Source organism: Dreissena polymorpha, chromosome 8, assembly GCF_020536995.1.
Source record: "Dreissena polymorpha isolate Duluth1 chromosome 8, UMN_Dpol_1.0, whole genome shotgun sequence".
Classification (NCBI taxonomy): Eukaryota; Metazoa; Mollusca; class Bivalvia; order Myida; family Dreissenidae; genus Dreissena; species Dreissena polymorpha.
In genome coordinates this window covers 17,241,692-17,530,049 of record NC_068362.1, presented here as the reverse complement: position 1 = coordinate 17,530,049, position 288,358 = coordinate 17,241,692, and the positions used below count along the sequence as shown (strand labels likewise).

The window sequence follows — 288,358 nt, the reverse complement described above, 5'->3', positions numbered from 1 at the left end:
AGGAACATGTGGATCACTTAGCATAACAAGGGTGAAATGAATTTCTAGACTTTGTGGTTATTACATATTGTAAGTCTCAATTTAACTGCTTGCGAAAGAAGTTTGGTCGAAAAACATTGTATGCATAAAAATGGCTGAGTTTAAGGGCAAATAACTAAAATGCAGATGGATTAGTATGAGTGTAAATTGTGTCTTGCCATGAACTCTTAGTCAAAGAAACGTGTGTATCCGTTGGTTGTTTGTCTTTTCCTGAATGGTTGGTAGGTCTCAACAAGCCAAAATCACATAAAACATACATTCAAATTTGAATAGAAGTGTAATAGCCCTTATTTACACGAATAGTATAGCGAGCACCTACCATTTGTTTGAGTCTGTTCAGCATTGGTCCCAGAGTTGGGCTGATGGGCATGAAGGTGCCAAGAAGGCGGTAGTAGAAGTAGATCAGAGCATAACAGTTCATCTCTCTGGCCTGTAGATAAACAATATGACATATCAGAGCATAACAGTGCATCTCTCTACCCTGTAGATAAACAATATGGCACATCAGAGCATAACAGTTCATCTCTCTGGCCTGTAGATCAACAACATGCCATATCAGAGCATAACAGTTCATCTCTCTGCCCTGTAGATAAACAACATGACATATCAGAGCATAACAGTTAATCTCTCTGGCATGTAGATAAACAATATGACATATCAGAGCATAACAGTTCATCTCTCTGGCCTGTTGATCAACAATATGACATATCAGAGCATAACAGTTCATCACTTGGGCCTGTAGATATACAATATGGCATATCAGAACATAACAGTTCATCTATCTGGCCTGAAGCTAAACAGCATGACATATCAGAGCATAACAGTTCATCTCTCTGGCCTGTAGATAAACAATATGACATATCATAGCATAACAGTTCATCTCTCTTGCTTGTAGATAAACAATATGGAATATCAGAACATAACAGTTCATCTCTCTGGCCTGTAGATAAACAACATGACATATCAGAACATAACAGTTCATCTCTATGGCCTGCAGATAAACAATGTGGATATCAGATCATAACAGTTCATCTCTCTGGCCTGTAGATAAACAATATGGCATATCAGAACATAACATTTCATCTCTCTGGCCTGTAGATAAACAATATGGCACATGAGAGCATAACAGTTCATCGCTCTGGCTTGTAGATAAAAAACAATGTGGCATATCACAGAATAACAGTTCATCGCTCTGGCCAGTAGATAAACATTATGACATATCAGAGCATAACAGTTCATCGCTCTGGCATGTAGATAAACAACATGACATATTAGAGAATAACAGTTCATCGCTCTGGCATGTAGATAAACAACATGACATATCAGAGCATAACAGTTCATCTCTCTGGCCAGTTGATTAACAATATGGCATAACAGAGCATAACAGTTCATCTCTCTGGCCTGTAGATAAGCAATATGGCATATCAGAGCTTAACAGTTCATCTCTCTGGCCTGTAGAAAAACAATATGGCATATCAGAGCATAAGAGTTCATCGCTCTGGCATGTAGATAAACAACATGACACATCAGAGCATAACAGTTCATCTCTCTGGCATGTAGATTAACAATTGCATATCAGTGCATAACAGTTCATCACTCTGGCCTGTAGATAAAAAATATGGCATATCAGAGCATAACAGTTCATCTCTCTGGCGAGTAGATAAACAACATGACATATCAGAGCATAACAGTTAATCTCTCTGGTCTGTAGATAAACAAGGTGGCATATCAGAGCATAACAGTTCATCTCTCTGGCCTGTAGATAAACTATATGACATATCAGAGCATAACAGGTTATCTCTATGGCCTGTAGATAAACAATATGACATATCAGAGCATAACAGTTCATCTCTCTGGCGTGTAGATAAACAATGTGGCATATCAGAGCATAACAGTTCATCTCTCTGGCCTGTAGATAAAAAAACATGACATATCAGAGCATAACAGTTCATCGCTCTGGCATGTAGATAAACAGCACGACATATTAGAGCATAAATGTTAATCTCACCGGCAAGTAGATAAACAATGTGGCATATGAAAGCATAACAGTTCATCTCTCTGGCTTGTAGATAAACAATGTGGCATATCAGAGCATAACAGTTCATCTCTCTGGCCTGTAGATAAACAACACTCCATATCAGAGTATAACAGTTGATCTCTCTGGCCTCTAGATAAACAGCATGACATATCAGAGCATAACAGTTCATCTCTCTGGCCTGTAGATAAACAACATGGCATATCGTAGCATAACAGTTCATCTCTCTGGCCTGTAGATAAACAATATGACATATCAGGGTATAACAGCTGATCTCTCTGGCCTGTAGATAAACAGCATGACATATCAGAGCATAACAGTTCATCTCTCTGGTCTGTAGATAAACAATATGACATACATGTATCATAGCATAACAGCTCATGTCTCTGGCCTGTAGAGAAACAATTTGACATATCAGAAAATAACAGTTCATCACTCGGGCCTGTAGATAAACAACATGACATATCAGAGCAAAACAGTTAATCTCTCTGGCCTGAAGATAAACAATGTGGATATCAGAGCAAAACAGTTCATCTCTCTGGCCTGTAGATAAACAATGTGGCATATCAGAGCATAACAGTTGATCGCTCTGGCCTGTAGATAAACAATATGGCATATCAGAGCATAACAGTTCATCTCTCTGGTCTGTAGATAAACACTGAGGCATATCAGAGCATAACAGTTCATATCAGAGCATAACAGTTCATCATTCGGGCCTGTAGATAAACAACATGACATAATAATTAGAGCCTAACAGTTCATCTACCTGGCCTGTAGATAAACACTGTGGCATATCAGAGCATAACAGTTCATATCATAGCATAACAGTTCATCACTCGGGCCTGTAGATAAACAACATGGCATATCAGAGCAAAACAGTTCATCACTCGGGCCTGTAGAAAAACAACATAACATATCATAGCATAACAGTTCATCTCTATGGCATGTAGATAAACAATGTGGTATATCAGAGCAAAACAGTTAATCTCTCTGGCTTGTAGATAAACAACATGACATATCAGAGCAAAACAGTTCATCACTCGGGCCTGTAGAAAAACAACATGACATATCAGAGCATAACAGTTCATCTCTATGGCATGTAGATAAACAATGTGGTATATCAGAGCAAAACAGTTCATCTCTCTGCCCTGTAGATAAACAACATGACATATCAGAGCATAACAGTTAATCTCTCTGGCATGTAGATAAACAATATGACATATCAGAGCATAACAGTTCATCTCTCTGGCCTGTTGATCAACAATATGACATATCAGAGCATAACAGTTCATCACTTGGGCCTGTAGATATACAATATGGCATATCAGAACATAACAGTTCATCTATCTGGCCTGAAGATAAACAGCATGACATATCAGAGCATAACAGTTCATCTCTCTGGTCTGTAGATAAACAATATGACATATCAGAGCATAACAGTTCATCTCTCTTGCTTGTAGATAAACAATATGGAATATCAGAACATAACAGTTCATCTCTCTGGCCTGTAGATAAACAACATGACATATCAGAACATAACAGTTCATCTCTATGGCCTGCAGATAAACAATGTGGATATCAGATCATAACAGTTCATCTCTCTGGCCTGTAGATAAACAATATGGCATATCAGAACATAACATTTCATCTCTCTGGCCTGTAGATAAACAATTTGGCATATGAGAGCATAACAGTTCATCGCTCTGGCTTGTAGATAAAAAACAATGTGGCATATCACAGAATAACAGTTCATCGCTCTGGCCAGTAGATAAACATTATGACATATCAGAGCATAACAGTTCATCGCTCTGGCATGTAGATAAACAACATGACATATTAGAGAATTACAGTTCATCGCTCTGGCATGTAGATAAACAACATGACATATCAGAGCATAACAGTTCATCTCTATGGCATGTAGATAAACAATGTGGTATATCAGAGCATAACAGTTAATCTCTCTGGCTTGTAGATAAACAATGTGGCATATCAGAGCATAACAGTTCATCTCTCAGGCCTGTGGATAAACAACATGAAATATCAGAGCATAACAGTTCATCTCTATGGCATGTAGATAAACAATGTGGTATATCAGAGCAAAACAGTTCATCACTCGGGCCTGTAGAAAAACAACATGACATATCAGAGCATAACAGTTCATCTCTATGGCATGTAGATAAACAATGTGGTATATCAGAGCATAACAGTTAATCTCTCTAGCTTGTAGATAAACAATGTGGCATATCAGAGCATAACAGTTCATCTCTCAGGCCTGTGGATAAACAACATGACATATCAGAGCATAACAGTTCATCTTTCTGGCCTGTAGAGAAACAACATGGCATATCCGAGCATAACAGTTCATCTCTCTCGTCTGTAGATAAACAATGAGGCATATCAGTGCAAAACTAGTCTTAATCCTGCTAGATATAACTCTAGCTGTCTGCTAATATTTAAGATAGCACAATATATTTGCTGAGCGATCCATTTCTGCAAATGTCAAACCTAAAGAGAGTCAATTGATAACTTGGACATTCAAGGTTTTAGCATATTTATTCAGTTGTGTTGGAAGACAATGTTTTATGGATGAAGTAAAATGAAGTGAATCTACATACAATGAACATGTTGATAGATTTTTTAAATGGCAGGTAAGAGTGTTTATAAAAAAATGAGCCATAATTTATCTCAATACAACATTGATAAAAATAATTCTGGCTGGAATGTCTTATATTCTGATATTCTGTTGCTTGTCCTTATAACATAATACTTTTTAAGTAATCATAATGTAAAATAGAAACAAATAAAAACACCCGATGACTGTCATCGAAATTTACAATAGAGAAATATACTGTTATATATCCCTCGCTTCTGCGGTTATCCACCTAGCGTAGTCTGAGATTCCGTGCCAGATTTCCAGCAGTCGTATCAACATGGTCACCTACCCTATTGTAGTCTGAGGATCCGTGTCAGATGTCCAGAAGTCGTATCTACATGGTCAACTACCATAGTGTAGGAAGTCTGAGATTCCATGCCAGATATCCGGAAGTCGTATCATCATGGCCACCTACCCTAGTGTAGTCTGAGATTCCATGCCAGATGTCCAGCAGTCGTATGAACATGGTCGCCTACCCTAGTGTTGTCTGAGATTCCATGACAGATGTCCAGCAGGCATATCAACATCGTCGCCTACCCTAATGTAATCTGAGATTCCGCGCTAGATGTCCAGGAGTCGTATAAGCATGGTCACTTTCCATAGTGTAGTCTGAGATTCCGTGCTAGATGTCCAGCAGTCATATCAACATGGCCACCTACCCTAATGTAGTCTGAGATTCCGTGACAGATGTCCAGCAGTCATATCAACATGGTCGCCTACCCTAGTGTAATCTGAGATTCCGTGCCAAGTGTCCAGAAGTCGTATTAACATTGTCACCTATCCTAGTGTAGTCTGAGATTCCGTGCCAGATGTCTAGCAGTCATATCAACACGGTCAACTTACCTAGTGTAGTCTGATATTCCATGAAAGATGTCCAGCAATCGTATCAACATGGTCGCCTACCCTAGTGTAATCTGAGATTCCGTGCCAGATGTCCAGAAGCCGTATCAACATGGTCACCTACCCTAGTGTAGTATGAGATTCCGTGCCAGATATCCAGGAGTCATATCAGCATGGTCACTTTCCATAGTGTAGTCTGAGATTCCTAGCCAGATGTCCAGCAGTAGTATCAACATGTTCACCTACCCTAGTGTAGTCTTAGATTCCGCGCCAGATGTCCAGCAGTAGTATCAACATGTTCACCTACGCTCATGTAATATGAGATTCCGAGCCAGATGTCCAGCAGTCGTATCAGCATGGTCTCCTACCCTAGTGTAGACTGAGATTCCATGCCAGATGTACAGCAGTGATATCAACATGGCCACCTACCCTAATGTAGTCTGAGATTCCGTGCCAGATGTCCAGCAGTCGTATCAACATGGTCACCTACCCTAATGTAGTCTGAGATTCCATGCCAGATGTCCAGCATTCGTATCAACATGGTCTCCTTCCCTAGTGTAGTCTGAGATTCCATGCCAGATGTCCGGCATTAGTATCAGCATTTTCACCTAACCTAGTGTAGTCAGAGATTCCATGCAAGATGTCCAGCATTCGTATCAGCATTTTCACCTTCCCTAGTGTAGTGTGAGATTCTGTGCCAGATGTCGAGCAGTCGAATAAACATGGTAACCTACCCTAGTGTAGTCTGAGATTCCATGCCAGCAGTCCAGCAGTCGTATCAGCATTGTCACCTACCCTAGTGTAGTCAGAAATTCTATGCCAGATGTCCAGCAATTGTATCAACATGGTCACCTATCTTAGTGTAGTCTTAAATTCCATGCCAGATGCCCAACAATCGTATAAACATGTTCACCTACCCTACTGCAGTCTGGGATTCCATGCCAGATGTTCAGCAGTCGTATCAACATGATCACCTACCTAAGTGTAATATGAGATTTCATGCCAGATGTTTAGCAGTCGTATCAACATGGTCACCTACCCTAGTGTAGTCTGACTTTTCATGCCAGATGCCTAGCAGTCGTATCAACATGGTCTCCCCTCCTTCTGTAATCAGAAACTCAATATTAAATGTCCAGCAGTCGTAAAAGCATGGTCACCTACCCCAGTGTAGTGTGAAATACCATACCAGATGTCCAGCTATTGTATCAACATGGTCACCTACAATAGTGTAGTCTGAGAATCCATGCCAGATGTCCAACAGTCGTATCAACATGGTCACCTCCCTTAGTGTAGTCTGAGATTCCATGCCAGATATCCAGCGGTCATTTCAAAGTGGTCACCTACCCTAGTGTAGTCTGAGATTCCATGTAATATGTTCAGCAGTCGTATCAGAATTGTCACCTACACTAGTGTAGAAAGAGATTTTATGCCAGATGTCTAGTAGTCGTTTCAACATGATAACTTACCCTAGTGTAGTCAGAGATTCCATGCCAGATGTCCAGCAGTCGTATCAACATCTTCCCTAGAGTAGTCAGAGATTCGGTGCCATATGTCTAGCAGTCTTATCAACATGGTCACCTACCCTAGTGTAGTCAGAGATTTCATGCCAGATGTCAAGCAGTCGTATCAATATGGCCACCTTTTCAAGTGTAGTCAGACATTCAATGCCAGATTTCCAGTAGTCGTATCAGCATGGACATCTACCCTAGTGTAGTCTGAGATTCCATGCAAGATGTCCAGCAGTCGTATCAACATGGTCACATACAATAGTGTAGTCAGAGATTCCATGCCAGATGACCAACAGTCGTATCAACATGGTCACATACCTTAGTGTAGTCTGAGATTCCATGTCAGATGTCCAGCAGTCGTATCATCATGGATACCTACCCTAGTGTAGTCAGAGATCCCTTGCCAGATGTCCAGAAGTCGTATCAACATTGTAATCTACCTTAGAGAAGTCAGAGATTCCATGCCAGATGTCCAACAGTCGTATCAACATGGTCACCTACTATTGTGTAGTCAGAGATTTCATGCTAGATGTCCAGCAGTCGTATCAGCATTGTCATCTACCCTAGTGTAGTCAGAGATTCCGTGCCAGATGTCTTGCAGTCGTTTCAACATGGTCACCTACCATTGTGTAGTCAGATATTCCGTGGCAGATGTCCAACAGTCGAATCAACATTGGCACCCACCATGGTGTAGTCAGAGATACCATGCCTTATGTCCAACAGTCGTATCAACATGGTCATCTACCCTAGTGTAGTCAGAGATTCCATGCCAGATGTCCAACAGTGGTATCAACATGGTCACCTACCATTGTGTAGTCAGAGATTCTGTGCCAGATGTCTTGCAGTCGTATCAGCAATGCTACCTACACAAGTGTAGTGAGAGATTCCATGCAAGATGTCCAGCAGTCGTATCAACATGGTCACCTACCCTAGTGTCGTCTGAGATTACGTGCCAGATGTCTAGCATTCGTATCAGCAATGCCAGCTTCCATAGTGTAGTCAGATATTCTATGCCAGATATACAGCAGTCGTATCAGCATGGTCAACTACCCTAGTGTAGTCTGAGATTCCATGCCAGATGACCAACAGTCGTATCAACATTGTCATCTATTGTAGTGTAGTCAGAGATTCCATGCAAGATGTCCAGCAGTAGTATCAACATGGTCACCTACCCTAGTGTAGTTTGAGTTCCGTGACAGAAGTCCAGCAGTCGTATCAGCATGGTCCACTACCCCAGTACAGTCTAAGATTCCATGCCAGATGTCCAGCAGTCGTATCAACATGGCCACATACCCTAGTGCAGTCTGATATTCCATGCCAGATGTCCAGAAGTCGTATCAACATGGTCACCTACCCTAGTGTAGTCTGAGATTCCATGCAAGATGTCTTGCAGTCGTATCAACAAAACGGCATTGATCCAAGAGAATAACCAACAAACTTAGTGGCCTCGTCCGTGGTTAAGTCAGTCAACGGAGCAGCTTCGCCCGTGGTTCAGTCAGTCAACTTCCGCTGGGACTCAGATCAACGTGAACGCTCTTCCGGCAACAAGCAGTATCGTAAGTAATGACCAGATGTCCAGAAGCCGTATCAATATGGTCACCTACCCTAGTGTAGTATGAGATTCCGTGCCAGATGTCCAGCAGTCATATCAGCATGGTCACTTTCCATAGTGTAGTCTGAGATTCCGTGGCAGATGTCAAGCAGTAGTATCAACATGTTCACCTACCCTAATGTAGTCTGAGATTCCGTGCCAGATGTCCAGAAGTAGTATCAACATGTTCATCTACCCTAATGTAATATGAGATTCCGAGCCAGATGTCCAGCAGTCGTATCAGCATGGTCTCCTACCCTAGTGTAGTCTGCGATTCCATGCCAGATGTACAGCAGTCATATCAACATGGCCACATACCCTAGTGTAGTCTGAGATTCCCTGCCAGATGTCCAGCAGTCGTATCAACATGGTCACCTACCCTAATGTAGTCTGAGATTTCATGCCAGATGTCCAACATTCGTATCGACATGGTCTCCTACCCTTCAGTAGTCTGAGATTCCATGCCAGATGTCCGGCATTAGTATCAGCATTTTCACCTACCGTATTGTAGTCAGAGATTCCAAGTCAGATGTCCAGCATTCGTATCAGTATTTTCACCTACCCTAGTGTAGTGTGAGATTCCGTGCAAGATGTCCAGCAATCGAATAAACATGGTGACCTACCCTAGTGTAGTCAGAGATTCCATGCCAGCAGTCCAGCAGTCGTATCAGCATTGTAACCTACCCTAGTGTAGTCAGAAATTCTATGCCAGATGTCCAGCAATTGTATCAACATGGTCACCTATCAAAGTGTAGTCTTAGATTCCATACCAGATGCCCAACAGTCGTATCCACATGGTCACCTACCCTACTGCAGTGTGGGATTCCATGCCAGATGTCCAGCAGTCGTATCAACATGATCACCTACCTAAGTGTAATATGAGATTTCATGCCAGATGTTTAGCAGTCGTATCAATATGGTCACCTACCCTAGTGTAGTCTGAGTTTTCATGCCAGGTGCCAACAGTCGTATCAACATGGTCTCCCCTCCTACTGTAATCAGAAACTCAATGCTAAATGTCCATCAGTCGTATAAGCATGGTCACCTACCCCAGTGTAGTGTGGAATATCATACCAGATGTCCAGCTATTGTATCAATATGGTCACTTACAATAGTGTAGTCTGAGAATCAATGCCAGATATCCAACAGTCGTATCAACATGGTCACCTCCCCTAGTGAAGTCTGAGATTCCATGCCAGATATCCAGCAGTCATTTAAAAGTGGTCACCTACCCTAGTGTAATCTGAGATTCCATGTCAGATGTTCAACAGTCGTATCAGAATTGTCACCTACCCAAGTATAGTAAGAGATTTTATGCCAGATGTCTAGTAGTCGTATCAACATGATAACTTACCCTAGTGTAGTCAGAGATTCCATGCCAGATGTCCAGCAGTCGTATCAACATCTACCATAGAGTAGTCAGAGATTCGATGCCATATGTCTAGCAGTCGTATCAACATGGTCACCTACCCTAGTGTAGTCAGAGATAACATGCCAGATGTCAAGCAGTCGTATCAACATGGTCACCTTTCCAAGTGTAGTCAGAGATTAAATGCCAGATGTCCAGCAGTCGTATTAGAATGGAAACCTACCCTAGTGTAGTCTGAGATTCCATGCCAGATGTCCAGCAGTCGTATCAACATGGTCACCTACAATAGTGTAGTCAGAGATTCCATGCCAGATGTCCAACAGTCGTATCAACATGGTCACCTACCCTAGTGTAGTCTGAGATTCCATGTCAGATGTCCAGCAGTTGTATCATCATGGTCACCTACCCTAGTGTAGTCAGAGATTCCATGCCAGATGTCCAGAAGTCGTATCAACATTGTAATCTACCCTAGAGAAGTCAGAGATTCCATGCCAGATGTCCAACAGTCGTATCAACATGGTCACCTACTATTGTGTAGTCAGAGAATTTATGCTTGATGTCCAGCAGTCGTATCAGCATTGTCATATACCCTAGTGTAGTGAGAGATTCCGTGCCAGATGTCTAGCAGTCGTATTAACATGGTCACCTACCATTGTGTAGTCAGAGATTCCATGCCAGATGTCCAACAGTCGAATCAACATGGTCACCCACCATGGTGTAGTCAGAGATACAATGCCAGATATCCAACAGTCGTATAAACATGGTCATCTTCCCTAGTGTAGTCCGAGATTCCATGCCTGATGTCCAACAGTGGTATCAACATGGTCACCTACCATTGTGTAGTCAGAGATTCCGTGCCAGATGTCTAGCAGTCGTATCAGCAATGCCACCTACCCAAGTGAAGTGAGAGATTCCATGCCAGATGTCCAGCAGTCGTATCAACATGGCCACCTACCCTAGTGTCGTCTGAGATTCCGTGCCAGATGTCTATCAGTCGTATCAGCAATGCCACCTTCCCTAGTGTAGTCAGATATTCCATGCCAGATATTCAGCAGTCGTATCAGTATTGTCAACTACCCTAGCGTAGTCTGTGATTCCATGCCAGATGTCCAGCAGTCGTATCAACATGGTCACCTACCATAGTTTAGTATGAGATTCCATTCTAGTTGTCAAGCAGTCGTATCAACATTGTCATCTACCGTAGTGTAGTCAGAGATTCCAGGCCAGATGTTCAGCAGTAGTATCAACATGGTCACCTACCCTGAGTTCTTTGACAGTAGTCCAGCAGTCGTATCAACATGGTAACCTACCCTAGTGTGGTCTGAGATTCATTGCCAGATGCCCAGCAGTCTTATAAACATAGTCACCTACCCTAGTGTAGTCTGAGATTCCATGCCAGATGTCCAGCAGTCGTATCAACATGGTCATCTAACCTAGTGTGGTCTAAGATTCCATGCCAGATGTCCAGCATTCGTATCAACATGGTCACATACCCTATTGCAGTCTGAGATTCGAAGCGAGATGTCCAACAGTGGTATCAACATGGCCACCTACCCTAGTGTAGTCTGAGATTCCATGCCAGATGTCCAGAAGTCGTATCAACATGGTCACCTACCCTAGTGTAGTCAGAGATTCCATGCAAGATGTCTTGCAGTCAAATCAACATGGTCACCTACCCTAGTGTAGTCTGAGATTCCACGCCAGCTGTCCAGAAGTCGTATCAACATGTCCACTTACCGTAGTGTAATCTGATATTCTGTGCCAGATGTCCACGGTCATATCAACATGGTAACCTACCTTAGTGTAGTCAGAGATTCCATGCCAGATGTCCAGCAGTCGTATCAACATGTTCACCTACCGTAGTGTAGTGTGAGATTCCATGCCAGATGTCCAGCAGTCGTATCAACATGGTGATGAGGAAGATACCGATCAGAGTGAGGTCCATGTAGCTACTCATCATCGTCATTGTTTTGAACCTCTGAAACAGGAAAGGAAAACAAACCAATGAAAATAAATTGATATTCTTCATATATGGAATTTCAAAGGCTTTATGCATAGCATTTATCACCCATTGTGTTATTTACAAGCATGCATGACACCAAAACAATATCCCTGTTGTCTTCTATTTGCTCCAAGAAAGCATTACATTTTTATTACACCATTAAAAATGGGTAAAACATATAAAGCCATATGAAAATACTGGTTTCAGGATTGGCTGAAAGATATGACCTCTACATTCCTATCGGTCTGCACATTTTGTACCACTTAACTGCTTTAATGCCCCAAAAACTATGAGTAGGTTAAAAGGTGTGAGTAGGTTAAGCGATACCCATTTTAAAAAAGTGAAACAAGTGTTCCGCGGTCGGAGACATATGCCCCTCCAAACAGAGCTTTGAACTAATGAGATCTTTTCTCAAACATAAGTCGACGGTATTCAAGAAGAGATGCTAACGACGGAACAATACACGATTGACATGGAAATCAAATTTCGGAAATTAAACGCCTTCCTGGAACAACAGACTCAGTCAAAAGTACAAGCACCACCGCCGTTATCGCTACGAGAAACGGCATTGATTCAAGAGAATAACCAACAAGCTTAGCAGCCTCGTCCATGGTTAAGTCAGTCAACGGAGTAGCTTCGTCCCTGGTTCAGTCAGTCAACTTCCGCTGGGACTCAGATCAACGTGAACGCTCTTCCGGCAACCAGCAGTATCGTAAATAATAACTTACATTCCCATAGACTTCCTAAACTAACATTGCCTTCATTTGACGGAGACATACTGAAATGGCAGACGTTTTGGGATTGCTTTGAACTGACAATACATTTGAACAGTTATCTTATGGACGTTTCAAAGTTTGCATATCTTCAATCTTAACTTGAAGGAGCTGCTGCACGTACAAGTGAAGGATTTGCGTCGACGAACGTCAACTATTCACGCTTTATAAGCCTGCTACAGGAGCGATTTGGTCGTCCGCACCGCATAGTACACGCCACCATGTAAGCTCTGATACAGTTACCGGCTCCGTGCAACACGTTGAATAGCATGCGCAATTTTCACGACACAATGGAAACTTATATAAGAGGCCTCGAGTCACTAGGCCGGCTTGACGGAAACGGAAGTTTATTGGTACAAGTCATTTTAGATAACATGCCGTCGGAAGTAAGAAAGAGTCTTGCTAGATAACATGGAGTTTTAAACTGGCAACTTGGAGATCTACGACACGCATTGAATCGAGAACTATCATGGAGGCTGGAAGTGCGTGTAATATACCGGAAATGAAGGAGTTTGTCAGCACAGCATCATTCTACGCTGGGTTAAACCCGAATGATCAACGCCAAGGACATTGCGGTGGAATTGTAAACATAAGGAATGTGTGAGTGTTCCTGACATGAAATCAAGATAAGAACAAGTGAAACAGAAGCGACTCTGTTTTAACTGTCTCGCACTACATCAAGCTTCAAAGTGCACATCTCGAAAACGTTGTCTAGTGTGTAAGAAACACACCAAACGAGTATATGCAATACCCTGAATACCAAGAAACACAGGCAAGAACCGGAAGTGTTGCCAATCAGACCGGAAACAACTGTTCTTCATTCATCATCACAGAGACATAAACAGGGCGTTCTTTTGAAGACAGCCATTAGTTCTGTGTACTCTGGTCTGACGCAAACGCATGCATACTGTTCGATGAAGGAGCACACTGTTCGTTCATCACCGAAGCGCATGCGCGTCAACTTGAAGTGAAGCGAAATGGAACAGAGATAATTCAAATGGCAGTAATCGGCGACAAGAAAGATCGGAATCTGCACTTGGAGACGGCTACCATCATTCTGATCTTTACCGGAAGGGGCGTAAACCGATCAATGTGCTGATTGTTCCAGCCATAGCTACCCCGATCAGCACCCGTCTCCAACACACTGCTGCACGTTTGTCCCATCTTAGCAACCTGAAGTTGAAACTTTCCCATCTAGTAACTGAACGTGAAGATTTTCACATTTCATTGCTGATCACTACCGGGCCATTATCGAAGACGAGCTAAGTCGCGGAAAGGGACATACGGCAGTGAAGTCGAACATAGGATACCTGTTAACTGGACCAGTCGGAGCAGACGAAAAAGTTCGAATCACGTTCTCAACGTAATTACTTCGCGTTCAAACCAAGCAAGTACACTTTAACGATTATGGTTCTTATAAAGCCTTGGGGATTATTCCACCATTAGATGAGCCAAAGGAACGAGACCGCTTGAATACATATCAACAGACGTTCATCGAATACTCTGATAACCAATATACGGCGTCTCTACCGTGGAAAAACGACCATTAGCCGTTACCATCCTACTACTACGTAGCTAAAGGAAGAACGAAGAGCACGATTCGAAGGTTAAGCCGAAAGCCAGATATGCTTTAGAAATATAGCGACATCATTGCCGAACAAGACGAAAGAGGATTTATTGAACGAATAAACGAAAGCGCGCCATCTTCTTCGATCGTACATTACAATCCTCACCGTCCAGTCATGAAAGAGTCTTCTACAACGACCATTGTATACGACTGAAACTGTAAACTGTCCCCCGACCAACCGAACCTTAATGACTGCCTAGAGTCAACACCTCCTGTACTCAGCAACTTGACATCAATTTTACTGCGATTTCACCTACATAGATATGTAGTCAGCACAGATATCGAGAAGGCTTTTTTACATGTGGGCTTAAATGAAAAGGATCGCTATGCTACACGATTCCTGTGTTTGAGTGACCCAAACGATCCAGAGTCCCCTTTACGCAGCTACCGTACTGTATTATTTGGCGCGACGTGCTCAACCTTCATATTGGATGCGACACTTCTCAAACATCTAGACGAGAACAAAACCAATACTGCATCACAAACTCACTGGGACGACGTTGCAGAGTATTGCTGAGGGAGATTTGGTGCAGATACACGACGAATATCCACGCAGTCAGTGGAAACTGGAAATCGTACGGGAGCTCATTACCGGAAGAGACGGTCTAACACGAGCTGCACATGTCAGAACCATCCGGATAGTCACGGCAAGGCCTATAGTGAAGCTCTATCCATTGGAGGTAACTAGTGACAATGAACATTAAATATACATCGAGTGACAGACAGACTATGTGTATTAGTGACATTATATCATTTTGGTTGAATTCTTTTCGCGGCCCCCGAATATTAAGTATTTGTGACGTCAACGCCATTTGACGCAAGTATGTATGTTTTACGTTGACGTCATCATCATTATTGTTGTTTACTTTTATAAGACGTTATTAAAGGATCGAACAGACGTGTTTTAGTACATAAGCGAAGTACCACTACCACAATAACAAGGGGCATAAAAATAACACCCATTCAGTCCATCTACAGCATGAAACAATACAGTAATAGTTCTCTCATTTTGGCAAGATTTGAGCACGTAGAGGGACTAAAACTGCAAAGTGACCTGTTTCTTCTTGTATGTTGTCCAGACTAGCTCCATTTCTATCATTAGGGCAGAGAGGAAGACGACGCAGTCCAGTGTCCAGTTGCCACATGTCGGCCACAGGGTAGCCAGGGAAAACACGCCCAGGAACATGAAGTAGAACAACTGAAATACCAGTATGTGATATTTTATATCATACATTTTGATTTACATCAGATTTTGCAATTAAAACATAGATATAGTTGGTATCTGTAAATGCATTAACAATTAATGTCAAATACTTACTAAAGCTGTCAGACACACAAACAAAGCTAAAGCCAAAGACAATAATAGTGAACTACATGAATGCTAATAATGTGTAACATCCTAAATCTTGAGTGTGAAAACCACAACATATATTAAACAACCTTAAAATATTACTTCTTTGTGCAAACATTGACATCCTATGCTGAAATCTAGGACATTCCTTGCTGTATGAATTGTCGCGAATCGCGATTATCTCTGTTAAGAAAAATTGTAAATTAGTATAAAATATAAACATTGATAATACTGTTTAACTTTAACTTTCATGAACCGTTCTTTGTTAGTCAACGCCATTATCAACAGTGCACTGTCTTATATATATATATATATATATATATATATATATATATATATATATATATATATATATATATATATATACTGCGATCATTTTCATATGTATAAAAGGTTTATTCGATAATATTAATAGTGTTATAATGCAATTGTGATGATACAATAAAGGAACAAAAATAAAGTAAAACAAAAGTTGAAACAGCTTGTTTTTATGAATAAAGAATAAATTTCTCAATGTGATGGAGAAAAGGAAAAAAAAGAAATCTCTGCCACATAGAAAAGATCCCGTGAACCGGATACAACATCAATGTGTTTAAATTGTAAAGATTTGTAACGTGAACATATATGTAAGTTTGAGAGTTGTCGTATAAAAATGTTTATTGATCACAATAAAACATGTGAATATTTAAAAAGGTGTCAAAATTTAAATAGTTCATGTTAAAAGGAGAACCTGATTCTAACATGAAGGCAAACATATCTTGCATCAAAGGAGTAAGATCAATATTCCGCAATGTATTAACAGAAGAAATAAGCATCGTTGAAAGTCTTCTGAGCAAGGAAAAAATATACGTGACATCTTTAGAAGAAGAAGAAGATAATACGTCAAAATGTTAAGAAAAAATAAAGACATATATTTCAAAAATTGACACACAAAGGCAAAAGTTAGCTATGGCTATCACAGACAGTGATGGTGAACTTACAGAGATTATAGTTGAAGAAGATTACAAGCTTTCTACAGAAGCTATGGGTTATTATTTAGAGTTGAAACAACATAACGAAAAACTCTTACATCAACGAGAAATATCAGTTTCTGTGAAGAGTGAACAAGCTGAAAATTCAGCTACTGTACGATTGATCGAATTGCAAACAACATCTTTTGGAACTCCAAGTGAAACAACATGAGAACATTGAACCAAAACAAAAACCATGTTTCATCAGTAAATTTACCTTAGATAGATATCATTATATTAAGTGGGGATACAACTAAATGGTAAGAGTTTCGGGATGCAGTTCATGATAATAAAGTGATATCCAATGTAGATAAATTTAACTACCTAAAGGTAAACTGGTTGGTGAGGCTAAAAGGTCGCTTCAAGGACTAGCTTTATCAAATGAAAATTATCCAGTTACAATTGATATTTTGTACAAACGATATGGAAATACACAAGAAATAATTGATCTCCATTATAACATCTTTTACGAATGGTGAAGGTATTGAAACAAGACGTTACTCAAGAAGTGTATGTGTCCATCATAAGACCAAAGATACCCGAAGAGGTGTTGATTCCCTTAGAGATCATGAACAGCGTATAAAACAGTGGTCCGTGAAAAAATCTTACTGAGCGTTTACGTGATTATATTGTTGTACGTGAACAAATAACTACAGATAATAACAGTAATAATAACAAATCAAAGCAATCTTCATCTGGTTTGAATCCAAGTGCAATAACATGAAAGGATGATCGTGTTAATAAAAATACAACACAAGTGCTTGCAGCTACAAGTGATAATACAAGGAATTTTTACAGGAAAACGAGAAAAAGGAAACTGTCGATAGTGTCAGAAAAAACATTAGAGTGATCAATATGACCCATATAAAACTATAACCGAGAGAAAGAATCGAATAAAAGGAAGTTGTTTCAAATGCTAAAAACAAAAAACCAACCATTTAAAGAGTGTAAAATAAATAGACCATGCGTCTATTGTAGAGAAATGAATGTTCACTTTCGCAGTTTGTGCCCCAAGAAATTTGATATTAAAAGAAGATTAGCACACTCAGCTAATGAAGTTAAAGAAATTAATGTAACAGAAAAACATGAGAGTGGTCTTTTTCAACTAATGAAACAGTTCAAACAGCCAAAACATTCGTCAACAATCATGAAACTTTTGAATCTGCCAATGTGAAAATTCTATTTGATTCTGGATCGCATCGAAGTTATATCAGTGAAGATTTGTCGAAAAAATTGTGTCTTCAAGAAGAAAGTGAAACAGACATTCATCTGCTAACTTTTGGAGCTAACAGAGCTCAAAAAGTGACAACAGAGTATGCACAATTTAAACTAAAGCTTAAAAGTGGTAAAAAGATGACCATATAAGTAAACAGTGTTACTTTTATAAGTTGTGCGCTACAAATGCGTCCAATAAAAGACCTTTCGTCAGAACACTTACAGGATAAAGAGAGCAGTGTTGATTTAGCATATATTCTTCCAAATGAAACTGAAGATTCACCAATTGATCTTCTTATAGGAAATGACTACTATTTAGATATAGTATAAGAAGAGAAAATTGAAATAAAGCCTTGTTAGCTTCCACATTAGGCTGGATGTTTAGTAGAAGTACCAAGAACACAGAAAATCAAGATGAAGAAACAAATATGATTATACTGACACATTTTTCAGTTCTAACTAAGTCGTGTGTTTTCTCAGCGGCTGAACAATCACTTCCATCAAATGAGATTGAAGAATTTTGGAAAAAGAATCAATTTAAAGTCTTATTCAAAGACAAAAGATATGAGGTACATTTGCCATGGAAACAAGATGACTCAGAAATACCTGAAAATCGTGAATTGGCAATCGGAAGATTGAAAACACATATAAATCTTATGAAAAACAAACCTGAATTGTTGAAGAAGCATGACAGCGTGATCAGTGATTAATTGAATAAAGGTGTAATTGAGAAAGTAGATCGACATAAATCTGATGGATTAATACATTATTTACCCCACCATGCCGTTGTTACACCCCCAAAAAACACGACGAAACTTCGAGTGGTATATGATGCGTCAGCTAAAGCAAAACGGAAAAAAAAACAGTCTAAATGACTGCATATACAGAGGAACAGTGATGCTTCAAGATTTATGTGGAATGTTGATCAGATTTCGACTCAATCCAATAGCACTTGTAGCAGACATTGAGAAGGCTTTTTTACCTGTCGGAATACAAAAATAATCGGAGAGATGTAACATTTGTTATGGCGTTAAAACATAGAAGACCCAACTACAGATAGACACCATATTCAGGAGTATATATTTTGTAGAATTCCATTTGAGATAATCTCAAGTCCTTTCCTGCTAAGGGCTACCATCAACAAACATTTAGAATCATACAATTCTGATTTGGCAAACGATCAGGGATGATATATATGTAGACAATATGATATCGAGAGTGCTAAAACTATTTACAAAACAGCTTAACAATTGTTCAATGATTGTTCTATGAACTTACTTGAATGGTGTACGAATAGTAAAGAAGTCGGTGATTGTTTTGATATTACAGATCGAATTGATACAGATGTCGTATAAGTTTTATGTCATGAATGGAATGTTAAAGATGATACAGTAACAAAACGTCTACTTTTAAAAACAGTTGCATCTATTTTTGATCCCATGGGATTAATGTGTCCAGTTCTACTACGCAGTAAAGTCTTCATTCAGGAATTTTGGCGAAACGGTATCAATCGGGACGAACCGTTAAACAAGGCTGATAAACAAAAATGGGCAATAATTGAAAGAGACATGGATCAAATCACAATTCACCTTATTCCAAGATGTATAGTAGATACGAACTTGCAAATGCCTACACTAAGACTAATGTGTTTTATGATGCGTCACAAAATGCGTACACTGCTGTAAATTACTTACAGCAAAAAACTGAAATTGACACTCGAACAAATTTCGTGTTTGCAAAAAGTCGATTGGCACCGGTTAAAAAACTATTCATTCCAAGATTAGAACTGTTGTCTGTAGTTATTGGAGTGAGATGTTTGACCTATGTGAAAATGCAAATAAAAAGGCCAGTATGCCATGAATATCTTTGGACGGATTGACAATGCGTTATTTACTGGATAAACTCGAATAAAAAGCTTTCATTTTTTATAAGAAAAGAGTTGACAAAATCAAACATACCAGAGATAAAAATAATCTATGTTTCTACCGAAGATAACCCTGCCGATGTGTCATCGCGTGGCACATCTACATCAAACATTTGCAAAAATGAACATTGGTGGTACGTACCATCGTGGATAAATAATTTAGAAAAGACGTCGCAAAAATCTAACAAGAGCACCGCATAACAGGTTTTAACGATCGGCTGCGGGTGCATTTTTTAATAAATGAAAGAATGCAAGAATATTTTTTAGATGTCATAGTGACCTTGACCTTTGACCGAGCGACCCAAAAATGGGTGTGGCGTATAAAACTCATCAAGGTGCAGCTACATATGAAGTTTCAATGTTGTTGGTGGAAGCACTTTCATTTTAGAACCAATGTTCAAAAGGTTAACACAATTTTAAGGTGTTAGCATGGCGGACGGCGGACGCCGGACGACGAGCTGGCTATGACAATACCTCGGGTTTTCTCCGAAAACAGCCGAGCTAAAAAACTAATTGTCAATAAAACAAAGAACATTATTGACGCTGAAATTGTAGAAAAAACTACAAACGCAGAATCAGTGTTTATCTAGTTACAAAAAAAATCTTAAGAAATAGGACAAACCTCACCCATCTGTAGCTCTCTTGGTATCTTTCTCGACCGGTTTTCGTCAATAACCAAGTTACTTAGAGTAACTATTTTATCAATAAGGTTTATAAGAAAACTACAAATAAGGGTTTGTCACACAAGCCATATCAACGCGGATGAAATCAGTTATGTGAACACATGGGGATACAACATGCACAAATGAATTGCTTTAGTGATGTGTTTGAAGCAGTAAAATTAAACAAAAAGAACAATTTGCAACAACAATTTGCTTGTATAAAGACGATTGTGGTATATTACGCTGTAAAGGTCGTCCTGAAAACGCATGTCTTAGTGAAGGTGCAAAACATCCTACCGTTTTAATTTAACAACATCAATTTACACGTATTGTGATTGAAAAGACTCATCCGCAAACACCTTCTGCAATAACATTAAGGTTTTGGATTCCACACGGCCGATCAATTGTCAAAGCTGTAATAAAATCATGCTTTGTGGGTCGTCGTTTTGAAGGTTGTGCCAACAAAATGCCACCTATGTGTCCCCTACCAAAAAGCAGAGTAACAGAGGCTTGTCCGTTTTATCGTTTAGACTTGCCTATTTAGGGCCACTCTATATAAAAATACAAATGGCGATTACAAAATGCGGATTAGTTTATTCGCATGTCTTGTTACACGTGCAATTCATCTCGAACTAGTATGTGACATGACTACAACGGAATTTCTTCTATGTTTAGACGATTTGTTACACAAAGAGAAACACCTTGTGATATAATAAGCGACAAAGTAATGTATTAGAACTTGTTTGGAAACTAATACATGAAAGTAACGATGTACACAGTTATATTTTAAATGCTGGAAAACGTTGGAAATTTAACTTCGAACTTGCTCCGTGGATGTGAGGTTTCGGCGAAAGACTTGTGGGTTTAGTTAAAAGGTCAACTAACTAGCAAAACAATTGGGAGAAAGTTGCTAACAATTATACAAATGCAAACGCTATTAAGAGAAATTAAATCAATAATTAACGCAAGACCTCTTGTGTATGTTTGTGACGATGTTAATTCAAATATTCCATTGACATCATCGCATTTTTAACATTAAATCCTAAAACAGGTATACCAGTTACATACGTCACAGATGACGCTGGATTTAAAGCAGTTGAAAGCACAGCGGATAAAGTCCTCCAAATGTGGAAAAAAAAAAATAATTGTAGATCCTTTTTGGCTAATTTTGTGAAATGAATATATTTCTAGTTTACGAGAAAGGTATCAACCAAATCTTAAAACTGGACGAGCACAATCTTCGTTTATACCAAATGTAAGCGATGTAATTTTAATTAACGACGACACAACGAGAGGAAGTTGGAAGTTTGGGAAAATTACTAAATTGAACCACAGTTCAGATAATAAAATACGTTCAGCAAAGTCATAACATCAAGAGGGAGATAAATAAAACGTCCACTTAATGTTCAGTGTTTCTTATGTAAACCAAATAAATAGAAGTGAAATGTATGTGGATTATGTTTTTTAAAAAGTTCGTGTGTGAAATATAATTACAAAAAGAGCTTATTGAGGCACATTAAAGATAGACACATTAACGGCAAAAAACACTACACATGTGCAATTTCGAACTGTACCAAAAAATCATAAGAAAAAACTATGTGTTTGCCCACTTGACACAAAATCAGAAATTAACCAAAGAAATTGCAAAAGGCTATGACGAACACTATACAACTAACATCAAACAGTCGAATGGAGTTTGAAAACTTAGTGATGATGAAATATTCTTCGACACATACAAAGATAACCATATCAACCCGTACTTGAAGATGTGTCAAGTGATGATGATTTGTACGACTTAATTGATAGTTGTCCATTAGTTTCTTTGGAACAAAACAATGATTTGTGTGAGAAACATATTTATAATTTAGATGCTACAATCAACGACGATATTGACTCAGCTCAAATCATTAAAATTGACCGTGATGGAGATACCAGCGTTAATATATTGAAGGATAACGGTTGTCTCTTTGTTACTGAGAGTAGATCCGACATTTATGGCAAAACTTCCGCTGTTAGTTGTAATGTGGGTTTGTCCGGTGGACCGAATGTTTTTCGGTGTTGTGTCCGACGTTGGTGGCGGCGTCTCGGTTCGCGATGTCGGCGACGTCGAGATCTGTCGGACTGAGGGCGTTGACGGTGGCGTCGCGGTGCCCGTTTTCGGCGGTGTATTGGACTTTGGTTGTCTCGTCGGTGCTCTGTCCGACGTTGGTGACAAAGTCGCTGTTCACGACGTCGAGATCGATCAAATTGAGAACGTTATAAAAAAATAATGACGATGACGTCATTAACATTTCATCTGATGAAGATGTTTTCGATCGAATTTAAAACTACTTTTGTAAATTTATCACTGACAAACACTGAGAAATTAAAAAATGGTGTAACAGAAAGTGTCAAACGAAGTGCATCAATAGGTTATTCGGAAAACTTTGCTCAAGATAGTGTAAATTTTGGAGATATTTTCAATTATTTTCAATCGGATTTCCAAAACTATGCTGACTATTATCATTATTCTTAAGTTTAATATATTTGACTTGTTTTTGTATTTACATTTGATATGTATATTTACTGTATGATATATTTGTATGTTTAATCATATATTACGTTAAACAATATAATCAAACAACAATATAAAATAATAAAAATATCATCACAAAATAATTTTTGCAATTATGTTTATACATATATTTATTAAATTTGCCTGTGGGAGTGTCGCGAATCGCGATTATCTCTGTTGAGAAACAGTGTAAAAAAGTTAAAAAGAAGGAAATAATTGGCTTCTTCTTAAAAATGAAATGAGACCCTCGTGGTGATGAATTCCATCAGGAATGATGTGTCGAGTGTGACTAATAAGTTGCCAAAACTTGTTTGTTTCAGAATCGACCATAAATAAATTTCTATAATCTAACCATCACATATAATTAAAACAATATATCACACAGATGCCAAACAGCCTGTTTTAGGAAATAAATATTGAAAAGGGGATCAATACATGATTCCTCTTTGAACTTATGTATCACACAAAATCTCTGTCATGTGGTCCCTTGTACTCCCATACACTATGAAAGCCCTGTCTCCATTGTACGTCTTTGGTAAGAGAGAACACAATTGAACCAGGTTACATGGTGAAAATACATAGGACATGACTATCCCATTAAATTGGAATGTCACTCCACCACTAATTAGTTGAACGTAACCAGGCTGAGTCTGGTCTGTGTTCAATAGATAATGGGGACAGACTTTCATGTCAAATCAGAATTAATGTTTAAACCTAAAACGTTAAAGAAAACAATCTAAATTTATAAAAGCCATGTGAATTGTGCATTTACATTTTGTTAACCAATAAATTGTTTACAAATTACAGCGAGCAGGTGGTCGAGAACCACTAATTGTGTGATCCAATGTGCCTAACACCAATCTGCATCCATGAATATAACAATAATGATGATGATATATTGAAATCTTAACAAATCCTTACCTTGGACCTACCACGACTATGAAGTTAAGCTGAACATTAGTTCTTCCACGATAACAGAAGGTAAGCTACTACTAACTACAATTTGTATCCTGCACCGTGTGACTTTGCGGTTCACTGCTTAATATGGAAAAGCGTTGTAAAATGTTGAATTGTGATTCATCAACTTGTATTCTGTACAATTGTATAGTGTACACTTGAAAGATGCTGACTTGTGGCAGATTACTAAAACCGATTGTACAACTTAAAAAATATTCAAGATGCTAATGTAGTTTTTCATCGACTTCCTTATTTCATTTTCTGATCTGTAGTTTTAGAAGTTACATGTTTGTTTTTTAACATTTTATCATGTTGAAGTACGTCTACCCATGTGTACTGTTGACATCGAGCGAATTAAAATAAACATATCTCTATATTAATAATTGATGTATTTGAATATCAATTTTGTAGAATCGGAACATAAAATATTTTACTCTTTACAATTGTACAGAGCAAATACTAAAATGTTTCATTTAAGCATTTGAAAAGTGCTCTGTTTAACAAAATGAACTAAATATTTAACACGTGCAACAATTCATATGATGAATATTTTTGGCGGGCTTTCCTTTCCATAACCGAAGAGACCAAGTTCACAACTGGCTATATTGTTTGTACAGTTTCGGACTTTAACCAGCATACTTGTTGAGTTATGTACAACACAAATAATATCATTTTTATGAAAAAGGGGACATACATCCACTTATGACAAGAAAAAACACACACCAAATTAAGAAGGTGCACAAGTTCACATGCCCGTTAATCTGTCTGTAATGCTTCATCTCTCTTACAGAAATACGGTTTGCCTTGCGCACCACACACAAATTCGACAAAAATGACATTACGACATGCAGCATGACTATCAGAAAATATTTCCCAAATTGCTTTAAGTGGGGACATAAAAATGTATACATTTTATCACACCTGTGTGTTCCAAAACTTGGTGACAGGTGCTGTCCAGAGAAGGTAGTATTTCAGGTAGAATGGGACATTTGTCTTGCCTGTGAGCAAGATCTGACCGAATGACGCCTGAAAAACATTGACATTTCTATGTTTAAGCAAGAAATATTTTGTATCATACAAAAAATGTAAAACAGATATAAGAGGGTCATGATGGCCTTAAATCGCTCGTCTGAGTTAAAAGTATACCAATTATCAAAGACTTTATGTAGTTACCTAGTTTTTGACCCCACCTGAGCCAGATAAAAACTGTGTCTGGCTATTGTAATGATTAACATTAAAAAGAAGTTTCTGCAAGATTGGATGACAAATATGGTCTCTAGAGTGGTTTTGAGCTTAAACATGACAAGAAGACAACTTACAACTCGAAAGTCAGACATAAACTGACCACAATAGCTCACAATGAGGACTTAATTCTTTGGTGAGCTAACAATAAAAATGGACGATTCTACTTCTTAGTTTTTGAGACAATAAAAAATAGTTATATAAAAGTTTAAAACAAGGTTGTTCTACGTTGTATAAATACATGGTATAGTAACAACATGTACGGCTGTATGCGATTATATTACACAAGTAAATGATGTTGATATAAAGGTTCGCAAACACTGTTTTACAGATTGAAAAAGTAATGAACTGTGCAAAAATATACTTTTAATGAACATTAATTTCAAAAATATTAAGAAATCATAAATAATATATATATTCACCCTCCAAAAAATGTCATTAAAAAACTACTTAGGTCTAAATGTTCAAACCTTTCAACTGTACCTTTTTCCTCCGATAGGATGTGTTGGCTTCATCCGTACAATCATCATCATCTTCATCCTCCTCTTCTCCTGTCACAGCTACCTCATACTCTTATTGAAACAAACATGGTAACGAAAGATTATAACTGACACAACTGACCGGTCATCTCGGAGATTTCATTAAAATAAACAGGTACATACTAATCAAAAGATAAGAGGACCAATTACTGGTTTATTTTTCACTAGTAAATACCAAATCATAGTTGTCTCTTGGTTTATTAAAGAACTTGCATTACTTTTCAACAGAGTAGTTCTTAATATTGTCATTTTTTCTTCAGTCTATTACTAGTATCATGATTTTTTTAAGCATCACATCGCCCTTAGAAGCAATTCTAGGCATAAATAGCCTTAAATAACAATCCCATTCAAACTGATTTACATATCTGGGAACACATTCATATAGATTGGTCTTTATCTTTATCTAATACACATATCACCAACCAAATCATAAATACAATGCCATCATATTTTCAAGTCATGCATACTGGCACACCTATTGCTTCCATCTTGGCAGGAGGAGTGAAGCGAATCCAGAGGTACATGGGAAATATCAGCCAGACACTTGTCAGAATCTAAAAAACGTTATCAAAACCCTTATCAATATACTAAATGTGACTATGTTTCTACAGGTAGCAGATAGAAGAACTACACTTGAAAGACTTGTTATTACGAATATATGATAATTTATTTGTTTCACCAACAATGTGGGTGAGCTCTAAATATATATTATGTATCAAACATGTGAAGGGGTTTATTGTCTCTCAATTTAACTGTTGGGAATTTCTCAGATTCTATTTAGCCCACCAAAAGACACAAGGACAATATAACTTGTAAATATGAGGACTTCAACCGATTGAAAGAATAAAGAGTATACACCATTAAGAGGATATTTGTTGACTGTGTTTTGATATCTACGATCATGAGTGTAATCTATTTGTGATTAGGATATCACACCGAAATCAACCTAATCTATGCTCTTTATTGTAATAATTACATTAACCTGAACTCACCTTGAACCAGTATGGCAGCCTGAAAAAGCCCCATTCCAGCTCTTTGACATGCAAGTTTCCCTTGAAAAGTTGTGTCAACCACTTTTGGACGCAAGGGTGGGCCATGAAGTGAATGGCGCGGGCGTCGTGTGCGATCTCCACCACTGTCTTGTCGTTATAGTCAGGCATTTGTTTTCCAAGCATGTATAACGCTTGGGCGCTCGCATCCTTGAAGCAGATATTCAGTGCACCCAGGGCCATGCCCGCAAATTCTCTGCAATTGTTTGATAGTGTTAAATAATAACGTTTATCTAGATGAAACGTTTGCAATTACGCTGTGGAAATGGTGTCCCCCTAACAACTTGGTGGTTACTGGTTCGATCCCCATAGTTGGAGCGTTCTTTAGTTCTTGGTGTCTTACGAGTATTGGTTCTACCCAGGAAACAAATGTGATAATGGTTAAATAAGCCTTCGGCTTTCAATGCAATTAAACTCTACTAAATAGGTTTAAACTAACATCACAACTAAACACAATTATTTCCTAAACGATTTCAAAATAATTATAATGATCAATTGAAATCTGATTGGATGTTGATGCTTAAAATTGGGAATTGATTATTCTTTTTTAAACTGACAGAAGAGGTAACTCCTGAAATTTGATCAATGACATGTATCAGTGGTAAATGCAAGACAGAGCATGATTTTGAACATAGGAAGAAAAATGCCCCGCTTTCTCTAATAACTAGGTACACTAAAATACTTTGTTTTTTTATAAGATTCATTTCAGAACAGTTTGTACAACTATTTTGGAAAGGAAAAGGGAGTAGAGACCCCTGACAATGTATGCTTACTTGGATAGGTTCTCCAGCTCTGTCTTCTGGTACTGCTCCCGGTGGTATCGTATCATCTTCTTATAGATACGGGAGCACAGCAGGGCCATGGCTATCGGTTCGTTACAGTGGCTCCATAAGGTCTTGGCCAGCTTGTGTCGGTGCATCAGCACTGCCCACACCATCAGACAGTTGAGGGCCTTTAAACATAGCCGAGGATAATGTCATTAATGCCCAGTTACGCTTCACCAATATTGAGTTACACATGTGGCCTTTAGATTGGTAGTAATTTTTTTTTTATACAATATAAACTAATTACCTATTTTTTATGTACATCACCCAAATTGTTTGCTGCTATATAAAGTAAAAATGAATATTGTAAGTTTTATCAAGATTTATAAATGTGGTCCCTAGAGTAGTTACACAGTTTTCCTAAGATTTGACCTGGTGACCAAGTTTTTGAAACATGAGACGGATTAAAACTCCGCCTAGATAAACATTTAGACCAAGTTACATCAAGATTGGTTGAAACATGTGGTTAAAAGATAGGATTCCCTCTACAAACTTCAAACCATTTATACAATCATACAAATAGACCGAGTGACTCAAATGACCACCCTCTTTTACATTGTTTGAAAGTCTAAAACGAAAGACTTTCATCATGATACCAACCTTTCTCTCAGCCACATTAGCATCCTCCGTGTTCTTGTAGTTTCCAACTGCATTCTGGGTGAGCTCCCCGGGCACAATGAACCTGTCGAGCAGTGTCAGTCTCTTCAGCATACGGTTCAACTGCTTGGACATGAAATGGGTGCCCAGGACTTTATCTGTAGTCTGAAAGACATTTTATCGTACTACAACAGGTCAAGGAATAAACTTGGTTTTATCAGCTTTCCAGCTTTAAATGAAGATATTAAATGTGTACACGCATGTTAACAATATTGAATGATCAATAAACTAATTGTTACAAAGAAAACCTGTTGTATTGTAATGTTATTCCTACCACTTTGGTTCCCAACATTCCCTTAAGACACACGGTTATGAAGAATTCTCTGTCCTCAGCTTTCTCAAACAGCAATTTGAGCTTCTCGCGGTTCAGGTACCGGTGAACTCTCACCCCCTGCGTGATGAAGAGGTCAATGAACTTCTCCCGTTCTTTTTGGAGTAGGGCCTTCTCAAACATCTTCCTGTCAATCTACATTATATATGGATCGCGTGTCGAGAAAACTGGGCTTAATACATGTGCATTAACTGTCGCCTCGGATAAGCCTGTGCAGTACACACTGGTTAATCAGGAATAACACTTTCTTTTGAGGCATAAAGTTTGTCTCAAACATGCGTTCTTAAGTGTTTTGTTGCAGCTAAAAACTACAACCATGTACAGGCAAATAGTGTTTGTTCTTTTTAGTAAACATTATTTCTAAGATATTTCTTGGAAACAATTAACACTTGAATTCCATTTATTTTCATACAGAAAAGAAACAACATTTTATTTCAAGTAAAACAAAACAATAATATTGAGCAAAATAATAATTTTAAAAAATGTTTTCTTTAAGCACTATATAAACACTATGCCTATAGCACCAATTTATGTCTAGCTTCAGTTGCAGAAAATCAGCCTACCCGGACTTTAACAGTTTCAAGCTGGAATATTTCTGCTGCCAGATCCGGCCGGTTCCAGTCAATCATCAGCTGAAGATCATTCTGCAGCTGCTCTTGTCTGTTCACACCCTCCGTTTTTTTACCTGTCAATGAAAGGTGGCCCAATAACAAAATCAAAAACAAATGCTGGCAGCATGGAAAGTCTGTGACAATAAATACCATTAAACAATTACCATGACAATGATGAGATAGGAATCAAAAAAATATTTTACAGTAACATTGCTTTACCTTGTCTTATTTAAAAAATTGTTAAAAATGTATTATATTGATAACATGTACCAATGGGTTGTTTAAATTTCAAGCTTAATGCACATAAATAAAGTGTTGGGCGGGTAATTGTTTCATCTGACTCAACTCTTCTCTATAAGACGTGGTAGTTTCATATAACAACTCACAACATTCAAAATTCAACAAAACTAACAGTTTAATTCCCATGCACATGGGCTCACATACTGTTCATACAGAATGGACATCCTTAATAGACTGAGAGAAACCTTATTAAACCCTTCGCAACTCATATACGCATTTAAAACGGCTATTGTCACTTAAAAACCAAATTAAATTAAAACACCATCATACATTCAAGTGTTGAAGGTTTTTCTTAAATAAGCAAACAACACAAAACCTGAAAAGACTGGAAGTAACTTGCTGGCTGTTCTGGTTTTATGCTGGACGTCTATAGTCACTTAAAAAATCAAATTAAATTGAAACTTCTTCATACATTCAAGTTGTGAGGGCTTTATTTCAAAACATAAGATAATGATTACCAGCAAATAGCACAAACCTGAACAGACTGGGGGTTACTCGAAGGCTATTCTAGTTTTATGCTAGACGCATATAACCACTTTTCTTCTGATTGGGACAAGGTGAACTGACTTACTCTTTAAGAGCGCCTTTAGAAGGAACTTATCGAGATCCTTCAGGTTGTTTCCGCCCACTGTGTTTGCAGTCACAACTGTGATATATGAGGCTTCACCCTTCAATGGAAAAAGAAAAGCTACAATAACACAACTGAAACATGAAATGGTAGCTACAATAACACAGTTGGAACATGATATTGTTTTGAAAAAAGCAAAAACGAAAATGATGTAGAGCGATAATGACAAAGTTATTAAATAAGAAAACTTCTTGCCAATTATGACTTACATGTTGTCAAACTGTATAAATAAGCCATTACCATTAATATTGTATGGAATATATGTTGTAAAACAATAAATAAGCAATAGTTAGATAACTTTATCAATAAGCCTGTCCTTGTTATAAAACCCTCACTACACATGAAATGTAAGATTACGCCATGAGGAACAACACACTAATCTCAATATACAGTGTTTGTATTGAAAGGTCTGCAAAAACTCCAACATATATCTCAAAGATCATTATTTCCACAATGCAGGACTTTTCATTGATAAAAACCAGAATGAACTCACATCATGTGCCATTTTCACACACTGGATTATCTTATCTCTGAGTTGCAGCTTCTCCACTTCATTGTCCTCGTACTTGGAGCCGAAGATACGCACAATCATCTTGATCAGCTCTGGCTTCAGTGTATTCTGTTCAAAGTCTGGATCTAAATCTGCCCTGGATTGAGTAAATGATTATAGGTTTTAAAATGTTAAAACAGGGCCTGTGATTTTGGACACATCAAAAGAAGAAAATACCATGGTTCTTGAACAGTCTATATTATTTGGCAGAACCCTTCATGTTAAGAACAGGAGCCAATATTTGCCAACATATTCTTTGACTTAAGTCAAAATTTAATGAATATTTTTAAAACTGTTACGTATAAAAACAAATTGAAAGTCAAATCTAACAAAGCAATTTACACCTATAATTTGTATAAGATTATGTTTCAAACATTATGTTAATGATGTTAGCTCCAATGTCAGTCTGTATACATACAAAGGCTGGATTATTTTGTATTAAGTCTCAGACTATTCTTTATTCTTAGGTTGGTGAATACATGCCCAGACGGTGAAGCAATCCAGACTCTCCAAATGAGAAAATCAGCTGAAAGTTTCAGCAATCTCACACCTGTTAAAGCTACATATTTATATTTGATTCTATGAAACATTTAGAATGTTGAAAAACGCTCAGTCTTGTTTTGTGGGAAGAGCCGGTACACGAGGTCAATGAAAACAAATTAAGACTGGAGCCAGAGACCTCCTGGTTATATGATGTACAATATGCACTGCACAATAGCTACCCTCAATTGATGTTGCTTTGTATCCTTTCAAACTGTAATGTGTAGTGCATATTATGATAACATGTTTAATAAGAGGCCTAAACACAAAACTATACATCTTTTTACGTATGTATTTTTTAAATAACCCAAGATAAATCCCATAAAAACAAAGAGTGCCAACATGCCTCAAATAACACTCATTTGCAGTTTATTTCATAATTCAATGCCCATGATTCAGAAGTGCTTTAAGCCATCTCGCTTGTTATCAAAACTGGCCCAGATATAATGCCCAAAAACATCATCACCAATTGTCATGATGATCAGATTTAAAATAAATGAATTAAAGAGCAGACAAGGTAAATTTGACCAAATGTATATAAATTTTAAGAATGGCAATAATTCAGAAATGCTTCAAATATCTGGCTGGTTAAGATACTTTGCCCATGGACATCATTACAAAGTTTCATGATGATTTGATTTTGTAAGTCTTTGAGCTAAGGAGCTGACAAAGTATATTTTGCCATTTGGTATCATTTAAGGACCACAATTCAGAAGGGCTTCACACAATCTGGCTGGATAGCAAACGTGGGTGAGATATTATGCTCCAAAACATAATTACCATAACATAATGATCCTATTTAAAATAACAAAAGTTATTGAGCAGACATCGTTGTCGTGGACACTGGCTGGCGCCCATCACTTACATGGTGTGATAACATAATTTTCAAACGGGTGTATAAGAAGCAGTCTCATCAACTTTCAAAGTACTTAAATGCAAAAAATCACACAAAAATGAACAGTTTGTTTACAATTAAGGTATCAAATAAATAATAATGACCCACTTTTCATGCAGCTCATGATGTACATATCCTAGAACAGCAGCCAAACCACCACTGTCCTGCAAGCACAAGAAACAGTGTACGTTAATCATGTTTTGTTTTATTTTTATTTGACCCGAATTTCTTGTGTTAAGTTTACAATATTTTATTATGTTGTAACTTCATAAAAAAAAATTAATTGTCCTGTGGGCCGAACAGCAAAAATAGTCAACTGTTTTTGGAACAAAACTACTTGTCGGGACCAGCACACGAATGGAATTCATGTGGCCTGTTCTACTTTGAGAACATCATCAAACGACATTTAAAAGGGCATATAATTTTCAAAAAGAGTCTAACACATGCTGGGTTACACTGCACCATCAGTAGTTTGATATGTTACAAGGTACCTTCAGTATGACAATAGGCATCTTGTTTTCCAGAAAGTACATCACGTGATCAAGGTTGTGTGGGTGACCTTGAACAAGGAGTCCCAACACTGGAATGGCATGCTTCATCACCTCACCCACATACTGCGCTTCTATGGTCTGCGTATCACTGACATCAGTCGGGCATTGGCCGTCCTCTGGTTTTAACATGTGAATACCAGGTTAGTGTTGATAAAGGATATTTAGTTTGTTTGTTTTTGTTGTTGGTGATAAGTTGCTGTTTTAAACAGCATTTCAGTCATACCACACTGGAATGCAAAACCTTCTGATACTTTCCTGTGTAAGATGGTTAACCTGTACTGAGTGAACACAAAAGGTCAGTTATTGACAAATATACTTATAGAATTAAAGCTAAGCCAAGAATAAAGAATGGTTATTAAAGTAATTTCATAACCACAAATGTCATGAAGACGGGCAAGGCATCAATCCCGAAATCCTAAAATAATCCTAAGATTTAAAGTCCATGATTCTACCATGTGAGCAAGCCTACCCTGTTAAACTCAGATGTTTGTCCTTACCTCCCATGCTCATCGTTTGGATCAATCTCTTCTTAGTGCCAAACTGCTTGCGGAAATGGGCCTCTATTCTGCATCTCAGACTGCCTACAAGTCCCTCCCTTTCGTCATCATCAACAATGATGAAATGCGAGTGGTCCAGGTTCAACCAAGGAACATCAGGGATCACTGTGGTTTTCATTGCAGTAACACTCGTCTGTGAATATAAGGACATAAATGTATGTACTTCAACATGATTGGTGGTCCAAGAAAATGGCTTTATTTTTTTATTAGTGCAAAATTAAATCTACCCACAAATTCAACTACCCACACCTTGTCACAATTCAGCTTATGTCAATAAAATCTGCACTATAAAGACCATAACACCAACAAAATCTTCTTACCATTTCATCCAAATGTGCACCTGACAGCACCTTGTCTTTTGGCACGATGCCAATGACTGGTAGACGTCTTTTCATCCTCTCGGCTAAACTAAGATACTGGTTGCTGACGATCCGAGAGTTTTGCTGCTTAATGTTGTACTCCTTCACTGCCTCTCCAATCAACTTGGCGACACCATTATTAAAGCCATGGGTGATGATCCACATGTTGGTTGTGTTCAATGCCTGTATATAGAATTTATTCTCTATTTAGCTGGATTACATTGAAAGCCTAAGGCTTATAGAAACGCTTTCAAGTCTGTTTCCTGGGTTAGTGTCTTTGTGGGAGAACTAAAGAATGATTCCACAATGGGAATCAAACCTGTGCCCTCCCAATCACAAGGCGGACACATATCCACTACACGATGGCCACCTATCAATTCATACAAAAGATGATTGCTATGGTCCAAACATGTATGATATTCAGATTATAACAAACAACAGAAGTGTTTGTTTGATAGATTTAATTAAACTTAGACAACTTAAAAGCCATGAAAGGAGAGATAAATAAATCTTGCATATCATAAAACACAAATTTATAGAAATATTATTGATATCTAATTCACGTGTCCCTATTGTCTTTTCATATAATTAACATTATTAAATGATGTTTACATATGTTGCATATAATCATGCCCAAAACTTTTGGAATCATAATTCAAATCTAGCAAGAGCTGTCCAACATCGCCTTATGAAAGTTTGCATTGGTACACTGTTATTTAAATCCATCAATAAATGACAACGTAATGGCTGTGACAGGAATTTCAAGATATTCTATGCCCCAAATTTTACATTTGACCTCTTAGTGCGACCTTGACCTTAAAGGTATGGAGACGTGTTACATATACATGCAGCACATCATTTTATGATGGTTTACATTTGTGCCAAATTAATTAGAATTAAATCAATATATGACAATGTTATGGCTGGGACAGAAATGTTCAAACGGACATCAGCAAACGGGATTATATAACGTTTCTTAAAAGGAGAGCATAAAAGGGAAATGTAATCGTTTTAAAAGGAGAGAAATTTTTGTCTAAAACAAACTTTTTGACTGGTTTAATTAAGTCCAGTTTAAAAATGCAGTTTTTTTTAAAGAAACATTACTTCAAACCACAATCTTTGATAATGTCCATTTAACAAGTTTACAACTGAAATTATTCAAAAACCTTTATAATCCCTTTTTGAAGGTCATCTCGTAACTTCTGATTTTTCAAGGATTTGAAGTGGTCTTCATTAGAAATCACAGAGAGAACGATATTTGGATTGCGCAATCCCCAGAAGTTTGCCATGAATTCTGTCACAGAGGGTAGGCTCACATCATTGTCCACACATAAATAGAGCTTATTGGGCTAAATGAAACAGAAAGGAACATTTTATTAGTCACTTGATTCCTAACCATACTATATATATATATATATATATATATACATTTAAAAAAATATGTTTTGTGTTTGTATGTTGCTTATTGTCACTTAATTGTTACAAGCTTTAAACGCTAAATATATGTCATTCTTATTTTAGAATAGTTATAGGTACTAAGTTTTAATGTTTTAATACTGAATAATCTCAAACTAGGTGAAATATAGATGTTTAGCGTTATTTATAGCTGTCTTTCTTAAAGGTGACGGAAAATGTGTTGAAATTTGTTATATATATTTCGATCTAATTATGTCTTCCTGTGTCACACAACACTATATCTCAAGGACCACAATGGAAATAAGTGTTTTTTTTTTTCAAATTGTCTAACGCTTTTTTGTGCCATCCTTGATATACAATGATGGTTGTCATGGCTTCACATATGTATTCGTTTAATTCATGCATGTTTCTTTCTTAAGTACATGTGTGTGTTATACTTGTTTTGCAATAAATTCTGCAATTATATATTGAAATCAAACAATCAATCAATCAAAAAGATGTTTTAAATGAAAGTGAATGAATATAGTATTCAAACATTTTTCAATTTTTACCGTACATAAGATCCTTTGATCCTCAATTTATTAGCAAGTAATTATTAAAAATCAGTTGTAGCAAAATCCGTATCTATCAATTGGATAAAACAAACACAATCTATTAGGTTCGGTCCAGACCTTGTTCCTCATATCTATCGGGTCTTGTTCAATCTCGAAGCTGCCACACTTGATTGGGGCATTCGCAAAGATCCCGCTATCCTGGGTGTTCAACGAGAACCTGCGTAGATCGGCAAGATCAGGAGTGTCCACAAGGCCTGGCTCCAACTCAGCAGATTCTTGAGATTCCTCCTCTGTACGGAGTAAGCAAAGATCAATCATTTGGGCTCTCCTCTGTGAAAAGGGGGTTTAATTCATGTGCTTAAAGTGTCGTCGCAGATTAACCAGTGTTGTCCGCACAGGCTAATTAGGGACGACACTTTCATCTTTTATGGTATTTTTCGTTACAGAAAGTCTCTCCTAAGCTAACATCCAGTTTATGCGGAAAGTGTTGTCCCTGATTAGAATGTGCGGACTACACAGGCTAATCTGAAATGAAAATTTACGCACATGCATTTAACCCCCTTTTCTCAGAGCACAGCTCATTTCGATTTCACAAAACAGACCCATTATCTACATGTCAAGACTCGGTGCTTATACTATGTTTCAGTGTAACATTTCTATATCAGATACTACAACAGTTTTTATATATAAACCCCTGATCTACATAAGTTGGTATAACCTCACTACCATTTTGAACACATATTTTCGTGTAAATGTGACTTAAAAAACACTCTTGCACATACATATAAGAATTTGTTTTAAATGTCGCATATAATGTCACCTTCAAATGGAGCTAATATGGAACAAAAGAAAAATAGAATTGAGCAAGTATGAAACATTAAATTTAACTTAAGCATCCAAAGATGCTAAGGTAGATATGCTGTTGTTTTTTTCAAATTACATAGAAAATCCACTGAGAAACATGTGCAATTATATTTGCATTTAAAGGGGCCTTTTAACATATTCATTAAATGCTTTATATCGATAAATGTAAACATTGGATCGTAAAAGCTCCAGTAAAAAATCAAGAATAAAATTTAAAAAAGGAAAAGAACATTGCCCGGACCAGGTTTCGAACCAGTGACCCCTGGAGTCCTACCAGAGTCCTGAAGTAAAAACGCTTTAGCCTACTGAGCTATTCCGCCGAGTACATATACATGAAGTATTTTATACTTTATATAAGCAATCTTCGTAGTTTCACAAGATTTAACGAAAAAAACAGAACTCTCCAAATTATTCAATCGTTTCGCGTTGCAACGCTTTATAATTTTTAGGTTTTAAAATCGTCAAAAGATGCATATAATGGCTATATTAGACCATGGTAAATGTTCAGTATTACTGTTTCCTCACAAATATCATAACTAAAACGAAAATTTGCGAATCTGAAACAACTTTTTTCAATTTTGTCAATTTACTAAAGCGTGAAAAGATCCCTTTAAAATAAACAGTTTTGTTTATGTAAATTGTTCTAACCAGAAATAAAATGTGTTCTCAAAATCACAATGACTGATCATAATGAGTCATTCAATGTGTATTTATTCTTAAAACATCAACATTGCTTTCCAAAGTGATTTCAGATGCCCCTGATGAAAATTGTGTTACAGGTGCTTAACAACAAACTAACATGACACACAAACAATCCTCTGTTACGATGCCAATAAAGTGCAAAGTGCAAATAAATTTGTCTCCACAGCTTGATTTGGGAGAGCAAGTTTTACATCACAATCTTTGTTCTAAATATATATTGCATATATTATTTTATTCAATCGATACTTTTCTTCATCAATTAATTTGCTTGTTTATAACAGATTTACTATTGAAACTACATATTTATCAAGAATTGAAAAGTATGAAGGCCGAATCTATCTTCCGTGTTAAAATGAGAGTAAACAAAATTACAGTGTGTTTATTTGCTATAATGAAGTAAACATCACACCCCATAGAGGGTGATACAACATATAGTAAACACTCTAATTTCAATGTTAACATTAACCTCCTCTATTGGCTGTGAAATTTGATCGAGATGTGAGAGGTAAGATCCTGAGAAATACGCCTGAAGCGCAACGAAGACTTCAGCGAAGTTGGGATAGGGAGGGAGCTTACGATCAAACAAAGAGAATTGAACCCAGCATTAAGGCAAGAGCTGATGAATAGGAGGAAGGATGACCCTAGTAAAAACTGGGGAATACAGAGGGGACAAACTGAGGCTGTGGAGGACTAAAATGCCCACTGAATGAATTATCGTTCAATACAGTCAATGTTACACAATGAAGCAGTTCTACAGTTTGTTTGTTTTACGTACCCTTTGATTTCTCAATATTATCTGCAAAGACAGATTCAAGTACATAAAGAAGAGGAAGAACATTTGTGAATTCGTTCAAAATTTGTTATTCTAACATTGACAGCTTATCAAAAAAGGTTGTTGAGTTGGAAGCATTTCTAGCGAATGAAAATCAAGACATTTAATGCATATGTTAAGTTCATCCAATGTTTGCGCATGAGCAGCTGAGTTTAAATGATATTAAGTTCCCGGGCTATGATTTTATTTATTTATCTACAGATGAACATACAACAATCGTTTTGTTATTTATTAAGAAAATATTTAAAGCTTCAAGGATTGTTGCATTAGATTTAATAGAATTTGCTATATATGTCTGGTGTGATTTGAAACTGAAAGGGAAATACAATACAAATAGAATGATCTACAGGATTCCCACCACTTATCACACCAACATTTTAGGATTGTTTAAAATGAAAAAAATTAAGTCGGAAATTTAAATTATTCAAATTATATTATAAAGGGAAATTTTAATTTCTCAGTGTAACTATGCCTTTAACTGGTACGGTCATCATTTCTTTGATACAGTGTTGTAATTTTTTGTCTGAATCTTGTATCTGAAGCTACAGTACTGCACAACTCAGCTTTAGTGAAGTCGCTTGTTGGTAAAAAGCGCTCATTCTGCTGTGAGTTGCAAACTGAGCTTAAATACAGATATCATTACATTAAGCATCAATATTTCAAGGGTAAATTTGAAAGTATAAGACTGCCGACTGAGACATATTATCCAGTAAAAGCAATACGAACAGTGCATGATGGACATACTTTTACCCCTTACCACTTAGATACGTATTTTGATGCATTTGTCGTCCCTTTGAAAGATACATGTAATTTAAGACCTTTCTTACTCGAGTCAAGTTTAAAGGCTTCATTTCCAAACCTAAGATACTGATGAGCAGCTAACAACATAAAATCTGAACAGACATGCTGTTTGCACATCTCCATTTTAGCTTCGATTCTGAGTGGGAAAGGGTAAAAGTTATTATTGAAGAAGCAACACTCGTACATATTCCACTTCAGTCAAATTGTAACAGTGATAATAATCCTTATGACATTTCATCATTGTGATTGGATAAAGATAATAGATTGGTTATAAGAAGAAGAACAAGTATTTGGAAAAGTACAAATACTCCAGATCACCTTTAGCTGATTAAAATTTTGCAAGAAGTAGATACAAGTGTGCAAGAAGAAGATACAAGTGTGCAATAAGTAGATACAAGTGTGCAATAAGTAGATACAAGTGTGAAAGAAGTAGATACAAGTGTGTGAAAGAAGTAGATACAAGTATGTGAAAGAAGTAGATAAAGGTGTGCAAATGCTTTAAAAAATTATTAAATATCTTAAGACAAGAAAGTAGCTTCGGAAGTTACTATAACAATAAGTCGTTCGTTCTGGAGGTATGTCAACTCCAAACGAAAAACAAAAGACTCCTTGGTAAATTGATCAAGTCTTACGATTTTGAGACGGAAACGTCTGTAGAGAAGGCCAATTTACTCAACAGATTTTTCAGAAGACTGACCAGAGAAAACTGGAACAAAGTAAAATTTGTACCATTATGTTATGTGCACTATGAAATTAATTAGTGGCATATAAGTTTTAAGAAAACCTGCTGGGCCACGATAGCTTTACCGCAAAACATTAAACCCAGATATTCAAGTATAATGTTATGTACCATATATGACACATCTGGATGTTATAGTTTCACATATGTGTATCTTTTCTAACAAAGTCTTTAGTGGTAAGTATAGGTTTATTACACTGTAATAAAAGCTTACCCAACATATCCGAACCAGCCAACAATGGACTCTCTGACCCATCATGGTGGTGAGATGCTCTGCGAAGTAAGGACTGCGACCGTAACAGCTTTGAAGTTGAAGCCCCACTAGCACTTGGTCGCGAGTCTGCGACAAGGTCTTGGGCAATTACTGTGCAAGAGGGCTGGTGAAAGCAGTCATCATCGTCCACTGGCACCTTTTTAAATGAGATTATGGAAGTTCTATTCATCGAGACCCTGGAGCCCTCTAGAGTGGTGCCTGAGGTCTGTGAGATCTTCGGTCTCAAGGAAGGGGAGGGGGCAGGACTTGTTGTGGACTTGAGCTTTGAATGCTTTTCAGATGGAGCTGCAAACACAATGTAGAACAGCAAAAGTGATATTTAGTTATGTGAAAACTGGGCAAAATGAATGCACGTAAAGATTCGTTCCAGATTGGTTTGTGCAGTCCGCAAAGGCTAATCAGGGAAGAAACTTTCTGCTATTATGGACTTATGAATGCTCTTCTAAACAAAAATGCACTTTATTCGGACAGTGTCGTTTCTTATTAGCCCTTGCAGATTGCGCATTAGGCTTAATTAATGATTGAAAATTATTGATCGCCCGCATACAGATTGTCTGATAAGTTTTTTCTATTTTGGCTACTGAAACTTAATTTGCATTTTATGGGCCTATTGTCTGTACTGAGCGATTTCATGCTTTTAATTCATTAACATGTACAAACAATCTTTCTTTTCTTGACCTCTTTAAAAACAAATCTAAAAATGGAGTAAAGATTACCTTCCTCTTCAGCTATAAATTCTATTAATTCTGACCCAAAGAGTTCTTTTGGCTGTTGCACTTGTCCACTCTATAAAAATGAAACACAACAATTAATTTAACAATTTAAAATGTCCATACTACAAAAGATGATTATTTGCATAGAAGGATAATAGTTAATCCAGACCAAAACGCTTACATCTCTGAGTCGGCCAGATATTGTGTTACTTTTTTCTTTATGATTACTGTTTCTCTATTATAGAAAAAATGTATGCAATGTTTTGTTGCCATTAAGCTTAATGATGAAAATTGTTTGTTTCAAATCCAAAATAAAATATGTGCCTAGCAAACAACAGCATAACATGTAAATGAATAAAACCAAGGTGAAATAAAGCTAGGTTTAGTCTAAAATGTCTTTTTCTGCACATACAGAACCAAATTGCACTACACATTTTTAGACACAAAAAAGCCAAAGACATGCTATTTTTTGGACTATTGTACCAAATTTTGGGAGAAACTTTTAGGTCTTGGGGCAAAAAAATCAAAAGATCTGCTTTAAGAACAAAAAAGACTGTACACTAGGTCAAGGGTTGCATTCATTCAAAAAAGTAAAAATAAAAGATTTCAGAATCATAGAACATGCTATGGCAATTTTAACATATTTTGATAAAAGTAACTTATCAAAAAGCTGTAAATATCATTGACTGCATGGCTTTTACTCTATTTAAGACTGTATACAGGTGTATACAAAGCTTGTTCTTTACCATTCCAGGAATTTTTCTTGGTTGCATAGACTAAAACATGTTTAAGTTTTATGTATAATATAATAAAGTGGATTTTTGAAGAGTGATTGCAGAGTAATTTCGCATAACATTAAATGGAGGTTGTCCCCAATATGAGAAATAAATGTAAACGTAAATATGAGACTTGTTCTGGGAAAACTGAATGCATGTGGGTAAAGTGTTGACCCAGGTTAACCCATGCAGTCCGCACAGGCTAATCAGGACCAACACCTTCCGCCTTAACTGGTTTTTTCTTCTGAAGAGACCACCTTTAAACAAAGTCCAATTGAAGTTGAAATTAATGTTCCTGACATGCCGGTGCGGCACAAGCTTATCAGTGTTGTTTTTGTGCAATTGTGGGTCCTGTAGGGGGACCCACTCCCAATGAATAAAGTATATATTTTTCCTAAATGGGACTTGAAAATACCCAATTGAAAATTTTCAAAACAATCTATTTTTGTTTTAATAAGTCTCAACATTTAATTAATCTCAAATCCAGCTCTGTAAGTTACACCTTAGTAAATATGATATTAATATAACTTTTATTTTCAATCTACAGCATGTGTTAGCGAAAAATGTACAATACTATTTTCCCAAATTATATCAAAATGACGGGAATTTTCCCATTGCGAAGGGACCCGGACCCATTCCCAAAATGGTTAAAAAAACACTGATAATCTGGGCATACACTTTTCATACATGAATTAGCTTTTATGCTTTCTTTTGTTTTAAAAATGAATACAATACAGCCTATGCAGCTGGATTAAAGTATTACCTCCTCTTCTTCGCGATCAGACATATCGGCAGGAATGTCAATTTTATATTTTCATCGGAAATTTAATCTTTCTCTGAAAATATAAAACAAATTATTAATGCACAACTACTAACTCCGTTGTTGGAAAAATACTAGGATGAAATAAAAGGTAAGATTGGGTATTGATCTGGAATTCAATCTTTATCTGAAATATAAGCAAATTATTCACGCACAACTTATAACTTCATTGTCGAACAAATTATGAGGATTTAAATACATGCAAGATTTGGTCCATTTACATGTACACGAGCTTGACTCCCGTATTTCACTGATTTGTGAAAATCAGCCAAGATTTGTGTCTTTTGGGACTGTCTTAACCTGGACCATCCCTGACAAGTTGAAACACAATTGGTGGGGCAGTTTGTTCTGGCTTTAATTTTAGATGTCAGTTTTATACACATCAGAGCTTGTGCAAGTTTTAGATATGTGGTGTCGGCCTAAACTCAAAATTTGATGATAAGTCACTTCTCTCTTTACTGGCATTTAAGGAAAAGTGAGCAGAACTCAAGGAGAAGTCATGTTTTTGGTTATATCTTATGTATATGTTACAGTTAATCTGCGAAACTAGGAATTTCATGCAATTCCAAAACAATTCAGAATATTTATGAAATGACTGTTTCACTTAGGGACTTCGCAAAATGCCTAATTTTTTCATGAATTTCTCGAAATGACTGAAAATGGTGACACATTTTTACCCAGTTTAACTATAGGCCTTTAAAAGTCAGGATTCAGGAAATGTGATAAATGTATTTGTTGTATTTAAATGAATACATATGTTTGAAATGTCTTTGTTGTAGTATTTTAATGAATAAATAATTACATTGCTTTCTGTTCCACAGTGTAGTTAGTAGTTAAAAGATCACCAAAGAAGAAAATGATTCCGAGAAATTTATAGTTCAAAATATTAAAATACTTTATGAAACATACATATTTCGTGTCTAGGAACCATCTTCATGATCATGATCATCATTATTTGGGGTTGATATATCTAAAGCTTAAGTTAAGAATGTGTGTGTGTGGTTAATACATCTAACACAAATAACATTTTATTGCTTTGCTCAATTAAATATTGTTATGGAAAGCCTTACAATTATTTGTTCCATGATTATTTGCAGATGTGTATTACTCATGTTATCTTAAACAGACATCAAATAAGCGTTTGCTGGTAAATTTTATAACATAGCACCAATTTTCATCTGATTTCTTCCTCTTCAAATGCCGTTTCTTCCTTTTGAGAGATTTATTCAATAGTTGTTTTTAATTTAATAAGTGTAAACTTAAATAACATCCAACGAAGCACATTTGATACAGTCTACACTTCTTAACCTAAAGCCACAAACTGTTACATTGAGAAGGAGCGCAGTATTTGATGATAAAAAATTATAATACTAATTTAACATTTTCCCACTCAAAATTAATGTGCAAACAGCATAAAACCATGTTTTATGCTGTTTGCTGCTTATCAGTATGTAAGGGTTGGAAATAAAGCCTTTAAAACTAGAATCTAGTAAGAAAGGTATTTAATTTAATTTTGTAAGGGTCTACAAATGTGTCAAAATACATATCCAAGTGGTAAAGGGTTAATAGGGAACACAAATCAAACTTATAATAAACATTTTAGGGTTTACTATAACTAAAGCCTAATTACCTATGTTAGCGGTTTCAAATGCCATTACTGCCAATGACAATTGAATCTTAAATCTGGCAATAAAAGTTTATATTATGTAAGAAAATGATGATTGTCAAAAAAATCAAGGTTTCTTTATTAATGTGTCAGTATTTCCTATTTCAAGAGCATTCGGTTCCTACTTAAGCGCGTAATCTCCATAAACACCACATGGGGTAATAGATAATCCACTGATAAGAGAAATCACGAGGGCATATAAAATATTCAAGCCAGTAAATACACATTTAACGGTCAGGTATGCTGAAGAAAGCATGATTGATTGATGGACCGGAGATTGATTTACAAAGTATCACAGTTTTACAAATTATGTAAAATGGTAATTAATACAGTACATAAAAGACACTGTGTCACGTCATCATTACACATTTTAACTGTAAACAAATACCGGTAGTGTATACATACTATAAATAATTATTACTTATATAAAGTTAAATTCAAACGGTGGTCAATAAATTACTTAATGCAAGCAAGTTTTGAAAACAATAAATATGAACAATTTTACGCCGTTGCGAGTTAATTTCATTACATGTATATTCCATCATGTCCATTTATAGAACTGATCTACAACGTTTTTCTTCAGCAGCTACGCGATATTATTTGCTTGTATGCATCTACGACATACACAATTCACTATACGTCACATGTACGCCATGTAAAACCTGTGTTATAATAAGAGCGTGAAATTGTTGGTGTCGTCTTTCAATGTCCACGCATGTCAAGTGTGTGTGTTGCAACAGGCCATGTGATGTAACTGTATAAAATTCTTTAAGAAAACAGATCATGCTCATAATATTTGTTGATAATGAAATTCAAAAATACATGCATATAAACACTACGGTACCATACCAATAACTAGATTCTAATACCGCTTGTCTCGATCATAACGTATACGCATCATTTAATCCCATATAATGGTAACTTCAATTTAAAACGATTTAGTCAGTATTTACGATAAATGTGTTAAAAAATTTAATAAACACAAACTTGCGCCATTATCCGGACGTATTAGTGTGCAATAAATAATCGGATTTGTTTTCCCATCTGGTGCGCGCATCGGCATTATAACAACCAATCGACAAGTAAATCTTAATTAAGATATAATGCAACATATGTGTACACATTATTTTCTGAAAACCGGGCCCTGGTATAATACACCTGCGTCTCAATGTATTAAAATGGTCTAGATTACTTATTTATTTTTTTGCTTGGAACGTCGTAAATTGCATTTTAGCAGAAATATTACTGCAGTAAACAAATATCGTCAACAAATAAAAATTATATGAAATATGCATTGATAAAATATTCGAACTTGTCAACGATTCAAAAGATCAATAACGCATAAAAAGTAGCAACAGACACTATTCACTTTAAATGGTTCACAGATAAGACGAAAAACAATGCTCTTGTCATAACAGACCAACACAGTAAGAGCACGCATTCGCACGTGATTGTTTTAAATTACGAACTTGGCAATTACATCAGGACAATTTAGAGCATGGAAAATGTTCAGTCTTACTGTTTTCTTGCAAAAAACATAACTACAAACAAAACAAGAGCTGTCAGAGGACAGCGCGCTCGACTATTCGAGTGCTTGACAGTATAACATAAGCCATCATGAGGAAAGTGTTCATATGCAATAAGGTCAAGGTAATAAAGTCACATTCTAAGTGGAAGAGGACCATAATTGAAATATATTGATCGCTTATGTTTTAAAGAAGTTGTACTTTATACACGATTCTGAGTTCAGGTATATTTTCCACAATATATTGAACATTTGTAAAGACATAAAACAAACTAATAAGATTGTTTTTCAAGTTTGATCGCAATGGCTTGGGTGGGATGATTGGACGGTCCTTCAAAAATAAAATAAATAAATGTTTGTGTTCTTTTTTTAACCATGTTTTAAAAAATATTTAGGGTGTGGGGGTTGGTAGGGGGATGGAGAGGGGGGTATAATATGGGAGTGGCGTAATTTATTATATGGTCTTTCAAAAATAAGAAAAAGAAGGAAAAATAAATAGTTTTTTTTTAGATTTATCAACAATATGCATATTCTAATTGGAAATGGGCAACAATTCTTACAAAATGCTTGTTAGAGCTTTCTGATTTTGTTTATAGATTGGGGTCATGTTGGTTAAGAAGTATGCAAAATATAAAGCAATATGTCAAGGGACATAGAAAATATTTGAGGTGGTACGCAAACTTTAACATTCCAACGCTCACGCGCACGCTCACGCTCACGCCGACACCGGGATGAGTAGGATAGCTCCACTATATATATTTCATATTTAATAGTCGAGCTTAAAATGCAAATCTGAAACATTGTTTTCAATGTTGTCAATTTATCAAACTGTGAACAGGTCCTTTTAAATTCCGCACCAAATTCAGGTGTGTACCAAAAACATTGGTACAATGACCTTTGGGCCATAAATATTGACTTGCATTAGTGACCTATGTATTACCTGTTTCATATAAGCAAACTCAGCACACCACTATTTCACTAAATTTGACATCAGGTATGGTATTCATCCGTAATAATAGTTGCAATAAAGTTGTGTCTCCCATTATTTATGTTGAAGCCCCAGGCCATACATGTATCTGGACAAAATGTTAGACCATCACACTGAAGAGGTTTTCTACATGACAATCACTAAAGAATGCTTGATAATGGTCAACTTTAAATATTTAACACCTAAAGTTGATCTAATATAAGTATGTATAAACAATTGCACTGATATTTTTTAAGTTAAAAGAGACTCGTTTACATTTTGCAAAGTGACAATTTAAACAAAAAAGTCATTTTTTTTCAAAAGACTTGATGTATTATATTCAAACAAGCAAAATCACATTATTCACTATGAAAAATATTTAACATAAATGTTAGTCCATTAATAAATATAAATAGAAATAAAATTGAAACACTTTTCATTGATAATTAAGCAAAAGTGTGTATTACCATCATAGGGTTTTAAATTCATTTCAAATGTGTTATCCCTCTGGACAGGCACATTTACTTTTTTTCTCTTGTACATGTCACTAAAAGTATTTGAAACTTTTCCAACCAGTACAGTTTTGTAAGTATATTAAGTCAATAATATATGTATTAAACTGTGAACAAGTCCCTTTTCACCCAACATTAAATGGTCACATAAAAACAGAAACATTTATATAGGTACACTTGCATGGCCAGTCCACCCAACAGAATTCATGCACTTTTTAAAGATCAAGATAGGACGTGACCATAATATTTTATAAAGGAATACCATATAATAACATTGAAATTAAAACAAAAAAAGAAGAAATTATTTAGAGGTAAAAAACGATGATTTTGATGATCGGTGATTTTCGTAATTCCTTCGGCAATTTACGCCGCTATTTCCCCCCGATGACGTAGTCGAACACCACTGCGCATGACCCAGCACAGTGTTATTTACAGAAACGCAAATTTCACAAAAACGTTTTTTTGAATTTTCAATCTACTTTGAGTTGATTACGATTCGAATTGCTACGTGACATTGTGGATCTACAGATAATACGATGTTGCTGTGTGCAGCATTAGGATGCAATGCTCGTCTTGAAAATGAGACGAACAGATTCTTCTGCTTCCCAAAGGACGATAGTATCGGGCGCAAATGGATTCTAGCCGTGAATTTACGACGGATAATCGACGGAACGGTGGTTGACATTACGCCCAGCAAATATTCAAAGCTTTGCATAAAACATTTTAAATAACACGCCTTATTTTATAACAAATTGTTTTCAATAAAACTTCCATTAATAATGTGTTGCTTACCTTTTTATTTTGTCAAATTTGAAAAAGGGTTCTTCACTGTTTAATATGCTGCTATTGCTGATATTGCCTTAATGAAAACAAGTTCATATTAAGAACCGCAAAAAGTATCTTTTAACAAAATCCATTCAGACGATTTCAAATTGCTTGTTTAGAAATGGCGATGGCAAGTTAGAAATAGTGTGTCATTTTACTGATTTCTTTATGTGGTGGATTTTCTTTTATATGATAGATGTATGATTAGCCATGCGATATGTATGAGCCAAACAAAAATGCTCTTTCACTGTTAACAGAATAATTCAGCTAAAATTTACAATTTCACTAGTAAGTGCCATGTTCGAAAAATAGTTCCTCAAAAGTCCATGAGCTTGATTCAATAAATATGAATTAGTAGCCGACATGTGTCATTTACCAATTATTTCTCAAATAGTGTAAATGTATCTTGATTGTATTACATTCCATTGTGTTTTCATAAATGAAATAGCCATTGTTCAATATTAGTTATCAATTATACTGACTCTAGTTGTCAATAGCTATTAAGGCAAAACAAAAAACACAGGTGGGCCGGTCAACTTATACTTAAGTCAACTCGAACGTGTTTTTGGTCAACTCGCTCTTTTTGAAGTCAACTCGCCCCCCCCCCCCCCTCCCCAAAAAATATAAATAAATAAATATTCAGAAATAGTTGTAGGATTTAATATGATCAGTCGTTTATAAGTATCAATCATAGATATGACGTCTTGTTTAATTATCTGAATATACGGTTGTCACAATAAACGTCTCTTTTACACCTTTGGTCGGTGTTTTTACGGGTTATATATGTCTGTGTGTATAGGTGTGAAATGTTTTGTATAAAACGAACACTAATTAAAATGGACAAACATTAATCAATAAAAATTAATTGGTATCATAATTAATCAGTTGTTGTTAAATGTGTGTCACAACACGGATAAAGGTGCTGTGTTACGCGTGGATCAAAAGAAAAACATGTGTTTTTTGCAATATGACTACAAAGTTATATTTATCATACACGTTGGTGATGCAATTTTTATAAAAGTAGACAATACATGGATGTTAACTGTCATCTTATGACAGCATTATAATGAGATCAAAATTGAATAAGCCAATTTCATTTATTAAGATCATTCAATTTGGTGGTTTCTTGACAAAATACGTAGGTCACTATAGTGCCTGTACCGGTGCAAATCACCATGCCAACAGTATTTGTTTTGACTACGTTGTTGAAGTGTTAAATTTGAATGGTTAGTTTGACTTTCAATCGAACATCGATCAATTTCTGGTAATAATTGTATCTGTTCATTATGTGTCATTTATAATTGTCTGATAAAATCATAATTAAATACTTAAAACAATTAAGATGCTTGTGTGTGAACAAAGAAAACCTTCGATACATATGTCGAACTTTACAATGAAAGCAGCTTATATCGATTCTTTTGTTATGAACTCAAGCAAGTGGTGTTTGAATACGTCATTTCCGGTCAGAACAAAAAAGTCGACTCGATCGCGAAGTGCGAACATTCGGCATAGTTATAGGCTGTATTCACGCTGAATACGTTGGTTTTAATCGAATAATGGCATGGATATGCATTAAAACATTATAATCTCACATAAAATTGGTAAATTTAAGTTTCTTAAACCCTTTCATGTGCTCTTTAAGCATCTTTCAAGGTCAAAACCCGAAATTCAAGCACTATTTCTGTAGCAACTCATTTTGTTTGGCAAACATCTAGGGAGAAATTGCACCATCATCAATTCTATTGTTCATAAGATAAATATTTCATAAGAGATAAGGCAAATGCATACATAAAACCAGTTTACAGTATGACTTACAGGTTTTAAGTTTCCAGATATGTGCTTGGACTTATGCTTACATTGCAACAGTTTTTCAGCATAACTAATCCTTTATTTTCAAGCATTGTAAAATGTCTGCGCAACCCCTGATACAGTCATTAATAACAATAGAAAGCGTCATAATGTGTGTGATACCTTACTCAAAATAATAGCTTTAAAAAATATAAAAAAACGTATGTAAAAAGATTTAATTTCCGAACACATACTTTTAAGAAAGATCAAGCATTTGATGTCCATACAACATCTAAATCAAACATTATGATCAACATCAGACAAAATTACACAGTTATAAATACAATTAACCAAACAGTTCTGAAATAATTTTCAGTTATTATGACTCTTACCTAACTCATCTTAATTGAAATGGTTATATATCCATCACAAAACAAATGTTCACATCATTGTTCCCAGAGTTTAAATATAACAAAACCACGTTTCATGTAATAATATGTTCACAACGATCTATGTAAATAATAATTTAAATCACACCTAAAATAGGTCCACATAATCCACCCTATAGCATGGCTATCCAACTTCATCTTTGCCTGTGAAGATTCCCACTACTTTAGTTATACTGCATACGGTGACCGGCCAGTCTTGATAAGAGCAATTATGTTAGCCAGGTTTACGCAGAGTTCACGCAAATCCTCTACGGTCAGTTTTATCACTAGGATGGGAGAATGTCAGCCCAACTTTGGAGGTAGATTGCTTAGCCCAAATAGCCAGTTGTAAGATGATATACTTCAAGGGTAAAGTGTTTAATCAGCTATACATAGGGCAAGTTTATTCAACTGGTGTGTCTAATGGTATGGTGGTCCACATAAGTCAGGTGTTCAGTGCAGAGAAATAATTAGCACATTTACCTAAATAGTGTACTTTAGTGTACTTATGTTTTTTTGACACTACATTATTCAACCAAATAGATTATTATCAAATCTGTTAGGGTGCATTACATTTTTAACAGCAGAATAAAGAATTTTTATTACGAAGTTAAAAGACATCATGATACTGAAAAATGTCTGTATAATGTATGTAAATGTAAACAATTGTGTAATATTAGAGTATTTAACAGATATGTGTACAGTACCGTGATATATTTGTAATAGTACATACAGCTATGTGTACAATACCGTGACACTCGTTCACAGCTGGCATACCATAGTGGACAGGCTGATAAGTGACAGAGAGGGTACAATCACGTGACAAACAAGACGACGATGTCCATGCCAAGACAGGTATTTTGGCCACTATGTACCCTTCAATTAATGTATTAATTGTTTAAATGCTGCTTTCTTTCCAGCCATATCAGCAAGAAAGTGATAAGCGTCTTTTTAGTATAAATATTCGCTATTTATCTCGACTTTACTTACATGATTTCCAAGTTTTAGTGAGACTATAAAACTAACACAAGCAAAGAGTGTTCAAAGGCTATTGTTTTTACAGAAATAAACACATTGTTTAAAGACACGTGACTTTGACTAGGTTAGATTCAGATCTCGAGTAACACATTCTGCTTAAGGCTCCTTATTAATGTCTTCCTTGCTGCTGCAAATAAAATGTGCCTTGCTCTAAGAACACTGGTTTTAATGCATGTGCGTAAATGGTTGTCCCCGATTAGCCTGTACAGTCCGCACAGGCTGATCAGGGACGACACTTTTCGTCCGAACTGATATTTTGCTAAGGAGAGACTACCTTTAAACAAAACAAGCTTTACAGGCGGAGAGTCTCGTACCTGATAAGCATGTACGGATGGCACAGGCTTATCTGGGACGACAGTTAACGCACAATCGTTAAGCCCCGTTTTCAAAGAGCGCTAGTCATATGTTAGCGGTTTAATTTTGCTTTTACTGCAATACTATCTAAAGCTATCACAAACTTTACAAAAACATCTCATTAGCCACCAAGCGCGCATTAGGATTTATTTCCTGTACAAAAACCAGAATATACAGCAAACAATGTTAGATACTTTTTAATTGTATACTATAATGTTATTAATTAATTGAATTCGTATTGGCTTTGTTATTGAGCTAAAGACAGCCGTAATGGCCTGAGGTCGCAGTCCGAAGGACAATACGGCTGTCTTCAGCTTAATAACAAAGCCAATATGAATTCAACTAATTGATGACAATTTTATTAATTGATTGTATAATATTATTCAGCATGAAAAGCTTGAATTTCACTTTCGAATTACAGGTTTTTGCTATTAAATGAGGTTTTGAAAAATAGCAAAATAGCAACATTTCTGTTCTATACAACTTTTTCCCTGTTTAAATTCCCATGCAAAATGCCTTGAAAATGTAATGTACACCAAACTACCTTTTAAGAGATATCTTGTTAATTTAAAACGAAAATTGAATATTGTTGCAAGAGGAAATAACTGTCTCATGCATTTAATTTCAGAAGAATAATTATTATTTCATTAATAGCGAGTTCGAAGAGCAGCCGCAGGCTGCTCTTAAGCGAGCTATATGGTAACACGTGTATTTGACTGTAGATCTACAGGTTGTTGTTTTGAAAAGTTTGGTATCTGCGCGCGCAATATCCGAACCGGAAACCGGAACTGGAAACTTTCAAAGTAAATAACCGTCGTCTCCTGATTGATCAGAATGATACAATAGATAAAAATTATCAAATTTACGGCTTTTAAATATTCTAAAATTCTTTTCTGTATTTATTGAGACTATATTTCGCATAACGCATCGGCATTCTTCGTGTAAAACAGTTGTCTTCATTTCGGGAATTCCCCGTTCGATGACGTCATCGCCAAATTTAGCACTGGAATTTTCTTGTTTTTAACAAAAAAGATTTCAATTTTTGTTAATTATCTCAAGAAAAAAAGTAAATGAACTGGTGGGCGGAGTCTATAGAGGCTATGTTACAGTATGCATGTCAGGCTCATTCTCCTAGCAGAGTTGTCGTTCATGCTTCAACATACATCTCTGCAACGGGCTCATTGCCAAGAATCTTGGCAAAACTTTAAGAAATAATTTTTCTTTCACTTAAGTATATCTATATTATCCCTGCATAAAGTTATATGCATATCTAACTTTAAAATCCTTTATATTGAAATTATATCAATGTGTTTCATTCAAAATATGGGAACCATTTCCCTGCCTTTTTACGCAGCTAAAATAATTCCGCCATATGTAAACAAAATGGAGAAATTGGATGCTATCGTGCGTTGCTACGACGAGAAACTATTTTGAAAGACAAACAGCGTGAAGCTTTAATGTATTTAGCAAACAGAAAAGGAGACATTATCGTCAATCTTCCAGTTGGATATGGAAAGAGTATAATCTATCATTTACTACCCAAAGTTATTGGTGAAAATGTCAACAAACCCGTTGTTTTGGTCGTTTGTCCATTGAATGTAATACAGAAAGAACAGTGTGTGTCATTAAGAAAAAATAACATTTCATCATGCAGACTTGACATTAGTGCTATTGTAGATGATGGTCGTGAGTTTGAACAAGATGGGGACATTAAACGGCATTTGAACAAATGCAAGACAAATGCAAACATCGACCATCTGATAAAGGGTGATTTTTCAGTTATATTGTGCGATCCTGAAGCTCTACTAAACACCCACAAAGGTCGAGAAATACTGAAAAGTAGCATGTTGTAGCAGTTGTCATTGATGAATGTCATATTCTGGATAAATGGTATTTTCAAGTGGTTATACAACATGGCCTATGTCCTCTTTAATTCAATAGACAAAATTGTTACAGCACTCTTTGCAAGACTGTAATTTAAATTAATTTCTAGGTAAACCTATTTGAAGCTCATTTAACTTTTTAATGCTGAACGATTGTTTAAGTTAAAGACACATTGTGCCAAGAGTCCCTATACCAGTGACCTAACTGTATATTTCTTACTGAATTACCATTATGGAGTAGTTGCAGTTATTCAATTCTCAGCTTTATAACCCAAAGGGTCATAGATCAGTGAGTCTGTTTATATGGACATTGTCGAGATACTGAACATCTGTTGAACACGTAAGTTGTAGTTTTTTATCATAATAAAAAGGCAAAACTTTAAGAAATAATTTTTCTTTCACTTAAGTTTATTTATAATATCCCTGCATAAAGTTATATGCATATCTAACTTACAAATCCTTTATATTGAATTTATATCAATGTGTTTCATAAAAAATATGGGAACCATTTCCCTGTCTTTTTACGCAGCTAAAATTATTCCGCCATATGTAAACAAAATGGAGAAATTGGATGCTGTCGTGCGTTGCTACGACGAGAAACTGATTTTGAAAGACAAACAGCGTGAAGCTTTAATGTATTTAGCAAGCAGAAAAGGAGACATTATCGTAAATCTTCCCGATGGATATGGAAAGAGTATAATCTATCATTTACTACCCAAAGTTCTTGGTGAAAATGTTAACAAACCCGTTGTTTTGGTTGTTTGTCCATTGAATGTAATTCAGAAAGACCAGTGTGTGTCATTAAGAAAACATAACATTTCATCATGCAGACTTGACATTAGTGCTATTGTAGATGATGGTCGTGAGTTTGAACAAGATGGGGACATTAACCGGCATTTGAGCAGATGCAAGACAGATGCAAACATCGACCATCTGATAAAGGGTGATTTTTCAGTTATATTGTGCCATCCTGAAGCTCTACTAAACACCCACAAAGGTCGAGAAATACTGAAAAGTAGCATGTTGTAGCAGTTGTCATTGATGAATGTCATATTCTGGATAAATGGTATGTTTCAAGTGGTTATACAACATGGCTTATGTCCTTTTTAATTCAATAGACAAAATTGTTACAACACTCTTTGCAAGACTGTAATTTAAATTAATTTCTAGGTAAACCTATTTGAAGCTCATTTAACTTTTACATGCTGAACAATTGTATAAGTTAAAGACACATTGTGCCAAGAGTCCCTATACCAGTGACCTTACTGTATATTTCTTACTAATTTACCATTATGGAGTAGTTGCAGTAATTCAACTCTCAGCTTTATAACCCAAAGGGTCATAGATCAGTGAGTCTGTTTATATGGACATTGTCGAGATACTGTACATCAGTTGAACACGTTAGTTGTAGTTTTTTTTATCATAATATGATTTAGGCTTATATAAAAAATGAAAATAATATATCTTTAAAAATGTAGTTGACATTACATTAAATCAAAAATTTAAGAACTCTAATATCTCTATACATTCGTTTTGGTTATTTACTTGTACATAACTAAATAAAAATTTATTTTAAACATACAGACGTTAACTCATTTTTTGTCTTCAATTTCATGTATAATCATTTCAGTTAGATGATGCTATTCATGGAAATGAACTTTATGGTAGCCACACTAATGATTTAAAGGAAACGTTAATTCGACAACTGGCATAATTATGTTGACATTTTCAGAATTTCAATGAAAATGTAAAAACTTTACCGATGAGAATCTTAAAATATTTCTGACATTTGGGTCCAGTGGGATTCTAACCTACATATACAATGATTATTTCTCACGCTAATGACCCATTATCAGAAGTGTCGAATTTGACGTTGATATTTTTAATAACAATATATCTCCGAACACTGAGTAAAAAGGCTTGCATTTCTTTTAAATTCTTTAAATTGTTAAAGTTTACTACATAATTTAATGACGTGTGCAATTTTAATTGCTGAAATCGTCATATCTGCCTTTGTACTTTAAGGGAGAATATTTTCCATTTAATGAAGCAAATTGTGATTTGTCTTGAACTGTTGATACACATTAAACATAAAAACCGGGAACATAACACATAAATACGGGGTTATATAAACTAATATTTTGAACCCATTAGTTCATTGGCACACTTTCCTTTCTACAAAATTCTATGAGCCCTGGAGAACATATTTTAGAAGCCATGGCTACTGGACTCAAGCATCATTATTACCATAAACAAAATGGTGACTGGTAATACTTTTTTGCAGCCATAAAATGAAACATAACAATGCAATACTGAGGAACTATTATAATTTGAGTAGCTACAATGCAACTGGTATGCTGATAAAGGTGACCAAATAAAAATACTTTAATCTTAGATGAAGTTTCCCATTGTATTTCCTTAGAAGGTTAATGTAGGTTTTGTCAAAAAAGTAACTTCAATACCATTATTCTTAAAATACCTTTTATGAATTGTTTGTTATGTTTTGAGCTTATTTCACAAAGATTAAATGTTCTAAAAAATCAGCCAATACATCTACAACATGTACCAAAAATGTTATAACAGGGATTCCCTTTATATAATGGATAGCTTCAAAAAATTGCTTATCATGTCAAATAGTTGTGTCCCTTGACTATGGCGGCACGAGTTTTTCGCGCTTAGTAAAAAATGAGCAAAAATAGTGTTAAAAAGTGTTAAACATCATGGGTATTGATATTATTCAGTGGCGATGTAAAATGTTTCTCTCAACCGAATAAGTGTAAACTAAGGCTAAAAGTGCTTGTAGTGAAGTTTAGTAATGAGCTGAAGTTGACAGTTAAAATAGCTAAATAGTTAAAATAGCTACATTACTGGCGGCCATATTGGTCACCTGTGGAGATATCGAGTCTAACCCAGGCCCTCCAAAACAAGATGCGGATGGACCACGCAGAGCTACCTCGACCAGAAATAATTCGGCTGTGGATCATGCTACTCAGAGCCCTTACCTGGACTACGACAGGAACACTAATGCCCTCCCAGCCCAACCTCCACCCCCACAAGGGCCGACCACAAGGCAAGGTCAAAGAAGCATTGCGTCCTATGCAACCGCTACGAGCACGCACCAGTCAGTCTCAGGTCAGCAACCATCTACCCCATTGACGTCGCATGCACGAAATACCACGATCATTGACCAGCAGAGTAACGAAGGAAATGGAAGTAACAACGGTAATGATAATCTTTTTGAATACCTTCGTTCTATGAAGCAGGACTTATTAATGCAAAACAACAATATTTCCGCTGAAATAAACTCAATGAACTCTAAATTTGACTCACTCCTGTCCAGTATTAACGATATTAAAAATGACTGTGACTTCCTTAAGCAAGAAAATACATCACTTCGTGAACATGTTGCGAAATTGGAAATTAAACTAGACCAGTACGAAAACAACACTCGTCGAAACAATCTTCGTTTTATTGGAATTCCTGGCAGTGTAAATGAAGATTGGTCTTTGACAGAGAACAAACTAAGGTCATTTCTCAAAACTGAATTGCAATTGGGCGATCAAGCGGAACAAATTGAAATCGACAGAGCACACCGAATTAAATCCAGGGACGATCAGAAATCTACTATAATTGCGAAGTTTGTTCGCTATAAAGATTGTCAAATGATCCTCTCAAAAGCAAATGATGTATTAAAATCAAGAAGAGACTTTTCTGTGCAACAAGACTATTCGGAACGTTTCCGTAGGCACCGGAAAATACTAGGTGATCGCATGATTCAAGAACGCAGAAAAGGCAATTATTCGTCGATACGCTACGATAAACTAATCATAAACAATTGCATGTACAAACAGGGGCGTAGCTGCTATTAGGCACAGCAGGCCCGGGCCTACAATTTTTTTGAAACATGAAAAAATTAAAATTGCTTCAACTTTGAAAAACGCATTAAAATGTTGACCCTGAATGTGGTGAGGTGTAAGAAATCTTCATTTCATATTGACATGATCCTCAGGCAATGGATTCTGGTCTTGTTCAAAGGACATATCTTCCAATTATCAACTCTACTTCTTTCTATATAGACATGCAGACAGTATTATTGGAAAGAATTCCCATGGTTTGACTTGTGAATAAGTGAGTGTTACAATATTAAATGTTTCTCAATTCCATATTGTTTTAAAATTTAGTTCTCTGGTATAAAGATAATACAGTTAAATTTAGTTCTCTGACATTGGGATAAAACAGTAAAATATCAAAGAAATACAGGCAAAAGTCTTAAATTTTCTTACCTTATTATTTGTCGAGATATGCTTTAAATCTCATCACAGGCGTTATAGGATTTAAACAATTTCCAGGGGAGGACCCCCGCACACACACCCCGTTTTTATGTAACATATTTGGGCCTAAAGCTCAAAAAATGCTAGCTACGCCCCTGACAAATATGATGAGTTTACACAGCAGATAGTAAACATTGGTCAACGCCGTACTACAACTCAGTCTAGCGATCGTGGGAATACGCATGACAGAAGCAGACGATTGGATAACGACATGCACGGGAACAACGACGTAGACCCCCCCCCCCCCCCACTAATCAGCGCCTCTCAAGAACACGTGGAAAGTGACAGCGACATTGACACATAGGGATTAGGCCGAGGCTATTTACAGAATAGCACGCCCTTTGAAGATATAAATATCCTCTCGTGGAACGTAAACGGTCTACACAAGTTTGTTGACAATTGTGAAGTGAAAGCATTTCTCTACAATTAAAATATAATTGCACTAAATGAAACATGGAGTAAATTTAACGGAGAATTTAACGAATTTTTAGAGTCTTACATTCTTACATTCACTTTGATTTTGTAGGAAATATGAAAAAACATCTGTAAGGAATAGTGGAGGTATTAGAGTGTACATTAAAAGCTTTCTTGCTAAAAGGATCAATTTTCGCCGTATATTTGAAACATTTGATAATTGCATTGTTTTATACTGTGAATTTTCAGCCTTTTTTAAGTGTGAAGATATTATTATGTATTTTACCTATATTTCACCAGAAGGATCATGCTACTACAATGATAAGGAACAAAAGGATGGTATTATAAATATGCTGTCACACTTAGAATGTATTAAAACAGAATATTTTGTCACTCCACTTTTTATTTCAGGAGATATGAATAGCAGATGTAAAGATTACCTAGATTTTATACCTGATGATACATTGTTTCATATTTTTGGTAATGTTGAATACGAAGGTAGCTTTTTTGATTTACCTCGTTCTAACAGAGATAATCTCCGTGCAAATAATTTTGACAAGTCTTTAGTAAACCTATGTTGTATTTTTGATGTTCACTTTCTAAATGGGTGATTTTCTAGTGATATTGATGGCAATTTTACCTGCATCTCAAATGATGGCGCCAGTGTGGTGGATTACATGTTAGCGTTTTCCGGTTTATTTTATTACATAAAGGATTTTTGTGTGATCGATCGAGATGAATCTGACTATTTCCCAATCTCATGTTTGATTAAGCTTAACCAACTACCTAACCCAACACCTCTTAATATTATAACAGGGAATCTTTTACCTATTAAAAGATTTAAATGGAAACAGGATAAACTTACACAATTTAAGGATAATTTGAAACACTTACTGCCAACCATATATGACTTACTGCGAAAATGCATTTCTCAGGATGCTAATTCAGCAGTTGAAACCATAACCTCTTTGTACTATAACGCAGCTCAGTGTATGCTGGTCAAAATTTTTAGTAAATACACCTTTTCCAAGCCCCCGTGGTGGAATTCGATATGTGATACCTTCAAACAGACAAAATATAAAGCATTACAAAAATTTCGAGAAACAAATTCTCCTCTTGACCTACGGACATATAAAGATAAGCAAAATGATTTCAAAAATTATTGCCGATCCTCGGTTAATAGATTTAAGAAATCCAACAGAAAAGTATTATTTGACACCAGAAACGACCCCTGCTCCTCCTGTAAAGTTCTTAAAAAAGGTAAAACAATTGCGACTTTAGATGATAGTATTTCACCGTCTGAATGGTATCAGTACTTTTCCAGACTTTTGCACTGATAATTCACATAATCTCGCTGATCCTACAGCCATTGTCTTAAATGAACCAATCACAATTGAGGAGATTCAAAGATCTTTTTCTACCTTATCTTTTGGGTAAAGTAGCGGTATTGATAGTATACCAGCAGAATTTTTCAAATATACCACGGATGACATATCTCCTATCTTGATACTTCTATTTAATCAGATATTAGAAACCGGTAGTATCCCTTTATCTTGGGGTTCTAGTGTCGTAACTCCTATTCACAAATCTGGTCCGACATACATTCCTGGCAATTACAGAGGTATATCTATTTCTACCACATTATACAAAATATTTTCTGCCATTATAAATAATCGATTGTCAAACTGGGCTGAAGAAAACAACAAGATAGATGAATCACAATCTGGTTTTCGAAAGGGCTATTCAACTGTCGATAATATTTTCTGTTTACATGCAATGGTACAAAAATACCTTTTTAAGAGAGGTGGTCGTTTCTACTCCGTCTACGTGGATTTTCGTAAGGCATTTGATAAAATCAATCATAGCAAGTTATTTATCTCCTTAGAGAAGAAAGGCGTGCATGGTAACTTTCTTCGAATACTTAAAGCTCTCTGTGCAAATCTCAAGTCATGTATCAAAATTCAAAACCACATCACTGATTTTTTCCCGTTTAACATCGGAACGCGTCAAGGTGGCCGGATGTGCTGAAACTGCTGCAAAACTTCAACAGCAAATTAATATTATTGTCCAATTTTGTTATGAATCTGATATGGAAATTAATTTGGACAAAACTGGGATAACCGTTTTTCGAAATGGCGGTCCTCTGCGCAAATACGAACAATGGTTTTATCGTGGAAATAAAATCAAAGTATCTTCTGTTTATACATACTTAGGTATATTGCTAACATCAGGTCTCTCATGGTCGTCTGCCCACTCAAAACTAGTATCACTATGGGGCTATGAATACGTTGATTCTATTGAAACTGTTCAAAACAAATATTGCTAAAATAAACTACATGTTGCAAAAACCACAAACACGTGTATGGTTCTAGGGGACTGTGGTAGATTACCTTTATGTACGACATACTTTGTCAATTGTATTCGATACCGGTGTACTTTATTAACCATGCCATCACACAGATATCCAAAACAATGTTACAATATGTTAAAATCGCTTGACGATGTAGGCAGAAAATGTTGGGTAACCAATGTTAAAACTCTTATACAAATACGGCTTAGGGTTCATATGGATAAGTCAAGATGTCGGAAACATAAATAATTTTATTAGAATATTTAGACAGCGTGTTATCGACTGCTGTACGCAAGACTGGCACGCTTCTGTTGAAAATTCGAGTAGATGTTATCACTATCGGCACTTTAAAAGTCTTTTAAATGTTGAGAAATACTTGTCATTAGATATTTATTTCAAAAACCGTGCAGCCATGTCCAGATTTAGATTATCAAATCATAAATTAAATATTGAACTCGGTAGACATAGTGGTATATTGAAAGTAAACCGTATATGTAGTTATTGCCTACACAATTTAAACACGTTAGTTATTGATTGTGAATTTCATGCCGTTTTTAAATGTCATAAATATGATGATGTTAGAAATTCATATTTGTTTAACTGGTATACACATGGTACTGATCCTCAAGATTTCTATGTACTGATGTCTTCTCAGGATGCTGATATTGTTAGGAAAATCTCTCTTTATGTGTACCACTTGATGCAATTGATATCTCTTGAACATTGAAGTTTGACACAACTTAAACTCTTACAACTGTATTAACGACATGTATTTTGGGCCGGAGGCCTTTATGTACAAATAAAGAATTCTGTTCTGTCCTGTTGATTGTTTTAACAAACATGTATTTCCTTGCTGGAATAATAAAATATATTTATCCATATTGTTAATAACTATTCAAATGAAACAAATACACATCTGTATTTTCAGGGGAGATGAGTTTCGAACTGCTTTCAAGGAACTAAAAACATTAAAGGCATTTTTTCCTTCTGTACCATTTGTTGCACTAAGTGGAACACTTACATCTGAACAGAAGAAAAACTTACCAAAGCAACTATGTTTAAGTAACTACACCGTCATTGAAAGCAGTCCGGATAAGCCAAATCTTTTCTTAGAAAAGTTTGACAAGGGAAGTTCGTGTGATGTGGAAGGTGAATATGAAGCATTTACCCATGGAATATGTGACAGGCTGTTTCACGAAAGGGAACAGTTTCCTGTCACACTGTTATTTCTTCCAGTGTACTATATGAGCCAAGTTCTTATGTACTAAAATAGTATTTTTCAGCCCACAAGCATTGATACTGCTTTGTACAGTGCAATCTGCTCAGGACAGGATGAATATATGATTGACAGGACAATACAAGAATTGAAGAAAACATATCCACGTATAAGACTTGTTCTTACAACTTCAATTCTAGGTATGGGTTTTGACCCAGAATATGTTACTAAAATTGTTCATGCTTGTCCGCCAATAAATATTTCCCAGTATTTCCAATAAATTACTACGTGATGAAATGTCATGTCCTTTAAACGTAATGTCATGTCCCTTAAACGCGATTCTAAAACTTTGTCCGATAATAAAATTATGTGTATCCAATAGAAAAACACATTTCCACGATAACGAACGAATTCTAAACAAGTAGCATTTATATTTGCTCAAGATGTGTATTGATGGCCTTTGAGTTACGAACAATACTGTACATTTCACAGTGCTCTCAAAAGTATCATTTGATGGAATTCATTTGCACATTGCATAATTAACGATGAACTCAATCTCACGAAAGGGTTTGTAAACGAAAGGCGGACAACTGCGTTTCGTAATGAAGCTCTCGTTGTTTCTAATGATGAAGCGGTTATATTTAAAACAAACAAACACGAGGAGACTTTTTACATAAAAGCGTAAAATGTTGTTTCACATTTTTCGAAACATTTGGAGATGCCTGGGATCGAAAACGGGGCGTTTCACATGCAAAGCGAACGCTCTACCTCTGAGCCACAACCCTCTAAAGTATATGCTGAGCATCCGCCTTTATCTACATGCTGCAGTGGGAAACGAATGTAATTCTACAATTTGTACACAAACATGAAGTTAAAGGCTCATGTTCAATAAATGAACAAAACACCGGTTCCGTGGTGTAGTGGTTATCACTCTCGCTTCACACGAAAGAGGTCCTGGGTTCAAGTACCAGCGAACAATTCATTTTAAAAACATCAATTCATTTTTAAACAAAAAAGAATTTGTAAAGAGAAAGGTAATACTCTCTAAAATATCAAAACAATTTATTTGATGAAGACACACTTCGTGGTCAGAGCACTTGGCATGACTTTATTTTTGAATGTGTTTGTACATGTGGTAGGAAACCATTATTACGTACACGAATTTCACTATTTTGCTTGGAGCTTGGAGACTACCTGATACATTGACAGTTGGCCGTATGCCTTCAATATATGGAGAATGGCAGGTAAAAGATGGATGTGCAACAGTGATCTTTGATTCGTGTCGAGTTCTTACTTACATATCGCAGAGCCTATCTTTTTTATTGTTCAAATCAATTTGGCACGGAATGCTCTTAAAAAGGTATGTTATGAGGGTCTCATGCCAATATTTTGCGTTTATTGTTGAAATTATTGCCTTTACAATGGATAAGTGAAGGTCATCTTTACAAAGTATATTGTAACCTTTACGCACGAGAGTTAATGCGTTTTAGCTCCATCGGAACCATTCAATTAAAAAAGATTAGTTTCTTTAATAACCAAAACACTTCTTAAAAAATATCGACAGTAAACGAAATTTGTATTGTTCTTCAAACTTGTTAAGTTGCAGCTATTATCTCAAGTGAGCGTCAATTAAAAACAACTATTGTCAGTAATTTTATATCTATTATCATTAGATATGATGCCTAAATTACTACGTGATGTCATGTCCTTTAAACATCAGTTGGTTTATTGTTACATCCCTTACACCGCTCTGGTACAATGAATAATATGAAATAAGGCAAAGCCTCAAGCGAGATCAATTTATATTTAATAGAAGTTTAAAAGAAGAAACTACTACTGCGCATGCGTCAACTGCGCTTGTGAAACTTTTTAAAGTCGATTTTTTTTTTCGTGAAACTGGATGAAAGAAGAACTTTTAAACAGTATTTTAAACTTTAAGCTTTTAAACATTTACAACAGACCGTTCTACCATTCAACACATTTATGCTGGAGCTCAGAATCACACAGACATTTTTTCCAGTCAGTGTAATCAGGCGGACGAAATCAAACTCCAAGCGCTTTGAAATCAAACTTCCGGAAAGACGCGGTAGTAAACAATTAAACGTGAAAATGGAAGTCTCAACACAGAAGATTTTCTGTATACCGACACTTGTAACCATAATTGCAAACAAAAGCTACGTCAATGTATTATTTACTATAAATCGGGACTATATGCAACACACACTTAGTATGCTAAATGGCAAAAACAGAGCCTCAGATCGAACATTCGGTACTGACAAGGATGATACGAACAAATTGACATTTATTTCTTTTGCCACAGAATGGTTTTATAACCACTTTACCATGCTATACTTCAATATCAGATATAATAGAACTGTTCCAATGTAAATTCCTATTAAATTCCACAATCGCCAACACATTATGTCAATCCTTCTCATTATAGGTGGTGATGTGGCCATGAACCCTAGCCCAATCAGGAATCCTTGTGGTCAGTGTGGTACTTCAGTTGCCATAAACCACCGCGCAGTACAATGTAAGGATTGCTTCTACTGGTGGCACATAAGTCCAAAATGTGCAAATATCTCGCAGGCGGAGTATGAGAAACTAGCTAACAGAGATAAAGCGTGGTTTTGTAAAATATGCAGCAACTTTAAATTTACAGACTCATTCTTTAGTGATGTGACTTTTTGGATGAAAGTGACTAGCGGTGCTTCTACAATTGACTCGTCTTTTGAAGAGCTGAGGCTGCACGCAAACTGTATCCTAATAAATTCATAATCAGCCATATCAATAGCTTAAAATCTAAATTCATCGAAATTTCTGAAATACTGAATGATGAAATTGTTGATCTTTTATTTATTGCAGAGACTTATCACTTAATTGGACTTATCCTTTATAAACACAATATTTGAGGTGCCGGGCTACAAACAGTTCGCTCCAATTTAATACTTACAAATGATTTTGTATTCTTTTTTTGCCACTACGGTCAATCTTATTCCCTGTTGGGCGTCCCACAATGTCAAAACATGTATGTTCAAGGGAAGCTTATCCATATGTTGTTATAAACATTGATTGCAGAGTAGTCACCCTTGGTTAAATTGGTGGTCACAAAGGGGAATCAAACATATCTAAACATAGTTTCGGTAATATAATGAAAATTATCGACAATTTTCACTGTTTGAAACAGTGAATGATCAGTTTTAATCCACTGATATTTTTCTATAAACCCCCGGAGGCCATAAAATAAAAAGGTGATTCTTTTATTTAAGTATTTAATACCTGTTTCTAGTTGTATTTTGGATGTTTGGTATTCAGAGTCAGTTCAGAAGGCATTTAAATCAAATCGAAAAATGTATATTCTAAAGCTTTCTTCATATGCATCGGATAAAAAAATGTGTCTGTCAAAATACAACTGTTTTAGTTACTTTAAGCTTATATGAGTCGAAACCCTGGGGCGATTGAGAATGCTGGTGTTGTGTTGCCTGGATATAACTTGAAATATGTGTTTTTACGTAGGATTTTTCGAAAACGCAATGATTATGAGTCAAACTTAGCGGGTATGATCCAACTCACCGAGCAGAGGTTGAACTCAACCAGAAAAGATTGTACTCACCTAGTGGATGCTGACCTCAACGAGTTGGGATCGAACTTATTATGTAGGGAACTCACCAATTGCATGTTCATACTTATTTATATATTGAAGCAGAAGAGTGAATATTATATCCATTTTTATCACGAGAAATAGCATTACATGACAACATAGATAGGCCACTTTACTTATCAAAGAAAATACGAATACGATAAAACTGGTATTGGAAATGAGACAACGATTACAACCATCAAAAGCAGGGAAAGATTTCTCAAAACCTTTTCAGCGCGGTTAAAGAAAATTTTGCTAAAGTCAATGCACTAATAGGTTAATACTTTTATTTGAAGTTGGTGCTGTTGATAGCATATAGTGTGTTAAGTTCACATATAATTTTCATTTAAAGCTTACAGTTTGTTGAAAATAAATATTTTGCGCACTTTTTTGCAATATGCGAACAGTGAGCTTAATCTTATACTGTAAAATCTTTTTTGGAATTTTTGAGCAATCGGGGCCAGCTGTTTACAACATAAATATACACTATGAGATTCTTCTACTAACACATAAAACTTAAAACATCAGTATACAATATGACATTCATCTCTTTACAGTTAAAACTTACAAAAGCATTTTATAATATGCCATCCATCTACACTAACATTTAAAACTTTAAACAAGAGGGTCTGAAAGGCCCAAAGTCGCTTACCTGAGATACAAAGCAACTGACCAGTTCTGTGCAGCCCACGATAGCATTCAAACAAATGTTTTGACCATGGTTTATGAATAGTGAACTGTATATGTAACTTTAAGAGTGCTAACAAGGTAAAAGCCATATAAGGAAAAATGCCCCGCCCTCTGGCGGCCATGTTTTTCAACCAACCGGAACCATTTTCGAACTCGTCTAAGATATCATTGGGACAAATCTTCTAACCAATTTTCATGAAGATCGGATAACAAATGTAGCCTCTAGAGAGTTAACAGGGTTTTACTATAGGCATATACATGTATAGCCATATAAGGAAAAATGCCCCGCCCCCAGACGGCCATGTTTTTCAAGTAACGGAAACTAGTTGCAATTTCGGCCATTAAGACAACTGTTCTGACCAAGTTTCATGAAGATCGGATAATAAATGTAGCTTCTAGCTACGTTTTTCAACAGACCAGAATCCTTTATAAACTTATCAAAGATATCATTAGAACAAATGTGATGACCAAATTTGATGAAAGTTGGATAATAAATGTGGCCCCTAGAGTGTTAACAAGGTATTCCTTAAGCCATATAACGGAAAATTCTCCAACCCTGGCGGTCATGTTTTTCAAGCAATTGGAACCATTTTCGAACTCATTCAAGATATCATTGGAAAAAATCTTCTAACCAAGTTTAATGATGATCAGACAATAAATGTGGCCTCTACAATGTTAACAAGGTTATACTAAAATCATATAAGGAACAATGCCCTGCCGCCTGGGGCCATATTTTTCAACCAACCAGAACCATTTTCGAACTCGTCCAAGATATCATGGCAGAAATCTTCTGACGTAATGTGGCCTCTAGACTGTTAACATGGCAAATGTTGACACTGCACGACAGACAAAATGCGATCACAAAAGCTCACCATGCAGGTGAGCTAAAACAGTATACAATATGGCATTCATGTACACTTTCAATTAAATTTACAACAACATTATACAATATGGCATTCATCTATTTAAATTTTAAAGTTACAGCATTTGTATACAATACAATCTTCTAACATTCAAAACATTTTAAACATGGACATTGTTTTAAGTATAAACTGAGATTGCTAATTTAAATTGTGTTTTAATATGATAAATATATCAACCTTGAAGACAAAAAATATCAACACTCATACTGGCAGCAAATGAAAACAATATATACAACTAAAATTGACCAGATACAATTTGGAAAGTCTAGATAAATCGTTGTATTGTTAAGATAACGTATTATGCGTCAATTTAAATTATGCAAGTAAAACTAACACCGGTACTAGTGATGAACTGAATTCGCGTACAGGAATCTGAAAAAAAGACTTTTTAAGAAACAAAAAACATTGCAATAAAACTAGAACTACATAAGAGCAAAGTTTATTCTTAAAGTTCTCTACTGAAGTACCACTATATATATGCTTTCTTATCTTAGGTAAATGAGCTTCACTATGGAAAAACACCAGGCTTAATGCATGTATGTAGCGTTGTCCAGGTTCATCAAGTGCAGTCCGCACCGGTTAATAAGGGACAATGCTTTCAACCAAGATTGATTTTTGTGTAAAAGAGAATTCCCTTAAATGAAAAAAACGAAAGCCGAATGTTTCATCCTTGATTAGTCTGGGCAGATTGCACAAGCTCATCTCAGACGTTACTTAACACATAGCATTTAACCCATTTTTTCCAGAGCAACCCTCAAAAGTATTGATAAATGAGTATTTGTTTCAGATCAACATCATTTAAATAATAATCTCCAAGTACATTTTATGATGTCAACTACATTTCATTTATATTTCAAAACAGTTTCCTTAACTGAAACATTAATATCATTCAAAGTGGTAATAACTTATCAATACATTGTTTCATAAAACCCTTACACAGTGGTTTCTTTGAAAAGTACTGTTTGATTAAAGAAGCATTGCATGTACCTTCTATACCTTAACACGATTGTAATTGGCCCATTTTATACCAACAAACAAACAGTGAAATTTACTGACAAAAAATAACAGTAATTTAATAAAACTAAAAGCAAAATTTGCACTCTTTTTTTAATTAATTGATGGTGATTTCAAATGTACAATATATGTAGGGTGTAGCACTATTTATTTTCATTAAGGAAACAATTTTAAGGTTTAAAACCAAATCAAGATCACTTTTCATCTTCAATTTGTATCAATTTTGAGCTAAACTAAGATAAATTCTTACGAGTGATCTCCATTTAATATTTATACATTGTTGATCATAAGTTTAAGTATTCAAAAAGTTTTGAGCTGAAGTTTCAAACATTCAAATTTCATAGTAAAGCAATCTGAAAATTCATGACATTTACATAAACTTGTGCACTGTAAAATGGTATTCAGAAACAGTTTTAATCTTCAAGCTCATACTGTGATTGACTCAACATGGCACACTATTGAAGGTCATTCTGTGATCTATCTTTATCATCACTAACCTGATAATACAAATATACACTTTGATCTGCAAACACGAAATGATCTACACTATTATAGCTCGACAACATGAATCTGACACTCCTTAGCTCCACCAGCAAAATTATACGCTTGGAATTTTTCCTATATTTGCTTCGATTTAGTTGGTACATGTTTTGCAGTTAAACGAGGCCTTAACAGTCTATATAGTGAAGTATGCTTCAATTGATTAAAATTACATCTAGTACGGATACTAATTCATTCTTTGTACAGGTACTTTGATATATTCATACATAATGTTAAGTGCAAATATATTCATACATAATGGTAAGTGCAAAGCTAACATTGCGAGCTATAATCATTTTGATATACCGGTATCTATAATGATCAACAAATACATGTAATAATCTTTACCTAAATGAAATGATAAACAAATGTTTACATACACAGCCAATTATCATCTTGAAGTAATGTAAAAATAAAGTGAGGGTTCTGATTTAAATTTTCTGATTTGCAATGTTCAATCAAATTTTTGGATCATCAAAATTTAGTATTCATTTGAACAATCACACAATGTTCTTAATTACCAACATGCCAACATGTTATGATGGTCTGGTCACTTAAACAGCCACTGAAGCATGCAGGCTATTTGCTAGAAAACAAGTTTAATAAATATTACAACAAATGTGTTCACCAAATATTAACATTTAACATGAATAACAATTAATTTGAATATAATTATATTTTTAATATTATATGTGAATGTTTCATTAATTCTCTTTTAATTCATTTAACTATTAGCTTCAGCCTGATTGTATTTAAAGCATTTGACTTAAAGAGACAATTATTGGCTCAATCTGCTAGAAGTAGAAACAATCAGTATTTGGTTTCAATTGAAAGGTCTTGAAAACCCACCCAGAATGAGGATCAAACCAAGGGGCCTCCTGGTTGTAAGGCAGACTGATACCAAATGAGAGACACCATTAAGACCTGTTTAGCACTAAAAGCCTATATAACCATTTTTTTTTTAGAAACCATGTTTTCTCTGACTTTTTGTCCTGTATACATATGATACACAATCCTTGTAAAACTGATAACAGCCGTTTCATGTAAAAATAAATTAATGTTCTGATCTACATAATACCCATTCTTATACGCGACTAATCATGAAAATGAGTATAAAATTTAACTACCAGATTCTTTTAACAGAATATCATTCACCTATCTCTTCTTATTAAATTGTATAATAAGATAGTGCTTAACAGATGAATGGTTAAAAATGTGGAACATTAACACAATAAGAAAAACAGGCAATGGCAATGATGAAACAATGAAAAATGAAGTAGAAAACAATATAACTAAAAATAAAGCCACTTAAGACAAAACATAATAAATGGAATGTAAAATGAAAATGGTTATTCACAACAACAACAATGCCCGCCAACTAAATAACATTTTTTGAAGTATAACTATAATGGCATAAAAAGAAATCAATTATTGTCTGCTAAACTTTTTTGCAACAATATATGATATAACAACTCATACCTACAACAACATTATCATTTGTTTGATATGCCATGTCAATGAAATGTAGAACAACCAGTATTGAATAAAGTTGTTCTATAACCACTACTTTGTTTTGCTCTAAACAGCAATTTGGTTTCTAAGAAATCCCTAAAAGGTCATTATCTTAACAGTATGTGTTCAGATCTGTTTTTTCCTATTATATGTCACAAGTTTTTAATTCGATTGTCAATATAATTGGTTGGTTATTTAAAATAAGTTACAGATAAAATACATAAGTTAAACATAATTTGGCAGTGGTAGAGTAAAAATATACCGGTACTTACAAGAAGATGCTAAAATTTCCTTAGACTACATACACAATATACATAAATTAACATGAACAAAAACAACTGACCTATCTACCTGATTTTCCATGAACCAAAACAACTTAACAATCCAGATAATGTTCAATAAACCCAAACCTTTGAAGAATCAACATGATTTTACATGAACCAAAAAATAAACGAACGTAATGATTTTACATGCAAAGAAACCAACCACGAGTTTCACAATACCAATTTAAGCTATTGTCACAACGCAAATATCTAATTGATAATTCCAAAACAAATCTGGTGAGGTGCAGTTCTTACTGTTCTATAACAGTTTCTACTGTCCGCATATATGTAATGGTCACTTTACACTTATTTTCTAAAAAAATATTAAATTTATTCTTAATAACCTTAAATTACTTATGTATTAAACATTATGACAAGAGTCATTATATTCATTAAGTGTAACTAAAGAGAAACCATAACAATGACCAATCAACATGATTTAACACACAGCAAAATGGCCGGAATAAATATAGATCAGCACTGATTTGACAGCATAAAACCCCTCCACCTTCAACTAAAATACTGGTCACTAACTATCAACACTTGTTTAAGTTTACAATATGAAACAACAGACATTAAAGCCTTTTTTTACAAGCAAAAACAATATCAATAATACTAAGAAAAACAATATCAATAATACTAAGTAAAACAAAGTCAATAATACTAAGTAATAAGTTCTAACTTCATAGCTATGTCAATTTTAAGTTGTGAGCATTTTGCATGCCCAGTTTTCAAAACTTTCAATAACTGAAGCAATAATTTCGTGGTAGGCTTCATGTATGTATGACACCTCCAAGCAATGAGGACTGCCATTTGTTGACAATCTGTCATTGAAGCCGCAGCTCAATGGAAGGTATCAAGTATGAGTGCTGAATATAAGAGCCTCCTTCCTGGAAAACTGGGCTGAATGCATGTGCATAAAATGTTGTACCAGATTAGCCTAAGCAATCTGCATAGGCAAATCATGAAAAACGCATTTTGCTTTTATGGAATTTGTTGTTGATAGAATGTCTCTTTACACCAAATATTCGTTCAGGCGGAAATAGTCCTTCCTAATTAGCCTGTGCAGACTGCAATGGCTAATCTGGGATGACACTCTGTGCACATGCATTTTGTTGGGTTTTATCACAACAAGTAAACACATGTGGCTTGAGCTCAGTGGTAGGCTTCATGTATGCGTGCTGCCTCCTGGACTATGACACCTTCGTTTCCAAACATCTTCACGTACGGCGACACTTCCTTCCACTTGACGCTGGCATCCTGTAGAAATTTAAGACACAAGTTTGATATCAAATATAAATTAAGCATTGTTTTCTGTCTGTGTTGTGAGAAAACCTTACAATCTGTCTTTGATAGAAATCACTCTCACATTGAGTGGAAAGGTATCAAACTGGTATTCTCCAGATCACATATCTGACCCATATCCATGGCAACACAATGAAATTTATTTCTAAATTGCATAACCAATGACAAAGTTACAGTCCAGACAAGCTGGTTTATGGCCGAATTTGACCATTGACCTCTTGGAGTGACCTTGACTTTTAGGAAGGGAAAGGCAAAATACTTGCAACTTGTCATCTTATGATGGTCCCCATTTGGGGTAAGTTACTTTAAAATTTTATGCTGAATTACAATGTTATAGTCCTGACAATCTCAGACATATACACCCACTCTCACACTTACATTTGACTACTAGGACTGCTTTATTAAGCTTTCCACAAACCTTGACAAATAGAGATCTTAAATTTAAAGTTAATCATGGTAGTTTCCTGAAATAGACAATTAAACTTTGGTAGACTGAGCTTCGATCTGGGAAAAATGGGCTTATTGCATGTGAGTAAAGTGTCATCCCAGATTAGCCTGTGCAGTCCGCACCAGCTAATAAAAGACAAAACTTTTCACATGAATAGGATTTTTGTTTAAAAGCTACTTTCATTAAAATACATTTTTCATAAAAGATGATATTGTCATTCCTGATTTATCTTGGACAACACTTTATGCACATGCATTAAACCCAGTTTTCAAAGAACATAGCTCATGTAATTTTGCTATTATACTTAACCTACCTCAGGTAGATTGCTGTCAAATGTGTCGCCATGGTCATAGTGGAAGTTCCAGACTTCTGTCTCCACCCAGGCATTGTCTGTGTTACGTGGATCGTCCAGGTAACCCTTGTACAGCAGCGTTGGGCTGCAAGTACATTGGCATCATAAAATAATTATATATAAATAATAATAGTAATTGTACTATACAATATTTGTATTATAAGGCTTTAATTAAAATATAGAACTGCTCATACTAAAGTCCTTTTAATCCATATCGTTTGTCCAATATGTTTTATAAAAATGATTTAACTTAACATATTAAAACAAATTGTTTAAAGTAAAATTCATTTTAATTATTAAATACTTACCTGCTATCTCCTAGCTTTTCTCCTTTCCAAGGGAGTAAAATCATCTGGAAAATATTCAAGCGCTGGGGAATCGTCCAACCCCATAATAACATCAATTCAGTTAAACATAGTACAATGTAACCTAACCAGAAATCAAGAACCACAACTCATCTTTCCTTTACAAAATTATAAATAGTCGATTAGTGGGGTCGAAGGTGGGACTTACCGATAGCAGGTAAGTATTTAATAATTAAAATGAATTTTACTTAAAAAAAAATGTTTTAATGTCATAAAAACATTACGTGCTATCTCCTAGCTGATTTTGCAGCTGCGGCGGGAAGGTTCGCAGATCTTTTCCCATCACAGCAGAACCCATATTCAGGTTTTCAGACAGAGATAGTAGAATCATGTCCTCTGATAATCTTCGTTAGTACAGTATTGTACTTAATTCTCGGATGGCACTAGAGTACTTACGCCAAAGAAACTACAGTTTGAGCAACTACAAGAGGACCCAACATATACAAATTGTCCTGTTGGCACTCAAAAGAGCGAAGATAAAAAGAGGAGAAGGTGGTCGGATTCCTCCAGAAAGCCGCTTGAAGCACTTCAGACAGTGGGGTGTGATTAATATAAGCCCATGAAGCCGAAAGAGCTCTTAATTCATGCGGTCTTATCATAAACAGGGATAAATCACTCCATGAAATTGAAGAATAAGCCTTCCTTATAGTCGAGGCTACCCAACGAGAAATAGAAGCCGCAGAAAGGGGTTCCGTTAAAAGGGGGGGGGGGGGGGCAATAAGTCTCTTGCGAGAACCTCGAATAGACTTTACTCTTTTTATCTGAGGAATCAAAACGAAAAATGACAATCCTTGATAGAAAGAGCATGAATTTCACTTCTCCCTTTGGCTGAAGCCATAGTAAGAAGGAAAATGGTCTTCCATGTTAGGAACTGTAAAGAAGCCTGATCAAGAGGTTCATAGGGAGCCTTAGTAAGTGAAGCTAAATCCCATTTAGGAGCAAGTGTACGAGATATAGGACGATTAAGCTCCATAGCTCGAATCAGTTCCGAAATAGCTGGATCAGCACAAACTTGTGATGACTAATTGACTTACTAAAAGCCAATGTATACGAAATCATAGATCTGTATCCTTTGATGGAGCTAAGAGAAAGTTTCTTATCATCAAAAAGATAGCTGAGAAAATCCGCTATGCGTCTAGCAGATGGATTGAGGGGATCAATTTTCCCTCGAATACACCAATTAGAGAAGAATTTCCAATGAGCATCATAGACTGCTCTCATGGATTTTCTCCTTGCAGGAGCAACCAGGGTTGAAGCCCTGACAGAAAAACGTTTCTTCTGCAGAGATGCCTGATAACGGCCAGACGTGTAAAAAAACATTTCTGGATCCGCATGTAGTCTGCCTCTTTGAGACAGAAGATCTGACCTGTGAGGAAGTTTCCTGAGATAATCGTTCAGGAGACTGAGAAGATCGTTGAACCAAGATCTCCTGGGCCACCAAGGGGCGATCAGGAGTATCCTGCACGAGCTCACCCTGATTTTCGCCAATATTTGGGGAATTAGAATGGGTGGGGGATAGCCGTAAGCGTCCAGTTGGTTCCAAGGGAACGAAAGTGCGTCTACTGCCCACGCTGCTGGATCGTAAACTGGGCTCACATACAGAGGAAGTCTGTGGTTGTGTCTGGTCGCAAATAGGTCAACCAGGGGATAACCGAACTCATCCGCCAAGGCGTTGAGGCGACCTGGTATATATTGGCCAGAAGATAACCCTGAGCCTAAATGTAAGTCACAACTGATGTGTTGTCTGTTGAAACCATCACACAAGAGTCTCGAAGATGTGATTGGAAATGAGATACAGCTAGAAAGACTGCTCGTATTTCTATATTGTTGATATGTAGATAAGATTCCTGATCAGACCACAACCCTGAAACTAAAATCAGACTGAGAGGTTCCAGGTGAGCACCCCACCCTTCCTTGCTCACATCCGTTATTAGATATTACGGTTGCGGAGGAAGGAGTGGTACTGCTGCCAAGAGAATCTCCTAGTCTAGCCACCACTAAAGGTGAGACACTAATGCAGGAAGGATTGGAATCTGTGTTAGTAGATTGCCCGGAGACCATTTCCAACAAGCCGAGAGATGGTGCTGAAGAGGACGTAGGTAGAGACGTCCCAACTGCACAAAGTCTGCTACTGAGCTCAGGATACTGTTGAGAGAGAGAAATTCTTGAGCTGTAATATGAGATTGGGACAAAACCCATTTGACCTAAACCAGAAGGTCTGATATACGTTGACGTGACACTCTGACCCGATTGATGTGTCAAGAAATTCATTCCCACAAAAATGAAATCCTGAGAAGGAATGATGTCTGATTTGTCTGCATTGAGAAGGAGCCCTAACGAAAAGTTATTTCCAAGCGAATTCTAGATCGTGTAGAAGCAACAGACAATCGAGCTGGTGTAAAAGTCAGTCGTCGAAATACTGACGAAGAAAAATCCCGTGAATTCGGAGGTGTGCTCCAACTGCAGCCATAAGTTTGGTAAAAACTCGTGGGGCAGTTGCCAAACCAAATGGCATAGCCCGGAAATGGTAAACCTGGCCTCGAAAGGCGAAGCGCAGGTACTTCTGGTAGTTGGGATGTATAGGTACATGGAAGTAAGCCATCTTCTAGATCCAAAGACACTCCCCCACAGTGCAGGGGTTTGTTGGAGGACGGAGTCTCCATCTTGAAAGTTGGTTTGAGTAGATACTTGTTGAATACCTATACGTCTATTACTGGTTTCCAGGAACCATTTTTCTTTTGAACTAGAAAAAGACAACAGTAAAATCCTGGAGAATAAGGGTCTTGAACCCTTTCTACCGCCTGTTTTTCCAAGAGATCGAGAATGGAATCTGGGATATGTGGATAATTATGATGATACCAGCTCTATAGGGACGCGAGAAAGTGGAGGCCTTTTTTTGAATTGAAAAGTCAGGCCTTTTGTCACAAGAGAATGAACCCATGCGTCTGAAGTTATTTGAAGCCATCGATTTGAAAAGTGGAAAAGCCTGGCCCCGACTGGTATTTCTGGCATCGGAGGTTCTGGCGGTAGAAAGGGTAGGGCCCTAGGGCTGATAAGGAGGGGGTGTCTCCCTGCCGGAAGAAGGTTTGAAGTTCCTCTGATCCAGCTTGGGTTTGTTCTTTTTCCCAGAATCCCAGAAACCTTACTAGAAGACTTCTGAGAAAAAGAAAGTATGTTATTTGAAGACGACCTATTAAGACCCGACAGTGAACTAAAAGAAGGCTTTTTAGAGAAAAGGTTGCCTCTCTTAGCCTTCTTGGCTGCTGGAACTGCTGGTGGTCTAGAAGCAGGATGCTTAGAGACCCCTAAACGTTGTCCAGAATTGTTTCTAGCTAAAGATGCATGAAGTTGGTCATCTTTGTCAGCTGTGATTGCTTCTTGTATCCTTCCACCAAAAAGGAACCCTGATGTGAGAGGAGCCGTTCTGAGCGAGTTCATACCTGGTTCCAACAGAAAATCTTTAGGTAAAGACGAAAGGATAAGGTCTGTACGAATCCTCAGCATCTTGGCCATTGAAGAAGCAGAATTATGTGATAAGGACAATGTCGTCCGTGAGAGATGAATTAATAAATCACGGAGTTCCTCAGGAACAGAGTCCGACCAATCACAAACCATCTGCAAAATTGTCGCCAACATAAAGTCTATCTGGTTAGTTAGACCTAATGATCTGCACTCTCTCAATTCCCAATTTTCAAAAATGGAGTAAGGAATAGAAACAGAGTTGGAAGCACTTGGCATAATATGTAAAAGCTTGTTAATGTCCGGATCTGGACCATCTGGTACAGGAGGCTTGTAGCTTTAACTACCTTCATGATGTTTAGGATCAGACAGATCCTTAGGAACTTACCACAGTTCTCCACGTTTTGGAATAGCTTTATTAGCGGATTCCAATCAATGAAAAACCGCAAAAGAAGTGGAACCAATAGGAAGACGTGGATCAATACGAGATCTCGCCTTACTAATTCTGTTTGGATCATATATAAGTGCTAACTTTTCTGTGACAGAGATTGTCAAACTAGTAGATAACTCAGCAGGCCAAGGACAGTAGTCTTCACCAAGAGTGTGGAACATAAGTTCATAGGCCTGATTGATAGAGGACAAATAGTGATCAGCCTCAACGTTAGACTCTGCGCCTGATTTAGCCTCACTCTCTGCAATACCAGTGGTGTGTATGGAATCAGCGGAGACAGAAGTAGGAATAAATGGAACACTATCTTGCACCAGATTGGAATTATCTGGAATTATAGAAGAATGACCATCCCCATGGTCAGTAAACTGATAATGTAAACCGCAAGTCGACGGTAGATTATCAGTATTGATGGGCACAAATTGTCCAGACAAATTTTGAATCCATCATAGTATCAGGATTCGACAGGGTAGCAGCAGGAGGTACACGGCTAGGTAACGTAGAAGATACCCGTAGTGGCGAGATGAACTCCTAAACTGAAAGCCTGAGAGATAAATGAACTAGTGTTCATAAATAAATAAGGCCCAGTGACTGCAACATGTGTGGATGTCAACATGAGAACCGACACACTTGACATGGAGACATGCAATTCCATAAAGTAATAAGATGGTGAACGACAATACGAATGGTAGGTACGATGATGTCTACGTGAGGGTCGTCAACGTTCTTGAATCCTGCAACGTCAAGATGTAGATCGGCTGCATTGAGAACGAGATCTCCTATAAAAGTGTCTCCTTGAGCTTTGACATGATCGCTTTTCGATAGTAGCGACGACGAAGAAGACCGTGTCCGATGTCTACTCCTATTATAAGAACTCGTTGATGATGACGAGGCATTCGACGATGAAGAAGAGGAGGAAGAATAATCCGATGATGAAGAACGACTTCTTCTTCTGTCTAATGACCGGTGACTGGTGTGATCGGTGACCGGTTGATCGGTGACCGGACAGGACCGGTCCTCGGTGTAGGTGTAGGTTCCAGCTGGTGTCACTGGATTTATGAACAAAATAAGAAAATAAGGACATACAACGCCCAAGAAAAAAAGTGGTTTATAAGGTGAAAACATGTGATTATTTACTCTTTTTGAAAGATTTCATTAGAATTGGTTCATTATCACTTAAGTATATGTTATTTTAATTTTGCACATTGTTCCAAACTTAATATAGAATGTTAAAATAAGGAATTATTTTTTACATTACCCTACCCACTTCTGACCATTTCAGAAAGTGATATGTCCTTAACACACAAAATAAAACGTGAAACCAAACAAGGGCTGTTTGTAAAACATGCATGCCCCCATATGGGCTGTCAGTTGTAGTGGCAGCCATTGTGGGAATACGTTTTTGTCACTGTGACCTTGACCTTTGACCTAATGTAAGTTATCATCCGGAAACCATTGTACTAGTTGAGTCACTGTGACCTTGACCTTTGACCTAGTGACCTGAAAATCAATAGGGGTCATCTGCCAGTCATGATCAATGAAGTTTCATGATCCTAACAGTAAGCATTCTTGAGTTATCATCTGGGGGGGAGGGGGGGGGGCCGAGGTGGGGGAAAGGGATTCTGGTAGGGGCGTGGGGTATTGTTTGGGTGGAATCCATTGTGGTATTCAGGTAAGTGTTGTTTTGTCAAAGTAATAATAAAATATGATCATAAATAAAGAAGTTATGGCAATTTAAGCAAAATGTTTAATTATCTAAGTGTAAAAGGGGCCATAATTATTTCAAAATGCTTGATACAGTGGTCTGCTCTTGTTTATAGGTTGGGGTCATGTTGGTAAACAAGTATGCAACATATAAAAGCAATATGTCAAAGGATATAGGAAATATTTGGGGTAGTACGCAAACTTTAACATAGAATTATCAATAATATGCATATTCTAAGTATAAAAGGGGCAATAATTATGACAAAATGCTTGATAGAGTTGTCTGCTCTTGTTTATAGGTTGAGGTGATGTTGGTAAACAAGTATGCAAAATATGAAAGCAATATGTCAAGGGACAATGAAAAAAATAACAAATGATCTCACACTGACATGAACAAATATCCTCTATTTATTTAACATGAAATTTAAACTTATTGCATTTGTTTCCCCTGTATATAAGAAAGATATAATAGTGTATTACCTCCCCTGTCCTGCTTATATTTATATTAATCAACAAAATTAAACATTAACACAATATTTAATATACAAAATATACAAAAAAATCTCATATTCTGATAATATTTTACTGATCCACTTTATTTTACTCAAATGATGATGTTTCATTGGACTGATAATTATAGATTTAGGATTACAGACCAGTTGCTTCAGTTATATTGTTCAGAGTTTGGCCTCTTGGCCGCGTATGCTTCTTGAGTTATCATCCAAAAACCATTTTACCATTTAAGTCACCGTGACCTTGACCTTTGACCTAGTGACCTCAAAAAAATAGGGGTCATCTGCAAGTCATGATCAATCTACCTATAAAGTTTCATGATCCTAGGACTAAGCGTTCTTGAGTTATCATCCGAAAACCATCTAATGGACGGACATACAGACAGACAGACAGACCGACATGTGCAAAACAATATACCTTCTCTTCTTGGAAGGGGGGCATAAAAATGTAAACAAATTACTGTACAAATGTCCTCAATTGCCTATTGAGAGACAAGCACGAAATCCTCGTACTGTACGTGCTCATGTACATGAGCGCACTTCAAAATGAAAAACCCAGCAAAAGCCTTCGAAAAACCTGGTTAAAACCCGAAAAAGTCCAGAGCCAAAAGAATGGCGTGTCCTGGTGGCTGTCCGGAAAGGAAAGATGAGTTGTGGTTCTTGATTTCTGGTTAGGTTACACTGTATTATGTTTAACCTGAATTGGTATCATTATGGGTGTGGACGATTCCCTAGCGCTTGAATATTTTCCGGATGACTTAACTCTCTTGGAAAGGAGAAAAGCTAGGAGATAGCTGGTAATGTATTTATGACATTAAAACCCGACATAATTGGTCAGGATTGCTTGATCTAAATGATGGAATTTACCAAACAGTATACCAAAAGTCTATTTATTCTTTATCATTAGTCAACTATGCTAAACCATGAATCTATATAATGTGTCAAATTCTCTTTATCAAAATGCATACCAAAAGCCCACTGAATCCATATCAGTCATCTAATTCACTTTATCTAAATGATGAATCATAGTAAAAGGCCCATGAACCCACAACATTATTTTTCAAATATACTTGATCCAAAAGATGTAACATACCAGAAGCCCCTTGAGTCCATATTGGACCTGGCCAAGGGCTGTATGACCGAGGTCTGCTGACTGTAGATGGACACAGAGCGTGCAGCTAGTGAGAAGGGCATCTGACCCAGCCCAGGGGAGCTGGGCAAGCTTTCTGGCGGCCCTGCGGCAAACTTGGAAAAGAACTGAAAAAAAAACATTTTCTTTTCGGACACATACAAAGGAGATTTTGTTGTTGTTGATATTTTACCCTTTTCATATAAAGGTAGAAAGAACTAAAATAGAACACTTTCTAATCTGATACATAAGAAGATATTGTTTTGTTGAATATTTTACCTTTTTCATATCAAATCTGGCACATAAGAAGACTTTTAAAAATTATGTTACATTTGTTCATATCCAGACAGTCAGACAGTCACTTAACCTACTCATTCTTGTCCTGTGTAAGCTGGTGTACCAGCTTATTAAGAGCAGACACTTAAACCAGTAAATGAGATTTTGTCAACTTGAATCAAGATATGGTGAGATTTGCCATACAATAGAATTTCTCAACCAAACTAAACACAAGTCCTTTGAATAATTGTGACAAGTTTTTTATTTAAAAAGACCGGTTGTTGAAGTATTCATTTGAACTGACTTTCTTCATTTTTTGTACTTTTGAAAGCTAAATCTGAAATAACAAGATACTACAGCAATTCCAAATATTCATACAACATTGAAAACATTTATCATCAAGTAAACATGCATACAGTGTTTAAATGATTTCTTGAAAATCGTAAAGAATTCAGGGACTGTGTGACAGTTACCACATTTTAATAAACTGCTGCGCCATGAGCGCATGATACGCCCGTCGTTCGCCAATGAAGTAGTAAGGTAATAAATAACCCTTTGAATCATTTTTTTACTTCAGTTTATTTAATGAAATCACGAAATTTTGACGAACAAAGTCGCATAACTCTGGAACGACAATTCAGAATTCCGTCAAAAATGAAAGGGGATCAGGGTTTATGAATATTAAGATTGTGTTAAAATTTGAAAAAAATCCATCGAAGGATATTTGAGCTACGGTAGGACATTCAATGAAATCACGAAATTTTGACGAACAAAGTCCCATAACTCTGGAACGACAATTCAGAATTCCGTCAAAAACGAAAGGGGATCAGGGTTTATCAATATTAAGATTGTGTTGAAATTTGAAAAAAATCCATCGAAGGATATTTGAGCTACAGTAGGACATTCAATGAAATCACGAAATTTTGACGAACAAAGTCCCATAACTCTGGAACGACAATTCAGAATTCCGTCAAAAACGAAAGGGGATCAGGGTTTATCAATATTAAGATTGTGTTAAAATTTGAAGAAAATCTGTCAAAGGATATTTGACGTAGCGTACGACATTAACAGACGGACGGACGGACGGACGGACGGACAGACGGACGGACAGACGGACGGACAGACGGACGGACAGACGGACGGACAGACGGACGCGGGGTATACCATAATACGTCCCGTCATAGACGGGCGTATAAAAACTGTATAGGACCCTCTGCAACATCCAAGATCACTTCCACAAAAGACCCACCTGAATCATGTGATCTGTGTCGTACTGCTTCTGTTTCTCCTTGCCCAACACCTGCCTGATGAACGCCTGACACAAGATGCTGTGTGGGTTGCTTAGTCCATGCAAAACGTCCTGAAATCACAGATTACAGATAAAACAAGCATTCATAACAAGATGTGTTTGTGAAACACTATGTCCCCCCAATATATTTGACATTTGACCTTGAAGGATGACCTTGACCTTGAACTTTCATCACTAAAAATGTGCAGCTCCATGAGATACACATGCATGCCAAATATCAAGTTGCTATCTTCAATATTGCAAAAGTTATGGCCAATGTTAAAGTTTGACGCAAACAAACCAACAATCAAACCAACAAACAAACAGACAGGGCAAAAACAATATGTCCCCCAGTATAGACTGGGGGACATAAAAACTGTATTGGAGTCTTGTACTATGAAAGCTGGGCTTAATGTATGTATATAAAGTGTCTTTCCAGATTAGCCTGTGTGCAGTCCACACAGGCTAATCAGGTACAACACTTTCTGCCTACGCTGGATTTGCATTTATAAGAGACGTTCTTCAAACAATTTTTTTCATAAAAGCAGAAAGTGTCGTCCCTGATTAGCCTGTGAAGACTGCATTGGCTTATCTGGGATGACGTTTTACGCACATACATTAAGCCCAGTTTTCACATTTTAATTTGCATGTACTTTATGTCTAATGAAAACCTGACACAGACTGGGGGCTGGTCAGTACCCGATGGATGTACTTAAATCACAGACTAAGAAATGCAGCAGCAGTTGATATCTACAACAGTACTGCTAAAATACTTTATTATATACCTATCATTTCTCTGAAACAGACATATTTTATTTAACACTCAAATACAAAAACAAAATATTCACTTCAAGCATTTTCTATTTTGTAGTCTAGCAGCCAGACTTTGTTTTTTTTTAATACAAAGATTTGGTTGACTTTGGCAAGTAATATTCTGCCTTGAAAAAGATTGTTATTTATTTTCAACAAGTGACTCTGACATCACACATTCATGATAGGCAGATAAGCGGACAAAATAACTAGAAATAAAATATTGTGCAATTATTTATGGTACTTTAAGAGTGTAAAAAGAAAGCTAGATAATAATGGAATATTGTATTAGCCTGATTTTCTAAAAACATGTTTCGGTCTCACTAGTTGTGTCACATATCCTGGCTTGACTTCACACAACCAAATGGACTCGTAAAAGTTCTCAGGGCAACATGATTTATTAACATTATATTCTATATGTGCCATGTCAAGCATAAATTGGTAGTTATATATATGCCATAATCTGGCAGTGTAGCACGAGACCACCCTAGGTAGTCCCTTAGTATTGTCAGGAGCTACCCTGTTGGCTTTAAAGTCATGCAAAGTTTCGTGGAATTATTAGTATACATGGTAGCTCCTGACCAGAATGCACTGATGTCCAGGCTGGTCTGGTCTACGCTGACCCTCTACTGCATAATATGACCTATTTTCGTGTTAGTGGGTCATATGTAAAGCTGTGTTACAAGCACTTCCAGATAGTTTAGGTTAACTAAATCTCTTAAACAGACAGGGTCATTTTCGAATTGTTTATTTTGAAAACACATGACTCAACAGTAAGTACAATAGATAATAATCTATCCATAGATTGCCTATTTAAGCTTTTTAATGTAAATAAAGTGATTTTGCAGAAGAACAAATGCAGCACATATATAAATAATAAATATGGTTCATTCCGAACATTTTTGTGGTCGCAAATGCCTGAATTTCTAATTGTTTGCATTTTACACAACCAGGTAAGAAAAACACCACACATATTTGCCTAACTGTACATGCTATTGTACATGAGTTCAGTTTAAAATCAATAAACATAGCTATGTAGCTTCTAAACTTATCAAACAAACTAATTTAAACTTAGTTTACACAGTAGGCATACCCCAGGAAGAGCAAAGTCTGATTCTGTGACGTCCACCTTCTGTACAGCTATGAACTCAAGGACGCGTTTGCCCTCTACATACAGGAACTTGAAGGTGCCGTCTGGGTTCCTCATTCTACGCCACCGGGTCACGACAACCTTGATCATGTGATTGGGTCCCCACCGCCACAGAACACCTTTACCTCTCATGCCTGTACGCCCCATTGGGTTGCTGATGAAAATCAGAATTAAAACATTATGAGCCTGGTTCAGGAAAAACTGGGCTTAATGCATGAGCGTAAATCCCACATTATCCTGGGCTTTCTGCTTTTGTGCTTTGATGCTATAATTTGTTTAAAGTAGGTCTCTTTCTAGCAGAAATTCAGTTCAGGATGAAAGTGTTGTCCCTGATAAGCCTTTACGGATTAGACAGGCTTATCTGGGACGACAATTTACGCACATGTTTTAAGCCTTATTATCCCAATTAACACTTTCTTCATCCATCATTTGAACATGCAACAGTGGTTTTGGCAGAACATTAATGAAATATATTTACTTAATTCATTTGAAAATTTATTCCAAATGCATGCTCAAGATGTTTCGTGAAGTGCAAAAACTAATGATAAAGCACTTTTTGTTTGTGATTAATTCTGGAGTAAGTTTGAAGTTAGGCTAGCATTCAAACTGGTTTGTATTGACCGTTCCAAGGCAGTGATCCTAGTTTTGATGATTTTATGCAAATAAATGGGTTTCAGTTGTAGAAATTGTGGATCAGAACAAGAAGTGCTCTTCTGACTGGGCAACTGGGATTAAATTGTTTGCAATATCAATAAACAAACTAAATACCTCTTAGTGAGAGATTTTCAAGAACACAGAAATCAATATTTCAAAATCATGAGAAAAATACATGCCGTCAAAGAAAAACAAACTACGTGACCATACTTACATGGGTATCTCAAGTGGGTCTACAGCATATCTCATTGGGATGCCGTTCACGTAGATCCAGGAGCGCCGGTCAACCTCCACGGTGACATCGTTCTCCTTATACTTGGTTACCGTGTTCCATTGCGGCATGAAGTCTAGGATATTGCTGTGAGCAATGTTTAAATCACTGGCCCGGAATGCCTTCTCACACTTCATCAGGATAATTCTAAATAAGATGTTTGTTTTTTTAAAATTGTATTGCTAGAAATATTTACATTATTTCTGTGAATTCACAGCAATCAGTTAACAAACTCTCAGTTTTCCTTAGTTAACCATGACTAAGTGCACATACGTATGCCTTAAAACATGACCAGGCAGACAGACAGACAAACAAACAAAGCAACAAAATACAGACAAGCTAATCTCTCTATGCCTTCTGTATCAGATAATGATGAGGCCATAGAGACATTATTTGCCTAATCTTGTAAGAATCAAAGGCCACATGCAAAAACAATTTATATTTAAATGTAAAAACAATTTATATTTAAATGCATCAACAATTTATACTTTATCGCTCACTCTAAAATATCCTCATCGACAAACAGGATTTCACTCTCTGGAAATTTAGACTTCTCAAGGGAAAAGGTCTTCGGATCATACACATCATACAGGATCTGTAGAAAATAGAAGAAATTAATCACTATGTGAAAAACATATAAGTGTTGTCCCAGATTTGCCGTTGCAGTCCACACAGGCTTATCAAAGACAACACTTTCCTCTAAAAATGATTTTTTTCACAGATTCTTCTTTAAAAAAAAAAAAACATAAAAAGAAAAGTGTCATCCCTGATAAGCCTGTGTAGACTGCACAGGCTAATCAGGGACAAAACTGTATGCACATGCATTAAACCCTGTTTTCCCAGAGCCAGGCTCAGATGATTATGAGTAGACCCTTAAAAAAAATCCAGGACTTGTAAAAATCTTATGCTGAAATAGGCTGAAATAATAACAGTGTAAAATTCTAAGTATTATTACAGAAAGTTTCAATGAAAGTGCAATGGCAAAATGTTGTATTTTTGTTGTTGGAACTTACTGCAATTACACTTATAACACAGCTAATATTTCAAAGAGGACTTCATGCTAACTCAGACACCTGACTTCATAACTTAATATGAGCCATGCTCTGTGAAAAGGGGGTTTAATGAATGTGAGTAAAGTGTCGTCCCAGATTAGCCTGTGCAGTCCACACAGGCTGATCACGGACAACACTTTCCACCTAAACTAGATTTTGCTAAGAAGATGCTTCCTTTAAACAGATTATACAATAAAAGCGGAAAGTGTCGTACCTGATTAGCATGTACAGACTGCGAGGACACTTTACGCACATGCATTAAACCACCATTCACAGAGCACAGCTCATATCTAATTGCACACGAGCTTTGTCCCAGACAAAACAGCAGTTTCATACTGGTTAACCATTTCCCCCATATGAAGCAAAATGAAAATGGCTTTTGCAACCAGCATAAAACCAGAACAGCGTGCAAGTAACTTGCAGTCTTTTCAGGTTTTATGCTGTTTGCTTCTCATCAGTATCTTATGGTTGGAAATTAACTTTAATCTAGTAAGAAAGGTCTTTAATTACATATAACTTTCTAGGGGAATACAAATGCGTCAAAATACTTATCTAAGTGGTCAAGGTTTAAATATTGTCAGCCCACAAACAGGATCCCCGTGAGTTTTATTACCCAAGCTTATGCACTTTTTAGTTCTGGTGGGATGCAGTTTTATTGTTTTAAATTATTTCTGTAACAATTATAACCACAATTTTGGTCTGACAAAATAATGTATGACTCTTTATCACTCAAATATGTATCTAACCCTTTATCACTTAAATATGTATTTAACCCTTTATCACTTAAATATGTATTTAACCCTTTATCACTTAAATATGTATCTAACCCTTTATTACTTAAATATGTATTTAACCCTTTATCACTTAGAAACGTATTTTCTATTTTCCCTATCTTAAAAGATTCAAGTTGTTAAGGCTTCATCTCTAAACCTTAGATACTTATGAGGAGCAAACAGCATAAAACCTGAACAGACCGCAAGTTACTCGCAGGCTGTTCTGGTTGTATGCTGTTTGCAAAGCCATTTTCACTCTGCTTCTTATGGGGGAAATGGTTCAGTACTTTTTGATTTGTCTCAGGATCCAGATTCTAGTTTACACACATTTCTGAAAGCATAGGATAAACAAATTTTTGGCTGACAAAAAAAGAAGAAATAGCATGTACATTCCCCATATAGCTCTCAATCCACACACCAAGTTCTATCGAGAGATAGAGGTATTGAAGGATCCAAATTTTAAGGATAGACAGATGGACAGAAGGACTGACAAAACTTAACATACATATTAACAGTTTGGCTCTCTGTCCTAATACAAAGTTTTATCAACCTAGCTAAAGTACTTCTTCAGTTATATTAGAGTACATATTTGGATGGACAGATGGAAACACAGATCCAGGGATTGACTGGAAGGAAATCTTTAGTTACACCAGGAGGATCAAACAACATACATGTACATGGCAATGATGTGAAACAGTGACCAAGTATAAATTAAATACTGAATGTAACAACAACAAATTATTATGACTGAGCCTCGCTCTGGGAAATATGGGCTTAACGCATGTGCATACTTTGTCAGCCAAGATTAGCAGTCCACACAGGCTAATAGGGGACACACTTGTCCCTTTTAAGGATTTTTCGTTGAAGAAAGTCTCTTCTTATGAAAATCCAGTTAAGGCGGAAAGTGTCGTCCTTGATTAGCCTGTGAAGACTGCACAGGGTATTAAGGGACAACACATAACGCAATAAATTAAGCCAAATTTACCAGAATGAGTTTTTTTTCCTTTTTCTCACAGATTATATAACCAATAAGTTCTCCTTACCTCCCAAGGCACATATTTGTCAAAGACTGGGAACCGTTCAATGTGAGTACCAGGATAGGGTGACTGTCGGGCAGCAATGTGAATAAACGTGCCTTTTGTATTTGTTATTCCCATCAACTCTGTGAAAAGAAACATGCTAGCAATGAGGCATCATAAAATTAACAAGGGCACTGCAAAACGGATGCCACCGCTTGGCTGAGGGTGCAGTTTTGAACAAATTAAAGCTTGTCAGATTTTTTTTTTAAGGTCACAGTGACCTTGACCTTTGATCTAGTGACCCCAAAATAAGTGTGGCGTGTAGAACTCATCAAGGTTCATCTTCATATGAAGTTTCGAAGTTGTAGGTGGAAGCACTTTGATTTTAGAGCCAATGTTAAAAAGGTTAACAAAATGTAAAGGATTTAGTACGACGCCTCAATACCTCGGGTTTTCTCTAAAAACAGCCGAGCTAATTAAATTACAAAAGATGGCCTTAAAGCCATAAGTTGCTCACCTTAGACATGTAGAAACTAAACTGTTATGCACAGATTTTGTGATGTTTGTTTTAATACTGTGGTAATTATCAAGTTTCTTTTACCCTGTATCACACATAGTTGAAATGGCCTAAGGCAGTATTAGAACAAATTGGACTGGGCTCTGTGAAAAGGGGGTTTAATGCATGTGCACTTTCTGCCTTTATTGTATTTTTCGTTTACAGAAAGTCTCTTCTTAGCAAAAATCTAGTTTAGGCAGAAAGTGTCGTCCCTTATTAGCATGTGCGGACTGCGCAGGCTAATCTGGGATGACACTTTTCACACATGCATTAAACCCCATTTTCACAGAGCACAGCTCAAATTAAAGTATTTGCTATTAATAAAAACAACAAGTAACCCCTTAGAAGAAGTCAAATTTTACCACATGGGCATTATTCAAAGTAACTTTGCAGAGGACCACCATTCGATGTAACAAACCAATAACAAACCCCTGAATCAAGATTTATATAGTTAGTCCATATAAATCATATGACCTGTCAGGTGTTGCCAGTTTTAACCCCAGGAGCATGATTTAAACACAGTTAGTTGAGAGCCATTAAAAAAAAATGTTGAAGACCAAAAAATAACACTTGTGGTTTCAGAGATGAACATTTTTGAAGTCATCATTTTCAAATCTACTCTTAGCTATGGGGATCTAAAGATGCAGCATACTGGACGAATTGAACAACTTTCAAAGAAAGTAACTAATGGATTAATCCTGTGAAGTTAAGTTTAAAATCTGCCCAGCCATCAAGGAGAAGAAGTGGTGAGAAGAAAAAGTTAGCCGATGCATTTCAAAAATGGACTGAATGACGACTGACAGCAGGCTGTCCTAAAAGGTCCTCATAAGCAATATGTGCTAAGAAGAGTCAAAAACACAGTTGAAATAGGTCTATTGCAAAAATAACTTTTAATTAAGTCACCCAGCATTAAACTTCTCATAACATAATTATAGCATTCTTTATCTGTATTGATTGATAGATGATATAATCTACTTTGATTATCAGCATGTTTTAAAAAAAAAGCCAGATCATTTTTTGAGTTCAAGTCTTAATAATTCTCAAGCTTAAGAACAAGTTGATGATTTTTGGGGTTCCTTAAAAAAAAATGATGATACGAAAATTCAACTTACTGAATCTCCCGAAATTCCGTTCAAAAGACAAAGAACTACTGTTATTAACTTAGGATAACTTGATTATACAGTTGAAAATACTAATATATAATATACACAAGACATTTATTGTTTAATCATAAAGTGATTTTTATGTGATCACATAATTGTGTGGCAAACGGTCAACAAACAATTAGTTTAAAGACTGAAATATACAGACCGTTTTTTCCCTGTTTATGTCCCAAGTCTTCCAGGTAGAGTCTGTGAGACTGCATCATTCTCTCAATCTCCACCATGTGCTCAGTGACGAGTTTGATCCCTTTCTTCTGACGCTTCAAGTCATCTTGCAACACCAACAAGCTGAATAAAACCCAGTTTGGATCAATAATAAGCAAATTTGTTATCCCCCGCAACACAAAATTGTGTGTCATACGGACTGATGGATTGACAAACAGACTGACGGACAACACCAATTCTATATCCCTACACCTTGGGCGGGATAATAACTATATCTGGTAAAAACAAGAACTGTCAGAGACAGGTGATGCTCCCTAAAGGTTTTTTTTGTCACAATATTGCACTATATATTCAGATAAAAGGAAACGTCTTGAGGGCACAGTAGTTGGGGGGACAAGAATTTTTTTATAGAAAATTTCAAAGGGCCATAACTCTGTAAAAAATCATCCGACCAGAACCCGCTGATAATATGCACATCTCCTCTTGGTAGTGAAGCTTCCAATAAAGTTTCATTGAATTCCAGTCATTAGTTGCTGAGAAATAGCACGGACAAGAATTGCACTATATGTACAGTCAATGGAAAATTTCAAAAATTTCAAAGGGCCATAACTCTGTGAAAAATCATCCGACCAGAACCCGCTGATAATATGCACATCTCCTCTTGGTAGTGAGGCTTCCCATAAAGTTTCATTGAATTCCGGTCATTAGTTGCTGAGAAATAGCCCGGACAAACAATGTGCACGGACGGACAGACAGACAGACAGACGCATACACGGACAGACGAAGCGGCGACTATATGCTCCCCCCAAAATAAATTTTGGGGGAGCATAATAAAATACCACAAAGCTATGTTATGAAGAAACTAAAAACTGAAATTCAATCTGAAATATATCTGACACTCAATTAATAATCTTTAACCATTTTCAACCAGCTTAATATACATTTGTCTCTTTTAAATAGTGAATTTCATATCAACATTAAATTAAATCTTTAAAAAAATGTATATTCTAACAATTGAATACTTGTATGAAAGAAGATTTTCAGACTGTAACCATAGTTGTTGAACACTTATCATGCAGTCCTGAGAACAACATCACAAATTATATTCTCATATTCTCATGCTTATTGCAGGATTATTCAGTGTTTTTTTGTTCAAAATTGGGTCTGGTATTTGGAGCCATTCCCAATGGAAAAAAGTTTGTTTGTTCAATATTTTGTTCATCTCCCTTCCAGCTATGTAAGTTCAAGCTTAGCAAATCGTTTCCTGAAAATACTTTTATTTTCAATTTTGAAGCATCTTTTACCAAAACATAATTGCATCAATAATTTCTCATATTTTAGTCAAAACGCAGCAAAGGCTAATTTTAATAGGATTAAAATGTTTAAGTTTCATGACAAAAGTTCATGTTGTGTGAGCTTCTATTTTTAGAATGGTGATATGAAATCATCATTTATCTGATTGGTCAATTCGGTATCTCGTGTGCACGAGATCCGCGAATTATGTTCAATACTTGTTTTTGTAATAGACGAACACACAGCGTTGTTTAAAAAATTAACTTGAAAATAATTTTATTAGTGTTCTAAGTCATTGCTATTGTTTGTGACTTTGGTTTATTTGAAGGAATATTGTGGACAGGATTCTTTTGTCAAGTAGAGATTTCTGTCAGTTGTCAATCAGTATCTCTATATTGAACATTTATTACAGTAAAAATGTAGTAAAAACAAAGTACAAATCAACGTCATCGCAAGATATAAACAGTTTTCTGTCTCGTGTTTTGTTTACTTGTGTATAGTATTAATTTTATAAACAGTGGAAAGAACGATGGTATGAAAATATAGTGTAGTGTAACCACATAATTAAAAAAGTTGCTTACCCTGGCAAAGATAGTCTCTATGAAAATGTTATTTGACTTGTGTTGATTATAATTAATAATGAGCAATCGATCAAAAAGGGACACAACAAGAATAGACTACAACACGTTACATACGTCTGGAAAGGCAGAAGGGGCTTTCGAAGTGATTAAGAAGAACCAAACTAGGAGTTCAGAGATAATGACGGAAGCCGAAGTGAATCAATATGGTGTCCTCCAGTTGCCAAAGGACTATGAAGACGTAGATGAAAAGCAATTTTTGGAGATAAAGGAGGAATAAGAAAGGTTGAAGCTCGAAGAAGAAAAGTTAACCAAGAAAAGGGCCTTCCATGAGACGAAAAAGGAACTAGACAGGCAAAGGGCAAAAGTGGAATCACTGAAGGGTAAAGTAAACTCTTTAAGTTTAAAGAATGACATTGTTGATGTTAAAACTAAAAATAAAGATAAGGAAGAAAAACTCACAATCAAAGAGTTAACAAAGAATAACACTTTGAAAAAGACTGTTAAAAAAACAAATCTCTACATTACGGTTAATATCAGATTCAGATAATAGCGATTCTAGTGAAGAAGTTAACAGCTCATCTTCCACTTCTACACAGTATTCCACAAATTCTTATGAAGAATCTCAATCTGAATCTGACAGGGAAAGTGTGCACAGAATAAGAAAAGATAAACGCAAAAAATCAGGCATAGCAATAAAATCACAGGATAACATTAAATGTACACAAAGGTACCCTCATACATATCTACGATATGAATTTGTCAGTAAAAATATATCGTTTGAAGATCTTGGGCTCAATATATTGATCGCTGGAGAGTTGGAAATAATATCTGATTCACAAACAAATAAAACTGAAAGAAAAGGGAGATTAGGACTTCTTAAACTAATTCTTTATCAAAGTTCATCGTATGATTTCGAAGGTCTTAAATGTTATTATGCCGCAGTATTGAGGGAAATTGAGTTGGGAAAAAAGAAATGGAGTGATGAATTTCAATATCTGGAAATAGCCATTTTAAATAGATTCCTAATTAAAGGTCATAGCAGCATAAAACGGAACTCTAATGTAAATTTCAAGACAAAAAAGGCTGAAAATCCACTCAAAGAAGATTCCACAGTTTGGTTTTGTGCTTCATATCAGAGAAACAAATGCCAGCATAAAACAGACCATATCGCCGTAGTAAAAGGCAAGATGAGATATGCTCTACACATCTGTGGGACTTAGCTGGCAAAAGGATCAAACCAAATTACCACATCCAGAATGCTCCTCGGAATGCCCCAGTCGAGTGATATGACTCACAAAAATATCGCAGAAGTTTGAAGATGAAAATGAGATATTGGAAGCTTTCTTGCCAAAATTCTGTTTTAAATCAAAATCATTTACAAAAACCGTAAATAATCATTTATGTTCACACTCTAGAACTTGTAAAATCTGTATTAAGACAAAAGGCACAGTAAATGAAACATTAGAAAAAGTGGCATTTCATGAGAAAGTAAAACTTTCTGGTAAACATAATTTTATCGGATGCAAAATCCCAGTAAATTTCAAAATTAACACAGCTTATATGCAGAAAATGTTACAAGATTATAATGACATAAGTGTGTGTGATTTGTTGAAATATGGTTTCCAATTGGTGCAGCAGGATGGGATAGCATTCTAGAAAACACACTTCCTGTATGGAAATATTATAATCATAAAGGTTGCAATGAATTTTCAGAACAAATGTTAAATTATTTGACAAAAGAAAAACAATATGATGCTATATTAGGTCATTTTAGATCTAATCCTTTTAGTAGCAAATTAAAGATTTCACCTTTAAATACAGTCCCCTAAAAAGATGTTCATGATAGAAGAATAATTTTAGATTTGAGTTTCCCTAAAGGTGAAGCATTGAATGATTTTGTAGCAAAATCAGAATATCTAGGGGACACTATAAATTTATTTTTTCCTAAGATAGATGATATGTGTAGCTTGATTAAATAAAAAGGCAAAGGTTGTTTGCTGTTCAAAAAAGATTTAAAACGGGCTAATCGTCAAATTAATATATGCCCAGGAGATTACAATTTAGTGTCATTTATTTATAAAAAACATATTTTTTGTGACACTGTGCTATCAATGGGTCTTAGATCTGCAGCTTATATTTGTCAGAGAGTTACAAACGCTGTAGCTTACATTTTGTAAAAGCTTGGTGTGATAATTTTAAATTATCTTGATGACTTTGCAGGGGCTGAGAGGAAAGAATATGCCAAATTTGCTTATTTGTGTTTAGAAACAGTATTACAAAAGTGTGGGTTAGAAGAAGCCAAAGACAAGTCAGTAGAACCTTGTACTAAGATGGTGTTCTTAGGCGTTTTGTTTGATACAGGTAAAATGACTATGGAAATAACTAATGATAGGTTGCAGGAAATATTGTTATTAGTAGATGAGTGGTTAGTTAAGAAAGTTGCTACTTTGAAAGAAGTACGACAGTTGTTGGGCAAGCTAAATTTTGCAGGAGCTTGTGTCAGAGCCAGTCGTGTTTACATCAACAGATTACTGAATTGGCTTCGAGAGATATATGTGGTGAACTCTGAAATTCCATCTCATGTGAAACAGGATTTGAAGTGGTGGAAAACATTTTTACCATTATATAATGGCATTTCAGTCATTTCAACAGAGACATGGTCTACTACGGACAATATATTTTCTAGTGATGCTTGCTTAAGTGGTTGTGGTGGATATCTACAGGGACATAATTTTCATGCAATTTTTCCCACAGCCATACAAAATCAAAACTTGCACATAAGCAAGTTAGAAATGTTATCAATTGTGGTGTGTGTGCACTTGTGGTACATGAAATTTAAAAACAAAAGAATTGTGGTACAGTGTGACAATATGGCTGTTTGTCTAGCTTGAAACTCTGTAAAATCAAAATATTAGTTTATAAAAAAGTGTTTAAGAGAATTAACTTTTTTTGCAGCGTTGTATGAATTTGAAATTAAATATGTGCATATTCCAGGCATTGATAACAGATTAGCTGATTATCTGTCTAGATGGCATTTAAACGAGGGCCATGCCAATCTATTTAAAGACTGTACAAAAGATATTGCATTGAATGAACATTTTGTTAGAAAAGAGGATTTTGAATTTGTAAATACTTGGTAGTACTCTTATTGATGTATGTTGTTTTTTTCCGAAAGAGAATTACGTGTTCTGAGGGATGACCTCAAGGCATCCAATAGAAGAGCTTATGCTGAGGGATCCAGGAAAAATTTAAAGTTCCAGTGTGAATCTTTTCTTTTGTTTTGCTGCCATTTCGGGTTAGTTTTCTTTCCTGCTTCTACACTTACATTGCAGTTATATGTCCAATTTTTAAGTAGATCTTTTAAAGCTGTCAAATCAATTAGAAATTATGTCAGTGGAGTACGCACGATGCATCAACTTCTTGGTTTCTCTTTAGAAGAAGTTAATCAATTTATATTAAATCTTACGTTGAAAGGCATTTCTAGAATAAAATGTCATAAAATTAAACAAGCTTTGCCTATCACACCAGAATTATTGCAAAATATTTATTTAGCTTTAGATAAATCTGATATAAATTACACTGTTTATTGGTGCTTGTTTGTTTTTGCATTTTTTCTGTTAGCTAGAAAATCAAATTTGGTGCTTACAACGACTAAAGATTTACTTGATAAAAGGTTCTCACTTAGAGAGGATGTTTCTATTGATAATGAATGATAAATTGTTGGTTTCTATGAAATGGACAAAAACTATTCAGTTTGGACAACGTGTTTTGGTTACACCATTGGTTTTTGTCATGAACTCTCCGCTATGTCCTGTGGCAGCCTTTAAGAATATGGTTAGTGAGATTCCCGCTGGACCTTGATCGCCTCTGTTTATATTAAAGTCAGGAAGACCAGTCACCTACAGTCTTTATCTCAAAAAGCTTCGAGAAGTACTTGCTAAATGTGACGTCTATCCTCGCGCATACTCTACTCATTCTTAAGGAGAGGCTTTTCCTCTTTTGCATTCAAATTAAATATATCAGCGGACAAAAATTAGCTGTAAGGTGACTGGACCTCGGACGCATATAAAAGATATTTACACATGTCTTTAGAAGATAAGATTGACATTGCTAACTTTATTTTGGGAAAATTATGAAGTATGTTTTAACATCACATGTACAAATTTATTCATATTTCTGTTTCCAGAATGTAGGCGAAGTGGTTTATTAATACACTTTTTATAAGAATAACTGGTAAGCACTGTTTAAGTGTCAGTTACGCATTGTGCTTTTGCAGAGCATGTTTTTTTTGTTGCTTCGCTTTATTAGATAATTTGGTCTTTGTTATTTATATATATATATGTTTTTAGCATGCAATTTTCGTTTAGTTGATGTGTTGTCTTTATATGTGTTTTAATTTCTTATTGGCCAGTGGTTGGGCTTAATATGAATAATCTTTGAATTATTACATTTGAACTATTTATATTGTAATTAAATATGTGTTTGTCATAGTTTAAATGATTGATTATTGACTTTACGTCTTGATTGATCGGACACTCTTTAATATGATTGTTGATTCATATTATCGATTCGCTGTGTAACAAGGACAAATACAATTTGATTATCATTTAAATGTTTTATTTGTGATTCAATATGAACTCATTCTAAGGATCGAACAGTTTAAGTTTTTTCATTAAAAGAATTATTAACTTGTTGAAAATATATACATTTTTGTAAATATGAGAGAATGGAATCTATGCTTTACTTTAAGTACTAACTTAGAATGAGTTTGTTTTAATAAAAACTTGCGGAATAAAATTGGCTAATTTTAAAAGGATTAAAATGTTTAATTTTCATGACAAAAGTTCATGTTGTGCGAGCTTCTATTTTTAGAATGCTGATATGAACTCATCATTTATCTGATTGGTCAATTTGGTATCTCGTGTGCACAAGATCCGCGAATAATGTTTGATACTTGTTTTTGTAATAGATGAACACACAGCGTTGTTTAAAAAATTAACTTGAAAATAATTGTATTACCCTAATCCCTCCCACCCTTTTTTTATGTAATTGATAAGTTAGCATCATTTCGACTTTGAATCATTTAAAATAAGATAGTTGTACAGAATGTATATGTATTGAATATATGTTTAAGACATGTTGTATTTTAATTGATTATTCAGTTATATGCACATTGGTTTATCATTGTGAATGGACTTTAATTAAGCATCCTTTCGTTCAGTTATTGCTCATGAACTATTACTATTAAGGTTTTGGTGTTCTTTTGTAAATATACAAAGGTAAACTTCTGTTAAGTGTCAAATTATTTATGTATGTCTGTATTTATGTTTGTTAATTATCAGTTAAAATGCAACAATTAATGCTTTTCTTTGAATTTGTAATGAAATGTTTCGAGTTTGTATGAATATTCGATATGTTGCTGTACTTAAGTATGTGACTAAATATGAATATTCTTTGAATTATTACATTTGAACTATTTATATTGTAATTAAAAATGTGTTTGTCATAGTTTAAATGATTGATTATTGACTTACGTCTTGATTGATTGGACACTCTTTAATATGATTGTTGATTCATATTATCGATTCGCTGTGTAACAAGGACAAATGCAATTTGATTATCATTTAAATGTTTTATTTGTGTTTCAATATGAACTCATTCTAGCAAACAGTTAAAGTTTTTTCATTAAAAGAATTATCAACTTGTTGAAAATATATAAATATGAGAGATAGAGAATATTATGTGAGTGTCGGATAGAGATCAAGTTTATCATGCGAGGCTGAGAAACATGTAGTGCGAGGCTTGCCGAGCGCTACAAAGTTTCGAGCCGAGCATGATAAACTTGATCTCTATCCGACACTCACATAATATTCTATTTATCCTATTATTTTGTGGTCGTTTATCGTTCAAAAAGAGTAAAAATACTTTAAAATTCATAGAAACAGCGCTTGTTTTCCAAGTTGACTCCGAAGTGTTTGTTTACTTCAACGTCATCATTTGCTATGACGTCACATTGAAACATAAAATGTTCTTAAGATGGAGATCGGAAAACCATGGTCTAAAAATAGCGATAGTATAAAGTTGAAGTTTATACGATCGTTGTTATACTATCAATTTTCATCTGGTAATAGGATAAATATAAAATATTATGTGAGTTTGGGATAAAGATCAAGTTTATCATGCGAGGCTTAGAACCGATGTAGCGCGAGGATTGCCAAGCGCTATCATGGTTCGTGCCGAGCATGATAAACTCGATCTTTATCCCAAACTTACATAATATTCTATTTATCCTATTATTTCCTCCCTATTTTCTATTAATAATTGTAAAATATCGCATTTTTTGACGATCTTGTTTTTCTGTTGTTGACAAAAACAGATTCTCCAATTTTCGGAAAAACCCAAATCTGATCTAAAAATAGCGATAGTATAAAGCTAATGTTTATACGATCGTTGTTATACTATCGATTTTCATCTGGTAATAGGATAAAATGTAATCTATGCCTTACTTTAAGTACTAACTTAGAATGAGTTCGTTTTAATAAAAACTTGCGGAATAAAATTTTAATCCAATCCAAAGGGAGCATGCCCCATTCTCAAAATGGTGAATAATCCCACTTTTATTAAAACAATCATTTTAATTTTGAAGCAAGAGCTATCACTGTAAGAGCCAAATGCACCCAAAGTTTTGTTGTGACCCAAAACAGTATGATCTTCCTCTTCAAAGTTGGGAAAAACTGACACATTTTAGTTATAGATTGGTAAACAAACACCTTAATATCCTCTATCCATATATGAATTTTACTTACAATACATTTAATTATATTAATAATTATGCTTTGCACAAGAAATTCCAACAAAGAGCAATAACTCAATAAATATCAAAGAAAGAGTTATAGAAATAACAACATGCCTCCCTTCAGGTACAGTAAAAAAAAGGTGGCGAGTTCACATGCTTGCTAATGTGCCTGTGAAGCTTCATCACTTACGCAACAATTCTTTTCAAGTTGTGCAACATAAATATCCTATGGATGGAATGACAATCAGACAAAAGCAAATGAGCCTTGCTCTGTGAAAATGGTGTTAAAATCATGTGCTTAAAGACCGAACAGGCAAATCTGGGTCGACACTTTCTGCCTAAACTGGATTTTTCAAAGAGACTTTATGTAAATAAAAAATACCATAAAAGCGGATAGTGTTGCACATGCATTAAACCTGCTTTTCACAGAGCACGGCCCAAATGTATTTCAACATTTCCACTTAAGTAAGAGAGTTAAAAGGGAAGCATTTTCTTATATCATAAGGAACAATTCATGCGAGTTTGATAGCTGTTTGCTGAAAAGTGTAGGGATACTTTGACAATCCAGTTTGTGTCTATGGCAAGGCAGATAAACAAACAAACCGATGTCCATGGGATATTCAGTATACATCTCTCCTCTTTGTTTGGGGGTTAATGGTGGGGACATTATAATAATTTTATCAAGCAAATTGATGGAATTCATATCACCGGCACAATCAATTGTATTTATTGACAGGTACAGAACTAACAAATAAGGTTATTTGAAGGCTTGTTCTATTCCTCACTTATTTGGACATGTGATGCGTTTGCATGAGACAATACAAGTTTCATGTTGAAAATCTGAGATATAGCCCTGAAAAGTTATATCATAGAAACACTGCAAAGGGCGATAACTTTTATTTAAGAAAATGTAAGGTTATAATTGTTGAGATATCTGAGATATAGCCCTGAAAAGTTTGTGATAGACGGATGGACTGACTTAAAATAATTTGTTAAACACGTTTCTTACATGTCCTCGATCTTGCCAAGTTTAGACTCCTTCTCGGCCGCCTGTTCCTCAGAGGCGATGTAGTCCTTGGCCACCTTCTTCCAGAAGACTGAGTCATCCTGCTCCATGTCATCCACGACATATTTCAGTTTATCCTTCTGCAGAGGCAAATACAATACAAACAATTATGTTCTATAGAGAGTCATGTAGTCAAACTGGCAGTTTAATTAAGTGACATAATGGTTATGAGCGGTGCTGATTGAAAAAGAGGTTTAATGCATGAGCGTAAAGTTTAGTCTGCACAGGCTAATCAGGCAAGACACTTTCAGCCTTAACTGGATTTTTGCAAAGAAAAGACTTTCTGTAAACGTAAATTACCATAAAAACAAAAAGTGTCGTCCCTGATAAGCCTGTGCGAACTGCACAGACTAATCTAGGACAACACTTTACGCACATGCATTAAACCCCCTTTTCACAGAGAATGGCCCATATATCCCGAATACTACTACAATGTGGATGATTCCTACAACCACTCTGTATCAACGCTGGCAAATTTAAACCACCAATTGTAATTTAGTTAAAATAATGGTACATAGGGTATGTCATTTTGAAATAATTTTACATGATCCAGCTTTGTTTTTAGGGATAATTTGGGGTTTTCATAAAAATAACTCAGTCAGGGACACATTTCACCTCTGGATTACAGCATTCTTTGCACTTGGCGTAGCACTTCCTGTAGACATATTTCAGGAAGATGAATGTCAGGTTTATGAAGGTGAGAGGCGGGGGAAGTGTGAGCCGGTTCTTGAAATTTTCAATCAGGGCATAGCGCTGGAACTTCCAGAGGTCACTGGCAACCACGTTCACTTTGGCATTCGTCAATCTGAATGATGTAACAACAAATTGAGATTTGTGATGTAATGTAATTATTAAAGTGATATTATGGGCATTTTGCACTGTTGAATTGAGATGAAAAGAATTAACAGGTCAAAAGAGTTAGTTAAAATGTGGTTACTGATCAATTATCTGCAACTCATCTTGCTACCAGTTGTTTATAAAAATATACTTTATATTCCATATTCTTACGTGACCCACCCAGTCCTGTAAGCCGAAATGATCCGTAAAATAAAATTGTTTCTTGGTGTCGTATGAACAAATCTGCACTAAAACTAAATTTAGGATCAAATCATACATGCATGATCAGTTGTCAAACGAAAGTACGGTTAATATTCAAATGCATTGCTTTTCTCTTTCCGGTATATTGTTCTAGTATGTTGATGCTGCATTAACAAATATAAGTGTGTATGAAGTGAAAACACCAAAAATAAACAACGGTTGCGATAGACACCTATAAACTGTTAGATGCCCATAATATCACTTTAACATTGTTCCTCACACATATATGTCCTTCTTTATCAATTTGACAGGTTTATGTCAGTTAAAATATCATAGAGGCAATCAAGATGATATCGACCGGTCACTATTTACTGACATGGATTGCAAATGCTAAATATGGACCGTGCAAGCAAAATATATACGTATGATGTTACAGCCATTACACTTAAGATTATTTGCTTTGTGTGGCAGTGCTAATTGTATTTTGAGCTTATAAGCCATAGATTCAAACAGAAACATTATATTTGATCAATAATTATTACAAACATTGAAGGAATAATTTGAACAACAAACAGTTATACCCCTTCAAGCTTGGTTTGAGGGGTGAAATTATATATACATATTACTTGCAAAGTTAAGGAAACATTTTTATGCATTTCTGTATGTTCTGATAGATACATAAATAAGGTCAATCTAATAGATAAATAAATACATTTCTTTTATACTGAATATATACAGATGGTGTAATTATCAATCTCTTAAACGTTAAGTTGGGAAACCACATAAAATCTAGCATAAGGTGTTAAAGCTGTATTTGAGTCTCGCTTTTCGAAAAATGGGTTTAATGCATGTGGGTTAATCTCATCCTATATTAGCCTGTACAGTCCGTGCAGGCTAAGGAGGGACAACTCGTTCTGAGTTTATTGTATTTTCTGTTTAAATGAAGTTTCTTTATTGCAAAATCAAGTTTAAGCTGAAAAGGTCATCCCTGATTACCCTGAGCATACTGCAATCCGGGACGACACGTTGTGCAAATACATTAGCTACATTTTCCCAGAACAAGGTTCATTTACATGGCTGAACCATGTACAAGTGGACGTTTTCAAATACTTACGCAAACAGTGCAAACAGCAGGGTGACAAGGACCAACTTGCAGATGAAGAGGTACTGCAGGGTGATCACGTAGGCCGAGAAACTCGTGTTTGGGCATCGCTCCAGCCTCAGGATATCCACTGAACAGGGCAAATAAGATCTTGTCACAAAAATTATTTAAATACCACCCCAGGCCATATGTATTAATTTGCAGGAAGTTAAACAAGAGCACCGCCTAACGGGTGCCACGCTCGGCTGCGAAAGCTTGTTAGATTTTTTTTTTTTAGAGGTCACAGTGACCTTGACCTTTGACCTTGTTACCCAACAAGAGATGTGTACGTCAGAAACACAATGCCCCTACTCTCCGCCACTTTGAAATAAAATTATATATTTATCATTTGGCAGGTATAGAAATCATCTCCCTTTACAGCTTTATTACTTCTCTTGGATTTTGTCCTCCAACCGGGGGGGAGGGGGTGGGGTGGTCTGTAGACAGTCAGAAATGACCAAGTCAGACATCACTGACAACCAAGGCCTGTGGTTTATCAAAGAGATCATAGCCAGAGTTCATCATGTATCTATGGACGAAAGTCCACAGGTATGTAATGAACACTACTATTAACAACTAAGTACATGAAAGGAATGATAATTATATCATTTGAAAAAAAACTTTGACAAATCAATCATTTGAGTTATAAATAATCAAAGTAATAAATCGGTTCAGTAACTGTGAAAAGAACTTCAATTCTTGGTAAGGAAATATATAATATGAGATTTATAATTATATAAATTACTTCCCTTGAAAAAAATTGTCCCTAACAAATCTCTATTTTTAGTAACAAATAATTAAAAGCCACTACCGTGACTGTAGATTCACCACTAAAAATGTGCAGCTCCATTAGATACACATGCATGCCAAATATATAAAGTTCATGTTCAATATTGAATAATTATCTCCCTTTAAAGCTTATTACTTCCCTTAAATGTGTATTTTTACCGTAGACCTTAAAGGATTACCTTGAACTTTTAACACGATGTGTTTGTCAGAAACACAATGCCACCAACTGTACCGCTTTGATTTATTTAACAAAAATATATACGTGGGCAGGTCGAGAACTATGTCCATTTAAAGCTTAATACTTCTCTTGAGTTTGTTTTTTCTACTCTAGACCTTGAAGGATGATGTTCACCTTGAAATTTTACCACTCAAAATGTGCAGCTCCATGAGATACACATGCATGCCCAATATCAAGTTGATATGTTCAATATTTAAAAAGTTATGGCCAATGTTAAGGTTTTAGCATGACGCCTACGGCGGACGACGAGCTGGCTATGACAAAAGCTCGGGTTTTCTCTGAAAACAGCCGAGCTAAAAATAAATGAGATCACTTGGCTAAAGCCAGTTTTGAACACAGGGGAACTGTTTAAAAACAAGGGCTGTTTGTAAAACATGCATGCCCCCCATATGGGCTGTCAGTTGTAGTGGCAGCCATTGTGTGAATACGTTTTTGTCACTGTGACCTTGACCTTTTACCTAGTGACCTGAAAATCAAGAGGGGTCATCTGCCAGTCATGATCAATGTACCTATGAAGTTTAATGATCCTAGGCCTAATTATTCTTGAGTTATCATCAGGAAACCATTTTACTGTTTCGAGTCACTGTGACCTTGACCTTTGACCTAGTGACCTGAAAATTATTAGGGGTCATCTGCAAGTCATGATCAATGAACCTATGAAGTTTCATGATCCTAGGCGTAAGCATTCTTGAGTTATCATCCGGAAACCATTTTACTATTTCGAGTCACTGTGACCTTGACCTTTGACCTAGTGACCTGAAAAATCAATAGGGGTCATCTGCATGTCATTATCAATGTACCTATGAAGTTTCATGATCCTAGGCGTAAGCATTTTTGAGTTATCATCAGGAAACCATTTTACTGTTTTGAGTCACTGTGACCTTGACCTTTGACCTAGTGACCTGAAAATCAATAGGGGTCATCAGCCAGTCATGATCAATGTTCCTATGAAATTTCACAATCCTAGGCGTAAGCATTGTTGAGTTATCATCAGGAAACCATTTAACTGTTTCCAGTCACTGTGACCTTGACCTTTGACCTAGTGACCTAAAAATCAATAGGGATCATCTGCCAGTCATCATCAATGGTCCTATGAAGTTTCATGACCCTAGGCGTAAGCATTCTTGATTTATCATCCGGAAACCATTTAACTGTTTCAAGTCACTGTGACTTTGACCTTTGACCTAGTGACCTGAAAATCAATAGGGGTCATCTGACAGTCATTATCAATGTACCTATGAAGTTTCATGATCCTAGGCGTAAGCATTTTTGAGTTATCATCAGGAAACCATTTTACTGTTTTGAGTCACTGTGACCTTGACCTTTGACCTAGTGACCTGAAAATCAATAGGGGTTATCTGCCAGTCATGATCAATGTACCTATGAAGTTTCATGATCCTAGGCCTAAGTGTTCTTGAGTTATCATCCGGAAACCATCTGTTGGACGGACCGACTGACGGACCGACAGACCGACCGACATGTGCAAAACAATATACCCCCTCTTCTTCGAAGGGTGATAAAATTTGTCATATACCAAATCACAGAAAAAGATTATTCATGTGTATACTAAATTTCATGATTATATCTTATGTACCTAGAGAAAAATTGCAAGTATCATTATAGTTTTAGTAACTGTCACCTTACATTTTACAAGTGCAGTAATTAAGGGTTATGCCAAATCACTTTTTATATAATGAAACCAAGTTTCATAATCATATTTTGTGTACTTTTCAAGACATGTTTTTTAGGAACGACAGATGGACAGATTGGTGAACAGAGGAAGGGATTGACATACAGAAAAAAGGCAACTATCCAGCCAAAAACTTCTACCAAGCCAGCCAACAAATTATACCAAGTGATATTATAATGTCTTATGTAGTTGTTTAGTAATATTATTAAGTACATGTATGTTTGTTTTTTATCCCATTTTCACCGCGACATTGACGGTATAACATGTTGTGGAATATACTTGCTTGTATTCAACACTGTGGAATATACCTGTCGCGTGCACGGACTACTTTTTAAATAACGTCATGCGATATGCGCTAAAATTAGGTCGCTATTGTTTGGTTCATTGATCGAATTTTAAGGTCACCCATTAGAAGAAAATGTGCATATTTTGCAGAAAAATATATATATGACATATTCACCAAAAGAACTGTTGAAATAAAATATAAAATTACACGATTTTTGTTTTGTTATTTTTTTATTTATATTTACTTTACCACTGAATGATTTTTCATATGAAACAAAGTCGACAAAACTTAAGCTTGTCATATACTTTTGACATTTAATTTAAATATTAAGAATGTACGACAAGCCATACACATATCGCACAGTTCATGAATAATCTGCTATGTTTGCTTTCCTATTTAATTCACGTTAGGCATATACCAGAGCTGTGTAAAGTATAAGATGGTAAAAATAGCACCTCACTGGAATTGGGAACGTCCCATTTTGTACACGGGTATTTCTACTCATTTATCTGTTGTGTACTGGAATGTTTTCCATTCTTTGTGTATTTATATATTAAATTATTTTCTCGTACAATAAGGGCATTTACCATAGATAAATAAAACATTGTGCAAGTTTAAACATAATTATGTTTGTATGCAGAAATCTGCAAATGCAACCGAGTTTACCAACGGCTATTATTAGATAAACTGCTCCGGTTCATTTGAACAGCAGTAATGTAGAGTACATGATGTAGCGTGTGACGAAGAAGAAAGTTTATCGCGTTCATAAACTCATTTGAATAAAGTGATAGAATGGCATAAGGGCCTTTATTTAACTATGCTTAAATAATGATTAAAGACCCTAGATGCAAAATCATCAATTATTGAGTTAAATGGATTATTAGATGGATTTTAAAGGATAATTAAAGGTAAGATACTAGTTCTTACGTGTTTTGATTTTTGTTTGTACTTTTGTCGTTCCCTGTTCTCGGGGAAATGATTTTAACGTGGGCGCCATTGATGCACCGGATCACACACGGCATACCCATAACATTATATAAAAAACACGTTCTGCGCGTCCTTAAATTCGTCGTCCAAAGTCGGAAAACGTATGGCCCTGTATATTTTGTCAAATAAAGTGTCAGTCGCTGCAATTGTCTGTTTACTCGTCAAAATTGTCAAGGTCTTCGATAGCTAAAGAAACTTCAGCGTACAGTTTATTTAGTATTGACAGACCTGTACCAGTCAAAAATCATAAAAAGCGACATTTAAAGTTATGGTAGCCAGAACTAGGTCGTCGATGGTGTACATGTATGTTGACACCGACAGCATTTTGTCAGGTGCAATCGCGCCATATTGGATTTTGATCATTTTCTTTCGAAAATAAAATGAATTATAGTAAAGTAAAATCTTCTTTTCGCGGTCGTAATGTGTTAAAATTCGCATACTGCGTAAAATTGAATGTAGGCATATGGTGATATTTTTACTTGTTTTACAGTTTGTGTGTTAATTTTTTAAAGACTATTTTGCGTACCAGAACAAATACATGTATATCACTACGCATGGTTACATTTGTTAGATTTTAAGTGCTTTTATGACTGAATTAAAATTACTGTTAAGGTTATTAGATCTATTTATGTTAAATGTCACCTTGAAAAAATCAAATGGGATAAATAGAATACTAGGATTAGCGTGGAATACAGAGAAGTTTATGTTGCTCGGCTCGAACACCGAAAGCGCTCGCCAAGGCTCGCGCTTCCGGCGTTCTAAGCCTCGCAACATAAACTTCTCTGTATTCAACGCTAACCTAGTATTCTCTATACAGTTATTATACCTTTGACGGCTGTTGAAACAAAAAGTATTCCAAGTTTTTTCTAAGAATTTTCAAATCTGAGATCCTGTTAAATATTTATAAATCTAATTATTCCAGTTTTAAGGGATAAACAGACAGAAAGACAGATAAAACAGGAAGGGATAGAAACATAGACACAGAATACTCATTGCTGAAAAGTGTTTAACCCTTTTCCACTTTCACCATTCCAGAAGCAAAGTGAAAATTGCTATGTGCAAACAGCATAAAACCAAAACAGCCTGCGAGTAACTCGCAGTTTGTTCAGGTTTTATGCTGTTTTCTGCTCATCAGTATCTAAGGGTTGGAAATGAAGCCTTCACAATTTTAATCCAGTAAGAAAGGTATTAAATTGAATACAACTTTGTAAGAGACTACACATACGTAAAAATACGTATCTAAGAGGTAATGGGTAAAAAAGTTTCATGATCATGTATTATGTAACCTTTCGAGTAATTCAAATCTATTTTAACAACAGAATCCTGACCTTTGACCTCATGTGAAAAAAAGTGTGATGCATAATTCTAACAAGTTTACCAAGTTTCATCCAGGTACCCTAAGTACTTTATGAGAAATGGCCGAAGCAATTTTTGCATACAAACGGACAGACCAACTTCCATGGTTATTGTAGTATTCTTATCTTCGTTATAAAAATCAGGACACCAATTAAACATCTTATTAAACATGTACACTACAAGCTGTTTCACAGTACTTTAAAGCCATGGGGTACATATGCGCCTTATTCCCAAATCAGGGGTACCTATGAGCCTGTATTTTCATATCAAGGGTACCTTGTGTATAAAATCTGAGTCTCCTTATCAGGGGTACCCCTGTGACTAAAGTGCCTGGTTGTGTGACGCTACTTGACTACCTGCCACAACCAAATAGACTGAACATAGAACACAATACTTAATTAATATTCCATTTTCTATAGACCTTTTCCTGCATTTTTTGTAAAATACCAAAATAAATCATACACAAATTTTGTGCAGTATTTTTTTTGCCAAACCATGTAACGTAATGTTTCAGTTTTTATGAGTTGCCGTCACTTCCTGTGTAATGTATAGAATGTTTTTTGAGTCATAACAATAATAGCTACAGTCAACCAAACATTTGTGTTGCCATACAAAAAATGTTTGGCTACAACTATGATATGGAAACAGACAACAATTATAGATGATAGCACTTTTCATATTTTATTGAAGTATGTAATATGTGTATAATAAATATTTTTTAAAAGACAGCAGAAAGCACAGACAAACAATGCAAATCCCACCCACTGCTGAATGGATTGTTCAATAAAGGGGAATACAAATTCACATAAAACAAACTTACAGTGTCCCTGTTCCGATGTACTGTAGTTGTTTTCTGCAAAAAGAGATATTCAAAACTCAAGTTCAAACAACAACATCACAATTAAAAGTCTGAAAAAGACACAGACAAATTTCTCAATGCTATATGTAACAAGACTATTGCCAAACAATAAGTCCCCTTCCAGTAGGAACAAAATGAAATGATGTGCATAATCTCCATATTGCCATCTGTCCATGTTTCAAGTTTCATGAAAAAATATGAAGAACTTCAAAAGTTATCGCAGGATCCAGCATTTTCCGCAATATTTCTAGTCTGTTTGTTGCCATAGCAACCAGAATTTTTGACGTTGGAACAAAATGAAATGATATGCATAATCTCCATATTGCCATCTGTCCATGTTTCAAGTTTCATTAAAAATATGAAGAACTTTTAAAGTTATTGCAGGATCCAGAAAAGTGTGACAGACTGACAGACACACAGAGCGCAAACCATAAGTCCCTCTCTGGTTTCACCAGTTGGGGACTAAAAAAAATCTATTTGCAAATAAGTAAGCACATACAAAAGCCACTCCCAATAGTTAAAATCATACTTTTTATCACGTGAAGTAGCTTGTTTTCCATTTTAAATGACAATTACAAATGTTTTTATGCGTCATCTAGCTTTTTGAGCGTTTTCATTTGCTACTTTTAGTTTCACTGACCAATCAAATTACGTTTTTAGCTGAAATAACGTTGCAATATCAACTTGTGTAACCAGATGTAAACAACTTTTAAGATTTACCAAAATGTTTTCGTAAATATGAATCTTTTAGTTATGTGATAAAAAAAGATGTGACAATAATTGTCATTTCGTACTTAAAATGTATTAAACTTGTCCAGAAAATTTCTTTGTAAGCTCTAAAATGGCTTGCTCACTAAAATATTCCTCAACTTGTTGAATTAAATATGGTCTGAAAATACCACTTGCGTCAAATCTTAATATTTTAAAATTATAATGTGTATGTGCTTCAATAGCTAAACCATATTCCAATATGGATTATTGAACATTATAGTGGATTAAACTCTTTCCCACTCAGAGTGGCAAAGTGAAAATGGCTATGTGCAAACATAGAGAATACATGGTTGGTGCCGAGATGGAGAAAGGAACCAAACATGTATTCGATTTATCCTGCTTCATGCCATTGACACATTTTATCAAAGACAAATGATTAATTGACATAACAATATAAATATTCTGGTCGGGCCTCGTACATTCCTGACGACCGAATAACTACCGATTGTGTCACGTAAAAAATAGTTCCACATTTAACTGTTCCTTTTAATAATTTCGTATTAAAAATATTAGAAGAAATAAAAAACGAAACCGAGAATGTGATATTTTTCTTAGTAATAAAATGAAAACAAAATGCAGAAGGAAAACAAAAACTAAATCTTATTTACCTTAATGACAACTTTAATCCATTGCTTATAACAGTAAATTTACAATGATATACACATCCATTTTCTGTTCTTTCATCCCTTTGTCGAAATCCATGTCTGTTTTTCCATCTCTATTATTGAAATGTATTTTAAACCACAATATTTTTTGATAGCGTTTGTATCGAATGCTAACCATTCTGACCCAAAACCCGATTTACGAAATCGTAATCCTGTCGTAGCGAATTATTTTATTCCTATTGAAGTTATCACTTATAAATGACAAACACACAATCCAAAATACGTTTATGATTCGTTCGATGCTTTAAAATATTTAAAAAAAATACTGTTAAAACCACCACGTCAAAATTGTTGTCCCTAAAATCCTGAGAGAAACTAGATAGTATGTTTTGTCTGAGAAATGATGTCACACTAGATACGTCATAAATTGCGTAATCAAGTAAATGAAAATGATAAATACGGAAAGCTGGTTCGGTAATATATTTTAAATATATATATCCGAAGAAGAAAAAAAGAATGATAAAATTATATAATATAAAGATAACATTCATGATGTGTCCCAATAAATTTCAAAGGTCAAATATTATAACATGTTAATCGGCACGTAGGAATACATACTTACGGTTAGATCACGGTCACGTGATGTACTGCCGGATATCAACTAGTTTATCCAACCCTGCTTTATTTGGTCAATGTTTGCAACAGGGGCAGGATAAAGCATAAAACCAGAACAGCCAGCAAGAAACTCACAGTCTGTTCAGGTTTTATACTGTTTGCTGCTCATTAGTATCTAAAGGTTGGAAATGAAGACTTCAAAATTTGAATCTAGTGAGAAATGTCTTTGATTAAATTTAACTTTCTAAGGGACTATAAACACTTCAAAAAACGTAGCTAAGTGGTAAAGGTTTAAGGAAAATCTCTGTAAGACAACATACTGGTATCACAGTATTCCAGGGTCTTCTTGTAATCTGGTGAACAGTCTGGATTGCCTACAAAGACATAAATAACCTCCTAATTATATATTAATTAAAAATTATTATAATAAATACCATCATTGTCATTATTTCATTATCATCTTCCTCACAACCATAATTGTTGTTTTTTTGTACAATTTATACTTATTATCAACAACAAGTACAATAACACCATCAACACCGTGATCATCATCATCATCATCATTATTATCATGCAAAGCATCATCCAAAGCATCATCTGAAGACAAAAGTTCAAAAAAATATATAGTTTGCTTTCAATCTATAACCAATACATTTTAATACTAAACAAATACCAGAAAGTGAAAAGCTATGTGTGTAGTAAATATTTATTTTTACCTGTCAAATCATCAATATCAGTCCTGAACAAGGCATAGAGTGGCCGTGTGAATACGCGCTTGAACATCTCGAGGTTCATGGGCCAGTGTGGGTACAAGATGGACTGGGTGGTGACACCACCCACTATCATGAAGATCAGGAACATTCGCATGAACGCCACAAAGTCATGGCTCACCTGAAACACGTTGGCACTATTAGCGGCATTCAATCATTACCTGATCCTTGTTCTTGGAATGTACCTCAAGTGTCCTCCCAGATTACCCTGTACAGTCTGAACAAGCTTATCAAGGACGACACTTTCCGCCTAAACTGGATTTTGGCTAAAATAGGCTAATCTTGGATGACACTATGCAAATGCATTAAGGCCTGTTTTCCCAGAATGAAACTCGCCTAATAGTTGTTAGACTTCTGAAAGGGTAGGCACAAACTCAAAATTAATAAACAAACATTTGCAATTATGTTGAGTACCGATGGGGCCAATGTTATTACTAAATCATTAAGAATTAAGATTGTATAAATTAACTTGGGCAAATGCCAAGATAAATTTAATGTATCAGCATTTTTCTTAAAATATTTTGCAAAAATAATCCAGGTGGCGAGTCCATAATTTGGATGCAGCATAGCGTCCCAGATCATTTCAAGTTTAACAACTGTACACAGGAAAGAAATCTGCAAAAGCAGTTGCAAGCACATCAGTTAAATTGTTAGTGCATGCAAATTATGTCTCGCGCATCTACACTTAATTGTTTTGACAAATTTCAAGTTTCAATTCAATAGCTTTTGAAATGTTGAACAAATAGTTTGTTCCACAAACTAAACAAAGAACATTTTCTGCATAAAGTTCAATGTTAACATCAATCAGAATAATGTTTATCACTAGGCATAATATAGAACAAGTTTGTGGTGATGACATATTTCAAGTCTCAAATCAATTTAATTGCTTGAGAAAGAAGTTTGGTCCAAAAATGAAGGGTAAATAACTTAAGAAAAGATGGATTAGTATACGTGTAAATTGTGTCTTGCCATGAACATTTAGCAAAAGAAATGTGTGTACCAACTGGTTAGTTGTCTTTTCCTGAATGGTTGGTAGGTCTCAATAAGTCAAAGTGACCCTAAACAAACAATCAAATTTATAGAGCAGTGTTATAGCCCTAACTTTCACAAATGTTATAGTGAACATCTACCATTCGTTTGATTCTGTTCAGCATTGGTCCCAGAGTTGGGCTGATCGGCAGGTAGGTGCCAAGAAGGCGGTAGTAGAAGTAGATCAGAGCATAACAGTTCATCTCTCTGGCCTGTGGATAAACAACATGACATATCAGAGCATAACAGTTCATCTCTCTGGCCTGAAGATAAACAACATGACATATCAGTGCACAACTAGGCTACATCCTGCTAGACTTAAATCTAAGCTGTGTGATTATATTTTAGTTAGCAAAATATCTTTGCTAAGCGATCCATTTCTGCAAATGGAAAACCTACAGAGAGTCTATTGATACCTTACACTTCTTATCAAACATTTACGGTTTAAGGCAATTCTTTCATATTCAATTGTGTTGGAATACCAAATGTACAATGATTGAATGAAGTGAAAGATGACGAATCAACATAAAATGATTATGCTTAGACATTTTTTTAAATTGGGAAGTAGTCTTAATAAAAAAAATTGAGCCATAATTCAATTGAATATAACATTTGTCAAAAACTCTGGCTGAAAGTCTTTGATATTCTGTTGCTGTTTGTTAAAGTATAGTACTTTTTTGAAGGAATCATTTAGTAAAAGGGAAACAAATAAAAACACTAGATGACTGTCAGCAAATTTTACTGGGCAAAAATTAACTGTTATTCAAGATTCCATATTCACCTACCACAGTATAGTACGAGATTCCAGGTTTAACCTACCCTAGTGTAGTCCAAAATTACATTTTCACCTACACTAGTGTAGTCAGAGATGTTCACCTACCCAAGTGTAGTCAGAGATTACATGGTCACCTACCCTAGTGTAGTCTGAGATTACATGTTCACCTACCCTAGTGTAGTCTGAGATTACATGTTCACCTACCCTAGTGTAGTCAGAGATGTTCACCTATCCTAGTGTAGTCTGAGATTACATGGTCACCTACCCTACTGTAGTCAGAGATGTTCACCTACCCTAGTGTAGTCAGAATTTACATGGTCACCTATCCTAGTGTAGTTCGAGATTCCATGTTAACCTACCCTAGTGTAGTCAGAGATTCCATGTTCACATACCCTAGTGTAGTAAGAGATTACATGTTCACCTACCCTAGTGTAGTCCAAGATTAAATGTTCACCTACACTAGTGTAGTCTGAGATTACAGGTTCACCTACCCTAGTGTACTCCAAGATTACATGTTCACCTACCCTAGTGTAGTCTGAGATTACAGGTTCACCTACCCTAGTGTAGTTTGAGATTACATGTTCAACTACCCTAGTGTAGTCCAAGATTTCATGTTCACATACCCTAGTGTAGTAAGAGATTACATGTTCACCTACCCTAGTGTAGTCCAAGATTAAATGTTCACCTACCCTAGTGTAGTCTGAGATTACATGTTCACCTACCCTAGTGTAGTCCAAGATGACATGTTCATCTACCCTAGTGTAGTTTGAGATTACATGTTCACCTACCCTAGTGTAGTCAGAGATTACATGGTCACCTACCCTAGTGTAGTCCGAGATTACATGTTCACCTACCCTAGTGTAGTCCGAGATTACATGTTCAACTACCCTAGTGTAGTCCAAGATTTCATGTTCACCTACCCTAGTGTAGTCAGAGATTACATGGTCACCTACCCTTGTGTAGTCCAAGGTTTCATGTTCACCTACCCTAGTGTAGTCAGAGATTACATGGTCACCTACCCTAGTGTAGTTCGAGCTTCCATGTTTTCCTACCCTACTGGAGTCAGAGATTACATGTTCACCTACAATAGTGTAGTCCAAGATTACATGTTCACCTACCCGAATGCAGTCAAAGATTCCATGTTAACTTACCCTAGTGTAGTCTGAGATTCCATGGTCATCTACCCCAGTGTAGTCCAAGATTACATGTTCACCTACCATAGTGTAGTCCTAGATTACATGATCACTTACCCTAGTTTAGTCCGAGATTACATGTTCACTTACCCTAGTGTAGTCCGACAGTACATGTTCACCTACCCTAGTGTAGTCAGAGATTCCATGATCACCTACCCTAGTGTAGTCAGAGATTCCATTTTCAACTACCCTAGTGTAGTCCGAGATTCCATGTTTACCAACCCCAGTGTAGTCTGAGATTCCATGTTCAACTACCCTAGTGAAGTCAGGGATTCCATGTTCACCTACCCTAGTGTAATCAGATATTCCATGTTCACCTACCCTACTGTAGTAAGGGATTACATGGTCACCTACCCTAGTGTAGTCAGAGATTACATGGTCATCTACCCTAGTGTAGTCTGAGATTACATGGTCATCTACCCTTGTGCAGTCTGAGATTACATGGTCATCTACCCTACTGTAATCAGAGATAAAATTGTCATCTACCATAGTGTAGTCCAAGATTTCATGTTCACCTACCCTAGTGTAGTCTGAGATTACATGTTCACCTACCCTAGTGTAGTTCATATTCCATGCCAGATGTTCAGCAGTCGTATCAACATGGTCACCTACCCTTGTGTAGTCTGAGAATACATGTTAACCTACCCTAGTGTAGTTCATATTCCATGCCAGATGTCCAGCAGTCGTATCAACATGGTCACCTACCCTTGTGTAGTCTGAGATTCCATGCCAGATGTCCAGAAGTCGTATCAACATGTTCACCTACCGTAGTGCAGTCTGAGATTCCATGCCAGATGTCCAGAAGTCGTATCAACATGGTCATCTACCCTAGTGTAGTCTGAGATTACATGGTCATCTACCCTTGTGCAGTCTGAGATTACATGGTCATCTACCCTACTGTAATCAGAGATAAAATTGTCATCTACCATAGTGTAGTCCAAGATTTCATGTTCACCTACCCTAGTGTAGTCTGAGATTACATGTTCACCTACCCTAGTGTAGTTCATATTCCATGCCAGATGTTCAGCAGTCGTATCAACATGGTCACCTACCCTTGTGTAGTCTGAGAATACATGTTAACCTACCCTAGTGTAGTTCATATTCCATGCCAGATGTCCAGCAGTCGTATCAACATGGTCACCTACCCTTGTGTAGTCTGAGATTCCATGCCAGATGTCCAGAAGTCGTATCAACATGTTCACCTACCGTAGTGCAGTCTGAGATTCCATGCCAGATGTCCAGAAGTCGTATCAACATGGTAACCTACCCTAGTGTAGTCTGAGATTCCATGCCAGATGTCCAGAAGTCGTATCAACATGGTCACCTACCCTAGTGTAGTCTGAGATTCCATGCCAGATGTCCAGAAGTCGTATCAACATGGTGATGAGGAAGATACCAATCAGAGTGAGGTCCATGTAGCTACTCATCATTGTCATTGTTTTGAACCTCTGAAACAGGAAAGGAACAAAAAACTATGAAAACAAATTTGTTGATATTCTTCATAAATTAAATTTCAAAGGCTTAATGCAAACCATTCACCACCGAAGCTGTTATTGACAATCATGCATGACACCAAACCAAGATTGCTGTGGTCTTCCTTTTACTCCAAGAAAACATCACACTTATATTACACCATTCAATATGGGTACAACATATAAAGCCATATAAAAATAATGGTTTGAGGATTGGCTGATGAATATGACATCTAAATTCTTATCAGTGTGCACTTTTTGTACTATTTAAATGCTTAATTGCCCCAAAAAGTATGAGTAGGTTAAGCGGTATCCATTTTATGACTGAAATACTGATAAATGCAGAGAAAGTGAAAAAATTACACCCATAAACAATCCATTCAGTCCATCTCAAAATTAATCATGAATGCCAATTCAAGCCAAGGGAATTAAGATGAATTTACAGCATGCAAAAAATACAGTAATTGTTCTCTTTTTGACAAGATTTAAGCACGTAGAGGGACTACAACTGCAAAGTGACCTGTTTCTTCTTGTATGTGGTCCAGACTAGCTCCATTTCTATCATGAGGGCAGAGAGGAAGACGACGCAGTCCAGAGTCCAGTTGCCACATGTCGGCCACAGGGTAGCCAGGGAAAACACGCCCAGGAACATGAAGTAGAACAACTGAAATACCAGTACATGATTATTATATCATAGATTTTGATTTACAGCAAATTTTGCAATTAAACCATCAATATAGTTGGTATCTGTAAATGCATTGAGAATTAATGTAACATCCTGTCTAAAGCTGTCGGACACAAAAACAAAGCTAACACCATAGTCAATAATAGTGAACTACATGAATGCTAAAAATGTGAAACCTCCTAAATCTTAAGTGTGAAATAAACAACATACATTAAGCAACCTTAAAATAGTACTTCTTAATGCAAATATTGACATATTAAACTTAAATCTAGGACACTCCTTGCGGTAGGAATGAACAAGTTTCATTAAGATTGAGCTATAATTGTGTTTTTTAGAGTGGTAACAAGCTTTTTATAAAATTGGATGACCAAGTTTTTGGACAAACATGATCCGAAATCTAATTTATTTTAGATATTAATTAGATGAAATTTGTCACCAAGGTGCTACAGATTTTCATCAAGATTCCATGACAAATAAGGCTTTAACAGTGGTTACAAGGGATATCTAAAATTAACAAAGTAATACGTTTTTTTATATTTAAGTTTCCACAGCGTGACCTAGTTTTTCAACAGACATGAACCAGATACAACCATGGCAAAGATATTGTCAAGGTAAACATTCTAACCAAGTTCCATAAAGGTTGAGTCACAGATGTGGCTTCCAGAGTGGTAACAAGATTTGTCTAAGATTTATCCTGGTGACCTTGTTGTTGGACCCCCTTGACCTAGATTTGAACTTGGCCTCGATATTATCAAGATAAACCTTCTGCTCAAGTTTTATCACAATGTGGTCATAAAAAGAGTGGTAACAAGTAAAACAAGAGCGCCGCATGACGGAGCAATATACGCCCGATTCGTGTGCCATTGGAGATGATACACTGATGATTGATGTATTTGTTTTGGAAATAAGCAAAAAAAACAACAACAACTTATATAACTGATATATTCATATATATGCATTGATATCAATAAGTGTACACTTAGTCTCATTTGTTCTCTAAAACACAATATTTAAATCATAATTGTTTAGACCTACATAGGTATAGAATGGCAGTATTTCCTGTACTGATATTACTTATCTTGAAATTAGTTCCCTAAAAACTGAAATAAATATTTGGTTTGAATGTTTAAATACTGTTTGCTTTTACATTTTATATCAGCATGAATACCAAGGCTGTCTGTAATTCACCTTTATAAGATGCTTATAGCGGTTTTTATTGCTATCAAGTTCGATAAGTGTTCAGCGGATGAATACAATTTGAATAAGAGTCCGGACAAAGTGGCGCTGTTGAAAATGGACTAATTGACCCTATGACCTAGTTTTTTACCTGGCATGACCCATATTCGAACTTGGCCTAGATATCAACTAGATGCAACTACTGACCAAGTTTGGTGAAGATAAGATTTATACAATTTGAATTAGAGTCCGGACAAAGTAAAATGCACTAATTGACCCTTTGACCTAGTTTTTGACCCAGCATGACCCATATTCGGACTTGACCTAGATATCAACTAGATGCAACTACTGACCAAGTTTGGTGAAGATCGGATGAATACAATTTGAATTAGAGTCCGGACAAAGTGGCGCCGTTGAAAATGCACTAATTGACCCTATGACCTAGTTTTTGACCCGGCATGACCCATATTCGAACTTGGCCTATATATCAACTAGATGCAACTGCTGACCAAGTTTGGTGAAGATCGGATGAATACAATTTGAAATAGAGTCCGGACAAAGTGGCCCCTTTGAAAATGCACTTATTGACCCTATGACCTAGTTTTTGACCCGGCATGACCCATATTCGAACTTGGCCTAGATATCAACTAGATGCAACTGCTGACCAAGTTTGGTGAAGATCGGATGAATACAATTTGAATTAGAGTCCGGACAAAGTGATGCCTTCCGCCCGCCGCCCGCCTGCCGCCCGCCCGCCAAGGGGTTTCACATAATACGTCCCGTATTTTATACGGGCGTATAAAAATTTACTTGACCTTGCAAACAGACTTTGGGACACACATGACCCATATTAGAAATTCACCTAGATATTATCAAGGTAAATATTCTGAACATTTATTAAAATTAAGCCAAAAAATGTAGCTTCAAGAGTGGCTTCTTGAAAAGTTACGAGCTTAAAATTGACATAAAAAGTGTTGTTTTTAATTTGACCTGATGACCAAACATAACCAAGATACCATAACATTATTTCATCAATGTGGCTTCTACTGTGGTAACAACCTTTTTGTAAAATAGAACTGATGACCTGGTTTTAAACACACATTACCAGGATTCGAATATGGCCTTGATTTTGTTAAGATTTTAACAGTTGCATCAAGATTGATAAAACAATGTGGCCCCTATAGACGTTAAGGCCCGGTCAGACCGACTAACAATTATGTAACGGAGAGAAAACGGACAAAGTATGCAAATTCTGGTTATCCGGTGATAAAATTTACCTGCTCTGCCGCTCAAGACTCTCGCAATCGGTGTGTGAAGCGTAGGAACAATACAATGACCGCACAAGTACCGGTGATGTAACGGGAAAAAGCGTACGTTTAACGGATATGTATCGGATAATTAACAGTCGGCTGACGAATATTACCGTGGGAGTAACGGACTTCTACCGGATAAAACGGCAGTGTAACGCATTTGTACCAGACAAAAAGTTCTCCCAACATCGCCGAACAAGGAGCGGATTCACCGGATATAAAACGGACATTAAACGGATAAGAGAGGACACAAACGGATAAAATGATTTTATGTCCGTTTCTCGCCCGTAACCTCGGTGTTATTATCTGTTTAACATGCGTTAGGTGTCCGGAACGGTGTGGTTTATCCTTTGCAAGTCTGGTATAAGTCCGGTAGTTGTCCGGTGGTGGACCAGGACAACCGGACATTAACTGACATAAACCGAATACGCACAGGAGGTGTAACGCACGAGTTCCGAACAAACTGTAAACTAACGTATGAAGACTGCACATCAAACGGAGGTCTCTGTCTGTTTTATTCGGTGGAAAATTTTGAACATGCTCAAAACTTCCCAACGGACGGAACGGATGTCACCAGACATCGCCGAACAAGAAGCGGATTCAACGGATATGAAACGGACATAACACGGAAAAGAAAGGACACGAACGGATAAAATGCTTTTATGTCCGTTTCTCGTCCGTTACCTCGGTGTGACCGGGCCTTTATGACCTAACATTTGAAGACACACAATTCATGCTGGAAAAAGGATGAACAAAATAGCTCACCTTGAGAACAATCAGTATTAAATAATTTTAGAACTAGCAAAAGCAGCTTACCTACAAGGTACATGTTCTTCCTTTAACTACAATTTAATAATACAATTTGATGAATGATTTAACCCAAGATTATCACAGTACAGGTATTTGTTCCTGGACGCCAGATGTTGTAATATGTAGGATGTAAGAGAAAAAAGTTTTTCTAGATCCCTCAACTGTGTAATGGGGCATGCCGAGTTTCAAACCCAGGTTCATAATTTGATTGTCTTACCCACCAAACAAAAATCCGAAACAAGGACGTAATTACAAGCAGATAGACAATCGGAAAATCAATATTACCCCCATCACTTTAAGTTGGGGCATACACATGTATAAATTCAATCACACCTGTGTGATCCAGAACTTGGTGACTGGAGCTGTCCAGAGAAGGTAGTATTTCAGGTAGAATGGGACATTTTTCTTGCCTGTGAGCAAGTGCTTGATCCGCCCCAATGACTTTAACTGAAAAACATGTACATTTCTAGGTTTAAGCAAGAAATATTTTGTATCCTACAAACAAATGTAAAACAGAATCAAGAGGGCCATGATGGCCCTGAATCGCTTGCCTGAGTTCAAGTACACCAATTGTCAAGGACTTGATCTGGTGACCTAGTTTTTGACCCACCTGAGCCAGATTCAAACTTTATCTAGATATTGTCATGATAAACATTTAGAACAAGAAGATATTGGATTAAAAATATGGTCTCTAGAGTGGTTATGAGCTTAACAGTTATAAAAAGACAAGTCACGACTCGAATGTAAGACATACACTGACCACAATATCTCCCCATGAGCACTAAATGCTCTGGTGAGCTTACAATAAAAATGGACGATTCTATTTCTTAGTTCTTGGGACAGTAAAAAAATAGTTTTATAAGTTCGAAATAAGGATGTTCTACATTGTACAAATACCTTGTGTAGTAACAACACATATGCAGTTATAATACACAAAAAGTTTACATGCTGTTGATATAAAGGTGTGCAAAAACTGTTGTACATGTAGCTACTGTTGTGCACCCATGATGTTTCATGTAGAAATCTTGCATAGTATCATAGTATCTGAGATATAGCCCTGAAAAGTTTCATCCTACAAGAAAACTAACAAATGGCAATAACTGTTATTAAAGAAAGTGTAGGGTTACACTTTTGGTGCATGGAATTTCTCTTCACTGATGTCTACACACCCATGAAGTTCCATGTTGGTAACTTATAGTTTCTTAGATATACACTTCAACAGTTTGTGAGAGACAGACGGACTGACAGCCTTTGGCGAGGGATAACAAAAGCAGGCAACTATTGCCAATAAAAAAACTACTTATGTCTAAATGTTCAAACCTTTCAACTGTACCTTTTTCTTCCGGTAGGATGTGTTGGCTTCATCCACACAATCATCATCATCTTCATCCTCCTCTTCCTCTGCTACAGCTTCCTCATACTCTAATTGCAACAAACATGGTAATGGAAGATTATAACTGACGCAACTGATCTGTCATTTGGTCGGAGATCACATTAAGATTAAGTAGTTCATACTAATCAAAAGATAAGAGGACCAATTTACTGGTTTATTTTTCACAGGTAAATACCAAATCATGGTTGTCTCTTGGTTTATTAAAAAATTGCATTATTTTTCTACAGAGTAGTTCTACATTGTGTCTTTTTTTCTTATTCAGACTATTATTATTATTATTATTATTATTTGTTTAAGCATCACATAGCCCTTTGAAGCAATGCTTTATCTTTATCTCCAGGGGTCTAGCTAGGTTCAAAATTTAGGGAGAAGTCACTTCTCCCAAAGACCAAAATAGAGAGAAGTGGCAACTTTTTGGGGAGCAATGGTACATTTGCATCCAGGGGTCTAGCTTGGCTCAACATTTATGGAGATGTCACTGCTGCCTATAGCCAAAATAGGAAGAATTTGTAACATCTTTGGGAGAAATTGTACAGTTGTGTCAAAGATCTTCATTTAACATGTATTTTGCAGCAACTTAAGGGAGATGTGGTTTCCGTTCAGCTTTCAATCAACTCTTTACTTTTTCTTATACCCCTCGTTACAGAATGTCAATTATCAATTCATTAATCAGAAACAACTCTCATTTCACACTTTGGGGGACAACATTTACAAATACAAACATACACACTTAAGTGTTCATGTTTTGTTATTGATGTATTTAACTGAGTTTAAGTAATATATTTAACACATAACATGCTATTTATGTAATAACTGATAAGCCTCATTACTGATGATTAAATTTCAATAATAGAGGCTGAAATGGGTGGTGGATTTCAAAAGGCTGCATTTCATTTATAATAAGACATGTTAAGTGTATAAAAACTACATTTTTCTTATTTCATTGATTGTAAATTATGCTGGTACTTATTTTTCCTGTACAGGTGTATCAAATAAAACTTCAATTGTAACAAAACCAGTAATGTTCATAATCTTTTTACTTCCTTGTAAATTTTAAGCAATTTAACATTAAATCAAATTTACATTTTGCTACAATTTTTTTTAAATTAAAAATTCATTTAAAATCTCATTTTACAGCAGATATTCCAAATCTGACCTGTACATGAGCCCCATATTTATTGCAAGTGCTAGGTTACCTCTTCCCATTTGATCATTCCTTTATATTATTTTAATGGGCCATTTAACTTTTCTGAAGTATAGTTATTGGTAGCCAGCACAAGGCAATTAATCAAGGCATCATCTATGAACAATTTTAAGAACTCTAATAGCTCACGGCTGTTCATTTGAATGTTCAACTTTGCATGACCTGTAAATGGGGCAACTTATTGCTGAGAATCCTACTGTGTCCAATTCTCCACATCAAATTGATTTTAATCAGTCAATGTGTGGCACAAACAAATCATTAAAAGGTGGAGAAGTTACGTCGCCTTCATGAAAATTATTAGCGAACTTAATATTCCCTGGGTGAAAAATCGCCCACTTCGCCCACTAGCGAGACCCCTGATCTTATACACAAATCACACACAATATCATAAATACAATGCCCTCATATTTTTAAGTCATGCATACTGCCCCACCTATAGCTTCCATCTTGGCAGGAGGAGTGAAGCGAATCCAGATGTACATGGGAAATATCAGCAAAACACTTGAAATAATCTGAAAAAAAAGTTATCAAAACCCTTATCAATATACTACATGTTACTATTTTCCTACAGGTAGCAGATAGAAGAACTACACTTGAAAGACTTGTTATTCTGAATGAATGATAATTTATTTGTTTCACCACCAATATGGATGAGCTACAAAGATACAATATGTAATAAACATTTGAAGGGGTGTATTGTCTCTCAATTAAACTGTTGGTATTTTCCCATCAAATGGCACAAGGACAATATTACTTGTAATTATGAGGACTTCAACCCATTCGAAGAATAGATCTAAATACTATACACCGTCAATATGTATTAGGATATTTGTTGACTTTGTTTTAATATCTATAATCATGAGAGTAATCTATTAATGATAAGGATATCACACCGAAATCAACCTAATCTATGTTCTTTATTTTAATAATTAAATTAGCCTGAACGCACCTTGAACCAGTATGGCAGCCTGAAAAAGCCCCATTCTAGCTCTTTGACATGCAAGTTTCCCATGAAAAGTTGTGTCAACCACTTCTGGACACAAGGGTGGGCCATGAAGTGAATGGCGCGGGCATCATGCGCAATCTCCACCACTGTCTTGTCATTATAGTCAGGCAGTTGTTTTCCAAGCATGTATAAGGCCTGGGCACTTGCATCCTTGAAGCAGATGTTCAGTGCACCCAGGGCCATGTCCGCAAATTCTCTGCAATTGTTTGATAGTGTTAAATAATAACGTCTATTTTCATAAAAAGGTTGCAATTACATAGTGGATATGGTGGCCCCCTAACAACTGGGTGGTAACTGGTTCGATCCCCATAGTTGAAGCGTTCTTTATCTTATAAATAGGTTGAAATTAACAACACAACTAAACAAATTTATTTCCACAACAATTTCACAATGATTATAATGATCAATTGAAATCTGATTGGATATTGATGCTCTAAATTAGTAACTGATTATTCTTTTTTATACTGTCAGAAGAAGTAACTATACCAAGACATTTGATCTAGGACATGTATCAGTGGTAAATTCAAGACAGAAGCATGATTTTTAACATGGGAGGAAAAATTCCAGGCTTTCTCTAATAACTATGTACACTAAAATACTTAGATTTTTTATAAGACTGATTTCAGAACAGTTTGTACAACTATTTTGGCATGGAAAGGGAGTAGAGACCCCTGACAATGCGTGCTTACTTGGATAGGTCCTCCAGCTCTTTCTTCTGGTACTGCTCCAGGTGGTATCGTATCATCTCCTTATAGATACGAGAGCACAGCAGGGCCATGGCTATCGGTTCGTTACAGTGGCTCCATAGGGTCTTGGCCAGCTTGTGTCGGTGCATTAGCACTGCCCACACCATCAGGCAGTTGAGAGCCTGTAAACAAAGCCCAGGATAACGTCCTTAATGCCCAGTAACGTTACAGCATTTTAAAACATCACTTGTCCCACAGTCAAACATCACCATCAGATTTTCAAGATAAAAATTCTGACCAAATTTCATCAAGCATTCAATTTGCTTAGCTATATTGACATTGTCAATATAAATATTCTGGCCAAATTTCATCAATATTGACTTATAAATGTGGCCTATAGATTGGTTACAGTAGTCAGTTTTTTTTTATATGTAACATTGACCTAATTACCTAATTTTTGATGTACATTACCCACATTTTTGCTTAGATATAATAAAGATAAACATTCTGACAAAGTTTCATCAAGAGTCATGAATGTGGCCCCTAGAAGAGTTACAAGTTTTTCTAAGATTTGACCATAGCTTTTGAAGCACGAGGGACAGATATAAAACTACGCCTAGATAAACATTCAGAACAAGTTTCATCAAGACTGGATAAAAAGTTTGGCAAAAAGATAGGATTCCCTACACAAACTTCGAACCATTTATACAGACACACAAATACACAATGTGACTCCAATGAACATTGCTTGAAAGTCTATAAAGAAAGACTCTCATGCCGATACCAACCTTTCTCTCAGCCACATTAGCATCCTCCGTGTTCTTGTAGTTTCCAACTGCATTCTGGGTGAGCTCCTCAGGCACAATGAACCTGTCGAGCAATGTCAGTCTCTGCAGCATACGGTTCAACTGCTTGGACATAAAATGGCTGCCCAGGACTTTATCTGTCGTCTGAAAGTCACATTATAGTTCTACAACAGGTCAAGGAATAAACTTAGTTTAACCAGAACTTTCCAGCTTTAAATGTAGATACTAAATGTGTGCATGCATGCCAACAAAAATGTATAATCAATTAACAAATTGTTAAAAGATAACAAGAAAACCTGTTGGATTGTAAAGTTATTCCTACCACTTTGGTTCCAAGCATTCCCTCCAGACACACGGTTATGAAGAATTCTCTGTCCTCAGCTTTCTCAAACAGCAGTTTGAGCTTCTTGTGGTTCAGGTACCGGTGAACTCTGACCCCCTGCGTGATGAAGAGGTCAATGAACTTCTCCCGGTCTTTCTGGAGTAGGGCCTTCTCAAACATCTTCCTGTCAATCTATATATGTACTGTGTTTTGAGAAAACTGTGCTTAACGCATGTGCATTATCTGACACCCAGGATAAGCCTGTGCAGTCAATGCTGGCTAATCAGGGACAAAACTTTCTTTTGATGCATACAGTTTTTCTCAAACAAGCATTCTTAAAGTTTTGTTGCAGCATAAAAAAAGACAAGAGGGCCATGGGCCCTAAGGCGCTCACCTGAGACCCAAAGGAATTAAACTATTCTGGGAAGGTGGAGTTCAAAATAATAAAAGTACTTCATACAGACGGGCGTACATACTTAACTTGCGCTTTATAGTTCGATTATTTAGTGTAAAATCTTCAAAAGAGGACGAGTGCTGAGCAGACAGGCAGTAGTACAGACTTAGTGTGCTCTATTATTAAAATACGTTTTCACTGTTTTCCATTCAAAGTTATTTAGAACAATGATACTCTGATTTTCAAGTAATACTGCATTCCACATATCATACATGACGTCTGTATATAAAATTAATTATAATAATTGTATTTCTGACTTCACATAATACTGTATTTCACATATCATCCATGTAGGCCTACATGACTTTTGTATATCAATCTGTATTTATGATTTAAAATGAAATTTCATACTTCATTTAAGAGTTAATTTTTGTTAATTATTCACATTTGTAAGTGTTGTTTGTTAACAATTCCTCTACGATTCTACTCTTTATTTACAACCAATGCAAAACTAAAATGCATTTTAATTGTGAAATTTATTCTCAAATACAAGCTGCATTTAATATCATAAGTATCGCAAATAGCTGGTTTTAAGTACATTTTCTCTATCTCTTTAATTCTTGAACAAAGTATATCTGTGATATGATATGTGTACATGTAGACACGATAGTTTTTTGTCAATAAATGTTCAACAGTAAAGTTGGAGAATATTTCAATCTATTCTTAATTGATCAATATAATTGAATTTTGACAACAGTTGTTGCCTAAGCTGTAAAGGATACTTTTACGTACATATCTTCACTTTTTCTTCTTGATATTCATAATATACACTGGGACTTTGTGATAATTATAAATTAAATAATAGCCATATTGAGTAAGTTCAATCAGGCATCACTAAACTTAAAGCTAAGTAATATGAAATATCACGACCATTAAATTTATATATATTGTATAAACCTTTCTTGGAAATATATAAGTACATAATTTTGCTATTTCAAGAGCTTGCTTCAATGTTGTAATCTGTTCTTTTTATGCAGTCAGCATGCTGATTTTTATACGAAAATAAATGCCAGACAGATGTATTTATGTGTTTATCTCTATTTTGATACCACTGTATAGCAATTGCTGTTCCATGCTGTTCACTGCAAAGGGCTGTAAACAAGGGGTTAGGCATCAAGCAACTGTCAGAGATAATGAGGTACCTGCTGTGGCTAATGGTTATTTCATTGGTCTGCGGTCATTAAATTACATGCAACAAAATGTGTGAAAAGTGGCCAGCACAGGAATTTGGGGCCTGACTCTAAACTGTTATATACAGTTGTTTCTCCCCTAAGTAATTTTCTGTGAAATCAATATTACTACTTAAAATTTTGAGATTATTTAATAAAGCATTAAAGGGTTTTCAGATGGCAAAAATACGTTTGTTGCAGTTCATCCCCAACCAATCATCAACATAATAATCCTCTGTTATTATGGCCATGTTTTTAAAATGTTCACGACTATTTTCAAACTCGTCCGAGGTATCCACATAACCAATGTTTTGACCAAATTTCATGATGATTAGGCAAAAAATGTGACTTCTAGAGTGTTCACAAGCTTTTTTACTATATAAATATAAGGAAAAAGACCCCCCCCCCCGGCAGCCATGTTTTTTTACCGATCTGAACCATTTTCAAACTCAACCATCGTATCCAGGAAACAAATGTTCTGACCAAATTTCATGAAGATTAGACCAAAAATGTGACTTCACTTCTAGAGTGTTCAAATGTTTTCACTATATACATATACAGAAAACTGCCCCGCCCCCTGGTGGCCATGTTTTTTCACCGATCTGGACCATTTTCGAACTCATCCGAGATATCAATAAAACCAATGTTTTGACCAAGTTTCATGATGATTGGGCAAAAATTGTGACTTCTAGAGTGTTCACAAGGTTTCTATATAGCCATATAAGGAATACTGCCCCGCCCCCTGGTGGCCATGTTTTTCAACGGACCGGAACAATTTTTGAACTCAACCAACATATCTTTAAGACAAACATTTTGGAAAAATTTACATGAAGATTGGGCATCAAATGTGACTTCTACAGTGTTTACAAGGTTTTTCTATTTTTTTACCTAGTGACCTAGTTTTCGACCCAGCATGACCCAGTTTCGAACTCGGTCGAGGTATCATCGGGAAAAAGGTTCTGACCAAGTTTCGTAAAGATCGGATAAGAAATGTGGCCTCTAGAGTGTTCACAAGGTAAAATGTTGACGACGCACGACGGACGGACGACGGACAAAAGGCGATCCCAAAAGCAAAAAATAATGTGCACATGTAATAATTGTTTGTTCAATTTAGTAAACATTATTTCTAAAATATTTCTGGGAAACCATTTACACTTGAATTCAATATATCTTTTAATACAGAAAAAAGAACCGCATTTTATTTAAAGTATATTAGAACAGAAAGTTCATTCATATAACTTGAACAATTCCAATTCATCGTTATATATACAAAACTGACAATATATAAGCAATAATCACTATAAGCACTATTATAAATAAGCATTAAAACAAAACAATGATATTAAGAAAAACACTAATTTTATAATTGTTTTTTCCTTTAGCAAACATATATATATAAACTATGCCCAGAGCACCAATTTATGTGTAGCTTCAGTTCCAAACCATCCACCTACCCTGACTTTAAGAGTTTCAAGCTGGAAGATTTCTGCTGCCAGATCCGGCCGGTTCCAGTCAATTGTCAGTTGAAGATCATTCTGAAGCTGCTCTTGTCTGTTCACACCCTCCGTTTTTTCACCTGTGAATAAAAGGTGGCCCAATAACAAAAGCAATTACACATGCTGGCAGCATGGAAAGTCTGTGACAATAAATACTAAATACAATTAAATAATTACCATGGAAATGATGAGTTAAAGGAAAATGTCCGTAATATTGCTTTACATCCAAACACTCATAAGTTCATAAAATGTTAAAAATATATTATATTGATTACTAATGGGTTGTTTAAATTACAAGCTTAATGCACATTACTAAAGGGTTGGGCAGGTAATTGTTAGACTCAAGAAAGGGTTGGGCGGGTAATTGTTACATCTGACTCAACACTTTTTATCAGACGTGATAGTTTCACATAACAAATCACAACATTCAAAATTCAACAAAACTTACATTTAAATCCTCATGTACATGGGCTCACATAATGTTCATACAGAATGGACATCCTTAACAGACAGAGAGAGACCTTATTAAACCCTTCGCCACTCATATACGCATTTTAAACGTCTATAGTCACTTAAAAAAACAAATTAAATTAAAACACCATCATACATTCAAGTTTTGAAGGCTTTATTTCAAAACATTAAATAAGCAAACAGCACAAAACCTGAACAGACTGGGAGTCACTCACTGGTTGTACTGGTTTTATGCTGGATGCATATAGCCATTTTCACTTCACTTCTGAGTGGGAAAGGATGAACTGACTTACTCTTTAAGAGTGCTTTTAGAAGAAACTTATCCAGATCCTTGAGGTTGTTCCCGCCCACTGTTTTTGCATTCACAACTGTTATATATGAGGCTTCACCCTTAAATGGAAAAAGAAATGCTACAATAACACAGCTGAAACATGAAATTTATTTGAACAAAAGCAAAACACGAAAAGGATGAAGAGCAATAATGACAAAGTTATTAAATAAGAAAAATTCTTGCCAATTATGACTTACATCTTGTCAAACTGTAGGAATAATTTATTACCAGTAATATTGTTTGGAATATATAGAGGATATTTGTTGGATTACGCCACTCGTGAAAATAATATTTTCTATGATCACTTGTGAATTATTGGTAAAATCGATATTCCACCCAATCCAACAAATTTTCTTTTTATTTTATGCCTTTTTTCAGGGTTTATTTACATTGTAAAAATGATTAACTGGAAAAAATTTCTGGAATAATGACGTCATTTCGTAAAAAAAAATGATGCAATTTCACAGTATAACAGTGAAAAATATCGATATTTTTCAATCTTATTTTTCACTGTTTGAAACAGTGAAATATCAGTTTTAATTCACTGACATTTCTCTATAAACCACCTGAAAGCATAAAATATATGTTGTAAAACAATCAATAAGCAATAGTTAAATAACATTATCCATAAGCCTTTCTTTGTTAAAAATAACACCACTACACTTGAAATATAAGATGACGCCACAAAGAACAACAAAATGATCTCAATAAAGACAATATACAGTGTTTGTACTCTAAGGTCTGCAAAAACTCCAACATAGATTCATAAAAACCTGAATGAACTCACATCATGTGCCATTTTCACACACTGGATGATCCTATCCCTGAGTTGCAGCTTTTCCACTTCATTGTCCTCGTACTTGGAGCCGAAGATACGCACAATCATCTTGATCAGCTCTGGCTTCAGTGTGTTCTGTTCAAAGTCTGGATCTAAATCTGCCCTGGATTGCGTAAATGATTATAGGTTTAACCAGAGCACCGCCTAGCGGGTGCAGACCTCTTATCTATTTTTCTTTTTAAAGGTGAAGGGACCTATCTCAATACTTCAATCAAAAAGGAGGGAGGGGTGGGTGTGGAGAGGAGTGTATAGGGTGGGGGTGTGGTCATTTATTACATTATCTTTCAAAAATAAGAAAAAAACAGAAAAAAAACAATTTTTTTTTTTGGGGGGGGGGGGGGATTCTAGGGTGGGATTGTTGGACGGTCTTTCAAAAATAAAACAAGCAAATTCATTGAATTGATATCCCCCGCCAAAAATGCTTCTGGACACAAAAGTGTTCTGGATGGAAGAACGGATAGACAACTCCATAAAAAAGCATTTTTTCAAGATACAAAGGGACATAACTCTGTTATTAACAGATGGTGAACAATGCCATTTGGTGTGCATCATCCTCTTATCCATATATATACTCATAACAAGTTTCAATGAAATCTGTAAAGCACTTCCAAGATATGGCTCCGGACACAAAAACGCCGGACGAACGGACTGACGGAAAGACAGACGGACGGAAAGACGGACGGACGGAAAGACGTAAGGACAACGCCACAACAATTTCCCTCCGCCTTTGGCGGGATATAATAATAAAAATATATTTATTTTTTTTAACCATTTTTAACCAAATTTTTTTTTGGAGGGGGGTCGGGGGGGGGGGGGGTTGAGACAGGGGTATAGTGACAGGGTGTGGTCATTTATTAGATGATCTTTCAAAAATAAGAAAAATGGAAAAACAAAAAACTAATTGGGGGGATTCTGGGGTGGGGCGTGGGGGATTGTTTGGGTGGAGTCTATTGTGGTATGTCAGGAAAGTGTTATGTCAAAGTATGATTCAAATCTGATCATAAACAAGGCTATTGTCAAGCAATATGGTCCCCTACCGCAGATTTTTTTTTTTTTTTTTTTGTTTCTTGGTTGCCATAGTAACCACAATTTTTGATGTAGGAACAAAATGAAATGACGTGCATAATGTCCAAATTGCCATCTATCCATGTTGCAAGTTTCATGAAAAAATATTAAGAACTTTTAAAGTTATCCCAGGATCCAGAAAAGTGTGACTGACTGACTGACTGACTGACAGACAGACTGACAGACAGAGCGCAAACCAGAAGTGAAACCGGTAGGGGACAATAAAGATATTATGGCAATTTTAGCAAAATTAAATAATCTGACCTTGAGAGTCAAGGTCATTCAAAGGTCAAGGTCAAATTCAACTTGCCAGGTACAGTACCCTCCTAATAGTATGAAAGTATTTGAAGTTTGAAAGCAATAGCCTTGATACTTTAGAAGTAAAAGGGATTTTAACACAAAATTTTACAAAATATTCAAAGTTTATATGTCAAAAAAGGGCCATAATTCCGTCAAAATGCCAACAAGAGTTATGCAACTTGTCCTGTACAGTCCTCTTATGATAGTTAGCGAGTGTTCCAAGTCTGAAAGCAATAGCTATGATACTTTCGGAGTAAAGTGGACCAAAGCACAAAACTTTACAAAATTTTCAATTTTTTAAGTATAAATGGGCCATAATTCTGTCAAAATGCCAGTCAGAGTTACATAACTTTGCCCGCACAGTCCTCTTATGATAGTTAGTAAGTGTTGCAAGTATGAAAGCAATAGCTTTGATACTTAAGGAAAAAAGTGGACCTTAACACAAAAGTAAACCAAATTTTAAATTTTCTAAGTATAAAAAGGGCACATAATTCTGTCAAAATATCAGCCAGAGTTGTCTAAATTTGCCTGCCCATTCCCCTTATGAAAGTGAGTAAGTGTACCAAGTTTGAATGCAATAGCATTGATACTTTATGAGAAAAGTGGACCTAAACACAAAACTTAACCAAATTTTCAATTTTCTAGGTTTAAAAGGGCACATCATTTGTAAAAATGCCAGCAAGAGTTATCTAACTTTGCCTGCCCAGTCCCCTCATGATAGTAAGTAAGTTTTCTAAGTTTGAATGTAATAACTTTGATACTTTATGAGAAAAGTGGACCTTAACACAAAACTTAACCGGAAGCCGACGCCGACGACTAGGTGATGACAATAGCTCTTTTTTTTTCAAAAAATAGATGAGCTTAAAATGTTTAAACAAGGCCTGTGATTTTGAATACATCAAAAGAAGAAAATAACATGGTTCTTGAACAGTCTTAATTATTTGGCAGAACCCTTTACGTTAAGAATAGAGCTAATATTTGTAAAAAATTCTTCGACTCAAGTCTAAAATTTAAAGAATATTTTTAAAACTGTTAAGTATAGAAACAACTTGAACGTGAAATCTAGCATAGCAATTAACATCTATATTTGTATAAGATTATGTTTCAAACAACCTGTTAATGATGTTAGCTCTAATGTCAGCCTGTAATTATACAAAGGCTGGATTATTTTGCATTAGCTCCAATGTCAGCCTGTATACATACAAAGGCTGGATTATTTTGTATTAAGTCTAAGACTATTCTTTATTCTAAGGTTGTTGAATACATGTCCAGACGGTGAAGAAATCCAGACTCTCTTAAGAGAAAATGAGCTGAAAGTTTGAGTAATAACACACCTGTTAAGCCGACATATTTATATTTGATTGTATGAAACACTTAGGATGTAGAAACACTCTCAGTCTTGTTTTATGGGAAGAGCCAGTACACAAGGTCTATGAAAAGAAGATAAGAATAAAGCCAGAGACCTCCTGGTTACCGGTATATGCTGTGCAACATGCAATGCACCATAGCTACCTTTGATTGCTGTTCAGATTTGTATCCTTTCAATCTGTAATGTGTAGTGGATATTAAGCTAAAATGTTGAACAAGAGGCCTCAAATCAAAACTATATATCTTTTTACGTATGTTTTTTGTAATAACCTAACATAAATTCCTTTATAAAAACAAATACATTGTAGTGCCAACATCCCACACATTACACCCATATGCCATTTATTTCATAATTCGAGTGCCATAATTCAGAATTGCGTTAAGCCATCATGCTTGTTATCAAACTTAGCCCAGATATGATGACCCCAAACATCATCATCAATTTTCATGATGATCAGATTAAACCCTTTCCTCCATAAGAAGCAAACTGAAAATGGCTTTTGCAATCAGCATAAAACCACAACAGCCTGAGAGTAACTCACAGTCTGCTTTGGTTTTATGCTGTTTGCTGCTCATCAGTAACAAAGGGTTGGAAATGAAGCCTTTAAAACTTGAATTTAGTTAGAAAAGGACTACAAATGCGTCAAAATACGTATCTTAGTGGTAAAGGGTTTAAATGTTTGAGTTGGAGAGCAGACAAGGTTAATTTGATCAAATGTATATAAATTTTTATAAAGGCTATAATTCAGAAGTGCTTCAAACAATCTGGCTGGTTGAGATACTTTGCCCATTAACATCATTACAACATCATTACAAAGTTTCATGAGCCGACAAAGTATTTTTTGTCATTTGATATCATTAAGGACTACAATTCAGAAGAGCTTCACACAATCTGGCTGGCAAACTTGGGTGAGATATTATGATCCAAAACATTATTACCAAGTTTCATGATGATCTGATTAAGAGTAAGTATTGAGCAGACATCGTTGTCATGGACACTGCCTGCCGCCCACCACCTACATGGTGCGATCCCATAAGACACCCATTTTGAAACTGGTGTATAAAACAAAACAGTCTCATCAACTTTCCAAGTACTTAAAATGCAAAAAAACACACACAAATGAACAGTATGCCTACAATTAAGCTTTAAAAAATTAATAATGACCCACTTTTCATGCAGCTCATCGTGTGCATATCCTAGAACATCAGCTAAACCACCACTGTCCTGCAAGCACAAGAAACTACGTGTGTTAATCATGTTTGTTTTATTTCATTTGACAGTAATTTATTGCGTTACTATTAAGTAAACAATATTTCAACATGTTGTTACTTCATAAAAATAATAAATCGTCCCATGGGACAAACAACAAGAATATTCAACTTTTTTTTTAACAAAACCACGTGTCAGGACCAGCCCACTAGTGGAATTCAAGTGGCCTGTTCTACTTTTAGGACATCATGGTTATCAAACTGCATTTAAAAGCGCAGAATTTTTTCAAAAAGAGTCTTACATATAATGGGTTACACTGCACCATCAGTGGTTTGATAGGTTACAAGGTACCTTCAGTATGACAATAGGCATCTTGTTTTCCAGAAAGTACATCACGTGATCAAGGTTGTGTGGGTGACCTTGAACCAGGAGGCCCAACACTGGGATGGCATGCTCCATCACCTCGCTTAAATACTGCACTTCTATGGTCTGCGTATCACTGGCGTCAGTCTGGGTTTGGCCGTCCTCTGCTTGGAACATGTGAATACCAGGTTAGTGTTGATTAAGGATATTTAGTTTGTTTGTTTTTGTTGTTGGTGATAATTTGCTGTTTTAAACAGCATTTCAGTCATGCCACACTGGAATGCAAAACCTACTGACACTTTCCTGGGTAAGATGGTTAACCTGTACTGAGTGCACACAAAAGGTCAGTTATTGACAAATATACTACTTGAATGAAAGCTAAGGCAAGAATCAAGAATGGTTATAAAATTAATTTCATAACCACAAATGTCATGAGGACGGGCCAAGCATTAATCCCGTAATCCTAAGATTTTATAGTCCAGGATTCTACCATGTGAGCAAGCCTACCCTGTAAAAATTAAAAGATGTTTGCCCTTACCTCCCATGCTCATCATTCGGATCAGTCTCTTCTTAGTGCCAAACTGCTTGCGAAAATGGGCCTCTATTCTGCATCTCAGAGTGCCTACCAGTCCCTCCCTTTCATCATCATCGACAATGATGAAATGTGAGTGGTCCAGGTTCAACTCATGAACTTCAGGAATCACTGTGGTTTTCATTGCAGTAACACTCGTCTGTGAATATTAGGACATAAATGTAAATGCTTCAACATGATTGGTGGTCCAAGAAAATGCCTTTATTAATACAGGGGTGTCAATTGTCCCAAATTAAAAATCTGGATAATTATGCCAGGGGTCAAATGACGCAAGTTAACAGAGATAAAGGGCAGTGCCCCCCCCCCCCCCCCACTAATTGTACTATTTTATAGTCTTTCTAGTTGCAATTTCTAGTAAATACTATGCAAAATATTATAAATCAAGCCGCCCGTATCACCACATGTGTATTCGTCATTCTATGTTTGTTTATTAAGGACGCCAAACATATATTAAATCGGCAAAAAGTGCTGTATCCGAAAACAATCCCAAAAATGTACGTATTTTGCACATGAAAAAAAATGTGCATATTGTTTGAATGCCAAACCATGAAAACCATTTACCTAGCAAATACGCAATCCATATATAATTTGGTCAACATATAGTTGCAATAATTGAACTCTCAGCTTTATAACCCAAAGGGTTGCTGCCATAGCAGAAATTATCAAAGGCTGTGGGAGTATGTTTACAATGTATATGTACTAGGTTAACATATTGGTTACAATATTCTATTGAACTGGTTTACTTTGGTAATAATTCACTTTTCATGATGGCTGACATGTGCAACTTTTTGCTGACTTGTGTAAGATTTTTTGGAAAGTAGCGACGCATTTTCATCAGTTTCAGTTCCATCCGCTAGCCAATCAGATATAAATAAATAAAATACCGGGCAAAATTGGTACAGAGCGCAAATTTCAGGAGAGACGGTGAAGCTTAAACAATTGATCACGCTTTTAAACAAATTTTCATATATCTCTTCCATTTTACATTTAACTAAAATTCAACCCTGGTTGGATAAAACCCGGATATCCAGAAAAATCGGGATAATTGACGCCCCTGATTTTATAAGTGCAAAAATAAATCTACCCACACATTCAACTACCAACACCTTGTCACAAAACTATGCTTGTGGTCCAAGAAAGTGCAAACATTTTATTAGTGAACAAGGGACAAAATTGTCACAAAACCAGGTTTTCATTGTGAAAAAAAATCTGATAAAGGGAGAAAACTCAAACTGAACTTTTGAAATGAACAAACAAAATTAACCCCCTTTGTAAGTTTGTTTTTAAAAAAAATCTATTTTTAGTCGTGGAGACCTTGACATTGGAGATATTGACGTGATTCTTTCGTGCCACACACCATCCCATGATGGTGAACAAATGTGCCAAATGATTTTAAAATCTCACAATGAATGACATAGTTATGGCCAGGACAAGCTCATTTATGGCCATTTTTGACCTTTGAACTCAAAGTGTGACCTTGACCTTGGAGATATCGACGTAATTATTTCGCGCGACAAACCGTCCAATGATGGTGAACAAATGTGCCAAATGATTTTAAAATCTGACAATGAACGACATAGTTATGGTCCGGACAAGCTTGTTCTGCCCGCCCGCCAGCCAGCCAGCCAGCCCGCCCGCATTCGCCAATCTAATAACCAGTTTTTTCCTTTGGAAAACCTGGTTAAAAATTAAATCTACCCACACCTTGTCACATAACTCAGCTTATGTCAATAAAAACTGCACTATAAAGACCATAACACCAACAAAATCTTCTAACCATTTCATCCAAATGTGCACCTGACAGCACCTTGTCTTTTGGCACGATGCCAATGACTGGTAGACGTCTTTTCATCCTCTCCGCTAAACTAAGATATTGGTTGCTGACGATCCGAGAGTTTTGCTGCTCAATATTGTATTCCTTCACTGCCTCTCCAATCAACTTGGCGACACCATTATTAAAGCCATGGGTGATGATCCACATGTTGGTTGTGTTCAAGGCCTGTATATAGAATTTATTCTTTATTTAGCTGGAATGCATTAAAAGCCTAAGGCTTATTGAAATGCTTTCGAGTCTGTTTCCTGGGTAGAACCAATATTTAGTGTCTTTTGGAGGAGATCTAAAGAATGAATCCACAATGGGAATCAAACCTGTGACCTCCCAATCACAAGGCGGAAATATATTCACTACACCACGGCCACCTATTAACTGATACAAAAGAAGATGGCTATAAGGACATAGAAGTTATGAGCATTTTGCGAAACCTAAACGCAAAGTGTAACGGACTTTCAGACAGACAGACAGACAGACGGACAGTCAGACAGACATGCGATCACTATATGCCTACCTTTGGGGGCATAAAAATAATTGAATCATAATTCAAATCTATCAAGAGCTGCCCAACATCGCCTTATGAAGGTTTGCATTGGAACACTGCTATTTAAATTCATCAATAAATGACAACGTTATTGCTGTGACAGGAATTTGAAGATGTTTTTTGCCCCAAATTTGACCTATGACCTCTAAGTGTGACTTTGACCTTTGGGGTATGGAGACAGGTGTTACATATACATACGGCAAATCATCATACAATGGTTGACATTTGTGCCAAATTTATTGAAATTAAATCAATATATGGTAAGGTTATGGTTAAGACAGGAATATTCAAACGGACATTAGGGCATTTACACCAGCAAACAGTATTATATGACGCTTCCTCAAAGAAGGGCATAAAAAGGGAAATTTAATCGTTTTTTAAGGGGAGAAAATGTCATCTAAAACAAACTTTTTGACTGGTTTAATAATGTCCAGTTTGAAAATTCAGTTTTTTAACAAAACATTTCTTCAGACCACAAACTTTGAAACTGTGCATTTAACAGGTTTACCAGAAATTATTCAAAAACCTTTATTATCCCTTTTTGAAGGTCATCTCTCAACTTCTGATTTTTCCAGGGCTTGAAGTGGTCTTCATTGGAGATCACAGAGAGAACGATATTTGGATTGCGCAATCCCCAGAAGTTGGCCATGAATTCTGTCACAGCGGGCAGGCTCACATCATTGTCCACACATAAATAGTGCTTCTTGGGCTACATGAAACAGAAAGATGATTTAAATGAATGAATATAGTATTCGAACAGAATTAAATTTTTACAGTACAATAAAAATGTAAAAGATGACATACTTTCAAGAAGTCCATTTGATCTCTTGATCCTCAAGTCATTTGAAAACAATTATTATAAAATAGTTGTAGCAAAATCTGTGTCTGTTTATTGGATAAAACAAACACAATCAAATTGGTTCGGTCCAGACCTTGTTCCTCAAATCCCTCGGGTCTTGTACAATCTCAAAGTTGCCACACTTGATTGGGGCATTCGCAAAGATCCCGCTATCCTGGGTGTTCAATGAGTACCTGCGTAGATCGGCAAGATCAGGAGCGTCCACAGGGCCTGGCTCCAACTCAGCAGATTCTTTAGATTCCTCCTCTGCACGGAGTAAGTAAAAATAAATCATTTGGGCTCTCCTCTGTGAAAAGGGGGTTTAATTCATGTGCTTAAAGTGTTGTCTCAGATTAACCCGCCTTGTTCGCACAGGCTAATAAGGGACGACACTTACAGCTCTTTTGGTATTTTTCGTTTATAGGAAGTCTCTCCTTAGCAAAAATCCAGTTTATGTGGAAAGTGTCATCCCTGATTAGCCTGTGCAGACTGCACAGGCTTATCTGGGACGACACTTTACGCACTTTACGCACATGCACAACCCCCTTTTCACAGAGCACAGCTCATTTCTATTTCACAAAACAGACCCAATATCTACATGTCAAGACTCATACACTATATATACTATGTTTCAGCGTAACATTTCTATATCAGATACTAAAACAGTTTCTATGTATAAATCCCTGATCAACAGAAGTTAGAATAACCTCACTTCCATTTTCAACACTATTTTCATGTAAATGTGACTTGCACTCACAGTTGCAAAACAAATACGAATTTGTTTTAAATGTCGCATATAATGTCACCTTCAAATGGAGCTAGTATGGAACACAGAAAAAAATAGAAATGAGCAAGTATGAAACATTAAATTAATAAATTTAACTTAAGCATCCAAAGATGCTTTGGTACATGTATATACACTGTTTTAACAAATTATATCCACAAACAAACATTTGCAATTATATTTGCATTTATAATGAACAGTTTTTTTCATTTCATTTGAATTGCTCTAACCAGAAATACAATTTGTTTTCAAAATCACAATGACTGGTGCTAAACAACAAACTAACATGACACACTGACAATTCTCTGTAACAACACCAATTCAGTGCAAGGATATTGTCTCCACAGCTTGTTTTGGAGTGAGCCACTTATATATCACAATCTTTGTTCTAAATATATGATACATATTTTGCATATGTTATTCCATTTAATCGATACTTTTCTTTTTCAATTAATATGCCTTGTTTATAACTGATTTGCTACATATCAGAACTACATATTATATCAAATGCCATCTTGTATACATCCTGCCATGTACCGTAATTCCCTGAATATAATACACACTTTTTTACCTGCCGAATTTTTCTTCAATTAGGATGTGCGTATTATATACGAGTTTAGATCAGAACAAAATTTATCCTGTGATTTTTCAACTAAATCGTTGTTATTCGCTGTGTAGCAGCCATTTTGAACTGCACATCAAAGGGGGGCAAAAAGGCTCGCTCTGTCGTTCGCTATTTGAGCCATTTGCGAAAATATTGAGAATTCGGCTCAATAACAATCTTACATGTATTTGCAAAAATCTAGTAAAATTCCCTTGAAAACATCCGCCATTTATATCGGACTGGTTTTCTATATTTGTCTCTTTGTTTCAAAGAAAGTGTTCGTAATTCGAACAGTAAACGAAACCCGGTCTGTACCCGATTATGAGACATTGCTTGACCTAATTGTTATTTAAGTGCACATGGTAGCTGGTCAATCAACATTGAGCTCGCTTTCACATGAAATGACGTTGTCAAATGAAACGTGAGAACGGGTGGGGCTATCGGATAATATTGGGTCATTCATGCGCAGACACTTTATACATTGAATACACAGTTAATATCGTCGTCTGCCAACAAAATAGCGACCGGACGCTAAGTTGTATAAAGAGATTATCAAATGAAAAAAACAACGTGACAATAGCCGTAAATAAATATTTCTAAGCTGACCACTTTTTATCTTTCTACGGATTATTTACCATATCTGAAGTAAAGAGTGGTAATTAAATAATGAGTTCTTTGACGCTAATATTACACCTTTCTGCCGATTGCCGAATTAAATTGAAAAGTGATAATTAATTTGATTTTTACTCCCAAACTATCCTTTATGACAGCGGCGTATTTTTATTAAAGGGATACGAGAAAAACCTGAGCAGTTTAATTGTATTTAAAGTTTAATTAAAGTATCGAGTTTGTAACACTTCGGAAAAGTAATTCATCAAGACTACTATAAAAACGGAAGTAACAGCTACTTATTATTTTTTATTATTATAATTATTATCGTCCTGAATATTCTCAAATGTAATAAAATGTTAAAAACCTACAACAGCATCTCTGTTTCTTTCTTTTGCAATTATGACTGCTTGACCCGGGTGTCAGCAGGTGACCCGTGTGTTATCGGTAACAATCAACGGTAATATAAACAATAGACAGAGATATTTATTATGCAACTGTCATGACAACAGCACGATAACACATCGCGATCAATATACCGGGGTATTACTGTGAAACAGATGTTTGATAACGCCAAATTGATTTGCTATTTTCACAACCTAAAAATAAATTGACACATTTTTTCGGAAATAGCCGATTTCGGACACTGATTTTTTTAGTGCGTATTTTACTTGGATTTTCAATTTTTACCGATAAATTTTGACCAAACTCGGGGATGCGTATTATACAGGAGGGCGTATTATATTTACGGTATTGAAAAATATGTAAGCTATCTACCATTTTATTATGAGTGTAAACAAAATTACAGTGTGTTTATTCGATATAATGAAGTAAACATCAAACCCCATAGAGGGTGATACAACATATAGTAAACACTCTAATTTTAATGTTAACATAAACATCCTCTATTGGATGTGATATTTGATCGAGATGTGAGAGGTAAGATCCTGAGAAATACGCCTGAAGCGCAACGAAGACTTCAGCAATGTTGGAATAGGGAGGGAGCTTACGATCAAACAAAGAGAACTGAACCCAGAATTAAGGCAAGAGCTGATAATAGGAGGATGACCCTAGTAACAAGAGCACCGCATAACGGGTGCCACGCTCGGCTGCCAAAGCTTGTCAGAATTATTTTTTTTAAAGGTCACAGTGACCTTGACCTTTGACCTAGTGACCCAAAATGGGTGTGGCCTGTAGAACTCATCAAGGTGCATCTACATATGAAGTTTCAAAGTTGTAGGTGGAAGCACTTTGATTTTAGAGGCAATGTTAAGGTTTTTGTTTAAGTTTTATATTAGAGGTCACAGTGACCTTGACCTTTGATCTGGTGACCCAAAAATGGGTGTGGCGTGTAGAACTCATCAAGGTGCATCTACATATGAAGTTTCAAAGTTGTAGGTGGAAGCACTTTGATTTTAGAGCCAATGTTAAGGTTTTAGCACGACGCCTACGGCGGACGGCCTACGTCGGACGTGCTGGCTATGACAATATCTCGGGTTTTCTCCGCCTTGCTAAAAACTGGGGAATACAGAGGGAACAAACTGAGGCAGTGGAGGACTAAACTGCCCACTGAATGAATTATCGTTCAATACAGTTAAGGTTACACAATTTAACAGTTTTATACTTAGTTTGTTTTCCTTACCCTTTGATTTTTTAACATTATCTGAAAATACAGATTTTAGTACATAAAGTACAAAATTAAGCACAGGGACAAAATTTGTGATTTCAAAATTAGTTATTCTAACATTGACAGCTTATCAAAAAAGGTTGCAGATTTGGAAGCATTTCTAGCGAATGAAAATCCAGAAGTTTTAGGAATATTTAAAGTTTATCCAATGTTTGCGCATGAGCAGCTGAATTGAAATGATATTAAGTTCCCCGGGCTATGATATGCGCAATTTTCTTTGTTTTACTACAGATGAACATACAGGCATTTTGTTATTAATTAATAAAATAGTTAAAGCTTCAAGGGTTGTTGCATTAGATTTAATAGAATTGCTAAATATGTCTGGTGTGATTTAAAACTGAAAGGGAAATACAATATTAATAGAATAATCTACAGGATTCCCACCTCTAGACATTCCAACAATTTAGGACTGTTTGAATTATTTAAAAAAAGCCAAAAATGTGAATTATTCACATCATATTATAATGGGTAATTTTAATTCTGAAGTGTAACTATGCCTTTAACTGGATCATTCATCATTTCTATGATACAGTGTTGTAATGTTTTCTGCACCAGCTGTCTGAATCTTGTATCTGAAGCTACAGTACTGCACTACTCAGCTTTAGTGAAGTCTCTACTTGGTAAAAGTGCTTATTCTGCTGTGAGTTGCAAACTGAGTTTAAATACAGATATCATTACATTAAGCATCAATATTTCAAGGGTGACTATGAAAGTATAAGACTGCCGACTGAGACATATTATCCAGTAAAAGCAATACAAACAGTGCATGAGCGACATCCTTTAACCCTTTTACCACTAAGATATGTATTTTGACGCATGTGTAATCCCTAAGACAGTTAAATTTAATTACAGACCTTTCTTACTAGATTCAAGTTTAAAAGGCTTCATTTCCAACCCTTAGATGCTGATGAGCAGCAAACAGCATAAAACCTGAACAGACTGCGAGTTACTCAGAGGCTGTTCTGGTTTTATGCTGTTTGCACATAGACATTTTCAATTTGCATCTGAGTCGGAAAGGGTTAAAGTTATTATTGAAGAAGCAACAAGCGTACATATTCCACTTAAGTCAAAATTTTACAGTGATTATATGCCTTATGACCATTTACCATCGTGATTGGAGAAAGTTGCTAGAATTCAGTGCTCCAGCTAGGCCTAAATGGAAGGGCACCCTGCCATGCCCTTCCGAAGCCCCGCCCTGCCCTAGAGAGGCAATTTTTTTTATATATGTGACAATTTATAAATGTCCTATTATATTGTAATTACTTTATTCCTCAGTGTAGACATTTCTTTGAATGATGTATTCCCATAATAATGGGAATAATATATTCTAAAAATTATTAATAACATTAAAATTAATATGCAAAAGGGAGCATTCCAGATATGCCAGCGCACTGGAAAGTGCTCTTTTGACAAAAACTGCCTGTGGAAAGTGCCCTTTTGACAAAATAGCCCAACCCTGTCCTTTTCAAATCCTAGCTGGAGAACTGCACTAGATTGGTAATAAAGAAGAAGAAGAACAAGTATTTGAAAAAGTGCAAATTCTCCAGATCACCTTAAGCTTATCAGAAATATGCAAGAAGTAGATAAAAGTATGCAAGAAGTAGGTAAAAGTATGCAAGTAGATAAAAGTATGCAAGAAGTAGATACAAGTGTGCAAAAGTAGTAACAAATAGTAAAATATCTTACGAGAAGAAAGAAGCTTCGGAAGCTAAAACAAGAATAGGTCGTTCTGAGGGTATGTCCACTCCAAAAGAAAAACAAAAGACAATTTGGAGGCAGAAACTTCTGTAGAGAAACCAATTTATTCAGAAGATTTTTCAAAAGACTGACCATTAAAAACTTGGAACAAAGCAAAATGTGTACCATCATATTATGTGCACTTTGAAATGAATAAGAAGCATGTAAGTTTAAAGAAAACATGCAAGACAACAACAATCTGATGGGCCAAGATAGCTTAAATAACCGCTAAAAATTATACCTCAGAGATTCAGGTCTCCAGGTATAACAAGGGCTGTTTGAAAAACATGCATGCCCCCCATATGGGCTGTCAGTTGTAGTGGCAGCCATTGTGTGAATACATTTTTTGTCACTGTTACCTTGACCTTTGACCTAGTGACCTGTAAATCAATAGGGGTCATCTGCCAGTCATGATCAATGTACCTATTAAGTTTCATGATCCTAGGCTTATTATTCTTGAGTTATCATCAGGAAACCATTTTACTGTTTTGAGTCACTGTGACCTTGACCTTTGACCTAGTGACCTGAAAATTTATAGGGGTCATGTGCCAGTCATGATCAATGTACCAATGAAGTTTCATGATTCTAGGCGTAAGCATTCTTGAGTTATTATCCGGAAACCATTTTACTATTTCGAGTCACCGTGACCTTGACCTTTGACCTAGTGACCTGAAAATCAATAGGGGTCATCTGCCAGTCATGATCAATGTTCCTATGAAGTTTCATGATCCTAGACGTAAGCATTCTTGAGTTATCATCCGGAAATCATTTTACTATTTCGAGTCACTGTGACCTTGACCTTTGACCTAGTGACCTGAAAATCATTAGGGGTCATCTGCCAGTCATGATCAATATACCTATGAAGTTTCATGATTCTAGGCGTAAGCATTCTTGAGTTATCATCCAGAAACCATTTTACTATTTTGAGTCACTGTGACCTTAACCTTTGACCTAGTGACCTGAAAATCAATAGGGGTCATCTGCCAGTCATGATCAATGTACCTATGAAGTTTCATGATCCTAGGCCTAAGCGTTCTTGAATTATCATCCGGAAACCTTCTGGTGGACAGACCGACGGACCGACATGTGCAAAACAATATACCCTCTCTTCTTCGAAGGGGGGCATAATGATATGTACCATATGTGACACATCTGGACATTGTAGTTTCACATATGTTTATCTTTTCTAACGAAGTCTTAAGTGGTTAGTATAGGTGTATTAACCTGTAGCGAAAGCTTACCCAACACATCAAGATGTGTATATTGTAGACGCCCCCCATCCAAATTGGCCAACAGTGGACTCTCTGGCCCGTCATGGTGGTGAGATGAGCTGCGTAGTAAGGACTGCGACCGTAACAGCTTTGGAGTTGAAGTCCCACTGGCGCTTGGTTTCGAGTCTGCGACGAGGTCTTGGACTAAATTAGGGGCAATAACTGTGCAGGAGGGCTGGTGAAAGCAGTCATCATCATCATCCGCTGGCACCTTTTTAAATGAGATTCTGGAAGTTCTATTTATCGAGGCCCTGGAGCCCCCTAGAGTGGTTCCTGAGGTCTGTGAGATCTTCTGTCGACGCCTCAAGGAAGGGGTGGGGGCAGGACTTGTTGTGGACTTGTGCCTTGAAAGCTTTTCAGATGGAGCTGCAAACACAATGTAGAACAGCAAATGTGAGATTTTATTATGGGAAAACTGGGGAAAATGAATGTACGTAAAGATTCATCCCAGATTGGTTTGTGCAGTCCACACAGGCTAATCTGGGAAGAAACTTTCTGCTTTTATGGACTTATGAAAGGTATTCTCTTCTAAACAAAAATGCACTTTAGTCGGACAGTGTCGTTTCTTATTAGCCCTTGTAGATTGCACATGCATACATCCTATTTCTGCATGAGGCTTAATAAATGATTGACATTTTATGATCGCCCGCATACAAATTGTCCGGTAAGTTTCGACTTTCATGCTTTTAATTCATAAACATGTACAAACAATCTTGCTTTTCTTGACCTCTTTCAAATTAACTCCCAAAACATGGAATAAAGATTACCTTTCTCTTCAGCTATTAATTCTATTAATTCTGACCCAAAGAGTGCTTCTGGCTTTTGCACTTGTCCACTCTAAAAAATTGAAACACAACAATTAATTTAACAATTCAAAATTTCCATACCACAAAAGATGATTATTTGCGTAGAAGGATAATAGTAAAACCAGACCAAAGGGCTCACATCTCTAAGTAGACCAGATATTGTGTTACTGTTTGCTTTATTATTACTGTTACTCCAACATAGCAAAAAATGTATAATAAATAAAAATCACAACGTTAAAGGGTCATTTCCTGTACCTCTTCTTTGAATTATGCAACATTGTGTTGCCATTATGCTAAATGGTGAAAATTGTGTGCTTGAATTCCAAAACAAGATATGTGCCCAGCCAACAACAGCTATAACATGTGAATGAATAAAACCAAGGTAATTCAAAGCTAGGTAAAGTCTAAAATCTCTTTATTGCACATACAAAACCAGATTGTGCTAAGCATTTTCAGAAATAAAAAAGTGCCAATGGAATGCTATCATTATTTTTTGGATAGGGCCTATTGAACCCAATTTTGGGGAAAATATATCCTTTTTGGTCTTAGGGAAAAAATTCAAAGATCTGCTTCAAGTACAAAAAAAACCTGAACACTAGGTCTAGGGTTGCAATCATTCAAAAAAAAGTAAAAATAAAAATTTCAGGAACATTAAACATGCTATGGCAATTTAAACATATTCTGATGAAAGTAACTTATCAAAAGGCTGTAAAGATAATTTAATGCATGGCTTTTATTCTATTCTAAGACTTTATACAGCTGTATACAGAGCTTGTTCTTTACCATTCCGGGAATTTCTCTTGGTTGCATAGACTAGAACATGTCAAAGTTTTTGCAGAGTGATTGCAGAGTAATTTCATATTTATTTTTCTTAGATATATCATTTGATCTACTTTTTATTTTCGTAAGGAATCTTGTGTAAAAAATTGAGAATGGTTCAGTTTTTCGGTACCAACAAAATGGAGGTTTCCCCCCAATATGAGAAATATAAATGAAAATATGAGCCTTGTTCTGGGAAAACTGGGCTGAATGCATGTGGGTCAAGTGTTGACCCAGGTTAATCAGGAACAACACTTTCTTCCTTAACTGTTTTTTTTTAAAGAGACTTCCTTTAAACAAAAAATCCAGATGAGGACGAAATTTATGTCCCTGATATGCACAGGCTAATCTGCGACTACACTTTACACACACAAATTAGCTTTTATGCTTCTTTTCTTTTTCAAAATGGATACAATACAGCCTATGCAGCTGGATGCAAGTATTACCTCCTCGTCTTCATCGCAATCAGACATATTGGCAGGAATTTCAATGTTATTTTTTCATCTGGCATTTAATCTTTGTCTGAAATATAAAACAAATAATTCATGCACAACTGTTAACGCCATTGTTGGAAAAATTCTAGGATTAAGTAAACTGTAAAACTAAGATTTGGTATTTTTTCATCTGGAATTCAATCTTTCTCTGAAATATAAACAAATTATCCAGGCACAACTTATTAATTCATTGTTGAAAAAATATGAGGATTTAAATACATGTAAGATTTGGTTCATTAATCATTTACATGTACACTAGCTTGGCCCGCCAATTTCACTGATTTGTTCAGATCAGCCAAGATTTGTATCTTTCTAGACTGTCTTAACCTGGACCATCCCTGCAAAGTTCAAACACAATTGGTGGGGCAGTTGTCCTGGCCTCCATAAATTCATATGTCAGTTTTATATGCATCAGAGCTTGTGCAAGTTTTAGACATGTGGGGTTGGCATAGACTCAAATTTTGGTGAGAAGTCACTTCTCTCTTGACTGACATTTAAGGAGAAGTGAGCAGAACTCAAGGAGAAGTCATGTTTTTTGGTTATATCTATATAAATATATGTTACAGTAATATCTGCAAAACTAGGAATTTTGCGAAATTCCTAAACAATTCAGGATTTTTGTGAAATGACTGTTTCACTTAGGGACTTCAAAAATGTCTAATTTTTTTCAGGAATTTCGCGAAATAACTGAAATTGGTGACATAATTTTACACAGTTTAACTATAAACTATTGGCCTTGAAATTCAGGATTCAGGAAATGTAAGAAATGTCTTGGTTATATTTAAATGAATACATATGTGTGAAATGTCTTTGTTGTAGTATTTGAATGAATACATAATTATATTGCTTTCTGGTCCACAGTGTAGTTAGTAGTTAAAATAATACCATGTAAACACATATTATTTTTTTTTGTTCTGTTCCTTGAAGTTTTTATATGGTCTTATAAAAATTGACATATATGAGCAGCGTCATGAGAAAATAGGCTGTATGCCCATGCTGCCAGCGTAGCTGTAGACCAGCCTGTGCAATCGCACAACAAAAAGAAGAGGTCCAGTCAGCACCAATAAGTCTGTTTAATGAAATCTTTTATTTGTCAAATTGCAACTATTGCCAATAATATTGGTGCTAGAAATTATGCTAGACAAACGAAGGACAAAAAGCAATCACAAACGCTCACAATGAGCATGATATGCTTATGTTGGCTAATAAAAATAAGATATTCAAAATAAACTTACTGTCTGTCAAATTATTAATACATCATGCATTACAATAATATGAATGACAAGTACGATATTCCAAACCCATGTTGTTTCTGTTTGTTGAATAATCAATAGGGTATGCATTGCAAGTAAATCAATGACAAGTAAGATATTCTAAACCAATGTTCTTTCAGTCTGTTGAATTATCAATAAGGTATGCATTACTCACTGCAGTATGAATGACAAAAAAATGCAGGGCTCGACATTAAAGGTAGTCCGACTGTCCGGGACAACCAAATTGTTAGTCCGGACAAGTAAATAAAGAAATTTGCTAGTCCGACAGGACAAGTGGTCATTATAATTGTATAACTTAGAAAAAATGCCTTTAAAGCCATTATTTCTGTGGAGATATCACTCAACTTTTCCGAGTATATTTTGTATACGTTTAATCGTTGAAGCCCAAGATATTCCGATAGATCCATGTGAATGATACATGTACTTCACTGTACTGTTCACAAGGGAAGCAACCCTTTACATTTTTTTCTTTGCCAAGATAACAAGAATATTCTCCCTTGTAAAGAATATGCATTTTACGACACCGGTCTTACAGACAATTAACGTAGTGACGTCCTCCCGATATATAGAATGATTTATTTATTTTTAAATATCAGTTAAGTACTGTACATATACATCACTTTTAACATTTTCTGTTTGATGTTGGCAACACACAAGTTTTTGTCGGCTATTATGGCTTTGTATAATGTTTAAAAATCAATAATCTCGAGTTTTCCTGTTATTCTAGTCAGTTCTTTTTGTATTGAAATTGCCTACAATTATGTTTACATGTAATTTGAACGATTCAAGTCTTTATGATTTGAGCATTTGTATTATTTCATTATTTTGCAAAGTACTGAGCAGAATAAATATATAATGGTCAGGACAAGTTGCTTTTTGGTCAGGACAAGTGAAATTATGGTCTACTTGTCCGACTGGACAAGTGGCTTCAAAAGTTAATGTCGAGCCCTGGAATGATGCAGCAACAATAAACATTACCAAGAGGGCAATGGGCACTAAGAGGCTCATCAAAGAAACAAAATGATTCTGAGAAATTGGAGATCAAAAGATTACAATATTTTATGAAATGAACATATTTCATTTCCAGGAACCATCATCATGATCATGATCATCAGTACTTGGGGTCGATATATCTAAAGCTTAAGTTTAGAATTTGTGTGTGACTGTGTGTGGTTAATTCATCTAAAACAAATAACATTTTTCTCGTTTTGCTCAATTAAATATCGTTATGTAAAGCCTAACACTTGTTTGTTCTATGATTTTTTGCAGAGATTTATTATTCTGTTTTTTCATGTGATCTTAAGCTAAAGAGACATCAAATAAGCTTTTGCTTGTAAATTTAAATAACGTAGCACCTATTATCATATGATTTCTTCTTAAAATGCCAGTTCTTCCTTTTGAGAGATTTGTATAAAAAAAAAATAATTTAATAATTTTAAACTTAAGTAACATCCAACGAAGAACTTTTGATACAGTATTCACTTCTTAACCTAAAGGCACAAACTGCTATATTTAGAAGGAGCGCAGTATTTAAGGATGTAAATTAATATACTGATTTAATAGGGAATACAAATGAAACTATTGAAGTGTTTGAAAACATGACTAGGGTTTACTATAACTAAAGCCTTACTTATATTAGCACTTTTAAATGCCAAAATTGCCAATGAATGTAGTATTGACCTATTGAAACTAACGAAAACATAATTATGTAAATTTAGAACTAAAACAATTCAGAGGATGTATTGTTAAAGAGCCAACAACCACCAGACTGCATTGTTTGACAAGAATAATGTAACAAGAGCACCGCATAACGGGTGCCACACTCGGATACGGGTGCAGTTTTGAATAAATGAAAGCTTGACATTTTTTATTTTATTTTTAAGAGGTCACAGTGACCTTGACCTTTGACCCCAAAATGGGTGTGGCATGTAGGTGCATCTACATATTAAGTTTCAAAGTTGAAGGTGGAAGCACTTTGATTTTAGAGCCAATGTTAAGGTTTTAGCACGACGCGGACGGCGGACGACACGACGATCTGGCTATGACAATACCTCGGGTTTTCTCTCCGAAAACGCAGAGCTAAAAATATTGATGAGAGGGGGGAGCCTAAAGACTGAATAGTCACACATAACTGTCAATACAAGAAACTAAATAAACTGAATAAAAATGAAATGGAAATAAATTAAATAAAGCTGTTAATTACAGGCAAAACTACCGGTATTCATAATTTTATTTCAATTTGCTTTTCTTGATAATTTATAACAATTATTGTTTTACCAAAACATTTATGATAGTTATTATGTTGTTGTTCACTCTTTTTTAGTTTCGCATGCAAAGCCACACCGAACTCAAATGCTCCAGCTAGGATTTGAAGATGGCAGGGGGGCTTTTTTGTCAAAAGGGCATTTTCGATGCGCAGTATTTTGTCATGACTCATAAGGCACTTTCAAGCACGTGGGCGTATCTGGAATGCTCCCTATTGCATATTAATTTATATGTCATTAATATTAAATTGTTAGAATATATTATTTCTATTATTATTAAACCATTCAAATAAAATGTATACAATGAAACTGAATGAGGAAATATTAATTACAATGTAATGAGAGCTTTAAAAATTATCAGTTGTCAAAAAACAAATAATTTATTTTTATTTTTTTTTTAATAAAATGGCAGGGCGGAGCTTCGGAAGGGCAGGGCGGGTCGCCCTTTCATTAAACCTATCTGGAGCACTGATGTGGGTTGTCATAATCACTCATTGTAATGCTTAAGCTTGGCTACCCCTTTTTTTCCTTGGGGTCAACCTAGAGCCTTACTTGCGAAAATTGAAATTTGTTTAAGGTTAATTAATTGTAAAAGACTTTTTTTTTTAATGTTTCGCTCAAATATATATATGTTTCATAAAGCATTTTAATGTTTTGTTCACAATAATCATGATATTGTACAGACATTAATTACCCATGTCATCTTTAACAGATATAAAAATAAGTGTCTGTCGCTTAATTAGGTAGCATTTATTTAATTATCATATTATGCAAAAGTGACAACATTGAGTTTTGCTCACACAAAGACATTAACAATCTTAGAAAAGTGGGCACATCACATTAGTCTATCAAAATATTCAATGCCAAATGCAATTACATAATGCATTTTAAATAAAATCTTCATTTAGTATTAACTAAAATGGAGAACAACTCCAAATTGGGGTACCACAATAAAGAAACAAAAAATACAAATACCTCCGAATAAGAACAGTCAACACTGTCTCCCGAAATGTTGAGTCTACTGTTTGGAAAGTTTGGCGAATGTCTTTTATGTTACTGAAATGAGTGTTGGATTATTTTTAAAGAGCTTACTAATCTATATCAAATAAATTAAGACATCGAAAAGTGCTTAAATCATCTAACAATACTGAATTTTTTTAGCATTGTTTAGACTTACCTACCACTTGTCTAGTAAATAACACTTAAAATATATCCTTCAATAATTTGTAAAGACGCTGGGTGCCGCCATTTTGTAAAAAATGTACCTCAGGAAAAACTAATCGGGCGATTGAAGGTTAAATTACACGCTAATGTGGGTTGTCTGGCGGGTCGCCATTTCACTAAATTATGCTGTGAAATGACGTAGTTTTTTGACACCATGATGGCATCATTCGAGCGAAATTCACCAAATTAACTCTTTTAAAAGGTTCATTAAAGCTTAAAAAATAGTAACCCATTTATGCCTGTGGACTTTCCCATCCTGCTAAATTGGATCAACTTATTTCCAAAATTAGGGATGTCTAGTATATTTATTTCTATATTTAGAATATTTCTTACAGAAATTTCTTTAAGCAAACAGCGCAGACCCTGATGAGACGCCATATTATGCGGCGTCTCATCTGGGTCTACGCTGTTTGCCAAGGCCTTTTTTCTAGACGCTAGGCATAAATGGGTTAAATAAAACATTAGTATTGTATTGATTATCGATTTGTATGCACTCGTCATTTAAAAAATACAGAATTAATGCATGTTTCGTCCAATATTAGCCGTGCAGTCCCAAATTAGCCTTGCAGTCCCAGATTTGCCTTGCAGTCCAGATAAGTCTTGCAGTCCCAGATTAGCCTTGCAGTCCCAGATCAGCCTTGCAGTCCCAGATTAGCCTTGCAGTCCCAATTTAGCCTTGCAGTCCCAGATTAGCCTTGCAGTCCCAGATTAGCCTTGCAGTCCCAGATTAGCCTTGCAGTCCCAGATTAGCCTTGCAGCCCCAGATTAGCCTTGCAGTCCCAGATTAGCCTTGCAGTCCCAGATTAGCCTTGCAGTCCCAGATCAGCCTTGCAGTCCGCACAGGCTAATCAGGCCCCACACTTTTTGCGCTCATGGATTTTTGTTTGTTTAAAAGATGTTGTTTTTTAAACGAAATGTCAGTCTTAGCGAGAAATATCGTCACTGAAAAGCCTGTGCGGACTGCACATGTTAAACTGGGACAATACTCTACGTTGTTTTCCCAGAAAACGGATTTGGGCGATTCGTGAAAATATTAAATTCTGTGATCACTCGTGAATTAAAATCGATAATCTAGCGAAACTAGCAAACATCCGCTATTTGGTGAGCACATTTATCACGTCTCTATTATCCGTTTTCGTCAAATGCCCTGAAATAAATCTGCACTATTTTGACGAATGTTTTTCGAATGTTTTTGCAGAGAAGCGTCTATTTTTATCATACTGTCATATATTTTATTAATCACATCTCATACTATTTCTATCAATATTTATATCCGAGTTTCAAGCTGTAAGTGCAAGAAATACCATCTGAAATAATATCAACCCATTATTATGTTATTTTGATGATCCAAAGTAAATGGTATTTGGTGAGTTTACTGGATAAGATGAATGGATGAAAAATAAATATATTAAATTGTTTGTGTCTGTCAGTGTCATGACTGTCAGTGTCACTTACCCCTTTCATATTTCTTGAAACTGTCTTATGACAACATAAAGTGAACATTTTAGTCTTCCCATTTGTCTAATGAATACTTTGTATACAGACGTATCAAAAAATGACAGAGTATGTTTAGTTTCACATTGGGATAACTTCTATCATTTTGCAGTGTTCTTGCGAGGACTCGAATTTGCGATTTCTCGCATATGTGTCGCTAAATATATAAATCCAATTGCGATCGATTTCACACACAAAATTTGCGAGATAAATCGTCAATAATTCGGAAAAATCGGGGACGAATATCAAGTATCTCTCAGTTTAAAGGGTACAAACTAACTTTCGAGTTGGCTTTGCTATTTGATTGGTTTAACAAAAAAATCGCTAATACCTTAGCCAATCGATAAATTAAAGCATACAAGATATCTTTCCGTGTTGAAGGGTTTTCTCTGAGATATCCAAAATGACGTTGTCTGTTGAACGACAGAGCTTGTAGTAGTAGTGTTTCTTTTGACATTGCAGTCAAGGATAACACATTAAAGCACTTATTTCCAATGGGGTCCTTTGGTTTTGCTGAAGAGACAGCAAGCAGAAGAGACCGTATTAGGAATCCTGGGTGCGATACCCTAGCTCTTTGCGAATAGATCCCTTGGTTCTTTTACGTGCTCAGTGTAAAAGCACCGATACACGCGAGAATTACCTGGGTTTCATACCAGTACATCTCTAGTTGGGTGGGAAACACATGAAGCATTTCTGAAATTTCCAGTGGCCCGGTCAGGAATTGAATCGGGGAACTCTGTAATGGTAGACCAGAGTGTTACCACTCGACCACCGCAGCTTGGATTGAGAACTAACTGTGATCACGGAAATATCATCGCAAAAGAACAAAAATTAAAAACGCAACTATAGGTAACAACTAAAATAAGAAGGTCGCATGCGAACGTCAGTATATCAATAAAAAGGACGATTAAGAATTTCTTTGAAAAAAAGTGACAGCGTCACACATTAAATGAAAAAAACAACAGCAACAACTTCCGAAATGTTTAGTTAAATTTTAAACTAAAATACTTTAGTTGGCTTGGGTACATATAGAAGATTAATATTTATGCGATGAAAAACAAAATTTTTACTTTATTAGTTTTTATAACATGACCTACGCTCCCGGAGTGAAATAACGTACTGAGTAATGTTCAATTTTGTTTATTACACGGGTGTTATTACACTAGTTATATAACAGTGAAATAACGTCATTTTTAACGAAATTACGTCATTATTCCAGCGAATTTCTTCAGTTAAACTCTTTTACAATCATGTGAATAAACGGTGAAACAAGCATTATATAAAAGAAAATGTGTTGGTCATGTTATAAATAGAATCTTAGATTCGTGGTCATTTTGTATTGAATTTATTAAATGTTTTCTTGAACTGTGATACATTTCCTCCTTTTTGATACCGCACCAGAACACTATTCTGTAGAGTGTTACAAATGAGTGAGAGTGAGTCACATATGGGTATTTTTTTTGTAAAAAAGAAAGCACACACTTCTTTTTGTACTTTAACACTAAACAAATGTGAAATTCCCACCCCCTCCCCCGGTCGAAATCACTCTATATTCAAACATGTTGTGCATTTAATCGATGGAAGTATATTTGTATCAGTGGAGCATTGGCCCGAAGTGTTCAAATGTGACTTTAAGGGATCAGGTCAAATGCGTTATTTTAGGTCTTTTTCAGAAACTGTACTGATTTCAAATAAACATGACATCATGTTTTGCTTGTTCGTTCAGGAATGTTCTTGTTTTGTTATACAAGTAACACGTAGAAATGAGTATGATAAATTATTGCAATATTTATAGTATCACATTGTTATTATTATAATTGTTCTTAAAATGTTCTTATTTGCGTCAAAAAAGGTCACCTGACGATTCTTTTACAGTACATAGGTATCATTTTATAATTATTATCAATATATTTTATTGACAAAGATTAAACGATTTAATTAACGATGTTTGAAAAAGTATGTGAAATACGTGTATTTTTGTAAGAAATCAGTAAATACCAAAACTGAAGCGGATGCGACTTTATTGAAAACCATACTACATGTTGCAAGCCACCGGTTTTATTTATTTTTAGTTTCAGGTTCGGTTAAACTTGTGGGCGCATTTAGGTGCAGCATACGCCCATTACCGCACGCTTCATAAACCACTTTAATGAATAGGGTATGCATGCTTGCATTGTGGTACACTCGGCAGACACGAATGTAATTCGACGGGAAGTTTGCGCTCGTTATGACCGTGTTTACTAAATTTTACGGCCTGTGCGTGTTTCGTTTTAAATTCTTAATAACGCGAAAAACTGGATTAATAAGACGAGCAGCTTTTAATTGGATTAATCCGAAGACAATTTACCCCTTGAGATAGTAGTCACCGTCAATTAGCAGCATGATATATATGTAGCATTACATGATATCCTAGTAAGTTTTAGGTACTGCTTTTTACACACGCATTTAGTGAGACTTTAAAAATAACACATGCAAAGAGTATTCAAAAGCAAAAGCAAATGTTTTTACCGAAATAAACACATTGTTTATAGACACGTGGCTGTGACTAGGTTAGATTCAGATCTCGAGTAACACATTCTGCTTAAGGCTCCTTATTAATGTCTTCCTTGCTGCTGCAAATAAAATGTGCCTTGCTCTAAGAACACTGGTTTTAATGCATGTGCGTAAATGTTTTTCCCCGATTAGCCTGTACAGTCCGCACAGGCTGATCAGGGACGACACTTTCCGTCCGAACTGAAATTTTGCTAAGGAGGGACTACCTTTAAACAAAACAAGCTTTACAGGCGGAGAGTCTCGTACCTGATAAGCATGTACGGATGGCACAGGCTTATCTGGGACGACAGTTAACGCACAATCGTTAAGCCCCGTTTTCAAAGAGCGCTAGTCATATGTTAGCGGTTTAATTTTGCTTTTACTGCAATAATAACGTAAACTATCGCAAACTTTACCAAAACATCTCATATATCAGCCACCAAGCGCGCATTCGGGTTTATATAAGTTACATGTAGATAAGTATACGTTTAAAAAAGTTTTAAAGTAACTACAATATTAACGTTAACATAAATTAACACATACCGATTCATCTAGCACGTCCTCACGCAGTTATTTCCCACACGATACTGTAATATACTGCACTCATGTTGCATACTTTCAAGTAATTATGTAAATACCAACTTGTTCGAATGCAGCTTTCATTATAAACGGTGTTAACTAAGCATACTTGATTACCGGCAGGCTTATCGTCTGTTATTTTGTAACAAATTGATCAGCTGTTCGTCGGATTTGCCACACCTACAATTCGTAAAATGAAATAACGTTTTAAACGCACCCACAATATCAAATTTGCCCCGCATCAGAATGTTTTATTAAACATAATTGTTGTTTTCTCGTGTTCATTTTGGTTACGCCTGCATATTTTACTACCTCGAGTGTTTATTCTTCATTAAACAGTTTAGAGTACACAATGGTAGCATTTAACAAGCTGGGTGCGTTCGACATTTTCCGACGTAGAAAGGTTCAACGAATATGTTCACTTCTGAATTTCAATTATTCGGTTTGCGCTCGCCGTTGATTATATCGAACATGGAATAAATACTAGTATTATGTTTATGTTAATTGCGCTCTCTCGCTCCAACGTCTCGGGGTCCATATTTCATCACGATATACAAAGCCGCGAAATTCTTTAAAAGAAACAGCATCAACAACAAAAACAATATTATTTATTCAGCGATAAAGATAATTTGTATCAAAATAGAAAACGTCAGAGTACACTTTTTCTAAAATTGATAGTATTTGGTATGTCAATATCTTTAACGACACAGAAGATAAAAATAATAGCATTATATAAGTTTTTGTTAAGAGTAGGTCTGTGGCAAGATCTCAACTTAAATGTAAAAATAACTCCAATCTTACAAAAAAACTCGCACGTCCCTATTCAGCTCACAGGTGGTTAGCGTGTGGCTATGATATTAATTAGTGAAAACATCATTTTGAATGATAAATAATCATATTATAACGAAAAATTAACTTTTCTGAAAAAAAATATTTCACTATCAAATATATATATAACAAGGTATGCAACTCAAAATCACCCCAAAACGGGGTGCATCGCTTTGAACAGCCATATCTTCATCAATTGTGCAGCGATTTTCACGATCTCGGTCTTATTCAACGCAGAAATGAATTTCCTTTCTGGAAATGTATATGTCTTGCAATATTTTTACAAATGCTGGGTCAAATTTTAAGAAATAACACGATACACAACACGCATGACCCAGTTGACAGTGATCATGTATTCTTTATGAATGAAATCTCCAGTTGTAAAGACACACCTCCGCATTGGACCAATGAAATCACTCGTATGTTTAAAATGTCAGTTAGTTGAAATGTATGTAAACAAAGGTTTCAAACGGCGCTGGACAGTTAGTCTTGATGCAGAATGTAACGACAAGAACGGTAATAATGTTTTTTCATACGTTTTATTGAATTATGGTATCGAACTACATGAACTTTGTAGGGAAGTTGCCCTTTACTCCGTGAAGATTTCAGTCTTAAAGACAGCATGATCACTGTCAACTGGGTCATGCGTGTTGAGTATTGTGTTATTTCTTAAAGGTTGACCCAGCATTTGTAAAAATATTGCAAGACATATACATTTCCAGAAAGGAAATTCATTTCTGCGTTGAATAAGACCGAGATCGTGAAAATCGCTGCACAATTGATGAAGATATGGCTGTTCAAAGCGATGCACCCCGTTTTGGGGTGATTTTGAGTTGCATACCTTGTTATATATATATTTGATAGTGAAATATTTTTTTTCAGAAAAGTTAATTTTTCGTTATAATATGATTATTTATCATTCAAAATGATGTTTTCACTAATTAATATCATAGCCACACGCTAACCACCTGTGATTCAGCTATTTTCCAACTAGATACTGACTTATACTGCACTCAGTGTTGCATACTTTCAAGCTCAATAATTTCAAATCAAACTCAAATGTATTACAACCAACATCACACAAGGGATACTGGCTAGCATATTTGAAAACCGTCATATGAATTGCCTGTGAGGCCACAACACAACGATCAATTGTTCGTCGGATTTGCATCACCGAAAATGCGTTAAATGAAATACTTTTTTTTCGCATCAGATTTTAAGCAGAGTGTTTTTCATTTCATTTGGATAAGCCTACATATTTTACGACAGGGACTTATTAATTTTTCCTTAAAAAGTTTACAGTTCAAAACGACAACATTTAATAAACCGAATGTCTTTAGTAGAAATGTTTAACAAATATGTGCCAACTTGTTTTATGTTCCTCGCTTTGAGCTTGCCTCTCATAACATCGAAATGAAATCAAAATATATCTATTTCCGTTTACTGATTTCGCTCGCTCAAAACGTTTGTGGCCATACTCATTCAAACTACGGACCAATTTGTGTGGCCATATTGTACATAATAGGCATTGTTAAAGTGGCGTGCGAAAAGTTCGTTAGGTCGCTGACTTTTGGTTAATCCAGCTGCGAAATCGCTGTGTACACACCGGGTCATACTAACCCGTGTAATTTACCGCCAACCGCTGTTACAAATTTTCAACGTGAAATGGGCTCAAAGACATGAATCTTTTCAAAACCAAACAAATGAATTTTAATTACATTCAATGTAAAGAATCTAAGTTTAGAATATTTCGGCACAAGCGTGGTAGTGTTGATGCGTATATAGGAACGTTTTATTGAACACTTAACAATCAACTCGTCCAGTAGGTCGTTTGGACCTAGAATCACATAGTGTTTAAAAGCTGCTGTTTTTCATCATTGGTTCAGTCTTGGGATACACACCTGAACTTTTTTCTGAATGATTTACAGTCATAATCATTTTTTTCACACTTGAACTCATGTCTGCTTCTGACAGTTTACTGAAGATGATGTTACTGGTGAACAAATGCCTTCTCTCTTGATTGGGATTTTTTTGTTTCATAAATATCTTTGTTATATCCTGAAAATAGACATCATATTATGTATACGCGAAATTAAGCAATAAGTTATATGATGATGACATGAATTTGTCTTTAGAAATATTTTGCAGAGAAAATGGACAAGAACCCCGTGTAACCAAAGTTGTTCATGGGCAGATTGACAGTATTTCGATTAACACTTGCCCAATATTAAAACAAGGCCATACACATCTGATACTATTATTGCTATAATTATTCGATTACAACTGTCCTTGGGACATTTTGTTAACCTTTTTTGGTGTTTTAAAAATGACAGTGTGGAAAATTGAGTTTGAAATAGCGTAAAAAACACCTTAAATACCCATCTGCCGATAACTGTGCTATTCCATAGAAACCTGTATTCATAATTTATTAACAGGTGTTATCCAGATCTCCAAAGCGTTGGAATAACAGAACAGAACAGACAGTTTATTAAGACATATACCAATGAACATCGTCTAAATACATAAAATAAAATACAAAATATTGTCATGTGTCTAAATATTACAACGTATGGGTTATAACAAAATGTAATCTAACATTTTGAGACAAAATATAATTAACAAAGTATAGTGCGACTTTATATTACATAGTATATCATTTCACCGGCAGTAAGGAAATAGCTTTCGTTGACAATATTATTTGTGGTAGAGCTTAGAGCTTCCTTCATATATTTACACAAATTTATAGTTTCAATTTTACAAGTTTTTTCAATAAAGAATGGAACTTAAAAACTGATGGATTCACATAGTAAACAGTTTTTTTCTATGTTTTGCCTTATTTGACGCAAACATGGACATTTACCTATAAAGTGGAATTCGTCTTCTATGTCCCTTTCATCACAACATTGACAGTATCGTTCATTACGAGGAATATGGTTACGTGTGTATCACACATCCACACTTTTGTTAAAAAATCGCTGACCAATTGTATATATTTTTTCATTTATATTCTCTTTATTTACTTTTTCTCCTAATTTAAGGTTAGGTTTGGTAAATACGGGTTCTGTATATGGTTGAGACAAGCGTTTTACGTTAGAAACTTATGCCGATCCTGTGCATTGCGTTGCACGAAACTTTGGTTACAAAATAAATTGTATGTTAGCTTTTACTTTGACTTTTTTAATTAAGTAAAGAAGTTTTTTTTTATATAGTTTTGTAACTCTGCCTATTCGGTTTGTTTCGATGATGCATATTTACATTCCAATTATATTATATATTTGTTTTAATAGCTTGAAATGAACCTTTTCACTTTGTTGGTAAATTTACATATTACAAAAAATGTTTCAGATTCGCACATTTCGTTGTAGTAATGATATTTGTGAAGAAACAGTAATGATGAACATAACCATGCTCTAAAATATCCATTAGATGCAACTTTTGACGATTTTAAAACCTGAAAATTATCAAGCGTTGCAACGCGAAACGATTGAATAATTTGGAGAGTTCTGTTGTTGTCGTTATATGTTGTGACACTACGAGGATTGCTTATAGAAAAGTATAAAATACATCACTCATTGTATGAGCTCGGATGGCCGAGTGCAATCTCTTGCACGACGGTTACATTACATTAATGTGTATGTGAGAGTAAGAAACGACAAATCTGCATGGAGATCGGGCCGAGTGGTCTAAGCGTTAGACTTTTACTCGTGGGGTCAGTGGTTCGAGTTCAGTTGAGGGTTACTTTTTTCTTTCTTTAATTTTTTGTAATGGAGCTTTTAAGATCCAATGTTTACATTGATCAATATACAGCTTTTAATGACAAAATTCAATATCTGCCAAAATCTGTGAAAAGATCCACTTAAAATATACATCATCAAAATGTTTTGAAAATATTAATGTGTATCATTGATTTATAATCGTGGAACTCTCATTTTATAAATGCATAGGTCTACACTCATTTTACAATCACGATAGATTTTCATGTTATACAACTGGACATATTTGTAATGTGGAACGATACTTATAACTGCTTGGGACTGAATGTTATGGCTACCTATTTGTTAACTCTTTATACCACCTTTGAAGACGCGGGGGGGGGGGGGGGGGGGGGGGTAATTCTCCGTCGATCGGACGGTCATTCAATAGACCATTTAGTTTCCACATGTATATTGACAACCATACGATCATGCAGGATGTTATTTGAGTAGGGGAAACGCCAATTCATTTTGAGGTCAACATGTCAAAGGTCAAGATCAGAGGGGCTTGAAAAAAATAAATAATATAGGTTCAAATTGTAAGTTTAAGTACATGTACTGTTAATACCCATAACCACAATCACAGACTCGTAATCATGATAAATCAATACATGCACATTATGCATTGTTTTCTTTTAGTATGCGATACATTATGGTGCTACCATTAGTAAATGCGTTTAAGCATTACAATGATTACATTTTCATTTGCATTGTATTGCTGGCTGACCTATAACATCGAGAGATTGACATCAACATAGATTGTATATAACCGCAAGACACTGAGATTTAATATGCTTTGTAACAATAATGTTCAGTGTTCCTCTGCTAGGGTCAAATGATTCCCTATTGAGTCAAAGATGTTACACACACACACACACTTAACCACGTGGTTAATGTAGGCTTCATGTACATAAATATTAGCACAATGACTTAAAGTAGTTATATAATGCACTTTAAAGGAATGCACCAGGTAAGCAAGTAACTGCCATCTTAGCCTTTTTGTTGTTCTGATATTGTTTAAACATATTGCAGATGTTTACTTACTGATTAAATTGTTGTGGCATTGCTTATTTAACCCGACCTGGTTAGTAGAGTTTTTTTCAGCTTGTTATATTTAGATGAACTTTCAATATTTTTACTTATGTTAACTTAGACCTTTTTTTACAACATATTTGAATCAAACTGCATTTGCTCTGACTGACATTTACAACTTTCAGTCACGTTTATAAATGTATATGGATACGTGTTAAATCCCGATAATTTACTTTTAACATGTCCTTTTAGAGCATTTTGTATTAATATAGTATGATCTTCTTTTATGAACTTCTCCTACTCTTATCTGAACATAATCTACACTTGAACGTACAATCACTTTTCCCGCTATTGTTCTCCTTTTGCATGATCTTATTCTTATATTACATGAACTCACTTTCATTGCATACATTTTCTTTTCAGCATAAACGTGTTCTAGACCTGCACATACTTAATCTTAACCTACAGTCCTTGTTACTATCGTTGTTAGCACACATTAAGTTTTAACGATGATATAAAATGTGCACGAAGACATACATTAACTATAGTATGACTAATGTTTCTCATCAAGTAGTTATTGGTATTGCTGTCCAGGTTTTATGATGCCTACTTAATTAAATGTCACACCCGTGAAACGCCTAAAGTTCAATGTTCAACAAGAACTCAAATGATTACCTTACATTGGCCGGCCAACAACCGGATATTTGTCGAAAATAGTTACTTTATTACAAGGTAAAGGATGAATACTTACCAAGTAGTATTATGTTCACATTTGGGCAAGATTTGTATGGTTGACCTTTGGGCTATGAACACAGATGTTGCTGGAATGTTCCTCTAATAGGGATAAGTTGGTGCGAATTTCTATTATCTTTTAATTGAATTTAACATTATGAGATTTATGTATTGAGAGCTATTTTGAACGTACGGACAACTGCGTGGATAAGAACATCTTAACAATAATAATTCAATTTTTAACCATGTTCTACGAGCACTAGTTAATGTGAGTATTGTGCTAGCTATATGAAGCCTGTATTACTACTTAATCAAATAACACATATCTTAAACTCGTTTGGTAAAATGATCAACAAAACCATAAAATGATTATCCAACTTTGGCCCCTCAACAACTTAATACTGGTGCAATATAATACCTTAATACCACTATTAATTGATGCCTTTTTTAAACAAGTATTATAATTTTCATATATTATCAATCTTTGCCACCATGCACTCTGAGCTATGGTCAGATATGTTGCTTACGATATCCTCACATATAAATCATTTGATGTATGGTATTTTAGACATTTGATGTATTTTATTTTAGACATTAATAATGATAAGTTTTCAATGTATGATGCATGAACAGGCAACTGCCGTGGCTCAGCGAAGTCCCCCTTGTACCTGCTGGTTTTATGGCTGTAATCTAGAAGAAAACATACATGAATATACTTTTTAATTCAAGTGTTCCAATGGGGAATAACTTATAAGAACATGTGGTGATGCGGATGTCGATCCCGACTTATTTTTACACTCAAAGCGAACGTTCTACCACTGAGCCAATGTCCATCAGCGAATGAATAATACCGGTATGTAACTTAATCTACTTGTCCGATAGGTAAACATCATTATGTACACAAAAAGGTAGTCAATATCTTATGCTAAGTGGTAAGTGTAAAGGTAATAAATATCGCATAACACGCGAGAGGTCTTTGGTTCGAGTCTCAGCAGAACTATTCATTTTAAGATCATTACTTCGTAAAACACAACACACGCCTCTATATTGACATATTTACATATGTGATTTACATATTTCGTCTTACATATACACATAAAGAAGGATCGTGAACCAGGTATAATTGTTGTATACAATACATTTGACATACTATTATCAAATGACCTTTATCCTGCTGAATAAGCACGAACTAATACGTCAGTTGTTCAAGTTTTATTACGCCGTCAATTATAATATATAATCATATGCTGCGATTTACTACAAGCTTTCAACGTCGTGAAATCAAATGATTATTAAGATCTCAGCTTTGGACGGTAAACACATATCTGAAGAATTATAACCTCAATTGCGGGATAAATGATACAATGGAAACAAATATAATAATGTTCATCTATTATCACTGATTTTAAGCATGAGCTCTGAGCTATGGACTAGCGTATTGCTAGCGTAGTCCTTAAATAGTGATTATTTCATGGAAGTTATTTTAAAATTACATTATTTATAATGAACTGACAGTTTGACAGTAGAGCTGCAACGATTCACCAACAGCTCGATTCGATTCGATTTCGAGTTCAGACACTCCGATACCGATTTTTTTCGATTCGATTCATCTTTAAACCTAGTTTTATCATATAATCACTCTTATGCCTCAAATTAACATTTCTGTTCAAATTTGATTTCAATAAAACACATAAAAAGAATAGCAAATTAGGACTCAATTTTATTATAAAAACTTCTGACTAGAAGATTGTGTTGATTACACAATAATATAAAAAATAAATAAATAATCATAAGAACGTATCTGGAATCAGTTGAATGGTAGTACTATCACTATTATACTTTTACCCAAAACCGCTATAAGCATGTCTACCATTGTGCAATGACAGCATCACCTGTTACCTGTAGGACAAATCAAATTCTCTAATAAACTTAACAAAACTCCAACAGAAATAGAACTACTTTTCTGGTTGGCGACTTGAGTAGTTGCACTTGTGCGACCTCTTAGTCTTTCTAAATCAACGTTATGTTTGCGTTTGACATATTGCATTAGATTAGTGGTTGAGCCGGTGAAGCACAGTTTACACTTTGCTTTATTGGTAGGGTTACCATCACGAAACCCAAAATACTGTCACACTTTTGATTTGAGCTTCTTAGGCGCATCTGATAATTTCAATTTGTCGGCAACAACTTGTTCAGCCATTTTGACATTTTTTCCGAAAGTAGACCGTAACGGGCTTATTGATTGGATGACTAAAGTAATACGCAACCACTCGCGCGCGTCGTAATTACAGGTAAAGATAAAACCTACACCTTCCTGTATCAATAGTCAGAATACAGCGCGCTTTACGTATCTATGTATATATATGTATATATGTTAAAGAATCGAATCGAATTTGGTAGGTTTGGTATCGTAATCGAATCAAAGCATTTCGAATCGATTTTCGATGAATCGGATCGAATCGTTGCAGCTCTATTTGACAGGGGTTTTGAACGGTCGAAAGGACCGCAAAATGCGCTGCTTAATGTAGCCCTCTTTATAACTGAACGTATGGCGGTTGTATTTTAAAACAACAAGATACGAAGACATTATCAATATAACAAGCGCTACAATTTGGAAATTTCTTCTTTCAACATGTGGACACGTGAGGATCGAATCCGGAAATTTAATTCGCAAAGCAAACGCTCTACCAACAGAGCATGAACTATATTTAACTTAACCAACGGGTCTTATATGTAAATATAAATTATCCTCCGTTTCGGACACAAGCATGAAGCCATATCCTAAAGAAAAGTGGATGCAACATTACCAATTCAATAGGTATAGGCCTAGTGGTAATCACTCTGGATCAGAAGACGATTTATTCCATAAATCAATCGTATCTTACGGAGGTGTCCGGAGATAACCGATGTATCACGAGTGAGTGGAAATCAAACTCGCCGAAGGTCACAGTATACTAAAAATTTAAGGTGTTCAATGCTATATTCTCTAAAAAATCAAATCAATTTACTTGAAGACACAATTCGCTGTAGCAGCACTTATCTATGAACTCACACTCCCGAAAGGGTTTGTAAACGTTAGGAAGGAGAGGCGGACAACTGCGTTTCGTAATGAAGTTCTCGTTGTACCTGATGATGTGGCGGTTATATTTAAAACAAACACGAACCAGAAGACTGTATACATCCAGCGTAAAATGTTGAATAACGTTATTAGAATCTTTTGGAGATGCCGGGGATCGAACCGGGGCATTTCACGTGCAAAGCGAACGCTCTACCACTGAGCCACATCCCTATACGCATGTGATGAACATCCGACTTTATCTAGATGTCGCACTTGGAAACGCATATTATTCTACAATTTGTACACAAACATTTAGTTAAAGCCTTATGCTCAATAAATGAACACAACATCGGTTCCGTAGTGTAGTGGTTATCACGCTCGCTTCACACGCGAGAGGTCCTGGGTTCAAGCCCCAGCGGAACCATTCCTTTTAAAAACACAAAATTCATTTTAAAATAACAACGAATGTTTAAAGATAAAAGCTATATTCTCTAAAAAATCAAATCAATTTACTTGAAGACACAATTCGCTGTAGCAGCACTTATCTATGAACTCACACTCCCGAAAGGGTTTGTAAACGTTAGGAAGGAGAGGCGGACAACTGCGTTTCGTAATGAAGTTCTCGTTGTACCTGATGATGTGGCGGTTATATTTAAAACAAACACGAACCAGAAGACTGTATACATCCAGCGTAAAATGTTGAATAACGTTATTAGAATCTTTTGGAGATGCCGGGGATCGAACCGGGGCATTTCACGTGCAAAGCGAACGCTCTACCACTGAGCCACATCCCTATACGCATGTGATGAACATCCGACTTTATCTAGATGTCGCACTTGGAAACGCATATTATTCTACAATTTGTACACAAACATTTAGTTATAGCCTTATGCTCAATAAATGAACACAACATCGGTTCCGTAGTGTAGTGGTTATCACGCTCGCTTCACACGCGAGAGGTCCTGGGTTCAAGCCCCAGCGGAACCATTCCTTTTAAAAACACAAAATTCATTTTAAAATAACAACGAATTTTTAAAGATAAAAGCTATATTCTCTAAAAAATCAAATCAATTTACTTGAAGACACAATTCGCTGTAGCAGCACTTATCTATGAACTCACACTCCCGAAAGGGTTTGTAAACGTTAGGAAGGAGAGGCGGACAACTGCGTTTCGTAATGAAGTTCTCGTTGTACCTGATGATGTGGCGGTTATATTTAAAACAAACACGAACCAGAAGACTGTATACATCCAGCGTAAAATGTTGAATAACGTTATTAGAATCTTTTGGAGATGCCGGGGATCGAACCGGGGCATTTCACGTGCAAAGCGAACGCTCTACCACTGAGCCACATCCCTATACGCATGTGATGAACATCCGACTTTATCTAGATGTCGCACTTGGAAACGCATATTATTCTACAATTTGTACACAAACATTTAGTTATAGCCTTATGCTCAATAAATGAACACAACATCGGTTCCGTAGTGTAGTGGTTATCACGCTCGCTTCACACGCGAGAGGTCCTGGGTTCAAGCCCCAGCGGAACCATTCCTTTTAAAAACACAAAATTCATTTTAAAATAACAACGAATGTTTAAAGATAAAAGCTATATTCTCTAAAAAATCAAATCAATTTACTTGAAGACACAATTCGCTGTAGCAGCACTTATCTATGAACTCACACTCCCGAAAGGGTTTGTAAACGTTAGGAAGGAGAGGCGGACAACTGCGTTTCGTAATGAAGTTCTCGTTGTACCTGATGATGTGGCGGTTATATTTAAAACAAACACGAACCAGAAGACTGTATACATCCAGCGTAAAATGTTGAATAACGTTATTAGAATCTTTTGGAGATGCCGGGGATCGAACCGGGGCATTTCACGTGCAAAGCGAACGCTCTACCACTGAGCCACATCCCTATACGCATGTGATGAACATCCGACTTTATCTAGATGTCGCACTTGGAAACGCATATTATTCTACAATTTGTACACAAACATTTAGTTATAGCCTTATGCTCAATAAATGAACACAACATCGGTTCCGTAGTGTAGTGGTTATCACGCTCGCTTCACACGCGAGAGGTCCTGGGTTCAAGCCCCAGCGGAACCATTCCTTTTAAAAACACAAAATTCATTTTAAAATAACAACGAATTTTTAAAGATAAAAGCTATATTCTCTAAAAAATCAAATCAATTTACTTGAAGACACAATTCGCTGTAGCAGCACTTATCTATGAACTCACACTCCCGAAAGGGTTTGTAAACGTTAGGAAGGAGAGGCGGACAACTGCGTTTCGTAATGAAGTTCTCGTTGTACCTGATGATGTGGCGGTTATATTTAAAACAAACACGAACCAGAAGACTGTATACATCCAGCGTAAAATGTTGAATAACGTTATTAGAATCTTTTGGAGATGCCGGGGATCGAACCGGGGCATTTCACGTGCAAAGCGAACGCTCTACCACTGAGCCACATCCCTATACGCATGTGATGAACATCCGACTTTATCTAGATGTCGCACTTGGAAACGCATATTATTCTACAATTTGTACACAAACATTTAGTTATAGCCTTATGCTCAATAAATGAACACAACATCGGTTCCGTAGTGTAGTGGTTATCACGCTCGCTTCACACGCGAGAGGTCCTGGGTTCAAGCCCCAGCGGAACCATTCCTTTTAAAACACAAAATTCATTTTAAAATAACAACGAATTTTTAAAGATAAAAGCTATATTCTCTAAAAAATCAAATCAATTTACTTGAAGACACAATTCGCTGTAGCAGCACTTATCTATGAACTCACACTCCCGAAAGGGTTTGTAAACGTTAGGAAGGAGAGGCGGACAACTGCGTTTCGTAATGAAGTTCTCGTTGTACCTGATGATGTGGCGGTTATATTTAAAACAAACACGAACCAGAAGACTGTATACATCCAGCGTAAAATGTTGAATAACGTTATTAGAATCTTTTGGAGATGCCGGGGATCGAACCGGGGCATTTCACGTGCAAAGCGAACGCTCTACCACTGAGCCACATCCCTATACGCATGTGATGAACATCCGACTTTATCTAGATGTCGCACTTGGAAACGCATATTATTCTACAATTTGTACACAAACATTTAGTTAAAGCCTTATGCTCAATAAATGAACACAACATCGGTTCCGTAGTGTAGTGGTTATCACGCTCGCTTCACACGCGAGAGGTCCTGGGTTCAAGCCCCAGCGGAACCATTCCTTTTAAAAACACAAAATCCATTTTAAAATAACAACGAATGTTTAAAGATAAAAGCTATATTCTCTAAAAAATCAAATCAATTTACTTGAAGACACAATTCGCTGTAGCAGCACTTATCTATGAACTCACACTCCCGAAAGGGTTTGTAAACGTTAGGAAGGAGAGGCGGACAACTGCGTTTCGTAATGAAGTTCTCGTTGTACCTGATGATGTGGCGGTTATATTTAAAACAAACACGAACCAGAAGACTGTATACATCCAGCGTAAAATGTTGAATAACGTTATTAGAATCTTTTGGAGATGCCGGGGATCGAACCGGGGCATTTCACGTGCAAATCGAACGCTCTACCACTGAGCCACATCCCTATACGCATGTGATGAACATCCGACTTTATCTAGATGTCGCACTTGGAAACGCATATTATTCTACAATTTGTACACAAACATTTAGTTATAGCCTTATGCTCAATAAATGAACACAACATCGGTTCCGTAGTGTAGTGGTTATCACGCTCGCTTCACACGCGAGAGGTCCTGGGTTCAAGCCCCAGCGGAACCATTCCTTTTAAAAACACAAAATTCATTTTAAAATAACAACGAATTTTTAAAGATAAAAGCTATATTCTCTAAAAAATCAAATCAATTTACTTGAAGACACAATTCGCTGTAGCAGCACTTATCTATGAACTCACACTCCCGAAAGGGTTTGTAAACGTTAGGAAGGAGAGGCGGACAACTGCGTTTCGTAATGAAGTTCTCGTTGTACCTGATGATGTGGCGGTTATATTTAAAACAAACACGAACCAGAAGACTGTATACATCCAGCGTAAAATGTTGAATAACGTTATTAGAATCTTTTGGAGATGCCGGGGATCGAACCGGGGCATTTCACGTGCAAAGCGAACGCTCTACCACTGAGCCACATCCCTATACGCATGTGATGAACATCCGACTTTATCTAGATGTCGCACTTGGAAACGCATATTATTCTACAATTTGTACACAAACATTTAGTTATAGCCTTATGCTCAATAAATGAACACAACATCGGTTCCGTAGTGTAGTGGTTATCACGCTCGCTTCACACGCGAGAGGTCCTGGGTTCAAGCCCCAGCGGAACCATTCCTTTTAAAAACACAAAATTCATTTTAAAATAACAACGAATTTTTAAAGATAAAAGCTATATTCTCTAAAAAATCAAATCAATTTACTTGAAGACACAATTCGCTGTAGCAGCACTTATCTATGAACTCACACTCCCGAAAGGGTTTGTAAACGTTAGGAAGGAGAGGCGGACAACTGCGTTTCGTAATGAAGTTCTCGTTGTACCTGATGATGTGGCGGTTATATTAAAAACAAACACGAACCAGAAGACTGCATACATCCAGCGTAAAATGTTGAATAACGTTATTAGAATCTTTTGGAGATGCCGGGGATCGAACCGGGGCATTTCACATGCAAAGCGAACGCTCTACCACTGAGCCACATCCCTATACGCATGTGATGAACATCCGACTTTATCTAGATGTCGCACTTGGAAACGCATATTATTCTACAATTTGTACACAAACATTTAGTTATAGCCTCATGCTCAATAAATGAACACAACATCGGTTCCGTAGTGTAGTGGTTATCACGCTCGCTTCACACGCGAGAGGTCCTGGGTTCAAGCCCCAGCGGAACCATTTCTTTTAAAAACACAAAATTCATTTTAAAATAACAACGAATTTTTAAAGATAAAAGCTATATTCTTTAAAAAATCAAATCAATTTACTTGAAGACACAATTCGCTGTAGCAGCACTTATCTATGAACTCACACTCCCGAAAGGGTTTGTAAACGTTAGGAAGGAGAGGCGGACAAATGCGTTTCGTAATGAAGTTCTCGTTGTACCTGATGATGTGGCGGTTATATTTAAAACAAACACGAACCAGAAGACTGTATACATCCAGCGTAAAATGTTGAATAACGTTATTAGAATCTTTTGGAGATGCCGGGGATCGAACCGGGGCATTTCACATGCAAAGCGAACGCTCTACCACTGAGCCACATCCCTAGACGCATGTGATGAACATCCGACTTTATCTAGATGTCGCACTTGGAAACGCATATTATTCTACAATTTGTACACAAACATTTAGTTATAGCCGTATGCTCAATAAATGAACACAACATCGGTTCCGTAGTGTAGTGGTTATCACGCTCGCTTCACACGCGAGAGGTCCTGGGTTCAAGCCCCAGCGGAACCATTCCTTTTAAAAACACAAAATTCATTTTAAAATAACAACGAATTTTTAAAGATAAAAGCTATATTCTCTAAAAAATCAAATCAATTTACTTGAAGACACAATTCGCTGTAGCAGCACTTATCTATGAACTCACACTCCCGAAAGGGTTTGTAAACGTTAGGAAGGAGAGGCGGACAACTGCGTTTCGTAATGAAGTTCTCGTTGTACCTGATGATGTGGCGGTTATATTTAAAACAAACACGAACCAGAAGACTGTATACATCCAGCGTAAAATGTTGAATAACGTTATTAGAATCTTTTGGAGATGCCGGGGATCGAACCGGGGCATTTCACGTGCAAATCGAACGCTCTACCACTGAGCCACATCCCTATACGCATGTGATGAACATCCGACTTTATCTAGATGTCGCACTTGGAAACGCATATTATTCTACAATTTGTACACAAACATTTAGTTATAGCCTTATGCTCAATAAATGAACACAACATCGGTTCCGTAGTGTAGTGGTTATCACGCTCGCTTCACACGCGAGAGGTCCTGGGTTCAAGCCCCAGCGGAACCATTCCTTTTAAAAACACAAAATTCATTTTAAAATAACAACGAATTTTTAAAGATAAAAGCTATATTCTCTAAAAAATCAAATCAATTTACTTGAAGACACAATTCGCTGTAGCAGCACTTATCTATGAACTCACACTCCCGAAAGGGTTTGTAAACGTTAGGAAGGAGAGGCGGACAACTGCGTTTCGTAATGAAGTTCTCGTTGTACCTGATGATGTGGCGGTTATATTTAAAACAAACACGAACCAGAAGACTGTATACATCCAGCGTAAAATGTTGAATAACGTTATTAGAATCTTTTGGAGATGCCGGGGATCGAACCGGGGCATTTCACGTGCAAAGCGAACGCTCTACCACTGAGCCACATCCCTATACGCATGTGATGAACATCCGACTTTATCTAGATGTCGCACTTGGAAACGCATATTATTCTACAATTTGTACACAAACATTTAGTTATAGCCTTATGCTCAATAAATGAACACAACATCGGTTCCGTAGTGTAGTGGTTATCACGCTCGCTTCACACGCGAGAGGTCCTGGGTTCAAGCCCCAGCGGAACCATTCCTTTTAAAAACACAAAATTCATTTTAAAATAACAACGAATTTTTAAAGATAAAAGCTATATTCTCTAAAAAATCAAATCAATTTACTTGAAGACACAATTCGCTGTAGCAGCACTTATCTATGAACTCACACTCCCGAAAGGGTTTGTAAACGTTAGGAAGGAGAGGCGGACAACTGCGTTTCGTAATGAAGTTCTCGTTGTACCTGATGATGTGGCGGTTATATTAAAAACAAACACGAACCAGAAGACTGCATACATCCAGCGTAAAATGTTGAATAACGTTATTAGAATCTTTTGGAGATGCCGGGGATCGAACCGGGGCATTTCACATGCAAAGCGAACGCTCTACCACTGAGCCACATCCCTATACGCATGTGATGAACATCCGACTTTATCTAGATGTCGCACTTGGAAACGCATATTATTCTACAATTTGTACACAAACATTTAGTTATAGCCTTATGCTCAATAAATGAACACAACATCGGTTCCGTAGTGTAGTGGTTATCACGCTCGCTTCACACGCGAGAGGTCCTGGGTTCAAGCCCCAGCGGAACCATTTCTTTTAAAAACACAAAATTCATTTTAAAATAACAACGAATTTTTAAAGATAAAAGCTATATTCTTTAAAAAATCAAATCAATTTACTTGAAGACACAATTCGCTGTAGCAGCACTTATCTATGAACTCACACTCCCGAAAGGGTTTGTAAACGTTAGGAAGGAGAGGCGGACAAATGCGTTTCGTAATGAAGTTCTCGTTGTACCTGATGATGTGGCGGTTATATTTAAAACAAACACGAACCAGAAGACTGTATACATCCAGCGTAAAATGTTGAATAACGTTATTAGAATCTTTTGGAGATGCCGGGGATCGAACCGGGGCATTTCACATGCAAAGCGAACGCTCTACCACTGAGCCACATCCCTAGACGCATGTGATGAACATCCGACTTTATCTAGATGTCGCACTTGGAAACGCATATTATTCTACAATTTGTACACAAACATTTAGTTATAGCCGTATGCTCAATAAATGAACACAACATCGGTTCCGTAGTGTAGTGGTTATCACGCTCGCTTCACACGCGAGAGGTCCTGGGTTCAAGCCCCAGCGGAACCATTCCTTTTAAAAACACAAAATTCATTTTAAAATAACAACGAATTTTTAAAGATAAAAGCTATATTCTCTAAAAAATCAAATCAATTTACTTGAAGACACAATTCGCTGTAGCAGCACTTATCTATGAACTCACACTCCCGAAAGGGTTTGTAAACGTTAGGAAGGAGAGGCGGACAACTGCGTTTCGTAATGAAGTTCTCGTTGTACCTGATGATGTGGCGGTTATATTTAAAACAAACACGAACCAGAAGACTGTATACATCCAGCGTAAAATGTTGAATAACGTTATTAGAATCTTTTGGAGATGCCGGGGATCGAACCGGGGCATTTCACGTGCAAAGCGAACGCTCTACCACTGAGCCACATCCCTATACGCATGTGATGAACATCCGACTTTATCTAGATGTCGCACTTGGAAACGCATATTATTCTACAATTTGTACACAAACATTTAGTTATAGCCTTATGCTCAATAAATGAACACAACATCGGTTCCGTAGTGTAGTGGTTATCACGCTCGCTTCACACGCGAGAGGTCCTGGGTTCAAGCCCCAGCGGAACCATTCCTTTTAAAAACACAAAATTCATTTTAAAATAACAACGAATTTTTAAAGATAAAAGCTATATTCTCTAAAAAATCAAATCAATTTACTTGAAGACACAATTCGCTGTAGCAGCACTTATCTATGAACTCACACTCCCGAAAGGGTTTGTAAACGTTAGGAAGGAGAGGCGGACAACTGCGTTTCGTAATGAAGTTCTCGTTGTACCTGATGATGTGGCGGTTATATTTAAAACAAACACGAACCAGAAGACTGTATACATCCAGCGTAAAATGTTGAATAACGTTATTAGAATCTTTTGGAGATGCCGGGGATCGAACCGGGGCATTTCACATGCAAAGCGAACGCTCTACCACTGAGCCACATCCCTATACGCATGTGATGAACATCCGACTTTATCTAGATGTCGCACTTGGAAACGCATATTATTCTACAATTTGTACACAAACATTTAGTTATAGCCTCATGCTCAATAAATGAACACAACATCGGTTCCGTAGTGTAGTGGTTATCACGCTCGCTTCACACGCGAGAGGTCCTGGGTTCAAGCCCCAGCGGAACCATTCCTTTTAAAAACACAAAATTCATTTTAAAATAACAACGAATTTTTAAAGATAAAAGCTATATTCTCTAAAAAATCAAATCAATTTACTTGAAGACACAATTCGCTGTAGCAGCACTTATCTATGAACTCACACTCCCGAAAGGGTTTGTAAACGTTAGGAAGGAGAGGCGGACAAATGCGTTTCGTAATGAAGTTCTCGTTGTACCTGATGATGTGGCGGTTATATTTAAAACAAACACGAACCAGAAGACTGTATACATCCAGCGTAAAATGTTGAATAACGTTATTAGAATCTTTTGAAGATGCCGGGGATCGAACCGGGGCATTTCACATGCAAAGCGAACGCTCTACCACTGAGCCACATCCCTAGACGCATGTGATGAACATCCGACTTTATCTAAATGTCGCACTTGGAAACGCATATTATTCTACAATTTGTACACAAACATTTAGTTATAGCCTCATGCTCAATAAATGAACACAACATCGGTTCCGTAGTGTAGTGGTTATCACGCTCGCTTCACACGCGAGAGGTCCTGGGTTCAAGCCCCAGCGGAACCATTCCTTTTAAAAACACAAAATTCATTTTAAAATAACAACGAATTTTTAAAGATAAAAGCTATATTCTCTAAAAAATCAAATCAATTTACTTGAAGACACAATTCGCTGTAGCAGCACTTATCTATGAACTCACACTCCCGAAAGGGTTTGTAAACGTTAGGAAGGAGAGGCGGACAACTGCGTTTCGTAATGAAGTTCTCGTTGTACCTGATGATGTGGCGGTTATATTTAAAACAAACACGAACCAGAAGACTGTATACATCCAGCGTAAAATGTTGAATAACGTTATTAGAATCTTTTGGAGATGCCGGGGATCGAACCGGGGCATTTCACATGCAAAGCGAACGCTCTACCACTGAGCCACATCCCTAGACGCATGTGATGAACATCCGACTTTATCTAGATGTCGCACTTGGAAATGCATTTTATTCTACAATTTGTACACAAACATTTAGTTATAGCCTTATGCTCAATAAATGAACACAACATCGGTTCCGTAGTGTAGTGGTTATCACGCTCGCTTCACACGCGAGAGGTCCTGGGTTCAAGCCCCAGCGGAACCATTCCTATTAAAAACACAAAATTCATTTTAAAATAACAACGAATTTTTAAAGATAAAAGCTATATTCTCTAAAAAATCAAATCAATTTACTTGAAGACACAATTCGCTGTAGCAGCACTTATCTATGAACTCACACTCCCGAAAGGGTTTGTAAACGTTAGGAAGGAGAGGCGGACAACTGCGTTTCGTAATGAAGTTCTCGTTGTACCTGATGATGTGGCGGTTATATTTAAAACAAACACGAACCAGAAGACTGTATACATCCAGCGTAAAATGTTGAATAACGTTATTAGAATCTTTTGGAGATGCCGGGGATCGAACCGGGGCATTTCACGTGCAAAGCGAACGCTCTACCACTGAGCCACATCCCTATACGCATATCATTATTCTACAATTTGTACACAAACATTTAGTTATAGCCTCATGCTCAATAAATGAACACAACATCGGTTCCGTAGTGTAGTGGTTATCACGCTCGCTTCACACGCGAGAGGTCATGGGTTTAAGCCCCAGCGGAACCATTCCTTTTAAAAACACAAAATTCATTTTAAAATAACAACGAATTTTTAAAGATAAAAGCTATATTCTCTAAAAAATCAAATCAATTTACTTGAAGACACAATTCGCTGTAGCAGCACTTGACATGACTTTATTTTTGAATATGTTTTTGTATTATAAATATTTTGTAACTTTCACACGCAAGAGGTAATGCGTTTGAGGCGTAGCGGAACCATTCAATTAAAAAAGATGAATTACTTTAAAAACCACAAAACTTCTGTTAAAATATCGACAGTCAACATAATTTATATCGTTCGTCAGACAGGTTAAGTTGAAGCTATTTTCTCAAAGTAGCGTCAATTAAAATCAGTTCTTGTCAGTTATTTTATATCTGTTATTATTATTTAGTATGATGCCCTAAATGTCCCTTAAACATAATGTCATTTCCATTTAATGTGATTACAAAACTTTGGCCGATCAACAAAATACTGTTTCTCCAATAATAAAACCCATTTTCACAATAACGAACGAATTCTAAACAAGTAGCATAATGTTTATATTTGCCCAATATGTGTATTCATGTCCTTTGAGCTATGGACATAACTGTACATTGCAAAGTACTCTCAAGAGGATCATTTGATGCAAATCATTTTTAATGGCTTACTTATCTATGAACTCACACTCCCGAAAGTGTTTGTAAACGTTAGGAAGGAAAGGCGGACAACTGCGTTTCGTAATGAAGTTCTCGTTCTACCTGATGATGTGGCGGTTATATTTAAAACAAAAAACACAAGGAGACTGTATACATAAAGCATACAATGTTGAATAACGTTATTCGTATCATATGGAGATGCCAGGGATCAAACCCGGGGCATTTCACATGTAAAGCGAACGCTCTACCACTGAGCCACATATCCATTAGTTTATGATGAACTTTATCTAGATGTCGCACTGGGAAACGCATATTATTCTACAATTTGTACACAAACATGAAGTTATAGACTCATGCTCAATAAATGAACATAATACAGGTTCCGTAGTGTAGTGGTTATCACGCTCGCTTCACACGCGAGAGGCCCCAGCGGAACCATTCCCTTTAAAAACACAAAATTCAGTTTAAAATTACAAAGAAATTTAAAAGATAAAAGCTATATTCTCTAAAAAATCAAAACAGTTTACATGAAGACACAATTCGCTGTAGATGCACTTGACATGACTTTATTTTTGAATATGTTTTGTACATGTGGAAGGGAAATATTGTCACGTACAAGAAATTCACTATTTTGCTTTGTGGTTGGAGAATACCTGATACCTTGACAGTTGAAGGTATACCTTCAATATTGCGAGAATAGCAGGTATAAGATTGATAAGCAACAGTGAACATTGATTCGAGTCGAGTTCTTTCTAACATATCGCATGACCTATCTTTTTAAATGTTCAAATCAATTTGGCACGGAATGTTCGTTTAAAAAAATGTATATTTTGAGGGTCTCTATGCAAACGTATTGCGTTTTTTGTTTCAATTATCGCCTTTTCATTGAATATGTGAAGGAGATCTTCACAAAGTATTTTGTAACTTTCACACGCGAAAGGTAATGCGTTTGAGCCGGAGCGGAACCATTCAATTAAAAAAGATGAATTACGTTGAAAAACCACAAAACTTCTTTTAAAATATCGACAGTCAACGAAATTTATATCGTTCGTCAGACAGGTTTAGATGCAGCTTTTACCTCAAAGTAGCGTCAATAAAAACAGTTCCCGTCAGTTGTTTTATATCTATTATTATTTTTAAATATGATACCTAAATTACTACGTGATCAATGTCATGTCCCTTAAACGTTATGTCCTTTCCATTTAATTTGATTACAAAACTTTGGCCGATCAACAAAATACCGTGTGTCCAATAATAAAACCCATTTTCACAATAACGAACACATTCTAAACAAGTAGCATAATGTTTATATTTGCTCAAGAGGTGCGTTCATGTCCTTTGAGCTATGGACATTAATGTGCCTTGCAAAGTACTCTCAAGAGGATCATTTGATGCAAATCATTTTTAAATGGCTTACTTATCTATGAACTCACACTCCCGAAAGGGTTTGTAAACGTTAGGAAGGAGAGGCGGACAACTGCGTTTCGTAATGAAGTTCTCGTTGTACCTGATGATGTGGCGGTTATATTTAAAACAAACACGAACCAGAGGACTGTATACATCCAGCGTAAAATGTTGAATAACGTTATTCGAATCTTTTGGAGATGCCGGGGATCGAACCCGGGGCATTTCACATGCAAAGCGAACGCTCTACCACTGAGCCACATCCCTATACGCATGTGATGAACATCCGACTTTATCTAGATGTCGCACTTGGAAACGCATATTATTCTACAATTTGTTCACAAACATTTAGTTATAGCCTCATGCTCAATAAATGAACACAACATCGGTTCCGTAGTGTAGTGGTTATCACGCTCGCTTCACACGCGAGAGGTCCTGGGTTCAAGCCCCAGCGGAACCATTCCTTTTAAAAACTCAAAATTCATTTTAAAATAACAACGAATTTTTAAAGATAAAAGCTATATTCTCTAAAAAATATCAAATCAATTTACTTGAAGACACAATTCGCTGTAGCAGCACTTGACGTGACTTTATTTTTGAATATGTTTTTGTATTATAAATATTTTGTAACTGTCACACGCGAGAGGTAATGCGTTTGAGCCGTAGCGGAACCATTCAATTAAAAAAGATGAATTACTTGAAAAACCACAAAACTTCTGTTAAAATATCGACAGTCAACATAATTTATATCGTTCGTCAGACAGGTTAAGTTGAAGCTATTTTCTCAAAGTAGCGTCAATTAAAAACAGTTCTGGTCAGTTATTTTATATCTGTTATTATTATTTAGTATGATGCCCTAAATGTCCCTTAAACATAATGTCATTTCGATTTAATGTGATTACAAAACTTTGGCCGATCAACAAAATACTGTTTCTCCAATAATAAAACCCATTTTCACAATAACGAACGAATTCTAAACAAGAAGCATAATGTTTATATTTGACCAATATGTGTATTCATGTCCTTTGAGCTATGGACATAACTGTACATTGCAAAGTACTCTCAAGAGGATCATTTGATGCAAATCATTTTTAAATTGCATACTTATCTATGAACTCCCACTCCGGAAAGGGTTTGTAAACGTAAGGAAGGAGAGGCGGACAACTGCGTTTCGTAATGAAGTTCTCGTTGTACCTGATGATGTGGCGGTTATATTTAAAACAAAAAACACAAGGAGACTGTATACATAAAGCATACAATGTTGAATGACGTTATTCGAATCATATGGAGATGCCAGGGATCGAACCCGGGGCATTTCACTTGCAAAGCGAATGCTCTACCACTGAGCCACATATCCATAAGTTTATGATGAACTTTATCTAGATGTCGCACTGGGAAACGCATATTATTCTACAATTTGTACACAAACATGAAGTTATAGACTCATGCTCAATAAATGAACATAATACAGGTTCCGTAGTGTAGTGGTTATCACGCTCGCTTCACACGCGAGAGGCCCCAGCGGAACCATTCCCTTTTAAAACACAAAATTCAGTTTAAAATTACAAATAATTGTTTAAGATAAAAGCTATATTCTCTAAAAAATCAAAACAGTTTACATGAAGACACAATTCGCTGTAGATGCACTTGACATGACTTTATTTTTGAATATGTTTTGTACATGTGGAAGGGAAATATTGTCACGTACAATAAATTTACTATTTTGCTTTGTGGTTGGAGAATACCTGATACCTTGACAGTTGAAGGTATACCTTCAATATTGCGAGAATAGCAGGTATAAGATTGATAAGCAACAGTGAACATGGATTCGAGTCGAGTTCTTTCTAACATATCGCATGACCTATCTTTTTAAATGTTCAAATCAATTTGGCACGGAATGTTCGTTTAAAAAAAGGTATATTTTGAGGGTCTCTATGCAAACGTATTGCGTTTTTTGTTTCAATTATCGCCTTTTCATTGAATATGTGAAGGAGATCTTCACAAAGTATTTTGTAACTTTCACACGCGAGAGGTAATGCGTTTGAGCCGGAGCGGAACCATTCAATTAAAAAAGATGAGTTACGTTGAAAAACCACAAAACTTCTTTTAAAATATCGACAGTCAACGAAATTTATATCGTTCGTCAGACAGGTTTAGATGCAGCTTTTACCTCAAAGTAGCGTCAATAAAAACAGTTCCCGTCAGTTGTTTTATATCTATTATTATTTTTAATTATGATACCTAAATTACTACATGATCTATGTCATGTCCCTTAAACGTTATGTCCTTTCCATTTAATTTGATTACAAAACTTTGGCCGATCAACAAAATACCGTGTGTCCAATATTAAAACCCATTATCACAATAACGAACACATTCTAAACAAGTACCATAATGTATAAATTTGCTCAAGAGGTGCGTTCATGTCCTTTGAGCTATGGACATTAATGTGCCTTGCAAAGTACTCTCAAGAGGATCATTCGATGCAAATCATTTTTAAATGACTTACTTATCTATGAACTCACAATCCCGAAAGGGTTTGTAAACGTTAGGAAGGAGAGGCGGACAACTGCGTTTCGTAATCAAGTTCTCGTTGTACCTGATGATGTGGCGGTTATATTTAAAACAAACACGAACCAGAGGACTGTATGCATCCAGCGTAAAATGTTGAATAACGTTATTCGAATCTTTTGGAGATGCCGGGGATCGAATCCGGGGCATTTCACATGCAAAGCGAACGCTCTACCACTGAGCCACATCCCTATACGCATGTGATGAACATCCGACTTTATCTAGATGTCGCACTTGGAAACGCATATTATTCTACAATTTGTTCACAAACATTTAGTTATAGCCTCATGCACAATAAATGAACACAACATCGGTTCCGTAGTGTAGTGGTTATCACGCTCGTTTCACACGCGAGAGGTCCTGGGTTCAAGCCCCAGCGGAACCATTCCTTTTAAAAACACAAAATTAATTTTAAAATAACAACGAATTTTTAAAGATAAAAGCTATATTCTCTAAAAAATCAAATCAATTTACTTGAAGACACAATTCGCTGTTGCAGCACTTGACATGACTTTATTTTTGAATATGTTTTTGTATTATAAATATTTTGTAACTGTCACACGCGAGAGGTAATGCGTTTGAGCCGTAGCGGAACCATTCAATTAAAAAAGATGAATTACTTTAAAAACCACAAAACTTCTGTTAAAATATCGACAGTCAACATAATTTATATCGTTCGTCAGACAGGTTGAGTTGAAGCTATTTTCTCAAAGTAGCGTCAATTAAAAACAGTTCTTGTCAGTTATTTTATATCTGTTATTATTATTTAGTATGATGCCCTAAATGTCCCTTAAACATAATGTCATTTCCATTTAATGTGAATACAAAACTTTGGCCGATCAACAAAATACTGTTTCTCCAATAATAAAACCGATTTTCACAATAACGAACGAATTCTAAACAAGTAGCATAATGTTTATATTTGCCCAAGATGTGTATTCATGTCCTTTGAGCTATGGACATAACTGTACATTGCAAAGTACTCTCAAGAGGATCATTTGATGCAAATCATTTTCAAATTGCATACTTATCTATGAACTCCCACTCCGGAAAGGGTTTGTAAACGTAAGGAAGGAGAGGCGGACAACTGCGTTTCGTAATGAAGTTCTCGTTGTACCTGATGATGTGGCGGTTATATTTAAAACAAAAAACACAAGGAGACTGTATACATAAAGCATACAATGTTGAATAACGTTATTCGAATCATATGGAAATGCAAGGGATCGAACCCGGGGCATTTCACATGCAAAGCGAACGCTCTACCACTGAGCCACATATCCATAAGTTTATGATGAACTTTATCTAGATGTCGCACTGGGAAACGCATATTATTCTACAATTTGAACACAAACATGAAGTTATAGACTCATGCTCAATAAATGAACATAATACAGGTTCCGTAGTGTAGTGGTCATCACGCTCGCTTCACACGCGAGAGGCCCCAGCGGAACCATTCCCTTTAAAAACACAAAATTCAGTTTAAAATTACAAAGATTTTTTTAAGATAAAAGCTATATTCTCTAAAAACTCAAAACAGTTTACATGGAGACACAATTCGCTGTAGATGCACTTGACATGACTTTATTTTTGAATATGTTTTGTACATGTGGAAGGGAAATATTGTCACGTACAAGAAATTCACTATTTTGCTTTGTGGTTGGAGAATACTTGATACCTTGACAGTTGAAGGTATACCTTCAATATTGCAAGAATAGCAGGTATAAGATTGATAAGCAACAGGGAACATTGATTCGAGTCGAGTTCTTTCTAACATATCGCATGACCTATCTTTTTAAATGTTCAAATCAATTTGGCACGGAATGTTCGTTTAAAAAAGGTATATTTTGAGGGTCTCTATGCAAACGTATTGCGTTTTTTGTTTCAATTATCGCCTTTACATTGAATATGTGAAGGAGATCTTCACAAAGTATTTTGTAACTTTCACACGCGAGAGGTAATGCGTTTGAGCCGGAGCGGAACCATTCAATTAAAAAAGATGAATTACGTTGAAAAACCACAAAACTTCTTTTAAAATATCGACAGTCAACGAAATTTATATCGTTCGTCAGACAGGTTTAGATGCAGCTTTTACCTCAAAGTAGCGTCAATAAAAACAGTTCCCGTCAGTTGTTTTATATCTATTATTATTTTTTAATATGATACCTAAATTACTACGTGATCAATGTCATGTCCCTTAAACGTTATGTCATTTCCATTTAATTTGATTACAAAACTTTGGCCGATCAACAAAATACCGTGTGTCCAATAATAAAACCCATTTTCACAATAACGAACACATTCTAAACAAGTACCATAATGTATATATTTGCTCAAGAGGTGCGTTCATGTCCTTTGAGCTATGGACATTAATGTGCCTTGCAAAGTACTCTCAAGAGGATCATTTGATGCAAATCATTTTTAAATGGCTTACTTATCTATGAACTCACACTCCCGAAAGGGTTTGTAAACGTTAGGAAGTAGAGGCGGACAACTGCGTTTCGTAATCAAGTTCTCGTTGTACCTGATGATGTGGCGGTTATATTTAAAACAAACACGAACCAGAAGACTGTATACATCCAGCGTAAAATGTTGAATAACGTTATTAGAATCTTTTGGAGATGCCGGGGATCGAACCCGGGGCATTTCACATGCAAAGCGAACGCTCTACCACTGAGCCACATCCCTATACGCATGCGATGAACATCCGACTTGATCTAGATGTCGCACTTGGAAACGCATATTATTCTACAATTTGTACACAAACATTTAGTTATAGCCTCATGCTCAATAAATGAACACAACATCGGTTCCGTAGTGTAGTGGTTATCACGCTCGCTTCACACGCGAGAGGTCCTGGGTTCAAGCCCCAGCGGAACCATTCCTTTTAAAAACACAAAATTAATTTTAAAATAACAACGAATTTTTAAAGATAAAAGCTATATTCTCTAAAAAATCAAATCAATTGTACTTGAAGACACAATTCGCTGTAGCAGCACTTGACATACTTTATTTTTGAATATGTTTTTGTATTATAAATATTTTGTAACTTTCACACGCGAGAGGTAATGCGTTTGAGCCGTAGCGGACAAAACTTCTGTTAAAATATCGACAGTCAACATCGTTCGTCAGACATGAAGCTCGTAGCGCTTTCAGTCAGGACAGGTTAAGTTTCGATAGCTATTATAATCAAGCTCATAATTCAGCCATACTATGCGTGTCTTTGAGGTCATGGCAAGTTCATGTTCTTCTTCTCTGTAGCCCTCTCGAGTTTGATCAAAATTGCATAACATGTATCATCTGCTAGCGTTGTTAGAGTACAAATCCTTGGCATTATCCAGAAGTATCTGAATGTCTGGATCTTCCTGGGTCCTGGTTGTGTATGCACTTGTCAACACACTCCCGAAAGGGTTTGTAAACGTTAGGAAGGAGAGGCGGACAACTGCGTTTCGTAATCAAGTTCTCGTTGTACCTGATGATGTGGCGGTTATATTTAAAACAAACACGAACCAGAAGACTGTATACATCCAGCGTAAAATGTTGAATAACGTTATTCGAATCTTTTGGAGATGCCGGGAATCGAACCCGGGGCATTTCACATGCAAAGCGAACGCTCTACCACTGAGCCACATCCCTATACGCATGCGATGAACATCCGACTTGATCTAGATGTCGCACTTGGAAACGCATATTATTCTACAATTTGTACACAAACATTTAGTTATAGCCTCATGCTCAATAAATGAACACAACATCGGTTCCGTAGTGTAGTGGTTATCACGCTCGCTTCACACGCGAGAGGTCCTGGGTTCAAGCCCCAGCGGAACCATTCCTTTTAAAAACACAAAATTCATTTTAAAATAACAACGAATTTTTAAAGATAAAAGCTATATTCTCTAAAAAATCAAATCAATTTACTTGAAGACACAATTCGCTGTAGCAGCACTTGACATACTTTATTTTTGAATATGTTTTTGTATTATAAATATTTTGTAACTTTCACACGCGAGAGGTAATGCGTTTGAGCCGTAGCGGACAAAACTTCTGTTAAAATATCGACAGTCAACATAATTTATATCGTTCGTCAGACAGGTTAAGTTGAAGCTATTATCTCAAAGTAGCGTCAATTAAAAACAATTCTTGTCAGTTATTTTATATCTGTTATTATTATTAAGTATGATGCCTTAATGTCCCTTAAACATAATGTCATTTCCATTTAATGTGATTACAAAACTTTGGCCGATCAACAAAATACTGTTTCTCCAATAATAAAACCCATTTTCACAATAACGAACGAATTCTAAACAAGTTGCATAATGTTTAGATTTGCCCAAGATGTGTATTCATGTCCTTTGAGCTATGGACATAACTGTACATTGCAAAGTACTCTCAAGAGGATCATTTGATGCAAATCATTTTCAAATTGCATACTTATCTATGAACTCCCACTATGGAAAGGGTTTGTAAACGTAAGGAAGGAGAGGCGGACAACTACGTTTCGTAATGAAGTTCTCGTTGTACCTGATGATGTGGCGGTTATATTTAAAACAAAAACACAATGGAGACTGTATACATAAAACGTAAAATGTTGAATAACGTTATTCGAATCATATGGAGATGCCAGGGATCGAACCCGGGGCATTTCACATGCAAAGCGAACGCTCTACCACTGAGCCACATATCCATAAGTTTATGATGAACTTTATCTAGATGTCGCACTGGGAAACGCATATTATTCTACAATTTGTACACAAACATGAAGTTATAGACTCATGCTCAATAAATGAACATAATACAGGTTCCGTAGTGTAGTGGTTATCACGCTCGCTTCACACGCGAGAGGCCCCAGCGGAACCATTCCTTTTAAAAACACAAAATTCAGTTTAAAATTACAAAGAATTTTAAAAGATAAAAGCTATATACTCTAAAAAATCAAAACAGTTTACATGAAGACACAATTCGCTGTAGAAGCACTTGACATGACTTTATTTTTGAATATGTTTTGTACATGCGGAAGGGAAATATTGTTACGTACAAGAATTTAACTATTTTGATTTGTGGTTTGAGAATACCTGATACCTTGACAGTTTAAGGTAAACCTTCAATATTGCGAGAATAGCAGGTATAAGATTGATAAGCAACAGTTAACTTCGATTCGAGTCGAGTTCTTTCTAACATATCGCATGACCTATCTTTTTAAATGTTCAAATCAATTTGGCACGGAATGTTCGTTTAAAAAAGGTATATGTTGAGGGTCTCTATGCAAACGTATTGCGTTTTTTGTTTCAATTATCGCCTTTACATTAAATATGTGAAGGAGATCTTCACAAATAGGCCATGTCCTAATAGGGCTCTCCATGCACCCCCCCCTCCCTGGGATTAATTTTCACCTATACCAAGTTGTTCAGTAACTCAAGTAAGTAATTTTTCTCACTTGTCCTCAAATATAAACTCAAGTGAAAGTGTCCATAACAACCAGTTTCCATGGCAACCGCCACTCGAAATAGGAAAACGGACCAGGGAGACTATATCACATCATTATTTTATTTTATCTTATCGTAATACAAACAAATTAGTGTTTAAAAATGGCTACACATTGTGCTTTATTTTAAAGACCATATTATATATTTATCTCATTTGCATATTCATAAATATTAATGAGAAACTAACCAAATCGGGAAAAAACTATTTATGATCATAACTATGTAACTATACAATCAAATTTGATGAATTTGGTGTCTATACCTAGGTTTCAAGGGGCAAGGAACACATAATGATCATCAGACATTGTTTAAGTTTAATAAAGTACACAAAAATCCAACATGGCGTCAAAAATGGACGCCAAGATGGCCGCCAAAACCTATGTATGATCATGACTATGTAACTTTCTACTCAAATTTGACTGAAATTTATGTCTATACCCAGTTTTCAGGGGGCAAAGAACACATTTATATCATCAGACATTGGTTAAGTTTAATAAAGTACACACAAATGCAACATGGCGTCAAAAATGGCCACCAAGATGGCCGCCAAAACCTATTTATGATCAGAACTATGCAACTTTTAACTCAAATTTGATGAATTTTATGTCTATATCCAGGCTTCATGGGGCAAAGAACACATTTATATCATCAGACAAAGTGTAAGTTAATTATGTTACACAGAAATCAAACATTGTGTCAAAAATTGCCGCCAAGGTGGCCGCCAAAACCTTTTTATGATTATAAATATGTTACAATCCACTCAAATTTGACGAGTTTGGTGTCTATACATAAGTTTCAGGTGGCAAAGAACACATTAAGATCATCAGGCATTGTCTAAGTTTATTTCATTACACACAAATCCAAGACAGATGGCCGCCAAAACATATTTATGATCATAAAATATAATTATGTATCTATCCGCTCAAATTTGATGAATTTGATGTCTATATCCAGGGAGCAAAAATACATTAATATCACATTTATATCATCAGACAAAATGTAAGCTAATTATGTTACACAGAAATCCAACACGGCGTCCAAAATGGCCTTTAACACATCACGATGTACCACAAGTCCGTCCATAACTTGTTACTCAAACGTTATGGTTGTTATGTAAAACGCCATAGTTTAAGAGACAAGAAACACTTTAATCGAATTAAGGTTATCACTAAGCAGTTGAATAATCATAAAGTCCAATTTACGACATTTGAAGGAGAGAATGAACTAGCACATGACTTTATGATAGGATCAGGTTCTACCAACTTCTGTAGACTTCATTTTTTACCGTTGCTGCAAATCATTGAAGATTAATAACAGCCTGAATAAGCATGAGTTCTTTCAAAAGGTTAATATTAAACACTTTGTGTTCCTTTGACCATTAATTTACATCAGAGCGGATGTAGATGGTCTTATTGTCCCTTTCAAAGTAATGCAGGATCAAGATGAGCAAATCTGTATCCTCGTCCACCAATGTTTTGGTGCTACGACGGGATCGTTATACTGTTGATTTAACAATTTCAACGTCTGCATCCCCTGAAGACAGAACAACATAGCATCCCACTTTAGTCAGAGTTGTGCGGATCAAAGCAATCTTGCTGGCATTGTTTCTGTCACGAGTCAAAAAGTCTTCCTTTTTTTACATGAGCATTCTGTTTCTTTGCTGAAACTCTCATTATGATTCACGTTTGTTTCATCGTCTCCGGTGCGTGGTGTCTTTTGTTATAATGACCGTCTTCGTAGCCATCGAACCCCACTGTCGCTTGTCCGTAATGCCTTTTTCTGAATCTACATAAGACTCGTCTAGTGCGTTATTTGAGTCGCCCTTCTCCATGGTCAACAATGCAGCAAACTGCCACCATCATGCATCTGTATCATGAATACAGTTTATCACAGCCTCACATGATGTGTCGCGATCTGAGGCTTATCTGCTGTACAAAGTATGTTCTTAGCTTCAAAGAAGGCAGCAGGATGGAAGCTCAGCTCATAAGACAATACGACTGAAAGGGAAGCATCTCCAGATTTTGACCACCAGGAAACGCTGGAACAGAAGAGCAGGATAAAAAGCACGGTCAGAAGCGATCTTAACAGCCAAGCTATTCCCATTAGCTTTGGCTCTGCATTTTCTCGTAAATTTATAAGCAAAGACTGACTTTCCTATGATATCTCGTATGATCGTTTTCCAAACCGCCTCAACTGAACGAACATTCATATCTGACCCAGCCACTATCCCATAGACCATGTTTCTCAGAGTAAGGTCAGCTGTGTATGGTGAGCAGGTTGTAATCTGTGTCTGCATTTTCTCTAGATCAGAAGAATCCCCTTTGATGCACGCCTCAGTTGAGTCTTTGTGTTGTCGACTTGTAGTTAAGGTCAATTCTGTAAAATCCTGCATCGCACTGTTGTCTTCGAATATTGCAGATAGGGTCCAAGGGGTTTGCATTTCCTCGGTCATTCCACTGCCGCGGGTTAGACCACATGTGCTCTATAAAAACATCATTAATGTTTGCTCAATGACAAGATCACATCCTAGCCCAGCCCAGCACAGATTTTTCCTACGAACAACGTAAAAACCAATACTAAACTTTCGAAACATTCGGGTGCGATTCCTCTAGGTTGCTTATTTGCTGCAGATACATGTAGTAATAAGCAGATTGCAGGTTATGTACCTAGCAAAGATGGATAGCATATCGGACACTGCCTGCTAATGTATAAGCCAACACACAGTACAATATGCTTAAATTTGTAATCATTAGCTGATAATTCAGCCATACTATGCGTGTCTTTGAGGTCATGGCAAGTTCATGTTTCTTCTTCTCTGTAGCCCTCTCGAGTTTGATCAAAATTGCATAACATGTATCATCTGCTAGCGTTGTTAGAGTACAAATCCTTGGCATTATCCAGAAGTATCTGAATGTCTGGATCTTCCTGGGTCCTGGTTGTGTATGCACTTGTCAACACACTCCCGAAAGGGTTTGTAAACGTTAGGAAGGAGAGGCGGACAACTGCGTTTCGTAATCAAGTTCTCGTTGTACCTGATGATGTGGCGGTTATATTTAAAACAAACACGAACCAGAAGACTGTATACATCCAGTGTAAAATGTTGAATAACGTTATTCGAATCTTTTGGAGATGCCGGGAATCGAACCCGGGGCATTTCACATGCAAAGCGAACGCTCTACCACTGAGCCACATCCCTATACGCATGCGATGAACATCCGACTTGATCTAGATGTCGCACTTGGAAACGCATATTATTCTACAATTTGTACACAAACATTTAGTTATAGCCTCATGCTCAATAAATGAACACAACATCGGTTCCGTAGTGTAGTGGTTATCACGCTCGCTTCACACGCGAGAGGTCCTGGGTTCAAGCCCCAGCGGAACCATTCCTTTTAAAAACACAAAATTCATTTTAAAATAACAACGAATTTTTAAAGATAAAAGCTATATTCTCTAAAAAATCAAATCAATTTACTTGAAGACACAATTCGCTGTAGCAGCACTTGACATACTTTATTTTTTGAATATGTTTTTGTATTATAAATATTTTGTAACTTTCACACGCGAGAGATAATGCGTTTGAGCCGTAGCGGACAAAACTTCTGTTAAAATATCGACAGTCAACATAATTTATATCGTTCGTCAGACAGGTTAAGTTGAAGCTATTATCTCAAAGTAGCGTCAATTAAAAACAATTCTTGTCAGTTATTTTATATCTGTTATTATTATTTAGTATGATGCCTAAATGTCCCTTAAACATAATGTCATTTCCATTTAATGTGATTACAAAACTTTGGCCGATCAACAAAATACTGTTTCTCCAATAATAAAACCCATTTTCACAATAACGAACGAATTCTAAACAAGTTGCATAATGTTTAGATTTGCCCAAGATGTGTATTCATGTCCTGTGAGCTACGGACATAACTGTACATTGCAAAGTACTCTCAAGAGGATCATTTGATGCAAATCATTTTCAAATTGCATACTTATCTATGAACTCCCACTATGGAAAGGGTTTGTAAACGTAAGGAAGGAGAGGCGGACAACTACGTTTCGTAATGAAGTTCTCGTTGTACCTGATGATGTGGCGGTTATATTTAAAACAAAAAACACAAGGAGACTGTATACATAAAACGTAAAATGTTGAATAACGTTATTCGAATCATATGGAGATGCCAGGGATCGAACCCGGGGCATTTCACATGCAAAGCGAACGCTCTACCACTGAGCCACATATCCATAAGTTTATGATGAACTTTATCTAGATGTCGCACTGGGAAACGCATATTATTCTACAATTTGTACACAAACATGAAGTTATAGACTCATGCTCAATAAATGAACATAATACAGGTTCCGTAGTGTAGTGGTTATCACGCTCGCTTCACACGCGAGAGGCCCCAGCGGAACCATTCCTTTTAAAAACACAAAATTCAGTTTAAAATTACAAAGAATTTTTAAAGATAAAAGCTATATACTCTAAAAAATCAAAACAGTTTACATGAAGACACAATTCGCTGTAGAAGCACTTGACATGACTTTATTTTTGAATATGTTTTGTACATGCGGAAGGGAAATATTGTTACGTACAAGAATTTGTTTCTTCTTCTCTGTAGCCCTCTCGAGTTTGATCAAAATTGCATAACATGTATCATCTGCTAGCGTTGTTAGAGTACAAATCCTTGGCATTATCCAGAAGTATCTGAATGTCTGGATTTTCCTGGGTCCTGGTTGTGTATGCACTTGTCAACAAGAACATGGTCCCGTGAAGCCCTGGACAGCTTTTCGTGTCAAAATATGCACAATTGCATGTTCTCAATAGACAGCCTTAAGTATGTTTTGAGAGTAGTTTCTTCCATGAGGGATCCTTGCCCCCCCCCCCCCCCCACAAGTTCACACGTTTATGAAACATCCCAAATTCTGAACAACATTTTCAACTACTTTGTGGCGCATAAATGATGATTGCGGCAGCCTTCCAATACAAGGGTTGGTCAAACGTTACAATGGTGTGAAGGTTGTGGCAAGGTTGCAAAATAAGGCTTATGTTGACAGAATGCACGATTTGTCCCCATCGTTCATAATAATTAATCATAGGCAAGAATTTTGTTCTGATGCAAGCAAGATAGACATTATTCCCTGCCAACGCAGTGTTGCCTGAAGCTGAAAAATATCGATCCTCTTGTCAAAATGCAGGCAGGTCCAAACGATGGCATTTCACATAACACGAATCACGTCAAAAGTAATGGACTTGTGGTCCTTCGTATTGTGTCGTTGGACGGCATGTGAGATTTCTGTCTAACATAATACACTTAAACTATTTCTGACAATCTCAATGTGTTTTTTTGCCCCTCGAAACCTCGGTATAGACACCAAAATCATCAAACATGAGTGGATAGTTTTATAGTTACGATCATAAATAGGTTTTGGTGGCCATCTTGGTGGCCATTTTGGACGCCATGTTGGATTTGTGTGTACTATTGTAAACTTAAACAATGTATGATGATCTTTATGTGTTATTGCCACTTGAAACCCATGTATAGACCCAAATTCATCAATTTTGAGTCGATGGTTACATAGTTATGATCATTTACAGGTTTTGGTGGCCATTTTGGACGCCATGTTGGATTTGTGTGTAATATAATAAACTCAAACAATGTCTGATGATGTTAATGTGTTGTTTGGCCCTTGAAACCTATGTATAGCCACCAAAATAATCAAATTTTAGTGGATATTTACATAGTTATGATCATTTATAGGTTTTGGCGGCCATCTTGGCGGCCATTTTGGACGCCATGTTGGATTTGTGTGTCCTATTGTAAACTTCAACAAGCTCCGATGATCTTTATATGTTCTTTGCCTCTTAAAACCTACGTATAGACACCAGTTACTGAACAACTTGGTATAGGTGAAAATTTATCACAGGGGGGGGGGGGGGGGGTCATGGAGACACTATTAGGACATGGCCTAAAAGTATTTTGTAACTTTCACACGCGAGAGGTAACGCGTTTGAGCGGGAGCGGAACCATTCAATTAATAAAGATGAATTACGTTGAAAAACCACAAAACTTCTTTTAAAATATCGACAGTCAACGAAATTTATATCGTTCGTTAGACAGGTTTAGATGCAGCTTTTACCTCAAAGTAGCGTCAATAAAAACAGTTCCCGTCAGTTGTTTTATATCTATTAATATTTGTAAATATCATACCTAAATTACTACGTGATCAATGTCATGTCCCTTAAACGTCATTTCCATTTAATTTGATTACAAAACTTTGGCCGATCAACAAAATACCGTGTGTCCAATAATAAAACCCATTTTCACAATAACGAACACATTTTAAACAAGTAGCATAATGTATATATTTGCTCAAGAGGTGCGTTCATGTCCTTTGAGCTATGGACATTACTGTGCCTTGCAAAGTACTCTCAAGAGGATCATTTGATGCAAATCATTTTTAAATGGTTTACTTATCTATGAACTCACACTCCCGAAAGGGTTTGTAAACGTTAGGAAGGAAAGGCGGACAACTGCGTTTCGTAATCAAGTTCTCGTTGTACCTGATGAAGTGGCGGTTATATTTAAAACAAACACGAACCCCAGGACTGTATACATCCAGCGTAAAATGTTGAATAACGTTATTCGAATCTTTTGGAGATGCCGGGGATAGAACCTAGGGCATTTCACATGCAAAGCGAACGCTCTACCACTGAGCCACATCCCAATACGCATGTGATAACATCCGACTTTATCTAGATGTCGCACTTGGAAACGCATATTATTCTACAATTTGTACACAAACATTTAGTTATAGCCTCATGCTCAATAAAGGAACACAACATCGGTTCCGTAGTGTAGTGGTTATCACGCTCGCTTCACACGCGAGAGGTCCTGGGTTCAAGCCCCAGCAGAACCATTCCTTTTAAAAACACAAAATTCATTTTAAAATAACAACGAATTTTTAAAGATAATAAAAGCTATATTCTCTAGAAAAATCAAATCAATTTACTTGAAGACACAATTCGCTGTAGCAGCACTTGACATGACTTTATTTTTGAATATGTTTTTGTATTATAAATATTGTGTAACTTTCACACGCGAGAGGTAATGCGTTTGAGCCGTAGCGGAATCATTCAATTAAAAAAGATGAATTACTTTAAAAACCACAAAACTTCTGTTAAAATATCGACAGTCAACATAATTTATATCGTTCGTCAGACAGGTTAAGTTGAAGCTATTTTCTCAAAGTAGCGTCAATTAAAAACAGTTCTTGTCAGTTATTTTATATCTGTTATTATTATTTAGTATGATGCCCTAAATGTCCCTTAAAAATAATGTCATTTCCATTTAATGTGATTACAAAACTTTGGCCGATCAAAAAAATACTGTTTCTCCAATAATAAAACCCATTTTCACAATAACGAACGAATTCTAAGCAAGTAGCATAATGTTTATATTTGCCCAATATGTGTATTCATGTCCTTTGAGCTATGGACATAACTGTACATTGCAAAGTACTCTCAAGAGGATCATTTGATGCAAATCATTTTTAAATTGCATACTTATCTATGAACTCCCACTCCGGAAAGGGTTTGTAAACGTAAGGAAGGAGAGGCGGACAACTGCGTTTCGTAATGAAGTTCTCGTTGTACCTGATGATGTGGCGGTTATATTTAAAACAAAAAACACAAGGAGACTGTATACATAAAGCATACAATGTTGAATAACGTTATTCGAATCATATGGAGATGCCAGGGATCAAACCCGGGGCATTTCACATGTAAAGCGAACGCTCTACCACTGTGCCACATATCCATTAGTTTATGATGAACTTTATCTAGATGTCGCACTGGGAAACGCATATTATTCTACAATTTGTACACAAACATGAAGTTATAGACTCATGCTCAATAAATGAACATAATACAGGTTCCGTAGTGTAGTGGTTATCACGCTCGCTTCACACGCGAGAGGCCCCAGCGGAACCATTCCCTTTAAAAACACAAAATTTAGTTTGAAATTACAAAGAATTTTTAAAGATAAAAGCTATATTCTCTAAAGAATCAAAACAGTTTACATGAAGACACAATTCGCTGTAGCAGCATTTGACATGACTTTATTTTTGAATATGTTTTGTACATGTGGAAGGGAAATATTGTCACGTACAAGAAATTCACTATTTTGCTTTGTGGTTGGAGAATACCTGATACCTTGACAGTTTAAGGTATACCTTCAATATTGCGAGAATAGCAGGTATAAGATTGATAAGCAACAGTGAACATTGATTCGAGTCGAGTTCTTTCTAACATACCGCATGACCTATCTATTTAAATGTTCAAATCAATTTGGCACGGAATGTTCGTTTAAAAAAAAGGTATATTTTGAGGGTCTCTATGCAAACGTATTGCGTTTTTTGTTTCAATTATCGCCTTTACATTGAATATTTGAAGGAGATCTTCACAAAGTATTTTGTAACTTTCACACGCGAGAGGTAATGCGTTTGAGCCGGAGCGGAACCATTAAAAAAGATGAGTTACGTTGACAAACCACAAAACTTCTTTTAAAATATCGACAGTCAACGAAATTTATATCGTTCGTCAGACAGGTTTAGATGCAGCATTTACCTCAAAGTAGCGTCAATAAAAACAGTTCCCGTCAGTTGTTTTATATCTATTATTATTTTTAAATATGATACCTAAATTACTACGTGATCAATGTCATGTCCCTTAAACGTTATGTCATTTCCATTTAATTTGATTACAAAACTTTGGCCGATCAACAAAATACCGTGTGTCCAATAATAAAACCCATTTTCACAATAACGAACACATTCTAAACAAGTACCATAATGTATATATTTGCTCAAGAGGTGCGTTCATGTCCTTTGAGCTATGGACATTACTGTGCCTTGCAAAGTACTCTCAAGAGGATCATTTGATGCAAATCATTTTTAAATGGCTTACTTATCTATGAACTCACACTCCCGAAAGGGTTTGTAAACGTTAGGAAGGAGAGGCGGACAACTGCGTTTCGTAATAAAGTTCTCGTTGTACCTGATGATGTGGCGGTTATATTTAAAACAAACAAGAACAAGAAGACGGTATACATCCAGCGTAAAATGTTGAATAACGTTATTCGAATCTTTTGGAGATGCCGGGGATCGAACCCGGGGCATTTCACATGCAAAGCGAACGCTCTACCACTGAGCCACATTCCTATACGCATGTGATGAACATCCGACTTGATCTAGATGTCGCACTTGGAAACGCATATTATTCTACAATTTGTACACAAACATTTAGTTATAGCCTCATGCTCAATAAATGAACACAACATCGGTTCCGTAGTGTAGTGGTTATCACGCTCGCTTCACACGCGAGAGGTTCTGGGTTCAAGCCCCAGCGGAACCATTCCTCTTAAAAACACAAAATTAATTTTAAAATAACAACGAATTTTTAAAGATGAAAGCTATATTCTCTAAATAATCAAATCAATTTACTTGAAGACACAATTCGCGGTAGCAGCACTTGACATGACTTTATTTTTGAATATGTTTTTGTATTATAAATATTGTGTAACTTTTACACGCGAGAGGTAATGCGTTTGAGCCGTAGCGGAACCATTCAATTAAAAAAGATGAATCACTTTGAAAACCACAAAACTTCTGTTAAAATTTCGACAGTCAACATAATTTATATCGTTCGTCAGACAGGTTAAGTTGAAGCTATTTTCTCAAAGTAGCGTCAATTAAAAACAGTTCTTGTCAGTTATTTTATATCTGTTATTATTATTAAGTATGATGCCCTAAATGTTCCTTAAACATAATGTCATTTCCATTTAATGTGATTACAAAACTTTGGCCGATCAACAAAATACTGTTTCTCCAATAATAAAACCCATTTTCACAATAACGAACGAATTCTAAACAAGTAGCATAATGTTTATATTTGCCCAAGATGTGTATTCATGTCCTTTGAGCTATGGACATAACTGTACATTGCAAAGTACTCTCAAGAGGATCATTTGATGCAAATCATTTTCAAATTGCAAACTTATCTATGAACTCCCACTCCGGAAAAGGGTTTGTAAACGTAAGGAAGGAGAGGCGGACAACTGCGTTTCGTAATGAAGTTCTCGTTGTACCTGATGATGTGGCGGTTATATTTAAAACAAAAAACACATGGAGACTGTATACATAATGCATACAATGTTGAATAACGTTATTCGAATCATATGGAGATGCAAGGGATCGAACCCGGGGCATTTCACATGCAAAGCGAACGCTCTACCACTGAGCCACATATCCATAAGTTTATGATGAACTTTATCTAGATGTCGCACTGGGAAACGCATATTATTCTACAATTTGTACACAAACATGAAGTTATAGACTCATGCTCAATAAATGAACATAATACAGGTTCCGTAGTGTAGTGGTTATCACGCTCGCTTCACATGCGAGAGGCCCCAGCGGAACCATTCCTTTTAAAAACACAAAATTCAGTTTAAAATTACAAAGAATTTTTAAAGATAAAAGCTATATTCTCTAAAAACTCAAAACAGTTTACATGGAGACACAATTCGCTGTAGAAGCACTTGACATGACTTTATTTTTGAATATGTTTTGTACATGTGGAAGGGAAATATTGTCACGTACAAGAAATTCACTATTTCGCTTTGTGGTTGGAGAATACTTGATACCTTGACAGTTGAAGGTATACCTTCAATATTGCAAGAATAGCAGGTATAAGATTGATGAGCAACAGTGAACTTTGATTCGAGTCGAGTTCTTTCTAACATATCGCATGACCTATCTTTTTAAATGTTCAAATCAATTTGGCACGGACTGTTCGTTTAATAAAAGGTATATTTTGAGGGTCTCTATGCAAACGTATTGCGTTTTTTGTTTCAATTATCGCCTTTACATTGAATATGTGAAGGAGATCTTCACAAAGTATTTTGTAACTTTCACACGTGAGAGGTAATGCGTTTGAGCCGGAGCGGAACCATTCAATTAATAAAGATTAATTACTTTGAAAAACCACAAAACTTCTTTTAAAATATCGACAGTCAACGAAATTTATATCGTTCGTCAGACAGGTTTAGATGCATCTTTTACCTCAAAGTAGCGTCAATAAAAACAGTTCCCGTCAGTTGTTTGATATCTATTATTATTTTTTAATATGATACCTAAATTACTACGTGATCAATGTCATGTCCCTAAAACATTATGTCATTTCCATTTAATTTGATTACAAAACTTTTGCCGATCAACAAAATACCGTGTGTCCAATAATAAAACCCATTTTCACAATAACGAACACATTCCAAACAAGTACCATAATGTATATATTTGCTCAAGAGGTGCATTCATGTCCTTTGAGCTATGGACATTACTGTGCCTTGCAAAGTACTCTCAAGAGGATCATTTGATGCAAATCATTTTTAAATGGCTTACTTATCTATGAACTCACACTCCCGAAAGGGTTTGTAAACGTTAGGAAGGAGAGGCGGACAACTGCGTTTCGTAATAAAGTTCTCGTTGTACCTGATGATGTGGCGGTTATATTTAAAACAAACAAGAACAAGGGTACTGTATACATTCAGCGTAAAATGTTGAATAACGTTATTCGAATCTTTTGGAAATGCCGGGGATCGAACCCGGGGCATTTCAAATGCAAAGCGAACGGTATACCACTGAGCCACATCCCTATACGCATGTGATGAACATCCGACTTTATCTAGATGTCGCACTTGGAAACGCATATTATTCTATAATTTGTACACAAACATTAAGTTATAGCCTCATGCTCAATAAATGAACACAATATCGGTTCCGTAGTGTAGTGGCTATCACGCTCGCTTCACACGCGAGAGGTCCTGGGTTCAAGCCCCAGCGGAACCATTCCTTTTAAAAACACAAAATTCATTTTAAAGTAACAACAAATTTTTAAAGATAAAAGCTATATTCTCTAAAAGATCAAATCAATTTACTTGAAGACACAATTCGCTGTAGCAGCACTTGACATGACTTTATTTTTGAATATGTTTTTGTATTATAAATATTTTGTAACTTTCACACTCGAGAGGTAATGCGTTTGAGCCGTAGCGGAACCATTCAATTAAAAAAGATGATTTACTTTATAAACCACAAAACTTCTGTTAAAATATCGACAGTCAACATAATTTATATCGTTCGTCAGACAGGTTAAGTTGAAGCTATTATCTCAAAGTAGCGTCAATTAAAAACAATTCTTGTCAGTTATTTTATATCTGTTATTATTATTAAGTATGATGCCTAAATGTCCCTTAAACATAATGTCATTTCCATTTAATGTGATTACAAAACTTTGGCCGATCAACAAAATACTGTTTCTCCAATAATAAAACCCATTTTCACAATAACGAACGAATTCTAAACAAGAAGCATAATGTTTAGATTTGCCCAAGATGTGTATTCAAGTGCTTTGAGCTATGGACATAACTGTACATTGCAAAGTACTCTCAAGAGGATCATTTGATGCAAATCATTTTTAAATTGCATACTTATCTATGAACTCCCACTCCGGAAAGGGTTTGTAAACGTAAGGAAGGAGAGGCGGACAACTACGTTTCGTAATGAAGTTCTCGTTGTACCTGATGATGTGGCGGTTATGTTTAAAACAAAAAACACAAGGAGACTGTATACATAAAACGTAAAATGTTGAATAACGTTATTCGAATCATATGGAGATGCCAGGGATCGAACCCGGGGCATTTCACATGCAAAGCGAACGCTCTACCACTGAGCCACATATCCATAAGTTTATGATGAACTTTATCTAGATGTCGCACTGGGAAACGCATATTATTCTACAATTTGTACACAAACATGAAGTTATAGACTCATGCTCAATAAATGAACATAATACAGGTTCCGTAGTGTAGTGGTTATCACGCTCGCTTCACACGCGAGAGGCCCCAGCGGAACCATTCCTTTTAAAAACACAAAATTCAGTTTAAAATTACAAAGAATTTTTAAAGATAAAAGCTATATTCTCTAAAAAATCAAAACAGTTTACATGAAGACACAATTCGCTGTAGAAGCACTTGACATGACTTTATTTTTGAATATGTTTTGTACATGCGGAAGGGAAATATTGTTACGTACAAGAATTTAACTATTTTGATTTGTGGTTTGAGAATACCTGATACCTTGACAGTTTAAGGTATACCTTCAATATTGCGAGAATAGCAGGTATAAGATTGATAAGCAACAGTGAACTTTGATTCGAGTCGAGTTCTTTCTAACATATCGCATGACCTATCTTTTTAAATGTTCGAATCAATTTGGCACGGAATGTTCGTTTAAAAACGGTATATGTTGAGGGTCTCTATGCAAACGTATTGCGTTTTTTGTTTCAATTATCGCCTTTACATTGAATATGTGAAGGAGATCTTCACAAATAGGCCATGTCCCAATAGGGCTCTCCATGCACCCCCCCTCCCTGGGATTAATTTTCACCTATACCAAGTTGTTCAGTAACTCAAGTAAGTAAATTTTTTCACTTGTCCTCAAATATAAACTCAAGTGAAAGTGTCCATAACAACCAGTTTCCATGGCAACCGCCACTCGAAATAGGAAAACGGACCAGGGAGACTATATCACATCATTATTTTATTTTATCTTATTGTAATACAAAAAAATAGTGTTTAAACAATGGCTACACATTGTTCTTTATTTTAAAGACCAAATTATATATTTATCTCATTTGCATATTCATAAATATTAATGAGAAACTAACCAAATCGGGAAAAAAACTATTTATGATCATAACTATGTAACTATACAATCAAATTTGATGAATTTGGTGTCTATACCTAGGTTTCAAGGGGCAAGGAACACATAATGATCATCAGACATTGTTTAAATTTAATAAAGTACACAAAAATCCAACATGGCGTCAAAAATGGACGCCAAGATGGCCGCCAAAACCTATGTATGATCATAACTATGTAACTTTCTACTCAAATTTGATGAAATTTATGTCTATACCCAGTTTTCAGGGGGCAAAGAACACATTTATATCATCAGACATTGGTTAAGTTTAATAAAGTACACACAAATGCAACATGGCGTCAAAAATGGCCACCAAGATGGCCGCCATAACCTATTTATGATCAGAACTATGCAACTTTCAACTCAAATTTGATGAATTTTATGTCTATATCCAGGCTTCATGGGGCAAAGAACACATTTATATCATCAGTGTAAGTTAATAATGTTACACAGAAATCCAACATTGTGTCAAAAATGGCCGCCAAGGTGGCCGCCAAAACCTTTTTATGATTATAAATATGTTACAATCCAATCAAATTTGACGAGTTTGGTGTCTATACATAAGTTTCAGGTGGCAAAGAACACATTAAGATCATCAGGCATTGTTAAAGTTTATTTCATTACACACAAATCCAAGACAGATGGCCGCCAAAACATATTTATGATCATAAAACATAACTATGTATCCATCTGCTCAAATTTGATGAATTTAAAGTCTATATCCAGGGAGCAAAAATACATTAATATCACATTTATATCATCAGACAAAATGTAAGCTAATTATGTTACACAGAAATCCAACACGGCGTCCAAAATGGCCTTCAACACATCACGATGGACCACAAGTCCGTCCATAACTTGTTACTCAAACGTTATGGTTGTTATTTAAAACGCAATAGTTTAAGAGACAAGAAACACTTTAATCGAATTGAGGTTATCACTAAGCAGTTGAATAATCATAAAGTCCAATTTACGACATTTGAAGGAGAGAATGAACTAGCACTTGACTTTACGATAGGATCAGGTTCTACCAACTTCTGTAGACTTCATTTTTTACCGTTGCTGCAAATCATTGAAGATTAATAACAGCCTGAATAAGCATGAGTTCTTTCAAAAGGTTAATATTAAACACTTTGTGTTCCTTTGACCATTAATTTACATCAGAGCGGATGTAGATGGTCTTATTGTCCCTTTCGAAGTAATGCAGGATCAAGATGAGCAAATCTGTATCCTCGTCCACCAATGTTTTGGTGCTACGACGGGATCGTTATACTGTTGATTTAACAATTTCAACGTCTGCATCCCCTGAAGACAGAACAACATAGCATCCCACTTTAGTCAGAGTTGTGCGGATCAAAGCAATCTTGCTGGCATTGTTTCTGTCACGAGTCAAAAAGTCTTTTTTTTTTACATGAGCATTCTGTTTTTTTGCTGAAACTCACAATATGATTCACGTTTGTTTCATCGTCTCCGGTGCGTGGTGTATTTTGTTATAATGACCGTCTTCGTAGCCATCGAACCCCACTGTCGCTTGTCCGTAATGCCTTTTTCTGAATCTACATAATACTCGTCTAGTGCGTTATTTGAGTCGCCCTTCTCCATGATCAACAATGCAGCAAACTGCCACCCTCATGCATCTGTATCATGAATACAGTTTATCACAGCCTCACATGATGTGTCGCGATCTGAGGCTTATCTGCTGTACAAAGTGTGTTCTTAGCTTCAAAGAAGGCAGCAGGATGGAAGCTCAGTTCATAAGACAATACGACTGAAAGGGAAGCATCTCCAGATTTTGACCACCAGGAAACGCTGGAACAGAAGAGCAGGATAAAAAGCACGGTCAGAAGCGATCTTAACAGCCAAGCTATTCCCATAAGCTTTGGCTCTGTATTTTCTCGTAAATTTATAAGCAAAGACTGACTTTCCTATGATATCTCGTATGATCGTTTTCCAAACCGCCTCAATTGAACGAACATTCATATCTGACCCAGCCACTATCCCATAGACCATGTTTCTCAGAGTAAGGTCAGCTGTGTATGGTGAGCAGGTTGTAATCTGTGTCTGCATTTTTTCTTGATCAGAAGAATCCCCTTTGATGCACGCCTCAGTTGAGTCTTTGTGTTGTCGACTTGTAGTAAAGGTCAATTCTGTAAAATCCTGCATCGCACTGTTGTGCTCGAATATTGCAGATAGGGTCCAAGGGGTTTGCATTTCCTCGGTCATTCCACTGCCGCGGGTTAGACCACATGTGCTCTATAAAAACATCATTAATGTTTGCTCAATGACAAGATCACATCCTAGCCCAGCCCAGCACAGATTTTTCCTACGAACAACGTGAAAACCAATACTAAACTTTCGGAACATTTGGGTTGCGTTTCCCCTAGGTTGCTTATTTGCTGCAGATACATGTAGTAATAAGCAGATTGCAGGTAATGTACCTAGCAAAGATGGATAGCATATCGGACACTGCCTGCTAATGTATAAGCCAACACACAGTACAATATGCTTAAATTTGTAATCATTAGCTGATAATTCAGCCATACTATGCGTGTCTTTGAGGTCATGGCAAGTTCATGATTCTTCTTCTCTGTAGCCCTCTCGAGTTTGATCAAAATTGCATAACATGTATCATCTGCTAGCGTTGTTAGAGTACAAATCCTTGGCAATATACAGAAGTATCTGAATGTCTGGATCTTCCTGGGTCCTGGTTGTGTATGCACTTGTCAACAAGAACATGTTCCCGTGAAGCCCTGGACAGCTTTTCGTGTCAAAATATGCACAATTGCATGTTCTCCATAGACAGCCTCAAGTATGTTTTGAGAGTAGTTTCTTCCATGAGGGATCCTTGCCCTCCCCCCCCCCCACAAGTTCACACGTTTATGAAACATCCCAAATTCTGAACAGCATTTTCAACTACTTTGTGGCGCATAAATGATGATTGCGGCAGCCTTCCAATACAAGGGTTGGTCAAACGTTACAATGGTGTGAAGGTTGTGGCAAGGTTGCAAACTAAGGCTTATGTTGACAGAATGCACGCTTTGTCCCCATTGTTCATAATAATTAATCATAGACAAGAATTTTGTTCTGATGCAAGCAAGATAGACATTATTCCCTGCCAACTCAGTGTTGCCTGAAGCTGAAAAATATCGATCCTCTTGTCAGAATCCAGGCAGGTCCAAACGATGGCATTTCACATAACACGAATCACGTCAAAAGTAATGGACTTGTGGTCCTTCGTATTGTGTCGTTGGACGCCATGTGAGATTTCTGTCTAACATAATACACTAAAACTATTTCTGACAATCTCAATGTGTTTTTTTTCCCCTCGAAACCTCGGTATAGACACCAAAATAATCAAACATGAGTGGATAGTTTTATAGTTATGATCATAAATAGGTTTTGGTGGCCATCTTGGTGGCCATTTAGGACGCCATGTTGGATTTGTGTGTACTATTGTAAACTTAAACAATGTATGATGATCTTTATGTGTTATTGCCACTTGAAACCCAGGTATAGACCCAAATTCATCAAATTTGAGACGATGGTTACATAGTTATGATCATTTACAGGTTTTGGTGGCCATCTTAAGGGCCATTTTGGACGCCATGTTGGATTTGTGTGTAATATAATAAACTTAAACAATGTCTGATGATGTTAATGTGTTGTTTGGCCCTTGAAACCTATGTATAGCCACCAAAATAATCGAATTTTAGTGGATATTTACATAGTTATGATCATTTATAGGTTTTGGCGGCCATCTTGGCGGCCATTTTGGACGCCATGTTGGTTTTGTGTGTCCTATTGTAAACTTCAACAAGCTCCGATGATCTTTATGTGTTCTTTGCCTCTTAAAACCTAGGTATAGACACCAAATTCATCAAATTTGATTGTATAGTAACATAGTTATGATCATAAATAGTAATTTTTCGCGATTTTGTTAGTCTCTCATTAATATTCATGAATATGCAAATGAGATAAATATATAATTTGGTCTTTAAAATAAAGCACAATGTGTAGCCTTTGTTTAAACACTAATTTGTTTGTATTACGATAAGATATTATATAATAATGATGTGATATAGTCGCCCTGGTCCGTTTTCCAATTTTGAGTGGCGGTTGCCATGGAAACTGGCTGATAGGAACACTTTCACTTAAGTTTATCTTTGAGGACAAGTGAAAAAATATACTTACTTTAGTTACTGAACAACTTGGTATAGGTGAAAATTTATCACAGGGGGGGGGGGGGGGGGGGTTCATGGAGACACTATTAGGACATGGCCTAAAAGTATTCTGTAACTTTCACACGCGAGAGGTACTGCGTTTGAGCCGGAGCGGAACCATTCAATTAATAAAGATGAATTACTTTAAAAACCACAAAACTTCTTTTAAAATATCGATAGTCAACGAAATTTATATCGTTCGTCAGACAGGTTTAGATGCAGCTTTTACCTTAAAGTAGCGTCAATAAAAACAGTTCCCGTCAGTTGTTTTATATCTATTATTATTTTTAATTATGATACCTAAATTACTACGTGATCAATGTCATGTCCCTTAAACATTATGTCATTTCCATTTAATTTGATTACAAAACTTTGGCCGATCAACAAAATACCGTGTGTCCAATAATAAAACCCATTTTCACAATAACGAACACATTCTAAGCAAGTACCATAATGTATATATTTGCTCAAGAGGTGTATGCATGTCCTTTGAGCTATTGACATTACTGTGCCTTGCAAAGTACTCTCAAGAGGATCATTTGATGCAAATCATTTTTAAATTGATTACTTATCTATGAACTCACACTCCCGAAAGGGTTTGTAAACGTTAGGAAGGAGAGGCGGACAACTGCGTTTCGTAATAAAGTTCTCGTTTTACCTGATGATGTGGCGGTTATATTTAAAACAAAAAACACAAGGGTACTGTATACATCCAGCGTAAATACTGAATAACGTTATTCGAATCATTTGCAGATGCCAGGGATCGAACCCGGGGCATCTGCAAATGATTCAAATGCAAAGCGAACGCTTTAACACTGAGCCACATATCCATAAGTTTATGATGAACTTTATCTAGATGTCGCACTGGGAAACGCATATTATTCTACACTTTGTACACAAACATGAAGTTATATGACTCATGCTCAATAAATGAACATAATACAGGTTCCGTAGTGTAGTGGTTATCATGCTCGCTTAACACGCGAGAGGTTCTGGGTTCAAGCCCCATTTTAAAAACATAAAATCATTTTAATGTAACAAAGTATTTTTACAGATAAAAGCTATACTCTGTAAAATCAATTTAATTAAAGACACAATTCGCTGTAGAAGCACTTGACATGACTTTATTTTAGAATATGTGCTGTACATCTGTTAAGAAAACATTGTTACGTACAAAAATTCACTATTTTGCTTGGTGGTTCTAAACTACCTGATACTTGGACAGTTGACGGTATACCTCCAATATTTGGAGAATAGCAGGTATAAGTTTGATATGCAACAATGAACTTTGATTCGTGTCGAGTTCTTTCTTACATATCGCATGACTCATCGTTTTAAATGTTGAAATCAATTTGGCTAGGAATGCTCGTTAACAAAGTTATATTTGGAGGGTCTCTATGCAAAAGCATTGCGAATGTTGTTTAATTTATTTCCTTTACATTGAATATGTGAAGGAGATCTTCACAAAGTATTTTGTAATTTTTACGCGCGAGAGGTAATGCGTTTGAGCCGCAGAGGAACAATTCAATTAAAAAGATGAATTACTTTAAAAACCACAAAACGTCTTTTAAACTATCGATAGTCTTAGAAAAATTAACTAAAAAGATGTTATACAAATTCGTAGAAGACCATCTTAGAGAAAAGTTTTCAAGTGAAAAATTGTAAGAATTAGAAATTTCAATGTTAAATACCAAACCCATTTAGTATGCCCAAATTCTACTACATCCGGGTATTTTACCTCGATTTCGTTGCTTACTTTAGAATTGTGGCATAACTAAAGATTGGTCGCAATGTAATCGGCTAGGAAAACGGTAGTGACAAAAAAGTTCAAATAAGAATTTAGCAGTCATTCTTGCTGTCTGGTTTTTCGTTGGGATAGCCAAAGCATATCTGGTAAAATGGTCCGTAATTACTTATATATTCTCATAACCACATTGGGACATTTCAAGCGTAAGAAAATCCATAAATACCAATTCAAGAGGATAACACGATAGAATAGGTGTCAGTTCCGCAGCTGTAGGTGTGGGTGCTTTTCTTCGCACACACCGAGGACATTTCATCACACGAACATCAACAAACCCATGTACCACAGGCCAAAAGAACCTTGATTTTATTAAGGACGCTGTTCTGTCAGTTCCTTGTTGTCCAGATTGTTCGTGTAAACAAGTGAAAGCTATGTTGTGAAAAGTGACAAGTAATACAAGTTGGTCGACCAAATGCCCCGTAACGGACCCGTGCCTGTACAAGACATTATTTCGTCAAAACAAATGTCGCCATTCTCTTAAAAAACGACGATCCGCATCTGGTTCTAAGCTACGCAACCTCCTCGTTTGCTTACGGCCAGATCACACTAAACTGTTTAACACTACTGGATCTTTGTCTTGCTCTACATACCAGTTCGCATAACGTAACTGGTCATCAACATGTGGCTGAGCTGCAACATCGACCACTTGCTGCGATATAATGACACACTATATATCAGGACATTCCTGACTGAAAACCATGGACGCCTGCAAACAGTTTTAACTGCGTCTGTAAAGACAATAGCTTGATTAACCGGCGATAGAATCAGAAAGTCAGCATCAACATTAGTTTTACCGGATTGGTACTGGATACTGAACGAATATGTTGATAGAGCAGCTGACCGTCGATCTGAAGTTGCATCCAACTTGGCAGTCGTCAGAACATAAGCAAGTGGATTATTATCCGTCGCTACCAGAAAATAATTACCATACAGGTAATCGTTAAATTTCTCCACGACAGCCCACTTCAACGCTAGAAATTCCAGCTTGTGAGCAGGATAGGTTCGTTCTGCCGGCATAATTTCTCGACTAGCGTATGCAAAGACGCGCTTATTGCCATAATCCTGTAACTGATAGAGCACAGCACCCACATCGATGCAACGTGCATCGATGTTGAGAATGAGAGGTCGAGAAAAATCAGCATATGCAAGGGCATGTGGTGACGTAAATTTCATAACTTTAATTCAAATGCCTTTTGATGCATCGATTCCCAACGTTAACACACAGCTTCTTTCTTTTGCTTTCCCTTTTTGTTTGGTGGATAACCTACTAGCAAGTCGTTTAACGGTTTTACAAGCTGGGCAAAACCTGGTACAAATCGTCTATAATACCCAGCAAATCCTAGAAAATTACGTTTTTTTATTGAAGCGGAGAACAAGCTTGCTGAAAATTTTATATCCATGTAAACAATTAATAATCTCTTCAATGCTGGGAAGAGAATATGCATCAGGAACCTTACGACGATTCCATTTTCTGAAATCAATACAGAACCGAAGAGAGTCGTCCTTCTTCTGTACAAACACAATATATGCAGAGTAAGGACTTTTAGATTCTCTACTGGCCCCAGCATCCAACATATCATGAAGATGCTCTCGCACTTCTTCAAACATGCCAGAAGGAATGCGTCGATCGATAATGCTCTTTAAATTTAGTATTATCGTTAAGTTTGATTTCATGTTCAACAAGGTTGGTGCAGCCTTAATATGATAATGTGGAAATGAACAAACAACGCTTTTCCAACGCTTAAAAAAACGTACTGCTGCTTCTCTATGCCCTTCAAGAATAGGATAATCAGGGACATGAACACCCAATTATTCGAGAGTCTTATCTTTTACAAGTTTATCAGCATCACCGGAACCTTCAAAAGGACCAACATTACGGACAACATTTACCTCATGTAGCTGACAAAGCTGAGACTTGGGGTTCAACAAGCAATTGTTCAGCAGACATATTGAATAGAGAAACACCAGTACATTCTGTTACACAATGTGTCATTCCATGAGGAGATCTTACTATACCAGAGAGGATACGAAATTCTAATGGCTAAAGAGTCACTGGATAATCAATCAGTACTTTTACAGAAACAGAATGCGTTTTGCTAATGGCACGGAAAGCTAAGTGTTATGTTTTGTTATTATAACTAGTTTTAGTTTGTATGTTTGTTCGTACAAATGTACTTAGTCTTAGTAGTATCACAAATGTGATAATGCAATTATAGACAATCAAGTGAAGAACACAAGCGTGCTGGTTCTATGACGTTTATTTTACAACTGTCAGCCTACATGTGCTTATGCCGGGTAGCGGTCAGTGGGCATGCGCATAGGGATAAACATGCAGACAGTTGTTCGACATATATTACACTTAATCCCAAGCAGAACCGGCAGTTCTGGACCCTGTAAAATTTGCAATCATATTTGTGCCAACGATAAGGGGCACTTCTTTTGCAAATTGTGAGTCATTTGTAAAAAGAATTGGCACTTGAACTTAAGGAACTGATAAACTGACGTCTGACAATTGTAACACTGCATAACCTATGTATGGTACACAATTGTCATTAGCCTATCTTATTACAAAATCTCAAATACTATTTAACTGCGTGGATAGATTTATTAAACGGAAGTATGATTCAGCAAGAGAAGTTATCAATGAGAGAGACAACCTCCTCGTTATTCAACATAACGGTTGATCGATTAGATTGACACACGATGCTTATCTTTAACGGGCCGTTTTCTAAAGGCAAACCTCCTACTGGCCCTTCGGGGGAGGAGTCTGAGAGTTTAAAGGTTTGGACTGAGTTGTTACATAAGTATGTGTAAATGTTTGCTTACCCTTATAATCACTTGAGTGGTATTATTACGTCCCCAGCGCCGCTCAACAAAAGTTTCCGAATGACTTTGCTTGAAAGATTTGATGTCGCTTTCCATGTCACTCAATTTGGTCTCCAAAGACTTCAACTGATAAGTTAACCGCTGCAACTTCTTAAATAAAGGGTTATCGGAAACTGAACATTGTTGTGATGGGTTACATAACAACTCTTGTGTTGGAGAGGCTACAGAGATAGAAACAGCCAGTTCATGCTCATTTTGACGAATTTCTCGCCTGAACAAACTAAAATCCGTTATTGTCTCAAATTTGTTTCTGGAATTTTTTCGTTAGCTAGAATAACGAAGACCAGATCACAGTCTCCCACAAATAACTTTATCACGTGATTCCTTACTCAGAGTGTAATTTGGTTCTTAATAACAGCTGTTCAAGTCGTATGCTAAAGTCCGCAACTGATTCAGTTTCTAGCTAATGTGCACATTAAAATTGTTCTTTAGCCTTCTCAGTAGAAGATCATTACCAAAAATAATTATAAAACGTTACAAACGCGAAACGAGTGTATAATTTGGATGGCCGAGTGGTTAAATCGTAAGACTCTTACTCCAAGGGTCAGTGGTTCGAGCCCAGGTGTGCAATCCTTTTTTCTTCCTTTAATGATACTTTTGTTTTATACTGGATCTCAACAGTTCCGATGTTTACATTTATCAATTTAAAGCATTTAATGAAACACTTCAAAACATGCCGCAATCTGTGCAAAGCCCCCTTTAAGGGTTTTCATACGATTTATATAACCACGAGTCAAAAAGGACCCACGACTCAACAAGAACATAGTAAGTATTTTACCACATCGGAACTCATTAAAGACGCGCAATATATTTCCGTAATTATGATAATTTTTGTGACAACATTTTGTGTTCCAAGTGCTACAGCAATCTCTGAGTCCTAACTATTTCCACGTGGTGGCCGCAGTTGTAAACCCTGCAAACCCAAAATTTCATAAAACTCTTAATTGATTTCTAGTGAGATGTTCCACTAGCGGTTTGTAGGATAGCTGTGGTGCCCAGAACCTCACCTCCCTGGAGTCATGTCCCAACGCACTGCGCATGCGCGCTGGATGTATAACCGGGACAATGCAACGCTTCGATTCGTATGTAGTATCAAGACGATGGCGTTTGGAGTATGCTACGGGAATAGGAACCGCTTTTTAAATGAAATCATGTGCAAATTGATTTGAGGGCGTAAATCTTCTTAAGCGAATTAATAAACGTCCAGCCCTCATTCGTGCCTTCTCCTAAAAAAATGAAACCCTCAAACAAATATCAAACAATAACAACGACAACAAAATCAACGGTGCAGAACAAACATAAAGTGACAAAAATAACGAAAGAAACTGTTATATGGTGCTTTTTCGCGACACTTGTTATGATTGTTTCTAAACAATGTTGCATTATAATTATTCACATTTAATTAACAGTTGTCCATTGACTAATTAAAAATGTAATTAAATATTTCATTTTTTGGAATAGTGTAAAATACGTAAATAGCATAGAAACATAACTATTGACTTAACTTGCATTCGAACCCAGAACCTCCGGAAGAATAATCCAGCACCTACACATACACCAACGAGGCTCTAGACATTTTGCGTATTTTTAAAAACTATGTTAGCTATACAAGTATTGAATATATCAAATACTCTATGAAAGGCGTTACATACGCTATATTATTGTACCGATTTTCAATAGTGATTTTACATCATGGAACATATATTTTCAATATCTGTGTTAGTTCGTAGTGCTATCAAGCTTGTTTGAATGTAATGTAGATATTCCTTAATGCATTTTTGACATTTCTGGTCAAACGTGTTAATTTTCCAGACTGTGAAAAGTCCCATAAGATTTAGAAGTTAGCGGAAGCTGTTTTAATATAAAGGTTACTTTAATGTATCTAATATACCTGCGTTTGCACGTTTGTTTTGACATATTGTTTTAAATGTGTTTGTTAAAAGATAAGTTGTCACGTAGCAAAACGTTATAGTATAGTTTGAACTAGGATATATTTTGTCAAACTTTCGACTTTTTATCTGATTTGATATGAGTATAAGTGGCAATCATATCCGGAATGTGTCTCTGATTTTTTTTTGTTATTAACAGTGCAATATTGTAAATGTGCAGTTTTCGTATCGTATGTTGCTTAAAAAAATATTTAATAACAATTAAATACTTGACTTAAGTTAATTTATTTTACATTGAGCGATAAAAAACAACACACAAACAAGTCTAGATTTTTTTACTGCGTTTTTTGTTTATTTCGCCAAATTATAAATTTAATTTTGGGTAATATATTTAACGTGACGCGATAAAATCTCCAAGATTATAAACAAGTCTAGATTTATATCGGCGATTTTTGTATGTGTCACCAAATTTAACGGTATTTAAGTAAAATGCTCCCATATATGTTTTCAATGTGGTTGTATCAATAATCGAACTCCAAATTCTTGTTAAAGCGCATTACAGACTTAGCTAGTATACAGAATGTTTTACTTGTTCATTTATAAACGTGAACGTTGTTTTAAATAAGTGCGGAACTCTTGAGTGTGTGAACGTAGCTATCAAATCAACACATCAAAATCGTTTCCTGTTTACCATTAAGTGTAAAAACCATTGCCAATATTTTATTTGTAATACTGAGTACTTAGCATATTGTAACATACTTGCATGATGGAAAAAGCCGGTAATTTTTGTTACGTAGGCATAACCTTACAGGGAATAAAATGGAAAAAAATAAAACATTTGTTGTCTTTTTATTTTGTTTTACTTGTGAAATTGCGGATATATAGTTTTATTGATGTTCGGATACTAATACGTTTCTCATTGTTAACATATTTGTCAAACAATCTATATGGTATGCTATGGTAAGCTCTGCGTTCAACCGTGTTAATTAAAAGTGATATAATTCATAATATGTTGTGTCGACGTTATTTAATAACGGAACAGTCGAATCTAATTTATGTAATTACTTCAGATGAGAACTCAACATTTTGTTTGTGTGAAATTTTTAACAAAGCCTGGATTACAAGGCATTTTAAAGTAATAAATATATGTATTGTCAATATTTCTATCGATGACAGTCTATATCTCATATAGTTCATCTTGATCTTATCGTTTTTCCGCAACATTATTTATGTGCATAAATATTTCCTCAGCAAATGAAAACCCACCGAGCGATTATCCGGTGTCTCAGCCGCAGTTTCAAACTCAGCAGCACCAGCAGCAGCAACCATCGGCCTTCACTCAGCAGGCAGTTTATCACGGACAGCCAGACAACAAGGAGCACGCTGGCTACATACAACCAAGCTATGTCGGAGAACCTGGGCAGGTTGTGGTAAGTTAAACATGCTTTTAACAGGACAGGTCATGGAAATTACATTTCTTTTCACACGATGTGTCGTGGCAACAAACAAGTTTAACGTGGAGTGTAATGTTGATTTGCATACTTTTCTAACGCAAATCTTTTAACACTCCAATATCTCAGTTATGAGATAAGATTTTTATTTAAAGGGGCCGTCCAACAGATAAAGCGTCGTATCGACGCGATTCGATATTTTGGGAAACTACGAGCATTGCTTATAAATGCTAAACAATTGCTTGCTAAACAATACATCCGCTCTGTATATGAGCATGGATGGTCGAGTGGTCTAGGTGGAAGGCTTTTTACTTCAGGACTCCAGGCGTCAGTGGTTCGAGCCCTGTTGAGGGTTACTTTTTTCCTTTTTTTAAAATTGCATTCTTGTTTTTTTTACTTTAGATTTTAAGTTCAAATGTTTAAATTTATCAATATAAAGCATTTAAAGCATTTAATGACAAGCTTCAATACATGCCAAAAAATCTGTTGGACGGCCCCTTTAAAATTGTACATGAGATCTTTGTACTATATTATGTGCAAGCTCAAGATAAAATCGTTCATCCGTAACGATCGGACGCTTTAGCAAGTCCGGTAGGTAGCCTTCAACATGCAAATTGCGCGGATGCGCTCCTGAATATTCATACGAGTCATATTGTTTTTTTTAAATAAATTGTATGTTCTCCTGGTGGTAAGAACGCACCAAGAATCATTAAAAAGAAATAAAATGTGAAATGATTTCATTGCGATTCACTATTTTCATGTGTAAAAAGATGAAACCATACCTACCAACGAGCTTAAGCGTCCGATTGTTGAATGATTGCATCGTGGAAAAGCAGCCAACTGATCACATTAATACGTGTTTAAATAAAAATCTTGACTAATTTTTGAGGTATTTTAGTTTGAAAAATGTTGAGTTAGAAAAGTCTGCAATTGTATTATATTGTTCCAAGATGTTTGTTCCATCTTACGCTAAAGTTAACATATTATTTTATTTTCTTACAATCTTAGCGGCAACTCTGCATCGTTTACATATATTTTTATATCGCTATTCGTTGCGGAACGTTCTAGCTGGTTGGTTAAATATCACTGATGCCTTTAACAAATGTTATTTTCCTTGAACGCAGTGTTTCAGGGAATCAGCTGAAAGTTGCGAGCTATATTTTACACAAACAGATATTATTATTTTAGTTTCATGATTTATTGTAATTATATACATGTTGATCTGTGTTATTGAAGAAGCTCATTGCTTATGCAAATGACAAAATTTGACGATCAGCTACTTGTTTTGTTTTGAAAATGATGAACTTAATGACGAGTATACCAAAATATAATTATGTTTGGAAAATAATTAGCTGAACATAATACATGATTAATTGATACTTCTTACTAATATGCCTATTTATTTATTTATCTTTTGCTCAATTTATTTTCACACATAAAATTGTAAAGAATGCGCTGTGTTTGTAGTATCCACTGTCTATATTTGACTAGTTTCCGATTATATTCGCATCTAGGTTTTATCCCAACCACAGCCAGCAGCGGTGATAGTGCAGGTAGGGACAGTACCAACGGACTATATGGTGTCCTCAATTCTTGCGTGCTTGTTTTGCTTCTGGCCCACTGGACTCGCCGCCATTTATTTCTCCATGGAGGTATTTGTGAAAGTAATGAATATCGGTGTTTGAAAAAAGGCAAATGCCGTAAAACTTAATACACGTCTGATTGCAATTCAATTAAATATGTCGTTTGCAAACTACTAACATATTCTGTAAAAACACTCGCTGACACTTCTGCTACTGATGTTGTCGTTGTTGACATTTCGTTTAATGCATTACTTAAAAACACACACACACAAACTGTATACGTGTTTCACTAATATAATATTATCAAGCGCTTATTCATTAACAACTTTCAATTATTTAGAGTCAATCGAGTGATTAGTTCAGGTCTGACACACCATTTAAATATAATGAATTACATTGCAATTTTGATTGAACTTTATTCGTTTATACGCCATGTACGTTTTCTATTGTTACAGACAAGAAAAATGATTGCTAATGGCAACATGGCGCAAGCCAACAGCCACTCTCTAAATGCTCGGAACCTCGTAATCGTCACCACGGTTATTGGCCTGATCTGGATTATCATAGTCATCGTTGTGCGAGCAGTCAATGGTTAAAAATGCGCCGCGAGTTCCGTGGGATGAAAGTGGATATAATTACGATTATCACATTGTAAAATGTATAAAGATATTTTTGCGGACAGTGATCGAATTGCAGAATAAGTGTAACAATGTAATTTTTCCGATTTGGAAGATTGATAAAAAAATTGTTTTAATGGTCTGTGTATTATTTGTATAACCGTATATGTGATGAGGTCTGATATGCAATTAAATTTCTGGCAACAGAAGTTGTTGAGTTCGAGTTTCATTCTCAATAACTTAAGATGATTTCAAATATTCGCAAAGGGATATTTATGGTGAGCAAAATAATTAGACTTGCAATATAATTTTGATGAACATCCGACTGTATCTAGATGTCGCACTGGGAAACGAATATTATTCTACAATTTGTACACAAACATGAAGTTATAGCCTCATGTTCAATAAATCAACAAAAAACAGGATCCGTAGTGTAGTGGTTATCACGCTCGCTTCACGCGCGAGAGGGCCTGGGTTCAAGACCGAGCGGAACCATTCATTTAAAAAAACAACACAATTCATTTTAAAATAACAAAGAAGTTTTAAAGATAAAAGCTATATTCTCTAAAAATCAAAACAATTTCATTGAAATCACAATTCGCTGTAGAAGCACTTGACATTACTTTATTTTTGAATATGTTTTGTACACATGGTAGGAAAACATTGTTACATACAAGAAATTCACTATTTTACTTGGTGGTAGGAGACTACCTGATACACTGACAGTTTACGGTATACCTCCAATATTTGGAGAATAGCAGGTATAAGATGGATGTGCAACAGTGAACTTTGATTTGTGTCACGTCCTTTGAGCTATGGACATTAATGTACCTTGCACAGTACTCTCAAGAGGATCGTTTGATGCAATTCATTTTCATATTGCATAGTTAACGATGAACTCACACTCTGGCAAGGATTTCTAAACGTAAAGAAGGAGGAGGCGGACAATTGCGTTTCGTAATGAAGTTCTCTTTGAACCTGATGGAGTGGCGGTTATATTAAAAAAACACATCACGAAACGTACACATAAAGCGTAAAATGTTGAATAGCATTATTCGAATCATTTGTAGATGCCGGGGATCGAAACCGGGGCATATCACATGCAAAGCGAACGCTCTACCTCTGAGTCACATCCCCATAAATATACATTGAACATCCAACTTTATCTAGATGTCGCACTGGGAAACGAATATTATTCTTGAATGTGTAAATAAACAAGTTATAGACTCATGCTCAATAAATCATCCAAACATCGGTTCCGTAGTGTGGTGGTTATCACGCTCGCTTCACACGCGAAAGGTCCTAGGTTCAAGCCCCAGCGGAACCATTCTTTTTAAAAACATTAATTTATTTTAAAATAACAAAACAATAAAGATAAAGGATATACTCTCTAAACAATCAAAACAATTTACTTCAAGAAACAATCCGCTTTATAAGCACTTGACATGACTTTATTTTTGATTATGTTTTGTACATGTGGTCGGAAAACATTGTTACGTACAAGAAATTGGCTATTTTGCTTGGTGGTTGGAGACTACCTGATACCTTGACAGTTGAAGGTATACCTTCAATATTGCGAGAATAGCAGGTATAAGATGGATGTGCAACAGTGAACTTTGATTCATAGTGTGTTCTTTCTTACATATCGCATCACCTATCTTTGTAAATGTTCGAATCAATTTGACACGGAATGCTCGTTAAAAAAGGGTATGTTTCGAAGCTCTCTATGCAAACGTAATGCGTTTTTTGTTTAAATTATTGCCATTACATTGAACATGTGAAGGGGATCTTCACAAAGTATTTTGTAACTTTCACACGCGAGGGTTCATGCGTCTGAGCCGCAACTGAACCATTCAATTAAAAAAGAATTATTACATAAAAAACGCACAACTTCTTTTAAAATATCGACAGTAAATGAAATTTATATCGTTCGTCTGACATGTTCAGTTGCAGCTACATGTATTATCTCAAAGAAGCGTCAATTAAAACAATTCTTGTCAGTTATTTCATATCTATTATTATTATTAAATATGATGCTTAAATTACTACGTGATCAATGTAAATTACTACGTGATCAATGTCATGTCCCTTAAACGTAATGCCATTTCCCTTGAACGTGATTACAAAACTTGGCCGATTATCAAATATTTGTATGTCCAATAATAAACCCCATTTCACGATAACGAAAATATTTTAAACAAGTAGAATAATGTGTATATTTGCTCAAGATGTGTATTCATGTCCTTTGAGCTATGGACATTAATGTACCTTGCACATTACTCTGAAGAGGATCGTTTGATGCAATTCATTTTCAAATTGCATAGTTAACGATGAACTCACACTCCGGAAAGGGTTTGTAAACGAAAAGAAGGAGGAGCGGACAACTGCGTTTCGTAATGAAGTTCTCTTTGTACCTGATGGTGTGGGGGTTATATTTAAAAAAAAACACCACGAGACCGTATACGTAAAGTGTTAAATGTTGAATAACATGATTCGAATAATTTGGAATTGCCGGGGATCGAACCCGGGGCATTTCACATGCAAAGCGAACGCTCTACCACTGAGCCACATCCCCACATGCATGATGATCATCCGAATTTATCTAGATGTCGTATTGGGAAACGAACATTATTCCACATAATTGGACACAAAAATTAAGTTATAGCCTCATGCTCAATAAATGAACACAATATCGGTTCCGTAGTGTAGTGGTTATCACGCTCGCTTCACACGCGAGAGGTCCTGGGTTCAAGCCCCAGCGGAACCATTCATTTTAAAAACATTATTTATTTAAAAATAAAATAAAATAAAGATAAGTTTTATACTCTCTAAAAAAATCAAAACAATTTATTTTTAAAGACTAAATTCGTCGTAGAAGCACTTGACATGACTTTATTTTTGAATATGTTTTGTACATGTGGAAGGGAAATATTGTCACGTACAAGAAATTCACAATTTCGCTTTGTGGTTGGAGAATACTTGATACCTTGACAGTTGAAGGTATACCTCCAATATTTGGAGAATAGCAGGTATAAGATGGATGTGCAACAGTGAACTTTGATTCGTGTTGAGTTCTTTCTTACATATCGCATGATCTATCTTTTTAAATGTACAAATCAATTTGGCACGGAATGCTCGTTAAAAAAGGTATGTTTCAAGGGTCTCTATGCAAACGTAATGCGTTTTTGTTTAAATTATTTCCTTAACATTGAATATGTGAAGGAGATCTTCACAAAGTATTTTGTAACTTTCACACGCGAGGGTTAATGCGTTTGAGCCGCAACGGTACCATTATATTAAAAAAGATTAATGATTTAAATAACCACACAACTTCTTTTAAAATATCGACAGTCAATGAAATTTACATCGTTCGTCACACATGTTCAGTTGCAGCTATTATCTCAAAATAGCGTCAATTAAAAACAATTCGTGTCAGTTATTTTATATCTATTATTATTATTTAATATGGTGCGTAAATAACTACGGGATCAATGTCATGTCCCTTTAACGTATTACCATTTCCCTTGAACGTGATTACAAAACTTGGCCGATCATCAAATTAATGTCTGTCAAATAATAAAACCCATTTTCACAATAACGAACGAATTCTAAACAAGTAGCATAATGTGTATATTTGCTCAAGATGTGTATTCATGTCCTTTGAGCTATGGACATTACTGTACATTGCATAGGACTCTCAAGAGGATCATTTGATGCAAATTATTTTCAAACTGCATACTTATCTATGAACTCTCACTCTGGAAAGGATATTTACTCATAGTTATGAGTAAATTTATTATTCTCTATAAACGTAAGCTGTTTTCAAACATGAGTTTGAATATACATTTCTCTAGTATTAAAATAATGAATGGCTGCGAACAGTTGATTATAGAGAGAGCGGAGAGGCCTCCACCATCATAAATTGTTCCAATGTTCAACTGTTTCCAAATCAGGTGTATGGAAGTCCGTTCAATAATGCCATTCACATTCGTTCCATAATAAGCTCCTTTCAAAGATAAATGTAAATGTTTAAAGATTTCATCCCTTATATAATTAAAATATATTATGATAAAAAATATTATGATATAATGTGAAATGACGTAGAATTTGATAACATTGTTTGATAAATGTTAAATCACGAACAATTTTACAACTTGAAACTGATATCATTAGCAAGGTTGAACAATATTATTAGTTACACTGTTAGTAACTGATGGTGTATGGGCTATACACCCTCGGTTATTTCATACCATACGAGAGCAAAATAAACCGTCAGTTACTAACTGTGAAACGATTATACATCAACCGACTACTCGATGACTCGGGGTGTATGGAAATTACTCGGGCTGTATGGAAAATACACCATGGGCACGTGTCTGCTCTAAGCCTATCGGATAAGGTCATTTTTGTAGGGGGTGAGATATTGTTGCATCTAAACATTACATCTGTTAATTATCGACATTTCATTTCAACAACAGCATAATGGTCCGTCGTTTGGTTTCGTAAGCGAAATACGAGTTCTATCTCTATCGATCTCAAATTTTCGTGGCAAATCTGATGGTCAATTCGCCTTTACTGCACGCAATACTAGTCTGCAACAAAGCGGAAGAAAAGTGCGTGTGATAAAAACATTTTTGTATCAACATTCATCAGTCGAAATATAAAAAATGAAAGAAATTTATTTTTACGTAGTATTGAAAAAACATGACCATAGGTGATAATATATATCAATGATCAAATATATTAGTTATAATGGTCGACGGTCGTTCAAAAGGACTACGTTTTATCGAATCACTCTACCATTGTGCCTATCTATATAATTGGGAAAAATACATTAAATGTACACACAAAGTTGTATTGATATAAAATATTCGGAAATTTTACATACATATACATAGTTACATAGTAGATTCTGGTAGAATTTTCATACGCTTAACTTATTTCCTTGTAAAATGATCTTAACATTAATCTGTATAATAACACATATTATATACCCACAAGAATAATTGAATAACTAATGTATATTCATCATTAAAAAAACAACGGTATCATCTGCCTTGAACAATATTTTGTTCTGGACCCCGATTTCTTTCAGCGTGTCAGCTTTATATAAAAATTGTTCATGCATGAGAAACACTTGAATTCTTTCACAACTATTTATAAAGTTGAATTCATGTGCGTTAAATGTAATTAACTTTGATATAAAACAAAACTACACAATAAGTTGATACTGGTATGTTATTGTGCACAGCTTATATTTCCTGAAACGCTGTTATATTTAGCAATACAACTTATAATCATGCCCTTTGAGAAAAATTTCCATAAATCGTAATATGAAGTACTCTGGTCTGTTATTGTGCACAACGTATATTTCCTTAAACGCTGTGTTATATGTAGCAATACAACTCAAAATCACGCCCTTTGAGAAAAAAAATCATAAAGCGTAATATAAAGTACTCTGATTTGTAAGTCTATTCTGTGCACGAGTGATTCATTTCATGTTCAACTTCGTGATCCTTGAATTTTTATAACGTGCCTTTAATAAAGTTTGTAAAAAAATCGTAATCCGCATCTGTATCGTCCCAGCCTGGGTCGTTTGATCTTGATGGTACTATAGTGTAATGGCTTCTGCCAGCGCAAGGTTTCTTGTACCATTCACCACCAGGTGGGCCTCGGACGTTTACCGAAACGCCCCCGTTTTTGGAGGTTAGTTTTTTCGACGGAATATCACTTCTGACAATGACCGGTACGCTGTCACACTTCCCAAGTCGCTCTAACTCCTTCAACACCCACAGCCGTCTGTTATCAGCCGTTACCCACTTCTCCCCGCGTTTTGCTACGTTAATTGTTGGCAATGCTTCGATACTGCACCTGAATGAAAATAACAAACATATGCATTGGTAATTCTGTTGAAGTATTAAGATATTATTATAACATCACAAGTAAATTATTGTTAAAACAAAAACAAAATACCGGTGCAGACTCTAAGTTCTTAAGAGACCTATATTCAACAAAACTAACAAACTTCTTCTAAATAAGCGCGCGCTAGGTTTTTTTTAATCGTGCGCATGAATACACAATTCAATTGTGTATACCATTAATGTAAAATACGAATTAATTGCCCAGTATATCATAATATGAACATAATAATTTGGTGAATTTAACAATGATGCATATGTAAGTTCAAAAGGTCTATCTTATTTATCTTGTATTAGACTCATACGATGACATGTCTTCAAACAAGGTTTACGGTTGCGGCGCGGTTACGAAAGATACTGATGTATGATTAAAACAACGTATATTTCTAATCGTCTTACAGTATGAAAATATCTGCCAAAATGGCATCATTGTTACAGAAAGATGCTCGAAAATAATGCGTTCACATGTTGCCGGGGTCACAAGGGTAGCAAAAACGTCACCATAGAGGCTTGCAAGTGCCTTGTTTGACAAAAGCGGGCCAGCAAGGTTAACATATTTAGTAAACTAAAACTGTTAATAAATAGCCAGGGCTGGAAATAAACGACTGTCTGCCATGCACGTTAATGACAATTTGGCGTTAGGTATTCAATAAGTCTGCTCCAACAAATTTTGTCAACATCCTCAAGATAGAAACTTATGTCCTATCAGCGTAAAATCCTTTGAGGGCTTAAACGTAACTTCGCTTTTAAGAAGACGATTTATTAACAATTATTATACATAAAACAGAGTCAGACAGGTTGCCCAAAAACCTGTGTCCAATGAGCGTTTTTAATTGGCTTGCGCGTAAATATTACGCAACATAGCAGGTTCAATAGACGTCTCATACACTACACCGTCACCTACGTATTTAACCCGAGGCCCGATTTTGAACAGCCATCAGAAATGAAAGTTTACACAGACTTTGATTTGAATGCCCCTACTAAGCCATAGTGCTAAACAGACGTTGACTAGTTTCATGCTAATGCAATTTACTAGCACAAGCATAGATCACCGATAACAAGAATTTACATAACAGCGATTTCACGAAGAAAAAAAGTTTTTGCAAGTTCCGTTATTGATAAAAGCGCATGATGCCATGTAGTCACAATTCACACAATCCGTTTATTGCCCCAAAATTGTAACCAAAATTGTGCCGCTTATTCAATATTTGATACCTTCACGTAGTTTGGTGTTAAAGCTTTTGTGCATGGTGTGTACCAACAATCACCATGGAAAAAGCCGCCCCTGCAGTTTGATTTAAGAATCAATTGAGGGTGACGTAGCAGCTCTGTCATCCACAATCGGTAAAATGCAATTTTAAATTTGTATGCAGAAAGTGTTTGGACAATTAAGTAGCCTATTTACTTTCGACCGTATTTCAGATACTTCTTCTCAAGCATAGAAAGGGTATAACTATATAATTCTGGAAATCAACTGTTACTCCAAAAATAGTAACCTTTGAACCGGTATTTCGACTTTGTCATAATTTATTAAGAATCACAATTCCTGTAAAAGACATATAAGTTCATGTAACACAGTTTGACATTTGTTGTGCGTCTGTGTTTGGTCTTCTGCAGTAATGAATCTTAGATGACTCTTTCTTAGGAATCGCGGCGAGAGCTTAAAGACGATGTTGTTTTTTATCTACACTTTTGCAATGCCCATTTCAAATTTTTATTACAATTGTGAATTATCAACGTGTGCTCACATCAGCATTTGTTGTTGAAAGACAATAGTATAATTTAACACTTTCCAATATTTTTCCAGGTCGACGATGTTAACCATGCTTTATTCCGTTAAGAATGACCTCGCAATCACAATGATCTATTGATAAATTCCGCCTCCATTTTTGGCTGGTCCTTTTCGGCGGGAGTCGTGGCTTCTTGGTAACGGTGCCGATACTTTGTTACAATGGGGAACGATCAATTTGCTTGAAAGATACGACAATCTTTCTTTGGTTGTCTTAAACGAACTAGAATTGTTGAATTAGAATTGAAAATTCCATATCTGGGAAAAAAGTCCCCCAACAAAACCTTTGCTCGGCTTGGAGCTCTCGGTAGATTTAGTCGAAGTTGAAGACACTGATTCAGTCTAAGCATTCCACGAATTCAAAGAATTTGTCTCGTAAAGGCTAAATAGAACTCGGTGCGTTTTATCTTGTCGGTCCTGAAGAAATGATTAAGCCGCTCTTCTACGTAGATTCAGAAGAAACAGTTTTGCACCGACGTTTTGAGAAAAATTGTTTCAACCCGGTCGCCACTATCTATAAGCTCGTTTTATTGTCTGGGGTTTTCTCTTTTTTTGCGGCAGCGTTATGAATGTGTCGGATTCTTGTGTGTATTATAAAGTTAGAATCATTCTAGGATCCATAAAAGACAAATCGTCGTTTGCTGATATTTCTTTGTCACTTGAGGCAGTAAAAAGATTGTCAAATGCCTTATCTGCCACTTGCAGTATTTGATCATCGACCCTAGTCCTGCTTTGCTTGAATTTCGCAATTATCCATTTCATACCTCACAGTGTTGTACACATTTGTCTGAGATCGGCCTCAATTACAATTCTGATCACGTCCCACATCACAATGTCTTCAAGCCGAAGTATCTGGGAAACTTGTCTAGAAGTTCATAGTACTTTACACCACGGGGCGAAATAAAACACTTACTCGATTGTATTATCCACTTCTGTTTCTGTTTCGTTTCCTACCATTATTTATCTGGTTGTTATAATTATAGGTACTTTTAATTCCAATCACAAGCAAAAAAAGCCAAGCAGTTCCGAGCCAACGGACCGCGAGACTGACCAAGAAACCCCTTGTTAACGACCTCGTCACGTGATATTTTTCGCGCTTACATTTGTCTGTTAACACGATATTAAGTTAATCAATACCACAATTCAATGTAAAATTTAATTGTTTTTCAACGCTAAAACATCTTACTAATATGTTCTGTTTTATTTTACATATAGTATACTTGTCCTTTAATTTCTTTACAAACATTACATTTTGAATTCAGCTATCAACTCTTTGTTTTTACCTTTCTTCACAGATACTGTCCAGTGTTACTCCTAGTTTTCGTCCAACTTTAAACATATCAAAACGGTTGCTTATTGAACTTTGTGAATAATAAATATCGGTTGGCCTAAGATTCATCTTTAGAGCACGTTTTGTCTGTAAATAAGAATAAAACAACCATGCGCGTTTGCTTCCAAGATATAACTTGTAAAATGTCTATATATCATATCTATAAAGCGACCCGTTCGACAGCCAAAAAATCATTTCATAAATGTGCTGATCATTTATAACAAAAAAAACATGTGTCGAATTTGGCAGTTTGTTCTGAATTTGAATGGATTATTTCTTTTCAAAAACTAGGCTGATAGTTATTTGGCTATTTGAATAATAACATGACATAAGATACTTTAAGATACGCAACCTTCCAAATCAGTATCAAACTGTGAACAAATACATTTTATCTGATCTGGCCTGGCCTGATCTGGCAGCCTTATAGTATTCGTACACGATCAGATGCGAATAGACACCTCATAAGATATTATTAGCTGTATTATCCGAAAATGACTAGTCAATTAACAATATATTTAAACAATGTTAATGTGTATATACTGTTCGCATAGATATCTATCGCTTATAAATCGCCTATAAATGACATATTACTTGGTTGAGATATAAACATGTCAACAATAGACATGCTTTGGCATGCTATATCAACTGTGACGGAAGCCCTTCATTACCATAACCATCAGATTGATTAATCCAAAAACATTTTTAAATAACGACTATTGCACATTCTTATATATCTATGCTATATTTTAGCATTGGAGACACTTGTGTTTGATGTTTTGATTGTATCCTGCGTTCTGTGTCCTTACGCAGCGTCCAGCCGTTCAGTGGGATTGAGACTACGATGGAATTGTAGCGACTCTACATGGTGGGGGGAAGGTGGTTGAGCTGCTTGATAACCTGTTTAGCAGGGCCATCTCTGCCATTACCAATTTTTTTAATGGAGCTAAGCGGTACAGGTGCCATTATTGGACAGGGTTGCTTTAAGGTACCTGAGAAAAGCTGTTTCAAAGCAGTGCACATCACACTGAGGAGCTTCAACAGCCTTTTGCACACATTAGGGGGCAGGTGAAGAGTTATTACTGAATCCTCTGCCAATACAGACAGATCATCCTCCAGAATCAGAAACCTGATTGAGAGACCATAACAATACACAGTTGCACTTGCTTTACCAGGTGCCTGTGAACTTAAGTCAAAGATGATTGACGCGAACATCATTACATACGATGCAAGTTAGATATCGCAGCAGAAGTCTTCTCATTGCTTTCAACATAATTGGTGTGGTTCATTCTCAAGTTATCAATCCATCAGATGTGCACTCACTCTTCTTGCTAGCTATGGATTGAAATGCTCAGAAGATGGAGAAACACCAATAAGCAGTTCTTTCATCAACGTGTACTTCATTATTTGTGAAATGTACAACAAATCATCCTAAACTGGTACCGAAGGTTCACAATATGCAGCCCTAGTGTTATTTCAAGACGACACAGTTAACAAGCGTTTGTCCGTAACCCATCAGTGTCATATACAGGATTAAGCCATGCCCATACAATTCTGAGGACAAAGCTTGCAGGTCAACAGGTAAATCCCCATATCAACCCAAATTTTCGACCAGCCTTATCACAAGCTATATTGTTGAATCCTGAAATAAGAATACAACTTTTCTTTATATACAAACTGCCTTTAATGTAACCACACAGTTTACATTCAGCATATGTTTTCTGCGCAATGTTTAGAAGCAGAAAACCCTCATGTCTTGGTCGCCGTTCACAAGCTTGTTTCTTCTGCTATGGTGCCAATGAAGCGTGATGCCTTCCGACTTGGTATACGAAGACAAATTACAAAGCGTGTTACAGTTAGACAGTGCATCACTAATTTTCAGAGTTTGATAAGAGAGTTCAATCAGGAATCGCTGGCGACATGGTGGGATGAGAATGTGATCCATTTGGCAGAAAACATTTACCTACACGAGACGAACAAATTCGAATGCAATCATCGGCTTGGTACACTACTTGAAGGCCATGATTAAAGCTCTCGTGTTGACAGGCGACGACTGCATGATAGAAGCGAAAACCAAGCTTGCTGCTGTGGCCTCAGACCCGGAACAGTTTTTTTCATATTCACTTTTGAGAGATATATCTTGTGAGAGCAGGATGAAACATAAGCAGAAAAGTATTTGGTACGCGTATGGGCCAAATTGACGACAACTACGGCAATATTTTACCTATTATTATTAGTGAAATAGAAGAGTATGTTCGTAGATGTGCCTTTCTTAAACAAAGGGCATGTAAACATATTATAATGATCGATGGTTCCTAGACACGGCTGGCCTCAGTTACACATGATGTGTGTTGGAAGCACATTGCTACCTTGGTATGCTGTTGTTTACACAGTGCCTTGAGCCTCTACAACGGACTTAACTGATATGGAGCGAGTGTACAGGAAAGTTTGATACTTTTCATTGTCTGTAACATGCCGCTGGGGTGATGTGCAACACATTTTGCTATGGTAAACAATTACCTGACATGCAATAACTAAATTTGCAACTATATGTAATCTGTGTTACACGATGTACACTTGGGGACTTTTCTAACGCATCACTTTTCAAACTTGAATAGCTCAGTTATGAGTAAATATATTGATTAAAAATTTTACATACGATCATTTGACTACAATCTATGCAAGCTCACAATAAAATCATTCATCCGTGCCGATTGGACGCTTTAGCACGTGGGGTAGGTGTGGTTCCACATTTGTGCACGTGGAAATGGTGAAACGCGATATAATTTTAGTTTTATTTCAATTTAGTTATTTTAGGTGGGTTCTTACACAAGGAAAACATAAAATTAATTAACAAAACAATATAGCTCGTATGAATATTCAGCAGAGCAATCGCGCACTTTGCAGGCTACCTTCCCCACTTGCTCAAGCGTCCGATCGTCACGGATGAATGATTTTATCGTTAGCTTGCACATAATGTAGTCAAGTGATCACATTGCAATTTTAAATTATTTTTTTAAAATAATTTTAATAAAATAATTTTAAATAAAAATATTTACTTATTACTGAGATGTGTAAGTTTTAAGTGTTGCGTTAGAAAAGTCACCAAGTGTAGTAAAACGCGATATACATGTTATCCCAATTTAATTTCAATTTCATCATTCTATGTGAGCTTTGATACAAGAAAAACATAACATTAATTTAAAAAAAATAATATGGCTCGTATGAATATTCAGGAGCGCAACGGCTCAATCGGCATGTTGCAAGCCGGTCAGTTATTAAGACGTGTAAGTTTATGCGTTTTACTTTTCACATTGTTATTATTTTACGTTGTACGAGTTTGCGAATTTCACTTTTGAAGTGACGTTTTTAATTTGTTAAGTTTGATATTGTGTTATTTTTCAATTTCAATTAAATTTTCAGGAATAATCAGATATGTGTTGAATTTTTCTTGGTCCAAATTTCAACACAATCCGTTCCAAAATAAGGGAGCTATATTGATATGAATATGTGATGCGTTAGAAATGTCTCCAAGTGTTTTTGGAAACGTATACCAATTAGCGTTATTGCATTTCGACGGCTTCTGTGCATGCTTGCAATATATATATATATATATATATATATATATATATATATATATATATATATATATATATATATATATATATATATATATATATATTATCATTATCATTCATTATCCTGTCCCAAGGGCTAGGTATTTGTAAGTGATAAACAAGCAGACACATGACATTGGGTCAATATCAAATCAACGTTTTGATAATTTGACATTCAAACAACGCTAAGCAAATATCACTTATTTGCTGTGTTAGGTGTTGTGTCGAATATCGCATTCTTACACAATTTGGAATTTGGTTTCAGTCAAGCTCATCGTAGTAAGTTTCCGTCTTTTCCGTAAAATGTTATTATTGTCAATTTACTAGTTACTTGTCGGTGGATAAAACATAAAGTATCTAAATGTGTCAATACTACGTAGCATTTACAAGAACATATTATAATTTAATTTGAATGTCCAAATGTGTGCCAGTTAACAGTATATATTGGCTACTAATGTGTAAGTTGAATTCAATGTCGTTGATAAGATGTATAACTTGACAATTACATTGACCTTTCCGGTCCAATTACAACTAAAAGTTAACAAGAACTCTCATAACTAAACTCTAACCAAATAATATAATAAGTTTACAGGTAAAATATTTGATTATTCTTCAAAACGGCCTTGTTTTCGTTTTCAAGATGGTCGTAATTGATTCGGGTATTTTGAGCGAAACACTATTTGCTGGCATTCAACCAAATATGTTTTCATAATCGCATTAAGAACCGGAAGCTATCTATCATACTTTCATGTTTGTAAGATATTTGGTTTTCCAAGTTTCATGATAATTGATTCAGTCAGTGGAATTTATTATGTATTTTACAATTTACATGTATACGTTTACAAATGCACGTTTATACATTCATGTTAGTTAACGTTATGCAATATCAATCGAAATATTAATTTATTAAAACTATATTATACGTTAGATTAATTTCAAATGTCAAACTCTCCATGCACACCGTTTCAGACGATGGCATACTTATATAATACTTAATTATTAATTGCAGAAATTAATATTAGCATGTGTTTAAACCTTAATTAAGCAGAATTATTTTGATACACTCAAATGTAAAAAGTTTGGGTCGATCCGTCCATCTTGTCAATCATCTTAATATTTGTATTAATTTACATTAAATGTTATCAAACGATGAATATTAGGTAGTATCTAAATAAGGTAAACCAGTCATTTGATATTTGCGTATACTTGTATTGAATACAACTATTGGTTGTTGATACCTGCCTGTTGTTTGTTCGTAAACATCAATACGCTGCGAATGCTATAAATCATAATAAAATATTAGGTAAAACAGAAAAGTATATTTCACATTTGTATAAAGATATGCAACATTAAGTTATATAAACACTGTTGGGAATAGATCACCTTACAAATAACATACGAATCATTATGCATATTTATAATAAATATTCGATTCATATGCATCAGTCAAGATCACGAATTCACATCATCTGGAACCTGGCCACCAGCCAATTCTCGTCATCGTTAACACGGCTGTCTTCTCTAACCCTTCCATGCGAAGCTGGTTGGTAACTAGTCAAAGCGGTCCGAGGTGTCTGCCTATGTGGTGGTTCTCTCTGGTCCCAATGTCCACCATGGAATCCCAGCCGTTCATTAGCACCACCCTCATCATAATCATCATTATCATCATCAATATAGCGATATTCCCGCTCGCTTCGCGATGAACGGTAGGTGGCACTACGCCTATGCCGAGATGATATTTCTTTTTTTTTCTTTTTTTTTTTTTTGGTTTTCAGTATTTTATTCTCGAAAAGCATCAAGTTTTACACAAGTACCGGAATACAGAGATCATATATATTTTAAGATAATATGTAGCTGATAACGTAAGGAGCAAAACAAGGGAATGAAAGAAGAGCTTTAAAAAAAAACATATTTGAAAAAAGAGAAAAAAAAACATAGAAAAAAATGCGCACAAAAATCTTAGCCCAAAAATGTCTTTTTTATGGTATATTTGCTAAATTTATTTTTGGTTATAGCAATCGTTTCTTCAATTCTAAGTCTACGCTGGAGGTAATCTTTAAAGTTATGGATTGTGGGTATCGTTGCCTGATTCTTGTTTTTAAAAATGAAAAATTTCGCCAGTAATGTAATAAAATTAACAGCTACGGATGTTGGTAAATTACCATCTAAAACATTACAAATTTTTTTTTCGTATGTGTAGTCCATTCCAATACGTGTATTAATTGATGTTTCGATGTACATTTTAAGATCATGCCAGAATGTTTGTATTGTTGTGCAGTCCCAAAATATATGAATATTTGAGTCGATCATCATGCAACAAAAATCACATAAATTGGAGGGTTTAAGCCCGCACTTCAGTAAAAAGCTATTGTTAGGAATAATTATCATTATATATTTATATTGGAATTCTCTCAATTTAGTATCGTTTGTAAGCAATAGAGGTTTAACAAAGATACTCTTAAAATCAAGTCCCTTTGAACATTTGAACATTTTTGTTTTAAGTTCGTTGACTAATCTTTCATTTGGGCCTTCTAGGACTGTAAGTGTATATATTATTGTTGGTAAAGCAAACATTTTAAGAACAGTAATTTTTCCGATTAAGGAAAGTTTTCATTTCTTCCATTTTTGTAAACAATTGTTAAATTCCTGTAATTTATTTAAAATAGTGTATTCCGTAGTTGCATTTGTTGTATTATACAGTTTTATACCCAGCGCTGTTGCGTGTTCGCAATTCCATTCGAATTTTTCTTTGGGGCAATATTTTACATTGTTATTAATGAATGAACCTAGTGTCATAACTGAACACTTACTATTATTTAGTTTTAATCCTGATATATTAAAAAAATTGTTTATGGTACTTATGAGGACTGTTGGCTGCCATCCAGTGGGAAACATGCATCATCTACAAATAGTGTTTGTTTTCTTTCAATGTTGCCCATTTTGACTCCTTTAATATTTTGATTATTTCTTATAGTGTTAGCTAAAAATTCTATGCAGATTATAAATAGGTATGGTGAGAGGGGACATCCCTGTCTTACGCCCTTTTTGATGTTAAAAAATTCTGAACATTATTGGGGATACATGAATTTGCATTGCTATACAATAATTTAACCCAATTTATAGTAGATTGACTGAACCCCATTGTTTCTAGACATTTGAACATAAAAGTGTGATCCAGGCTATCAAAGGCTTTTTGGATGTCTGAAAAGAAAATGAGTCCACGTTCATTATTGTCATTTACTTTGTCAATTATTTCATTTAAAATTCGTATATTGTCCCCAATATATCTCCCTTTGATAAATCCTGTTCGGTCATAATTGATTAATTTTTCAAGGAATATTTTTTTTCTATTTGCAATCGATTTTGTTGCAATTTTGCAATCCACATTTAATAAAGACACGGGCCGCCAGTTTTTTATGGATAAAATATCGTTTTCCTTTTTCGGCAACAGTGAAATAATACCTTGGTTTTGAAGTGGGGTTAAATGTCCATGTTGAAATGAAAAATTTAAGGAGTTAATTAAATACTGCTTGATATCATTCCAAAAAAGTTTGTAAAATTCAATGGTCAAACCGTCCGATCCTGGGCTCTTTTTTTTTTTCATTTCCTTCAAAGCATTGAAACATTCGTAATCTGTTAATTGTTCAGGATGTTTTGTTCTATCTTCATCTGACAGTTTTACAACATTTTCAACAAAAAGACTGCTGTCATCATAATTATGTAAGTTATCAGGTGCATAAAGGCTTGTGTAATATTTTTTAATTTCTTTAAGTATCTTTACATGGTCATTTTCTATTGTATCATTTATCCTTAGTTGTTTTATCACCTTTTGTTCAGATCTTTTTGATTCAAAATTAGCAAAAGACTTTTTTTTTTTCCAGCCCCTTCAATCCATTCTGCTTTAGATCTTATTAGAAAACCTTTTATTTTTTCTTCGCTGAATGCATTGTATGCATCTTTTTCTTTTTTTGTAATTTTGCATAAGTATTGCATCGTTTGGGTTTCTTTCCAGTTGTTCTTCCATATTTCTTATGTTATTTTCTAGTTCTTTTTCAGTTTTGATATTTTGTTTCTTTTTGTTTGCCGCAAATTTAATGCTTTCATCTCTGACCCTGCCTTTAATAAGTTCCCATAATATATTATATATTTGCATCACTGTTGAAGTGGACAGCTTCTGTAATTGCATTTTTTATCTTTAATTTGGAATCTGTGTCAAATAATAAAGACTTATTTAGCTTAAACTTTAAAGTAACCTTGACCTCTTTCAATCAAATCAAAATGTATGTCTAGGATAACAATGGAATGGTCTGACTCGAAGCCAGTTTTTATTGAGCAGTTTCGAGCGTTACTTATTAGACAAGATGATATAAGAAAGTAGTCTAGTCGGGAAAAAATTGGGGGGTTAGTATTTGAATGCCAAGTAAATGCTGATTTGAAAGGATTAAAATTCCTGTAAATGTCAGATAAATAGTAATTATCTTTTATATAATTGACTTTATTTGAGCATTTAGTTTTCGTAGTTGTCTTCCAATTTAACTTGTCTAACTTAAAATCTTGAAACACATTAAAAACTCCTCCTATTATCAAAGAGTATTCATCTAGACTGGTAATTGTTTTCTCTAATGTATTAAAAAAATCAAGGTCGTCATTATTTGGGGCATATATGTTAATTTAAGCAATTTGAGAATTATATATTTTTTACTTATAGGACCTGTAGCCTTCCTACTATAATTTCGAGGATATGTATTTGTTGATTGGGTTTTAATAGAATTCCGATGCCTAAGCTGTTTGTACTTTGTCCACTGCAAAAAACGTCCCCTCCCCACGCTTCAGCCCAGTCAGTTTTTAATTGTTTGTTATCATAATGCAGTTCTTGTAACATTGCTATATCAATTGATTTTGTTTTTAACCATGTAAAAACTTGTTCGCGTTTAATTTTGGCACCCAGCCCTTTGACATTAAATGTACAAATATTTAAGCTTGTCATATTGTAATATTATTATGAATGTCCACCATGATTCTATTAATTGTATACCCATTTAAAATGTTACCATTTACCTCCAGCGTAAAAACTTTAACATACATTTTAAGTCTTGGCATAAGGCGCGTATTAAATAAATAAAAAAAAGATGTGAAAAAGATTATTACAAAATAGTTGCTTTTTATCAAGGATCCGTCGACAAAAATGACAATTAATATGACAATATAATATTTACATCATTACAAAATTTAGGCCTGTTTACATTGTGCATACCTTATAATAGCAATACCTTAAAATGTTATACACACAGAAATTGGCAAAAACATCATTTTCATTGTCACAATTATATCATATATAGTTAACATGCAATCATGTCAATAAACAACATTATAACATAACACATTGTTTTTATGATTGTTAATATTATACATACTATCGTCATATTCTTATTTTACTAAAGCCTATGTGTTACAAATATTGTAATCAGTGTTGTTTTATATACGAGCTATTTTACACATAATATGTAGCAAGATTGGTATATTTTATTTTATTTTAGATTTTATAATTATTTTATTCACGCGTTCAGTTTTTAATCCTTTTCGTTTGTGTTTTATTTATAAAAACAAACAAGATATGTCCATACAAATGTTAAACGAGATAGTTTTAGTCAGCGGCTGTTAGTATTAACTTTATAAAATAAGTTTGAAAAAAATAAATTACAGATAGCTGAATGTTGATAGTTAACCATGTATGCTTCTATAAATGGTAGTAAATGTACTTAGTAAAATAATCTACCATAGAAAAAAAAGATCAAGCTATAGATTCAGTGACATACTGACAAGATACATTAGGACTGTAGTACTAGCATATTGATTCACGGTTATCTCTAAAATACACCATGATTAATGTTGTTTGATTTACATATACATAGTTACAGAAAATACTGGGTTAGTATTCATTTAATAAATCAGAGTAGTTCGTTTAAAAATACATTAGTCTTAACGGTACAAGCGTTGTGTGTCTAAATGTTACCTTTTCGTTATAAATATGTGTATGAACGTATTTACACGTATGTTTCCCCGTATGGAACCTTGTATTCAAATACAAGAGGACTTTGAAGGAAGCATTTATGATTAATCAATAAATAATCTTTTCGATCGTTCTTAGGTCAGTTTAACGAAAAACCGAAAGTGACCCAATAATATTCCATGCGTATTAAAATTTGTCGTTTCGAGTCAGGTAAATAAAAGGCTATGTTTCTTGTTAAAAGCCCATGCATTGATATGGAGGTGCAATATTTATGAAGACGAAACTCTATATTCAAGTCTGTTGACATCTGACTATAACGCACCTAAACGTACATGTATGTGCTAAATATTTGATAAAAATAAGATTTAGACATACATGAACCAATTAAAGAGTAATACCAACAAAGTTGAAATAATACAGGTGGGCTTCTATATGTCAAAAATTTCTGTAAACATGACAACAATATCAATCATCGCAACCTTCGGTAACACAAAACACACACACACACACACGTACACACCAACACACGCGCACACACCCACCCACGCACACGAACGCTCGCACGAACGCACGCACGCACGCACGCACGCACGCACGCACGCACGCACGCACGCACGCACGCACGCACGCACACACACACACACACACACACACACACACACACACACACACACACACACACACACACAAAGCATCAACTAAAAGCGCTATCAAGGTACTAATATGTCCATAATATAGCTCACACATAAGCTCAATATAACTAGTCTATGCACTGCATTTTTGTTAAACCTATTGATCCTAAATCAATTAAAGGCTTACATATTTCCATACAACGCAACATACAACAAACAGTTATCTTGCTTGTCGACGGCACGGGTTATTATACAAAAGATTTTTATAATGAAGTTTAAATATCGACCATTATTAGTTTTAAACTGCATTTTGGTTACTGTGGTAAACCAGTAGAGAAAACAACGGCCTCGCCTCAATGGATTAAATATATAATGTTCGCATGGTTAAAGCATGAAGAGGCATGATTTACTCGTGTTTTGTTTTGTTGACTTTTCCAGTATGTAATGTTGTAGTATAGTTTTCAAAAAAGAAGGGTGATCGACAAGCAATTGGGGTTATCAAAAGAAATAAAATGTTATCATTATACTAAGCACTGTCTATATGATATTATTATGATTACAAAAATAGCATTTTATTGATATGTGTTGATAATTAAACTTCTATTATTTACGATAAAGAATATTTGTTTAGTTTGTTTTACACATATTTATGGCCAAGGGAGGTCAAACCAGGTTTGGTAGCTTTCGTACGGGACTGTTTGGATTCTACCAGATTTGTTTTTGTAGCTTAGGGTTCCGTTTACGGATCATGCGTCTTCGACTTCATCACTCATCTTTTTTTATACACATTAGTACGTGAAGATTCAGTCTAGTCAGAGCTTCATTTATGAAGACACCGGTGCTTTTCAGTTTCCGTCTGTTGCTCATCCACGTTTTCCTGGTTAGTCTTGAAACGAACCGCACTATGATGTCTCTATTTTTGTTGAGTGGGTTGGGCAACCGATGCGCGATGTCAATGTCAGACAGGTTTAGGTTTGCAATTCCTTTTTCATTGAGAAACATTATAACTTTTTTCGCAGAATCAAGTGCAGTTTCTTTTTTATCGGTATCTTGGATTCCCCGTATTTTAATATTGTTTCTTCGGCTATATTGTTCTGTCTCGTTTTCAAGCTTTTTCAACTTCTCTTCTTGTTTCTTAACCATCTCTTCTAGCCTATCATTTGCTTCATCTTTGTCATTGACCTTTCTTTCCATCGTTTTTAACAATGTTCTTAGGGCGTCACACTCTTGCTCTTTCTCAAAAACTTTACTTTCTACAATCTCAATTATGTTAATTACCGATTTCAATAGGTCGTCTTTCATCTCTTTGATCAACTCTTTTAAGGTTTCGCGTAGGCTGCCATCGCCTTTCATCACTACATGTTCAAGCTTACTATTTACTCTTTTCATCGAACCATCTAGACGTTCTCGCCTGGAGTTAATTTGCCTCATTTGCTTCAGTACGTTTTCTAGTTCTTTCTTAAAACATGACGCATTTGGTTCTTCTGTATCAAGTTCATCAATGCAGTCAATACTTGTGTCGGAAAGCTGTCTTTTCTTTTTCTTCTTTTTCTGCTTTTGTGTTGTTTGTGCCTCAGAAAGACTTGCCTCTAGTTCACTAGTACTAGAGACTTCACTTCGTTTTCTTTTGTTTTCATCTAATTCCTTGGCGTTACTATTGTCCTTATCAGTTTCTTGGGTTTTTTGTGTGGGTTTTGCACTGTTTTACCCTGTTTACTTGCCATGGCTGTAACTGCTGTATGCAATCTTTTTTTAACAGTATACTTTAAATTTAGGCACGAGTAATGTCGAGCACATTTAGTTCATCAAAAACACTTTTACTATAACCTATATTGCTTTAATTTACATTTTATACATTAAGAGTCACTTACATATCATCCTCATCCCACATCCTTGATAAAAAACTTTTTAAAAACACTGTTTATATCATTTTTATGCTGATCAAAATTTTTTTACAACTCACGTTAAGGCTACACACCATTTCTGGGTGATACCAGTATCCACCCGGATCGCCCCGCACCCTTATTGAAACTCCTCCAATTTTGGACGTGAGCTTTCTAGGATTGATGTACTTCGCTACTTGCACCCAAATTGTGTCGCACATTCCGAGCCTTTCTAATTGACTGAACACCCACAGCCGTCGGTTGTCAGATGACACCCATTTACCCCTGATGATAACCACACACACATACACACACACACACACACACACACACACACACACACACACACACACACACACACACACACACACACACACACACACACACACACACACCACACACACACACACACACACACACACACACACACACACACACACACACACACACACACACACACACACACACACACACACACACACACACACACACACACACACACACACACACACACACCACACACACACACACACACACACACACACACACACACACACACACACACACACACACACACACACACACCACACACACACACACACACACACACACACACACACACACACACACACACACACACACACACACACACACACACACACACACACACACACACACACACACACACAAAGCATCAACTAAAAGCGCTATCAAGGTACTAATATGTCCATAATATAGCTCACACATAAGCTCAATATAACTAGTCTATGCACTTCATTTTTGTTAAACCTATTGATCCTAAATCAATTAAAGGCTTACATATTTCCATACAACGCAACATACAACAAACAGTTATCTTGCTTGTCGACGGCACGGGTTATTATACAAAAGATTTTTATAATGAAGTTTAAATATCGACCATTATTAGTTTTAAACTGCATTTTGGTTACTGTGGTAGACCAGTAGAGAAAACAACGGCCTCGCCTCAATGGATTAAATATATAATGTTCGCATGGTTAAAGCATGAAGAGGCATGATTTACTCGTGTTTTGTTTTGTTGACTTTTCCAGTATGTAATGTTGTAGTATAGTTTTCAAAAAAGAAGGGTGATCGACAAGCAATTGGGGTTATCAAAAGAAATAAAATGTTATCATTATACTAAGCACTGTCTATATGATATTATTATGATTACAAAAATAGCATTTTAGTGATATGTGTTGATAATTAAACTTCTATTATTTACGATAAAGAATATTTGTTTAGTTTGTTTTACACATATTTATGGCCAAGGGAGGTCAAACCAGGTTTGGTAGCTTTCGTACGGGACTGTTTGGATTCTACCAGATTTGTTTTTGTAGCGTAGGGTTCCGTTTACGGATCATGCGTCTTCGACTTCATCACTCATCTTTTTTTATACACATTAGTACGTGAAGATTCAGTCTAGTCAGATCTTCATTTATGAAGACACCGGTGCTTTTCAGTTTCCGTCTGTTGCTCATCCACGTTTTCCTGGTTAGTCTTGAAACGAACCGCACTATGATGTCTCTATTTTTGTTGAGTGGGTTGGGCAACCGATGCGCGATGTCAATGTCAGACAGGTTTAGGTTTGCAATTCCTTTTTCATTGAGAAACATTATAACTTTTTTCGCAGAATCAATTGCAGTTTCTTTTTTATCGGTATCTTGGATTCCCCGTATTTTAATATTGTTTCTTCGGCTATATTGTTCTGTCTCGTTTTCAAGCTTTTTCAACTTCTCTTCTTGTTTCTTAACCATCTCTTCTAGCCTATCATTTGCTTCATCTTTGTCATTGACCTTTCTTTCCATCGTTTTTAACAATGTTCTTAGGGCGTCACACTCTTGCTCTTTCTCAAAAACTTTACTTTCTACAATCTCAATTATGTTAATTACCGATTTCAATAGGTCGTCTTTCATCTCTTTGATCAACTCTTTTAAGGTTTCGCGTAGGCTGCCATCGCCTTTCATCACTACATGTTCAAGCTTACTATTTACTCTATTCATCGAACCATCTAGACGTTCTCGCTTGGAGTTGATTTGCCTCATTTGCTTCAGTACGTTTTCTAGTTCTTTCTTAAAACATGACGCATTTGGTTCTTCTGTATCAAGTTCATCAATGCAGTCAATACTTGTGTCGGAAAGCTGTCTTTTCTTTTTCTTCTTTTTCTGCTTTTGTGTTGTTTGTGCCTCAGAAAGACTTGCCTCTAGTTCACTAGTACTAGAGACTTCACTTCGTTTTCTTTTGTTTTCATCTAATTCCTTGGCGTTACTATTGTCCTTATCAGTTTCTTGGGTTTTTTGTGTGGGTTTTGCACTGTTTTACCCTGTTTACTTGCCATGGCTGTAACTGCTGTATGCAATCTTTTTTTAACAGTATACTTTAAATTTAGGCACGAGTAATGTCGAGCACATTTAGTTCATCAAAAACACTTTTACTATAACCTATATTGCTTTAATTTACATTTTATACATTAAGAGTCACTTACATATCATCCTCATCCCACATCCTTGATAAAAAAACTTTTTAAAAACACTGTTTATATCATTTTTATGCTGATCAAAATTTGTTTACAACTCACGTTAAGGCTACACACCATTTCTGGGTGATACCAGTATCCACCCGGATCGCCCCGCACCCTTATTGAAACTCCTCCAATTTTGGACGTGAGCTTTCTAGGATTGATGTACTTCGCTACTTGCACCCAAATTGTGTCGCACATTCCGAGCCTTTCTAATTGACTGAACACCCACAGCCGTCGGTTGTCAGATGACACCCATTTACCCCTGATGATAACCACAGTTATAATAGGGATCGAACCATTGCTGCATCTGTAACACACAAGGCACGCAATATTTCGTTTGTTAACACATATGCCTTATAAAGTGTAATCAAATGTCATTTTTACCATATATGATTCTCGAGTATTTTTAAGTTTAATAATGTTTTTAAAAGCACGAAACATTCCTTTAAGATATACATTTATTTAGATTATGTCATTGTAGTTATTTCCCATTGATTTCAATTTATATTTATAGAATTTATATTCATGTTCGTTGGTCTAAATTACATGTATTTTTATTCAAAGATCTAGATAAATGTCGATGTGGTTTTTGAGTCACGAAAACATACATACATTCTTTCCTTTTTTTTCAATTTACACAAGTTGAAAGTATTTTGTAGGAACAGTTTGTATAGTAAAATTTAATTCCAGTCAATTGTAAATGAATTAAATAAACACTTGTCCCCTATGATTTTCAAACATAACATAAGCTTTTTCTTTGCGGACATTTTTCCTCCAACACGCACATGCACGCACACAATCACACACACGCACGAAAGTAACTGTAAAGAATTAGTGTGGGAAATATAACGTTTTCATATTAAGGAGCAGATTCGGCAATCAAATAGAACGCGTTTTAACTTAAAATGGGTTTATATGTGTTCCAAGTTATTTAAAAATACATCAATATAGAACTGTATTTTAAAATTCATCATTTTTTGGTTAAGGTATGTTTGTCACAGGTCATCCGGACGGACAGCGCAACTGCTGTTTGCCATGTACCTTAAAGAAGGGCATAAACAGTAATTGCAAACAATGCAACCAACGCAATTCATTTCGAGTACATATATTTACTTACATCCCGTCACAAATATCATCCAGCGTTTGTCCAATCTCTGTCCGTCTTTGCAACGAATTTTTATCAAAATACTTGCTGATGGAATATGAGAATAAAATATCCGAGATGGTGGAATGTTGATAAACATTGTAATATCTTATATTAAAACGTGGTGATGCTGTTTTATTTTCGTTTAAACCGAAAAAGTGAGTCTCATAGTCGCAAATAGTCAATGTCTAAGACAGACTACATGTTTTCTATTAAGTTACCTTATATCATGAGGAACAATATGGGTATATAGAATACGCATTGATGAGTTGTGACTTGGGATTCCAGCAAACTACATGTACATCGGGAAATGCCTTAAGTTGCTGTTTCGTTTAACTCGCAACAGTTCATAAAACCAAGTTTATGCACACATAAAGTTTTTTATGTCATTGTGATAATTTTTCTTGTTTAGTAGAAGTTCTATTCAATACTTTTGTTAAAATGCTAAACTAGTGCAATGTTACCTTGCACGCTTAGGTCTCAGCCAATCATTGTATATTTCAAAGTCATGTGATATGTTTATCCAATCATAATGCTCCCAAATTCTTTCCAGTAATATTTTGGCGTGTGCAGTTACACCGCCAAGCTTACGCTTCAAAAACAATATTTTCTATTATTCTGGATTATATTTCAAGGTGAAGCATTATGCTTTCAGGCTAAGCCTTCTTTAGTTATAAGTAATTCGTTTCATTTCATCGGCGGCGACCTTGCTCTACGTTGGATTTTAAAACCATAATTCATGCACATTGTTTTCTGGGAAACAAAGATACCCACGCGCAATCTAGTGACGTCATCGCGTGATCAAACATGGCTGCGTCCAGCGCTCTAAAAGTACAGCTGTTTGGGCATTCGTTTGTGAGGCACCTTAAGGATTTCATCCGGGATGACAACACTCTACGTTTTGACTTAAATCTACAGGGACACCCGTTAGTTCAATACTCTGGATTCTCCGGTACTCGTGTCGACACACTACACGATCGTTTAACCGTTATTTCTGACTTCGAACCGGAAATCGTTGTGCTGATTATTGGCACTTACGACATTTATGGCTCGTCGTGTTCAATAATCTCTGTGGCAAATAAAATTGAAGACCAGGTGAGAACACTTTTATTTGAATTGAATGTACGTTATGTCACTGTGTTGTAATGTTAACATCGCAGCGCACCCCAAGTCTCTTCAAAATACCCAGTTGACACGATGTGGTTCAATAACAGGGTGGACAGTCTAAATTTTCTACAATCTGAACGTTTGAAATTTGTGTCAGACAGCTGAGCTTGCCAGATATGTATTCCTATTCAATGTTTGTCGAGCTTAAGCTAGCTCTCTACGGTTTTGAGTTATCAAGCTCAGATTTATTATATTTTAATAAACGACTTCGTTGGCAGCATCATGTCACATACACGCTAGTAATTTACTAGCCTGTCATACTATTTTATAGAGGCCTGATTTAGATTGACAAACTATTTGTTTACTTTTGCTTGTTTCGTTTCACTGGCCTCATGCTTATTAACCAGGTTTTCCGAAGGAAAAAACTGGTTATTAGATTGGCGAATGCGGGCGGGCTGGCGGGCTGGCGGGCTGGCTGGCGGGCGGGCGGAACAAGCTTGTCCGGGCCATAACTATGTCGTTCATTGTCAGATTTTAAAATCATTTGGCACATTTGTTCACCATCATTGGACAGTGTGTCGCGCGAAATAATTACGTCGATATCTCCAAGGTCAAGGTCACACTTTGAGTTCAAAGGTCAAAAATGGCCATAAATGAGCTTGTCCTTGCCATAACTATGTCATTCATTGTGAGATTTTAAAATCATTTGGCACATTTGTTCACCATCATGGGACGGTGTGTCGCGCGAAATAATTACGTCGATATCTCCAAGGTCAAGGTCACACTTTGAGTTCAAAGGTCAAAAATGGCCATAAATGAGCTTGTCCTGGCCATAACTATGTCATTCATTGTGAGATTTTAAAATCATTTGACACATTTGTTCACCATCATGGGACGGTGTGTCGCACGAAAGAATCACGTCAATATCTCCAATGTCAAGGTCGCCACGACTAAAAATAGATTTTTTTTAAAAACAAACTTACAAAGGGGGTTAATTTTGTTTGTTCATTTCAAAAGTTCATTTTGAGTTTTCTCCCTTTATCAGATTTTTTTTCACAATGAAAACCTGGTTTTGTGACAATTTTGTCCCTTGTTATTATTTTATCAAGGCATGTTTTAGTTACCAGCCTCATGCTTTGTATTATATTTATGCGTGATTTAGTTACCAGCCTCACGCTTATTATTATTTAATCTAGGCATGATTTATTGACCAGCCTCATGCAATAGATTTTATTTATGCGTGATTTAGTTACCAGCCTCACGCTTATTATTTTATATTCCTAAAGGCATGGTTTAGTTACCAGCCTCATGCCTTATACTTATGCGTGATTTAGTTACCAGCCTCACGCTTATAATTATTTATTTAATAAAGGCATGATTTAGTTACCAGCCTCATGCCTTATATGTATGCGTGATTTAGTTACCAGCCTCACGCTTATTATTATTTATAAACTACCAGTATTTTTGTTTATTTACCTGCCTCATGCTTTCTATTTTAGCGTGATTTAGTTACCAGCCTCATGCTTTGAACATTGTTTTATTTTATTCATACAGGATTCAGTTGTCAGCAACTTGCTCTATAATTGTGTGATTTTACAAAAAGCCCAAGGCTTATTATTGTTAATTTTACCTAGGCACGATTTACTTGCCAGCCTTATGCCATATCTTTATGCGTGATTTAGTTACTAGCCTCATGCTTACCAATATTATATTTGCTCATGAATTATTTGTCATTAGCCATTTTAATTATGGGACTATCAGTCCAGCGCTTCCTTTGTCGATTTTATTATTTTAACTAAATGGGGATATTCAATTGTCTTTTTATGGGGATATTTAATTGTCTAGTTTAGACACGAAAAATATTTTAACCCCCTTTCAGAAAGTTTAATCATAACCATGGTTTTATGGCATTATACACAACAAATCCAGCAATCATCACTTTGACAAGCATAGTTTAAAGAATATATTTGAATGTCTAGTTTTATAATAACATGTGAATTGATTTTCAGATCATGAGATGAGGCCTGCTAAGAAAAATAAAAGATCAGCAACAACAACATCATGCAGTTGCTGTGAACAACAGACCAGGAAATCACGCTCCACACCCGCCGGCCCTCCTACACCAATACCCCTGGCTGTTCTTTCACAAGAAAAGGGGACATCTGGTCCATCCAATGCCCACAACAATAACACAGTCCAGGGTGGTGAGGTTAATCCTGTTCCAGTGCCTCCCAATGAAGTTATTTTGCCTATCCAACAACCCCAGCAACAGATACCATTAAACTTCGCAGACGACTCCTCTTCAGACGATGATGTTGACCCACCAGCAGCTCTGCAGGACATTCTCAACACACACATGATGGGCCTTCTACCGGATACTGGTATGCAATATGCAGAACCAGTCAGCACTCCAATAATTTCGCAAATTAAAGAGTCATTGTGCAAGGACATTTGGAAAGGCAAATACATAGATCTCTCATCTCTCCTTTCAGTCAATTCTGCATCTCAACCGTCTAACTTCACTCTACAATTCGATAAACATGCCAATATTTCAATTCAGCCTTCAACACGCTCTGCAAAAATCACTTCCATTGAGGTTTGGACGTCTGCGTTCATTCGCTACATATCCGTTAGGTCATACAAGTATCCTGGGGAAACACAACAACTCCTTAAATATATGGAGATAGTCCGGGATCTGGCTACTCGCCGTCCAGGACCGGCTTTTAATATTATAACAGTCAACTTCGTTTCTTACGAGCTTCTGTTCCTTTGCCTTGGGACAAAATACACACTGAATTCTGGCTGATGGCCAGCACACAAAGCACAAATACTCGGTCCTTTCGTCCCTCAAGACCCGCCACTCAAAGCAGATCGTTCCCCTCAAACCGTAAAAAACGTTTCCTGGATAATACCTGTTGGAATTTTAACAAACCAACCCACTGTCTACGCATCAGCTGCCCCCACCCCCATGTCTGTGGTTTCTGCCGGGGACCCCACACTGCCTTCAGCTGCTCATTCTCCAGCAAGGAGCAAGCCCCCCAGTCCCTCTCTGGCAAGAAAAACCCTTCCAGTTCCGGTCCACCCACCCAAGCAATTATAATTTGGTCACACCTGTAAAAGTCAACCAGTTAATCCCATTTCTTTCAGGATATATATGGTCAAGTTACATTGTGGACGGTTTCACGACGGGTTTCAAATTAGGATTCTTAGGACCCCGAAAAGCTTGCACCTCACCAAATTTAAACTCGTGTGCGGATTTCCCGCAACTGGTATCTCAAAAAATACAAAACGAGCTTTCAGCTAGACGTATAGAGGGCCCTTTTGATTTTCCACCATTCAATAACCTGCATGTAAGTCCAATAGGTTTAGTCCCCCCAAAAATCACCGGGGCAATATCGCTTAATTCATCACCTCAGGTGATTATATCAACTACTTCATTGACCCCACCCTTTCCACCGTAGTTTATTCATCATTTGATGATGCAGTAGAGCTTCTTTTAAACCTGGGCCCCGGTACACTATTTAGCAAAACTGACATTGATTCAGCGTTTCGTCTTATCCCTATTCACCCATCAGATTACCACCTGTTAGGTTTCAAATTTCAAGGAAAATTTTATTTTGATAAATGTCTCGCTATGGGAGCATCATCATCTTGTGCTATTTTTGAACGGTTCAGCACTGCTCTCCACTATGCATCAGACACATTTCTGGATATTAGACATATGGTACATATTCTTGATGATTTTCTGTTCTTAGGTCCCGCTGACTCGCCAATTTTTCAAACAAATTTACAAAAGTTCCTGGATTTTTGCAGCCTGATTGGAGTTCCCATTAAGTCGGAAAAAAGCGAATATGCTACACCTATTATTACTTTCATGGGTTTAGAATTAGACTCACTTAAAATGAAAGCACGTCTTCCGCAGGACAAACTCTTAAAACTTCGGGAATTTCTCAAGAAAACCTCTAAGTCCAGGAAGGTCAAGCTTAAAGAATTACAATCCCTCCTAGGTCTACTAAAATTTTGCTGCCAGGTGGTAACACCAGGTCGCAGTTTTCTCCGTCGCCTTACAGACCTTACCAAAAAGGTCACAAATCCTAACCACCATATAACTTTGAACAAAGAAAGCCGAAAAGATCTGCATGCATGGCAGCTTTTTACAGATCATTTTAATGGAAAAAACCTTCTTCATAAGCGCCGTTGGTTAACCTCCGACACACTACACCTTCATACAGATGCATCTGGCTCAATTGGTTTTGGTGCAGTATTTAAACAGCATTGGTTTTCTGGTACATGGTCAAATGATTGGTTACCTTTTGATATCACTTTTAAAGAAATATTCCCAGTTGTTTTGGCAATTGAAATCTGGGTTCACGAATTACAAGAAAAGTGTATTATTCTTCACACAGATAATGCTGCTGTAGTACATATAATAAACCGCCAAACCTGCAAAATACCTAACATTATGCATCTCGTACGTCGCCTAGTTTTTGCAAGCACGAAATTTAACATTCTACTCAATGCTGAGCATATTCCTGGTAAACGTAACATATTACCTGACCCACTCTCTCGTTCAGAGTTCGAGAAATTTTAAGCTTCAGTCCCGCAAATGAACAAGGTTCCAACTGCAATTCCGGATCATCTGCTACTGCTCAACTGAACTTGCAGGTTTACAATCTTTTGGACTCGTCTCTTGCCCCATCCACTAGGTCAAGTTACCAAAATGCACTGCAGCATTACAAAAATTTTCATTCAACTTACTATCCTCAACAACATATCTGGCCCACTACTACATAACAACTAGCCAAGTTTATTGCAGTATGTAATGCACCTCAGTTAAAAGCATCCACGATTACCTCGTATATTTCAGCCATTGCCTATGTTCACAAACTTAATGGCTTTCCAAACCCCTCAGATTCATTTGTCATCAAGAAATTGCTGCACAGCATCCGTCGCCACAAACACTTTGATAGGCGTCGTCCTTTCACACCAGACCATCTTCAGTTGCTATTGTCCAATCTTCGTGTCTTGGTTGCAGACAAGTGCACCCAAGTTCTCATACAAACTATGTTTTTGTTTGCCTTCTATGGGTTGTTTAGATTGGGCGAATTAGCAACTTCCTCTATGGGTTTCATGAATGTTATTCAAAGACAGAACTTATCCTTTACATACAACGGTTCAATAGTTTCTGGAGTATCAGTCTCGGTCAATACCTACAAGCATTCACAAGGCCGCTGTGCCACAATCCCACTATCCCGTCAGGCATGCAAACAGTTGTGCCATATCCGGGCTGTATTACGTTATCTACGTATAGCCCCACAATACCCTGGTCCACTTTTCCGTTTCGCAAACGGCGAGGCCATTTCAACTACATTCTTCCGAGCACTGTTACACAGATGTGTAGTTGCATCAAACCTGGATCCCAAACTTTTTACAGCTCACTCTTTTCGTATTGGGGGCGCAACTAACGCACCTAGCAACCACATGTCTCCATCACAAATTCAGCAACTGGGTCGATGGAAATCACAAGCATACCTTAAATATATACGACCCCAGTCTCTTCCCATATAGGTCCTATATTGAGCTTATACAGTAACTTCCTGGTCGTTAGGCAACCATACCAAAAACTTGGAGCTGACGGTTTAAGGCAGCAGCTCTCGTTTTTCTTTTTCTCATTTCACAAGCTCATATGCGAGTTGACGGTTTAAGGCAGCAACTCCTAGTATTTATTTTACTTATTACAGTACACGCTCAAAGCTGACGGTTTAAAGCAGCTGCTTTTGGCGATATATTTAACCATATTTCTTCCCTTTAATGTACAACCATATGTGCTGACGGTGTAAGGCAGCAGCTCTAAGGGTCGCCATGTTGTCTTTGTACTTTAGCAGATTTGACATTTTATGCTGCAGCCAGCAGCTCTCTTCTGTGTATATATGTAAAAATTGCAATTTGTGTTCATGCTACATTAGTATGCAATTTTTATTTTTACATTCTTTTTGCTAGTTAATGTTATTTTACTCATATTTTATATGCTTGTCATTGTCCGATTTCAATGGGCGGTGGGTAACCATGTTCCCCTTCGGTGGGTAATCATTGTTTACCCTTGTGGCGGTTCTCTATCGACCATTATGGCATTCTGTACATTACTTGTATGTTTACATTTACCAATATGTTTTGTTTTTATATGAATGTACATATTTTTACACTATTTTGTTTGTATTACATTCATTGTTCTAGGGCATCCAGTTTTAAATGCCCTCACTTTTATGGCATTTGTAACAAGACTATTGTCAAGCAATATAAGTCCCCTACCAGCTCCACCATTGTCAGAAATTCGAACATTTTGTTCGAACACCTATATGACTCGCATTTTAGGAACAATACATAAAACCAAGTTTATGCACACATAAAGTTTTTTTATTTCATTGTGATGTTTTTATATGAATGTACATATTTTTACACTATTTTGTTTGTATTACATTCATTGATCAGGGCATCCAGTTTTAAATGCCCTCACTTTTATGGCATTTGTAATAAATGCCCTTTTTCAATCTCTGGCATTCTGTACATTACTTGTATGTTTACATTCACCAATATGTTTTGTTTTTATATGAATGTACATATTTTTTACACTATTTTGTTTGTATTACAATCATTGTTCTAGGGCATCCAGTTTTAAATGCCCTCACTTTTATGGCATAAAAAAGAGATTATGGTAAGCTGATATTCTTGCCTACACGCGTGCGTACATCGGCCTGTGCAAAAATTAGTTTATTTTTAAAACTTATAGAATTATTATAGAGCTATAGAATTATTATTATAGATTATTATTATAGAGCTGGTAGGGGACTTATATTGCTTGACAATAGTCTTGTTACAAATGCCATTAAAGTGAGGGCATTTAAAACTGGATGCCCTAGAACAATGAATGTAATACAAACAAAATAGTGTAAAAATATGTACATTTAAATTACTTTCCTTAACCAACTTTACGTCGCTTCAATTCCAGACCCCCGTAAGTAAATTTTTGGCCATATAGAGTATTTGGTATCGTTAGAATTGGTTTGAAAAGATCTTTCTTATGATACCGTTTACGTGGTTAAGTCGATAGCCAATGAATAGTCACCATATCGACCACCTGTGCTGGTCATCTTTGTTTACATGCCGCTTCAATTTTGTATTTTGCTGGAAACGATACAAACAGAAATGAGCCGTTTTATTAATTATGTAAGTATTATCAAGTGTGTATCAATTGCGAAATGTATACACCATTGTGTGTTCTTAATAGTTTAACAATAATAAGCATCCTTGTCGTTAAACTGATAAAGAATCAACGTCCGAATTAAAATTACATCTGATAATCGGATAAAAAATTCGGACAGATTATTTAAAGGCCAGTATAAATTGACTGTAAATAAAATGTACTGCACAAACACATATTGTTATACAATCCACAATTTATTTCAATATGAACGTTCGTATTAAATGAATCTATATACTAACAAGTTTCCGACAGTTAAATTTATAGTTTATAGATAAAATGATAAGACATTTTAGCATTAGATTTAGATAACTATAATTAATTTATCCAGTACACTGGTTTACATCTAAAATGAATTCAAAAATACATAACAGTTTGAATGTCAGTTAGGAATATATATTATAAATGTATATTGATTTCGGAAAACAATTTCAAACTGGAAAAATGATTAGGAAAAATAAGTATTGGAACTTATTTTTCCCTCTAATATAAGATGTAATAAATTGCTAACAACACCAAAAATCTGTTTGACATGTATTCGATATGCGATCTGCCTGTTGAACTACTGGAAAGTGGAGACCGTGTTCTTGCACCTGGCAATCTATGAAATTTTGACAGTAATCTGCAGGGTCAACTCTCTGTTCTACAACATTGTAAACAACTCGTCCAACGTTTGGAAAAATATACAGTTCACCCATTGTGTTCGCATTGACTCTACTGCATTAAAATCGATTAAGAAGCATTCCAGAAACGTCGAAAAACTAGTATTGCCGTACTCTATCTGGTCTATTTAAACATTTGAATTAGATTTTGTACTGGCTAACAGTTATTTTGAAAAACTTCGCTGTTTAAACATAGCAGAGGCCCCGCTTTCGACGCTGTGTTTTATTCATAGTTCTACAAATCTTAAAGTGGTTGATGTATCCGGCTGCTCCAACTTATGTGACAGAGACTTCGAAGTTCTTGTTGATTGTTCAAAAACTAGAAAAACTGTATGTAAGCTTTACAAGCATATCACAAGAAACACTAAAATGCATTTGTAATCGAAAATCATTGAACATTTTGGATGCCTGTAATGTACAATTACAAATAGTTCATTGTGAGAACATTTTAAGCAACATTGTTGAAACATTATTATCAATGCATATATCTTTATGTCCGTCAGTCAATAGTAGGGAATTTTACAGACGTGTAAGCGACATTTTCTTTGAGACAAGTGTTCATATTCATGAACTTCAAGTATTAGCAGATTTAACCTGTTTAATACGCTACGTCTTTTAGACGAGTATGATAGTGATCCTGAAGAGAATTTAGGAAACGATTAACTGTTCGCCGACAAGAGTAATGACTTAACAGTGCACATTTATGAAACAAACAAGGCTCCTAGTTCGCTTTCCACGGATAACATTGATATTGATAGTGATCAAAACATTGTTCTTAACATAAATGTCAATAATGAACTCTTTGTGATTGACCAAGAAATTGAGCCACTTCAAAAGAATGTCTTTACTGACAGGATATCGAAAACGTGAATGTAAATGGGCATGAAGAAAATTCTGCAGTGGACTTTATTACTGAAGACCATCAAAACATACTACATAGCATAAGTGCTAATGAAGACCGCTTAGTGACTGACTAAGAAATAGAACTGATTCGAAGCAATGATAATGAGAATAATATTATCGATAAAGAGAATGTAAATGCTGATAATAATTCCGCGTTATTAGCCAACCTGCTAACAGATGACAGCCAATTAGAAGTAGGTGATTCTGCTAAGAACCATGAGCACATTTTACCAGAAAACAGTAAACCACGAGGGAGAAAACTTACAAGAGATCCTATGTCCTGGGCAAAGAATGAAAGGAGGGTTAAAAGACAATCTGGGCACGAATATACAGCTTTGAAAGGTGTGATTGTACAAAGGAAAACAATTAAATTGAACACAGATTGCGAAGGGAAGTGTCGATTTAAATGTAGTAAGGTATTTTCGAAAGAATCAGCAGACAACATAAACAAAGAGTTTTGGTCACTTACTGGTGATAAAAAGTATGTGTTCTTTGCAAATACAACTGAAAGACGAAGTAATGCCATTAAGGAAACAAATTCCAGAAGAAAGTATACATACACATATTATCTGTTAAAAGACAATGAAAGGTGATAAGAGTAGATGAATGTAGAGTCAGGAATTTGCATGAAAAGATTTCAAAAGGTGAAGGAGATTACCAAGATATGAGAGGACGTAAAACAACAAAGCGAATACCGCAACGTGACATAGATTTTATTAGAACACATATACAGTCGTTTCAAAGACGACCGTCGCATTACTGTCGCGCAAACAGTTCAGTTAAATATTTAGATGCTAACTTGTCGTTAAATGCAATTTATGAATTGTACAAAGACAAATGCAATGCTGAAGGCTTTACAACATTAAAGAATAACCAATACAGGAATATATTTAACGAGGAATTTAACCTTTCATTCAAAAAACCTAAAAAAGATAGGTGTGGTATTTGTGAAATAGAAAAGGTGATCTCTGAAGGCGTGGAGAATCCGAAATATATTGACCACATAAAAGATCGTTATGAATCTCGCGCAGAACGAGAAACAGATCGTGTAGAGTCAAAGCGCTCAGATAATCGCCAAGTTACAGTGTGTTTTGATTTGGAAAATGATATTTCCTTACCCAGGACAGAGGTGAAAAACTTGTTCTATAGTGTCTGAATATAATTTTACGGCTCATTGTTCAAATGACAGGTCCTGCTACAATGTTATATGGACGGAGGCTGATACGGGAAGAGGGGCTAATGAGATCGCAAGTGGACTTATAGCAGTACTATATTCAATTACGGACAAACATCCAGATGTAAAAAAAAATCACATTGTGATCAGATTCATGTGTTCCCCAGAATCGCAATAGTATGATGACACTAGCTTTGAAATTGTTCATGAACACCAGTGATGTTGAAGAAATTGTCAAAAAGTTATGCTGCCCCGGGCATTCTGAAATACAGGAAGTTGATAACGCCCATAGTGGAATTGAAAAGGTACTCAAAGTGTGTGAAGTGTACGGTCCAGTTTCGCTAATAAGAACCATAAAGACTGTTCGACGTAAAGCCGATTTCAATATCATTCAAATGACCAAAAAGCACTATAACGACTGCCTAAAAGCAACACAGTCATTGAAATTCAGCAATATAGCCTTTAGAAAGGTGAAGTGTCTTCGATATGAAAAACACCGACCTATGGATGTTGACCTGAAACTTTCGTTTTCCGATGTGTCATACCGTACAGTAACGATTTATGGCAGGCTACCGACGAGGAATTAGTTCCCACAGCTGTATTTCCATTAGCACCCCTGCTCAGAAAACAGCCAGCGATCTTACACAATACATGAGTCCAATCGACAGTCAATACTACAAATCCAAGAAACTGTTCCTTGTAAATGACAAAGTTACAGACCAAAGTAAAACTGATGATAATCACACGACTGCTGGACCACCTACGAAACGCCCAAAGATACTTTGAGTTGATTGTATAAAGCAACCAATGATCAGCTAACGGGCGTGGTGCTGATAAACGTGTTTTTTTTTGCTAGGAGTTAACTATGCTTAAATTATTCCATTAACGTTTTGGTGAACTTTGTGATTTTTTTGGTGGTGGTATTCATGTTAAAAAAAATATTATACTCAATGAAAACACTTTAATATCTGATGGGTTATTACATGGACGTATTATACTATAAATGCATGTTGGTTTGCAAAGTATTTTAAGTGTACTTTTACATTACGACAAATTTTGCTTAAGTTAACTTGTTTAGGACTGTACAATTATCAGTTTTTTTAGTTTAAGTTACTTGTTCATTTTTTCCATTATCTTATTCTTCTTAGCAAGTTTAATAATTATCTAGAGTGCCTAGTGAGGCCAAATGGATGTTATGATAATAAAGCTTCAGAAGAATAGTATACAGTGTTTTAAAATTGCTTAATCAAATTATAGTGATCTATCATCGTAAGACCTACTTGGCCTCTAACGCTAAAAACCATGGACTTTCGGGAAAATTAGCCGACAGTTATTTTCTATTAATATTTTAGTAATTTTAAATGTATGAAAACATTTTAAATTAATTAATTTAACGTGATAAATCTTCATAATCTTACCTTCTAGTTTGCACAATTAAAAAACTAAAACCCCGTAAGTCGGTATGTGATCAAGATTTTGATGATCAAAACCACGTGACTTCTTACAGGTGTCTTGAATGAAATAAAATCTTATATTTTGTAAATTTCAAAACTCTTAACCAAAATATAAACGCCTATAATTGACTACTAAAGAGACGTATATTTATGAAAATGTACCTGCCTAAAGTTAATCGTAGTTTGACTACATAATGCCAAATTTTAAAGCTGTAGCTATTAACGAATTTTTGTATTCGAATCCAAATTTTCAAAACCCGTTTTCTCGAAATGAGAAAAAAAGACTTCCGGGGTCTGGAACTGACGCGACGTTTAACCACTCGGCGAATTTTCGCGAGACTTTACAAAATGTGTGTGTTTTTGGTAACCCAGAAAATATGGAACATTACACATATTTTCATATGAAAACCCCAAATGTTTTTTCTATTTGACCTAAACAAACTATACTGGTGCACTACAAAGATTATTCCATTTATGGCAAACTAGCAAAGCATATAGAGTAATGTGTTCCATATGTATACCTAAACAACAAACTGACATATTTTCCGAAACGCAAATCGCTTACGCTTAGTTTTTTGTATGACATCATAAAGAGCCACGCTGCGGTGCTTATCAAAACCATCACAGTTTTATGTTGAACGCTCAAAGAACATTCGCACACGGTATAGACAAACGACCATCAAGGTTGATCAGACGTTTGAATAGTACTTACGTTTTCATTTTATAGCCAGCCATCCACAGTCAGCCACAGCCAGCTAGCAAGCCAAACATTATGAGCATTTCAACTCTAAGTATATCGCTTGATTTATAATTCCGATTTTTTAAAAATTTGTAAATCAAATAAAAAAGATACACAGGTGAAACATGATTCCTATCATTTCTAAAACAAGAATCCAACATCAAAATGTTACACAGGAGTTATACACATCTTGAACAATTCCAATAAATTTAACTTAACATCAATTAACTAAATAATGTAACACTTCCGAAACTAAATTCAAAACATTTGAGATGAAAATTAATCGCTCGGACTACATATGTCATATCGTTTGTAGTAATTGACTCCGATCAAACTCAATATGCTTCGCCGGCGGTAAATAAAAGTGTTTAGAAAATAGGCTTTAATTAAAGTGCAACACACAAATAATACATTAATTCTACAACTACTGCTACCTCAACTACCGCTCCAACCACCTTACTACTTCTAGTATTACTCCTTCTAATACTAGTATGACTAGAAATGATGTTACTTCCATCGCAAACTCTACAACTACCAGAGTAAATTACTACTATTATTATTACGACTACTAATATTACGTCGACTACTAATGCTACTACTACTACTACTACTACTACTACTACTACTACTACTTCTACTACTACTACCACCACCACCACCACCACCACCACCACCACCACCACCACCACCACCACCACCACCACCACCACCACCACCACCACCACCACCACCACCACCACCACCACCACCACCACCACCACCACCACTACTACTACTACTACTCCTCCCCCTCCTCCTCCTCCTCCTCCTACTACTTCTACTACTGCTACTACTACTACTAGTACTACTACTACTGCTACTACTACTACTACTACTACTACTACTACTACTACTACTACTACTACTACTACTACTACTACTACTACTACTACTACTACTACTAATACTTCTACTACTACTACTACTTCTTCAACTTCCACTATTACTACTACTACTACTACTACTACTACTTGTACTACTACTACTACTACTACTACTACTACTACTTCTACTACTAGTACTACTACTTCTACGTCTACTACTACTACTTCTATTACTACTACTATTACTACTACTACTACTACTACTACTACTACTGCTACCACTGCTACTACCACCACCACTACTTCTACTAATACTACTCATGCTCCTATGACTACTACTACTACAACTACTACTACCTCTAATTCTATTTCATACGGCATTTATTATATGAGCGATTCCCTTTGAATTAAAACATTAAGAATTAATTTATGCCGGTTTAGCCTTTTAAGTTTTTACACTTTGAATTAATATGAACCTTTTAAACCATAGATTTACTTTCATTTGAAATGTTTACAGGTGTGTAATTCCAGAATAACTGTTTGGGTTTTGCTTCTTTCATTTTTTTCAATTACATTTCTAATGCAAGCAAATTATTTTGAGTTATTATGTCGAGAAAATAGTATATCGACGTTATATTTTGAATTTGGCTTTAATAAACTATTATGCCATTTTTTTTTGGCATTTAATTAGTATTAACAAATAAAGGATGACCATGTAAGGGTTATTGTTGACCCACATCCCTGATAAATACCACTTTTATTGGCGTCGCTCTGGAGAGCGGCGACTAGTATGAAATGCATTTTTTTTTCGCTTACGGGAGGAGCAGTTATTGTACGGATCAATGTATATATTTTTGTTTTAAGAATATCTTGCATAGTGGTGATTTTTTGTGTGTAAATTAGTGTAAATAAGTACTGCATGTGTGCCTATTATATTTATTACAACATTTATTGCCAATAATGCAAAGTTAATTCTTTTAATTAATAGCTAAACACAGGGACTGGGCACTTATAAAAGATCACAGGGACTGGGCAAATACGCGAACCGGTGAAACTTTAAATAAATAGTCAACATTTTTGTCTGAAACTTTCAACAGTCGCCGTGGTGTAGTGGATGAGGTGTCCGCCTAGCGATCGGGAGTTGGTGGGTTCGATTCCCAGGCGTGGAGCATTTTTTTATATATTATTTATTTCATTTATATATTTATATATATTATATTTATTATTTTTAATAGAATTTAAAAATACTGCGTTTTAATGCGACCTAAATACAACGTTGCACATTTTTATTAAAATTAATGGATGCCGCGTGGTGACAACGTTAACAAATAAATGCAAACAACACATCTATTTTGCATGTATTTTTGTTGTTGTTTATGGTTGTCTATCATAGGCCCTAAGTACTATCCCTACCACATATAGAGCGCGAAGTGCGACACGTATTATTGATTGTAACAATGAGTTGTGATAATGAAAGCAGCCGCTTATCAAGGAGGAGCTGTGTTTCAGCAACCCGTTTCCCTAGAGTCAAGCACTCCTCGGAGTTTTTTTTAAGAACCACATATAGAGCGCGAAGCGCGACACGTTTTACTATCCAGGTGGTATGGACCCTTTGGTATGGACTTTTTTAGGTGACACTATCAATGCACATTTTGCTAGATGAAGCAGATTTTTTAAAACCTACACAGTTCTGTTCCATTAATGAAAATTGCACACGGATGCCAATAAAAAAAGGAAACCAATGTTAATAAAATGAACTATGGAATATTTGGGGGTTACAACACAAAATCATAGATAATGGTTATTTGGGAGTTATAACACAAAATCATAGATAATGGTTAAACCAGTATCTTTTTCTATTTTGATTAAAATAATCGGCCAATATATTAATATTTACAGTAGAAAAAAAATCGTTCCATGTTACTTCATTGAGTGCCTTTTACACTGAAATTCTCGACGCCCTTTGATGCTTTGCATCAATACTTATCTTGTTTAAGATTCTGGTGAAAATCTTTTCTAAAATATAACGACGTATTTGTGCAAATATAAAACACACCTATGAAGTATGACAGAGATAATAAAATGTAATGTGGGTTGTTGTGGTACCTTTTTTACATTTCGGTGCAATTAATAAGAACGTCTTATTTTGCCATGATAGTATAATTATGTTAGTTGTTATGTTAAACTCGAGTTCATACCTTCAATGCAATTACGATAAAAATAGTGTATTTTGACTACGTGCCATGTTAACACAATATGTCATTGTACATACGCAAGAGTTAGACAAGTAAGATTTAGTCATGTTTTATAAACGATCCCAATCAGATAACTATTATTGGAAACTCAATACATTGGCTGTATACGCCATAGTTTATACATATTTAACACTCCGTTTGGCATACGCTACACATTCACGTGAAATGTGCGCTAATTATCAATCATGAGGTGGACTCGCAAACCAAAATTGTTTCAAGACTTTCCGCTATGTTTATGTATTTGATATCACAAAACATAATTATGAAGCGGATCATATTTGGGAGAAACTAGACAGAGTTTGTATGGTACTGTTTGTTTTTAACAACAATGAAGTAGCTTATACAAACTATATGAACATGTTTAATTTCGAGTATAAACACGGTAATTAACGTCTGAAGAGATTTAAGGTAGTACAACTGTAATAATTTCCCGCGTTTTTTGTAAGATCGGTTGACATCGGCTAATGTCGGTAAATATCGTAACTGAAGTCGTGAGATGTCCGTTTTGTTCGGTTTATTATTAACACAGTATAAATCTTAAATAAAAACATATTTTATATAATTCCATAATTGATTGTATCGCTAATATGCATAGTACAATATATTACGACGTCAAAATAGGTTTTTCTTTAAAAATTGTGTAAAAAAATGAACCGTAAGTAACATATTTTCGCGACAACATAAATACAATCGTGAATCGTATAAACCAAAAGACGGTTAACGAGTAAAAAAGAAGTAGCAAAAAAGAAAAAAATCTGTACGTAGAGTGTAGCAACATTGACTGCCAGTTGGTAAACACTGCAGCGTATGTTAAAACCCACACAGTCAAAGACAATGGGAAAAATGGACCTGGAAAAGTGGAATACCATGCTTTGTTGTCAACAAAAAACTTTAAACTAGGTAAGGTCACATATATATGATCAGAACGTTTATATAAAATACACATACGGTAATCATTTATATAAACATTTAGTTCAAAGATGTAAATTATTGGCATTATTATCATTACATTATGGTCTTTGTCTATGCTCTCTTTATTGAAAATTGTAAACCTCGAGATACAGTAACCAGAAGTAAATGTGTATTGTTTTTTTTTAGATCTTGTACTTACTTGTATCTTTGCTATAGTTATATTTGTTTCTGCATTTAGCAATCGTGGACAGCCTGGGTGGACCACCCCGTGTAAACAATATGCTGTCCACATTAAACCTCAAAACAATATCGGACACCAACTTAAAAATAATGGAACAGCCAGCTGGTGAGGTGATAGAGCAAGTTGCGACTGAATCAGCTAGGATTGAAGCTAGCGATGCTATCTTAAATGAAATGACGTAAGAATCTATTATTTGGATTATCAGCGATAACAATAAATTGTTTGCATCATTACATGGAAAACATCAAACTATATAAAATGTGTTGTAAAACCAATTATCTTTGTTGACCGCCAATCTCACAAGTGTAAGTAAGTCAATATTTGGCAGGCCTTTTTATACAAATCCTGCGAGTCAGAATGTATTTTCGCCCAATTAGCTGAAAATTTTCCCAATCCTAGAATAATAGCCAAAATAATATGTCAAAAATAACAATAATCTTCTTAAAAACATCATGGTTTTGTTCTTCTATAAACAAAATATCATGGCTGGTAGATCAGCAGTTCACACATTTTATGGCTGGTAGATCAGCAGTATGATAATTGATTATTAACCTAATAAAATTCCAATATATTATGTTTAGTTGCATTCTAAATGTGATATTCCATGTCAATATTTTACTAGATTGCAGTGTCAACTATGTTTCCAGTTGAAGGAAGGAAACTCCCACAGGTTACTCATATGCATCGGTGGAAGTCCAGTCTGGTAGTTAGTTCGCAACATACGTCACGCCAACTGTTCCAATAAGTCAAGAGGCTTTACAAGTTACAGGCATTTCAATGACTGATGGGACAATGACATTCATTGGATAAGTTGTGCAGCCAGTGTCGGGACAATGACATTCATTGGATAAGTTGTGCAGCCAGTGTCAATACGAGTGGCTGTCGAAAGAATTATACATTGGCTTGAACAGTTTCGAAATGTGTGCTTAGTTGTTCATAATTTGTGTAAACTTATGTATTTGACAATGCCTAATATCAGGGGTGGATAGGATGCAATACGTGATGTTTTCATTTTAAATAATTCTGAAGGCTTGCTTAGATGCACTTATTCTAAAAAGTATTACATGAAGTTGTTCTAAAAATATGCAAGTACTTAAACGAACGATTTGAAAGACAATTTCAATTATATGTTTTATTCCAGTACCTTCAGTAGTTTTTCAGTAATTACAGGAGTCAGATTGTGTGCATTTCTTTCTGTTTTTTTAAGTTACAATAATTTCAACTATGGTAAGAAATATGGAACTGCATAATCTCCATAATGCCATTTATAAGTGCACAAAATTTCGTCAAAGCACCCTTAGTACTTTTTGAGTTATCGTAGGATCCATTTTGTGTGATTTTTTGTTTTTATTTTTAGTAACAGTGACCTGATCAATTTAAGGTGAAAATGAGGATTGTACTTAATCCCTACATTGCCTTTTATATAATGCCAAGTTTCACCAAATTTGCTTGAGTTTTTGTAACTTACTACAGGATATAGTGTAGAAAGCCCTGTCCATGTCAAAGGAACTTATAAGTTTACGCTTATTTCGTTATGAAATTTTGTATTTATATGTTTGTTTGTACATTGTTATTAAATGAAGACAAGCTTGTTAGGTAGGTGGTCATTTGAATTTAAATGTAACAATGTTAAAGATCTTGGTTAAGAGAGAAAAATACTTAGTGTACAACTCTTTTTTTTCACTTTTCAGACCTACTCATGCCTCCACCCCCACCCCCACCTCACCAACGCCATCCCTACATTGGCAGATTTAGCAAAACTGCATAATGTATTAAATATATGTATAAATATATGTATAAAGAGAGTAAGAACATTGAAGGTGTAAACTGAATTGGTAAATTACTCTGTTTTTTTCATATTTTGACCATTTGCCATTTGAATTTATTGAAAAATATTTCTAATAGTCCTATAAGATTTTAGTGAATTGTTCAAAATATACACGGGCAAAGTGCTTTTTTTTATTTTGATTTAAACTGTTCACATGTCTCTGTTAAAATATAAATGCTCACATTCCAAAGAAATAACACACAACTTATAAAAAAAAAAGAAAATTGTGTATGGGTGATTTTTGCATACACGGGTCGAACGCGTTGTTTTGAAGGACCTTACATAATAAATAAGATTTTTTCATTATTGTTATCACTCAATTGTCTTGTATTATATTATTTTATCATCTACAATCATATCCTGCACTAAATATACAAACATTGTTAACAAAACATGCTAAAACAATATGAGTTTATTGAATTTATTTATCCCCAGGAATAATTTAATTTAGAAGAAAATTCAAATTATGGGTCATCATACAGAAAAAATCACGATTTTTTTTTTGCATAGAAGCCACCCTAAAAATTTCATAAGACCACATATAGTATAACGTTTATGAAAATAATACTTTTAATGGGTTTTGGAATATTGCCCATTACAGTTGTACTACCGTAATGCAAAAAATGTGAAAGGGGTTGGTTTTGCGTGCCTTTAAGCAAATACTTAGCTTAGACCATTCCAATGCGATTACCTATAGTTTAATCATTTGTACAATTTATTTTTGTCATTTTACATTACATTTGAGTCTTAATGTTGGTTTGATCGCCTCTAAAGTGGTTAAAAAAAGCAAATGCTTTACATAATAGTTCCCAGACGATGAGCGCTAAATATAAATATTGGATAACTGCTAATAATAATGTCTGGAAATCCAATACTTCTGAATTTAGTATCGAGAATGAATACTTGATTGAATGTCTGTCTATTACTTTTCATAAATTAACTACCTCTTTAATATCTTACTGGCAAAAATGGTGACTCTTTTAAATTCCCAAGAGGACATAAAGTAGTCGCGACATCAGTCTGTGTCTAACTTGCTGTTTTGGTGAGTGGGATAATGGTTGTACCGTCTGAACGAATTTCGTTTCCGCATTGTAACTGTACCAACCCTATGAAGTTTTAAATATAACTTAGGAGTTTGACTCTCCGTGCCCAGAAAATATTTCGCGACAATAAAATAATCCTGGTTTAAATGTCAAGGTCACCATAATAGATCGGAGATAAATTGTCGTTTACGTTGTGTAACTGTAACACGACATTTCTTCAGATTGTTAATTCCTGAGACAAGAGTAATTTATAATGCTTATTATCTTAGTTGAAAGATAAAATCATTATTCGTGTTCAATGGTCCTCAACGTGTATTTCCGACTATTTAACGTTAAATGAATGCTTTGTTAAGTTCAGTTATTAATTTGAGATGCCATCATGGCAAGCATACACGCCGGAGGTATAGGTCACATCACGTGACACGCTTTGTTTATTTGGATTGAATATTTGATTTCAACGAAAGAAGCATAAGCTATAATATCAACCACGTATATCTGTCAAAAAATACATGTATACGCTGATGATAAGCATCAATGTGTAGTAGTGTACCTCAACCGTTAGGGTCGATTTAAACCGCATTCCAATTATGTGCGTACATCAAAGAAAAATTGGTGACGGTGGATAGTCGTTTCCTCTGGATGTTTAAATAATAAGAAAGATTTGAGAGATGTGTGACGTCCCTGTTAACAATGTGAACACTATACATTCATTAGAACTGTCATCGACGAGCAGAGACGTCTACATTGACGTCCGGGGTTCTCCTCATGGCATATGGTACAGACTGGGTTCTCAGACCGGTCATTAGCGAGTAGTCGTTTTTGTTGGAAAAAAGTAAACAAACAGAATTAATGCCGTCATACATTTGAAGAATGTTATGGTATGCATTTTGATACAATCCAAATAGCCAATATCAGTACCGAGTGTTTTATACTGTCCTTATCCGAAGGAGATTGATGTAATATCGGATAGTGAAACCTTTTTGAATAAAATATTCATTGTATTTCTTTTCCGCCGATGTTTTTTAACATTTTTTTTAAATAGTCGCTGCACATGACTGCCTAAAGGAGATGAAAATCTTAATTTGAAAGACGACATTAATCGTTATATATTATGTTTGATCGATTGTTTTTGATGTAGTCTTACGTTGATGCGAACTTTGTGTTAACGTGGGTAGGTCTTATTGTGAACTGATATGTCACGTATAGGTTTTGTACATGGATTGATGGATATATGTGATGGCACGTACTGGTTCTTCTGCATTTACCGATTTTTTAATTGCGCATAGCTACAAATAGCACTTATAAGACAAATTTACTAAAAATTGACATGTATTAAATATTATTGAACTCAACGTTGTATAAATATCATGTTTTGTTCATTGTTTTTTTCTTTTATGAGAGAATATGAAGCCATGCATGGTCTGTTATAGTTAATTTATGTATAATATCTATATTGTTCGAAACCTTCAAACCCTTCTATCTATCCATCCATCTATCTATCTATTTATCTATCTATGACTATCTCTCTCCCTATCTCTCTCTCTCTCAGATCATGTTCGAGAAAATGTGTATTTTCGCTATTATTGCATAAACAAATAACACATACAAAAATAAATAAAAATAACATTCAAAACAATATATCTTGTTCATTCGACATCGACAAAATAATTCGATTATTTCATATGACGTCATTCAGTTCAAGGCTGTGTTTTGGTGGCAGGGGATATATCAGTGAAAGGGGGGTCCATGAAAATTACATATCTTTAGGGTAGGGGTTACCTATGGTCTTTAAAAACCAATTAAGTATTTATAAGATGTATTTCTTGTGTTAGGTTGTAGAAAGAATGTCTCAAAATTTTGGAAAAAAAAACATTAAAACTATCCACAGCTCCCTAGCAAGGAAATTTTGAATCTTCAAAAAGGAGGTTTTCACTTTTGGCGGAAGTCAATATTTCACGCTGCAGAAACAGAACAAAACTTTGAAGGTAAATTGTGAAAAATCTAAACGTATGGGAGACACTTTTCTAGGTAAATAAACAAAGCACCGGGATGAAATTAATGAGTAATGTAGCCAAAACTAGGATTGCATTCTGTTTGAATGTTCTGTGCATGCCATGAAATGGGTAATTTTTTTTCAATTTTTCATTAAAAATGAGGTGGGTGGGGGAAATATCAAGAAGGGCCATAGTTTCACAAGTGAAGAAGCCAGCCTTGTCTTTGGTTGTATTTTCAATGTATATTGCCTATGTTATGACACTGACACAAAAAGGCTTTCTTGTGTCACTTTCTGTTTTGATGAAATGGATTTGATTGTTTGCGGCCTTTCGGAACTCGAAATTTGGTCAAAAATATATCCCCTGCCCCCTTAATAGCAAAAAGCAAAAATTTAAAATTGTGTATATCAAACAAAAATTGATACATGTAATCCACAAATGTGTTTCGGTAACAAATCGAACATAATTTTGCATATATCTTTTAACCGCTATGGTTTAGATTATGGAAAACAAAGGGAGGTAATAATGTTAAAACCATTGCTAATTTTAGGAAAATTTCACGTGTGCTGTTTTCGCACTGGAAAACAATGTTTAAACTCATATTTGTGTAAAAGCATCTACATTTGCACATTTTCTGAGCTTGAATACTAAAATAAGCAAGATAAGTCTGCAGTTTTGTAGAAAAAGTTGGTAAAAATAGGAAAATTATGCAAAATAGTGGTTTGTAACATGCCGCAAACATAAATTCTTTGTTCTTCCTATATGAAGTCATTATGGCAACATATTTCTTCATGTGACACCTAACAGATGAAGAAAGACTCAGATTGAAGCATTTATTTGATAATTAATACGAAATAATAACTGAATGCCACATCTGGAAGGGGGCGTACGCTCCAAGCGTCTATGGTGTTCTGCGGTGTAGTTTCCGCGGCAAAAGGCTAAGGCTTAAAGCTCACCGTGCACTATATTATCTTGAAAATAAACATGCCATGTCATCAAAAATGCATGTGTCACATTTATGCCACAGTAAACTTTGTGTCAACATCAAGCACTTAAGTTATGAGCCTCAAAGCATTAACAACAGGAAAATATGTGCTCATGAAGGTTCCCTATGCACTTGAAAATGTTTCCAAGCTGTGTCTTGTTTACAATGATGTTCTCATAGTCAGATATATTTGCCCACTGTTTTCAATTGTAGCACTTTGATTTTCAGACTGTGGTACTGTTTGACGTGGTCGCAGTTTAAAGGGATCTTTTCACGCTTTGGTAAATTGACAAAATTGAAAAAAGTTGTTTCAGATCCGTAAGTTTTCGTTTTAGTTATGATATTTGTGAGGAAACAGTAATACTGAACATTAACCATGCTCTAATATAGCCATTATATGCATCTTTTGACGATTTTAAAACCTAAAAATTATAAAGCGTTGCAACGCGAAACGATTGAATAATTTGGAGAGTTCTGTTTTTGTCGTTAAATTTTGTGAAACTACGAAGATTGCTTATATAAGGTATAAAATACGTCACGAATGTGTACTCGGTGGAATAGCTCAGTAGGCTAAAGCGTTTTTACTTCAGGACTCTGGCAGGACTCCAGGGGTCACTGGTTCGAAACCTGCTCCGTGCAATGTTCTTTTCCTTTTTTCAATTTTTTTCTTGATTTTTTACTGGAGCTTTTATGATCCAATGTTTACATTTATCAATATATAGCATTTAATGAATAAGTTAAAAAAATGCCAAAATCTGTGAAAAGGCCCCTTTAAAAGGGAGAACGAGTGGACCCCGAGAACGGTTACACGCATTCAATACATCGTTAGCCACAGAATCACCCAATCGCACGACACTTTCCAGGTCAGGGTCTAAATTCAACGGAATAGAATCTTGAACTTGTTTCGCTACACAGGGCACATTACTGCAAAAACTTTATAGTTTGGAAATACTCCTTTTTTGAAAAGTACACCTTTGTTTTTCCTAGCGTGATTGTTTTTATAACTGTGCTGTGATTTCTTATGGAGTGATCTCATTTTGAATGGTATTTTAATGAATGAATATCAATATTTGGTGCATGTATTATGTAATCATATGGGAATATACATCTGTAAGACTGATTGATATTGTCAGTAATCATTTTAAACATTTGACATATAAATTGTGCTTCTCTACTAAATAGAGTTAATTGTTGTGAATAGGAACACTATTTTTTGGATTATTGTTCTGGTTGTTCCCCTTGAATTGTGTGAAATTTTGGAATTACTATAAAATACAAACAAAACACAGGATACAGTTAAGAAATGTTGCATTTAATTCATTAAACATTATATTTCAATATAACAAAAGCTTTTTTGTTTTATTATGCATATATTAAAAATCTTAAGGTGGCAGGGGATATATCAGTGAAAGGGGGGTCCATGAAAATTACATATCTATAGGGTAGGGGTTAGCTATGGTCTTTAAAAATCAATTAGGTATTTATAAGATGTATTTCTTGTGTTAGGTTGTAGAAAGAATGTCTCAAAATTTTGGAAAAAAAAAAGATTAAAACTAGCCACAGCTCCCTAGCAAGGAAATTTTGAATCTTCAAAAAGGATGTTTTCACTTTTGGCGGGAGTCAATATTTCACGCTGCAGAAACAGAACAAAACTATGAAGGTAAATTGTGAAAAATCTAAACGTATGGGAGACACTTTTCTAGGTAAATAAACAAAGCACCGGGATGAAATTAATGAGAAATGTAGCCAAAAATATGGATTGCATTCTGCTTGAATGTTCTGTGCATGCCATGAAATGGGTCAAATTTCTCAATTTTTCATTAAAAATGAGGCGGGTGGGGGGGGAAAGATCAAGAAGGGCCATAGTTTCACAAGTGAAGAAGCCAGCCTTGTGTTTGGTTGTATTTTCAATGTATATTGCCTATGTTATGACACTGACACAAAAAGGCTTTCTTGTGTCACTTTCTGTTTTGATGAAATGGATTTGACTGTTTGCGGCCTTTCGGAACTCGAAATTTGGTCAAAAATATATCCCCTGCCCCCTTTACATATGAAACACTCGGTCATAATCAGAAATGACGAGGCTTTACCTTCGGATAGGCAGTTTTCGATTTAACATGTGTTTAAACAGTGGATTAATGCAAATTTGAAATTCAGCCGCGCAAAGTAATGAATGAGGAATTCTGTTGGAATTTACTGGTCGTGACGAATAAATATATCGTCAGAATAAGTCATTGTTTTCATAGATGTTTCTTTCGTACAGGTCTATCTTATTTCGTTCCAACTAAATTTTCTAAAAATTAATACTGCCAACATATTGTCACTGAAGTATTTCAAGCATACAGCAGGAACGTTGAAGGTACATGAACACTTACATTTACAGCATAGTCTTTTAAAAGTGTTGAGTAAATAACCTTAACTTCATTGACGTTACCAAAAAAATAAAGCTGTTGTCAAGAGAGGGGAGATGGTATAATTTGAAAATTGGATTGAAATATTCATTGCCTTTATCCCTGCATGCATGAGGAAACTGGTGTTTATTAAGATCCTCATTTATGCTTGGAAAGTCGTCGAAGGCTGGAGTTATTAACAAAGTTCATAATAACTTCACTGAATCCACTAAGAAGAACTAAAAAAAATACTGAGGGAAGTAACTGCGCGTGGACCAGTTTATGGATATGAAAAACACATAACAGGGCTTGAATGGCACGTGAATCGCATTGTTAATACACGATTTCTCCCGTTCAAGTCCTCCTTTTGCCAAGTATTTGCTTCCCGTCAGAGAGCATTATAGATAGAGTTTATGCAATAATATAGCTTAAGGTATGTTGAGCAATTGTGTGGACATAAGATATTAGTTGAACTAGTTAAAATACATATTAGTTGAACTAGGCGCAAAGTCGGGTAATTTCGACAGTCGTCTAATTCCGACACCATTTTCATAAATCATTTGCAGTAAGTGCACTTTTAGATGATGTAACGATTTCGTCACTAAATATATGACGTATGTTAATATATGACGTCACAGTATCATCTTGGTCGATCAAGCGTTTCGATGTTTACCGAAAAGGTGAGTCACAAAATATCATGTATATTAAAGTTTCTTGATAAATCTCTTCGTTATGCAATTGGCTAACAAGGGTGAAAAACGGCAACAGTGATTTCCCTTTGATATTTGTTTAAACTTATTGTGTTTAAGCATTGTATTGAGATAGTTTGCGTCAAAACTTCACACCAGCATATAAGTCATTGTTTTCGCGCTTTTATAAGCCATGATGTATGGGTGTCGAATTTACCCTACAAAATACCGTTGCGGCGGGTAATTTCAACACTTTAAAAACTAACGCAGAAAAAAATATGAACGTTTTATTTTTCAAAACAGCAAAGCTTTGTTTACAAAATCTAGAATTCGATTAAGCATTTTAAAACTTTTTTTTGCAGATCAATGTCTCGACAACTTTCAGCCAAATCAAAATATCGGCAATATTCGCCATCAAAATTGGAAGCAGCAATTATACTTGTAGAAAATGGGACGTCGAAGAAAAAAGCTGCTGATACGTTTGGTATACCGCGTACAACTCTGATAGATAAACTGTCTGGAAAATCGTCTCTAGGTTCCTCTCCAGGGCGAGCAACTGTTCTTACACAGGCTGAAGAACAGGTTCTCGTTGAGTACTGTAAGAAGTGCGCGAGAATAGGGTATCCACTCAAGCGACACGAATTACTTGTAGAGGTGAAGAAAGTCTTAGATTACGACGGCAAAGCTAATCCTTTCAAAAATAATCTTCCTGGTAAGGATTGGTTCATTGGTTTCCGTAAACGGCATCCGGACATTTCGGAGCGTACCCCTGTATCTCTCGGGCATCAACGCGCAATCATTAACCAAGACATGATTAGCAAGTGGTTTGAGAACCTACGTGCATTTCTAATAGCGGAAGTGGATGCTTGGAAAAACCTCCTTGGTGATCCCAGGAGATTTTTCAACGCTGATGAAAGCGGATTTCCGCTGTGCGTAAATACTGGCCGCGTACTTGCTGAAAAGGGAGCTCGACACGTATACCAGGTTACAACAAGCAACAAGCAACAAATCACAGTGATGGCATGTTTTAATGCTTGTGGCGACTATGTACCGCCGTTAATTGTTTACCCAGGTGAGCGCTACAGGGATACCGGAGTTGACGAGTTCCCATCTGCGATTTATGGCCTGTCTGAAAACGGTTGGATGGACAGCCCGCTGTTTGTGGCATTTTTAACTCATTTGAATGAGTATATACATCAGAAGCACATTTCCAGACCAGTCATACTTTTTGTAGATGAACACTCTACGCATATGAGCCTGGCTGCGGCGCAGTTTTGCCATGATAATCAGATAATTCTCTACTGTCTACTTGAAACGCCACCCACTTGCTGCAACCTTGTGATGTTGGTTTCTTCGGGCCACTGAAATCATCTTGGAAACGTCAGAGTGAAGTACTGGCTAACAGAACATCTAGGCCAAAGTTTCACTAAAAGGCATTTTCCAGGTGTTTTCCGAAAATGTTGGGAAGATGTCACAAAGATTGAGAACGCGATCCATGGGTCCAAACGTTGTGGACTATTCCCATTAAGTCCCAAAATGCTGACCAGTCAAAACCGCATCCATCTGAGGTACATGCTCCTGCCACTGCCCCTTCAATTAGCGACGCCGTTGCCACAAGTAAATCGGGGATCACCGAACGCGGCGATTGCGACCCAAACGCAGCTATAGCCTCCCCAATCGTTACGTCAGAGAAAACCAACGGCAGCGATTTAGACGGCGTGGCGATGTCCTGCACCACAAAGCTAATCGACCAACCTGAGGTATCTGTACAGCCGAATAGTGAGGCCGTCTTACCGTCAACCAGCAAATTGCATTCTTTGACAGGAAATGAAAATATGCACACAATCCCGTCCATCAAAATTGTTCAAACAGATAAAAACAGTAAAGTGTCCGCATCTTTCTCGCTACTGAAGGTTCCTCAAATAAGTGTGAAAACAAACACTAAAAGGGTTCAAAATAAGCTTCTGAAAGCGCTTTCGGGTACTGTCGCATTGCAGATGTTGCGAGACCGAGAGCAAGCTAAAATGGCAGCAGAAGACGCGAAAAAGAAACGCAAAGAAGAACGAGAACAACGTAAAAGGGAGAAAAGTGAGGAGAAAGATAGGAAACGCAAGGTTCGCGAAGAAAATATAAGGAAGAAACAGGAGGCCCAACGCCTAAAATAGCTGGCAAAGTATCAAAGCAAGAAACGAACGCTTTCATCGTCCTCCTTCAGACTCCGACAGAGACGTGGCTTTTGCTGACAGCGATGATTGTAACATAACGGTATATGCATATTGTTTATTCTTATGATAGAAATTTAAGTACAGATAGATTTATTAATAGGGAAATATTTTAATAATATGTTTGAGCATGTAACGTAGCTGCATGTATGTTGCGGGTATTTAGGAATTAACATAACAGATGTCTTCGGATGGGGTATGTAATGAAGTTTGAAAAATTGATTATGGAAGTATGGTTTCATTTCTCCAATGTAGTTCAATTATCGGGAACATCTGTTGATTTGTCTTAGTTCTGACATAACAAGTCCAAATTCAGATATGGTATATAATGAAATTTAAATAATTGACTATATAAGTGTAATTCCAATTTCTCAAGGTACATAACAGATACAAGTTCGGATTGAATGTGTATCGGGGTTTACATAATTGATTATAGAAGTGTTAGGTTTCATATTACCAATGTGGTTTGTCCATAGAGAACATCTGGTTATATGATCGAGAATGCTTAATGAAATTATCTGCACATGGTCATCACAAACTGTGACATATGGTAGATGCATGAGCAACCCTTCCAATCAACAAGGGTAATTCGAAGAGGTGGGTTTAGTAAATCAAGGGAAAAGTACAGTCAACCAATCAAGAATGGGATAGGAAATATCTAAATTTTATGTTTATGTACCCAAGAATAAAATGCGGTGGTGTTGTTGTAAGAAGGGGGAATTCTGCTGTTAGATTTGGAAAAGAACTTTGAGAGTCGTCACGTCTTCTTGACGTGGCTGCCATGTTGGTCGCCACGCTGTAAAATCGTACTTCACGAATATTAGAAGCGTTGTATTAGAGAATATTGAACAGAAATAAACCGCGATGAAAACAGAAATGAACTTTGTTTGTTACTGTGTGTTCTCTACGAACAATACGCAATTACGTGACATGATGATGATTTAATGGAAGAAAAGCAGTGCCCATGTTGCGGTACGGAAGACGGTGACCGGAACGAGTGTGTGACCTGCACCAAGTGTCCAAGAAATTGGCATATTACATGCACGGGGGACGCTATTCTTTTCGAAATTCCGTTGGAGCAAATTCCAAATTACCCTTTCATATGTGAAAGTTGCATGTAACTCAAACGGTTGCGATGTTATAACCAAAAACTAACGTAAATGCATACTTATGCGTTCCTGCATTTAACTACATGATGTACATTATTGTGCATGTTCGGTTTGTTGGTTTAGAAAAACATATTATTTTAATTTGCAGTTCAAATAAATAAAATATGTTAGTAAAAAAGAAATGTATTGTCACTTAAATAGTTTCTGTTAGTTATTAAGATCTAGATATGTTTTTCATGTTATTAATATATGTAGAAGATTACTATTGTTTCAATAAATCAAGGATGAGATGTCAATGATGTGAATCATTAGATTAGAACATGTATCTATTAATCAAAACATAAATGAAATAAGGTCCTTGAAAATAAACATCATCACGTGCCACAACATTATGCGAATTCTGCTTGCGCCTTAAACACATAATTAACGGGAGCGACGCCATGCAAAAAAAGGTTGTGACTAAATTATACAGTCATATTAAGAAAAACAATTTACACAGCTATTTCTGCAGTTTAAACTTATTTTCTATATGGAGAAATCAAGTGTCGAAATTATAGTGAAATGTGATCTGAAAACTTAATGTACGGTAGTGTTTTATTGCACAAATCATCACGGAATACTTATTTTAATATCGTTGATATGTTTTACAATTAACGATGCGGGTAATTTCGACATACAGTTGAGTTATGCGCTTTAGGAACTTAAAGTGTCGAAATTACCCGACGTTGCTCTAGTTAAAAGATTATTCAGACGAGTTTGTATATAAACATTATACACAGATTTTCAGAAAAACAGCGAATTGGAAAAACACATGTCTATTTATAAAACGTAAACTTTAAACACAATTCTTTTTGAAACACCTTTTTTGACACCTGCATATGCAATTTTCTATATAGGACCAAAATTAAATATGGAATTATCTTAATTGGAGATAACTGATTTAGTCGATATATTACTTTAACCCTAGAATAAACGTTCAACATGTGTTTATATCGGGGTAATGTTTGAGCGTTAAAATAGACTTAGCTGTGATTGGTCGCACGCAGTTTAATTTTCCTGGGATTCCAATAAAATTATTCCACTATTTAAACATGTTGGAGAATATGTTTTGCACAATTGCCAAATTGTGTACTAAAGCGCCATGTACGGATAATGCCATTTAAAAAATTCACTCAATATAAGGACGAAGAGAAACAGTTGAACGATTGTACACAATAATTGCTCAGTCAGTTTTGAGTTGTAAAACACTTTTGATCTTTTTTATTGTCTAAATATGTATATCGCCATTGGTTTATAGAATTTTTACTCTTGTATTACAACCAAAGGAACTGATTTATTTCAATTATTTTCATTGTTAACCTTTTAATAGAATTTTTATATGAATGGGCACAATATGCACGGAATTTTCAAGCCTTTTTATTTATAAGGTTGAAGCTCAGCACTTCACTATACTATTTTTAACGGTGTTGCACCGTATTCAATCGTAGGATTTGTTGTTGATGTAAACCTATAAAACAATAATATCTAACGCATTGTGTTAGTTATTTGCCAATGCATACCAATCACAAGTCAAAGAATGTATGTAATTACAGCTTTAACCGTACAGAATTGTCTCCCCTAAAAAGCATGGCTGCTCAACATATTATGTAGCCATTTTCGGAAAACACTATCCAAGTAACTTACACATGTACGATATTTTCTTTCTGATTTTCTCAAATTAAATACACGAGTGTATTAAGTGACTTCTTTGTAGAGTGACATTCGAACAACGTCTTAAATGCATCTCAGACCATCGGAAATTTATTATTCTCAAGATTCGATCAACAATTATTTTGATTCGCAATCAAAGCATAGCGGCAAACCAATTGGTGAAACGTTGGACAAAATTTGCGAAGGAAGGTACATTGTATACGTTTTTTTTCCTAATTTCCTAGGATATTTTTATGTACGTTAATGGGACCATCAAATCTTTTGTTACTGCAGTTTATATTTGATTCATTCCCTTTATGATTTTGCATTTGCATGCATTTAATATCAAATACTAGCAATTCTGTGTTTACTCATACAAGGTGCAGTATTCACTCGATAACCTTTTATCACCGTTGTAAAGATAGGAGACAAATGGATGACGATGGACAATCGTCGCCTCTGGGTGTTTAAAGAGTTAGAGAGGCTCGGAAAATGCGACAGTGTACCTGTCAATGTTGACGACAGTATCCCTTCTGAAAAACTTACAACGGACAATGGCGGTGTCACAATTGACGTCCGTGGCTGTCCTGGCGGAACATGGTACACCAAACCAGGGTCTGATATCAGTCATTTCGAGGTCGTTGAAAAAAGATCGCGGTCGATGGACTTCGATGATTGGGACTTTGGTCTAGATTTTGATAGATTCACGCTTGAGGACGATTCTGATGGTTGTTATGGTTATGACAGTGATTTTTAATACAAACATTGTCCCAAAAACTAATATGAACAGTTGTTGATTGTCCATAGGACATATGTTGATTTTGTTTAATCATTTGCATTTGTTTTTTATATTATCTTGATGATAATAATTTATTAAAGTAAATTAAACGTTTTATCATTTGTCGCTTTTATTCAAGGCATTTTTTATGTGTTAATAATGCGTGTGTTATACCATTAAACAATTTAATATATTTGTAGAATTGTAAACTAAATCACATCATATTTCGGCAAATCCAAATAATCTTCTAATAAAAGCAAAGTCTATCCAAAAAAAAATCCTGTAAAAATCCCCAACCATTTTTACCGTGATCAATTGAGTAGAACTACCAGCAGTTTGTTATAAGTGGGCTTTCCAAAGACCAGCACAAAGCGGAATAGGTAGTTTTGTACAATTACTAAACACATGTTATTGATTATTTCATTTAAATAGTAATGTGATTAAAAGATGTTATTTATATTGAGTGAGGCATTTTTAAAATTAAAATCGTATGCATTACAGATATGTATACGGAAGCATTTCAATGCTGCCTAATGCGCGCAAGGACTTCGTGAACTTCGAAATAAACAAGTAAACACGCACACGCGGTTCAATTCATGTATGATGAACGCTGTGGAGCTTCAATATTGTCCACCAAGTTGATTGCATGCGTCTTCCATTGGATTTGTTGTCTCTTAGCGAATCGTTACATATCACACCAAGATTGGTATATTGTGGTAATTTCTTTTATTTTTCGGATCTCCAGATCTTCAAAAACCCGCCCTTTTTATGATTGATTCTATCAATGTTATATAATCACACCTGTAATACTCATTTATAAGTATTAATCATTTATTGTAACACGCTGCTGAATGAGGTCTTTCTTATGTGTCCACTTTCTTCCTAGCTTCAAGGACCGCAAGTAACCTCTTCTCCGCCATTACCACAACGTCTCAGCAAGAAACCCAAAATGTTTTCTTAGTTGTTTGCACAGTTTCTACAATAGGCACCACATTTCTCTAACTTCTTAGTTAGAACGACAGAGGGGCTTATGACCTGTGATTGCGTTTATCAGCAGAAGGGGGTATACTGGAATTACCCTGGATATCTGCCAGTGTGAGTTTAGCCACTGGCGGTTTCCGAAACTTACAAAGTACAACATTTAATGTAACACACATTGTTACTTAAGACAGCATAAGGTTAAAGTCTTCTCTAAATAGTGCAGGAATATGTTTACAAGCCACAGTTACCACAAGATGTTTGTGATTAAAATTGAAAGGTCCCTTCCTCCACAGTAAAAGCATGCTTACTTAGGCAGTCTTAGGTCAGGGCGTTTTTAAGATAAACTGCGGAAAATAGGTGTGATCACTCATACTTTGATCGAACAGTCTGTCTATGACATTTTTTCTATTTGAAAAACCCTTGTGTGAAAACTCCCTATGCAGACATGCAAACCAAAACATGGTAAATCATGCACTTCATTAGTGAACAAGGGACAAAATTGTCACAAAACCAGGTTTTCATTGTGAAAAAAAATCTGATTAAGGGAGACAACTCAAACTGATGTTTTGAAATGAACAAACAAAATTAACCCCCTTTGTAAGTTTGTTTCAAAATAAATATATTTTTAGTTGTGGTGACCTTGACATTGGAGATATTGACGTGATTCTTTCGTGCGACACACCGTCCCATGATGGTGAACAAATGTGCCAAATAATTGTAAAATCTCACAATGAATGACATAGTTATGGCCCAGACAAGCTCATTTATTGCCAATTTTGACCTTTGAACTCAAAGTGTGACCTTGACCTTGGAGATATCGACGTAATTATTTCGCGCGACACACCGTCCAATGATGGTGAACAAATGTGCCAAATGATTTTAAAATATGACAATGAACGACATAGTTATGGCCCGGACAAGCTTGTTCCGCCCGCCCGCCAGCCCGCCCGCCAGCCAGCCAGCCAGCCCGCCCGCATTCGCCAATCTAATAACCAGTTTTTTCCTTCGGTAAACCTGGTTAATAAAATACTGTACGAGGAACAAAACACAGAGCCAAATGACATCATACCTATGGATATTTGGTTCCTCAAAAACTTCAGGTGTGTAGGAGTGTGAACGATTGCATGATTCATGTCAGAATCATTTAGATAGTGCCAGTCTATTTTCAGCAAATGTTAAAACGTTCAATTCCGACTACTTTTGTATAACATAGTGTTGTCAGATAGGTCTGCCACTAACCGAATGAGGATTTCATATGATACATGACAATTACGGGCACATTTCTAGCATGAGCGCAGCAAGTAGAACTAGAAAATTGTGGCATTTAGTCCGGTGGTAGATGGATTGCAGATTATAGAATACATAATGCGTTGTGCTGCATAGAATTGAACTTTTAGTTTGCAGAGGCTATTCTAACTCAAGCATATAATGTGTGTAACTTTAAGGGTAAATTGCAATTACAGATTCGGCACAGCGTTATCAAGCCTTATAGCGGTTGGTCAAGAGTGAGACAAATTGTGTTTCCACAAACATTTCAATCTTGTGTTCTCCTCGCTAGTTCTTATCGTAGTTTAGGGTGATATGAATATTGCTACTGAGCAGCAAGCATTCGTGTAATAATCAGAGCCGGGAAACGCACCGACATCTCTTGGCTTTCAAAGAAGGAAAGTTGTTCTGCTTCGAACTTCTTTGGTTTGCGGACACGTGTCATTCAAGTTGAAGAGTGTATCGGATTTTATTTGTTTTCTGCATTAGTGTAACTGCGCGTTTTGTACGAACTTGTAGCCGTTCCTCCTGTATGAGAACAACAAAAGTGCTTACCACCATTGTATGCAACAAGTGGCCAAACATGAAAGCTGTACGTAAGTTTTAAACCATATGAAATACACAATACAGAGCATATCATAAAGCATAATCAAAGGCTCAGTTCAATTGACTTTCTGATGGATAGACCATATTGACAACTTGATTATATATATACCTTTGAGAACATAGTTAAAATCGGTATGCCCGAAAAGCAGCGAACTCAGATCTGCATGCTTGCTTTGAAATAACATTGGGTGTGCTTATGCAATCTGACATGTAGAATACACATTTCATCTCAAGAAACGACAAACAGCTTCGATGTGTTTAACCACATTATTGTGTACCTGTAAATTTGCGTGTTATAATATTGGTGTCACTCAGCGTCCTTTTAGTAACACATTTTTTGTGCAAAAACTGTCAGTCAAGTGTGTTTCTAACAAATGTTTTACATGGAAAAAACATTTTGAGATTGTTTACAACATAAAATAAATTGCATGCTTGGCTGAAGGCAAAATATTCAAGCTTGTAGATTTGACCTATATGTTGTTTTTTTAACAATTTTAACACCTGTATCAGTTGTGACAGATTGATAAAAAAAACACAATATCTGAATGCAACTGCATGTGAAATGAAACTTGAACATTTCCTTACGTCACGACCATACTTTTAAATTGGCAATAATAAGTACAATAGCTTTATCAACTTGTTTTCTTTTATTCTACAATCATACGCATTTTCAAGCTTTGGAATATTTAACATTTAAGGTTGATATGTCTCATTACAAGATAAGATATGCTAATTACCAGCCGTTGTAAAAATGTGTATACTTTCAAAAGCTTGTACCTGTTATGCGTAAATGAAAAACTGCTAAACTGCTTGTAAATCTTAACGCAATACGACCTTAACCTGCAATGAGTGTTCATCTTCATAAATGAAACAATTTAATGACCATATAGCAAAAGCCAAGCAAGTTGGCAACACTCCTGAAAATATCTGTTTCATGTTATAACATAATCCAAAATGTGAAGTTCACTTATTTCTTACTCACAAGGAAGTTAATGGGCGTATAACTCGGCGTTTTTCAAGGACTTGTGACCGTTCCTCCTTTCTAGGTACAAGAGAAGTCGCGTCCCCACCCTAATGATCCAGCCAAAAGCAGACTTGTATTGTGTACTCTACCAGTTAACAAAACATTAATAGCTTGGTCATTGTTCAGGTACAGTTAACTCTTTGCAAATAAATTATTAATTGCTTTTTTAACACAGCCGGTACTATTTCTCAAGAAGTACGGATGTCAAGAGGCCTCTCATTCATAATAGTATTTTCGGACATTTATCATGACTATACTTATTGTTTTTTAAACAATGTTTACAAACACATGTAATTGATATTGGTCTAAGTTCATGTATATATTGTCATGACCCCATTTTTGACATATTTAATTAAACAGGTCACGAGTTCAGGTTTGTTTTTATAACCATGTCTTACATTTTAATTCTATGTAAAGCGTAATTTCTTATTGCATATTGAACTAAACATCTTATTATCAATACCTTCTATGTTTAATTTACCATTTGTATAATTCATATCCATGTCTTACATTTTAATTCTATGTAAAGCGTAATTTCTTATTGCATATTGAACTAAACATCTTATTATCAATACCTTCTATGCTTAATTTACCATTTGTATAATTCATATCCATGAAAAATCCATTTTTGTCGGTGATAACAATCACATGTTTGGATAGACGCCATATTTAAAGGAAGTGACCTTTGACCTTTTGTTGAATTATTGGTAGTGTACATTAAAGACCTCTGTCAACTTGTCAGCAGACGGTTGAAGCTTGTATTTTCACAGTAGATTTCTACATCATGCGAATGTTTTATTTTTATCAAATAATTACAGTCATGTGCATTAATATGTTCTAAACCTCATTATTATACTTAAAAAACCATTTCCAGTCATTTTAATAAAGTTTCATTGTTTAAATATTAGGCGGTAACTCTGTTTATTCTGAGATGCTCGGTTAAGCTCGGAAGATGCGCAAATGGTGCACGGTTGAGTTATTGCTCGGATTAATGTTAGGACCGCGCAAGGCTCGGACCTGCTCGGAGCCTTAGTATTTAGGCTCTGTTTCTTTCACAGTGAAGGACTCTGCTTTTTTGGTTGAATTTAAGATACCTTCACAATATAGGGCTCATTAATAGATAATTGTCTGAGAAACATTATTTTTAGACATTTTTAATTAAAAGTATGTTAAAACACTATAATTATTTTTGCATACAATAGAGCTTTGAATAAGATTTAAGGTTAAGGTGTATGGATATCTTATCGTACATTTTAATGAGACTGGTTGAGCATTGTAAATGTGAGTTTAAGAATTTTATTATTCATGATACATGTTGAAGGAATTGATGTTGTATTCTTGATGCAATTTAGTTAATAATATTTTGTTCGAGCTTTATTTGGTTGTTTATTATAATTATTATTTGAGAGTCATTAAATGACTCAGGCTATTATCTTCAGTTTATTTGGTTTTAACAGAGTCCATGTTATTTAAAAATGTTTATACACAACTAAATTAAATAATACAATCGGTATTAAAATGTATACTTATGTAATGTTCGTCTTATATTAACAACATATATTATCACGATTTTTAAAACATTGTATTGATCACCCATACTTTATTTGAGATTAACTGGCATATAATGTTAATCTGTACCTTGAACAAAACGAGCAAATACCACCTCATAGAGATTGATATATTGTCTGGTAAACTAACAATTTAAAATTTCAGACGATAATAACGAGAGCAGATGAAGAAATATGATGTATTAGACAAGTTCATGTAGCTCGAGTTATGTAGTATAATTATATAGCCATCGTTTGTCTCTAAAATGGTGTCTTTATGTTAGGTAAATACACTCACAAATGTCCAAGTATAGGAATACTTTTGCCAACACATTTCACGTTTACAAAGTATTTACCATTATAAATGTACTACATCTACTGGATACGTTATTATAAAGGTGCCATTGTAAAGATGTCTTAATAAGTCTTACAACACGGCCACAATTTAAATTCAAATTAACACAACCATTATTTCTATTTTTTATTCGCAACTTAATCGAATATGTGTTAATGCCTCTATCTAACGCTAATTGAATGCGTTAAAACATGACCGGTTGCTTTGTTAGAAAAACTCTTATTTTGGAGGTTCTTAAAGGGGCCTTTTCACGTTTTTGAAAATTGATAAAACTTTAAAATGTTTCAGAATCGCATATTATCGGCCCATAAGTGGGTCATTTTTTTTCACATTTGTAGATTGCTGGGTTATTCGACGGGAAATTACTTAAAACGAAAAAAAACCATCAAGAACCGGTGATCTGCATCTTCATTTACCAGGCGTTTGGCATTTGTATTGCGTTGTTTGTAAATTTACCGGCGACTATTTTGGCACGATATGTGACATGGCAGAAATTGCTCTATCGCTTAAAAGTCGCCGGTAAATATTCAAACGCATTACAAATGCCAAACGCCTATAAATGGCTTTCTAATCTCGATAAAGTGGTAAATCGATTAATTTTTTTTTTTGACATAAGAACGCATAAGGAATGCTAAACGACTACTAAAAGCGTTCTAATCTCGATAGAATATAAAATACATTTATGTATTTTGTTGATTTTCTTTGCACTTAGTCGATTTCGACCGTCTTTGGACTTTAAGTGTTCGACCGTCCGTGTAGGACATTATGTTTTGGTGATTGAACAGTCGCCGGTAATCACCAAAAGAACGTAATAAAAAACAAAGAACTATAAAAAAAATCGTTATAATCTTTATGCTACATATGGATACCTTGAAGAAGAGGTCTGTAATAAAACCGAGAAGCAGGAAAAGGAACTACGCTGCGACCCGTATTTGGGCAATTTACCAGGCCTGTTCTCCGGTGCGCGGACTGCGATGTACTTCTTCTTGGGTGACAAGTCTCCTGTAAATGGAAAAAAATAACGCATTACAAATGCTAAACGCTTATTAAAAGCGTTCTAATCTCAATTAAATATAAACATACATTCATATATTTTGATGTTAAATTTTTTTAACAGTCGCCGGTAACACCAAAAGAACGCATAAAAAAGCCTGAGGACTATACAAAAAGCGTTATAATCTCTATGCAACATACGGCTACCTTCCAGAAGATGTCGGTAATTAACCCGCGCCGCAGGGAAAGGAACTACGATGCGGCCCGTATTTGGGCCATAAACCAGGCCTGTTACCCGGAGCGCGGACTTTTCTTAGGTGATAAGTCGCCTGTAAACGGCAAAAGAACGCGTAAGAGCGCGTCAATCCCTAATGTGGCGTCCTATGGAGCAGCAGGGATTGGTCCTAAGCCCATGAAAACACAGAAGAGGGAGTAGTAGCCGCAACAATCCACTTAACTATTTTCTACTTCTCCTATGCTGGAGATAGTCTTATCTGAAATAAAATATTAATACAATAACATACAATATACAATAACATAAATATACGCAATATAATAGTTATAAAACAATGAAAGACAAACAAAACTTACTTTAATCAATAAAAGCTGGACGTCTGCGACGAATGTTGAGCGTCCTCGAGGCTGGTGCCATTTATTTTTGAGAAATGGAGGCATGTGGACTCAGTGCCGATACATCATATACTCTTGCTCTTCATAAGTGCCAGCTTTAGGTCCGATACCTCATTGTCACTGTGAGCGAAGATCTGCGGAATCTGTGCGGCTGACTCAAGGCTGCGATACATCTGTCTGGTCTGTGTTTCAACATCTATTCTCTCCTAACCAATCTTACTACTGGCTTCCGACTCGTTTTGTCTAGTCTGTGTTTCAGCATCTACTGTCTCATGGCCAACGACCATTCCCTGCGTTCTGTCTGTCACTCCCTAATGTGGCTTCCTGTGAACTATATAGTGTTTTCTTTGTCGGAAACGGTCCAAAGCCCGTGAAAACACAGATTGGGGAGATCATAAAAAAGCTTACGCAGTGCTGGGTATCTATCTTGCACTGTGCGGCTATTAGCTGGCCTGTTACCTGAAGCGCGGAGTTCAAATAAAAGTATCAACACGTTATGTTAAAACAAATTAAATATGTCTAATTATGTTAAGTGCATCAACTGGCGACTACACCCCACAGTCCCGCTGTTCGTTCGGGTTGAAATGTTGGAAATCATTTGAACCTTTCAGTCCCGCTGTTCGTGCTTGATTGTTTTCGACTAAAACATTTTTGCTTAATATTTCAACATGGTATTGGAATTTTTCGTTTTTTTTGTGTATAATCCTACTCACTGAAATTGTGTTCTCCCCCACCTGTATTTACACGGGCTTTGGACCGTTCTCTGAGAACAAATCGTTTGATAGTTCACAGGAATCCACATTCAGGAGACACCCCGTCTGCTCCCCACCCTCAATTGGAAATTCTGCTTTCGGTCCGGGGGTGTCTTCACCGTCGTTGCTGGACCGTCCTGCCGACCGCTCCCCGTGCAGTTACTTACCTATAGTCGATTTGCGGGCAATACTTATTTGGGGCACGGAACCACTACCGTCGGTAACGTTGCCTGTACTGAGTCTTTCCTCGAAAAAAGCCTAAAATTCCTAACTCCGCCGCCGCCTCCGCCCCCCCCCCTCCAAACTTGAACAGCTTTCTCACCTTCTGCAGCCGTACCAAACTTAGCGTCGACCTTCTTCTGCCTCGCAAGGACCAATGTTAGTTTTACCATTTTCTATAACGCTTTTATTTGCCTGTATCCGCAGGATCCAACGGAAAAAGAAACCTGTAACGACGATTAGATCGGTGCATAACCCCGCGGATTTCTGTAATTCCCGGAGGTCAACGCTGTCGACATCTTCCCTCAACACATGGTCCTTCTCGGTCTTCGCCCAGAGTTGATGTGCACGTTCTTGCAGGTTTGATAGCTCAAACTCGACACTCCATAACGATTGAAGATATTCCAGGGTTATATTGTCAAAATTGAATTCTGTCGATGTGATATAGTCCTGCTGTAACACGCTGCTATGGGAAGTGATTACACAAATTTTACTTCGTCGATCCAATTTTTAAATAAATGAAGGTTAGTTAGATGTATCATGGTGGTATCGGTGGTCCCTTTGTCGCTCTGGCACGTCCTTCTACTCGGCGTGATGTTGGTGGCAAAACGAGCATCCGCGCTCGGTTGTCGTCGCCTGGCCGTGGCAGCTGTTTTGGAATTTGTCGACGTCCACGAAAAGGACCCTTCCGTTTGACATAGGCCGCGTGGCGGTCGTCGACTGTGGGGTACACTCACCGTCTGACAGTTGGTATCAACACTTCTCTGGTCGTCTATCAAGACGTCCGCGACAAAGGCTGTCGACGTGTGCACCGGCTGCGCGTCAAGAACCAGATCGCAGACGCGGTGGTGCACTGGTTTAGATCGTGTGCTTCAATGGCCTGAAACACCACCTCTTCTGTTCGGCTGGCGGTTGATGCGTCGGCCATTAGGTAGGCGGGAAGGTCTTTTATCACGACGGTGTGATTTTTAAATGGCACGCCGAAGACATTCACCCTGTAAAGGTCCATGTGTTCCCTCATGCCCACGGGGACCTTAAGTGTAAACCAGATATCGAAGCCGTCGACAATGTTAGCCAGGAACGTGGCGGCACCATAGTAAAAAGCCCGGTCGCGTTGAATTATGCGTAGAAGAAACCCGGCTTTTTTCAATGTATCTGCTAATTGCTGAATGGCACCGGAGATGTCCGCGGGTTTGATCAGCGCGTACGGTAGAAAACCCGCTGCAACGCTGCTAAGGCCCGCCTAGAGATCCAACAGATACACGTTCATGTCGTGGGCTTCTATCAGCAGTTTAAAAGTGTTCTCCGTAAACTGCTCTAGTGCATGGAGACGCAACTCTGTCATGTTCTCGAAGCCATGCCAATTCCGCTGCATGGACGCCATGCCTTCCAGTCCGGTTCAGGTAAATCTCCATGTTTGCCAATTTCCGGCCGCTCAGCGACATATACGACTCGTATTGCTTCTCGTGAGCAATCGAGTCGCTTTGCAGACCGCGACCGAAAGAGATCATTATGTTGACCTTGTCGGCAACCTTCTGGACGTCCTCATGGATGGCCGTTCCGAAGAGAGACTTACTGAGGTCCCCGATGAAGCCGAGAGGGGCGTTCCGTTTTTGCCGGCCACGCTTGCTGGTAAGATCTAGGGCGGGGATGGTGTCGATAGCATCGCCGTTATGCTGTCCAACCTTGACCGCAGTCGCTCCGCGACAAACTTCACAACGTCCGTGCTGGAGTAAAACGTGGCCCTTATAATAGACCCTATGTCGTCCAGTGGCAGAGAGATCACGAAGCTGTGGTACCACCAGATAGCAGTGGGCGTCACGGTGCCGACGTGGTCGAATACCACGCCGATATTGCCGCAGTAAACGGACTTGTCGTATTTGGACAAGTCGTCTTATGACGTGTCCCGAATCCTTTCTGTTGAAATCAGTTCCACAGAGGCACAGAAGTCATGAACATATGCATTTTCTGACGCACAACACACTGTGAAGTTGTTATAAACACATGCATACCAAATATGAAGGTTACATCTGAAGCGACATAAAAGTTATGAGCATTTTTCGAAACCTAAACGCAAAGTGTGACGGACTTTCAGACGGACAGACAGATAGACAGACAGACAGACTGACAGAAAGACGGACGAAAATGCGATCACTATATGCCCACCTTCGGGGGCATACAAATATTGATATTTTTCACTGTTTCAGTAAGATACTGGAACTACTTCCCCAATAACCCCATATGGTGAGCCTCAATTTTCATAGCGAGGTATAAAACCCGGAAATATCCGGAAAACCCGGAAATCTTTTAGGTAAAACACGGAACCGATATAAATGGTTATAACTTCATTATTATTCGTCCGATATTAATTATAATGGTACCGTTGTAAAGTGGATCCTCTACAGATTCTAACCAAATCAAAATATTTTATGGCAGGGTCGTAGTCGGCCTGTAAATCGCGGACAAAGTCGGCCTGTTTTAACGTTTTTTTTTACACACGCAAATGCCGAAAAGAAAACCCGGAACCGATATAAATGGTTATAACTTCATTATTATTCGTCCGATATTAATTATAATGGTACCGTTGTAAAGAAGATCCTCTACAGATTCTAACCATATCAAAATATTTTATGGCAGGGTCGTAGTCGGCCTGTAAATCGCGGACAAAGTCGGCCTGTTTTAACGGTTTTTTTATCACGCAAATGCCGAAAAGAAAACCCGGAACCGATATAAATGGTTATTACTTCATAATTATTCGTCCGATATTAATTATAATGGTACCGTTGTAAAGAAGATCCTCTACAGATTCTAACCATATCAAAATATTTTATGGCAGGGTCGTAGTCGGCCTGTAAATCGCGGACAAAGTTGGCCTGTTTTAACGTGTTTTTTTTTATCACGCAAATGCCGTAAAGAAAACCCGAAACCGATATAAATGGTTATAAATGCATTATTATTCGTCCGATATTAATTGTAATGCTACCGTTGTAAAGAAGATCCTCTACAGTTTCTAATGATATATAAAATAGTTTATGGCAGGGTCAGAGTCGGCCTGTAAATCGCGGACAAAGTCGGCCTGTTTTACCGTTTTTTTTTACACACGCAAATGCCGTAAAGAAGACCCTGAAAAGGAAAAAGGGGTTATAAAAACATTATTATTAATTCGATATTAATTATAATGGTACCGTTGCAAAGAAGAACCTCCACAGTTTCTAACCATGTTAAAATATTTTATGGCAGGGTCAGTGCCAACCTGTAAATCGTGGTCAAAATTGACCGAAAAATACCGTTTTGTTTTTGTACACAAAACAATGTCTTGAGGAAAACACGTAAAAGCTAAAAGGGGCTATAAAAGCATCCTTTTCCTAACCGACCATACATTTTTGGTACCGTTGTTATGGTTTTCTTCCACTGTTTCTAAATATGTAAAAAAAAAATGTGAGAAAGCATAATATGAAATAAGGCGATGCATCAAAGCGAGCTCAATTAATCTGTAATAGAAGAAACCACGGACTCTAGATGACAATATACAATATACGCACCGTGAAGAAACTAACACACAACTTATATACAGATAATATTTGAATTAAATCATTAAAGGCACTTCCTAGCAGAAGAACCTGGAGTTCGTAAAGACTGCTATTAAAAAGTAAGGAAATGAACTTTCAATTATTACTTTAATCAGCAATTCAACAACAAACGGGCCATATTAAAGGGTTTCATGTGACCTAATGAACTGAACTGTTAGCCCAAAACCCCGCCCAAAACAGATTGTCATACTATCCGTTGCCAGCCTTGCAACCACAATTTACCTACGAAGGTCAGATCGGGATTCGAACCCGAAACCACCCATGAGCCATCTAAATAAGATATGATTCCGGCCTGGGTTGCTCTACCAATTAAGCTATTCTGACCGTTTGAAAAATATATGGGTAAACTGCAATTCTGTTGAATAGCATGATTAACTTGCTTAGAAAAACTTTTCCAAAGAATTACATGTACATTTCATTGAAATTGTTTTATGATTTAGAACGATGTATTGTCAGTTCAAAAGGTCACACGAGGCAATGTTTGAAAATCCCACAAAAGCTTCCGTTTGTAAAATGGTGATAATTTGCCGACTGTGTAGTTCATATAAACCCTTATTTTGCACAAATCTGGAAGAAACATATATGGATCGAAAACCAACTGCAGATAAGAGCAACAGAACAGTCCTTGTAACTAAGTAACTTTTTTGTTTTAAAATCGCACAAAAGCTTCTGTTTGTAAAATAGATAAAATCACCTTATGTCGGCACACATCTGAAGTATATATGGTTCGAATACCAACTGCGGATAAGAGCAACTAAACAGTCCGGGGCAGTTGCACTTTACCGTAACGCACTATAACCCAAGCCCTTATAATTAGTGTTAAGTTGCGTAAATTTCGGAATCCATGATGGCAGCGTACCGCTAAAGTGCAATATAGCCAACATAAATAAGGAGTTAAAGCGGGACTGCACGATTTGTGTCAAATATGTTAATCAGCAATTAAACAACAAACAGGCCATATAAAACGGTTTCATGTGACCGGACGAACTGATGAACTGAACGGTTAGCCCAAAACCCCGCCGAAAACAAATTGTCACACTATCCATTTCCAGCCTTGCAACCACAAGTTTACCTACGAAGTTCAGATCGGGATTCGAACCCGAACCCACCCATGAGCCATCTAATGATAACGGCCTGGGTTGCTCTACCAATTTAGCTATCTGACCTTTTGAAAAATATGTAGGTAAACTGCAATTCTGTATAATAGCATGAATGACTTGCTCAGCAAAGGTTTACAGTTATTCGCACATCCCTGCTCATAGCAAAACACAATTGACTAACATAAAATCTTTTTCCGTAAATTTATAAATCTTTAATCGAAACATCTTCATTCATTTTCATAAGATGATGTTTTATTAATTTTGCATTGCCTTGTGGCTTTAAATTTAAATTAGGAGATTTGTGACGTATATCGTGTGTGGTCATTTCAGTGACGAAAAAAACTAGTTTAACCTCAAAATATTTAACATACAGTCCACACAGGCTAAACAGGGTCGACACTCTTCGCTGTTATGACTTTTTTCGTTTAAATGAAGTCTCTTCTTAGCAAAAATACAATTAAGGCGGAAAGTGTCGTCCCTCATAAGCCTGTGCGAACTACACAGGCTAATCTGGGACGACACTGTACGCACATGCATTATGCCCAGTTTTCTCAGAATACGACACATAGTTTAAACGCATTTTCGATAGAATTAGCGATGACATATGAACGTGGTTTGTTTTTAACAGTTAATTATTTATTCAAAGCATCATCAAATGCAAAACGTATTTAGGATTGTTTGTTTGTCATGCATTATTGTTAACTTCGATAATATTAAAAAAGAGCATACATGTGTATGTGGTTAAAAAAAATTAAGATAAATTGAAAGAGAGCATAATGTGGATGTGCATTTCGTTTGACTCTCTGGATTTTAATGACAAGTCGGACGTGGCATTTTAGTTAACAGTAAAATATTTGTTAAAACATCGAACGAGCCCAAAACGCATTTTGGATCTTGTGTTTGTCATGCATACTAGAAAACTTCCATAGGCATAAAATAACTCGCTTCTACGTGATCGCGGGTTTGTAAAAAAAATGGTCAGAATGGTTAGCGTTTGAAACAAACGTTATCAATAATGGTGTGGTTTAAATTAAATTGCGAAAAAGTGACGGAAGTACAAAAATGGTTGTGCATATCATTGTAAATATACCTTTAGACTTTTTTTCGTTGTTTATTCGGAGTCCAATGCAATCAATGACGATTTGTCCAGTATACTTATTGAATTATCTGTATATTTGTAAAAAGGAGACTACACTACTTGAACCTAAAACACACATTAATCTCCATTATACATAATTCTTTCGTTTGCTAAACTCTTAACAACAACAATGGGTGAATTGGACAACTTCTTTTCTCAAATATCTTTGACTTAAATGGCTTTTTTAATGAAAATAATGAACAAGATAATGACAGCGCCTCAAAATCACAAGAACTCACATCAGCAGCACCAACAGCAGGAGCAGGAACATCAGCACCACCACCACTGGCATCAGCATCAACACAGGAAGAACAAGAGATGTGTTTGTCAGAAACACAATGCCCCCTATTGCGCCGCTATGAAGCCATAAATTTGACCTTTGACATTGACCTTTCACCACTCAAAATGTGCAGCTCCATGAGATACACATGCATGCCAAATATCAAGTTGCTATCTTCAATATTGAAAAAGTTATGACCAAACTTTAATGAAGGTTAAAGTTTTTGGAAAGAAAAATACAAATTATATTTGACCTTTGACCTTGAAGGATGACCTTTACCTTGACTTTTCACCTCTCAAAATGTGCAGCTCTGTGAGATACACATGCATGCCAAATATGAAGTTGCTATCTTCAATATTGCAAAAGTTATCAAACGTTAACCAAGTTTAAAGTTTTGGGACACACACAATGAATGAATGAATGAATAACAGACAGGCCAAAAACAATATACCCCCGATCTTTCGATCCGGAGGCAAAAAAAAAACAACCAAACATCAACACCAACAAGAAATTTCAAATCTGTAAGTGTGGATAGCTTTCTGCTTGATAACAAAAATTTAAATACAAAAAAGAAAACCGAAAATAACATCAGGCTTTTCAAAACTTTCCTCAACAATCACAAAAATGTTATGAATATACCTCCTCAGGAATTGAACCCTCTGGTCTGCGAGTTTTTGTCGGGTGTGACTTATGTTAGGGAAGTATTAAGCAAAAAGCTCTGAAACAACAAGGTTATGGAAATAAACCGCATCAAGCCCAGGCATTAACACATTAACATATCGAAGCTATGTACGAAGCTAAAACTCTGGGAGAATCAAGCACAAGAGAGGTCGAGGTCGTCGTGGTGTAATGGAGCTATTACACTACCAAGAGAGGTATTACACTCACAGTAGCTAATATGTACAACCCATTTTGGGATGAGAACAGGCAATGAAATTCACACCTTCTGCTGAGGTGATGTCAGCATTGGATTGGAATTTGGAACTGGCACAGAATTCATCACCTTCGACACTGAGCATCAGACGAAAACCCATACTGGTGGGATATAAGGTGATTTTCATAATTTAATACATTTGAATACACAAACCTAAATTGATCATTTATATAAAAACTGGTACCGTTTATTAATTTTATAAATGGAATTTTTCTTTAGTCTAAATAATACAAACATGGAGGATATTTGTTGGTTTCGGTAGAATATCGATTTTATTTCATGAGTGATCATAGACATTATTATTATGAAAATATACATTTTATATGATCACGAGTGAATTAATAGAGGATATTTTACTTAAAATATAATTCGTATTGGTATTAATCTACAGTAGACTTCACTTTTGGCGGAATATTAATTAGTTTAAACAAAACATTTTATGCAACACACATTTTTACTATTCATAGGAAAGTCAAGCTAAGGGATATGCAGTTCCCGAACAACCTGACAGATACCCGGTGCATTTCTACAAGCTATATGCCGACAAACGCCCTGTTGACATGATGACAGAAGACAACCCCTTCTTCTTAACTCCTGGCAACAAGACACAGCAATGCTGGTTCAGGAAGTCAGCCATGGGATTAAACAAGTTGTACAGCATAATGACCGAGATGAAATCAGATGCTGGTATTCAAGAGCCAAGAATCACCCCATACATGCCAAAACCCTATATACTACTGGCATAACAAGACTAAAATATATAACAAAACTTACTTTCGATATCGATTTTATTAAATCGGTTTTGTTTTTCCAATTTACATGCTACACTACTCTCTAAATATTAATTCATAAAATCCCCTGTTCTCTACTACTCCTATACATTCCGGTTCCTTACATCAAGTACTTGACAGATCACAGTGTATTTTTTGGAGCGTTTCAAGAGCACACAAAACAATTACAACTTATATCTTGTGTAATAGGTCATGTGTACAGTTGCATTGTGATTTTATTTTTACCCAAGAAATACACGTTTTTTTTTCAGTGCAAGAAAGCACTTGATTCAGAAGCTGAATGACGAATATGTTCCTGCTCATCAAATTCAGGGCACATAAATATTAGCAGCTTAAATAATTACAGCAGTTTGAACAAGGAACAGTAAAAAAATAGTTGAAAAACACAACCACACTGCCACTGCGTCAGCCACACCTGAATCAAGTGATTTTCCGATGGCCAAATGATTTTTTGTCAACTCACATTTCCAGGAGAAAGAAAATTTCTGTGAAATTGCCCCAGATAGACTTGAGTGTATTCAATGGCGACAAACTTAAATGGACCCAATTTTGGGATGCTTTTGAAGCAACAGAACATACAAATAAAAAAACTGTCACTAATTGAAAAATTCAACTATCTACAAACAAAAGCTTGCGGTGAAGCAAAATGTGCAATTGAAGGGTTGGGTTTGTCAAATGATAACTATTGTGTAGCAGTGGCGATTCTCAGGGAAAGATTTGGCGATTTCCAAGAGGCAGTTGATCTACATTATAGAAAATAATTCAACGTACAGGTCCCTACAAGTAAAGTAGAAAGCCTGCAAAAAGAAAATGTTTATCAGCATGTTTTCATTTCAATGATCAGGTCTAAACAGTCCGGCGAAGTAAAACGGCAGTTAGAACTCAACATGTCTCTAAAAATAAATGGACAGTGCAAAAGCTTTGGGAACAAATTCCAGAGTATGTGCTTGCGCGCGAAAAGGCAGAAACCACTGACAATAAAGTCATCGAACACACAGAAAAATGAATTGCTAAGACATTTCAAACGAAACGGTCGGTGGTGAAGTCTCCATTTTCAACATACACAGGAACCTCTTCATATGCCCATTTGAGATCTTCATCAGAAGCGTTGACAGTGCATGCAAAAGGTAAACCAAGTGAACACTATAAAGATAACTTTAGATATTGTAGCGATAGATATTGGAGTGATGAATGATACAAATACAAAACTGTCGAAAAACGTAAGAAAATGCTACGCTGATCATGCTACAAGTGTTTGAAAGAAGGACAAAACACTGCGGTGAATTAGACTCCCACTATAGGAGTTTGTGTCTGAAGAAATTCGGAAAAAGGACAAATGTGTACTATTCAAAGGATAGCAGTGAAAGTGTTAAAAGACAGGATAGTGCATTAGTGGCAACTGATGAGATGGTGTTGATGCAAACAGCGCGGACAAATTTGCGAGGTGAGAAAAATGTTTTTTGTAAAAGTGCTAGATTATTGTTGGATTCTGGTTCACAAAGAACATATATATCAAAGTGTTTGTCCACAAAGTTAGGCTTTACAAGACTATTGCCAAGCAATATAGTCCCCTACCGGCTCCACCATTGTCAGAAATGCCACCATTGTTAGATTTTTTTGTTGTTGTTGCCATAGCAACCAGAATTTTTGACGTAGAAACAAAATGAAATGACGTGCATAATGTCCATATTGCCGTCTATCCGTGTTTCAAGTTTCATGAAAAAATATTAAGAACTTTTAAAGTTATCGCAGGATCCAGAAAAGTTTGACTGACTGACAGACAGACAGACAGAGCGCAAACCATAAGTCCCCTCCGGTGAAACCGGTAGGGGACAAAAACATAAAGCGAACAAGAA

At 36.0% G+C, this 288,358-nt stretch overlaps 3 protein-coding genes, 4 long non-coding RNA genes, 60 other non-coding genes and 1 pseudogene across 70 annotated transcripts; 34 read left to right on the top strand and 34 right to left on the bottom strand.

The window, feature by feature from the left end:
• Positions 1–6,302: 6,302 nt before the first annotated feature.
• Positions 6,303–33,908, bottom strand: LOC127840351 (transient receptor potential cation channel subfamily M member 7-like). Its single transcript, XM_052368760.1, has 23 exons — positions 33,705–33,908; positions 33,325–33,517; positions 32,768–32,943; positions 32,385–32,440; positions 30,785–30,938; positions 30,235–30,331; positions 29,316–29,437; positions 28,696–28,887; positions 28,365–28,526; positions 27,714–27,892; positions 26,884–27,136; positions 26,367–26,445; positions 25,836–25,924; positions 25,032–25,136; positions 15,492–15,635; positions 13,861–13,983; positions 11,894–12,013; positions 10,869–10,925; positions 10,259–10,315; positions 10,021–10,071; positions 8,248–8,379; positions 7,780–7,877; positions 6,303–6,363 (listed from the first exon to the last, which is right to left on the bottom strand). The coding sequence occupies exons 1-23, from the start codon at positions 33,906–33,908 to the stop codon at positions 6,303–6,305; spliced, it is 2,904 nt and encodes a 967-aa protein (XP_052224720.1).
• A 6,191-nt stretch (positions 33,909–40,099) lies between these two features.
• LOC127841288 (uncharacterized) lies at positions 40,100–42,221 on the bottom strand. The gene is made up of 3 exons (XR_008030839.1): positions 42,178–42,221; positions 40,642–40,711; positions 40,100–40,210 (listed from the first exon to the last, which is right to left on the bottom strand). It is a non-coding gene; the product is annotated as an uncharacterized LOC127841288 (long non-coding RNA).
• Positions 42,222–53,778: 11,557 nt separating this feature from the next.
• LOC127841286 (uncharacterized) lies at positions 53,779–61,811 on the top strand (annotated as a pseudogene).
• A 3,633-nt stretch (positions 61,812–65,444) lies between these two features.
• Positions 65,445–150,295, bottom strand: LOC127841285 (transient receptor potential cation channel subfamily M member-like 2). 4 transcript variants are annotated; one of them, XM_052369982.1, is made up of 39 exons: positions 150,217–150,293; positions 150,015–150,095; positions 145,454–145,529; positions 144,150–144,219; positions 143,353–143,748; positions 136,785–136,957; positions 136,379–136,561; positions 135,255–135,476; positions 133,424–133,616; positions 132,874–133,052; positions 132,482–132,537; positions 128,529–128,682; positions 127,704–127,800; positions 126,898–127,019; positions 123,821–124,012; positions 123,481–123,642; positions 122,696–122,874; positions 121,950–122,202; positions 121,434–121,512; positions 119,737–119,825; positions 118,737–118,850; positions 114,943–115,086; positions 114,279–114,398; positions 111,084–111,194; positions 109,900–110,074; positions 109,504–109,557; positions 107,154–107,186; positions 100,961–101,078; positions 99,424–99,613; positions 98,752–98,888; positions 89,056–89,195; positions 87,213–87,331; positions 84,845–84,939; positions 84,288–84,491; positions 83,363–83,573; positions 81,421–81,531; positions 79,860–80,023; positions 72,240–72,363; positions 65,445–71,433 (listed from the first exon to the last, which is right to left on the bottom strand). In XM_052369982.1, exons 3-39 carry the CDS (start codon positions 145,478–145,480, stop codon positions 71,329–71,331), a joined length of 5,295 nt encoding a protein of 1,764 aa, XP_052225942.1. In that variant the 5' UTR covers positions 145,481–145,529; positions 150,015–150,095; positions 150,217–150,293; the 3' UTR covers positions 65,445–71,328. The 4 variants fall into 4 exon arrangements, with proteins under 4 accessions (XP_052225942.1, XP_052225945.1, XP_052225944.1 ...); XM_052369985.1 differs by having other exon boundaries at positions 132,874–133,049; XM_052369984.1 differs by having other exon boundaries at positions 150,221–150,289.
• LOC127841287 (uncharacterized) lies at positions 116,034–117,023 on the bottom strand. The gene is made up of 2 exons (XR_008030838.1): positions 116,881–117,023; positions 116,034–116,724 (listed from the first exon to the last, which is right to left on the bottom strand). It is a non-coding gene; the product is annotated as an uncharacterized LOC127841287 (long non-coding RNA).
• Positions 150,296–164,430: 14,135 nt separating the features above from the next.
• Trnaa-ugc (transfer RNA alanine (anticodon UGC)) lies at positions 164,431–164,501 on the bottom strand. Its single transcript has one exon. It is a non-coding gene; the product is annotated as a tRNA-Ala (tRNA).
• A 120-nt stretch (positions 164,502–164,621) lies between these two features.
• On the top strand, positions 164,622–164,694 carry Trnav-cac (transfer RNA valine (anticodon CAC)). Its single transcript has one exon. It is a non-coding gene; the product is annotated as a tRNA-Val (tRNA).
• A 299-nt stretch (positions 164,695–164,993) lies between these two features.
• Positions 164,994–165,064, bottom strand: Trnaa-ugc (transfer RNA alanine (anticodon UGC)). Its single transcript has one exon. It is a non-coding gene; the product is annotated as a tRNA-Ala (tRNA).
• A 120-nt stretch (positions 165,065–165,184) lies between these two features.
• Positions 165,185–165,257, top strand: Trnav-cac (transfer RNA valine (anticodon CAC)). Its single transcript has one exon. It is a non-coding gene; the product is annotated as a tRNA-Val (tRNA).
• A 299-nt stretch (positions 165,258–165,556) lies between these two features.
• Trnaa-ugc (transfer RNA alanine (anticodon UGC)) lies at positions 165,557–165,627 on the bottom strand. The gene has a single exon. It is a non-coding gene; the product is annotated as a tRNA-Ala (tRNA).
• Positions 165,628–165,747: 120 nt separating this feature from the next.
• Positions 165,748–165,820, top strand: Trnav-cac (transfer RNA valine (anticodon CAC)). Its single transcript has one exon. It is a non-coding gene; the product is annotated as a tRNA-Val (tRNA).
• Positions 165,821–166,119: 299 nt separating this feature from the next.
• Trnaa-ugc (transfer RNA alanine (anticodon UGC)) lies at positions 166,120–166,190 on the bottom strand. The gene has a single exon. It is a non-coding gene; the product is annotated as a tRNA-Ala (tRNA).
• A 120-nt stretch (positions 166,191–166,310) lies between these two features.
• Positions 166,311–166,383, top strand: Trnav-cac (transfer RNA valine (anticodon CAC)). Its single transcript has one exon. It is a non-coding gene; the product is annotated as a tRNA-Val (tRNA).
• A 299-nt stretch (positions 166,384–166,682) lies between these two features.
• On the bottom strand, positions 166,683–166,753 carry Trnaa-ugc (transfer RNA alanine (anticodon UGC)). The gene has a single exon. It is a non-coding gene; the product is annotated as a tRNA-Ala (tRNA).
• Positions 166,754–166,873: 120 nt separating this feature from the next.
• Positions 166,874–166,946, top strand: Trnav-cac (transfer RNA valine (anticodon CAC)). The gene has a single exon. It is a non-coding gene; the product is annotated as a tRNA-Val (tRNA).
• Positions 166,947–167,244: 298 nt separating this feature from the next.
• Positions 167,245–167,315, bottom strand: Trnaa-ugc (transfer RNA alanine (anticodon UGC)). Its single transcript has one exon. It is a non-coding gene; the product is annotated as a tRNA-Ala (tRNA).
• A 120-nt stretch (positions 167,316–167,435) lies between these two features.
• On the top strand, positions 167,436–167,508 carry Trnav-cac (transfer RNA valine (anticodon CAC)). The gene has a single exon. It is a non-coding gene; the product is annotated as a tRNA-Val (tRNA).
• A 490-nt stretch (positions 167,509–167,998) lies between these two features.
• Positions 167,999–168,071, top strand: Trnav-cac (transfer RNA valine (anticodon CAC)). The gene has a single exon. It is a non-coding gene; the product is annotated as a tRNA-Val (tRNA).
• A 299-nt stretch (positions 168,072–168,370) lies between these two features.
• On the bottom strand, positions 168,371–168,441 carry Trnaa-ugc (transfer RNA alanine (anticodon UGC)). The gene has a single exon. It is a non-coding gene; the product is annotated as a tRNA-Ala (tRNA).
• A 120-nt stretch (positions 168,442–168,561) lies between these two features.
• Trnav-cac (transfer RNA valine (anticodon CAC)) lies at positions 168,562–168,634 on the top strand. Its single transcript has one exon. It is a non-coding gene; the product is annotated as a tRNA-Val (tRNA).
• A 299-nt stretch (positions 168,635–168,933) lies between these two features.
• Trnaa-ugc (transfer RNA alanine (anticodon UGC)) lies at positions 168,934–169,004 on the bottom strand. Its single transcript has one exon. It is a non-coding gene; the product is annotated as a tRNA-Ala (tRNA).
• A 120-nt stretch (positions 169,005–169,124) lies between these two features.
• Positions 169,125–169,197, top strand: Trnav-cac (transfer RNA valine (anticodon CAC)). The gene has a single exon. It is a non-coding gene; the product is annotated as a tRNA-Val (tRNA).
• Positions 169,198–169,496: 299 nt separating this feature from the next.
• Trnaa-ugc (transfer RNA alanine (anticodon UGC)) lies at positions 169,497–169,567 on the bottom strand. The gene has a single exon. It is a non-coding gene; the product is annotated as a tRNA-Ala (tRNA).
• A 120-nt stretch (positions 169,568–169,687) lies between these two features.
• Trnav-cac (transfer RNA valine (anticodon CAC)) lies at positions 169,688–169,760 on the top strand. The gene has a single exon. It is a non-coding gene; the product is annotated as a tRNA-Val (tRNA).
• Positions 169,761–170,250: 490 nt separating this feature from the next.
• Trnav-cac (transfer RNA valine (anticodon CAC)) lies at positions 170,251–170,323 on the top strand. Its single transcript has one exon. It is a non-coding gene; the product is annotated as a tRNA-Val (tRNA).
• A 299-nt stretch (positions 170,324–170,622) lies between these two features.
• Trnaa-ugc (transfer RNA alanine (anticodon UGC)) lies at positions 170,623–170,693 on the bottom strand. The gene has a single exon. It is a non-coding gene; the product is annotated as a tRNA-Ala (tRNA).
• Positions 170,694–170,813: 120 nt separating this feature from the next.
• Positions 170,814–170,886, top strand: Trnav-cac (transfer RNA valine (anticodon CAC)). The gene has a single exon. It is a non-coding gene; the product is annotated as a tRNA-Val (tRNA).
• A 299-nt stretch (positions 170,887–171,185) lies between these two features.
• Positions 171,186–171,256, bottom strand: Trnaa-ugc (transfer RNA alanine (anticodon UGC)). The gene has a single exon. It is a non-coding gene; the product is annotated as a tRNA-Ala (tRNA).
• A 120-nt stretch (positions 171,257–171,376) lies between these two features.
• Trnav-cac (transfer RNA valine (anticodon CAC)) lies at positions 171,377–171,449 on the top strand. Its single transcript has one exon. It is a non-coding gene; the product is annotated as a tRNA-Val (tRNA).
• Positions 171,450–171,748: 299 nt separating this feature from the next.
• Trnaa-ugc (transfer RNA alanine (anticodon UGC)) lies at positions 171,749–171,819 on the bottom strand. The gene has a single exon. It is a non-coding gene; the product is annotated as a tRNA-Ala (tRNA).
• Positions 171,820–171,939: 120 nt separating this feature from the next.
• Positions 171,940–172,012, top strand: Trnav-cac (transfer RNA valine (anticodon CAC)). Its single transcript has one exon. It is a non-coding gene; the product is annotated as a tRNA-Val (tRNA).
• Positions 172,013–172,311: 299 nt separating this feature from the next.
• Trnaa-ugc (transfer RNA alanine (anticodon UGC)) lies at positions 172,312–172,382 on the bottom strand. Its single transcript has one exon. It is a non-coding gene; the product is annotated as a tRNA-Ala (tRNA).
• Positions 172,383–172,502: 120 nt separating this feature from the next.
• Positions 172,503–172,575, top strand: Trnav-cac (transfer RNA valine (anticodon CAC)). The gene has a single exon. It is a non-coding gene; the product is annotated as a tRNA-Val (tRNA).
• A 299-nt stretch (positions 172,576–172,874) lies between these two features.
• Trnaa-ugc (transfer RNA alanine (anticodon UGC)) lies at positions 172,875–172,945 on the bottom strand. The gene has a single exon. It is a non-coding gene; the product is annotated as a tRNA-Ala (tRNA).
• A 120-nt stretch (positions 172,946–173,065) lies between these two features.
• On the top strand, positions 173,066–173,138 carry Trnav-cac (transfer RNA valine (anticodon CAC)). The gene has a single exon. It is a non-coding gene; the product is annotated as a tRNA-Val (tRNA).
• Positions 173,139–173,437: 299 nt separating this feature from the next.
• Positions 173,438–173,508, bottom strand: Trnaa-ugc (transfer RNA alanine (anticodon UGC)). Its single transcript has one exon. It is a non-coding gene; the product is annotated as a tRNA-Ala (tRNA).
• Positions 173,509–173,628: 120 nt separating this feature from the next.
• On the top strand, positions 173,629–173,701 carry Trnav-cac (transfer RNA valine (anticodon CAC)). The gene has a single exon. It is a non-coding gene; the product is annotated as a tRNA-Val (tRNA).
• Positions 173,702–174,000: 299 nt separating this feature from the next.
• On the bottom strand, positions 174,001–174,071 carry Trnaa-ugc (transfer RNA alanine (anticodon UGC)). Its single transcript has one exon. It is a non-coding gene; the product is annotated as a tRNA-Ala (tRNA).
• A 120-nt stretch (positions 174,072–174,191) lies between these two features.
• Trnav-cac (transfer RNA valine (anticodon CAC)) lies at positions 174,192–174,264 on the top strand. Its single transcript has one exon. It is a non-coding gene; the product is annotated as a tRNA-Val (tRNA).
• Positions 174,265–174,563: 299 nt separating this feature from the next.
• Positions 174,564–174,634, bottom strand: Trnaa-ugc (transfer RNA alanine (anticodon UGC)). Its single transcript has one exon. It is a non-coding gene; the product is annotated as a tRNA-Ala (tRNA).
• A 77-nt stretch (positions 174,635–174,711) lies between these two features.
• Trnav-cac (transfer RNA valine (anticodon CAC)) lies at positions 174,712–174,784 on the top strand. Its single transcript has one exon. It is a non-coding gene; the product is annotated as a tRNA-Val (tRNA).
• An 822-nt stretch (positions 174,785–175,606) lies between these two features.
• Positions 175,607–175,678, bottom strand: Trnav-uac (transfer RNA valine (anticodon UAC)). The gene has a single exon. It is a non-coding gene; the product is annotated as a tRNA-Val (tRNA).
• A 1,334-nt stretch (positions 175,679–177,012) lies between these two features.
• On the bottom strand, positions 177,013–177,084 carry Trnaa-ugc (transfer RNA alanine (anticodon UGC)). Its single transcript has one exon. It is a non-coding gene; the product is annotated as a tRNA-Ala (tRNA).
• Positions 177,085–177,204: 120 nt separating this feature from the next.
• On the top strand, positions 177,205–177,277 carry Trnav-cac (transfer RNA valine (anticodon CAC)). Its single transcript has one exon. It is a non-coding gene; the product is annotated as a tRNA-Val (tRNA).
• An 825-nt stretch (positions 177,278–178,102) lies between these two features.
• On the bottom strand, positions 178,103–178,174 carry Trnaa-ugc (transfer RNA alanine (anticodon UGC)). Its single transcript has one exon. It is a non-coding gene; the product is annotated as a tRNA-Ala (tRNA).
• A 1,334-nt stretch (positions 178,175–179,508) lies between these two features.
• Trnaa-ugc (transfer RNA alanine (anticodon UGC)) lies at positions 179,509–179,580 on the bottom strand. Its single transcript has one exon. It is a non-coding gene; the product is annotated as a tRNA-Ala (tRNA).
• A 120-nt stretch (positions 179,581–179,700) lies between these two features.
• On the top strand, positions 179,701–179,773 carry Trnav-cac (transfer RNA valine (anticodon CAC)). The gene has a single exon. It is a non-coding gene; the product is annotated as a tRNA-Val (tRNA).
• Positions 179,774–180,596: 823 nt separating this feature from the next.
• On the bottom strand, positions 180,597–180,668 carry Trnaa-ugc (transfer RNA alanine (anticodon UGC)). The gene has a single exon. It is a non-coding gene; the product is annotated as a tRNA-Ala (tRNA).
• A 1,333-nt stretch (positions 180,669–182,001) lies between these two features.
• Trnaa-ugc (transfer RNA alanine (anticodon UGC)) lies at positions 182,002–182,073 on the bottom strand. Its single transcript has one exon. It is a non-coding gene; the product is annotated as a tRNA-Ala (tRNA).
• A 120-nt stretch (positions 182,074–182,193) lies between these two features.
• On the top strand, positions 182,194–182,266 carry Trnav-cac (transfer RNA valine (anticodon CAC)). The gene has a single exon. It is a non-coding gene; the product is annotated as a tRNA-Val (tRNA).
• Positions 182,267–182,949: 683 nt separating this feature from the next.
• On the bottom strand, positions 182,950–183,021 carry Trnaa-ugc (transfer RNA alanine (anticodon UGC)). The gene has a single exon. It is a non-coding gene; the product is annotated as a tRNA-Ala (tRNA).
• Positions 183,022–183,141: 120 nt separating this feature from the next.
• Positions 183,142–183,214, top strand: Trnav-cac (transfer RNA valine (anticodon CAC)). The gene has a single exon. It is a non-coding gene; the product is annotated as a tRNA-Val (tRNA).
• Positions 183,215–183,997: 783 nt separating this feature from the next.
• On the bottom strand, positions 183,998–184,069 carry Trnaa-ugc (transfer RNA alanine (anticodon UGC)). Its single transcript has one exon. It is a non-coding gene; the product is annotated as a tRNA-Ala (tRNA).
• Positions 184,070–187,992: 3,923 nt separating this feature from the next.
• Positions 187,993–188,064, bottom strand: Trnaa-ugc (transfer RNA alanine (anticodon UGC)). Its single transcript has one exon. It is a non-coding gene; the product is annotated as a tRNA-Ala (tRNA).
• Positions 188,065–188,184: 120 nt separating this feature from the next.
• Positions 188,185–188,257, top strand: Trnav-cac (transfer RNA valine (anticodon CAC)). Its single transcript has one exon. It is a non-coding gene; the product is annotated as a tRNA-Val (tRNA).
• A 784-nt stretch (positions 188,258–189,041) lies between these two features.
• Positions 189,042–189,113, bottom strand: Trnaa-ugc (transfer RNA alanine (anticodon UGC)). The gene has a single exon. It is a non-coding gene; the product is annotated as a tRNA-Ala (tRNA).
• Positions 189,114–191,716: 2,603 nt separating this feature from the next.
• Positions 191,717–191,789, top strand: Trnav-cac (transfer RNA valine (anticodon CAC)). The gene has a single exon. It is a non-coding gene; the product is annotated as a tRNA-Val (tRNA).
• A 2,229-nt stretch (positions 191,790–194,018) lies between these two features.
• Positions 194,019–194,090, bottom strand: Trnaa-ugc (transfer RNA alanine (anticodon UGC)). Its single transcript has one exon. It is a non-coding gene; the product is annotated as a tRNA-Ala (tRNA).
• Positions 194,091–194,210: 120 nt separating this feature from the next.
• Trnav-cac (transfer RNA valine (anticodon CAC)) lies at positions 194,211–194,283 on the top strand. The gene has a single exon. It is a non-coding gene; the product is annotated as a tRNA-Val (tRNA).
• Positions 194,284–196,705: 2,422 nt separating this feature from the next.
• Trnav-cac (transfer RNA valine (anticodon CAC)) lies at positions 196,706–196,778 on the top strand. Its single transcript has one exon. It is a non-coding gene; the product is annotated as a tRNA-Val (tRNA).
• Positions 196,779–197,600: 822 nt separating this feature from the next.
• Trnaa-ugc (transfer RNA alanine (anticodon UGC)) lies at positions 197,601–197,672 on the bottom strand. The gene has a single exon. It is a non-coding gene; the product is annotated as a tRNA-Ala (tRNA).
• A 12,517-nt stretch (positions 197,673–210,189) lies between these two features.
• On the top strand, positions 210,190–213,351 carry LOC127842396 (proline rich transmembrane protein 1B-like). Its single transcript, XM_052371882.1, has 4 exons — positions 210,190–210,270; positions 210,743–210,921; positions 212,457–212,594; positions 212,981–213,351. The coding sequence occupies exons 1-4, from the start codon at positions 210,255–210,257 to the stop codon at positions 213,119–213,121; spliced, it is 474 nt and encodes a 157-aa protein (XP_052227842.1). The 5' UTR covers positions 210,190–210,254; the 3' UTR covers positions 213,122–213,351.
• Positions 213,352–213,564: 213 nt separating this feature from the next.
• On the top strand, positions 213,565–213,637 carry Trnav-cac (transfer RNA valine (anticodon CAC)). The gene has a single exon. It is a non-coding gene; the product is annotated as a tRNA-Val (tRNA).
• Positions 213,638–214,396: 759 nt separating this feature from the next.
• Trnav-cac (transfer RNA valine (anticodon CAC)) lies at positions 214,397–214,469 on the top strand. Its single transcript has one exon. It is a non-coding gene; the product is annotated as a tRNA-Val (tRNA).
• A 1,176-nt stretch (positions 214,470–215,645) lies between these two features.
• Trnaa-ugc (transfer RNA alanine (anticodon UGC)) lies at positions 215,646–215,717 on the bottom strand. Its single transcript has one exon. It is a non-coding gene; the product is annotated as a tRNA-Ala (tRNA).
• A 119-nt stretch (positions 215,718–215,836) lies between these two features.
• Trnav-cac (transfer RNA valine (anticodon CAC)) lies at positions 215,837–215,909 on the top strand. The gene has a single exon. It is a non-coding gene; the product is annotated as a tRNA-Val (tRNA).
• A 23,601-nt stretch (positions 215,910–239,510) lies between these two features.
• Positions 239,511–240,072, top strand: LOC127842615 (uncharacterized). Its single transcript, XR_008031743.1, has 2 exons — positions 239,511–239,744; positions 239,907–240,072. It is a non-coding gene; the product is annotated as an uncharacterized LOC127842615 (long non-coding RNA).
• A 29,378-nt stretch (positions 240,073–269,450) lies between these two features.
• LOC127843058 (uncharacterized) lies at positions 269,451–270,489 on the top strand. Its single transcript, XR_008032076.1, has 2 exons — positions 269,451–269,728; positions 269,899–270,489. It is a non-coding gene; the product is annotated as an uncharacterized LOC127843058 (long non-coding RNA).
• The last annotated feature ends 17,869 nt before the right edge of the window (positions 270,490–288,358 follow it).

Coding starts and splice junctions, on each gene's coding strand:
- LOC127841285 (XM_052369983.1), bottom strand. CDS start 145,480: ATGTCTGATTGCGATGAAGACGAGGAG. Junction 122,203..122,695: donor GAGCTGGAGGACCTATCCAA/GTAAGCACGCAT, acceptor AAACAATTGCAG/AGAATTTGCGGACATGGCCC. Junction 83,574..84,287: donor GACCCACTTGAGATACCCAT/GTAAGTATGGTC, acceptor GATTTTCATCAG/CAACCCAATGGGGCGTACAG.
- LOC127840351 (XM_052368760.1), bottom strand. CDS start 33,908: ATGTGGATCATCACCCATGGCTTTAATAATGGTGTCGCCAAGTTGATT. Junction 30,939..32,384: donor CATCATGAGCTGCATGAAAA/GTGGGTCATTAT, acceptor TACTCAATCCAG/GGCAGATTTAGATCCAGACT. Junction 25,137..25,835: donor CATCCTATCGGAGGAAAAAG/GTACAGTTGAAA, acceptor AATGTTTTTCAG/GCGTCATTCGGTCAGATCTT.
- LOC127842396 (XM_052371882.1), top strand. Junction 210,922..212,456: donor GAGAACCTGGGCAGGTTGTG/GTAAGTTAAACA, acceptor ATTCGCATCTAG/GTTTTATCCCAACCACAGCC. Junction 212,595..212,980: donor CCATTTATTTCTCCATGGAG/GTATTTGTGAAA, acceptor CTATTGTTACAG/ACAAGAAAAATGATTGCTAA.